Here is a 284019-nt window from a genome sequence, read left to right as displayed (position 1 = left end):
AACATGGGTCAGGTCTGGTTTCCTCCAGGCTGAAGACCCTCACGTGGAGGCCCCTCATACCCCATCCTGACAGCTCATTACCACCAAACCAGGGGACACAGGGCACATAGCTGAGTTGTTGGACAGCTCTAAGAGTTGTTACCACCACTCCTGAGCCTAGGGAAACAGAAGCTATAACCTGCACTGCTGGACCTCCCAGTGTCTCACAATGGAGCTTGCAGCTGCCTCCACTGGTCTCAAGTCATACTGGCACGTCTTTCACCATCACTCAGGCTGCAATTTAACACTGCTTCCAGTGGTGGATATCCACACTGCCTCTCCTTCCCACTCCTTGTACTGTATCTCTGCGCTGCATCCATCATTGGAAAGCACCAGTGACCTGTCTTCCAATGTCTCACCCGCTGTAGCTCAGCACTGCGTCCCTTGGCTTCAAGCTGAATTATGCCATCTTTCAGCATCTGTTGCACTGAAGCCTACCCCCAGTGGTGGAAAGCTGAATTATGAGAGGTACTTGATGGCATGACAGTGCAGAATTCTGTCACTGGAGGCAGTGTAGAGCTGCACTGGAAGAAATGGGAAGGTCGGTTCCCGCCACTGGACGCAGGCGTTAGCTGCAATGCAATTCCTGCCAGAAGATTTGCAGTGATAATCTTCAGTGTGAGATAATTAATGGTGTGCCTGTGCAGAATATGGCCACTGGAGGCAGTGAGAGGTCCCCCACTTTTGGAAACGAGTTCCCTGGAAGTTTTGGGCCAATTCTCATGAGGTTTCTACTCAGATCGATATTGATTTGCGTAGAAAGCTCATGAGAATTTGCCCTGTTGTCTGGCAATTTGGTCCATGCCCTCAGTATTTGGGAATAATTCTCAGGAGATTCAGGCCAAGACATCACGGAATTATGGGTCAAGCCCAGGAAATTCCCATGAGGGCCCCTGTCGTGGGAAGTGAGTTTGCCAGAGGTTTCTGGCCAATTTTCATGAGCTTTTTACCCAGATTGATATAGATGTGGGTAGAAAGCTTGTGAGAATTGGCTGGTGTTGACCCATGATTCAGACTGCAAGACTGCTAAGGGTTTCAAACAAGTTCTTCTGGGGTTTGGACCAAGATGTTGCTGGTTTACAGCAGAGGCTGAGCAATTCCCCTGAGGGCCCCTGCACTCAGAAGTGAGTTCCAGAGGTTTCTGGCCAATTCTCATGAGCTTTCTACCCAAATCGATATCAATTTGGGTAGAAAGCTCATGAAAATAGGCCTACATTGGCGATTTGGGCCACATGCAATCAGCATTTGGACTGAGTTCTTTGAGATTCAAGCCAAGACATCGCCAATGTGATTCTCCTGAGGGGCCCCCTACTCAGAAGCAGGTTTTCTGGAGTTTTAAGGCCAGTTCTCATGAGCTTGCTACCCAAATCCATATCAATTTCGATTTGGGTAGAAAGCAATTCTCACGAGCTTTCTGACAGCTTTTCATGAGAACAGGCCCCCATTGTCTGGTGATTTGGGCCACGCCTGCTCCGCCTTTGGAAGGAACTCTTGCGAGGATTGTGTGAAGACCTCTCTAGATTACAGACCCAGCCCACCTAATTCCCGAGGGTCCCGCCATCAGAAGGTTCACAAGAGGTTTCCAGCCAATTCTCACAAGCTTCTTACCCAAATTGACATTGATTTGGGTAGAAAGCTTGTGAGAATGGGCTCATGTTGTTGGGTATGGAGGCAAGGCAAGCACTGAGCTTGTGAAACGAGTTCTTAAGAGGTTTGGGCCAAGAACTTTCAGGATTACAGGACGAACTTGTGTAATTCCTCTGAGGTCACCCACCATCAGAAGCAATTTTGCCAGAGGCTTCTAGGCAATTTTCATGAGCTTTCTCCTGAAATATGTATTAATTTGGGCAGAAAGCTCATGAAAATTGGCCAGAAACCCCCGGTGAACTCACTTGCCATGGTGGGGACTTCTAGGGGAGTTGCTAGGGCTCCCCCGTGGTCCCACGTGGTCATGGACCAAATTTCCCCAATGTATATCAAAAGACACTTGCCCATGAAGCCAGAATCACCCTATTATGCCAGCCAATTCTCACAAGCTTTTTGCCCAAATCGATATTGATATCAATTTGGGCAGAAAGCATGTGAGAACTGACCAGAAAATACAGGTGAACTTGCTTCCAGCAACAGGGGCCCTCAGGGGAGTTGCCTGGGCCTCGCTGGATGTCCCATCTGTTACAGCCCAAACCTCTCGAGAACACACACCAAATACCAGGTTCTTGGGTGGCTTAAATCACTGCAGAATGCTAGCAAAACCAGCTCTAATTCAGCAGCCTTGGGAGCCTGCCTCAGCACTGGTAGATCAGGACTGCCAAGACATTAGGCCATAAAACTAACACTACGTTGGGTTCTCCACCTTCAGTGCCCAGAAGCCTGGCTCCCAAGCCCTTCACATAGGGGATATCTGAGCCACACCCTAGGACTTCGCCTGCCACCCACAAGGAAACTGTGCCATATGGAGCTGCGCAAAATTCTCAATGCAGGAGAACCCTGCATGCACCCCTGAGGCCAATACCTTCAGTGCCTCCCCTCCAGAAACAAATTAAAAGCCTGAGGGCAACTTGATCCCCTCCCTCAACTCAGCCCCTCAGGGAGCACATCTCATTGGGGCCTTCAAGGGAGCCCCTGGGCAGTTGCAACAAGAACCTGGAGTAAAAAGCTAGAGTAAAAACAATTCGAACCTCACGTGTGCATGTTGACTGAACCACCTCACAATATCAGTTAATTCTCATGAGCTTTCTGCCCAAATCATTACCAATTGGGGCAGAAAGCTCATCACAATTGGCTGGAAAGCCCTGGCGAATTCACTTCCGGAGGTGGGGGCCCTCAGTGGAGCCGCCTGGGGCTGCCCATGGTCCTGCTTGGCCATGGTCTAAACCTCGTAAGAACATGCTCCAAACCCCAGGTGCAGGCTGCCCAGAACTCTGGAGAATGCCACAAACTCACCCTCCTCTCAGCCTCCAGAGGAGCCTGTCTCAATGCTGGCAGATTGGGCCTGCCATGCCCCTAGGCCCTAACCCTAATCCTAGGATGGGTTTTCAGGCTTCTGTTTCAAGAGGCCTGGCCCCCAAGCCCTCCTTATTGGGACCCCTGAGTCACACCCCAGGAATCAGTCTGCATCTCAAGAGGAAACTATGCCAGCTGAATCTGCACAAAACCTTCAAAGTGAGAGAAAACTGCATATTCCACTGAGGACACCACCACCTTCAAGAACACCCCAGGGCACAAACCTGGGGGGTTTGTGTCTGTCTGAGTCCCCCCCCCCAACTCAGCCTCCCAGGGAGCCCACCTTAGGCTGGCAGATCAGGCTGGAATGCCCCTAGGTCCTAACCACAACCCTAGGTAGGATTTTCTGGCTCCTATCCCCAGAGGCCTGGCCCCCAAGCCCTTGAGATTGGGAACCCCTGAACTACATGCCAGGACTCCACTGCCACCCAAGAGGTCAATGTGCTGTTTGGAGCTGCACAAAATTTTCAGAGCCAGAAACCTGCATGGCCCCCTGAGGCCAACTCCAACTATAGTGCCCCCTGAATCCCAAACATGAGCCTGATGCTCTGACCCCAGTCCTTAACTCTGCTCCTGGGGAGCTTGCCTCAGTGGGGTCCCTTGGGGGACTATGTGGACCCGGTCTATGGTCCAGGACAGTTGTAAAATGAACCTAATGAGAAAGTACTCCAAATGACACACATGCATGTGATCCAAACTGTCACACAAAGCCAGCCAATTCTCAGGAGCTGTCTTCCCAAATCGATATCAATTTGGGATATTGTCCTGGAGGCCAGGGCTGTGGCTAAGGTGTCCCCAGTCTGGAGGGCTTGGGGGCCAAGCCTCTGGGGATGGAAGCCTGAAAACCCAAACTAAGTTTGAGGTTAGGGCCTAGGGGCATTCCAGCCTGAACTGCCACTGCTAAGGTGTGATCCCTGGTGGGCTGAGTTAAAGGCAGGGCTCAGGAAGCTAGTCAGGCTCTGGGTTTGTGGCCAAGGGGCTGCCAAAAGTGGGGGTGGCCTTAAGGGGCATGCCACTCCTGCAGCTCAGCAGTGCCTCCAGTGGCAGGATACTTCCCTGTCACCCCTTCCAGCGTCTCCCATGACAGCTCAGCACTGCCTCCAGTGGCAACAAAGTGCACAGCCATGTCGTCCATGGTCTCACACTGCATCTCAACACTGCCTCTTTGCCGCCAGAAGCACTCAAATCCTTCTGGCATTCCTCGCACTGCTGCTGACCACTGCATCCAGGAATGGGAAACCATGATGCCATTTCTTCCAGGCTATCACAATGTAGATCACCACTGCCTCCTGTGCCTGCAAGCTACACTGGCACATCTTCCAGCAGCTCTCCCAATGAAGCTCAGCGCTGCTTTCAGTGACAGATTTCTGCACTGCCATGCCATCAAGCAGCTCTCATCACTCATCTTTCCACCACTGGAGGCAATGCTGAACTCTACTGAAACAGATGCTGAAACATGATGCAGTTCAGCATGCTGCCAAGAGAAGCAGTGCTAAGCTGCTGTGGGCGAGATGCTGGAAGATGTCACTGGAGCTTCCTGACAATGGGTGCAGGGGACAGACACAGTGCAAGGTTTGGGATGGCGAGGTGGTGTGGATTCTCTCCACTGGAGGCAGTGTTGTGTTGCAGTCTGAGGGATGGTGGAAGACATGCCAGTGTGGCTTGAGACCAGTAGAGGCAGTTGTGAGCTGCATTTCAAGACGCTGGAGTGCCAGGCAGTGCAGAACCATGCCAATAGAGGTAGTGGTGAGCTGTGGTTCAAGAGTCACTGGAAAGCATGGAAATGCTGCTTGCCACCACTGCAGGAAGAGATGCTGGAAGAGGAGTCAGTGCATCCTGCTGGCTCTGAAGGCAGTGGGGAGGTGCTGGGTGAGAGACCCTGAAACGTGAGGCACTGCAGCTTGTTTTTACAGAATGGAGTGTTGAGCTGAAGACTGTTTCCCCAGGCTCAAGAGTGGTGGAAACAACCCCTGGAGTCATCCAACCACTCAGCATTGTGCCCCATGTCCCCAGGTATGGTGGTAATGGGCTGTCAGGATGGTGCAGGAGGGGTCTCTGGTAGGGGTCTGGGGCCAGAGAGAACCAAACCTGAATCATTTTGCATTTGGAACCAATGAATTGAAGATTTTTTGAAAGAGTATATTTGCTTCTCCAAAAAGGACAATGGCATTGGTCGACCGTACAAGGAAGTTAATTACCACTTAGAGACAAGCATGTGTCTCCCCTACTCCAAGGAATTGGAGCAGATGTGCAGGCCTTAGGTTGGAGATGCCTGCTTATCCCCAAATGACAACTCTCTTCACTCTGGTTCCATGAGTCCTGAAGTTTTGAAATCAGTGTCAGAGTAAATCATGCAGTTTGTCATGGGATGTCAGCATTCATAGAAAGCAGCAGGTGTGTTGGGTGCAATGTCACATCCACGTCAGGATGGGAGGTAAAACTTCTCTTCCTGGGCTTTTCTCTTGTCTCTAGGGGGGGGGGGAGCACAAAGTCAAACTGAAACAGCTATCAAAAATCAAGAGTCGGGGCGCCTGGGTGGCTCAGTGGGTTAAGCCGCTGCCTTCGGCTCAGGTCATGATCTCAGGGTCCTGGGATCGAGCCCCGCATCGGGCTCTCTGCTCAGCAGGGAGCCTGCTTCCCTCTCTCTCTCTCTCTCTGCCTGCCTCTCCATCTGCTTGTGATTTCTCTCTGTAAAATAAATAAATAAAATCTTAAAAAAAAAAAAATCAAGAGTGGATGCCAGAGTTCCTGAGTTCCCCTGCAGGTAGAACTTGGCAGGGGGTCCCATTTTCTCTGTTCATTTCTGGCTTACGAAGGTATCTGGAACATCTTTTTCCTAGGCAATCACTTTGATTCAAAAGGGAAGATGAGATAGACTCAGTGTGTGCTCTTAAAATAAAATGCATTCCTTCATCTAACAGTGTTTATTCCATTGGGCCTAGGCTGTGGTGGAGTGGCCAGCATCTAGAGTTAGGTGGCTGTTTGTGGTCAGATAGAGACTTGGATGATGTCTTGTCCTTTGTCAAAGGTGATGTATCCTAACTGATTCATCATTTCAGCCAAAGAGTTACAGTGAGGGTAGAGGGGAAATTCAAAATGATCCTAAGGAGGCTTTGAGGATTTACAAGTGAAGCATGACTTTCTAGTTTCACTTAATGGATCATCTAGATAGTTGGACATGCCATATTTTCTCTGCAGTATCATTTGTGGTTAAGTCACAAGGAGAGTCTTTGGGAATACTCCAAGTTAGAGGCATGCTGGTGGCTTTAAGGAGTTTGGCTTTAGGAACTCTAGGGTAAATTTCTGTAGCTGCTTGCCTAAATCTGGGTGAATCAGCTTTCCATTTCCTCCTTAGGAAATTGCTGGTAGGTAAATCTCTGCTTAGAGCAGAACCCTCCTGCACTGTTGGTAGGTATGCAGGCTGTTGTAGCCACTGTGGAACCTAGCCCCTAACCTAGGTCCACAGAAGAACCAAGGGTTGCATCCATTGTTTAGAGCATTTTCTCACTAGGAGTGTGTTGCAACAATGCGGGAACTCAGGCCAGGACCACAAGGCTCCCTTGAAGGCCCCAGCTAATAGGAGCTGTCTGGGGGCAGTGTTGAGGGAGGGGGTCCAGCTGAGATCAGGCTGTGTTGGTGGCCTAGTGGGGTACTGAAGATGGGAGTGGACTCACAGGAGCATGCAGGGTTCTCCTGCTCTGAGGGTTTTGTGCATCTCCAAATGACATGGATTCCTCCTAGGTGGCAGGCGGAGTCCTGGGGTGTGGCTCAGGAGTCCCCAATCTGGAAGGCTTGGGGGCCAGGTCTCTAGGGACAGAAGCCTGAAAACACAACCTAGGTTTAGGGTTAAGGCCTAGGGGCATGGCAGGTCTGATCTGCGGGCATTGAGGCAGGATCTCCATGGGTCTGAGTTGAGAACAGGGGTCATGCAGCTTGTCAGGCTATGGTGGGGGTTACTGAATTTGGGGTTGGCCTCAGGGAAATATGCGGGTTTCTTCTGGTCTGAGGGGTCTGTGCATCTCTGCAGTTTTCATCTGGGAGGCAGGCAGACTCCTTGAGTGTGGCTCCAACATCCGCAATCAGGAGGGCTTGGGGTACAGAAGCCTGAAAACACAACATAGGTTTTGTGTTAGGGCCTACAGGTATGGCAGGCCTGATCTGCCAGCACTGAGACCAGCAACCCAGGAGGCTTAGTATAGGGAGGGTTTGGCCACATGTGTGCCTATCTTTTAGAGCACTTTCTTGCAGGGTTTGGGCCACAGCCACTAGGGACCTCAGGTCAGGCCCAGGTGGCTCCCCTGAAGGCCTGTGCAGCCAGAGGGGGATTTCCAGCCAATTCTCCCGAGCTCTCTGCCCAAATCATTATCAATCTGGGCAGAAAGCTCAGGAAAATTGACTAGTGTTGTGTGGTGATTTGGACCACACTCGAGCCTGCTGTTTAGAATGCTTTCTGTCTAGGTGTGTGTTGCGATCATCCAGGAGCTTGGGCCTGGGACACGTGGCTCCCATGAGGTCCCCCACTGAGGGCAGCTTTCCAGGGACAGAGTTGAGGGAGGGGCTCAGGCTGAATGTCAGGCTCTGTGTTGGTGGCCTGGTGGGGTGCCAAAGATGGAAGTGGCCTAGGGGGGTCATGCAAGTTTCTCCCACCCATAGAGTTTTATGCAGCTCCAAACAGCATGGTTTCCTCCTAGGTGGCAGGCAGAGTCCTGGGGTGTGGCTCAGGGATCCCCAATCTGGAGGGTTTAGGGAACAGACCTCTTGGGACAAAAGGCTGAAAAAAGAACTTAGAGTTAGTGTTAGGGCCTATGGGCATGGCAGGTCCAATCTGCCAATGCTAAGGTAGGATCCCCAGGGGTCTAAGTTGAGGACAGGCATCACGCAGTGAGGGCCCCTTGGGGATGAGTTGAGGGCATTCATCTGGTGCTGTGGCAGAATCTGGGTTTGTAGCTGAAGGGTCACCAATGGTGGGGGTGGCATTAGGGGGGCATCCAGGTTTCCCCTCTCTGAGGATTCTGTGCAGCTCCAAATGGCACCATTTTGCCCTAGGTGGCCAGCAGAATGCCGACATGAGACTCAGGCTTCTCCAGTCTGGCAGGTGTGGGAGCCAACCTTTTGGGCATGGAGGCCTGTACACCAGACCTAAGTGTTTGGCTTAGGGCCTAAGGGCATGGCAGGCCTGATCTGCCCATGCTGAGGAGGACTACCCTCAGGGCTGAGTTGAGGTCATCCATCCAGTGGCATGGCAGAATCTGGGTTTGACCAGGGGGATGCTGATGGTGGGGGTGGCTTTATGGGGGCATGCAGGTTTCTTCCGCGCTAAGTGTTTGGCGCAGCTCCACGTGGCACAGGTTCCTACCATGTGGTGGGCAGAGTCCTGTGGTGTTGGTCAGGGGCCCTAAATCCATGGATCTTGGTGGCCAGGCCCTTTGGAATGGAAACTATTAACCCAAACTAGGGTTAGGGTTAGGGCCTAGATGCATGGCACGACTCATCTGCTGACACTGAAACGGGCTCCCGTCAGGGCTGAGTTGAGGACATGCATCCTGTGGCAAGGCGGAATTTGGCTTCATCGCCAGGGGTGCCACTGATGGCAGGGGTGGCTTTACGGGGGCATGCTGGTTACTCCTCATCTCAGGGTTTGGCACAGCTTCAAACCACAAGGTTTCCTCCCATGTGGCATGTGGACTCATGTGTTGTCCATCAGGGGTCCTTAATCTGGGGGGCATGGAGGCCAGTCCCCTTGGAATGGAAGCTGAAAACCCAAACTAGGGTTAGGGTTAGGGCCTAGGGGCATGGCAGGCCCAATCTCCCAGTACTGAAGTGGACTCCATGGTGGGCCAGTTGAGGGTGGGCATCAGGCAGTGGGTTGGAGTCTGGATTTGATTCGGGGGCGGGGGGCAGATGCTGGGGGTGGTCTCGGGAGGCATGCAGGTTTTGCCTGCTCTGAGGTTTTTGCATAGCTCCAAATGAGACCATTTCACCCTAGGAGGCTGGCGGAGTACCTGTGTAAGTCTCAGGTGTCCCCAATCTGATGGGTTAGGGAGCCAGCCCTCTGGGCTTGGAAGCCTGTATACCACACTTAGGGTTAGAGTTAGGGCCTAGGGGCATGGAAGGTGTGACCTGCCAGCACTGTGCAACCTACCAGGTTCCACTGAGGGCATGTGTCTGGTGGCACAGCAGATGCAGCTTTATTGCCAGAGAGTCACTGATTGTCACAGAGGATTTAAGAGGGCATGGATGCTTCTCTGCCTCTGAGGGTTCATCACAGCTTCAAATGGCAAGGTTTCCTACCATGTGCTGATGGAGTCCTGGAGTGTCAATCAGGGTTCCTTTATCTGGGGGGATTGGGAGCTAAGCCCCTCAGAATGGAAGCCTGAAAACCCAAAGTGGCTTAGATCCTAGGGGAATGGCAGGCGCAATCTTCCAGTGCTGAGGTAGGATTCCCAGGGGCCTGAGTCGAGCATGGGGGTCAAGTGGCATATTCTCACCTGGGCCATCCTCAGTGAGGGTGGCCTCAAGAATACCTGCGGGTTTCTACCAGTCTGAGGGTTCTGGGAAGTTCTGAATGGCAGTTTCCTCCTGAATGGCAGGAGGGGTCCATGGATGTGGATGAGGGGTTCCCAATCTGGAGGGCTTTTTGGCCAGGTCTCTGGACACAGAAGCCTGAAAACACAACCTAGGCTTTGGGTTAGCAATTAGGGGTTTCCAGGCCCGATCTGCCAGCGCTGAGAGAGGAACCCCAGGGGCTGAGTCTAGTACGGGGATCAGGAAGCACATCGGGCTGTGAGTTTGTGGCCAGAGTGGGAGTCGAAGTTGGGGTGTCCTCAGGGAAGCATGTGGGTTTGTTCCATTCTGAGGGTTCTGCATAGGTTTGAATGGCATGGTTTCCACCTGGGTGGCAGGCAGACTCCTGGGATGTGGCCCAGAGGTCTCCAATCTGGAAGGACAGTGCCAGGGTGGCTTTAGACCTGTGGAGGGGGTGTGAGCTGCACTAGGAGCCTGTGGAAGGCCCGGCAGTGCCAATTCACGCCACAGGAGGGAGTGGTGAGCCGTGGTGCTAGACCCTGGAAGGCATGACAATGCTGCTTGCCACCACTGGAGGCAGTGGCGAGCTGCACTACAGTGGCAAGGAAGAGTCAGTGCTGCCTGCCTGCTGGCTGTGAGGGCAGTCAAGAGTTGCTGGCTGAGAGACTTTGAAAGGTAAGGCTCTGCAGCTTGTTTTTAAAGGAGGGAGTGGTGAGCTGAAGATTCTGTTTCCCCAGGCTAAAGAGTGGTGGTAACAACCTCTGGAGCCAGGTCCCCACTCAGCATTGAGCCCCATTGCCCCAGGTTTGCTGGTAATGTGCTGCTAGGATGGTTCAGGAGGGTTTTCGCAGTGGGGCTCTGGACCCAGGTGGAAACCAAACCTGACTCATGGTGCATTTGGAACGGAGGAGTTGTGTGTTTGTTTGGAAGACTCTATTTGCTTCTCCAATAAGGACAAGGGCATTGGCTAGCATTAGAAGGAAGTGAATGACCATTTAAGAAACAGGGATGTGTCTCTCCTCTCAGGAATCAGAGCAGGTATACAGACTTTAGGTGGGAGGTGCCTGCTTATCCCCAACTGACAACTCTTCTTCACTCTGGCTCCCCAAGGACCAAAGTTTGGAAATCCATGTCTGAGTCAGTCATGCAGCTTGTCCCAGGACATCAGCATTCAGAGAAAACAGCAGGTCCATGGGACACAATGTCACATCCATAGAAATATGGGAGGGAAAACTACTCTTTCACCCTAAAACTCCTGGGCTTTTCTCTTGTCTCCAGTGGAGCCACAAAGTCGCACTAACACAGCTGTCAGCAATCTGGAGTGGGAGCCAGAGTTCCCGAGTTTCCCCTGCAGGGAGCACCTGGCAGGGGATTTCATTTTCTCTGTTTATTTCTGGCTTAAAAAGGTATTCGAAACATCTCTTTCCTAGGCAACCCCATGGATTCTAAAGGGCAGATGAGACGGACTCGGTGTGTGTTTGGAACATAGAATGTGTTCCTTCATCTAGCACTGTTTATTCCATTGGTCCTAAGCTGAGGTGGAATGGCTGGCATTTTGAGTTAGGTGGCTGTTTGTGGTCAGATCGAGGCTTGGATGATGGCTTCTCCTTTGTCCAAGGTGATGTGTCCTAACGAAATAGACTTTTCTATCCAAAGAGTTCCACTGAAGGCAGAGGAAAAATTCAAAAGGATTCCAAAGAGCCTTAGACGATCGAAAAGGGAAGCTTGGCTTTCTAGTTTCACTCAGTGGACCATCTAGAGAGTTGGACATGCCGTCCTTTCTCTGCAGTTTCATGGGTGGTGAAGTCAGAAGGAGAGTCTTTGGGAATTGCCCTGGATAGAAGCATTCTGATGGCTTCAAAGGGCATGGCGTCAGGAACCCTGGGGTGAATTTCTTTGGCTGCTTGCGGGACACTGGGTGAGTCATGTTCTCCCCCAGGTTTTCTGTTTCCCCCTAAGGAAATTGCTGGCAGGGAATGTTCTGCTTCAAGTGGAACTCTCCTGCACTGTCGGTGAACATGTGGGTTGTTGCAGCCACTCTGGAAAAGAGTATGGTGGTTCCTCCAAAACCTAAGAACTGAACAACCTTGGGATTCAGCACCTGCTCTCCTGGGTATTTCCCTAAAGGGCACAATGCACATTCAGTGGGGCACAACCACCATGATATTTACAGCAGCATTATCAACCATAGCAAAATGATGGCGGGAGTCCCAATGTCCATTCACTGATGAGTGATTTCATATATATGTATATATATGAATGTATAGATAGATAGATAGATAGAGATAGATACAGATATATGTAGATATATAATCTCCCACATTTTCTTAATGGAATAGCAACCAGATTCAAAAAGAATGAAATCTTACCATTTGCAAGGATGTGGATGGATCTAGAGTGGATTTAGCTAAGCAAAATCAGTAAGAAAAGACCAATAGCCTATGACTTGACTCCTATGGAATTTCAGAAAGAAAACAGATGAACATAGTGAGGGAAGAAAGATAGGCTAATGAGCAAACATACTCAACCTTACAGCAGAAACCAAAGGTTGCTAGAGGGCAGGGGTTTGGAGGGGAGGGGTTAAATGGGTGACAGCTGTTAGGGAGGGTACTTCTTGTGATGAGCTCTGGGTGTTCTATGCAGGTGAGGAATCATGAAACTCTACCCCTGAAGCAAAGGAATGAACACTGCATGGAAACAAATTCGAATGGAGGTCAAGGAAGGAAAGAAGAAGACCATGTTCTACTTCATGAAGGGTGAGGTAAAAATGGAGTGATTTTGGCTCTCCCGTTCTGCCAGTGATCCTTTTCAATCACACTGTGGTAGGATACACTAGTTTCTGATTGCATAAGGAGCCCTCAGAAAGCTGCCAGGAAAGATTCAGATGTCAGAGCATGTCCATGTTCCATTGATATGTTCCTTCCAGTTTGCCCAGGTACAAAGGTAAGTGGAGAGAAATATGGCAGAAGAGGAAAGGAGGTGTTAAGCATTCAGAAGGTAGCCTTCCCCCTTTCTCATGACAGCCTTGGGCCAGTGAAACTTGAGAAGCAGAGTGGGGGGTATCCCAGAGCTCTGAGGCAGACAGGGGAGTCTAGGCAGACAGGTATGCCTAAAGCTAACAGGGGCCCCTGAGAAGAGCTTAGCTAGGGGTGTGGCAGGCCTGAGTTGCTTGTCTGGAGGTGGGTTCCCTGAGGAGCTGAGTTGAGGAAGGGGGCCAGGCAGAGCATCAGGCTGTGGGGGCTGCAGAATGTCGGGGTGTCCTCATGGGGGCATGCTGGTTTCTGCGGCTCTGAGAGTTTTGTGCAGCTCCAAATGGACTGGTTCCCTGCTGGGTGGCAGTCAGACTCCTAAGGTGTGCTTCAGGGTTCCCAGTCTAGAGGGCTTTGGGGACAGGCCCCTGAGGAAGGAAGCTTGAAAACGCAACTTAGGGTTAGGGTTATGGCCTTGGGAAATTGCAGGCCCAATCTCCTGGCGTTAAAGTGGGATCCCCTCATGGTTCAGTTGAACAACTGCATCCTATGGTGTGGCAGAATCGGCATTTCTGGCCTGGGGGCCCACTGATGGTTGGGGTGGTTTTAGAAGGTTGTGCAGGTTTCTTCCTCTCTGAGGGCACTGCGGAGCTCCAAACAGCATGGTTCCCACCCCCACCCCCTTACACGTGGCTGTCGGGTTCTTGGGTTGTCACAAAGGGGTCCTTAATATGGGGAGTTGGGAGGCCAGGCCTCTAGGGATGGAAGCCTGAAAACAGAAACTAGAGTTGTAGTAAGGGCCTTGGGGCAAGGCAGGCTCCATCTGCTGGTACTGAGGCAGGCTTTCCAGTGGGCTGACTTCAGGGTGGGCATCAGGTGGCACGTCAGACTCCGAGTTTGTGTCCATGAAGGCTACAGAAGCTGGGGCTGTCCTCAGAGTGGCGTGCATGTTTCTCCCAATCTGAGAGTTCTGCAGAGCTCCAAAGGGCACGGTTTCCTCATAGGTGGGGGGTGCAGTCCTGGGGTGTCACTAAAGCATCCTTAATCTATGCCAGTGTGAGTCTCAGAGTTGCCCATCAGCAGTCTTGGGTAACAGGCCTCTGGGCATGGAAGCCTGTGCACCCTACCTAGGGTTAGGGTTAGGGCCTAAGGTCATGGCAGGCCCAATGTGGCAGCACTGATGGAGGCTCCCCTCAGGGCTGAGTCCAGGGCATGCGATCGGTGTGGTACAGCAGAATCCGGGTTTATGGCCATGGGGAACTCTCATGGTGGGGGTGGCTTTAGGGGTCTTGAGGTTTCTCCCCGTCTAAGGGTTTGGCGAGCCCCAAACCACAAGATTTCCTCCCACGTGGTGGGTGGAGTCCTGTGGGTTCATTCAGTTGTCCTTAACCCGGGGGATGTGGGGGCTCTGTCTCTTTGGATGGAAGTCTGAAAATCCAAACTAGGGTTACGGTAAGGGCCTCGGGTCATGGCCTTGGAAATTGCAGTGCCATTTCTGCCAGTGCTGAGGCGGGTTCCCTGGTGGGCTGAGCTGAGGGTAGGCCCCAGGCAGGGGGTCATATTCCAGGTTTGAGTCCAGGGGGGTCACAGATGCTGGGGATGACCTCAGGGGCATGCATATTTCCCCGCTCTGAGGAATCTGCAGCTCCCACTAGCACTATTTCACCTTAGGAGACTGGGGTGTGCCAGCACAAGTCTCAGGCATCTCCAGTCTAGCGGGTTTGGGGGCGAGGCCTCTGGGTATGGAAACCTGTAGACCCCACCTAAGGTTACACTTAGGGTCTAGGGACATGGCAGGCCCAATTTGACAGCACTGAGGTGGGCTCCCCATGGGGCTGAGTTTAGGACATTCATCTGATGATCCTGAAGAATCAGGGTTTGTCCTGGGGAGGGGGGCGATCATAGGGGTGGCTTTAGGGGGACATGCAGGTTTCTCCCCCTCTGAGTGTTCAACGCAGCTTCAAATGGCACAGTTTCCATCTGTGTGGCAGGTGGATTTCTGGGTTGTCATTCAGGGGTCCTTAATCTGGAGGGCTTGGAGTCCAGGCCCCTTGGAATTGAATCCTGAAAACCCAAACAAGGGTTAGGGTTAGGGCCCTGTGTCATTGCAGGCCATATCTGCCAGATCTGAGGCAGGCTGCCCTCAGGGATGAATTGGGCACATGCTTCCGGCGTCACAAGTATCTGGCTTTATAGCCGGAGGGCCGCGATGGTCAGGATAACTTTATGGGTGCATGCAGGTTTCAACCCCTCTGAGGGCTTGGCACAGCTCCAATCAGCATGACTTCCTATCACGTGGCATGTGGAGTCATGGGGTATCACTCAAATGTCCTTTATCTGAGGGCTTTGGGGACAGGAGCCTTGGAATGGAAGCCTGAAAACTGAAACTAGGGCTAATTTAGAGCCTAGGGGCATGGCAGGCCAGATCTTCTGGCACAAAGGCAATCACTCAGGGGCTCAATAGCAAGAGGTGTTGGACTCACATACCTGGCTTGTAGACGGCTTTCTCACAGAGTTCGTGCCGCAACCACCCAGGACCCGAGTCTAGGTAAAAGTGGTGTCCCTGCAGACATGCGCCACAGGAAGAGAGTTTGCCAATTCTCACAAGCTTTCTGCCCAAATCGGTATCGATTCTCGTGAGAATTGGCCAGCATTGGGTGGCAATTGGGACCACACTGTGGACTAGAGTGATTTCTTGATCAGTGCGTGTTGCAGCCATCTGGAAAATGGGCCATGACTGCACTTCCCACCCAAGGGCCCTTGTGCACGGGATATTTCCTGGAGCAGAGTTGAGGGAGGGGTTGTGGCTGGGGGTCACCTCCGACTTTTTGGCTCAGTGTGGTGCCAAATGTTGGGGATGGCCTCAGTGTGGGCATAAAGGTTTCTCTTGCTCTGAGGTTTCTCTGCAGATCCAAAAGGCATGGTTTCCTCCTGGGTGGCAGGTGGACTCATGGGGTGTGACTCAGGGTTTCCCAGTTAGAGGGCTCAAGGGACAGACCCATGGGGAAAGAACACTGAAAACACAACCAAGGGTTAGGTCCAGTGCCTAGGGGCAGAGCAGGCCTGAACCGCCAGCACTGGGGTGGGAACACTAGAGGGTGAGAAGCAGGAGTCTTTGTCCTCGGGCATGTGTGACTCATAGAGGGCCTTCTCCTAGGATTCTGGCTGCCATCACTGGGGTCCCCGGGCCAGGCCCAGTTGGAGGCCCTGCAGACATGTGCCACAGGAGGCAAGTTTGCCGGGGATTTTCTAGCCAATTCTCAGGAGCTTTCTGCCCAAATCAAAATCGACTGGGTCAGAAAGCTCCTGAGAATTGGCCGGCACTGGGTGGCAATTCTGGCCACACTGTCACCTATGGTCTAGAGCCCTTTCAAGCTCAGTTCATGTTGAGACCCCCTAGGAAATGGGCCATGACCAGATGGTTCCTCTGAGGACCCCCAGTGCAGGAGAGCTTTCTGGGGGGAGAGTTGAGGGAGGGGTTGAGGCTGGGTGTCAGCCTCCGAGTTTTTGGCCCAGTGTGACTCCAATGGTGGCAGATTGCCTCGGGGTGGGGTGGGGTGGGGGCATGGAGCTGTCTCCTGGTCTGAGGGTTTTCTGCAGCTCTGAAAGTCACTGTTTCCACTTAGGTGGCAGGAGGACTCATGGGGTGTGTTTCAGGGTTCCCCCAGTTGAGGGCTCGAGAGACAGGACCCTGGGAAAGGAAGAATGAAAAACCAAGGAAGGGTTAGGGCCAGGTCCTAGGGGTATGGCAGGCCCCATCTGCCAATGCCAAGGAGGGTATCCCAGGAGCTTGAGTAGCAGGAGGCAGTGGTCTGGCATGCACCTGACTCACTGAGGGCTTTCTGGCAGGGTTCTAGCTGGGACAACTAGGGATCCCGGGCCAGGCCCAGGGGTGGCCCTCTAGACATGAGGCACATGAAGCGAGTTTGTTGGGGTTTTCCAGCTGGAAACCCATGGTGGACTCTCTTCCTATGGCACATGTCTGCTGCGCCACCTCCTGAGCCTGGCCTGGGTTCCCGACTTGTCAAGTAAAGAACCCTGCGCGAAATCCCTCTATGAGTTAGGTGCACTCCAGGTCAATGGCTCCAGCTACTCAGCCCCCTGGGGTGCCCACCCTGGTGCTGGCAGATTGGGCCTGCCATGCCCCTCGGTCCTCGCACTAACCCTCTGTTGGGTTTTCAGTCTTCTTTCCCCAGGATCCTGTCCCTCGAGCCCTCAAATTGGGGACCCCTGGGTCATACTGCATGACTGCCTGCCACTCAGGAGGATTCCGTGCCACTCGGAGCTGCAGAAAACCCTCAGAGCGGAAAAAACTTACATGACCTCCTGAGGCTACGCCCAACATTCAGCACTACAACAGGGCATAAATACGGAGGCTGATGCCCAGCCAGAGCCCCTCCCTCAACTCTGCCCCTGGAAAGGTCCCTTGCCCGTGGGCTCTCGGGGGAGCTGTATGGGTCCTGCCTATGTTTCTGGATGGCTGATAGACACATAGTGACAAAACGCTCTAGACTGCAGGCACCAGCGCGGCTCGAATCACTGCTCAACACCGGTCAATTCTCATGAGGTTTCTGTCCAAATCAATATAGATATGGGCAGAAAGCTTGTGAGAACTGGCTGGAAAACACCTGGTGATCTCAAGCTTCCTGAGCAGGGTCTGCAGGGCCACTGACTGGGTCTAGCCCGGAGTACAGAGTGGTCGAGGATGGAACCCTGTGAGAAAGCCCTCTGTGAGCCAGATGCATGCAAGACCAATGCCACCTGCTACTCAGCCACCTGGGCTGCCCACCCTGGTGCTGGACATTTGGGCCTTCCATACCTCAGGCCCTGGCCAGAACCCTGCGAGAATACCCTCTATGAGCCAGGCACACATGAGGCCAATGCCTCTTGCTACTCACCCCTGAGGTGCCCGCATCAGTACTAGCGGATCATGCCTGCCATGCCTCTAGGTCCTGGCACTAACCCTCCTTTGGGTTTTCCGTCCTACTTCTCCCGGGTCCTGTCCCTCAAGCCCTCAAATTGAGGAAATCTGAGCCACACTGCCTCTCTACACCTGCCACCCAGGAGGAAACCATGCTGCTCAGAACTGCACAAAACCCTCAGAGTGGGAGAAACCTACAGGCCCCCACAAGGCCATCTCCCACCTTTGGCACCCCGTCAGCAACCAACATGGAGGCTGAAGCCCAGCCGTACCCGCTCCCTTAACTTGGCCCTCAGAAAGCTTCCCTGCACAGGGGCCTGTGTAGAAACCATGTGCACCCTGCTGGTGTTACAAATGGCCATGTCATGCACATAGTGAGAAAGTGCTCTAGACCACAGTCACCAGCATGGCCCCAAACGCTGCCCAATACCAGACAATTCTCATGAGCTTTCTGCCCAAATAGATGATTAGCTTTTTGATTCTCAGAAAGCTCATGAGAATTGGCCGGAAAACCCCCAGTGAACGCCCTCCATCGGCAGATATCCACAAGGCCATCACCTGGTCCTAGTCTGGGGTCCTGAGTGGTCAAAGCCTGAAATCTGTGAGAAAGCCCTCTACAATCCTGGAGCATGTGAAGGCAATTCCATTTACTCCTCAGCCCCCTGTGGTGCCCGCCCTGAACTCTTGGTTGGGTTTTCAGGCTTCCAACTCAGGGGCCTGTCCCTCAAGTCCAGTATGTTTGGGATGCCTGAGCCACATTTCATGACTCTGCCTGCAACCCACAAGGAAACTGTGCCTTTTGGAGCTGCACAAAATCCTCAAAGTGGGATTAACCTTAATGCCCCCCCTGAGGCTACTCCTCACCTTCCACGCCCCACCAGGCTGCAAACACAGAGGCTGATACCCACCCAGAACCCCTCCCTCAACTCTGCCCTTGGAAAGCTCCCCTGACAGGCCTCCTTGGGGGATCCGCAAGGGCCTGGCTCAAGTTCCTGGATGGCTGAGATACACACCTAGTGAAGAAGCGCTCTAGACCATGGGCACCAGCGTGGCCTGAATCGCCGCCCAACACCGGCCAGTTCTCACAAGGTTTCTGCACAAATCAATAAAGACTTGGGCCAATAGCTCATGAGAATTGGCCAGAAAACCCCTGGTGAACATGCTTCTTGCAGCGCATGTCTTCAAGGCCAAGGCCTGGGCCTGGTCCGAGGTCCCGAGTGGTCGCAGCCCAAACCCTGGGAGCCTCTATGAGCCAGATGCACATGAGGCCAATGCCTCCTGCTATGCAGCCCCCTGAGGTGTCCACCTGAGGCTGGTAGATCGGGCCTGCCATGACCCCAGGCCCTGGCCCCAACCCTCGGTTGGGTTTTCAGGCTTCCGTCCCCAGGGGACTGTCCCTCAAGTCCTCCAGATTGGGGACCCCTAAAACACACTACATGAATCCGCATGGCACCCAGGAGAAAACTGTTACACTCTGATCTGCACAAAACCCTCAGAGTGAGATTAAACTGCATGCACATCCTGATGCTACCCCCAACCTCAATGCATGGGGCCACAAAAACTGAGGCTGAGGCCCAGCTGAAACCCCTCCCTCAATTCTGCCTCCAGAAAGCTTCCCTGCACGTGGTCCTTTGGGAGAGCCGTGTTAGTTCTGCCTGTGTTCCCAGATGGCTACGACACACAACTAACAAGAAAGTGCTCTATATCATGGGCACCAGCATGGCCTGAATCGCTACACAATACTGGTCAATTCTCACGAGCTTATGCCCAAATCAATATTGATTTGGCCAGAAAGCTCGTGAGAATTGGCCAGAAAACTGCAAATGAACTTGCTTCCTGTGGCACATGTCTGAAGGGTCTCTGTCTGCACCTAGACTGGGGTCCCGAGTGGTTGTGGCCCAAACCCTGCTAGAAAGCCCTCTATGAGCCAGATATACATGAGTTCAATGCCTCTCACTATTCAGACTCCTGGGGTGACTGCCTCAGCGTCGGCAGATCGGGCCTGCCTTGCCCCTAGGCCATAACAGAAACCCTTGTTTCAGTTTTCAGGCTTCCATTCCAAGGATCCTGGTCCCCAAGCCCCCAGATAAAGGATCTTTGAATGACACCCCAGGACTCTGCACACCAAGTGATTGGAACCCGTGCTGACTGGAGCTGCACCAAACTCTCAGAGGGGGAGAAACCTGCATGCCCTCATAAAGCTACCCCAACCATCAGCAGCCCCTCTGGCCATAAGGTGAGATACTTGTGATGCTGGACATATGCCCCCAATTCAGCCCTGAGGGAAGCCTGCCTCAGAGCTGGCAGATAGGACATGCAATGACCCAAGGCCCAACCCTAACCCTTGTTTGGATCTTCAGGATTCCATTCTGAAGGGCCAGGCCCCCAAGCTTACTGGATGAAGGACTCCTGAGCAACACCTCAGGAATCTGACCTCCACACAGATGGAAACCTTGCCATTTGTAGCTGTGCCAAACCCTCAGAGGGTGAGAAACCTGCATATCCCCCTAAAGTCACCACTACCATCAGTGGCCCCCTGGCGACAAACCCTGATTCTTCAGGGTCACTGGATGAATGTCCTAAACCCAGCCCTGAGGGGAGCCTACCCCAGCACCATTATATCAGGCCTGCCATGTCCCTAGCTAACCCTAGGTGGGATGTACAGTCTTCCATACCCAAAGCCCTGACCCCAAAGCCCACCAGATTGGGGATGCCTGAGACTCACACTGACATGCCGCCAACATCCTAGGGTGAAATGGTGCCATATGGAGCTGTGCAGAAAACTCAGAGCGGGGAACCTGCATTCCCTCTAATGCCAGCCCCAGCATCTGTGTCCCCCGGACATAAACCCGGAATCTGATGTGCTGCTTATGCCCACCCTCAACTAAGCCCACTGGGCAGCCCACCTCAGCACCGGCAGATCAGGCCTGCCATTCCCCTAGGCTCTTTCCATAACCCTAGTTTGGATTTCCAGGCTTCCATCCCAAGATGGAATGCGCCCACATCCCCTGAATTAAGGACTATTGAGTGACACCACAAGACTGCACCCACCACTTGGGAGGAAACCTTGTGGTTTGGAGCTCCACTGAATCCTCAGGGAGAAACCTTCAAGCCTCCCTAAAGCCACCCCCACCATGAGAGGCCCCCATAGCCATAAAACCAGATTTTGCTGTGCCACTGGATGCATGCCATCATCTCAAACCTGAGATGATGAGCCCACATCAGCACCGGCACATTGGGCCTGACATGCCCTTAGACCCTAACCCTAACCCTAGGTGGAGTGTACAGGCTTCCATGCCCAGAGGCCTGTCCCCCAACCCCTCCATATTTGACACCTCTGAGACTCTAGCTGGCACAGACAAAGGATGCCTCAGTGACACCCCAGGACTGTGCCACCCCTTGGAGGAAAGCCCCCACATTAGAAGAAAGCCCTTTGGAGCTCTGCAGAACCCTCAGAGTGGGAGAAACCTGCATTCCAGCCTGAGGACACCCCCAGCTTCTGTAGCCTCCTTGGACACAAACTCGGAATCTGGCATGCTGCCTGATACCCGTCCTTATGTCACCCCACTGGGAAGCCTGCCAAGAGCACTGGAAGATCAGGCCTGCCTTGCCCTAAGGCCCTTACCATAACTCTAGTTTCTGTTTTCAGGCTTACATCCCAAGAGGCCTGGCCCCAAATTCCCCAGATTAAGTCCCTTTCTGGGACAACCCAGGAATCTGACCACCATGGGGGTAGGGGTGGGGACATGCTGTTTGGAACTCTGCAGTTCCCTCAGAGAGGGAGAAACCAGCATGCCCTTCTAAAGCCACCACCACACTCAGCAGTTCGCATGGCCAGAAACCCCAATCCTGCTGCACTGATGGTTGCATTCCCTCAACTCAACCCCAAGGGGAGTCAACCTCAGTGCTGGCATATTGGGCCTGCCATGACCTAAGGTCATAATCCTAACCCTAAGTTGCGTTTTCAAGCTTCCTTCCTCAGGGGCCTGTCCCCAAAGCCCTCTAGACTGGGAACCCTGAAGCTACACCTTAGGAGTCTGTCTGCCACCCAACAGGGAACCAGTCCATTTGGAGCTGCACAAAACTCTCAGAGCTGGAGAAAACTGCAGGCCCCCATGAGGACACCCTGACGTTCTGCAGCCCCCCACAGCCTGATGCTCTGCCTGGCCTCCTTCCTCAACTCAGCTCCTCAGGGAACCCACCTCCAGACAAGCAACTCAGGCCTGCCACACCCCTAGCTAAGCTCTTCTCAGGGGCCCCTGTTAGCTTTAGGCATACCTGTCTGCCTAGACTCCCCTGTCTGCCTCAGAGCTCTGGGATACCCCCCACTCTGCTTCTCAAGTTTCACTGGCCCAAGGCTGTCATGAGAAAGGGGGAAGGCTACCTTCTGAATGCTTAACACCTCCTTTCCTCTTCTGCCATATTTCTCTCCACTTACCTTTGTACCTGGGCAAACTGGAAGGAACATATCAATGGAACATGGACATGCTCTGACATCTGAATCTTTCCTGGCAGCTTTCTGAGGGCTCCTTATGCAATCAGAAACTAGTGTATCCTACCACAGTGTGATTGAAAAGGATCACTGGCAGAACGGGAGAGCCAAAATCACTCCATTTTTACCTCACCCTTCATGAAGTAGAACATGGTCTTCTTCTTTCCTTCCTTGACCTCCATTCGAATTTGTTTCCATGCAGTGTTCATTCCTTTGCTTCAGGGGTAGAGTTTCATGATTCCTCACCTGCATAGAACACCCAGAGCTCATCACAAGAAGTACCCTCCCTAACAGCTGTCACCCATTTAACCCCTCCCCTCCAAACCCCTGCCCTCTAGCAACCTTTGGTTTCTGCTGTAAGGTTGAGTTATGTTTGCTCATTAGCCTATCTTTCTTCCCTCACTATGTTCATCTGTTTTCTTTCTGAAATTCCATAGGAGTCAAGTCATAGGCTATTGGTCTTTTCTTACTGATTTTGCTTAGCTAAATCCACTCTAGATCCATCCACATCCTTGCAAATGGTAAGATTTCATTCTTTTTGAATCTGGTTGCTATTCCATTAAGAAAATGTGGGAGATTATATATCTACATATATCTGTATCTATCTCTATCTATCTATCTATCTATACATTCATATATATACATATATATGAAATCACTCATCAGTGAATGGACATTGGGACTCCCGCCATCATTTTGCTATGGTTGATAATGCTGCTGTAAATATCATGGTGGTTGTGCCCCACTGAATGTGCATTGTGCCCTTTAGGGAAATACCCAGGAGAGCAGGTGCTGAATCCCAAGGTTGTTCAGTTCTTAGGTTTTGGAGGAACCACCATACTCTTTTCCAGAGTGGCTGCAACAACCCACATGTTCACCGACAGTGCAGGAGAGTTCCACTTGAAGCAGAACATTCCCTGCCAGCAATTTCCTTAGGGGGAAACAGAAAACCTGGGGGAGAACATGACTCACCCAGTGTCCCGCAAGCAGCCAAAGAAATTCACCCCAGGGTTCCTGACGCCATGCCCTTTGAAGCCATCAGAATGCTTCTATCCAGGGCAATTCCCAAAGACTCTCCTTCTGACTTCACCACCCATGAAACTGCAGAGAAAGGACGGCATGTCCAACTCTCTAGATGGTCCACTGAGTGAAACTAGAAAGCCAAGCTTCCCTTTTCGATCGTCTAAGGCTCTTTGGAATCCTTTTGAATTTTTCCTCTGCCTTCAGTGGAACTCTTTGGATAGAAAAGTCTATTTCGTTAGGACACATCACCTTGGACAAAGGAGAAGCCATCATCCAAGCCTCGATCTGACCACAAACAGCCACCTAACTCAAAATGCCAGCCATTCCACCTCAGCTTAGGACCAATGGAATAAACAGTGTTAGATGAAGGAACACATTCTATGTTCCAAACACACACCGAGTCCGTCTCATCTGCCCTTTAGAATCCATGGGGTTGCCTAGGAAAGAGATGTTTCGAATGCCTTTGTAAGCCAGAAATAAACAGAGAAAATGAGATTCCCCTGCAGGGGAAACTCGGGAACTCTGGCAGCCACTCTACATTGCTGACAGCTGCATTGGACTTTGGGCCTCCACTGGAGATGAGAGAAATCCCAGGATGTTTGGGGTGAAAGAGAAGTTTTACCTCCCATCCTGACATAGATGTGACATTGTGCACCATGGGCTTGCTGTTTTCTCTGAATTCTGATGTCCTGGGACAAGCTGCATGACTGACTCAGACACTGATTTCCAAACTTTGGTCCTTGTGGAGCCAGAGTGAAGAAGGGTTGTCAGGTGGGGATAAGCAGGCACCTCCCACCTAAAGTCTATACACCTGCTCTGATTCCTGGGAGAAGGAGAGACACATGCTTGGTGGGTTTTTTTGTTTTGTTTTGTTTTTTTAAGATTTTGACAGAGATCACAAGTAGGCACAGAGAGAGAGAGAGAGAGAGGGAGGGAGGAGGAAGTACGCTCCCTGCCGAGCAGAGAGCCCGATGCGGGACTCGATCCCAGAACTCTGAGATCATGACCTGTGCCGAAGACAGAGGCTTAACCCACTGAGCCACCCAGGCGCCCCACATGCTTGTTTCTTAAGTGGTTATTCACTTCCTTCTTAGCCAGCCAATGCCCTTGTGCTTTTTGGAGAAGCAAATACATTCTTCCAAACAAACACTCAACTCCTCGGTTCTAAATGCACCGTGAGTCGGGTTACGTTCCCCCCGCTCCCGGCTCCAGACCCCCACCAGAAGGTACCTCCTGATCCATCCTGACATCACATTCCCATCCAACCTGGGGCAACGGGGCACAATGCTGAGTGGGGGCCAGACTCCAGCAGTTGTTATCATCACTCTTGAATCTGGGGAAACAGAGAGTCTTCAGCTCAACACTCCCTCCTATAAAAACAAGTTGCCATGCCTCAGCTTTCAGGGTCTCTCACCCAGAACCTCACCACTGACCTCAAAGTCAGCATACTGCAATGACTCCTCTTCTAGGGTGTGAGTTAGGGCATAGGGGTATCCAGGTCCGATCTGCTGGTGCAGAGGTGAGAACCCTGGGGGCTGAGTCGACCTTGGGGGTCAGGAAGCATATCAGGCTGGAAGTTTGGTACTGAGGGGGTGGCTTTGTGGTTGGGGATGTCCTCAGGGAGGCACGTGGGTTGTTCCATTCCTAGGGTTCTGAATAGCTTCGAGTGGCATGGTTCCCTCCTGGGTGGCAGGCAGACTCCTGGGGTGTAGGCCAGAGTCCCCAATCTGGAGGGATAGTGCCAGTGTGGTTTTAGACCTGTAGAGGGTTTGTAAGCTGCATGAGGAGTCTGTGGAAGGCCTGGCAGGGCCGATTCATACCACTGGAGGTCGTGGTGAGCTGTGGTGCAAGAGACCGTGGTAGGCATGGCAATGTTGCTTGCCACCACTGGAGCAGGTGGTGAACTACCTTAGGAAACACACCAGAAGAGGAGTCCCTGTAGCCTGGTGGCTCTGAGGGCAGTGGTGAGGTGCTGGATGAGAGAGCCTGAAATGAGAGGCACTGCAGCTTGTTTTTACAGGATGGAGAGTTGAGTTGAAGACTCTGTTTCACCAAGCTCAACAATGCTGGTAACAACAGCTGGAGCTGCGTCAACACTCAGGATTGAGCCCCGTTACCCCAGGTTTGATGGTAATATATTGTCAGGATGGTTCAGGAGGGTCCTCCTGGTTGGAGGTCTGAAGCCAGGGGATACCAAACCTGAAACATGGAGCCTTTGGAACTGAGGAGTTGAGTGTTTGTTTGGAAGAGTCTATTTGCTTCTCCAAAAAGGACAAGGGCATTGGCTGTCTTTGGAAGGAAGTGAATTACCACTTAAGAAATAAGCATGTGTCTCTCTTTATCCCAGGAATTGGGGCAAGTGTACAGGCATTAGATGGGAGGTGCCTGCGTAGGCCCATCTGACAACCCTTCTTCACTCTACCCCCATGAGACCTGAAGTTTGGAAATCAGTGTCTGAGTCAGTCATGCAGCTTGTCCCAGAATGTCAGCATTCAAAGAAAAGAGCAGGTCCATGGGGCACAATGTCATATTCAGGTCAGGATGGGAGGAAAAACTTCTTGTTCACCCCAAAGGGAAGACCCTCTTAACAAGAGAAAACTTCTTGCCCTACTGAGGCCGTCCTCAACTTTTGGCGCCACAGAAGTACAAAAAGATGGAGGCTGACACCTGGCCAGAACACCTCCTTCTGAACACATACTCCGGGGAAGCTCCCCTGTACTGGGGCCCCTGGGTGGGCCACATCGTCTCAACGCATTTTCCAAATGGCCACTATATGCACCCAGTGATAATTGGCAGGAAAACCCTGGCAAACTTGCTTTGGGTGCCACAGGTCTTCAGGGCTGCACTTGTGCCTGGCCCGGGATCCTGAGTGGTTGTGGCTCCAACGGTGCCAGAAAGCCCTCCATGAGTCAGATGCAGACCAGGCCAACGCCTACTGCTCCTCAGCCTCTGGGGGTCCCCACCCTGGCGCTGGCTGATGGGGCCTGCCCTGTCCCTAAGCCCAGGCGTGAACCCTCACCTGTTTTCTCAGCCTTCCATTTCCAGAGACTTTTCCTTTTGGCCTTCCAACTGGGGAATCCTGAGGCCCCCGCCATGACTCCCCCTACCGCCCTGGCCCAAATGGTACCTCTTGGAGCTGTGGACAAGCCTTGGAGTGAGAGAAACTTTTGTGCCCCCACTGAGGCCAGCCCCAGACTTGGGCACCCCAGAAGTCCAAACAGTGAGAGCCAGACACCCTGCCACAACCCTTCTCTCAACTCTCTCCAGGAAACCTCCCAAGCGCCCGGACGCCAGGGTGGGCCATGTCATCTTGGCGTGTTTTCCTGGTAGCTGTGACATGCTCCGAGGGAGAAAGGGCCCTTGGCCACAGGGCACAGGGCTGTCCGCAGAGCTGCTCAACGCCAGCCAATTCTCATGAGTGTTCTGCCCATATCGATCCTGATTTGGGTAGAACACTCGAGAGAATTGGCCAGAAAATGCCCAGTGAACTCGTTTCGGGTGCCGCACGTCTGCAGGCCGCCCCCTGGGCCTGGCCCAGGATTGCAAGTGGTTGCTACTGAACCATGCCAGAAAGCCCTCCAGGAGCCAGGCTCTTGCGAGGCCGATGCAGCTGCTCCTCAGCCTCTGGGGGCTCCCTCCCTGGCTGGCAGATGGGGCCGGGCCTGCCCCGAGGCCCGGGTACAACCCCTCGTCTACTTTCTCAGCCTTCCATTTCTAGGGTCCTGTCCCTTAGAGCCTCCAACTGGGGAACCATGAGACCCGCGCCACGACTCCGCCTACCATCCCAGCACAAAGGGGACCTTTCGGCGCTTTGGACAAGCCTCGGAGAGAGAGATACCTTCGTGGCCCCACTGAGGTCAGCCCCATCCTTGGGTGCCCCAGCCACCCAAAAAGTAGGAGGCGGACACCCAGCCAACATCCCTCCCTCAACTTGGCTCAGGAAAGCTCCCCTGCGTGGGGGCCCTAGGCTGGGCCATGTCAGCTCAGCGTGCTTTCCGGGTGGCCTTGACATGTCCCGAGTGAGAAAGGGCACTTGGCCATGGGGAACATAACAGTCGGCAGGGCTGTCCAAGCTGGCCTATTCTCACGAGCGTTCCACCCAAATTGATCTCAATTTGGGCAGAACCCTCATAAGAATTGGCTGGAAAATACCCAATGAACTCGCTTCAGGCACCCACGTCTGCAGGGCTGCCCCCTGGGCCTGGCCTGGCATCCCGAGTGGGCACGCCGAAACCCGCATAATGCCCTCCACGAGTCAGGCTCCAGCGAGGCCATCGCCTCCTGCAGCTCAACCCCTCATGACGTTGGAGATGGGGTGGGGCCTGCCCCGAGGCCAGGGCACAACCCCTCGCCCGCTTCCTCAGCCTTCCGTTTCCAGGGTCCTTTCCCTTGGGACCTCCACCTGGAGAACACTGACTCCCGTGCCACGACTCCCCCTCCCACCCCGGCCCAAAAGGTGCCTTTCAGCGCTTCGGACAAGCCTTAGAGCGAGAGAAACCTTTGGGCCCCCACTGTGGTCAGCCCCATCCTTGGCGCCCCAGCCGCCCCAAATGTCGGAGGCCCCAGGCCCCGACGCCAGGCCCCAAACCCTTCCTCAACTCTGTTCAGGGAAAGCGCCCCTGCGCTGGGACCCCCGGGTGGGCCATGTCATCTCAGTGAGTTTTCCGGGTGGCCACGACATGCCCCAAGCAAGAAAGTCTCCTTGGCCACGGGGAACATGGCCGTCCGCAGGGTTGCCCAATGCCCGCCAATTCTCACGAGAGTTCTCCCCAAATCGAACCCGATTTGGGCAGAACTCTCGTGAGAATTGGCCGGAAAATGTCCGTCAAACGCTTCAGGCACTGCACGCCTGAAGGGCCGCCCCCTAGGCCTGGCCCTGAATCCAGAGTAGTCCCACCCGAAACCCACTAGAAAGCCCTCCGGGAGTCAGGCTCCAGCACGGCTGATGCCTCCTGCACCTCAGCCTCCGGGTGTCCCCTCCCTAGCACTGGCAGATGAGGCCGGGCACAAAACCTCGCTTGCTTCCTCGGCCATCAGTTTCCAGTGCCCTATCCCTCAGGGCCTCCAACTGGGGAACCCTGAGACCTGCGCCACGACTCCCCCTACTGCCCCGGCGCTAACAGTGCCTTTCGGTACTATGGACTAGCCTCCTATGGAGAGAAACCTTCATGCCTCCACTGAGGTCAGCCTGATCCTTGGGGGCCGCAGCCACCCCAAAAGTCAGAGGTGGACGACCGGCCACAACCCCTCCCTCAACACTGCTCTGGGAAAGCTTCCCTGCCCCTGGGCCCCCGGGTGGGCAGCATGGTCTCCGCTCGTATTCCAGGTGGCCGTGTCATGCCCTAGTGAGAAAGGGCCCTCGGCCACGGGAAACAGGGCGGTCTGCAGGGCTGCTCCATGCCGGCCAATTCTTACGAGCATTCTTCTGCATAAATTGATCCCGATTTGGGCAGAACGCTGGTGAGAATTGGCCGGAAAACACCCGGTGAATTCACTTGGGGTGCCACATGTCTGCATGGCCACCACCTGGGCCTGGCCCGGCATCCTGAGAGGTTGCATCCGAACACCCCCAGAAAGCCCTCCGGGAGTCAGGCTGCAGCCAGGCCCACATCTCCTGCTCCTCAGCCTCTGGGGGTCCCCTCCCTGCTGCTGTCCCCTGGGGCCGGGCCTGCCACGAGGCCCAGGCTCCAAACCTCACCTCATTCCTCAGACTTCCGTTTCCAGGATGCTGTCCCTCTGGACTCCAACTGGGGAACCCTGCCTTTCAGAGCTACCTACTAGCCTTCGAGCAAGAGATACTTTCATTCCCCACAGACGCTAGTGCCATCCCTGTGTGCCCCATACACCAGAAAAGTCGGAGGCGGACGCCCGGCCACCACCCCTCCCTCAACTCTTTTCCGGAAAAGGGCCCCTTCGCCGGGGCACTGGGGTAGGCCATGTCATCTTGAATTGTTTTAGGGTGCCTGTGACGTGCCCCGAGAGACTCACACCCAATTCCTCCCAAGGATGGGAGCATCAGACTGACGGCAGGAGACAGCCTCTCAGCCAGGAGGAGACCGTTTCATTTGGTGCTCTCTAACACCCTCAGAGCTGTAGAAACCAGCATACTCTCCTGAGGACTTTCCTGCCAACTTTGCTCCTCCAAGCCAAAAGCTCTTGAGGAGCCTCCTGAGTCCCGCCCTCAACTCAGCCTTTGGGTGAGCGGATATTTGCACTGGCAGATCCGACATGCCTTGGCCCGAACACATAACCCTAACCCTACCCCTAACCCGACTCTAGCCCAGGTTGTGTGTTCAGGAGTCCATCTTCCAATGCCTGGTCCCCAAACCCTCCAGATGGGGAACCCCTGAGCTGTGCCCCATCATTTGACCTGATCCTGGGAGGATACCCTGCCATTTAGAAATGTGCTGGAGAAACCTGCATGCCTCCCTGAGACCACTGCCATCTCCAGCACTCTCAAGGGCCGGGAATCAGGAATCTCATGGTCCTGAAGACACATATCCTCAAATCAGGCCTCAGGATAGGTCACCACAGCACCACTAGATGCCCCTATGACCAAACCCTAACCCTAGGTTGGGTGTTCAGGCTTCCGTCCCCAGAGGCCTGGCTCCCTAGTCCTCCAGACTGGCGATGCCATATTCCCAATGCAGGACTCTGGCTGCCACTCATGACTAAACTGGACCACATGGCCCTGTGAAGCACCCTCCTCGCTGGAGATACCTCCATGCCCCCTAAAGCCACTGTCACCTTCCGAGGAACCCCACACCACAATCCCGGAGCTTGACGAGCTGCCAGAACAATGCCCTCAACTCAGCCCTCCGGAGAGCCTGACTCTGCCCTGGCACATCAGGCCTGCCATTATCCCTGGACCAAACACTCACCCTAGGTTGGGTGTTCAGGCTCCGGACCCCAGAGGGCTGACACCCAATTTCTCCAATAAGTGAGAGCATCAGAGTAATGACAGGACGCAGCCTCTCAGCCAGGAGGAGACCATTTCATTTGGTGCTCTCTAACACCCTCAGAGCTGTAGAAACAGGCATGCTCCCCTGAGGTCATTCCCGCCATTTTTGCCCCTTCAGTCCAAAAATCCAGGGCCTAGGAGCCTCCTGAGTCCTGCCCTCAACTCGGCCCTTGGGTGAGCCAGTATCTGTGCTGGCAGATCCGACATGTCTTGTCGCTAAGACATAAGCCTAACCCTAAGCCTAACCCTAACCCTAATGCTAACCCTAGCCCACATTGTGTGTTCAGGCATCCTTCCTCCAACACTTGGTCCCAAAACCCCCTAGATGGGGGACCCCTGAGCTGCACCCCATCATTGCACCTGATCCCATGAGGATACCCTGCCATTTAGAAAAATGCTGAACCTGCAGAGTGGGAGAAACCTGCATGCCTCCCTGAGGCCACCCCCACCTCTGGCGCCCCCAAGGCCCAGGAACCAGGAGTCTCATGGTCCTGCAGACATGCGCCCTCAACTCAGGCATCAGGATGGGTCACCATAGCACCAGCAGATCAGGGCTGCCCTGCCCCTACGTCCTAAACCTAACCCTAGGTGGGGTGTTCAGGCTTCCATCCCCAGAGGCCTGGCTACCTAGCTCTCCAGACTGGGGACCCCTTATTCCCAATGCAGGACTCTGGGTGCCATCCGCAAGGAAACTGGAACACATGGGCCTGTGCCAAACCCCTTGGATTACGGACCCCTTAGCGACATTGCTGGACTCCAACCACCACATGGGATGAAACCTTGCACTTTGGAGCTGCTGAGCCCTCAGAGGGAGAGAAACCTTCAATCCCCTGTAAAGCTACCCCCACGATTGGTGGCACCACAGTCCATAAAGCCAGTTTCTGAGGACACATGCCCTCAACTCAGCCCTGAGGGGATCCCATCTCAGCACCTACAGATTGGGCCTGCCATGTCCCTAGACCCTAACCCTAGGTGGGGTGTACAGCCTTCTGTACCCCAAGCCCATCAGACTGGGATGCCTGAGACTACCACCAGCACTACGCTGGCCTCCTAGGGCAAAATGGTGCCATTTGGAACTGTGCAGGAACCTCAGAGCAGGAGAAAACTGCATGCCCCCCAAGGACACCACCAGCTTCTTTGCCCCCCAGACACAAACCCAGACCACAACTCCTGCCTGATTCCCACCCTCCATTCAGCCAGGAGACCACCTCAATTCCAGCAGATCGGGCCTGCATGTCCCTAGGCCTTAACCCTAACTCTAGCTTGGATTTTCAGGCTTCCATCCCAAGAGGCCTGGCCACCATGCACCCCAGATTAAGGACTTCTGAGCAACACCACAGGACACAGCCTGTCACACGAGTGGAAACCTTGTGGTTTGGAGCTGCAATGAACCCTCAGAGGGGGAGAAACCTGCATGCCACCCTAAAGCCACCCCAACCATTGGCAGTCCCTCTGGCCATAGAGCTGGATTCCATCCTGCCACCAAATGCATACCCTCAACTCAGCCCATAGGGGATCCCACCTCAGCACTGGCAGATCGGGCCTGCCATGCCCCTAGCCCTAACCCTAGTTTGGGTTTTCAGGCTTCCATTCTGAGGGTCCAAGCAACAAAGCCCCCTGGATTAAGGAACATATACCCCAGGACTCCACTTGCCACACAGTAGGAACCTGTGACGTTTGGAGTTGTGCTGAACCCTCAGAGGGGGAGAAACCTGCCCCTATAAAGGCACTCCCACCATCTGCGGCCCCCCTGGTCATAAAACCTAATTCTGCTGAGCTTCTGAAAACATGCCCTCAACTCTGCCCTGAGGGGACCCCACCTCAACATCAGCAGATCGGACCACCATGCCCCTAGGCCCTTACCAGTACCCCTGTTCAGGTTTTCAGGCTTCTATCCCAAGGGGCCTGGCCCCCACGTTCCCCAGATTAAGGACTACTGAGTGACACTACAGGACTCCACCTGCCACATGGAAGGAAACCTTGTGGTTTGGAGCTGTGCCAAACCCTCAGATGGGGAGAAATCTGCCAGCCCCCGTAAGTCACCCCCATGGCCAAAAAACCGAATTCTGCTGCGACGCCAGATCAATGCCCTCAACTTGGCCCTTAGGGGAACCCGCATCAGCATGGGCACATTGGGCCTGCAATGCCCTTAGGCCCTTAACCTAACCCTAGGCATGCCCAGAGGCCTGCCCCCAAGCCCGCCAGATTGGGCACCTCTGGGACTCATGCCGGTATAGATTAAGGATGCCTCAGTGACACCCCAGGACTGCGTCTGCCACATGGGAGAAAACCGTGCCATTTGGAGCTCTGCAGAACCCTCAGGGTGGGAGAAACCTGCATGCAACCCTGAGGTCACCCCCAGCTTCTGTGGCACCCCTGGACACAAACTCGGAGTCAGACGTGCCACCTGAGACCCACCCTAAAGTCAGCCCACCAGGGAGCCCACCTCATCACCAGCAGATTGAGCATGCCATGGCCCTAGGCCCTTAACATAACTCTAGTTTCTGATTTCAGGCTTCCATCCCAAGAGGCCTGGCCCCCAAACTCCCCAGATTCAGGACCTCTTTGTAACAAGCCAGAAACCTAACCGCCATACAGGGGGAAGCCATGCCATTTGGAGATCCATAGTTCCCTCAGAGAGGGAGAAACCAGCATGCCCCTCGAAAGCAACCCCCACCATCAGCCATCCCTCTGGCCAGAAACCCTGACTCTTCTACATTGCAGGGCGCATTCCCTCAACTCAATCCCAAGGGTATCCCACCTCAGTGTCAGCAGATCACGCCTGCCATTCCCCAAGGCCATTATCCTAAACCTATGTTGCGTTTTCAGGCTTCCTTCACCAAGGGCCTGTCCCCCAAGCCCTATAGATTGGGAACCTTGGAGCCACACTGTAGGAGTCCAACTGCCACCCAGCAGGAAACTGTCCCTTTGGAGCTGTGCAGAATCCTCAGCACCAGAGAAACCTGCATGCTCCCATGAGAACTCCCCCATGCTCTGCAGACCCCTGGCTACAAACTCAAATTCTGATGCACCACCTGACCCCCATCTTCAACTCAGCTCCTTGGAGAACTCACCTCAGCACCAGCAGTTCAGGCCTGCCACGCCACTAGCTCAGCTCTCCTCAGGGACCCCTGTCAGCTCTAGGCAGACCTAGAACTCCCCTGCCTAGATCCCCTCTCCTTCTCAATTTACACTGGCCCAGGCATTCATGAGAAAGGGGAAAGCTACATCTTGGATGCTTAATACCTCCTTTCCTCTTCTGCCATATTTCTCTCCACTTACCTTTGTACCTAGGCAGACTCAAAGTAACATATCAATGGAACATGGACATGCTCTGAGATCTAATCTCTCATGGCAGCTTTCTGAGGGCTCCTTATGCAATAGGAAACTAGTGTATCCTGCCACTAGGGTGTTTCAAAATGATGAGCTACAGAACAGGAGAGCAAAGGTCATTCCAGTCTTACCTCAGTCTCATGAAGTAGAACATGGTCTTCTTCTTTCCTCCTTGACTTCAATTCCAATTTGTTTCCATGCAGTGTTCATTCCTTTGCTTCAGTGTTAATTGCGTGGATTTTGTGATATCCTCACCTGCATAGAACACCCAGAGCTCATCACAGCAAATACTCTCCCTAATAGCTGTCACCCATTTAACCCTTCCCCCCACAACCCTGTCCTCTAGCAACCCTCAGTTTGTGCTGTAGGTTAGAGTCTGTTTCCTCATTGGCCTTTCTCCCCTCACTATATTCATCTGTTATCTTTATGAAATTCCATAGAAGTCAAGTTATAGGCTTTTTGTCTTTTCTTACTGATTTTACTTAACTAAATCCACTGTAGATCCATCCACATCCCTGCAGATGGTAAGATTTCATCCTTTTTGAACCTGGCTCCTATTCCATTAAGATGTGGTAGAATGAATACACATACATACATACATACATACACAAACATGTATATAAATCTCTCTATATGTGTGTGTATACATATATGTGTATACATATATACATATATACACATATATATGTGTATATATAAATATATATATGTATATATATATATACATATATATAAAATAACTCATCAGTGAATGGACATTTGGACACCCTCCATTGTTTTACTATGGTTGATAATGCTGTTGTAAATATCACGGTGCTTGTGCCCCACTGAATGTGCATTTTTGTTCCCTTTAGGGAAATACCTAGTAGGGCAATTGCTGGATCCTAGTGTTGCTCAGTTCTTAGCCTTTGGAGGACATACCATATTCTTTTCCAGAGTGGCTGCAACAACCCGCATGCCCATCACCAGTGAAGGAGGGTTCCATTTTTTTTTTAAGATTTTATTTATTTATTTGATAGACAGAGATAACAAGTAGGCAGAGAGAGAGGGTGAATCAGGCTCCCCACTGAGCAGAGAGCCCAATGCGGGGCTCCATCCCAGGACCCTGGGATCATGACCTGAGCAGAAGGCAGTGGCTTAACCCACTGAGCCACCTAGGTACCCCCGAGGGTTCCACTTCATGCAGAACATTCCCTGCCAGCAATTTCCTAAGGAGGAAATGTAAAACCTGTGGGATAACTTGATTCACCAAGCGTCAGGCAAGCAGCCACAGAAATTCACCCCAGGGTTCCTGATGCCAAGTCCCTTGAAACCACCAGATTGCTTTTATCCAGGGAAATTCCCAAAGACTCTCCTTCTGACTACATCACCCATGAAACTGCAGAGAAAATACAGCATGTCCAACCATATATAGCCATTTGAGTGAAACTAGGAAGACATGCATCCCTTTTAAATTGTCCAAAGCTCCTTGGAATTATTTTGATTTTTCCCTAATTGGAACTCTTTAGAGGCAAAGACGAATCCATTAGGATACATCACCTTGGACAAAGGGGAAGCCATCATCCAAGTCTCTATCTGACCACAAACAGCCACATAACTCTAGATGTTGGCCATTCCACCACAGCCTAGGCCCAGTGGAATAAACACGGTTAGATGAAGGAATACTTTCTATGTTCAAAACACACACCAAGTCAATCTCATCTTCCCTGTCGAATCCAAGGGATTGCCTAGGAAAAAGATGTTCCAAATACCTTTGTATGCCAGAAATAAACAGAAAAAATGAGATCCCTGCCAGGTGGTCCCTGCAGAGAAACAGGAACTCTAGATTGCTTACAGCTGGTTCAGTGTGCCATTTGTGAGCTCCACTGGAGACAAGAGAAAAGCCCAGGAGGTTTAGGGTGAAGAGAACTTTTACCTCCCATCCTGACATGGATGTGACATTGTGCCCCATGGGCCTGCTGTTTTCTCTGAACGCTGATATCCTGAGACAAGCTGGATGATTGGCTCAGACGCTGATTTCCAAACTTCAGGTCTCGTGGAGCCAGAGTGAAGAAGGGTTGTCAGGTGCGGATAAGTAGGTGTCTCCCACCTAAAGCCTGCACACCTGCTCCAATTGCTGGGAGAAGAAGAGACACATGCTTGTTTCTTAAGTGGTCATTGACTTCCTTCTAACGCCGACCAATGCCCTTGTCCTTTTTGGAGAAACAAACATACTCTTCCAAACACTCAACTCCTCAATTCCAAATGCACCATGAGTTGGGTTTGGTTTCCCCTGGCTCCAGAGCCCAACTGGGAGGACCCTCCTGAACCATCCTGACAGCAGACAACGAGCAAACCTGGGGAAACAGGGCACAATGCTGAGTGGGGGCCCAGCTCCAGGGTTTCTTATGACCACTCTTGAGTCTGGAGAAACAGAGACTATACAGCTCACCACTCCAACCTGTAAAAACAAGCTGTGGTGCCTCACGTTTCAGGGTCTCTCACCCAGCACCACCCCCACTGCCCTCAAAGCCAGCAGGCTGCAGGGACTCCTCTCGGTGTGTTTCCCACTGGCTGTTCGCCCTGCCTCCAGTGGTGGCAAGCAGCATTGCCATGCCTTCCAGGGTCTCTCGCACCACGGCTCACCACTCCCTCCAGTGGCATGAATTGGCACTGCCGGGCCTTCCACAGACTCCTAATGCAGCTCACAAACCCTCCACAGGTCTAAAGCCACACTGGCACTGTCCCTCCAGATTGGGGACCTCTGGGTCACACCCCAGGAGTCCGCCTGCCACCCAGGAAGAAACTGTACCATTCGAAGCTGAGCAGAACCCTCAGAATGGAACAAACCCACATGCCTCCCTGAAGACACCCCCAACTTTCACAGTCTCTGCAGTCACAAACTCACAGCCTGATGTGCTTCCTGACCTCCATGTTCGACTCAGCCCCTGGGGATCCAGCCTCAGCACCAGGAGGTAGGGCCTGGATACCCCTAAGCCCTAACCCAGGCTTCCATGCCCAGAGACATGGCCAACAATCCCTCAGACTGGGAACCCCTGAGCCACAACCAAGGACTCCGCCTACCATCCAGGAGAAAACCATGCCATTTGGAGCTACCAAGAACCCTCAGACCAGGAGAAACCCACATGCATTCCAGAGGCCACCCTCACCTCTGATGGTCCACATGGCAACAAAACCGGAGATTGACATACCGCTTGACCCCCGTTGTTGACTCAACCCATGGGGGACCCCACCTCAGCAATGGAAGATTGGGCCTGCCATGCCCCTAGGCCCTAACCCTAATCCTACGTTGGCTTTTCAGGCTTCTGTCCCCAGAGACATAGCCCCCAAGCCCTCCAGACTGGGGACACCTGAGACACACCCCAGGACTCTGGCTGCCACCCAGGAAGAAACTGTGCCATTAGGAGCTGCCCAAAACCCGCAAAGCAGGAGAAACCTGCATGCCTCGCTAAAGCCACCCCCACCATTGGTGCCCCCCCCCCACCCCAGCCATGAAGCCAAATTCTTCCATGCCGCCAGACACATACCCTCAACTCAGCCCTGAGGGGAGCCTGCCTCAGCGTTGTCAGATAGGGCCTGCCATGCCCCTAGGCCCTAAGCCTAACCCTAGGGCTGAGGGCTGGCTCCCAAGCCCATCAGATTGGGGACGCCTAAGTCTCACACCAGCACACTGCCAGCTGCCTAGGGTGAAACTGTGCCATTTGGAGCTGCACAGAAAACTCAGAGCGGGAGAAAACTGTATGAACCTGGGCCACCCCCAGCATTTGCACACCCCCTAGACACAAACCAGAATTCCAATACACCACCTGACAACCACCCTCAACTCAGCCACCAGGGAGCCAGTCTCATCACCAGCATATCGACCCTGCCATGTCCCTAGGCCTAACCCTAACCTTAGTTTGGATTTTCAGGCTTACATCCCATGAGGCCAGGCCCCCAAGCCCCCTAGATTAAGGATCCCTGATCAAGAACCCAGGACTCCACCCACCATGCAGGAGGAAACCTTGTGGTAGGGAGCTGCTCCAAACCCTCAGAGGAGGAGAAACCTGCATGCCCCCTAAAGCCGCTCCCACCATCAGCAGACCCTCTGGCCATAAAGTTGGATTCTGCCTGGCACCAGACACATGCCTTCAACTCAGCCCTGAAGGGAGCCTGTCTTAGCACTGGAAGATTGGGTCTGTATTGCCCCTTGGCCCTAACTCTATCACTAATTTGGGTTCAGGCGTCCATTCTGAGGGGCTTGGCTCCCAAGCCCCCTGGATTAAGGACCTCTGAGTGACACTGCAGAACTCTGCCAGCCATGCATTATGAAACCGTACCATCTAGAGCTACTCTGAGCCCTTGGAGGGAGAGAAAGCTGCATGCCCCCCTTAAGATAACCCCAACCGTGGTGGTCCCCCTGGCCATAAAGCCAAATTCTGCCACACCACTGGATGTGTACCATCAACTAAGCCCCAAGGGGAGACCACTTCAGTGCTGGGAGATCAGTCATGCCATGCCACTGGGCCCTAACCCTAAATCTAGTTTGGGTTCTCAGGCCTCCATTCTGAAAGGCCTGGTCACCAAGCCCCCTGAATTATGGACCCATGACTCTGCCTGCCACCCAGGAGGAAACCATGCCCTTTGAAGCTGCACAAAACCCTCAGAACGGGAGAAACCTGCATGCCCCCATTGAGGTCATCCCTACCTTTGGCACCCCACCAGGCTACAAACAGAGTCTGTCGCTCAGCTGGGTTCCCTCCCTCATCTCTGAACCCAAAGAGCTCCAACAGGTGTCCCCTCCCTGACGCTGGCCCATGGAGACAGTCCTGACCTTGGCCTAGGCCCGAACCCTCGAATGCCTTCAAAGCCTTCTTTTTCCAGGGTTCTGTCCTCTACCTGGGGAACCCTGAGTCACGCGCCATGACTACCCCTACCACCTTGGCACAAACAGTGCCTTTCAGCACTTTGGACAAGCCTCAGAGCGAGAGAAACCTTCGTGCCCCCACTGAGGTGAGCCCCACCCTTGGGCGCCCAAGCCGCCCAAAAGGATGGAACGGAGGCAGACGCCCAGCCACCACCCCTCCCTCAACTCTGCTCTGGGAAAACGCCCCTGGCCGGGGTCCCCTGTGTGGGGCGCATCCTCTCGGCGCATTTACCGGGTGGCCACGACATGCCCCGAGCGAGAAAGGGCCCTTGGCCACGGGGAACAGGGCACTCCCCAGGGCTGCCCAATGCCGGCCAATTCTCACGAGCGCTCTGCCCAAATCAGGACCGATTTGGGCAGAACGCTCATGAGAATTGGCCGGAAAACACCCGGAGAACTCGCTTCGGGGGCCGCATGTCTCAGGGCTGCCCCCTGGGCCTGGCCTGGTCGCGTCCGAACCCCGCCAGAAAGCCTTCGGGGAGTCAGGCTCCTGTGAAGCCAATACTTCCTGCTCCTCAGCCTCCAGGGGTCCCCTCCCTGGCGCTGGGAAATGGGGCAGGGCCTGCCCTGAGGCCTGGGCAAGATCCCTCGCCTCCTTCCTCGGCCTTCTGTTTCTGGGGTCCTGTCCCGCTAGGCCTCCAACTGCGGAACGCTGAGTCCCTCACAACTAGTCCTCCGACCACCCCAGCGCAAACGGTTCCTTTCGGACCTGCGCACAAGCCTTTGAGTGAGAGATACATTCGTACCCCCACAGAGGCCAGCCACATCCCAGGGCGCCCCAGCCGCCCAAAAAGTCAGAGGACGACGCCCACCACCCATCCGTCAACTCTACTACAGGATAGCTCCCCTGCGCTGGGGCCCCTGGGTGGCCGCATCATCCCGGCACATTTTCCGGGTGGCTGCAACATGCCAGGAGTGAGAAAGGGCCCTCGGCCACGGGTTACAGGGCAGTCCCCAGGGCTGCCCAACGCCGGCCAATCCTGACAAGCATTCTGCCCTAATCAATCCCGGTTTTGGCAGAACGCTCATGAAAATTGGCCGGAAAATGCCCGGCAAACTCGCTTCTGGCGGCACACGACTGCAGGGCCACCCCCTGGGCCTGGCCCAGGATCCCAAGTGGTCGCGTCCAAACCCCAGCAGAAAGCCCTCCTGGAGTCAGGTACAGACGAGGCTAGTGTCTCCTGCTCTTCAGCCTCTGGGGGTCCCCTCCCTGGTGTCCGATGGGACTGAGACTGCTCCGAGGCCTGGGCAGGAACCCTCACCTGCTTCCTCAGCCTTCCACTTCCAGGGTCCTGTCCCTCGGGGCCTCCAACTGGGGAACCCTGAGTCACGCACCACAAGTCCCCTGACCACCCTGGTGCAAACGGTGCCTTTTGGAGCTGCGTACAAGCCTTTGAGCGAGAGATACATTCATTTCCCCACAGAGGCCAGCCCAATCCCTCGGCGCCACAGCCTCACGAAAAGTCAGAGGACCACGCCCGGCCACCACCCCTCCCTCAACCCTACTACGGGATAGCTCCATTGCGCCTGGGCCCCCGGGTGCCACGTCATCTCAGTGCGTTTTCTGGGTGGCCGTGACATGCCCTGAGTGAGAAAGGGCCCTCGGCCACAGGGAACAGGGCGGTCCAGAGGGCTGCCCAACACCGGCCAATTCTCACAAGCAATCTGCCCAAACTGATCCCAGTTTGGGCAGAATGCTTGTGAGAATTGGCCAGAACACACCCGGCAAAGGCAAATTCGCTTTGGGCGCTGCACGGCTGCAGGGCTGCACCCTAGCCAGGGATTCCGAGTGGTCACCGCCAAACTCCGCCAGAAATCCCGCCAGGAGTCTGGCTCCAGCGAGGCCAACGCCTCCTGCTCCTCAGCCTCCCGGGGTCCCCTCCCTGCCACTGGCAGACGGGACAGGGACAGTCCCGAGGCCCGGGCACGAACCCTCACCTGCTTCCTCAGCCTTCCATTTCCAGGGTCTTGTCCCTCGAGGCCTCCACCTGGGGAACCGTGAGTCCCGTGCTGGGACACCCCTACCACCCCGGTGCAATCGGTGCCTGTTGGAGCTGTGGAAAAGCCTCAGAAGGAGAGAAACCTTGGTGCCCGCACTGAGGCCAGCCCCAACATTGGGTGTCCCAGTGTCCCAAAAAGGCACAGAGGAGGACGCCCGGCCACAGGCCTTCCCTCAAGTCTGCTCCGGAAAGCTCCCCTGTGCTGGGCCGCTGGGTGGGCTGCGTTGTCTCGGCTCGTTTTGGGGTGGCTGCGACATGCCCTGAGCGAGAAAGGGCCCTCGGCCACAGGGTACAGGCCAGTCCACAGGCCCTCCCAATGCCAGCCATTCTCACAAGCATTCTGCCCACATTCATCACAATTTGGCCAGAACGCTCTTGAGAATTGGCCAGAAAATACCGGGTGAACTCGCCTCTGGCGTCGCATGTCTGCAGGACCGCCCCCTGGGCCTAGCCTGGGACCCCGATTCATCTTGGCACAAACCCCGCCAGAAATCCCTCCATGAGTCACGCATAGGCAAGGCTAATACCTCCTGCTTCTCAGCCTCCTGTGGTACCCTGCGTGGTATTGGCAGATGGTGCTTGCCATGCCCCTATTTCTGTGTCCTAGACCTCTCCTGGTTATTCAGTATTCCTTTTCCCGGGACCGTCCCTCTAATCCTCTCCTGGGGGAGCCCTGAAACACTCCCCATGAGTCCTCCTCCCACCTAAGTGGAAACAGTGCCTTTCGGAGCTGCAGAAACCTCTCATAGCGGGAGACACCTGCCTGTCCCCGCCACAAGGCCATCCCCCACTCATAGCAGCAGCCTCAGCTGCTGCTTTTTTCCTGATGGCCATGCCATGCACCAAGTGAGAAATTGCTCTAGTCCACGGGTTATAGGCAGTCCGATTAGCCCCCCAACATCAGCAAATTCTCACGATATGGATTTGGGCAGAATGCTCCTGAGAATTGGCCAGAAATTCCCTGGTGAACTCGCTTCCTGCAGTGCATGTCTACAGGGTCAGGGCCTTTGTCTAGATTCGGGTCCTCATTGTTCTCGACATGAACTCTGGGAAAGCCCTCTATGAGCCAGGTTATGCAAATCCAATGATTCTTGCTACTGAGCACCTAGGTGATTGCCTCTGTCCCAGAGGATCTGACCTACCATGCCCCCAAGGCTCTATATAAACCATAGTTTCAGTTTACATGCTTCCATTCCAAGGATCCTGGCCCCACAGCCTCCTGGATAAAGGAGGTCTGAGTGTGAGTGACACCCCACGCCTCCACATGCCACGTGGTAGGAATTCATGTTGATTGGAGCTGTGTCAAGCCCTCAAAAGGGGTGAAACCTGCATGCACCCATAAAGCTATCCTGACCATCAAGGCCCCCCTGGCCATAAAGCCATATACTGTGATGCCGAGGTATGCCTGCAATTCATCCCTGAGGGCAACCCACCTCAGATCCAGCAGATTTGTCCTACAATGACCCAAGGCCCTAACCTTAACCCTACTTTGAGTTTTCAGACTTCCATTCTGAGGAACCTGGCCCCCAGGTCGCCCGGATGAAGGATCGCTGAGAGACACCCCAGGATCCGCCCTCTACACGGATGGAAACCATGCCATTTGGAGCTGTGCTGAGCCCTCAGAGGGGGAGAAACCTGCATGTCCCCCTAAAGACACCACTACCATTGGTGGCCCCCCGGGGACAAGCCCTGATTCTTCGGGGTGGCCAGATGAATGTCCTAAACTGCGCCAGGATGGGAGCTTACTTCAGCTCTGTCAAATCATCCCTGCCATGTCCCTAGGCCCTAACCCTAACCCTAGGTGGGGTATATAGGCTTCGATACCCTGAGGCCTGGCCCCCACATCCACCATATTGGGGATACCTGAGATTTACCCCAGCATGCCCCAGTCTCCTAGGGCGAAGTGGTGCCATTAGAAGCTGCACAGATTGCTCGGAGTGGGGAAACTGGCATGCTCCCTGAGGCCACCCCCAGCGTCTGTGACCCCCTGGATTCAAACCCAGAATCCACGCCCACACCTGGTGCCCAACCTCAACTTAGCCCACCGTGGAACCTACCTCAGTACTGGCAGATTGGGCCTGCCATGCCCCTATGCCCTTACCATAACCCTAGTTTGGGTTTTCAGGCTTCCATCCAAAGAGACCTGGCCCCATGTCCCCCATATTATGGACTACTGAGTGACACCAAAGGACTCCACCCACCACGTGGTAGGAGAGCTTGTGGTTTGGGGCTGCACCAAATCCTCAGATGGGGAGAAACCTGTAAACCCCCCTAAAGCCACCCTCACCACGAGAGGACCCCATGGCCATAAAACGGGAAACTGCTGTGCCTCCAGACGCATGCCCTGGACTCAGCCCTGAGGGAAGCCCACATCAGCACTGATACATTGGGCCTGCCATGCCCTTAGGCCCTAAAAACTAACCCTAGGTGGGGTGGACAAGCTTCCATGCCCAGAGGCCTGTTCCCCAAGCCTGCTGATGGGCACCTCTGAGACTCATGCTGGCATAGATTAAGGACACCTCAGTGACACTCCAGGACTGCGCCCCCACACCCATGAGGAAATCATGCCCTTTGGAGCTCTTCAGAACCCTCAGACTGGGAGAAACATGCATGCCACTCTGAGGACACCCCCAGCTTCTATAGCTGCCCTGAACACAAACTCGGAGTCTGATGTGTTGCCTGATGCCCACCTTGACGTCAGCCCACTGGGAAGCCCACCTCAGCACCAACAGATAGAGCCTGCCTTGCCCTGAGCCCCTTACCATAACTCTAGTTTCTGTTTTCAGGCTTCCACCCCAAGAAGCCTGACCCCCCAAACTCCCCAGATGGGGAGTTTAAGCAGAACCCAAGAATCCAACTGTCATGCAGGGGCAGGCTGTGCCATTTGGAGCTCCACAGTGCCCTCAGAGAGGAAAAAAACTGCATGCCCTTCTAATCCACTCCCACCATTAGTGGTCCCGCTGGCCAGAAACACCGATTCTGCCACACTACAGGACACATTCCCTCAACTCAACCCTGAGGGGAGCCCGCATCAATGCCAGCAGAACAGACCTGCCATTCCCTAAGGCCATAACCCTAACCCTAAATTGCGTTTTCAGGCTTCCTTCTACAGGGGCCTGTCCCCCAAGCCCTCTGGGTTGGGATCCCTGGAGTCACACTGTAGGAATCCACCTGCCACTCACCAGGAAACCAGTCCATTTGGAGCTGCACAAAACCCTCAGATCTGGAGAAACCTGTGTGTCCCCATGAGTACTCCCTCACATTCTGCAGCCCCCCAGAGCCTGATGCACCACCTGACCCCCATCCTCAACTCAGCTCCTCAGGGAACCCATCTCTGGACCAGCAGTTTGGGCCTGCCACACCCATAGCTCAGCTCTCCTCAGGGACCTCTGTCAGCTCTAGGCGACTTGAAACTCCCCTGCCTGCCGCAAAGCTCTGGGATCCCCCCTCCTTCTTCTCAATTTACACCAGCCCAAGGCTTCATGAGAAAGGGGGAAGGCTACCTCCTGAATGCTTAACACCTCCTGTCCTCGTCTGCCTTATTTCTCTCCACTTACCTTTGTACCTGGGCAAACTGGAAGGAACATATCGATGGAACATGGACATGCTCTGACATCTGAATCTTTCCCGGCAGCTTTCTGAGGGCTCCTTGTGCAATTAGAAACTAGTGTATCCTACTACTGTGTGTTTGAAAATGATCATCGACAGAACAGGAGAGCAAAAATCACTCCACTTTTACCTCACCCTTCATGACGTAGAACATGGTCTTCTTTCCTTCCTTGACTTCAATTCCAATTTGCTTCCATGTAGTGTTAATTCCTTTGCTTCAGGGGTAGGATTTTGTGATTCTTCACCTGCACAGAACACCCAGCGCTCATCACAAGTACCCTCCCTAACAGCCGTCATCAATTTAACCCTTCCCCTCCACTCCCCTGCCCTCTAGCAAACCTCAGTTTGTGCTCTAAGTTTGAGTCTGTTTCATCATTAACCTATCTTTCTCCCCTCATTATGTTCATCTGCTTTCTTTCTGAAAATCCATAGAAGTCAAATTATAGGCTATTGGTCTTTTCTCACTGATTTTGCTTAGCTAAATCCACTCTAACTCCATCCACATCCTCGCAAATGGTAAGATTTCATTCTTTCTAAACCTGGCTCCTACTCCTTTAAGAAGATGTGGGAGATTATAGATCTACATTCATATATATATATATATATATATATATAATTCATCATTGGGACTCTCTCCATCATTTTACTATGGTTGATAATGTTGGTGTCAGTATCACGGTGCTTCGGTGCTTGTACCCCATTGAATGTGCATTTTTGTGCCCTTTAGGGAAATATCTTGGAGGGCAACTGCTGGATCCCAGGGCGCTGTTCAGTTCTTAGCTTATGGAGGAACCACCATACTCTTTTCCAGAGTGGCTGCAACAACCCCCATGCCCACCAACAGTGCAGGAGGGTTCCACTTTAAGCAGAACATACCCTGCCAGCAATTTCCTAAGGAGAAAACAGAAAACCTGGGGGATAACATGACTCACCCAGCGTCTGGCAAGCAGCCCCAGAAATTCACCCCAGGATTCCTGATGCCATGCCCTGGGAAGCCGTCAGAATGCCTCTATCCAGTGGAATTCCCAAAGACTCTCCTTCTGACTTCACCACCCATGAAACTTCAGAGAAAGGATGCCATGGCCAACTCTCTGGATGGTCCACCAAGTGAAACTAGAAAGTCAAGCTTCCCTTTTCAATCACCCAAGGCTCTTTGGAATCCTTTGGAATTTTCCCTCTGCCCTCATCAGAACTCTTTGGATAAAAAAAGATGAATCCATTGGGATACATCACCTTGGACAAAGGAGAAGCCATCCTCCAAGCCTCTATCTGACCACAAACAGGCACCTCACTCTAGATGCCGGCCATTCCACTAAAGCCTAGGACCAATGGAATAAACACTGTTACACGAAGGAATGCATTCTAGGTTCCAAACACACACTGAGTCCATCTCATCTTCCCTTTAGAATCCAAGGGTTTGCCTAGGAAATAGATGTTCCAAATACCTTTGTAAGGCAGAAATAAACAGAGAAAATGAGATCCCCTGCCAGGTACTCCCTCCAGGGAAACTTGGGAACTCTAGCATCCACTCGCCATTGCTGATAGCTGCATTAGTGTGACTTTTTGGCTCCACTGGAGATGAGAGAAAACCCAGGATGTTTGGGGTGAAAGAGAAGTTTTACCTCCCATCCTGGCATGGATATGATATTGTGCCCCATGGACCTGCTGTATTCTCTGAACACTGATGTTCTGGGACAAGTTGCATGACTGATTCAGATGCTGATTTTCAAACTTCAGGTCTCGTGGAGCCAGAGTGAAGAAGGGTTGTCAGGTGGGCATAAGCAGGAACCTCCCACCTAAAGCCTGCACACCTGCTCCAATTCCCAGGAGGAGAAACACATGCTTGTGTTTTCTTAAGTGGTCATTAACTTCCTTCTAAAGCTGGCCGATGCCCTTGTCCTTTTTGGAGAAGAAATATACTCCTCCAAACTAACACTCAAATCCTTGGTTCCAAAGGCACCATGTGTCAGGTTTGGTTCCCCCTGGCTCCAGACACCCCCTACTGAACCATCCTGACAGCAAATTACCTGGGGCACTACCCAGCACAAACCAGGCGCAACAGGGCACAGTGCTGTGTGTGGGACTGGCTCCAGCGGTTGTTACCACCACTCTTGAGCCTGGAGAAACAGAGTCTTCAGCTCAACACTCCATCCTGTAAAAACAAGCTGCAGTGCCTCATGTTTCAGGGTCTCTCACCCAGCACCTCCCCACTGCCCTCAGAGCCAGCAGGCTGCAGGGACTCCTCTTCTGGTGTGTTTCCCACTGGCAGCTTGCCTCTGCCTCCAGTCTTGGCAAGCAGCATTGCCACGCCTACCACGGTCTCTTGCACCACAGCTCACCACACCCTCCAGTGGCGTGAGTCGGCACTGTTGGGCCTTCCACAGACTCCTAATGCAGCTCACAAAACCTCCACAGGTCTAAAGCCACACTGGCACTGTCCTTCAGATTGGGGACCTCTGGGCCACACCCCAGGAGTCCGCCTGCCACCCAGGAAGAAATCGTGCCATTCGAAGCTATGCAGAACCCTAGGAGTGGAACAACCTGCATGCCTCCCTGAGGACACCCCCAACCACACCGCCCCCCCCCCCCGTCACAAACTCACAGCCTGATGTGCTTCCTGACCACTGTGTTTGACTCAGCCTCCAGGGTTCTCACCTCTGCACCAGTAGATCAGGCCTAGATACCCCTAAGCCCTAACCCAAATCCTAGTTTATGTTTTCAGGCTTCTGGGCCCAGAGATCTGGCCAACAAACCCTCCAGATTGGGAACCCCAGAGCCAAACCTAAGGACTCCACCTGCCATCCAGGAGGAAACCCTTCCATTCGGAGCTGCCCAGAACCCTCAGATAGCGAAAGAGCCACATGCATTCCTGAGGCCACCTTCACCACAGACAGACCACATGACAACAAAACCCAAAGCCTGGAGTGTTGCTTGACTATGGTTCTTAACTCAGTCCATCAGGGAACCTGCCTCAGCACCGGCAGATTGGGTCTGACATGCCCCTAGGCCCTAACCCTAACCCTTCAGTGGCTTTTCAGGCTTCTGTCCCCAGAGAACTGGCCCCCAACTCCACCAGACTGGGGACACCTGAGCCACACCCCAGGACTCTGGCTGCCACCCAGGAAGAAACAGTGCCCATCAGAGCTGTGCAAAACCCTCAGAGCAGGAGAAACACACATGCCCTCCTGAATCCATCCCAACAATCAGTGGCCCCTAGCCATAAAGCCAGATTCTATCACAGTGCTGGACAGATGCCCTCCACTCAGCCCTGAGGGGAGCCTGCCTCATCACTGGCAGATCGGGCCTGTAATGCCCCTAAGCCTGAACTCTAACCCTAGTTTGTGTTTTCAGGCTTCCATGCCCAGTGACCTGGCCAAAAAGCCCTCCAGATTGAGAACCCCTGAACAACACCTAAGGACTCCACCTGCCATCCAGGAGGAAACCCCTCCGTTCAGAGCTGCCCAGAACCCTCAGATCGCGAAAGAGCCACATGCATTCCTGAGGCCACCTTCAATGCAGACAGCCCAAGCCCGATGTGCCGCTTGACTCCCATTCTTGACTCAGCCCATCAGGGAACCCGCCTCAGTACTAGCAGATTGGGTCTGCTATGCCCCTAGGCCCTAACCCTAACCCTACAATGGCTTTTCAGGCTTCCATCCCCAGAGAACTGGCCCCCAACCCCTCCAGATTGGGGACACCTGAGCCACACCCCAGGACTCTGGCTGCAACCCAGGAGGAAACTATGCCCATCAAGGCTGCACGAAACCCTCAGAGAAGGAGAAAACTGCACTCCCTCCTAAAGCCACTGCAACCTTCAGCAGCCCCCAGCCATAAAGCTGGATTCTGCTGCAGTGCTGGACAGATGCCCTCCACTCAGCCCTGAGCAAAGCCCATCTCAGCGCTGGCAGATCGGGCCTGTAATGCCCCTAGTCCCTAACACTAACCCTAGTTTGGGTTTTCAGGCTTCCATTATGAGGGGCCTGGTCACCCAGCCCCACAGATTAAGGACCCATGAGCTACACCGAGGACTCTGCCTGCCACGTGGTAGGAACCTGTGCCATTTGGAGATGCACCGCTTAACATGGGAGGAACCTTCATGCGCCCCTAAAGCTACTCCCATAATCGGTGGCCCCCTGGCCATAAAGACAGATTCTGCCAGGCCACTGGACACATGTCCTCAACATAGCCCTGAGGGGAGCCCACCCAGTGCCAGCAGAGCAGTCATGCAATGCCCCTAGGCCTTAACCCTAACCCTAGTTTAGGTTTTCAAGCTCCATTCCGCTGAGCCTGCCACCTGGCCCCATAGATTAAAGACCCCTGAGCTACACCCCAGGACTCCACCCACCATGCTATAGGAACCCATGCCATTTGGGGCTGGATTGAACCCCTAACAGGGGAGAACCTGCATGACCCCCTAAAGCCACTCCCAAAATCGGCATCCCCACTGACCACGCCACCAGACGCATGCCCTCAACTCAGCCCTGAGGGGAGCCCACCTCAGCACAGGCAGATTGGACCTGTAATGCCCCTAGACCCTAACCCTAACACTAGTTTCAGTTTTCGGACTTCCATTCCAAGGGGTCTGACTCCTATGCCAACCAGATTAAAGACCCCTGAGTGAAACTTTAAAACTCCAGCAACCAGGTGGTAGGAAACCATGCCATTTGGAGCTGCACCAAACCCTCAGAGGGGGAGAAACCTGCAAGTCCCCCTAAAGCCACCCCCACAATGAGAGGCCCCATTGACCATAAAACCGGATTTTTCTGCACTGCTGGAAGCATGCCCTGAACTCAGCCCTGAGGGGAGCCCACATCAGCACCAGCCCATTGGGCCTTCCATGTCCTTAGGCCCTAACACTAACCCTAGGTGGGGTGTTCAGGCTTCCATGCCCGGAGGCCTGTTCTCCAAGCCCGCCAGATTGGGCATATCTGAGACTCACACTGGAACAGATTAAGGATGCCTCAGTGATACCCCAGGACTGTGGCTGCCATTCGGGAGGAAACTGTGCCCTTTAGAGCTCTGCAGAACCGTCAGGCTAGGAGAAACCTGCATACCATCCTGAGGACACCCCCAGCTTCTATAGCCTCCCTGGACACAAACTCAGAGTCTGATGTGCCACCTGATGCCCATCCTGACATCAGCCCACTGGGGAGCCCTCCTCAGCACCAGCAGATCAAGCCTGCCATGCCCAAAGGCCCTTACCATAACTGTAGTTTCTGTTTTCATGCTTCCATCCCAAGAGGCCTGGCCCCCAAACTTCCCAGATTAAGGGCATCTCTGTGACAACCCAGGAAACTGGCTGCCATGCGGGGGGGAAACTGTGCCATTTGGAGCTCCACAGTGCCCTCAGAGAGGAAGATACCTTTATATGCTTCTAAAGCCACCCTCAAAATCAGAGGTCCCCCTGGCAAGAACCCCCGATTCTGCTGGACTGCCAGACACATCCCCTAAACTCGACCCTGAGGGGAGCAAGCCTTCGAGCTGGTGGATTGGGCCTGCCATGTGCCTACACCCTGCCCATAACCCTCTGTTGGGTTTTCAGACATCCTTACCCAGGGGCATATCCCACAAGCCCTCAATTTGGGGAAAACTGAAACAAACCCCATGAGTCAACCTGCCACCGGGAAGGAAACTGTGCCCTTTGGAACTGTGGAAAACACTCAGACCGAGAGAAAACTGTATGCCCTCATGAGGCCATCCCCAACTTTTGGTGCCTCACCTGGCCGAAAACTCGGAGGCTGACACCCAGCCAGAACCCCTCCCTCGACTCTGCTCTCAGAAAGCTACCCTGGGCAGGGTCCCTCAGAGGGGCCGCATGGTCACAGCCCATGTTTTCAATGGCAGAGACACACACCAAGCCCGTGATCACTCTAGACCACAGAGTGAGAGGTGGGCCCAAATCACCACGCAATGCCGGCCAATTCTCACAAGCTTTCTGCCCAAATTGAAATCGATTTGAGCAGAAAGCTTGTGAGAATTGGCCAGAAAACCCCCAGAGAACTCGCTTCTGTGGTGCATGACAGAGTTGAGGGAGGGGTTCTCGCTGGGCATCAGCCTCTGAGTTTTCAACCCAGTGTGGCATGGAAGGTTGGAGACGGCCTCAGTGGGGGCTAGAAGGTTTCTCTTGCCCTGAGGGTATTCCGCAGCTCAGAAAGGCACAGGTTCCTCCTGGGTGGCAGGTGGACTCATGGGGTGTAACTCAGGGTTTCCCAATTGGAGGGTTCAGGGAAGAGACCCCTGGGGAAGGAATACTGAAAACCGAACCAAGGGTTAGGCCCAGCACCTAGGGTCATAGCAGGCCTGAACCACCAGTGCTGGGGTGCAAACACTAGAGGGTGAGAAGCAGGAGGCATTAGCCTAGCGTGTGCCTGACTCACAGAGGGAGTTCTCACAGGATTCGGGCCATGACCACTCGGGACACCAGGCCAGGCCCAGACAAAAGCCATGCAAACAGGCGCTGCAGGAAGCGAGTTTGCCAGGGGTTTTCTGGCCAATTCTCGCCACCCTTCTGCCCAAATCGATATCAATTTGCAAAGAAGATTGTGGGAATTGGCCGGTGTTGGATTGCAATTCGGGCCGTACTGTCACCTGTGGTCTAGAGTGATAATTCTTCCAATGCGTGTAGCGGCTACCTAGGAAATGGGCAGTATCCATGCAGCTACCCTGAGGGCCCCCGCGCAGGGCAGCTTTCCCGGGAGAAAGTTGAGGGAGGAGTTCTACTGGGCATCAGGCTCCAAGTTTTGGCCCAGTAAGGCGCCGAAGGTGGGGGATGGCCTCAGTGGAGGCATGCTGGTTTTCTCCTGCTCTGAGTGTTTTCTGCAGCTCCAAACAGCACTGACTCTTCTCATGTGGCAGGCAGATTTATGGTGTGTGTTTCAGGATTCCCCCAGTTGAGGGCTCGAGGGATAGGCCCCTGGGTAAGGAAGACTGAACAACCAACTGAGGGTTAGGGCCAGTGCCGAGGGGCATGGCAGGCCAGATCTCCCAGCGCAGGGAAGGCAACCCAGGAGGATAAGGAGCAGGAGGCGTTGGCCTTGCATGCGTCTGACTCATTGAGGGCTTTCTCACAGGGTTCTAGCTGTGACCCCTAACTTATCTCTGCCCCAAGAAAGCACCCCTGGGCTGGGGCCCTCGGGGGCGCTGCATTGTCATGGCCCATTTCCCAGGGGGCCTCCACACTCACCAAATGAAAAAGGGCTCTAGACCACGGGTAACAGTGGGGCCCAAGTCGCCACCCAACATTGGCCAATTTTCACAAGCTTTCTGCCCAGCTCAATTTCGATTTGGGCAGAAGTCTCATGAGAATTGGCCAGAAAATCCCCTGCAAACTCGATTCCAGCAGCACGGTCCTGCAGTGATGCTGCTTGGGCCTGGCCCGGGGTCCCTTGTGGTCACCCACTGAACCCTGTGAGAAAGCGCTCTACAAGGCAGATGCCTGCGACACCAATGCCTCCCACTTCTGAGCCCCCTGGGGTGCCCACTCTGGCTCTGGTGGATCAGGCCTGCCATGCCCCTAGGCCCTGGCCGTAACCCTCCATTGGTTTTTCAGGCTCCTATCCCAAGGGGCCTGTCCCATGAGACCTCCAGGCTGGGGACCCTGGAGCCACACCCCAGGACTCCGCCTGCCGCCCCAGGAGGAAACTGTGCCATTTTGAGCTGCACAAAACCCTCAGAGTGGGAATAACCTGCATGCCCCCTGGGATGCCCCCACCTTCGGTGCCCCACTGGGCCTCAAACACAGAGCCTGATGCTCAGCCTGAGCCCCTCCCTCAACTCTGTCCCTGGGAAGCTCCCCTCAGCTGGGTCCCACATGGGGCCCGCCTGCTCCTGGCCAAGTCCCCTGATGGTCACAACACTCACCTAGCCAGAAAGTGCTCCAAACAGCAGGCTGGATTGTGGCCCAAGCAGACACACAATGCCAGCCAACTCTCACGAGCTTTCTGCTCATATTGATATCAATTTGGGCAGAAAGCTTGTGAGAATGGGCAGAAACACCCGGTGACCTCCCTTCTGGCTGTGCGGACATTCAGGGGAACCACCTGTGCCTAGCCCAAGGTCCCGAGTAGTCACGGCCCTAACCTTGCAAGAAAGCACTCTAAAAGCCAGGCACACGCATGGACAAACCCTCCCTCAACTCAGCCACCTGGGGCACTGGTCTCAATATTGGCAGTTCGGCCTGTCATGCCCCTAGGCCCTAACCTGAACCCTATATTGGGTTTTCAGGCTTCCGTCCCTGGGGGCCTTTGCCCCAAACCCTCCTAATTGGGGACCCCAGAGCCACACCCCACAAATCCACCTGCCACCCAGATGGAAACTCTGCCATTTGGAGCTGTGCACAACCCTCTGACGGGGAGAAATCTGTATGTCCCCCTGAGGCAATCCACAAACTTGGCACCCTCTGCCCCCAGCCACCAACCTGGAGCCTGATGCACCACGTGACCCCTGTCCTCAACTCCAACCCTGGAGGATCCTACCTCTGCACCGGCAAATCAGGCCTCCCATCCCCATAGGCCCTAACACTAACTCTATGTTGGGTTTTCATGCCTCCATCCTACAGACATGGCCCCTAGCTCACCAGATTGGGGACCCCTGATACTCAGGCCTGGACTGCACCTGCAGCCCTGGAAGAAACTGTGCCATTTGGAGCTTCTCAGAACCCTCAGGCCAGGAGAAACCTGCATGTTTCCCAGAGGGCACCCCCACCTTCGGTGGCACCCTTGGCCACCAATCCAGAGCCTGACATGCTGCTTGATCACCATCCTCAACTCTGACCCCCAAAACTCTGCCTTAGTGTCAGCAGATTGGGCCTGCAATGTCCATAGCCCCTAACCTTATTCCTAGGTTGCATTTTCAGGTTTCCATCCCCAGGGACCTGCCCCCCAAGCCCTCTAGATTGGGAACTCCAGAGCCACACCCTAGAAGTCCACCTGCACCCAGGAGGAAACCAGTCTATTTGGAGCTGCATAGAACCCTCAGAGCTGGATAATCCTGCATGCTCCCATGAGGACTCCCCCGCCTTCTGCACCCTCCCCCAGCTACAAACCCGGAGGCTGACACACCGCCTGACCCCCTTCTTCAACTCAGCCCCCTGGGGAACCCACCTCAGCACCAACAGTTCTGCCCTTCCATGCCTCTAGCTCAGCTCTCCTCAGGGACCTGTCAGCTCTAGACAGACCAAGAGCTCCCCTCTCTGCCATAAAGATCTGGGATCCCCCCTTCCTTCTTCTAAAATTATGCTGGCCCATGTCTTTCATGAGAAAGGGAAAAGACTACCTCCTGAATGCTCAATAACTCCTTTTCTCTTCTGCCATATTTCTCTCCACTTACCTTTGTACCTGGGCAAACTGAAAGGAACATGTCAATGGAACATGGACATGCTCTGAAATCTGAATCTTTCATGGCAGCTTTCTGAGGATTCCTTATGCGATCAGAAACTAGTGTATCCTACCACAGTGTGTTTGAAAATGATCATCTACAGAACAGGAGAGTGAAAATGACTCCATTTTTACCTCACTTTTCATGAAGTAGAACATGCATTTAGGGAGAAAAGGTACAAACTCTGAGTGCGCACACGACCTGAATTTCTGCCCAACACTGGCCAATTCTCATGACCTTTCTACCCAAATCAGTATGGATCTGGGCAGAAAGCGTATGAGAATTGCCAGGAAACCCACGGCAAACTCACCTCCAGCAGCAGGGGCCTTCAGGGGAGCTGCCTTAGCCCTATCCAAGTGCCCTGAAGGCCAAGCACACATGTGGCCTGAATTGCCTCAGAAGGCCAGCCACAACTGCCCTCTACTCAGCCCCCTGGGGAGCCCTGCCTCACTGCTGGCATACTGGGCTTGCCATGCTCCTACGCCCTAACCCTAACCCTAGGTTTGGTGTTCATGCTTCCATCTCCAGGGGCCTGGCCCCCAAGCCCAACAGATTAGGGAAACCTGACCCACACTACAGGTCTCTGCCTGCCACCCAGGAGGGAACCGTATTTTTGCAGCTGTGCAAAACCTGCTGAGCAGGAGAAACCTGCATGCCTCTGTGAGGCCACCACCACCATCCCCGCACCAGGCCACACACCTGGAGCTTGATACTCAGCCTCACCCCCTCCCTCAACTCTGCCCTCAGGGAGCTTGCCTCAGCGGGGGCCATCAGGGGAGCTGTGTGGGTGCAGCCTTATGGTCCTGGACAGTTGCAATACCCACCTAGTAAGAAAGCTCTTCACATGCCAGGGTCGCATATGGCCCGAGTCACCACACAATGCCAACCAATGCTCACGGGCTTTCTGCCCAAATTGATATTGATTAGGCAGAAAGCTCATCAGAATTGGCCAAAAACCCGGAGCCTGACACCTGGCCTCAACTCAGCCCCATGGGGATCCCGCCTCAGCACCAGCAGATCGGGGCTGCCATACCCCTAAGTCCTAACCCTAAGCTGGGATTTGGGGCTTTTGTCCCCAGAGACCTGGCCCCCAAGACCTCCAGACTGGAACCCCTGAGCCAACCACAGGACTCCAGCTGTATTCCAGAAAGAAATCATGCCAGTGTAGATGTGCATAACTATCCAAGTTGGAGAAACCTGCATGTCTACTAAGGTCACCTCCACCATCAGCAGTCCCTGTGTACACAAACCCTCAGGGTGCCACTCATCCTGACTACCATGCTCAACTCAGGCACCAGAGCAGCTCACCTCTGCGCTGGCGTGTCATGCCTGTCAGGACCCTGGGCCCTAATCCTAAACCTATATTGGGTTGTCAGGCTTCCATCCCCTGAGGCCTGGCACCCAAGCCCTCAGAAGGGAATCCATGAGTCACACCATAGTACTCCAGCTGCCCCCAGAAGAGAACTGTGCCAACTGGAGCTGCACAAAACCCTCCGAGCAGGAGAAACCTGCAGTACCCCTGAGGTCACCCCTACCATCAGCAGCCCCCCTGAACCCAAATCTGCAGGCTGATACTCAGCCTGAACCCCGCCCTCCAGTCAGCCCCCTTGGGAGTTCACCTCAGTGCTGGCTGATCGAGCATGCCATTCCCTAGGCCCTAACCCTAACCCTAGGTTGGGTTTTCAGGCTTCCATTCTCAGAGTCCTGGCCTCCAAGCCCTCCAGATTGGGAACCCCTGATCCACACCACAGGTCTCCACTTGTCCCCAAGAAGGAAGCCATGCCGTTTGAAGTTGTGTAAAAACCTCTAAGCAGGAGAATCCTGCATGGCCCCCTGAGGCCATCCCCACTTTCAGCCCCCCAACCCTGGACACAAAACTGCAGCCTGACTCTCACCCTGACCCCTGTCCTAAACTCATCCCACTGGGGAGCTCACCTCAGTGCCTGCAGATCGGGCCTGCCAGGCCCCTAGGCCCTAATCCTAACCCTCGGTTTGGTTTTCAGACTTCCTTTCCCAGTGATCTGGCAATGATGCCCTCCAGATTGGGGAAACCTGAGCCACACCACAGGACTCCACTTACCACCTGGAAGGAAACCGAGCCATTTGGAACTGTGTGAAAACCTCAGAGCAGGAGAAACCTGCATGCCCCCCAGAAGCCACCCACACCTTCATTGGCCTCCCTGGCCAGAAACCCGGATCCTGACACTCAGCCTGACCTCCATCCTCAACACACTGCCCCCTCTTGTGATCCTCACCATAGCACTGACAGCTTGGATTGCCATTCCCCTAGGCCCTAACACTGACCCTTTGTTGGATTCTTAGTGTTCCAACCCCAGAGGCCTGTCTCCAAAGCACCAAGGACTGGATGTACCTGAGCAATACCAAAGGACTCAACCTGCCACCCAGAAGGAAACCCTGCCATTTGGAACTCGGGAAATGAATCAGAGCAGGAGAAATATCATGCCCACCTGATACCACCAGCAGTTTCATCGGCCATCTTCTAAATCCCAGAGCCTGACACTCACTGTGACCCATATCCTCAACTGAGTCTACCAGGAAACATTCCATAGCACCAGCAGATCAGTCCTGTCATTCCCCAAGGCCCTAACTCTAAACCAAGGTTAGGTTTTCAGGTTCTGACCCCAAAAGCCTGGCCCGCATGCTATCCAGACTGGGGACACCTGAGTTATACCAGAGGACTCTGCCTGCCACCCAGATAGATACCGTGCAAGTTGGAACTCTACAATGGATTCAGATCTGGGTAAATGTGCATACCCACCTGAATCCACCCCTATATTCAGCAGCCCCTAGACATTAACCTAGAGACTGATAACCCCCGTGACCCATGCCCTCAATTCAGCCCCCTGGGATGTTCACCACAGGGATGGAAGATCAGGCCTGCCATGCCACTAGCCCCTAACCTTAACCTTAGGTTGCTTTTTAAAGGATCACTCCCAGAGGCCTGGCTCCAAATCCCAGGAAATTATTCACCAGAGTGATGCAGAGGACTGGTGAACAAAGTCAGAAATCATGTCTTTTTAAACTCCAGTATGGATTTGGAGCAAGAGAAATTTGAATGAAATCTCAATCTTAATACCATACTGAGCATAGTATTGAGCCTGATACTCTCCTTATTTCTTTCCCTCAATTCAGAGCTTGTGAAGGTTTTTACACCTAAGCAGATTACACCTTCCATGCTACTGGGCTTACCCCTAACCTGAAACGAATATAACGCCATGTTAACTCAACTGGAATTAAAATAAACAATTTAAAAAAAAGACTTTTCAGGGTGCCTGAGTGGGTTAAGCATCTGCCTTCGGCTCAGGTCATGATCCCAGGGTCCTGGGATTGAGCCCCACATCGGGCTCTCTGCTCAGCAGGGAGCCTGCTTCCCCCTCTCCTTCTGCCTGCCTCTCTGCCTACTTGTGATCTCTCTCTCTGTGTCAAATAAATAGATAAAATCCTTAAAAAGAAAAAGACTTTTCACCCAGTAACCTATTTGAAAAAACTATTGTTATGTAATGTTCTTAAGCCCTACCTGGGAGTATTTACTCAACAATAATTATTCACTGTATGCCTGGAATTCAAATTTCTCTAAATTCTTATACTCTATCTGTTAATCCTAGCCCACAGGAACCATGGTCTCTTTCTGTCCAGGCTCAGTACCTATGCATTCAAGAGCATAAGTAGAGACAGATACCACTTCATAATCCAGAAAGCTAATATTGTTTCTGTTTTAATATGAGATAGAGTGTGGGACAGGTTTCAGAGCAGATTTGTTCTAGCTTAACACATTAGTATAATCACAAACATACCTTTCTACAAAGAGGACATTCAAGTGACCAAGACACATGAAAAAATGTTCAACATCAATAGCTATCAGGAAAATACAGATCAAAACCACAGTAAGATACCACCTTAACAACAGTTGGCATGGCTAAAATTATCAAGGCAGGGAACAACAAATAAAGGTGAGGATGTGGTGACAGGGGAACCCTCTTACACTGTTGGTGGGAATTCAAGCTCATACAGACACCCTGTAAAATGGTATTGAGCTTCCTGAAGAAGTTAAAAATAGAGCTACTCTATGACCCAGGAATTGCACTACCAGGTATTTACCCCAAAGATACAGATTTAGAAAAGTAGTGGCACCTGCCCCCCAATGTTTATAGCAGTAATATCTGCTATAGCCAAACTATGGAAAGAGCCCAGATATTCATGGACAGAGGAATGCATAAAGAGGATGTGGTTCATATCTACAATGTAATATTATTCAGTCATCAGAGAGGATGAATACTTGCCATCACATCAACCTGGATGAAACTGGAGGGTATTATGCTGAGTAAAATGTCTATCAGAGAAAGACAATAGTTATATGGTTTCACTCACGTGTGAACTATAAGAAACAGCACAGAGGATCATAAGGGAAGGAAGGGGAAATGGAATGGGAAGTCATCAGAGAGGGAGGAAAACCATGAGAGACTCTTAACTACAGAAAAAAACTGAGGGTTGCTGGAGGGGAAATGGATGGGGGATGGGGTAACTGGGTGATGGGCATTAAGGAGAGCACATGATGCAATGAGCCCTGGGTGTTATACACACCTGACCTATTATTGAATACTACAGCTGAAACTAATGATAAGTTGGCTTATTAAATTTCTATTAAACAAAAAGAACTCAAATAAACAATCCTAAAAATTTGTATGTGACCACAAAAGATACTAAACAGCCAATGCAATGTTGAGAAGAAAAAGCTGGAGGAGTCACAATTCCAGAGTTCAAGTTATACTACCAAGCTGTAGTCATCCTAACAGTGTGGTACTGGCACAAAAATAATGCAGTGACCAAGGGAACAAGAGAGAAGCGCACAGTTATGTGGTCAATTAATCTTCCACAAAGCAGGCAAGAATATCAAAAAGGAAAAGGACTATCTCTAAAACAAATGGTGTTGGAAAAACTGGACAGCTACACACAAAAGAATGAAATTACTCGACTTCCTAATACCATACAGACAAACAAACTCAAGAGTTAGAAGATCTCAATGTGAGACCTGAAACCATAAAAATCCTCTAAGACAGCATAGACAGTAACTTCTTAACATGGACCATAGCAACATTCTTCTAGACTGTCTCCTAAAGCAAAGGAAACAAAGCAAAAATGAACTATTGGGACTACATCAAAATAAAAAGTTTCTTCACAGTGGAAAAACAATGAAAAAAGTAATAATAATACAACCTACTGAAAGGGAGAAGATATCCTGTGCAATAAAGAGATACTGTCCAAGGGGCGCCTGGGTGGCTCAGTGGGTTAAGCCGCTGCCTTCAGCTCGGGTCATGATCTCAGGGTCCTGGGATTGAGTCCCGTATCGGGCTCTCTGCTCAGCAGGGAGCCTGCTTCTCTCTCTCTCTCTCTCTCTCTCTCTCTCTCTGCCTGCCTCTCCATCTGCTTGTGATATCTCTCTGTCAAATAAATAAATAAAATCTTAAAAAAAAAAAAAAGAAATACTGTCCAAAATATATAGAACTGATACAACTCAACACCCAAAAAAAACAAATACTCCAGTTAAAATGTAGGCAGAAGACATGAACAGACATTTCTCTAAAGAAGAAATACAGATGGGGGAAATTGGAGGGGGAGATGGGAGATGAACCATGAGAGATGGTGGACTCTGAGAAACAAACTGAGGTTTTGAAGGGGATGGGGGTGGGAGATTGTGTGAGCCTGGTGGTAGGTATTAAGGGGGGCATGTATTGCATGGGGCCCTGGGTGTGGTACATAAACAATGAATTCTGGAACACTAAAAAGAAATTTAAAAAATAAATAAATAAAAATTTTTTTAAATCCTAGAGGAGATGACATGCAGTAAACTCTTTGTCTTCGGCCATAAAAATTTCCTACTAAATCGTCTCCTCAGAAAAGGGAAACATCAGCAAATATAAACTAATGGGACTTCATCATGATCATCATCAACAAAAACAACAACAAACTTCTACACAGTGGAGGATCCTATCAACAAAATGAAAAGACAAACGACAGGATGGGAAAAGCTAGTTGCAAATGACATATCAGATAAAGGCTCAATATCCAAATCATAAAAGGATCTTAAAAAACCAAACACCTAAAAAAATTGTAATTCAATTAAAAAATGCACAGAACACATGAATGGAAAATTTTCCAAAGGGGACTTAAGCACTGCTTACAGTCATGAAAAGATGCTCAGAATCATTGGTTGTCTGGGAAATGCAAATGGAAACTCCAGTGAGATATCAACAGACACCTGACAAAATGGCTAAAATTAACAACAGAATATAAAACAGGTGTTGGCGAGGGGTGGGGGGGTGGGGGGGTGGGGGGGTGGGGGGGTGGGGGGGGCAAGATGGCAGAGAACTAGGAGGAGGCGCCCTTTCAACCTGTACCCTAAAGTGAGCTGATTATCTACCAAAGAACCCTGATCACCCATGAAATCAGCCTGAGGTTAGAATTATACATGTCTGTATCTCTACAGGAGCAGAAGATGCCAGTGGGCAGGTAAAGCGAAGTGGGAACGTCGGACTAATATTGGAAGATAAACAAAAGGGGGAGAGAGCCACCAGAAGCGATCCATTGGAAAGTAATACCCCACTACGAGAGTGCCCTGCGACTGGGGACCAGCATTAACCTGGAGTCTGGCTGAAAGCACTCAAAAAGAGCAAAGGATCATAGGGGTAAATTGTGGGAATCAGGGAGTTAGGTACAGGGGCTTAAGTCCCCAGACCCAGGACAGCCACCCCTGGCGCTGAGCCAGAGAGAGTGCAGCAAAGAAACCAGATCTTGGTCCCTGAGCCACAAGCACACCTGAGAGTGCATGGGGTGTGGATCCCTTGAGGGGCTGGGAGCCTCGCCAGCTGGCAGAAACACAGCCTTTTTGCAGACCCCACGTGCACACTGCACCACGCTACTGGAGTCTGAGTCGCGCCCCACACCTTCCCCTGAGAGAGGTGCGTGCAGGTGCCAGCCCGGCTCTCTGGCACTCTTGGTCCTGGAAAGGCTGAGTACTCCCAGCCTGGGCCAGCAGGCAAATCTCAGTGTGCTATCGCTGCTTGGAACCTCTCTGGCAGTCTGGAGCTGCCCAGAAAGCCACTGCTGTTGTGGTTTTGGGTACAAGCAGGAGTTCCTTTGTCCCCAGGGACTGCAAATCAGAACGTACTCTGCCAGCAGCTGAGGGGGAACTTATGTGCTCTGTAACACCCAGAGGAGAACAGACTGAGGCTTGTCTCTGAGAGGGAAGTCTGGGTGCTGTTTGCTTTCCTCTAAACCTCCAAAAACCATCAAAAGCTGTCAAGGCAAGAGAAAACAAATGAAAAAACAAACAAAACCTCCAGAGAACAAAAGTCTGAAAAACCGGTTTCCTCAGAGCCCACCCCCTTGAGGGAAGTGGGAGGACTTAACTCAGGAAACATTGCCTGAAAACCCACGTGGCAGACCCCTCCCCCAGAAAGCCAACCAGAAAAAAAAAAAAAAAAAAGACACGAGAACAACCACCACTACTTCATAGATACAACTTTTATTTTTAATTCGTTCCCACCATTCTGGTTCATTTTTTTATAGATAATTTTTAAACCTATTTACATCACAGTAAGATGTCCAGTACATCAAATTCCATAATAACCTTTTAACCTGAACTTTTTGATACATATACCCTCGTTTTTCTTTTGCTTTTCTATTTTTTAATTTTTTTAAATTTCATTTTAGTTTAGTTGATTCTTTTTTTATTTTTGTTTTTTAATATACATATTGTTGGGCTGGCAGGAAGGGCTACCAAAGATGGCGAAAGTTCCCGCCACACCACCTGAGCTCGGACAGGAGAACAAAGGCCCAAGCAGGAACCTGAGACCCCCTCCCGGGCTCCTGTGGACCAATGGGATCCCGATGAGCAGGAGGGATATCCAAATAAGGGAAACTTGCCAAAAGACCCCTGAGCTTTCCCCAAGACCCCTTAAAAGCCCCCTCCTCCCTGCCTTGGGCGCGACTTCCCCCACTCTGCTTTCCAGAGAACCTCGCCCGAGGGTGCCCACCTCCTCCCGGTGCAACTTTCTCGGCTCCCCTTCACCTGGGCCCTGAAACTTCACCGGAGAGAACCTTTAATAAACCTTGCCTTACACTCACTTTGCCTGGTGTTGTGTTTATCTCGCCGGAAAAACCTTACACATATAGAATTAAACTTCAATGTAGTCCCTTTTCCCCAATCAATGCTAACCCTATAGGTAAACCAATTTTTAATTCCTCTTTATCCTAGGAAAGTTGAGTCCCTTAACAAAGATATCAAGATACATCCAGGAAGAATCAAAATAAATTTCTTCCCCCACACTGAGAATTTATAACCACTCTCCCATGTTTTTCTTCCACCAGTGTTTCTATGTATTTGTGTTTGTCCTAGTAGTATATAAATCTTAAACTTGGGGTTCTTTTTGACGAGGTTTGTTTTTTTTTTTTTGTCTTGCTTTTATACATATATATGTTTTTTTTCTTGTCATCTACTTTTCTCAGTCTTTTTATTTGTCTGTTTTTGTTTGTTTACCTCATAAATCTTACCTTGGGGCCCATTTGGGCTGGACCTTCTCTTTTATTTTATCTTTCTTTTTTTTTTTTTTCCTGTCTCTCTCTCCCTCTCTCTCTCTCTTCTTCTTCTTCTTTTTTTTTTTTTTATCTCATTCTTTTTTCTTTCATTGAGGTGGGGACTCTTGATTGCTCAGAAGTGTTCCAGGGTGCACCTCGACTGCACCACAGTCAATACATCCAGCTACATCCATTCAGCGATCTTTCACCAAAATGACCAGGAGGAGGAATGCCCAACAGAGGAAAAATTCAGAGGCTGGGCCATCTGCAGCAGAGCTAATTGCTATCAACATAGACAATATGTCAGAAAAGGAATTCAGCTAACAATTATCCAGGAAATAGCTAGGTTCGAGAAAGCCATGGAATACAAAATGGAATTGATTAGGACAGAACTGAAAGCCACCAGGGATGATGTTCACAATGTTAAGGCAGAACTGAAAGCCACCAGGGATGATGTTCAAAATGCTCTCAATGAGTTCCAATCCAATCTGAATTCTCTAAAAGCTAGGGTAACTGAGTCAGAAGATAGAATTAATGATCTGGAGGACAAACAGAGAGAAAAGACCAGGAGGAATCCTGGAGTAAACAGCTTAGAACCCATGAAAACAGAATCAAGGAAATAAATGACATCATGAAAAGTTCCAACATCAGAATTATTGGAATCCGTGAAGGGGAGGAGAAAGAAAGAAGTCTAGAAGATATAGTGGAACAAATTCTCCATGAAAAATTTCCCAATCTCATGAATGGAACCAGCATTCATGTACTAGAGGCAGAATGGACTCCCCCCAAGACTATAGATACTAAAAAAAATCAAGGCACCTAATAGTAAAATTGAGAAATCGTAATTGTAGATACAATCTCTTGAAAGCCACTAGAACAAAGAGGCTCCTTATGTACAGAGGAAAACCCATCAGAATAACAGCAGACCTGTCCACAGAAACCTGGCAAGCCAGAAAAGGCTAGCAAGATATGTTCAGGGCGCTAAATGAGAAGAACATGCAGCCAAGAATACTTTATCCAGCAAGACTGATATTCAAAATGGATGGAGAAATAAAGAGTTTCCAAGGCCAGCAAGGCTTAAAAGACTATGCAACCACCAAGCTGACACTGCAGGAAATATTAAGGGGAGTTCTATAAAAGAGGAAAAATCCTAAGAATAGCATTGAACAGAAATATAGAGACAATCTACAGGAAAAAAGACTTCAAAGGTAACACGATGTCAATAAAAATGTATCTCTCAATAATCACTCTCAATGTGAATGGCCTAAATGCACCCATAAGATGACACAGGGTTACAGATTGGATAAAATAACAGGACCCATCCATGTGTTGTCTACAAGAGACCCATTTCGAACCTAAGGATTCACCCAGACTGAAAGTGAAGGGATGGAGAAGCATCTTTCATGCCAGTGGGCCTCAAAAGAAGGCCAGGGTAGTGATTCTCATATCAGATAAATTAGTTTTTGAACTAAAGACTCTAGTCAGAGATACAGAAGGACAATACATCATTCTTTTTTTTTTTTAATTTTATTTATTTATTTGACAGAGAGAGATCACAAGGAGGCAGAGAGGCAGACAGAGAGAGAGGGGGAAGCAGAGAGCCTTATATGGGACTCGATCCCAGGACCCTGAGATCATGACCTGAGCCGAAGGCAGAGGCTTAACCCACTGAGCCACCCAGGTGCCCCAGGACACTACATCATTCTTAAAGGAACTATCCACCAAGATGATCTAACAATTGTAAATATCTATGCCCCCAATATGGGAGCAGCCAATTATATAAGAAAACTATTAATCAAGATAAAGAGTCATATTGATATGAATACGTTAATAGTAGGAGATCTTAACACGCCTCTCTCAGTAATAGATCTTCAAAGCAGAAAATCAATAAAGAAACAAGAGCATTGAATGACACACTGGACAAGATGGACCTCATAGATATTACAGAACATTCCACCCTAAAACAACAGAATACTCATTCTTCTCAAGTGCACATGAAACCTTCTCCAGAATAGACCACATACTAGGTCACAAATCAGGGCTCAACCGATACCAAAAGACTGAGATTATTCCCTGAATATTCTCAGATCAAAATGCTTTGAAACTAGAGCTCAATCACAAGGAAAAGTTTGGAAGGAACTCAAACACCTGGAAGCTAAAGACCACCTTGCTTAAGAATGCTTGGGTCAGGGGCGCCTGTGTGGCTCAGTGGGTTAAAGCCTCTGCCTTCAGCTCTGGTCATGATCTCAGGGTCCTGGGATTGAGACCCACATCAGGCTCTCTGCTCAGCAGGGAGCCTGCTTCTCTTCCTCCCTCTCTCTCTGCCTGCCTCTCTGCCAACTTGTGATCTCTGTCTGTCAAATAAATAAATAAAATCTTTTAAAAAAGAAAAAAAAAAGAATGCTTGGATCAACCAGGAGATCAAAGAAGAACTTAAACAATTCATGGAAACCAATGAAAATGAAGACACTTCAGTCCAAAACCTATGGGATATAGCAAAGGCAGTCTTAAGGAGGAAATACATAGCCATCCAAGCCTCCCTCAAAAAAATTAAAAAATCCAGAATACACCAGCTATCTCTACACCTTAAAGAACTGGAGAATCAACAAGAAATTAAACCAACTCCACACACAAGAAGGGAAATAATCAAGATTAGAGCAGAGATCAATGAGGTAGAAACGAGAGATACAGTAGAATGTATCAATGAAACTAGAAGCTTGTTTTTTGAAAGAATCAATAAGATCAATAAACCATTGGCCACACTGATCCAAAAGAAAAGAGAGAAAGCTCAAATTAATAAAATTATGAATGAAAAGGGAGAGATCACAACAAACACCAAAGAAGTAGAAACAATCATCAGAAGTTATTATCAACGGTTATATGCCAATAAGCTAAGCAACATAGATGAAATGGATGCATTCCTGGAAAACTATAAACTCCCAAAATTGAACCAGGAAGAAATTGACAACCTGAATCAGCCAATAGCTAGTAACGAGATTGAAGCAGTGATCAAAAACCTCCCAAAAAACAAGAGCCCAGGACCTGATGCATTCCCTGGGGAATTCTACCAAACTTTCAAAGAAGAAATAACACCTATTCTCCTGAAGCTGTTTCAAAAAATTGAAACAGAAGGAAAACTTCCTGACTCTTTCTATGAAGCCAGCATTACCCTGATCCCCAAACCAGGCAAAGACCCTACCAAAAAGAAGAATTTCAGACCAATATCCCCGATGAATATGGATGCTAAGATTCTCAACAAGATCCTAGCAAACAGGATCCAACAGCACATTTAAAAGATTATCCACCATGACCAGGTGGAATTCATCCCTGGGCTACAAGGATGGTTCAACATTTGCAAATCAATCAATGTGATAGAACAAATCAATAAGAGAAGAGAGAAGAACCACATGGTCCTCTCAATCGATGCAGAAAAAGCATTTGACAAAATCTAGCATCCGTTCCTGATTAAAACGTTTCAAGTATAGGGATAGAGGGAACATTCCTCAACTTCATCAAATCTGTCTAGGAAAGACCCACAGCAAATATCATCCTCAATGGGAAAAAGCTCACAGCCTTCCCTTTAAGATCAGGAACACAACAAGGATGCCCACTCTCACCACTCTTGTTCAACTTCTAACATAGTATTAGAAGTCCTAGCAACAGCCATCAGACAACAAAGAGAAATAAAAGGTATCCAAATTGGTAATTTGGATAAAAAAAAAAAAAGAAGTCAAACTCTCTCTCTTCACAGATGACATGATTCCTTATATGGAAAACCCAAAAGACTACACCCCCAAACTACTAGAACTCATACAGCAATTCAGTAACGTGACAGGATACAAAGTCAATGTAGAGAAATCAGTGGTTTTCTTATACACTACCAATGAAAATACAGAAAGGGAAATTAGAGAATCTATTCCATTTACTATAGCACCAAGAACCATAAGATACCTGGGAATAAACCTAACCAAAGAGGTAAAGGATCTGTGCTCGAGGAACTACAGAGCACTCATGAAAGAAATTGAAGAAGACACAAAAAGATGGAAGACCATTCCATGCTCTTGGATTGAAAGAATAAGCATTGTTTAAATGTCTATACTGCCTAGAGCAATCTATACTTTTAATGCCATTCTGATCAAAATTCCACCGGTATTTTTCAAAGGGCTGGAGCAAATAATCCAAAAATTTGTATGGAATCAGAAGAGGCCCTGTATCGCTAAGGAAATGTTGAAAAACAAAAATAAAACTGGGGGCATCACGTTACCTGATTTCAAGCTTTACTACAAAGCTGTGATCACCAAGACAGCATGGTACTGGCATAAAAACAGACACATAGACCAGTGGAACAATAAACAGTGGTCAAATAATCTTCAACAAAACAGGAAAAAATATAGTGGAAAAAAGACAGTCTCTTCAATAAATGGTGCTGGGAAAACTGGACAGCTATATGTAGAAGAATGAAACTCGACCATTCTCTTACACCATACACAAAAATAAACTCAAAATGGATAAAAGACCTCAACGTGAGACAGGAATCCATCATAATCCTAGAGGAGAACATAGGCAGTAACTTCTTCAATATCAGGCACAGCAACTTCTTTCAAGATATGTCTCCAAAGGCAAAGGAAACAAAAATGAAAATGAACTTTTGGGACTTCATCAAAATCAAAAACTTCTGCACAGCAAAGGAAACAGTCAACAAAACAAAGAGGCAACCCACGGAATGGGAGAAGATATTTGCAAATTACAGTACAGACAAAAGGTTGATATCCAGGATCTATAAAGAACTCCTCAAACTCAACACACACAAAACAGATAATCATATCAAAAAATGGACAGAAGATATGAACAGACACTTCTCCAATGAAGACATACAAATGGCTATCAGACACATGAAAAAATGTTCATCATCACTAGCCATCAGGGAGATTCAAATTAAAACCACATTGAGATATCACCTTACACCAGTTAGAATGGCCAAAATTAGCAAGACAGGAAACAACATGTGTTGGAGAAAGGGGGACCTCTTACACTGTTGGTGGGAATGCAAGTTGATGCAACCAATTTGGAGAACAGTGTGGAGATTCCTCAAGAAATTAAAAATAGAGCTTCCCTATGACCCTGCAATTGCACTATTGGGTATTTACAGATGTAGTGAAAGATACAGATGTAGTGAAAAGAAGGGCCATCTGTACTCCAATGTTTATAGCAGCAATGGCCATGGTCGCCAAACTGTGGAAAGAACCAAGATGCCCTTCAACAGATGAATGGATAAGGAAGATGTGGTCCATATACACTATGAAGTATCATGCCTCCATCAGAAAGGATGAAAACCCAACTTTTGTAGCAACATGGATGGGACTGGAAGGATTGTGCTAAGTGAAATAAGTCAAGCAGATAGAGTCAATTATCATATGGTTTCACTTATTTGTGGGGCATAACAAATAGCATGGAGGACATGGGGAGATGGAGAGGAGAAGGGAATTGAGGGAAACTGGAAGGGGAGGTGAACCATGAGAGACTATGGACTCTGAAAAACAACCTGAGGGTCTTGAAGGGGCAGGGGGTGGGAGGTTGGGGGAACAAGGTGGTGGGTATTAGGGAGGGCATGCATTGCATGGAGCACTGGGTGTTGTGCAAAAACAATGAATACTGTTAAGTGGAAAAGAAATTATAAAAAATGCAGCAACAATAAGAACATAATTGTCTGCCATACTAAAAAAATGCTAACTTTCAAAATGGAGAAATCAACCCATATGTTTAAATTTGTCTATGTAAAGAATATTTGTAATGAAATAAAAACCTCTTATGTACAAAGAAATTAAAAAAAAAAAAATGGAGACTCATGCTTAGCACTTCCTCAAGAAGAATCTAGTCCAGAAAAGTAAGTATATCCTAGACTTCATGCACTGTGAGTTCTAATGGCACATATGCACTGATTCCTAGAACCAACGAAGAGTAAATCATCCAGTGTCGATTGGGGGTTTGTGACACAACTTTTCTGACCAAATGACAGTGTTTCATCCAACATGTCCAGAACCTCTCAGTTTTCCCAAGGATCTCTGCGATCCTCTGATTCTTCCATCAACATCCTTGGGAAGCTCTGTCTTGGCATCTTCCTTGTCTCCTGCCCCCTCAGGGACCCTTCCGCGGACCCTCCTCAGGGGTCGCCCCCAGGCCTCCCCTGCCAGGACTTCCCATGACCTGTGGCCTGATGCCTGCATCCTGTGCTGGGTGCTGTGAGCCTGGTGCTTTGTGCAAGGTCTGTGTGCTCCCTCTGGGGTCACTTAGCATCTCCCTTGCAATGCCCTGCATCTTCCTGCACTGGGTCTCCTCTGACAAGTCTATGAGGCCAGCCTGTGCCCATGTCACGGGCATGGAAGCACAAGTCCAGAAGGTCCAGACGATCTGCTCCCAGTCCCAGCATGTGGAGCCCGGGACAGAGATTGTCCCCGAGCAGAGGAGAACTTGGGTCTAGGGAGACTGAGGGAGGATGTGGCACCGTGAGCCCCCAGGAGGAGAGTGAGCGCAGTGTGGGCCTAGTGCTCAGTCCTGCTAGGAGACTATGTCCCACCCGCACTGGCTCTGTCCCCAGGGCTGGATGTCATCGAGTTCCACTTTCCCACGTTGCAGGCTGGCAGTGACTCACAGAGGAAGAGGCACTACTGGTGCTGGAGAGAGCCTTCGGGCAGAAAGAAGGGGGCAGGTGCTCCCCCAGCAGCAGGTGCACTGGGGCAGGCTCAGGGGACATAAAGGGACAGCAGTGCCTGCAGAGGGGTTCTCCACACAGACCCCTCCTCAGGCTCAGCACAAGCTTATATGGAAGGCCTTTGTCCCCCAAACACAAAGTCTGGCCCAGGACCACCCCCCACAAGCTCCCACTCCCAATCCTTCGTACTCAGCTCAAGTGACAAGAAAGGGCCAATAGATTAGGTGGTGTCGGGTGCACAAAGATGTGTTTTTCTGGCCCATGTTCTAACACTGCTGGCATTTTAAGGATCTCAGGGCTTTGATTCAAAAACAGTAAGATGCTGGGAACCCCAGACAGTTTTCTGGAAACCTGTCTCTGTGCCTTGCAGCCCTCCCAACCCGCCAGCTCTGCTCAGAATCACTCCAGGCCTCAGACCCACGGTCTTAAGTCCTCAGACAGCCCAGATGATGTGCCATCAAAAAGCAATCCAGGTGAAGCAGCAGGACATGCTACAGATTTCAGCAAATCCCTCTCCCAGAAAGTGAGGGTACCACTGGGGGAGTTGTCTGATAACAGCCAGGTCAGGGTTCCAGGAAGACACCAGAGGCTGAGGAGTAACAGAGGAGCATCTGAAGGTCAGGTAGGGACTGTGGGAATCTCAGGTGGTTTGCCTAGGGGAAGTTCCCATCCCCCTAAACCCTCAGTGTGATGGCTCTTTGGGGGGATGGGGGAGGACCATGCCTGGAGGACCCATGACTCCACTGTCAGAGGTCGCCAACTTGGTCTGTGCAAAGGTGGGGAAACCCGGCCACACCCCAAAGAATTCTGGAAACAGTAGCTATCTCAGTGGCAGCTGACCTGGGAGGTCAACCTTCCAGCTGCCTGAAGTGGGATTAAGCCACAGAACAGTGTACTAGCCAGAAATGGAAGAAGGAGAACCAGTTCTTCATTTCAATAGTTTCTAAGTTACCAGTTTGTTCCTATGGTTAGTATACTTTGCAATGTCTTGAAAATGTTCTCCTCCTGTTCTCTGCTAGAGAGGTTCTCAGAAAAGCTTGGTTTAGAGGCGCCTGGGTCGCTCAGTGGGTTAAAGCCTCTGCTTTCAGCTCTGGTCATGATCCCAGGGTCCTGGGATCAAGCCCCACATCGGGTTCTCTGCCAGCAGGGAGCCTGCCTCCCCCTCTCTCTCTGCCTGCCTCTCTGCCTACTTGTGATCTCTGTCAAATAAATAAATAAAATCTTAAAAAAAAAAAAAAAAGAAAGAAAAGCTTGGTTTATAGGTAGAAATCATCCAGAATTGACTTCAGTTGGCACAGCCATGCTAGTAAAAGTATGGAACTTCCCCAAAATACTAAAGATAGATCTCCTGTCTGATCCCACTATCAGGAAATCTGATTTTCAGGAAATATCCCATTTTCAGGAAATGAAGTCAGTTTCTCAAAGTAAGATCTTCATTCTCCCACCCAATCTCCCTGAGGAAGGGTGGCCACCCTTAGCAATGGGGTACCCATGTGGGAAGTCATAGACAACCCTCTCCTTGAGGCAGGCATCTCCCTGGACAAGGGGCTGCCCCAGGGCTGGGAGGTCTCCACAGCAGTGCATTTGATGTCCCGGATACTAGGGGGAGACAGAGGGTCATCAGGCCAGTGAGGGTTAGGACACACTACTCAAAATATGGCATCTGGGCAAATTAAATATAGAAACTGAAAGAATTTTGCATAGAGCAGAAGCCAGAAGTTCCCTCTGATCCCCAGCCATCAGCTCTTCTTCCATGAAGCAGGTCAGCATACTCCCATGCAGCACTTTCTCTCCCCAGACCATAGGGAAGACCAAGCTTATCACCAGAGTGAAGGAATTTAGGGCCACAAAGGCCATACGAACACACCTGGTTAAACTAACCCTTACCTTCCTAGTTACTTCTTTACCATTTACCAGCCCTAGTCCAATTCTAGTCTGTCAATTCTTCACACATTTATTGCTTCTTTGTCTAAAGGGAGAAGAGCTGTCTGCTCCCATTGCCTCTGCTGGTCTCCATGTTCTTGTGAGGCTCCCACCAAAAAAATCAATACACTTTGCCTGCTTTTCTCCTGTTCATCTGTCAATTTTCAGACCCAGCCAGGGGTGTTAAGAGGAGCTGAAGAAAACTTTCCTCTCTTGCAGCACTGCAGAGGGGCAAGGGTCAGGGGTAGTCAGGAAAACCCATCCCATCTTCCTGGCCCTGGTTAAAACCAACCTCTTCTGGAAAGCACCACAGGGCTGTGCATGGCTGGGAGAGACAGGGAGAGGCGGGTGGAACACATAGGCGCTACCTGACCACCAGCCAGGGGACTTGGCCCCAGTGACAAGTCCAGGGTGTTATGATGAATATTATAATGGAGAATCCTGTATATCAAAACTTCCCCATACCAGGCTTCATTATTGCTACTCATTGTAGTTGTTACTATTGGCTGAGTGACTTTCCTGAACTAACTTTGTCAAGTTTGTGTTCTTTGCTATATGTGACCTCTGAATCCCTGTGCTATTTACTTAGTGGTCAGCCAGTGGCTGGGCAGAGAGGTCACCCATGTTTCTGAGCTATGGCTACAGATATGGCTGTATTGGAGGTCTCACAACCTCCTCCTCCTCAGGTTCAAAAAAATCTGCTTGAGTGGCTCATGGAACTCAGAGAAACATGTTCATTAAAAAGACAGAACTCAGGACCAGGCAGCTGGAAGTGATGAGCAGGGCAATATGTGTAGCAGAAGCTTGGAGCTCCCCCACTTTTGGAGTGAAAGAGGCCTTTACCCACCTCCACTCTGATCTTTGTCTGTACTTCTTAACTAATGACGTCCTTCCTTTGGGCTCCTCTGTTAACTCAAGTGAAAAAGATGCTGGGCACTGAAACAACCCCACAAGCAATAATCACTGCCTGATGCCAACAAGACCCCAAATGACTGACCCCAAGACAGTGATCAACTGGAACTTTACTGCCCCTGCACCTACCCATAGACCTTTGTCCTAAATTTTCCTTATATAAAAGCCCAGGAGTGTTTTCAACACCTATAGACCAGGACACTCGTCTGCCTTCCAGTGTGGGCTGCAGGGAAATAGATTCCTTTCCTGTGTTACCACTACCCATCTCTCTGCCTCTGGATCTGGGGCACTGCGAATAGTGCAATGTAGAAAGTCAAATACCAGTTCTGCCCCTCCCCAGGGTTCACTGCTTCTGCTCCTCTCACTGCAGTTCTGCCGTTGGCTTAGTAACTTTTCTGAACTGATTTTGTCAAATCTGTATTCCTTGTCATATGCAGCCACAGAAGTGTCTGTTCTGTGAATGTAGTGGTCAGTTGTTGATTGGGTGAGATTTCCTTAAACATCTGGAAACTTCCCTCCCTCTGGGAAAAAAACAAAACAAAACTTCCAGTCTTCAGAGTTGGGGAGGAGGGTTCTGGGTGTGTGGGTGTTGGGATATACCTTCAGCACCAGCCATGCCTTTTAGGACTCTGCCTTGGCCTTCACTTCCTACTTGCTGAGTCTGATGATCACCAGAGAGGAGAGCCTAGGGCCTTCTCAAGTCTGCCCTGAGCAGGCACTCAGCCCATGCATCTAGTGTCCTAGGAGCTTAGGAATAGATCAGAGCTTCCAGACCCTTCTTCCATAAAGCTCCTCATCACTTGGACTTTCTTCCAGTGATTCTGCTTGGTATCTCTTTGCACCAACTATTATCCATTGCCCTAGGGAACAGAGACTCACATATGCCTTTAAATGTTTTGGTCATTGAATGCCTGCAATAGCCACCTCAGTAATGGGAGATTTGGTGGTAAGCAAGAAGTCACAGAGGACTCCAAGGGCCTGGACTTGGTGTTAATTCCTCACCTGAAATGGGGACACATGTGGGAGGAACAAGTGGCCAGCTGATGGGGGGTGCAGGCACCTGACGTGGACGGATGGGTAGGTGAGGCCTGAGACCCCCAGGGTATGTTCCTGGCATCCAGACTGCAAGGTCTTCAAAGTGGCAGATTGGTTGGGATCATCTTCAGGCTGAGGAGGAAGATGAGGAAGGCAGAGGGGACTGAGGAGGCTCAACTTAGACAGGATGGCACTGAGCCACTCCTTTGGGGGAAAAGTGGGTCAGGTCCAGGTTCATGGGGTCAGACTTTGAGCCCATTGCACTATACGAAATAAGCCAGTCCTTAAAGGACTGATACTGGAGCACCCAACCTGTGAGGGACAAAGAACACTCTGATTCATAGAAATTGAAGGAACTGCTGAGTGCTGGGGCTGGGGAGGGGGAATGAGGTGTTAGGGTCTCATGTGTAGAGGTTCAGTTTGGGATGATGACAAAGTTGTGGTGATGGATGGAGGTAGCAGGTGCAGAACAGTGAATTTACTTGTTGCCACGAATTGTACCTTGAAATATGCTTAACAGTATCACTTGTATGTCTATTACAACACAGTAGGAAAGAAGTGAGTCAAGAGGACAGGGTCATCATGAGTCCCAGGAGGGCCCTGGAGCAGGAATCCTGCATCTTAGTTCTAGCTTTCACAGTCTGCCCCTTGTTGGTGACTGAGTTCACAGTTGGCACTCAGTGAATGCTTGCTAAGACACAGTGCAAGCAGATGAGGGCACAAGTGCAAACACACCAGTGGGCACTGAGGAATCCCAATAGGACACACACCCAGATGGAGCCAGTGCCCACATTTCACAAACACCAGCACAGAAATAGCCATTTAAAACCAAGGCAGGAACCATATATAACCCAGAGGGCTCCATGCTTTTGGAGGCCAAGCTAGTGGCCACAGCCAAGGCCTCTGGTGGTCAGTGGACTGGGGGTCTGACAGGTGGCTCGACACACCCATGGCCCTGAAGCCCCTTGTGACTAGGAGGGAAGACCTGACCAGGCCCAGTTCTGGCTCCATGGTTGCTGCAGGGCTGCTCGCAGCCCCACTAGCCTGTGTCTGTTTAGAATCAGGGAGAAAACCTTTTCCCTCGATTGTTCTTTTTAAAGATGGTTGCACCACATTGACATAGAAAAACATCTGACATAAAACTGGAGCCATTCACAGCTGCAAATGACCCAGAAGTTATCAAAATGTAGTGACCACAAAGAGAGGACCTTGCGCCCCCAGGCAGGCCTCCTGTGTGTGGGAGTAGCTGGGGACTCTGGACATGCCCATGTGGGCAGTGCTGGGCTCCACAGCCTCCCTCAAAGGGACAGAAGAAGGAACCTGCTCTGATGGCTCCACTGGAAGCACCCCCTAATGGAGATGGGGGCAGCCCCATGTGCATTCTGGGTGTCCTGGTGATTCTTAGACACAGCCACAAATTCAGTTTCTTCATGGCTGGGGTGGGGTGGTGGTTGGGTAGCTCAGCAGTCACGGGTAGCCAGAGGTCCTCCAGGGACAGCCCAGCCACCGCAAACCCCACAGGTCCTCTGCGGACAACCCAGCAGCCACAGGTCCCACAGGTCCTCCAGGGACAGCCCAGCAGCTGTGGGTCCCACTGGTCCTCCAGAGACATCCCAGCAGCCACGGGTCCCACAGGTCTTCTGGGGACAGCCCAGCAGCCACAGGTCCCATGGGTGCTCCAGGGATAGCATCTTGGTGAGCTTGTGGTCCAGCAGGTACCTGTTTAAGTGGCTCTCGTCATGCCACATGGCCTCCATCCCATTGGCCAGGTTGACCCCCATTGCATGGTGACAGGTCAAGGTCAGTCAGTGAACCTTCATCACTGATACTCCAAAAAAGGTTCCCAAGTAGTAAATGTTGCCCTGGTCCCTGGGGATGTGGGTCTAGGACTGTGGCTGGCACTTGTAGCTGAAGTCCTTGTGGGCTACCAGGTAGAAACTGGAGTACAGGGTGCCAAAGAGGGGGGACAGGATCTCCACACCCATTTGGTCACAGAACTTCAGGTCTACATCTGCACAACAAGTCATCTACCTCATCTAAGTCTTGTCCAACTACCTCACATGGCTGGTGTCCTTTTGAGGTGACCACCCGCTCCCCAGCATGGGGAAAGCAGCTCCCCCATCGTTAGGCAAGTGTGGTGAGCCCCTCTGTAACTGATTTTTTGTACAGACACTAAGGCTACTTCCCTATGCCTGCCCCATCACTGGCAGGTTAGTAAATTACTCACAAAGGGAAGACAGGCACTACATTTAAGTAAGAGACAGGCACACATATACACCCAAATGGCATGGGTCAGGTCATTAGCAGCAAATTGAGGCCCAGAAAGTGAGGACACAAGCCAGACATGAAGCAGTGGGAGAGAAGAATGATCATAGGCAGAGGGCACAGCAAATAGAAAGACTTTGCATTGAGCCTGAGGCATAGGTAAGACAACCACACCCCACAGATGGCTGGGCACAGAAGGAGAGGTAAGGCTGGAAAGGATGGACAAGAGGGGAACAGACCACAGAAAGGCCCAAAGGAAATGTTCCAAAAAGATCACTCCAGTTACTGGAGGAGAATAGGCTCTGTACAAAAGAGGACAGGGAGAACCTAATCCTAACCCAACCCTAACCCTAACCTTAACCCCTAACCCTCATCCTAATCACTAACCCAACTCCATTGAAATCATCACAAAAACAACAAAACACATTCCTATACCTTTCTTAAAACAGATGTAAGAAGCCTCCTCAGGAAAAGTTAAAACCAAGAGCTCTTTTGTGTACCATAAATGTAAATATATTGTGCCCTATAAGCAAGTGTGTCTTCACAAACATCTTAAACATTGTTCAATAGAGTGATACCAAGCAATGTTATCCACCATAGTAAGTTTTCAAGTAAAAACATGTGTTCATATCAATTGATGCAGAAAATGTTCTAACCAAAATCCAACATCTGTTGCTGATATAAACACTCATGAAAGCAGGAACAAGGGGTAATTTTTTTTTTTTTTTCAAGAAATCTATAGGAAACACCATGCTCGGGTCTTAAGATTGACAGCTCTACTCTGAAATCAGGAACAAGGACAGGATGCTGGTTTTCGCAGAAGGACAGATACTGTATGATTCCACTTGGATGGGGTGTCTGGAGACACAAAGTTGGATGTGGCTGTAGGGGCTGAGGGGAAGGGGAATGGGGAGTTGGTGTTTCATGCATACAGTCTCCCTCAGGGAGAATGAAAAAGGTCTGGAGAATGATGTACAACCATGGGAACTCAGCTAAGGCCAGAGAACTGTACCTGAAATATTTGAAGTGGTCAATGTTATTATGTTTAACCATAAACATATTAGTGAAAAAATGAAGGACTGGTGCATGTCACAACATGGAGACACTGAAAACAGTGCAAGTGACATAAGCCATATAGAAAATACCATTCAGATGGTGCTGAAGCCTTGGAACACCTGCCAGCGCGCCAGAGAAAGCGGCCTGAGCGCAAGCCCCACAAAGGTAGTGAGCGGGAGTCGGGCGCCCCCCTGCGGGCGGTGGGAGCGGCGCAGCATGCGGTGCGGTGACTCAGGCGACCCCTGAAGGCGGTGGGGGCGGTGCAGGATGCAGTGCACTCAGTTCAGGGGAGGCACCTGTTCCTTCCGGGGTCCAGCTGAATCCATTACATTTTGGAAATTGAAAATCAGATGGAATCCAATTGCCCCCTGACTTCTCCAGAAATAGAAACAATTAATTAGAAATCATACGGAATTAAGTGAAATGCAGACACAAGCTTTACAACTTACACCAAAATTGATTCAAAATTGTAGATAACTTTAAAATGTAAACCTATCAAAGTACCAAAAAGAAAACATAAAAGAATATCCACATGACCTTGAGTTCGGTGGTGAGTTTTAACCCACAAAACCACAAAGAAAAAGTCCACAAAAGAAAAAAATTGGTAACATGAACTTCCTAAAATTAAAACTTCTACTCTGTGAAAGACCTTGCTCAGGAAACCAAAAGACAAGCCCAAAAATGGGAGGAGATGTTTGCAAAACACATACTTGGCAAAATATTTGCATTCAAAATACACAAAAAACTATCAGAACTCAACAATAAGGAAACAAACGTCGTAATCGATAACAGGTAAGGATCTGAAAATGCTTAGACAAAGAAGACATACAAATACAAAATAAGCATACAAAAATACTAGGAAAGTGCAAATAGCAATAGGTACAAATAGGTGTGCAGTACTGCATGTGCACACCTATTACAAATTATAAGCTCCAAAAACAAGAATATTAATTGCTAGAAGGTGAAGGATGGCAGCAACTGTCCCTTCAGAAGACAGGCTATTTTTTCCAAACCTAAGTAAGTCTCATATTAAGATCCAACAATTACACTTCTAGTATTTAGAAAACTGCTTTGAAAAAATCATTTCCAAACAAAAATTCGCATGCAGTTATGCACAGTAGCTCTATTCATAATGGTTACAAACTTAAAGAAACCAGAATGTCCTTCCATGAACGAAGCAAACTGAGTGCATCCATGGGAAGGAAGCAGAATATGCCACCCAAAATATGCCTCTTTAGCACAAGGGTCATTTGGGCTGATTAATTTTAAGAAACAACAGACACGAGAGAATCTTTGAAAACTGGGTAAAAGTTGCCATTTGGTGAGTGAAATGTACACTCATAAAGGAACGCTCCATTTGTAAGCCTGTTTACTTCTGTATCATGAACATAATGACTAAATCTCAAGGAACTCTTACCAAAAGAGAAGGCACAGACTTAAGTCTGTGTAACAACCATTCCCTCATTTACAGGGCTCACTGATAACATCTCTTAACTGGACTTCCCACCACCCAAAAATCTTTTGGTCTTTAGTTGAAGATAGCATTATGCTGAGGGCTGAGCCACCTCACAGAGTTATTCCGTTTACTTGTTTTTCTCCTGTTAATCTACCCAACAATAAAAAGAAATGAACCATCACCCTATACAAGGACATGGAAGAACTTTACATGTATTTTTCTAAGTGAAAGAATCCAGTCTGAAAAGGCTACATGCTTGAGTGACCCCATTTGTAGGAGATTCTGGAAAAGGCAAAACTGGAGATGATAAAAGGATCAGGGGGTAAATTCCATGATATTTTAATGATTTGTACCTGCCACTATGCATTTGTCAAGACCCAAACACTTTGGGGCACCTGACTGGCTCAGTTGGTGGAGCATGTAACTCTTGATCTTGGAGTTGTGAATGCAAGGCCCATGTTGGGTGTGGTGATGACTTAAAAGTAAAATCTTTAAAAAACATAAACATTTTTATATCCCAAAGAGTAAATCACAATCTACTGAAATTAAGTTATTTGAGATGTGGGAGTGTCACAGGATGGTATAGGGGCCAAGGGCAGGCTGCCCCAAATCTGCCACTTTAACATATAGATCACTTTAATAAAAGTTACTTAAGAGACAGACTATACAATGAGGACACCTAGACCCTCCTCTGCCCTCCTGGAAGTAGGAAATCTGTCTCCCATGTGAAGATGTCCTTGTACCAGAAGGTAGAGGATTTCAACATCATCAGAGATGGGAGATCTGGAGTCCATAAGGCTGTATAAACAACCCTTGTTACTTCTCACTAATTTACTACCCCAGCCCAAATTCTGTTTAGAATCCCCCAGTGATTGAAGCTCCCAAGGTTAAGTTTTCTTTGTCCTGTGATTTAATCACAGTTTTATTTTCTCTTTGCTCAAAAAGTATGAACCTGGCTTCCTGGATCATTTCTTTAGACCTCAGTTTCATTATTGGGTCTCTAGGCGTACATCATTACACTTCGGTTTTTTTCCTCCTATTAATCTGTCTCATGTCAATTTCATTCTTAGCCCCAAGGTTAGAAACTTGGACCAAGGAAAAATTCTTCCTCCCCTTCAATGGAATACAGAACGTGTCATATAATCTAACTGTATTAGAAACATATGGGGAAAAAAGACCCTCACTGTAGATTGCATAACAAAAAATGCTGACCTAAGTAACTTTGGAAATGAGTGGAATCTTTAGAGTAAAGAAAAATGTACTGTACGTACACAGTGGGCTCTATGTGATAAAGTTCTTTCCCTGAGGAGTGGTAGCTATCAGTTCTGAAGACGTCACATCTGTAATCTGGAATGGAGCAATGAATTAAATCAATGGCAGGTGGGGAGAGCCAGGTTTGTTCATGTTAGAGTAGGAAGTTACAGATCAGCAAAGGGAGAAGATTACTATCTCCTCATGGTGATGGACCATGTTGGAGACATCAGTGTAAACTCATCTTTAGCTTGATATGGACACAGACAGTTGCACATAGAAACCTTTATAACTAGGTGTGTCAGCGTAGGTGGGAATACATGCATATATTGTCTTGCATTGTCCGCTGAGCACATTTAGCTCCCACGTGTAAGACTTTTATACCATCCTCTACTAACCAGGGCTCCTTAAAGAAATTGCTGACACTAGAACTGAGACAGGAAGTATAGGAGCCAGGATAATCGGGAAGTATCAGAAAGTAAAGAAGTTCCAGGAAAAGAGCCACAGAGATGGAAAGATGTCAACAGAGAACAATAACCAATGGAAAGTGCTCCCAATCCCAAAGCAGGAATGAGACAGTGACCAAACACTGTAGTGCTGGAGCATAACCTGCCCTGGTGTCCACACTGGTAAAAATAAATGATTCTTTAAAGATTTCATTTGTTTATTTGAGATAAAGTGCATGAGCAGAAGGGAGAGGCAAAGGGAGAGGAGAAGTAGGTTCCCCGAGGAGTAGGGAGCCCAACATGGAGATTGATCCCAGGACCATGAGATCATGACCTGAGCTGAAGGCAGCTACTTAACTGAGCCACCTAGGTGCACCAAAATAAATGACTTTTTTAAAAGAAACCACAGGCCCAAAATGGAGTCACTTGTGTCAAGAGATGCAAGCCAGCAAACCAAGACTTATTACCTGATCTAACTGCAGTTTCACACACTCTCACCTCTGTGTAAACTTTAACCAGTCAGGCTGGAAAATGAACTGAATGGCCCCTTCTGTTGCCCTTTGGAAGGAGACATTGCCTGAAATAGACTGCATCCTTTTCTAGTAATTTCTTTTTTTTCAATCCCTTCTCTGCCTTTAAATCCCTTCCCTTCCCTGCAGCTAAAAGGAGCTCCTTTCCATTTGCTAAATGGGATGCTGCCCAATTAATGAACTATTCAGTGAAACCATTGGGATCATTTAAATTACTCAGTTGCATTTCTACCAACAGATTATATAGTTGTTGTTTTTTACAAATGGAATTGAATAGACCTCTCCTATAAGAATTCCAAATAGCAGATGTAGACACTCAGCCATCCATTAAGGAAATGGAGCTAACTCCCCTCTCAGTTAGTGTTTGAGCTCAGTGCAGTGTTTTCCTACTTATGAAGACACGCTGTATGCTCATGGAAAAGAGTAACTTCATGGTGGGGAACCCTGACTATCACTGCTTCAGCCAGGTGACTAACATTACCATGGACAGTGACAAGCGTTCCCTTATTATAAAATGAGGACAGAGCACTTCCACTTGCTGAAAAAACAACTTTGCTCTTGGTGGGACTCAAGGCTCCTGCATCTCAGAGATGGGAAGGCACACGGACCTCACCTGTGTCCCTGTTGGGCTCCATGCTGGTGGAGCCTACTTTAAAAAAAAATAAAATCAATTAAATAAAAATAGAACAACCTCTTCCATGTTTGCTATAACTTGCTGGTCTTGCATTACAATTCTCTGCATTTCTGAATAAACTTACTTGGCAGGTAAAATAACGGGCCGTTTTATTTTTAAAGTTAATACCTTATTTTGACTTAAGTCTTTAAAATGTATCTTTGAATACAATCAGATTCTGAAGTACTGAGGTTTAGGATGTAAACATAATGAATTTTTGGAAGGATAAAACTCAGCTCATAACAAAGACCCCTGTAAGGGATGATGTAATCTTTGGTTTTGTTTTGTTTTTTGGGTATTTTAAAGATTTCATTTATTTATTTGAGAAAGAGAAGGTCAGAAGCAAGGAGAAGGTCAGAGGGAGAAACAGACCCTCAGCAAAGCTGGGAGCCCCATGCAGGACTTGATCCCAGGACTCTGGGATCATAACCTGAGCCAAGGCGGTTGCTTAACCAATTGAGGCACACAGGCGCCCTTTGTTTTTCTTTTAAAAGTCAACAAAGTGTGGAGATTCAAAGCACAGGCTGTCAGACTGTGGGCTCTAAATCTTTGTCCTGTGCCTCGTTAGCTGTGTCACTTTAGACACGTTACTTCATTTCTGGGTTTGCAATGAAGAATAATGACTACTTTAAAGGGTTCTTGTGATCAAATAAAATAACTTCAAGGGCTTGACCGGGTGCCTGGCAGGTGATAACTAGAAAGTCCAGCTGTTGTTCAGAGGCTGTTATTAACACTCAGGGTGAGTGAGTACTGGTCACACGTCGAGGCCGGGGACAGAGGAGGCGTTCGGGGAAAGGGTCGCACGAGATCCCAACAAGGTACTGGCGTCTGGTCTGCATACGGACGCCTTGACCTTCTCTAGGTCACCCCGCAATGGGACAGCGGCGCAGCTTAAAGGCTCCGCGGCACACACCTGCCCACGACAGGTGAGCGCTCGGAGGCGACGGCACCTTACACGGCAGGCCGATGCGACACAGCTGAGAGCTCCTAGCAGGAGGTATGGCACAAGACAGCCTCCCACCTCTCGAACCAGACCCGGCGGGACCCACTGGGACACGAGGGAGGGGCCTCGCGGGCGGGAGGGAGTTCGCCCGGGCACGCGCCGGAAGTATTGGCAAGGGGTTCGGGGACTCTGGGGACTGCCGGCGCCGGCAAGCGCCTTCCCTTTGCGTATTTCCGGCGCGACGGCGGACGTGATGACACACTGAGCCGGCACCAGTTATGCGGGCCAGTTCACGCTTGTTCGGCGGCAGCTCCCGGAAGCCGCCCGTCGGGGCGAGGCTCGTACGGGGGTCAGGGACCCGGGATCCGCGCCCAGCGGTTAGGCACGATGCGGCTGGGCTCCGGGACCTTTGCCGCCTGCTGCGTGGTGATCCAGGTGCTCGGGGTCGCGCTTTTCCTTCGGGGATTCTTCCCGGCTCCGATTCGTTCCTCCTCCAGGACGGAGCACCAAGCAGAGCCTCCAGCGCCCGAGCCCTCAGCTGGTACGGACCCCTCCCCGGCCGTCTCCGCTCCTCCCCACCCCTTTCTCCAAAGGAGCCTCCTATGAGCATCGCCTCTCGCATTTCTCGGGACTTCCGAGCGCTCTCCTCGTTGGGAGGAGAGGACTCCACGCCCAGGAGTCCTCTCTCCACCGCCCCAGCCCCTTTCTGTACGCCACAGCGTGTGGCATCCACCACTACCAGCCACGCTGCAGTCTCCTCCCTGGTCGCCGCAGAGAAAGCTCTGCACACCTGCTCTAACTCGTCTCCTGACGTCGCTCGTCCCGTCACAGCCCCGCCCCCTGCCCGAACAGTCCGTTGTGTCACTCCCTTTCCCAGGCACCCTTTCTGCTCAATAAGACACAGCATATAAGATTCCGCTGACCCCAAGCACTGCGTTTTCTTCTGTGACATTCTTTCAGTGAATGTCCCCCTTTTCCTGCCAGTGGCCCTCACTTACCCAGTAGTACGCACTAGGTAAAGGCTCTCCCGTGTTTGACTAGGTCCCCACAATACCAGCCACTGACCGTGTAGACAGTTTGTAGACGTTTGCCCATCCCCTACCCGCTGCACTGTGTTTTGAATCAAGCTCCGCAAACGTCGGATATCCAGGGTTCTCACGAAGGAACTCTCCTTCCCCAGTACACACCATGCATAGGGCAATTCATGGTTAATACGGGGGCTCCTTCAGCTTCCTCAGTATCCTCGCACTGTCCAGTAACCGGTCCTTTTCTTTGGCTTGGGTTAGGTAGATATGACAGCATATGTGCTAGAGAAGTGGGCCAGAAGCAGATTATAAGGTGCTTAAAAACTTAATTTCCTTTTTCCTTTCATTTTTAGGAGACCGTTCCAACTGGACCAAGCTCCCACCACCTCTATTCAGAAAAGTTGTTATTATGCTGATAGATGGCTTGAGAGATGATTTTGTGTTTGGGTCAAAGGGTGTGAAATTTATGCCCTACACAACTTATCTTGTGGAGAAAGGAGCATCTCATAGTTTTGTGGCTGAAGCCAAGCTGCCTACAGTTACTATGCCTCGAATCAAGGTAAACAGTTTGACTTAATGTGTTATAAGTCATGATTTGGCTCTTTGGGAGGTTTGGAGGGGCTCTCTGTACTCTTTTACCTAGAGTCCCAATTTTAACTTGGTGGAAATTAGTTGAGTGCTGTCCACCTGGCTGGGGCAATAAAATGCTGACAAAGCCGCACAAGATAGGGTAGAACTGAGACCCATGATTTGTGTCTCTTGTCAAGTAGCCCCAAGTTCGCACTTCATGGAGGGCATAAGGTGTTTAGAGCCAGATCAGTCAGGTTAGCCTAATCCTGAAGATAGTGTCCTCCTTGCTAATCTGGTCTCTTCTTTAATCATCAGTGGGTCACTTACATTCCAGCCTTTCACGTTAATCTAGTTCAGTCTCTTGACTTTATAGATCAGAAACTAACTCAGGTAAGTTAGATGGCTTGTCCACAACTATGATATAAATAATGACCAAACCTGCATGATCTGGCCTCAATAGTTATCACTGTTTCTACTATATAACTCACCTTTGAGGTGCTCAGCCTAGTGAGTGTGGCTTTAAAGTACATAGTGCTTTACCCATGAACTATGAGTTTAAAAAAAGAAGAAGAAGAAAGGGTAAAGCTGTATTGATTGGCTCAAGAACTATTTATTATGCAACTACTGTAAAGGGTTTGCAGTTAGGGCAACATAGTATTTGCTTTCATGGAGTTTTTCGTCACCTGTGAGAGACATAGCCATTAAGCAAATGAGCAGACAAACTGATTTATAGTTTAAAGTGTGATTAATACATGATGATGAGAAAGAGCAGGATGTGATGCTCATTACTGGGGGGGTTGGGAGGCCTCAGTGTAGATCGAGGGTCAGAAAAGCCTGCCTGAAGAAATGACAAGTTGAAACAGAAAGGGTGAGTAAAGGAGAGGAGGCAGAAAGAGACAGAGGAGCTTAAAAGTTTGTGACTATGTGGCTGGTACGGTAAGATAGTCTCTGGTTGGAGCCTTCCATCTATGGCTGATCATGTGACACCTTGTTATTTGGTGAGAAGGAGCCACTACTTGATTCAGTATTTGGTAGGTATTCAGTAATTGTTTACTGGATGAATGAAACCGTCTGGGATTGAAAGGGTTAATACCACATCTCCATCTCTCTCTCTCTCTCTCTCTCTCTCTCTTTTTTTTTTTTTTTAAGATTTTATTTATTTGACAGACAGAGCTCACAAGTAGACAGAGAGGCAGGCAGAGAGAGAGAGGAGGAAGCAGGCTCCCTTCGAAGCAGAGAGCCCAATGTGGGGCCCGATCCCAGGACCCTGGGATCATGACCTGAGCCGAAGGCAGAGGCTTAACCCACTGAGCCACCCAGGCGCCCCACCACATCTCTTCTTGACCTATTTTCTTGCGTTTCCCACTTTCTGCAACTTTGGGATGTAGTGTGTCCTTCATTCAGCAGTATTTCCTGAACATCTTTTGTGTATCACACAGTTTTAATTAAGAGAGATTCAATGAAGAACAAGTGTCCTATCGTCATGGAGCTTAATTTCTAATTGAGGGGAGAAAAGATATGTAATTATATAAATAAATAATCGGGATAGTTTCAAAAAGTGATAAGTGCTGTGGAAGGAATCAGGGAGGAGAATATGACACTGATGAGAAACGGAGAGAGTGGGGCACCTTCAGTCAAGAAGCTTAGGGATGGCCTCTCAAGAATGTTCATTCTGCTGAGGCCAGTCTTGTTAAAGCTGGAAGAAAGGCATCCAGGCTCCTCACCATCAGGAGCACTGATTTCTTCATCTGTTCTATTGAAGGTGTGGAAGGAACCCATTCCTTCCCCCTGGTAAGGAATCTGAGTAGGTTTATAAGAAAGCATGTAAGTGGGTGTGCAGGCTTCAGACTGTGTCCAGACTGCATGTCAGTTACTGTGGTTCTTGGGGCCTCCCGTTTCCAGCCTGTTTGTGTCATTTCATGGAACCAGTCTTGTGCTTCATTTTATTTGCTTTCAGGCCTTTGCAGGTTCTTGCCTCTCATTTCCCAGGAATGGAGAGCTAGAACCAGAAATACATATTGGAGTTAGGGTTCACAGCTCTAGAATTTGGTAGGATTGGGTAGTAATTGGCTAAGGAGTGTGTCCCCTACCCTGCCTCCTGTTAGGGAAGGGATATATTAATCTTGAGGTATTGATGCAGTTGTCACAAAATGCTGATCTTAGTGATTCAGACTAATAGCACTTTCCTAGCACTTTCTCGTGTTAACTAATTTGTGAATGCTTTTCCTTTCTTCAGCGAATTTATAGTCATCATAAGGAGCAGGTACTGACCAACTGACTGCAGTGAGCACAAAGCACAGATGTTATGTCATGTGCTGTCACAACAGCCCCATGATCTAGGCTCCGTGAGGCAGACACTGCCGTCTTCTCCATTTTCCTGATGAGGAAACAGGCTTGAAGTGGTAGAACCACACAGCTGGCATCAGAAACCAACCCTAGCCTATGTGTGTCTAGTTCCAGAGCCTCTGTTGGTCGCTGCTGAATAGGGTGACCAGGCCACATCCTCTTCCAGTAGTTTCTGCAGAGCTCTCCTTCATTCTCAGAAGGGAAGAAACTACTGTTCTCAAGGTCACAACAACTGCAGGATGACCTCCAAGGTGATGGCAGACATGGGCTCTCACTTAGACTTCCTAGGGCTCCCAACTGCCTGCATGCTTCCTGCGGTGAAGTGTACCAAGTAGTCCCTGCCCTCCTCAAAAATGTCAGTGGGAACACAGTCTAATATGAGAAGGAGGCAAATACCTTATAAAATCCCCTGGGAAAAGGATGGACAGATTAGACCACATGGAAACCAAAAAAATTTATGTGGTGAAAGACACAAAAACCAAGTCAACTGACAAATGATAAACTGGAAAAATTATTGACAGTTGACATCACAAACAAGATATTAAGCCCATGATGTGTAAAGAGAATCTGACCAAGGACAACAATCCAATGGCAAAGGATATAAAGAAATCCACAAAAGAAGACATTGAAATGGCAAGTAAACATATGAAAAGATTCTGTACTAGTAATCAGGGAAAGGCAAACTAAAGCAATTTATAAGCCCAGTTTTTGTCTGTCGCACTGTAAAAATGTAAAGATTGATGATGACCTCTTCTTTATACGAAACAAGGTAGACAGTACTGTCAACACTGAGCCAGCCCCTGCACTCTTGCCACCCTGGTCCAGTCTGCTGTGGTCTCCAGCCAGGACTGTAGAAGTCTCTCAGCACCTCCTAGTGCCCAAGCCCCTGCAAACAAAGCAGGTCGTGGTGCTCTTCTTCAAACCCTGCACTCGTTTATATCTGCCTACTAACCCAGGCCTCGAGTCTGCATGGTCCTGTTCCCGTTTACCTCATCCTCATCTGAGCTGCTTTCCCTCTTCCTGTGTCATTCATCCACATAGATCACACATACCCCAAGCATGCCGCCGTCTCTCAGCCTTGGGGCTTTCACAGTTTGCTGTGTTCCGCCTGGGAAGCCCCACTGTACCTCCCTTCCCCTCCCCTAGACAACAACATGCCAGCCTTCAGGTCTCAGCTCAAATGGCACTTGCATTGCAAGCTTGTTAAAATGCATGTCCATTAAAATGGTCTTGGTCCAAATACTGAGTACTTTGTAGCTGAGTTTAAAATAAATAAATAAATAAAGTAACTCTGAGTTTTCTGGGGAGAGACGTTAGGGATATGTTATTAATTGAAAAATAAAAGCAAGTTGCAGAATTGTTTATATAGTTTATTACCATTGTATATTTGTGATTGTACACATACAGGAAAATATATGAAAGAGTACTTACCCAAAGTAACTGGTTGCCTATAAGTAGTAAAATTCTGGGGTGAAAGACTCACGTTTTTAAAAAATAATTTCATTGAGGTAGAATTTTCATACAGTGCAGTGCAGACCTTCTTATGTGTACGGTCCGGTGAGATTTAACAAATGTGGTCTTTCCGTGCAACCCTCACCTCAACTCTGGATCCTGATCCTCCACCCCGGGAGTGGTGGTTCTTGCTATCATTTTGCTGGTTTGTCAGTGAGTTACTTGCCTAAACTCATTCTATAGAGTCTTTCTCCTGGAGTGCACAGTAACTGGCATCTGCTTGTTTTTGTTTTAAATTCTTGTTTTTATTTTAAGCTGGTCTTCCAAAAGGTCACCCCTGAATGAACATAGTAGTGGTTAGCCAGTGACTGGTCACAGGTTGTGCTTAAACAAGTAGGCCTTCCGCCCTTCCCAGGGGTCTATGTGTGGTTCGTACTCACTGTTCAGGCACCTAATAAGCCTGCCCTGTCACTTTCTGTGTAGGGTCTCCTATTCCGCTAAAAGGAGTGGATTATTAGGCATTATCTGCTCTCTCCTGAGTGCACAATCAGCCCCATGTGTGCACGCAGCTCAGTGGGCGCTTACAGAAATCTGCTATACCTGTCTCATTCCCTAAACCCCATTTTTTTTTTAATTTCAATTTTTTTTTTAAGTAGACTCCATGCCCGGCATGGAACCCAATGTGGGGCTTTAACTTATGAGCCTGAGATCAAGATCTGAGCTGAGATCAAGAGTCAGACGCTTAACTGACTGAGCCACCCAGGGGCCCCAACCTAGATCCCGTTTTTTTAAAGATTTTATTTTTTTATTTGAGAGAGAGAGAGAGCACGTGCGTGTGCACACAAGCTGGAAGAGAAGCAGAGGGAGAGAGAGAAGCTCTCTCTTGGCAATGTGGGGCTCAATCCCAGGACCCCAAGATCATGACCTGAGCTGAAGGCAGAGGCTTAACCCACTGAGCCACCCGGGTTCCCCCCAGATCCCATTTCTGAGTGTTGGGATTGTCTGTTACCAAAAACAGCACTGATGGCTTTGGCAGCTGTGATGTTGGCCTTCCCTGTTTTCAACACATCCCTAGCGTGGGACTTCTCCGTGCAGTTCCAGGTCAGATGGACCCATCAGGTCCCCATGACCACGACATGGTGGGGGTAAGGGAAGGGGAGCAGCCTATGTTAAAACACCACAGGTTACTCACTGCTCTTACTGAGATTCTGTAGTTTGTCTTAGATAAGAACTTCTCAATTTGTTATAAATCCTTGGTAAGTTTTCTAAGTCTTAAAATGGTTGTTTTGGGCAGTTCTGTCCCATTTTGTCATTACTCTTAGGGGAGAGGATTTGCTGAGTTCCTCTGGCATTCCAGAAATCAGGTTAATTCATATTTGGTTTGTTTGTTTGGTTGGTTTTTTGCTGTTAAAGAATGGCAAAATTGGGCCTATTGTCATTATCCAGATTTCTGTTTATTTTCATTGCACAGGTAGGTCCCTAAATGCCAGTGTCATGGGTTGTTGGATAACTCCAGATCATAGGAGACACGTGACCCATTACTATGGCCTCTGAGACTGTGCTGAAGTGAGGGAGATTGTTGACATAATTCTGCATCAGAAAGGTATGGGGATATGTGACACCCACCCTTTCCTCCCAGAAATGATGGTGCTGTGTGTGTGTGTGTGTGTGTGTGTTTGGAGCAGGGGTGTCCCACCAGCACCCCTGGGCCAGTTTACTATGAGAATTTCTGAGAGTTCTTGCACAGAGACTGTGGGAGAGGCTGCTTGTACACATGGCATGGTCATTAGAATGGCTAGGTTGTAAGGTGAGTACACAGTGTTTGCTTATCACACAGGGCAGATTTGAAGCTTAGGTGGGGACCTGATAGGCAGTTGAGTATACAGCTTCATGTTTTCAGTGTATACCATGCTTTGCCGTTTTCTTCAGTTGCTCTAACCTGCAGCTTTTCTGTCTACCACGGTGGTCCAACTGCCCCAGCCTCCTCCTTCATCCTCTCATTGGCTGAAAGACAGTCAAGTCTTTGAGAACAGGTTTGCTAGTTTTGCCAAAATCTGTGTGCAGCTTTCCCCTCTGACCCAGCTTCCAGTATTGGGGATGTCCTAGTTTCAAGCTCTCCTCTTTCATCCATAACATGATCTGCGGCGCTCCTTCCTATGCTGTGCTTTCGATTCCATAGTCTAACTTCATGAACGTTTCCTTCTGCAGGCAATGATGACAGGGAGCCTCCCCGGCTTCATCGATGTTGTCAGGAACCTCAATTCCCCCGCACTGGTGGAAGACAACGTGATCACACAGGCAAAAGCAGCTGGGAAAAGAATTATTTTTTATGGAGATGAAACATGGGTGAAACTATTCCCAAAGCATTTTGTGGAGTATGATGGAACAACCTCATTTTTCGTGTCAGATTATACGGAGGTCAGTTTTTAGAATAAGAACCCTTTATCACACTGGAGTCTGATACCCTGTCGGGGAGAGGCAGGGTATCAGACTGTTTTGTATGTGGCCTTTGTTGGTGTGCTGGGAGAGGTATGGAGAGATTATAGACACCATTCATCCACATGATCAGGTTCAACCCAGGGACATAAACCCTGATGGAGATGTGAACAAAGCTCTCTTAGAACAGCTGAGCACCTGTTGATGGGGTATAGATGACTAGGAAGGGCTTCCCAGCAAGGAGCCATTTAAGCTGTTTTGAGAAGTGAGTGGCAGCTTCCCATGTGGACAGAATGGGGGGTGGCAGCATCGGTACAAGGCAAGGCAGAGGACTCCATGGCCTCCCTGGGATCCTTGAGGCTACTGGTTCTCCTGTTAGTGCAGCTGTGTTCCCAGTGGGGAGGTAGAAGAACAGATGGTGAGCTGGGTGGAGCCTGGTCCCAAGGGACACTGTCCTGTGCTGGACAGGCTCCAACAAGGAAAAAAGACCTGTAGTTAGAAAGCTGACCCTGAAGCAGAAGGAAGCCACACAAAACAAAGACAAACCCATACCAGCTCAGTTTACTGGGCCTGATAGAGCATTTGTACTTTTACTTACATTAATACTCTTTCCTAAAGTTGACTTCTGTACATGCAGCAGTTGCTTTCAGAAGTGAGTTTCCCTGTCCTCTGTCTCATCACTCAGAGATCCTTCCCTTTGTAGAGACTTTTCAGTGGGCGGGAGGTGGACCAGCTGAATGGTCTAGGCTGACCTGACCAGGCTCATGGCTCTGTCGGGGGATGCTCAACCGCTAGTTGCTCAGAGCTGTGTCTCTTTCTTCCCAGAACAGCCTTTGCACAGGACACACTTAGATGCCCTCACCTTCACCACCCCCCACCCCACCCCGGTCACCTGCGTCACCTGGTCATCAACTAGTATTAGTTAATTCTCAGGAGGGATCCCACAGAATGTTTTTTATTTTTTTAAGGATTTTTTATTTATTTATTCAAAAGACGGAGATCACAACTAGGCATAGAGGCAGGCAGAGAGAGGAAGAAGCAGGCTCCCTGCTGAACAGAGAGCCCAATGTGGGGCTTGATCTCAGGACCCTGAGATCATGACCTGAGCTGAAGGCAGAGGCTTAACCTGAGCCACCCAAGTGCCCACAGAATGTTTTTATCAGAACAACACTTCTCATTTAAATTACCTATATAGTATGTTCTATCTATACCTTAGAAATGTGAGGACAGTATTAGTGAAAGCTTAATCTAATGCTAATATTTGTTTAACTTTCTTATGACAGATTTTTCTGTTTGTGTTTGGGGTTTTTTTGGTGTTTTCAGACTCTGAGTCCTAGATTTTCTTTTTGTTTAAAGATTTTGTTTATTTAACAGAGAGGGACAGCAAGAGAGGGAACTCAAGAAGGGGCTTGTATGAGTGGGAGAAGCAAGCTTCCCACTGAGCAGGGAGCCCAATGCGGGCTCCATCACAGAGTCCTAGGATCAGGACCCAAGCCAAAAGAAGACACTTAACCAACTGGGCCACCAGGTGCCCCAAATGCCTAGATTCTATTTTTTTTTTTCCATTTTTATTAACATATAATGTATTATTTGCCCCAGAGGTACAGATCTGTGAATCATTAGGCTTACACATTTCATGGCACTTACCGTAGCACATACCCTCCCCAATGTCCATAACCAGCCACCCTATCCCTACCCCCCACCTCCCAGCAACCCTGTTTGTTTTATAAGATTAAGAATCTCTTATGGTTTATCTTCCTCCCAATCCCATCTTGTTTATTTTTTTCCTCCCTACCCTCCACGACCCCCTGCCCTGCCTCTCATAGATGGCTTTGATGATATCAAGGTACCCTACACTGTGAAGAGTTTTGATCAAGAAAGGATGCTGTACTTTGTCAAATGCTTTTTCAGCATCTATTGAGAGTATCATATGGTTCTTGTTCTTTGTTTTATTAATATTATATCACATTGATTGATTTGCAGATGTTGAACCAAACTTGCAGCCCAGGAATAAATCCCACTTAGCTGTGGTGAATAATCCTTTTAATGTACTGTTGAATACTATTGGCTAGTATTTTGGTGAGAATTTTTGCATCCATGTTAATCAAGGATATTGGTCTGTAATTCTACTTTTGATGGGGTCTTGTCTTGTTTTGGGATCGGTAATGCTGGCCTCATAAAATGAGTTTGGAAGTTTTCCTTCCATTTCTATTTTTTGGAACAGTTTCTGGAGAATAGGTATTAATTCTTCTTTAAATGTTCAGTAGAACTCCCTGGGAAGCTGTCTGGCCCTGGGCTTTTGTTTGTTGGGAGATTTTTGATGCCTGCTTCAATCTCCTTACTGGTTATGGATCTGTTCAGGTTTTTGTTTCTTCCTGGTTCAGTTTTGGTAGTTTATATGTTTCTCTATTGTCAAATTAGCTGGTGTATAGTTGCTCATAGTATGTTTTGTAGTTGTTTGAATTTCTTTGGTATTGGTTGTGATCTCTCCTCTTTCATGATTTTATTAATCTGGGTCCTTTCTCTTTTCTTTTGGATAAGTCTGGCCAGGGGTTTATCAACCTTATTAATTATTTCAAAGAACCAGCTCCTAGTTTTGTTGATCTGTTCACTGTTCTTTTGGTTTCTATTTTGATTTCTTCTCTGATCTTTATTATTACTCTTCTGCTGAGTTTAGGCTTTTTTTGCCATTCTGTCTCCAGCTCCTTTAGATGTAGGGTTAGTCTGTGTACTTGACACCTTTCTTGTTTCTTGGGAAAGGCTTGTATCGCTATATACTTTCCTCTCAGGACCGCCTTTGTGTCCAAAGATTTTGAACAGTTGGGTTCAAACAGTTGGTTTCCATGAATTGTTTAAGTTCTTCTTTGATTTCTGGGTCGACCCATTCATTGTTAAGTAGGATGCTCTTTAGCCTCCATATATTCGAGTTCTTTTCAACTTTCCTCTTCTGATTGAGTTCTAGTTTCAGAGCATTGTGGTCTGAAAATATGCAGGGAATGATCCCAGTCTTTTGGAACTGGTGGAGACCTGATTTGTGACCCAGGATATGATCTATTCTAGAGAATGTTCCATGTGCACTAGAGAAGAATGTATTCTGTTGTTTTGGAATGGAATGTTCTAAATTTATCTGTGATGTCCATCTGGTCCAGTGTGTCATTTAAAGCCTTTATTTCAGTAAGGGGGGGTGTTAAAGTTCCCTACCATTATTGTATTATTGTTGATGTGTTTCTTTGATTTTTTTATTACTTGGTTTATATAATTGGCTGCTCCCATGTTAGAGGCATAGATATTTAAAATTGTTAGATCTTCAGGTTGGACAGACCCTTCAAGTATGATATAGTGTCCTTCCTCATCTCTTATTATAGTCTTTGGCTTAAAGTCTAATTTATCTGATATAAGGATTGCCACCCCAGCCTTTTTTTGATGTCCATTAGCGTGGTAAATTGTTTTCCACCCCCTCACTTTAAATCTGGATGTGTCTTTGGGTCTAAAATTAGTTTCTTATAGACAGCATATTGATGGGTCTTGTTGTTTTTATCTATTCTGATACCCTGTGTCTTTTAATTGGGGCACTTAGCCCATTTACATTCAGGGTAACTATTAAAAGATATGAATTTAGTGCCATTGTATTGCCTGTAAGGTGACTGTTACCATATATCGTGTCTGTTCCTTTCTGGTCTGTTACTTTTAGGCTCTCTCTTTGCTTAGAGGACCCCTTTCAATATTTCCTGTAGGGTTGGTTTGGTGTTTGCAAATTCTTTTCATTTTTGTTAGTCCTGGAAGTTTTTAATCTCTCCTCCTATTTTCAATGACAGTGTAGCTGGATGTAATATTCTTTGGCTGCATTATTTTTCTTGTTTAGCATCCTGAATATATCATGTCTGTCCTTTCTGGCATGCCAGATCTCTGTGGATAAGTCTGCTGCCAATCTAATATTTCTGCCATTGTGTGTTACAGACCTCTTGTCCCAAGCTTCTTTCAGGATTTTCACTTTGTCACTAAGACTTATAGGTTTTACTATTAGATGATGGAGTATGGACCTATTTTTATTGAATTGAGTGGGGTTCTCTGTGCCTCCTGGATTTTGATGCTTGTTCCCTTCCCCAAATTAGGGAAATTGTCTACTATAGTTTGCTCCAGTATATCTTCTGCCCCTCTCGCTCTCCTTCTGGGATCCCAATTATTCTCATATTGTTTCATCTTACGGTATCTCTTATATCTAGGATTCTCCCCATGTGGTCCAGTAGTTGTTTGGTCTTGATAGATGTTCTTGGCTAATATTCTGGGGGAGGGGTGTGCCATAGTGATTCACAAATGTCTTGGCCCAAGGCAGAATTACACCACCCTTGCCAGGGGCCAGGCTAAGTCATCTGCTCCAGTTTGTGCTCAGGAGCTTTTGTTCCCTGAACGCTTTCTGTAGAACTTTGGAGGACGGGATTGAAGATGGCAGCCACCTAATCTCTGGCCCCCTAGGAGCCAAGAACTTGGGGCCCCACTCCTCAGAGCACCCTCAGAGAAAAGTAGTCAATCCCTCCCGTCTCCCTGGTCTCTGGCCATGCTTCGAGCTCAACCAGTCTGTGACTGATAGCATTTCTATCTCTGGTGCACGGCCCCATTTGGAGTCTCCAAACCCAGCAGATCCTGCCACTTGCTTCCATGCCATTCCTCCCAGAGGAGGAAGGGTGGGCTTTTTTTGGATCTGCCACTTATGGGGTCCTTGCTCGAAGAGCAGTCACCCAGCTGTGCCTTGGATCATGGTTTATGGTAACCCTGAGCTGAGAGCCCCCTCCTTGGCTGTCTCTGCAGGTGGCATCACTGCTTCAATACCTGGGAGCACTGCCACACTCAGACACTGCTGGTCTTTCTGTGACCCCATGGATCCTGAGACCACACTGTCCCCACGAGGGCTCCACCCCCACTTAGCCTCTGGAGCAACGTCCCTCAGTGGAGCCAACTTCTAAAAGTCAAATTTGTGCTCCACTGCTCTTTTGCTTGCCAGGAGCTGGCCTCTCCCATCGTGGTCTGTCTTCCCACCACTTCAGATTTACTTCTCCACAAGTCCTACCTTCTGGAAAGCAGTCGATTTTCTCTTCCTAGAATTGCTGCTCTTCTTCTCTTCTATCTCCTGTTGAGTTTGTAGATGTACAGAATGGTTTGATAACTCTAGCTGAACTCCTGGAACCTGATGATATTTCAGTCTCCTACTCCTCCGCCATCTTGCTCCTTCCTCCAAAATGCCTAGATTTTAAAAGAACTGTATCCTTTTCCTTGGAGAGTGTAGATCAAGGGAAATAAAGGAAGCTATTCATACATACCTTTCCCCCTTTACAGGTGGATAATAATGTTACAAGGCATTTGGATAAAGTATTAAAAAGAGGAGATTGGGATGTGTTAATCCTCCACTACCTCGGGCTGGACCACATCGGCCATGTCTCTGGTCCCAGTAGCCCTCTGATCGGGCACAAACTCCGGGAGATGGACAGTGTCCTGATGAAGATCCACACCTCACTGCTGTCCGAGGTGAGGCTTACTGTGGTGCGCTGGGCTGCACGAGTTTCAACTGTGCCAGCAACTCCTAAGAGATACCGAGTTCCTGAAGTGGACTCGAGACCTATGTAAATGCCACGCCCACCATCACACAGTTTGCCTGTAAGCACAGAGCATGGGCTCAGCCTCCCAACAGCTCTGACTATGTCTACCATTGACCCATTCATCCCCCTCCTAGTTCTTGAATGCCTGTCTGGGCATCTGTAGAGCTTATACTTTAGCCAGGAAGGACAAGTGAGGATAATCAACGAGTATATAAGTATTCTAGGAAAATGTGGGGCAGGAGGAGGGACCAGCATCTGAGAGAATAGTTGCAATTTGAGGCAGAATTGTGAGAGCAGCTGTCCTTCAAGATAGGAGTAAGAGACTGGAGCAGAGCCTTGAAGGGAGGGAGGGGGCAAATGCACCGTCTGTGAAAGTGCATTCCAGCTGAAGAAAGTAGCAAAAGCAAGGAAGAGCCTGCCCTGCACCTCAAGGAGCAGCAGAGGCCCTTGGCTGGAGCCGTAGGCTGAGGGGCAATCCCATGTGACACATAATATGGGTATGATAAGGCATGCGCCTAGGCTCTCACGGTCCGTAGAAACCAGGCCCAAATCCTCTACCCTGAGAGGTCCTAAATAGAACCCTGCTGTGCTTCATGACCTCCATATGATTCTGTTTGTTATATTTGTGATATTACTTGTTTTTGACCCTTTGATCTAGCTGTAAGTTCATAGGTTAAGAAAAAAAAGTCTAACTCATTTATAAAGAGTTATTCTTTTAAAGTAAAGGTAAAATCTGAAGTTGTTTCCTTAACAAGATCATGTGTTCTCCTCAGTCTGAATGCAATTGAAATATTTTTTTTCTTTGCCTTATAGGAGAGAGAGACTCTTGTACCCAATTTGCTAGTTCTTTGTGGTGATCATGGCATGTCGGAAGCAGGAGGTCACGGGGCCTCTTCCATGGAGGAGCTTAACACCGCCCTGATCTTAATCAGTTCTGCATTTGAAAGAAAACCTGGTGAGGATTTAGGAATGTTTACTATTTTAAAACTGTATTCTGTGTATCTTTCTGGAAACTGTGTAAGTTTGAAATATCCCAAGCAATGTGAAGATGAAAATGGGGCAAAGGGCAGCCAGTATTTGGAGTTTACATTTCTTGCCCTAATTTTTAAAATATAAATGTTCTTTTTAGGAATTTTGTTTTATGAAGGTCATGGCCTGGGTATCTGAAACTTTAACAAAAATTACCAGTAGTTTTGGGACATCTGAACACATGTGAACTGAAAGAAAAAAACATTAATAATTTTAAAAAATTTTAAGATTGTATTTATCTTTTTGAGAGAGAGAAAGAGAGAGAACACAAGCAGGGAAGGGGACAGAGGGAGAGGCACAAGCTGTCTCTCCTCTAAGCAAGGAACCCAGTCTGAGGCTTGATCCCAGGTCCCTGGGATCACAACCTGAGCCAAAGGCACACACCCAAACGACTGAGCCACCCAGATGCCCCAATAATCAAAATTTTTACAATCTTTTTTTTTTTAAGATTTTTTAATTTATTTGACAGAGAGAGAGATCACAAGCAGGTAGAGAGGCAGGCAGAAAGAGAGGGGGAAGCAGGCCCTGCTGAGCAGAGAGCCCAATATAGGGCTCGACCCTAAAACCCTGGGATCATGACCTGAGCCAAAGGCAGAGGCTTAACCCACTGAGCCACCTGGGTGCCCCCAAAATTTTTATAATCTTTTGAAACTCGAGGAGTCAGGATCAGTCAGAGCAGGACTAACTGAGGGCCTGTATGTCAGCATTAAGACAGCCCAGCTGTCCACCCCAAACACACATAGGCCGGCTTGCCTCATGGCCACGTGCCCTGTCTCTTCTTCATCCTGCACTTCCTCTGCTGCCTCAAGTTTACAACACGCCTACCCTCACTCACCAGTTATTTCTGAGTTGGACACTCTGGCTTCCTCTTACGTGATCCTTCAGTACCATTTGGCATTTCTGACCCCCCGTTCTGGTAGCTCCCATTTGCCTGGTTTTCTTTGCACCTCACTTTGCTATCTAGTCTTTGTTAGCTTAGCTCCTGGCCCTGGCACTCTTTCTGGATTGTCTCCTGGTTTCACTCTATATTCAATTCTAAGATGATCTTGTCCGCGCCCACAGTTTTAAGTCCCATGAATAGGTTTGTCAGATTTATCCCACTGGCTGTCTCCTCTTTTCCAATCTCCAGACTGTCTACTCAGCTGCCTGTCTGACACCTCCACTTGGGTCTCCCAAAGGTAGAGAAACTGTGACAGCCTCATGTCTAATCTGCCCTCTCATATTCCCCTCCCAACAAATGGCACCTTCATGTGATTCTTCCAGGTAGAAATGTGGGCGTCCCCCCTTCACCATCCTTCTCCCTCGCTCCTCACGTTCCAGACCATCCCTGATCTCCAGTACATAAAACCTTTCAGTAGCTGAACTTTGGATCAATTAACAATCCTACGTGAGGCTTCTTTCCTACCTTGCAGCTTCATCCTAAACCATATTCACCATTACTCACTGTGTCCTGGCCTCTGCCCTTCACACAGTCCTCCAGGTGACGAACTCTTCCCCAGGTGCCCAGCTCTGTCATCATCAGCCCCTCAGCCTGCTTGTCCACTCATCCCTGGTTTCAGCTGACATCTCTCGCTCATCCATGAAACCAAATTGCCCTCACTGTGCTTGTCATTCACAGCAGTCCACGCTCGGTGCCCTCTTTCTTCGCTTAGATTGTAATTACAGACTTGCCCGTGTGATGCATGTAACAGCCGCCTGCTCTCTGCACTTCAGCCTGCAGTCGGGCAGGGCCAAATCTGTTTTGTTCATTGTACATGCCTACCATGGGCATAAACATCACCTGGTATGTAATGGGTGCCAAAAAGGATTGTCGAAGGAATGAGTCTCCCGCTTGAGCGAGGATTATTTGGGGAAGAATCTCCATTGATTTCTTTCAATCATTTTGCAACACTTCTTCCTCTCGGACATCTAATCTCCTAAGATGTAAGTCCTCAGCTCTTGGGACCTGAGCCTTCCTAGTCCAGGTGTCTTAATGAAGCCTATCCTCCAGTGAGCACACACACTAGCCACCAGAACACCTGCCTTCTACACCTGGCTTTCCCCCACTGTGTACCCAAAGAAGGGTTCCATATGGCTCCCCTATGGGAGCGAGAGCCCCATGCCAAAAATGCCCTTTCCACTCAGCCATCCAGCAGAGGTGGGCCAGGCACTGTGCTGGACACTGTGGGCAGCCTCCATCCTCAGGGAGCTTATAGTCTGCAGAGCAAAAGAGAGAACTAAACCGGTGACTTTTATTACAGGGATGTGAGGGTCATTTTTGAACTCAAGTGCTGATGTTTCATCTCAAAGGAAGGTTGTCCTCCATGGAAGGCCTGACTGCATCTTCACTTCCAGGAACAGCCAGGGGGGCTAATTGTGCAGGACACCTGACAGGGTGGTTCAGGCCACTGACCTCAGTGCCAACAGTGGGTTCCAAGTTTTTCTTCTTTTATTGACTCCTATAAAGAGTGGTTGTGTTCAGTTGTCTCATTATGCTTATTTTATGAGCCAGGACTGCCTTGCAGGTAGCCTGCTGAGAGGAGGTATTAATTTCAGGACAGTCTACCCCCAATTACCGCCTTTCCCTCAGCTGCCAGCAACTGTGGATCTTTTTTCCATCTCTGTAGATTTGCCTCTTTTGGACATTTCCCTTGAATGGGCCCTGTATTACATGGCCTTGTGTGACGGCTGCTTTCACTTGGCAGAGTGCTTTCAAGGGTCACCCAGGTTGTAGTGGCGTGAGGACTTCTTTCTTTCTTTGGCTGAGTTATGTTCCACATGACAGATAGACCACATCATGTATCCATTCATTAGTTGATAAATATATGGGTTGTGTCCACTTTTCAGCTGTTACAGATAATGTTGCTATGAACATTTGGGAAGTTTTTTGTGTGGATAGATGTTTTCTTTCTTTTTTTTTTTTTTAATATTTATCATTTATTTATTTGTGAGAGCGAGAGCAAGACAGTGTGTGCAAGCAAGGGGAGGGGCACAGAGAGTGGGAGACAAGCAGACTCCACAGTGAGCGGGGAGCCCAAAGCAAGGCTTGATCCCCAGACCCTGACATCATGAGGTGAGCTGAAATCAAGAGTTGGACACTTAACTGTCTGACCCATGCAGGCGCCGTTGGACAGATATTTTCATGAGGTATTGTGCCTTTATTTTTAAAAGATAGTTTTGCTGGGTAGAAGATTCTGAGCCGACCATTTCTCTCTCTTTCAGGACTTCAGGTGCGCTGTCCCACTGCCTTGTGGCCTGCATGGCTTCTGATGGGACTTCCTCTCAGTCTGCCTGGGCTTCCCTTGTCTTGTCTGTCAGCATTTTCATTATAATATGTCTTTGTGTTTTGTGCTTATCCAACTGGGAGGTCATTGAGCCTCTTGGATATGTAGATTAATGGTTTTCGTCAAATTTGGGAAAGTTTCTGTTTTTCAGATTGTATACTTTTTATCACGCTGCCTTTAAATTTGGTGATTCTTCTGCCAGTTCAGTGCAACTATAGTGAGTGAGTTTTTCATTTCAGTTATTATATTTCTCATCTTCATGGTTTCCATTGATTCTTTTCTTTATAATTTCTATCTCCTTGTTGATAATCTCAACTTGATGACACATTGTCATCAGACCTTCCTTTACTTGTCTATGCATGGTTTCCTGGAGCTCTTTGAACGTGTTTGCCATGGTTCCTTGGAAGTCCATCTATTACCTCTAATGTCTGGGTCCTTTACTGAAAGGTTCTCTTGCTTTTTCTTCTGTTTGAGTCATTGTTTCCTGTTTCTTTGCTTAATTCTTAATAGTTTTTGGTGTGAAAACTGACCATTTCAAATCATATGTTGCAGCAACTCTGGATGCTGACCCACCCCCAACCCACCCCACAGCTGTCGTCATTGTTGTTCCCTTGTTTGCCAAGCAGCATGGCTAGGCCACTCCAGTGGCTCCCTCTCTCTCCTGCAGTGTGGAGTCAGCTGTGGCTCCCAGGCTGGTACAGCCACCCTGGGGTGCCAGCAGTCTCGCTGACACCCTGTGCCTCTCTCTTTCTCTGTGACAGCTGTGCCAGGCTATTGCCTCTATTGCTGTCACACCCAGCTTCAGGCTGCACTCATTGCCAGCTGACTGCCTTATTTTTGACAACTTATAATAAATGTGCTGCATAATCTGATCCCGTGTTTGAGCCCCTTTGCAGGGTCATTTTCGAGGCTATTCTGTGAGGTGGTTCTGACCCTTCTCTCCTGGCCCTCTCAGTGAGAGCCCAGCTAGTTTGTGGTTTTAGCTTGTGGCTGTCATGAAGCTACCAGCCTCCACTTACCTGCACACCTCCAAAATCTCCATTGTTTTCAAGAACATTCCTAGGCTTGAATTCACTATCTTCTGTTTCAGACAAAGTCAGTTCTTTTGTGGGGAGCTTTGCTCTGTTCTGTGGCCTGCCACAGGAAAAGCCTGTGGTCTTTTCCACTAGCCTCTTCTGGGGGCAGCCTCTACCCTGGAAACAAACTGGGACAGAAGAAGAGAGAACCCAGACACTCAGCTGGGATTGAGCCTCTACACCACACAGCTGAGGAGGACAGGTGATGCTGGCAGCCTGTTCTCCCCGGAAGAGCTCAGAGCCCTCACGGGGACCCAGTGGGGAGGGGGCCCCGTGTTCTTTGCTGCACCCTCTCAGCACGGAGTCTGTCCCACAGAGCTATGGGAGGAGGGAGGAAGTCATGGTTCCTCCGGTGCCTCACACTGCTCTGTTCTTACCAAGCTTTAGGAGATTTTCTGGAACAAAGATTTCTTTATTTACTGTATGCCCCAGATGGGTATATCATGGTGGTGGTGGTGCTTTTTATAATTTTTACCAGTTGCGCTTTTTTCCTGGCAAGCCAATCCACAGAGCTCCTCAAGCCACCATTCCTGATAGGTCTTTAAAGGCTTATTTTTATCCTACAGGTTTATGTCAATTTTTGTTGCTTATTCTAATAAAAATTAATCTTAAGATGTTTGTTATTCTGAAAAATAAGCAGTTTTGAATTGTGTACCATGTGATTTCAGGTGCCCCAGCCTGCTACTGTCCACCCCCGAGCTCTGGCCTCATGCCTCTGTTCCACCTTCACACAGGGCAGAGCTAAGATATTTTATGGTCCTCTTCCTGCTCACAGGATGTGAGCTCCGTGAAGGGAGGGACTTGGCCTTTTCTTTTATATTCTAGCCCTCAAGCCCAGAATCGTGGCATGTACTGTCTGTGTCCTCAGTATTTGTTGATGGAAGGTGTGAAAGGTGGCTGAGCTGTACAGAGCACATTGCAGGGACCAGTGGAGAGGAGACAGGTGGGAGAAGGGCTGGGTGCTGAATGGGGATAATGGTTTTCTGAAATGCTTTCCTTCTTCTACAGGATAAAACCCACTGTGTAATGTGGCCTCCCTTGTAGTAGTATTACAGAATTACCATTCTCAAAATACTGCTGGTAAGAGCTAGTCATACTAATCAGTAGAGCAAAGTCAGGAGGCCAAAAATAGACCCCGGTAGATTTGGGCATTTGGTGACGAAAGGTGGCATTTCCCATTAATAGAGAAAAGACATCTGGAAGTGATGTCAGGACCTTCTGGGAAAAAATCATGCTGAGAATCTACCTTTTCTCTGAACCTGTATAACTCACAGATCAAAACATTTAAGTGTTTCTTAAAGACTCCTTATTATGTAAATTTTCAGATATACAAAAGTATTCAAAACAGTGTAATAAAGTGCACCACCCAGCCAATGTTTTCTTTTTTCTTTTTCTTTTTTTTAAGATTTTTATGTATTTATTTGAAAGAGACACAAAGTGTGAGAGAGAGCGTGGAATCTGGGATCATGACCTGAGCCAAAGACAGCCGCTCAACTGACTGAGCCCCCCAGGCGCCCGTTATGCCCATTCTTTTTATTTTTTTTTTTTAAGATTTTATTTATTTATTTGACAGACAGAGATCGCAAGTGGGCAGAGAGGCAGACAGAGAGGGGGAGGCAGGCTCCCTGCTGAACAGAGCCCAATGCAGGGCTCAATCCCAGGACCCTGAGATCATGATCTGAGCCGAAGGCAGAGGCTTTAACCCTCTGAGCCACCCAGATGCCCCCTGTTATGCCCATTCTTATATCCTATGTCCTCTAGCTTTTTTTCCTCTTCTGTTTTATTTGGAAGCAAGTCTCTAGAAGTTATGTCCTTTTTTTACTTTCTTTTTCTTACTTTCTGGAGTAGCACATTTGAAATATGGTATTCATTCCTTTATTCATCAGTGGTGGTCAGTGTTCAGATTTCCAAAGTCTGTCTCCCTCATTAGTTGTTTGAGTTAAGATCCAATAAGATCCATGCGTTTAGATTAGCTGATGTGTCTTCTTATGTGTCTTCCGTCTGTAGGGCCCCACTCCATCCTCTTCTATTTCACCACAGTTTATTTGTTGAAGAAACCTGCTTATTTGCCCTGGGGAGTCTTCCTCTGCACTGTCTGCTGACCTACCCTCTGTTCCTCTGTGAATCCTCTCTGATCAGGAGGCAGATTCAGATCCCATTGGTTTGGTTGGTTTTCCTAAGGCTGTTTCCAGCAGGATGCACACAGTGTCTGACTGTTTGATGAAGCCAATAGCCATTGATGACCAACTAGTAATTCACTGGAGGTTGCAAATAGTGATATTTTAATTACCTAATTCTGTTTTTCATTAACTAGCCAGAACAATTCTGTAAGGAGAATCTTCCCTAATTTACTTTTTGTTACCTAACTACCATTTTTTAACATGAGATAGGAGTAAAGATGAATTATTCTTCCCACTTAATTTCCAGTTCCAGATCAGTGAATTAGTTCACTGTGAGTTCGCTAGCATGCTTCAGCTATAACCAACTAGTGTTTTGTGTTGTTGGTGTTCAGTAGAACATGTGAATTCATGGATTTAAGCATAGTTTGTTTCAATTCACCATAAAAATTACCCTTATTAATATTCAGATTGTCCCATCTTTGGCCAGTAGGAGCCTCTGATTCAGATTAGCTCTTGAGTCCTTCTAACCTGAAAGTCCCAAACACCTTAGTTTCTCTGAGGGCTCTGTCACTGCCTCGTCTAAAAAGTTGTATCAGCTTCTCGTGCACAGATCCTTGCCTAGACCTGGAATCAGCTGCTTTTCCCAGATTCCTTGGTCCCTTTCAGTGCAAAGGGATCTTTGAGGGCCACCGTCTCAGAACTAGCAGTACTTGTGGATACTTGTGTAGTTATCATTTCTGGACAAAGCAAGGAAATCTTTTTAAGATAAAATAGGTCTTGAGTTTGTACTGATACTTGCAATCCACATTCACTACTGTAAAATGAAATTCATGGATCTTACATCTGTTCTCTCTGCCTCCCAAGCTTAGAATACTGGTTGTCACCAGCCTTGGATATGAGTGTCATATAATGACCTACAATAGTCCCAGAATAACACCAGCACCACCACCTTTATCGGTGCCAAAAGCAGTTTAAGGTGGGCTTTCTGTTTTGGGTTTTGTTTTATTTCAAATCAGTGCACTTAGTATAAGAAAATACTAGAAGAAAACAAATGATAATTCTGGAGTAGAAGGTTCTTTCTAAACATAACCCAGAAGCCATCAGTGGAGGGTTGGTCAAGAAAAGGTTAATATACTTGACCAAATTAAAAAGAAAAAAAAAATTCTATACAACCAAAAAGTACCATAATCAATATATTGTCCTGGCATGGTTAGGCTGGGTGTTCCCTTTGCAAATGAGAACAGTCTGACAAAGTTGCGTTCTTGTCCAAGGCATGAGCTAGATGGTGGCAAAGCAGGAGTGTGAGCCCAGTGTCCTGCTGTGGAACCCATTCTCCTTGGGAGGGGCAGTAGGACGGCCAACCATTGCTAGGACTTGAAGTCTTTCAGTTGCTTGGGCCATCAGTAGGCAGATGTCTTGTTTGTTGGAGTTGGTTATAGGACTTGGCCCAGCTGAATCCAGCCTCATTCTACTCTCCCCAGTTAGAGGTACCTTCTACTGCCCAGGAGCTGCTGAGATGCCTGTGTCCGGTTCTCAGCACTGTGTAGACCTCTCTGAACCCACGGGGTAGGGACCGCCAGAGATCCCACCGGCACCCTGGTTCAGGGAAGGCCCCATGCCCACACAGAATGAATGTTTGGTAAATTTGTTGACATAAACGCCAGTGAGGTGATTTCTGAATGAATATTCATGGAATGCTTTGAAGAGATAGGTAATTGGTTATAGCAGGTTGATGGAAGGACCACCATTGTACACACTTGAGAGCCTGTTGCTTAAAACACTTTCCTTTCTCTAGGTGACATCAGACGTCCAAAGCATGTTCAACAGACTGACTTGGCTGCAACCCTTGCAATAGGGCTTGGTCTGCCTATCCCAGGGAACAGTGTTGGCAGCCTGCTGTTCCCCACCGTGGAAGGGAGACCCGTGAGAGAACAGCTGAGGTTTTTACATTTAAATGCAGTGCAGCTCAGCAAATTACTGCAAGAGAATGTGCCATCCTACACAAAAGGTAACTCCGTTAATGACAATGTTTCCACTGTGCCTGGTGTTTTCCTGTTTGTTCGTGGTGTGCACAACTGTGCTTCTGTTTTGTTACAACCATGATGGTCACCATTAGCAGCACCGACAGATACAGTTATCTACACCAAGCTCTTTCATAAATGTACTCATTCAACAAATATGGACTTTTTTAATAAGCTCCTGATTGGCTGAGGACTGTTAAAAGCTCCTGAAACACCAGGGCTCTGCCCTCATGGAGCTTACCTTACAGAGATGGAGAAGGAGCAGCAGCTGTCAGATGGTGATGAGTACCTCAGAAAAAGGGTGTACTGGGGAAAGGATGGGGGACGCAGGTAGGTGAGGGATGTCGGGGCAGAGGCCCGGCCTTTGAGATGCAGAGGGAGCGTGTGGCAGATGCAGGATCCTAGAGAGGAGATGTGTCTGCACCTTCAAAGGATGACCAGGGGACAGAGTGGCTGGAACAGGGTGAACTGGAGCAAGGCAGAAGGAGACGAGGTCAGAGGGATATGGAGGCCTTTCAGGCCTTGGAAGGGCTCTTAATTCCATCATGAGCTGGGGGGGATCTCGTGCAGAGTCTGAGGTCTTCGAGTTGCAGTTTCAGAGGCCATCTCAGGCGCCTATGTGGAAGGTTCTGCCTTGTGTTGTAGGAGAGTCTGAAGGCTGCTGCATGTCCCAATGAGAGGTGAGATGAGGGCCCAGGCAGTGGCGGTGCTGTGTCCAGGACAGACGATGGCATTCCAGATATATTTTGAAGCTGGTACAGGCAGGACTTACTGATGGTGAACCAGAGGCATAAGGAGCAAGCTGCCGTGTTCAGCAGAACAGTAGAAGAATGGGATGACCATTACTGAAGTGGGAAGTAGGGTGCTTGCAGGATGAGGGGATTAGTGTTGAGGAAGCCAAGTAAGGAAAGAATTTTAGGAAGGGAGGAGTGAGCACCCAAGTTGAATCCTGCTCAAGGTAAGATAAAATGAGGAACTGAGACTTGACCATTCACCTGGCAGGTGAGGTTACCAGCGACTTCGTCAGGACACACAGAGTGCTGGGAGAAGGCGGAATTGGAGTCGGGGCAAGGAAGGAGGTGGGGTGTGGAGATGGCTGTATTATGAGGTGAACAGAGACCAACAAAGGATATGTTTATATTTTTAAGCCAGGAGAAACTAAGAGGTAGGAATGATCCAGAACAAGAGAGCGTATCTCCCCCAAGACCATCTTTTCAAACAATTTATCTGACCATCAAGTTGCATCAATGACCGCATGTTTGGTGCAGGGACTGGGGCTGGTTTGGGAATCTGGAAACAGTCGACTCCTGGTCTGAGGTGCATTTAACATGTTGTTGGCAGCTTTTCCTACTTGAGAAAGGGAGTACTAGTTAGTAGAGTGAATGCCTGAGTTGTAGGCTGGCCCTGACTTGCCTGTGGAAGATCAACAAGGACTAATGGGGCGCTGAGTATCCGGAATGGTGGGAGAGCTTAGGGGGCCAGCCCCTTGTCCGTGAGGTGGCCCCAGTGAGCAACTGTATGAAAAGTGAGGCCAGCCCAGGTGCATATTTCAGTCCAGAGGAGAGTCAATATTTGTTTTCAAAAGTAACTTTTGAGTTTAGTAGCTTTTGAAAATTTGCTGTTGGTAATATGTGTCCTTTTTCCTCTACTAACATCTAATAAAGCACCAAACAAAAGGGACGCCTGAGGGGCTCAGTCGGGTAAGCGTCTGCCTTCGGTTCGGGTCATGATGTCAGGACCCTGGAATCGAGTCCTGGGTTAGGCTCCTTGCTTGGTGTGGAACCTGCTTCTCCCTCTCCCTCTGCCCCTCCCACTGCTTATGCTTTCTCTCTCCTCTCTCTCTGTCAGGTAAATAAATAAAATCTTTAAAAAAGTAAAAAACAAAACAAAGCCACAGTGAGGGTTGTTTGCTTATTTCAGGAGGAGCAAGTAGGGAGAATTAAGCACTGCAGTGGGTGTGGCCAGAAAGAAGCCCATGAGTTGAGCATAGGCCAATCCCTGGCATGAGAAAGCATTCAAGGGTCCTTAGGCTCCTAGGATGCCCCTTATCTATAACATCAGTGATCCTGTTTCCTGAGACAAAACTAAGTACGTGTCTGACACTAATCGATTTCAAGGCCTCCGCTAATATCCAGCCCAATCTGATACAACTCTCCCATCACTCCACTGACTTTCATTCCAGTGGGACCAACTTTTCTCACCTCAGGATCTTTGCATGTGCTACTCACATAGACTGGATGCTCTTCCTAGTTGTCACCTGGTGGATTCCTGGGCCAGCTTCCACTTCAGCTTCAGTGTCGTACCTTCTTATCCCCCACCCTCCACCCTAGATTTCAGTCCATTTCTTCAGTGTTACCAAAAGTCTCCCACATTCCCCTACTTAAACCTCCATAGCATTTTTCACAATTTGTACTACATGCACATGTGAGAACCCAGCTAGATCACAGACCCAAGCAGGCAGGAACTACACGTTTGCACGTACCATGTCGTCAGTGCTCAGTAAATACTTGTCTGGATACATACACAGGTTTCCACTTCTCTGTGATTCTAGGTGGTTGGGTATAGACACAGGTATCCCCATGTCTGTGTGACTTCAAGGTGGTGGGGTATAACAATAAAGGTTTCCATCCTAGATCCAGACTAATGGCGTTTAGATCCCAGCTATCACCTGCCAGCCCACGAGCTGGTGTCTGTGTGCCTCTTCTCTGGAGTGGGCTTGGTCATCGTGCAGGGCTGTCACACTGGTCACCAGCTGGTCACGCTGGTCACCAGCACTTTGTCACCCAGTATCCACAGCAGTGGCAGGACTTCCAGCATTTGGGCTGTGCTCAGGGTTATACAGCAACCCTAACCCTAATCCTGAAGGACAGGGCCTAGACCACCTTAGAATAGCTCTGCTGGAGGTTGGAAGAGCACAGTAAACACCAGGGAGTCTCTGAAAGGCAGTTCTTGCTTTGCAGACTAGTTGAGTCACCAGTAAGTCTGGTCCAGCTCCAGAGGGAAGCAGCTTCCTGATGCTGAGCTGCCTGCCAGTGCCGTTCCAGAGTGGGAGCCGGTGGCGTTTGGGGCTGGGCTTCAATCCAGGTGCTGTTCTGCCAGCCCTAGCTGTGTGTTGGGATGTATCTTCTAGCTCAGCATCATGGCAGGAGGGGTCGGGATGTGTGAAGAAGAGAAACAGGTTAGAGATGGATGCAGTCAGTCCACAGTGGGAAGTGGATGTGGTGGAAGAGGCCACTGCCTGCATGATCCTCACAGTGTGTAAGCGTCGGAAAGATTTGTAACACCAACGGCATGGTAATGTAATGCCTTTCTGGGCTGTTTTTGGTTTTGTTTTTTAAAGATTTTATTTATTTATTTGTCAGAGAGGGAGAGAGAGCATGCACTAGCAGGGGGAGTCTCAGAGGGAGAAGCAGACCTCCCACTGAGCAGGGAGCCCGATGGGGAGCTCCATCCCAGGACCCTGGGATCATGACCTGAGCTGGAGGCAGAGGCTTAACCCACTGAGCCACCTGGTTCCCCTGGGTGTTTCTGTATTGCACATTAAAGAAGAAGAAAAACTTGGAGAGAGACTGAGAGAGAAGGAGGAGGCAAGGCCAGGGGTGGGAGGGAGAGAATGGGCAGCAGAGCAGAGGGCACGCACATCTATCCATGTTGTGTGCTGCGTTGTGCCTCGGGCCATGGCAGGCTGGCAGGTGGGCAGGATGTCCCAGGACTCATGAGCATCATCGGCTGTTTTACTGAGGCACTGGAGACCACTCCCCAAGGAATAATAGTTCCTCTTCACTAGGTACCAGGCTTTATGCTCATACCACGTGCCGCGAATAACTGAATATGTTGAAGTGATAAATGTGTGTGACTCTCTGTGATTTCTGCATGTAACCCTGTCCTCTTCTTGTTAGAGCCTGGATTTGAGCAGTTTAAAATGTCAGAGAGGTTGCATGGGAACTGGATCAGACTGTACTTGGAGGAAAATAACTCAGAAGTCCTTTTCAACCTGGGAGCCAAGGTTCGCAGGCAGTACTTGGAGGCCCTGAGGACCCTGAGCCTGTCCCTGAGCAGACAAGTGGCCCAGTACGACATCTACTCGATGCTGGTGGGGACTGTCATGGTTCTGGAGGTACGGGTGCTTGTGTGCAGTTATGGCTCAGCTGTTAGACTGATTTCATACCTCAGCCAGAAAATTGTAGTTTAAAGCATATAAAATACTATTTTTTTCTGAAAAGGGGATAATTCCAGTTTCCGTGTTTGAAGTCTCTCATTGTGTGTCCTCATGGCCAAGGTATCCTCAGGTGTCAGGCGGCTGTGCTCCACATGGCTGCATGCATACGTTCTTGGCAGGTCATCAGAAATCGTGTTTATTGGGCTTTCTTCTGTTTCCAGCATTCGAACAGCTGGCATAAGGTCAGGAGATAGACTTTTTCTGAACAGTTCTCTCCAAGCCCAGCAGTCGTGGACACAACTGTTTTTTCCCATTCCAGGTTCTAGTGCTGCTCCTACTCAGCATGCCACAGGCTCTGAGCAACAAGGCTGAACTGGAGGTCCCTCTATGGTCGCCTGTGTTTTCTCTGCTGTTTTATTTGGTGTTCCTGGTTCTTTCTGCTCTTCACGTCATTGTGTGCACCTCGGCCGAGAGTTCGTGCTATTTCTGTGGCCTCTCGTGGCTGACGGCAGGTGGAGTGATGGCACTGATCTCTGCACTGCTCTGTGCCGTCGTGTCTGCTCTTGCCAAGGTGTTTGCTGATAGGAGACTCCTGAGGAAGGTAAGACTCATTTTTCCATGTAGGACACTGGCCATTGTCTCTTACTTTGCTGGTCTTTGTCAGACGCTGGTAAACCCCAGGTCTGTATATCAGGCCGAGTCAAGGAGCCAAGGAGAGGAGCCCATACTTCAGAGGGGCCAACATGTGAGCATCCTGACTTCTGACACTCAGATCTGTGTTGTCAGGTCACATGCCCCTTTCCTTTATGGGAAAGACAGGGTCCCCCTGAGTGTAAACATGGCAGGCACTGCACAGAGCTGTTGGTCACACATGAATAGGCAGTTGTCTGATAGGGCAGTGTGTGAATCAGACATTTCTCTGCCAGTGTTTGAACTGCAGCCAAGGGAAGAACACTTCAGAGAGAAAAGAGTCAACTTGTTAGACCTTCCAGGAAGGTAAGCAGGAGGCTGGGACCCTGTCCTCATCCTGCCCTCCTTGGGAGTTCATCCTGCCTTTTCTTTTCAAGACTGACATTTTCTTTGAGATTTCTTAGAATCTTTGGCCTCTGACACCTTTATTTTATTCATGGCTGTGCTGGCAGGCCAGTGAAGCAGAGGGGGACAGCCACAGTTGCTCCATAGTACCTGGAGCCCAAGGAACTCAGGGAAGTGATTCCAGCTCCCCCTTACCACCCCCAACCCCTGCCCAGTGCAGCTGCCTCATCTCGAAGCCATCTAATACCCTTCCCTGCGTGCATGTGTCCAAGGAGCTCATAGGTTGTTGTTCATAGTGCATTTTTATTTCCCATCAGAGCATAGGTTTCCCTAAAGCCATTTGATTCCCCGGGACCTAAATAAATTCATGGCATCTCTCCTTTCTTACACAAGCTGTACATGATAGATAGAGTAAATATTAAGTAGTTATCAACTGATAGCATTAAATTCTCATCTTTAATTGTAAATGCTTTCAGTTAGTGTATTTAAAGGATAGTGCTAGGATGCCAACTTTGTTGTTTCAATAGAATTGACCATTTTAATGAAAACTTGTCTGGATTTCTGGAAAATACATAGTGAAATTAGATGTCTGCTTTGGTAGAATATATCCTAGGAATGCTTTGGTTTGAAATAGCAGGAGCTGACTTTGGACCACCCCTGAAGACCTCAGGCTCCCAGGGAGAGGGTGAGGGTTCCAGGAGGGCTGGTAGGTGAGCTCTCTGAGCTGCAGCACTGCCCAGATGGTATGGGTCACTCAGCTTAGGACTTGGAGTCCAGGGTGACAACTGGCTGTACCTCAGGAGAGTAGGCAGTCCCATCAGAGCAGAAGATGGGTGTGGGGCATGAGGGGCAGCAGGTACCTGTCATAGCAGGTGATGCTCTGTGAGCAAGAACTTTTACATGCACATGGGATTTGTGTCATTTTCATATTTTTCCCTCACGAAATGCATTTTCCTTTTATAGAATCCAGCTCATCCAAAGGCACGATGGTCGGAGTTAGATGTCCTTATCTTACTGGGGACCCTGGGCCACGTGCTGAGTCTGGGTGCGAGCAGCTTCGTTGAGGAGGAGCACCAGACCTGGTATTTCCTCGTCAACACCCTGTGTCTGGCTCTGTGTCACGAGCTCTACAAAAACTGCTTTCTGAGTGATGACTGTGAGCCCCAGCCGTGCTCACACGTGGAGCAGGGACTCGTCAGCAGTGAGCCAGCATTATGGGACAGGAACATCCACTGTAACGTGTCCGAGCCCCACAGAGTGTCTAAGAGCCCTACTTCCCTTGACACGCTCAGAGGCTACGAGAAGTGGATGGTGTTAGCAAGCCCATGGGTGATACTTACCTGCTGTCGTCTGCTGCGGTCGCTCAACCAGACGGGTGTGCAGTGGGCCCACCGGCCTGACCTGGGGCATTGGCTCACCAGGTGAGAGCAGGAGCCATGGCCTTAGCAGACCTTTTATGGTTGTCTGGCCATACACAGAGTCTTTTTCAAAATGTAGGCCTGTTTTTTGTATTCAAAACAGAAGTGGTATTTGAGATCTGAGGAAATGGGAAAAAAAGACCGTAAGCCATGAATTAATGTTGAAAGATGGATTTGTTTTTTTTTTTAATTGCTGAATCACTGTATTTGTTTATGTTTGAAAACCTTCGAGTTTTAAAATGACAACTGCAGCAAGCATGTAGTTTTGTCACTTGCTGCCACCTCCCTGACAAGGTAGGGCTGGGGCCAGGGTCATGCTCCCTCCGGCCACCCACTCCTCTCTCCACCCTAAAGCCAGTGGCTGGACAGCCTCATCCAAAGTATAACAGAGGGGGAGCACCAAAGTAAAGAGAGGCAACTGGGGCAGAAAAGGTCAAGATTTGGCTGTATTGGGGTGTCTGGGTGGCACAGTCAGTTAAGTCTGCCTCTAGATTTCAGCTCAGATCATGGTCTCGTGTCTGGCTCCACACTTAGCATGGAGTCTGCTTTGATATTCTCTCTCCCTCTGCTTCTGCCTCTACCCTTACCCCTGTGCATTCTCTCTCCCCCCCAACAAAAAAAAAAAATATATATATATGTGCTATATTGTGTGTGTATATATTTTTTTATTTTTAGGATTTCTTATTTATTTATTTGACAGAGAGAGAGAATACACACAGGCAGGGGGAGTGGCAGAGTGGAGCCCAATGTGGGGCTTGATCCCAGAACCCCAGGATCATGACCTGAGCCAAAGACAAACACTTAACTGGCTGAGCCAACCAGGCACCCCAGTATTATACCTCTTAATTGTCAGTGAAAACTTAGAAACTAAAGTAGAAGGAAGAGAACAGAATGGACATTTGTTTCCTGTTGCTGTGAAGAACTTGGATGAAAATCACCAGCAGGAGGGGTGCTGGGGACAGTGCCAGACATGTTCCTAAAGAAGGGAATGCCAACGGAAAGAGAAAGGACATGCTCATCCTCCTGGGGATCGGGAAGCTTCAGGTCAAACAACAAGGCATGATTTTACTCAGTCAGGTAGACACACAGAAGGAAGTGATAGAACCCAGTCCAGGTATGGAGCAGAAGACCCCTGACCACATGCTGCCATGGTCCTTTGGAAAGATACCTGGAATTACCCATCAAAAGCTATAAAAATCATTCCTCTGGTCAAATAATTCTGGTGGGAAATTTTTCCCAGGTGTTAGTAACTCTGTTAGCAAACCCCTGGCAACCATCGGAGTCACAGGCAGCTTTTTCCGGGTGCCTGCCATGTGCCTGCTCATTTCATTTTCACAGAAAACCTGCACAGAGCTCACTGGCCTGTCCTACCTCAGGAGAGGAAGCAGAAGGAAGCTAAGGCACGTGCCCAAGCATGTGATTTTGGCAGCCCAGTGGCCTCACTTCTTATTTTTTCTGGAGAATTGAAGCAGTGCAGGAGAATGTCCTGATTGCCAGCCCAGATGCCTTGCCCCCCACTCCTCAGTCTGGACCCTCCTCCAGCAGACTGGGTATGGCCTCTTCCTATCAGGATGCTCGCCTCCTGAATCACCAGTCTTCCCTGTGCTGCTGAATTCTTCCTGTCTATGAAGAGGCGGCTGTGCGGTCCTGTTTCTCCTCCATAGCAGAGCTTCTGGGGAGGCGTATAAACTCACCTTCCTTACTGCTGTTTTCAGTTGTTATAATTAACAGTCCAGGAGAGTGCACAAAACACGTTTTATTTTATTTTTTTCTCTACAAGACTTCATTCTTTTTTTTTAAAATTTCTTTGCAGCTTAACAGTATTCATTGTTTTTGCACCACACCCAGTGCTCCATGCAATCCGTGCCTTCCCTAATACCCACCACCTTGTTCCCCCAACCTCCCACCCCCCCACCCCTTCAAGACCCTCAGGTTGTTTTTCAGAGTCCATAGTCTCTCATGGTTCACCTCCCCTTCCAGTTTTCCTCAACTCCCTTCTCCTCTCCATCTCCCCATGTCCTCCATGTTCTTTGTTTTGCTCCACAAATAAGTGAAACTATATGATAATTGACACTCTCTGCTTGACTTATTTCACTCAGCATAATCTCTTCCAGTCCCATCCATGTTACTACAAAAGTTGGGCATTCATCCTTTCTGATGGAGGCACGATACTCCATAGTGTATATGGACCACATCTTCCTTATCCATTCGTCCATTGAAGGGCATCTTGGTTCTTTCCACAGTTTGGCGACCGTGGCCATTGCTGCTATAAACATTGGAATACAGATGGCCCTTCTTTTCACTACATCTGTATCTTTGGGGTAAATACCCAGTAGTGCAATTGAGGGTCATAGGGAAGCTCTATTTTTAATTTCTTGAGGAATCTCCACACTGTTCTCCAAAGTGGCTGCACCAAATTGCATTCCCACCAACAGTGTAAGAGGGTTCCCCTTTCTCCACATCCTCTCCAACACACGTTGTTTCCTGCCTTGCTAATTTTGGCCATTCTAACTGGTGTAAGGTGATATCTCAATGTGGTTTTAAATTGAATCTCCCTGATGGCTAATGACAATGAACATTTTTTCATGTGTCTGATAGCCATTTGTATGTCTTCATTGGAGAAGTGTCTGTTCATATCTTCTGCCCATTTTTGATATGATTATCTCACAAAACACATTTTTTTTTAAGATTTTATTTGTTTATTTGACAGACAGAGACCACAAGCAGGCAGAGAGGCAGGCAGAGAGAGAGAGAGGAAGCAGGTTCCCTGCTGAGCAGAGAGCCCAATGCAGGACTCGATCCCAGGACCCTGAGACCATGACCTGAGCTGAAGGCAGCGGCTTAACCCACTGAGCCACCCAGGCGCCCACAAAACACATTTTAAAGGGCAACAGTAAATGGACACCCAGGTGACCGCCTCCCAGAGCAAGGACAAGGGCAGGGCCAGGCCCCAGCATGACCCCTGCCACCACCTGCTCTCCCTGGCCACAGGGACACTGGCCACATCTTTCCTCTGAGTCTTTCCTGAGTAATTTTTCCACTGATGTTTATTCACTTGGCAAGATAGTCACTCATCCACTTAATTCTGAGCATCTAGGTTTTGTGAGCAAGAACTGTGGTGAGTGACACAGAAGAGAACCCTGCTGTCCAGCGCAGCACTCCCCAAGGTAGCAGGATGGTGGCAAGGGCCAGGCAGAGGGGGGGGCCCGGCTCTGCCATGACAGCTCCGTGCTCCAAATGGTGACATCCAGCCCCTCTGCAAACTCTCCCCACCTGACAGCGGGCAGACTCTCCAGTGAGTCAGTGTGTGCCAGTGAGTGAGCAAGAGAGGGCCACACCGGCAAGTGCTAGCCTCCCTGCGCAGCATGTGCCCTGGTAAATCCAGTGAGCCCGGAATCTCCTCACCTTTAGGTGGGGAGAGGGGGGCTGCCAGGGGAGCCAGGGGGTGGCATTTTGTACAGGGAAGGCCTGGCAGCAGGGGTTGTTTGTGAATGGAAACAAGTTTGGGGTAGCCATCCTTCATTTGTTGTATTTTAAGAACCTTTGAGTTTAAATCACCAATGAATTTCTTTTCTTTTTTGCTTTTCAGAAAAATCAGCTATTTTTAATACAGTTCTTAGAAAGCCACTCAGCGTAGACCCATGACATCAATGGTTATACTTGTTGGTAATTTGGGGCTCTTCCATTTTCATTTCAGCTCTGATCACAAAGCTGAACTCTCTGTTCTGGCTGCCCTTTCGCTCCTTGTGATTTTCGTGCTAGTTCAGAGGAGGTGCTCCCTGACGTCAAAAGTAGCCATGGCACTTGGCCTGCTGGGCGTCTATTGCTACCGGGCAGCCATTGGAAATGTCCTGTTCCCATGGCAACGAGACAGCAAAGACATTTCAAAGTAAGTGCACTGGCAAATCAATGTCATGTTTTATGTAGTAAAGCCAGCCATGCAGTCTTGAGAACTTTGGAGTGGTTCCTGTGAAGTGTGATCTCAGCAGCTACTAGACCTGACAAGAAGAACCTCAGCGAACAGGTTCTTCTAGCCTCTTTGCTTTGGTAGGAGGGAGACAAGTAATGCAGTAAGGTCACTGAGCTTTCCTTTTTAAAAAAGGGATTCTCTTAAAATAGGGAGTTTAAAGGATTTACTTTTGCTCAGTTAAAGACATAGTAACAGGAATTACAAAGAATGGATGCTTGCTAGCAGCTGGGAAACAAAGCACACCAGAAAAATCAGTTTTCTCATAATTTACAGTGAACTCCAGGGGTGGGGAGTGTTCCCCCCGTTCTGAGTCATGAAGGCCATTTTTTGTCACAAAGTGGCAGCTTTTCTTTCTTTAATGGTGGTTGTGGGATAGAGTGAGCAGAACCACCCTGGAGGCTGTTTGCACAATGTTTTAAGAGCCTTGAGTGTGTCCAGCCTCTGACCGGGGCACCATCTTACAGAATGTACCTCAGGAATCCAACCAGAGAGGAGGCCTGAAACCAGGACACAGGCAGGCTCTCTGGAAACTGGAAATAGGTGCACGTAGTACAGAACAAGGTAATTGGCCACCAGCAGTGTGATGAGCCTCTAAATGCACTTTGTGCTGACTAGTGTGTTTTCGTAAAAGATGTGAAGATGTGGGTCAACTGCATCTATGAAACTGTGGTATGACCCCAGCTTGTGAAGTAGGTGCATATTGTTTTATGTTCATATGAAAGGCTAAAATAGGTAATTGGTTTTAAGTATATTTAGGACATTGGAATATTTTGGACATGTATATTTTGGACAAGTATATTTTGGACATGGAATCATAGGTGGCTTGTTGTCTTCCTTTTCATGCTTTTTTTTTTTTTATTGCTTTTCTAATCAGAGAAAGAAAAGCAAATGTCATCTTCTCTGAAAAGGTCAAGGTGTTAGCTGAAGGCTGTGACCAGGCTGTGTGGGTGTCCAGGAGCCATGGGGCACATCTGGAAGCCAGACCCACCAATGGTAGAGGCAGTTGAGGTGACAGCAGGATGACAAGCCTTCTCCTGAGGCAGTGAAGTCAGGTAGGGGGAGGTAGGGGGAGACATCTCAATGACTGTCCACTTCGGAGTCCTGACTCTGAGCAGATGCCAAGGCTGGGCGTCACGTTTGATGGTGTTCAAGTGTGAAACATGAATAAATTCCTCGTTTCCTCTCAGATCAATGCACCTAATTTCATCATCACTCATCTCAAGACTTGGACCACTTGCCGTTTGTGGATGCCGCAGTGTACACCTTATTGGTGTCTAGAGCATAGGCCACCGAAGCCTTTCATTAACTTGCAGTGCTTGGCTCGCATTCTTCCTGGAAAATGCTTCCTTCCCCACCCCCATCTACCCTGGTTCTAGATCCCTCTCCCTTCTAGGTCTACTCCAGTACTAAAGCCATCCCAAGTCTAGCTCCCTCTGCTTCCAGCTCTACCCACATTCTAGAGCTGTCCAGGTTCTAGATGGCCCTAACCGCTGCTTCTCACTGTGTAGTCTGTAGCTGTCCGTCAGTAATAAAAATCTTCCTTTACTTCTGACTTTCTTCACCACTCTGAAGCCCAGGCTTGGCTGGAGTGGAAGGTCAGATTGCCATGATCCTAGACGTGTGGGAATGGCATTGGATGGTTTAGGGCAAGGAAGTGGACCCCTTGAAGGCATTTGCTGGTGCTCTCATTTCATGTTCACCACAAATACTGCCCTGGCATTCCTCCGCCCTGATGACTTAGGGCCTTGGCTGATTACTCCTTTAACTCTTGTGGGTCAGTCATCAGCGTTCTGTTTAGCACATGCCTTGGTGACAGGGTTGCACCTGACCCCAGCTTCTAGGCCAGAGTATGACCCCCTGGGCAAGTGTCTGCACATGGGAGGAGGCATGCAGCAGACAGTGGTCTGAGTGTTTGGAGTAAACTACACTTTAAGAAAAGGGATTTTTGTAAGTGCATAAACCTCCCTAAGAAAATCTAAGATAGGAAGATTTAGTTTTTCCAAACAAATACATTATTATGGTAATGATTTCATTTAAAATTTTATTTACTTAGCATTACTTTAAGTGATCAGCTTTTCTTATATATAGAAAATATTTGATTTATGAAATTTATTTAAAATATGGGTTAGAGATACCTATGTTTTATAAGGTGAAATTTTTTGATTGAGCATCATAAATTTTATCCTTTACAAATAATTGGAAATGAAGTGCTAAATTCTCTTTTTTTAAAGATTTTATTTATTAATTTGAAAGAGAGAGAGATAGGGAGAGAGGGCACAGGCAGGGGGAGGGGCAGAGGCAGAGGGAGGGGGCAGACCCCCTGCTGAGCAAAGAGCCCGGTATGGGGCTTGACTCCAGGACCCTGGGATCATGATCTGAGCCAAAGGCAGATGCTTCACCAACTGAGCCCCTTAGGCACCCCTCAAATACTTCTTAATAATCCTTAATACTTGTGTGCCACACGCTTTTCCTGTGTTCTCTTGCTTAATTCCCAGGACAGCTTATGAAGTATATGTACCATTTCTCTTCATTTTAGGAATGATGAAGTGAGCTTCAGAAGCCTTAACTAACTTGCCCCAGCAACAGAGCCAGGAAGCGGCAGAGCCCAGACTAACGTGGCCCTGTCCTTCTCCAGGCCCCACAGTGTGCACTACACTGTTTTGTGTGTATGAGTGCTTGGTTGTAAACATGCCCAAATGTATCTTAACATTATGAATTTAGGGACATTTCTGATGCCGGCACCCTGCAGGTGATGGCTCTCATCCTGCACCAGGCCATGCTCGGGCCAAATGAGCGCAGTTTCCCAGAATCCAATTCCATTGGATAAGTGCACAGAGAGAACAGGCCTGCCAGCCTTTGGGCGAGGGTGTCCTGGGGGGCTGATATGCAGAAGCAGACACCTGCCCCTTCCACAGAGTTACCCACGTGGGCGGGAGCTGTGGCTTGTTTAGTCAGCTAAGTAGACACACGGCTTTCATGGGAAGAATATATATGAGTTTTTCAAGCTGGTGCTAACAAACCAAACTTGTTTTGCTTTTTTTTTTAGGGGTGTTATTGAAGCTCGTTTTGTTCATGTCTTTGTCCTTGGCATTCTGTTCACGGGCACCAAAGACTTGCTTAAATCTCAAGTCATTGCTGCAGACTTCACAATCAAGACTGTGGGTTTATGGGAGATATATAGTGGATTAGTTCTTCTGGCCGCTTTGCTTTTCAGGCCACATAATCTGCCAGTCTTAGTGTTGAGCCTCTTGATTCAGACACTAATGACTAAATTCATCTGGAAGCCTCTGAGGCATGATGCAGCTGAGATCACTATAATGCATTATTGGTTCGGTCAAGCATTCTTCTATTTCCAGGTAGGTTTTCACTATTATTGTGGAAAGTCTGTTAACTTTTTGTATGTCACTTATCTTTTTTCTTTGAGAAAAGCTTACCATAGTTTGGGACGTTGAAAAGGTTGTTTGGTGAAGGAACTGTCAATGTGGTGTGGGGAATGATGCTTAAATCCTGTGTGCATTTGATAGGATAAAATATGCTTAGTTATTTAAGATGGACACCCTCGGTATGGATCCAGGAGTGCTTAAGACAGCATGTGGTTGTGTACTGGTCTGTTTACCATGACCCGTTGGGGACACACATCACAGTTCCATTGCTTTCTCTCATGAGGCAATGACTGGACTCTCTGCCCTTCCCCCTGGCCATCAGTGCTGGATGCTGTTGGGTGTCCTCACTCAGTTGTCAGTCCTGTGGAGCCCCGTGGTCATCATGTCTTCTCCCCAGTGTTAAAGGGCCCACCAGAGGAAAGTCTAAGCCACCTCCAGGATGGACCTTAGTATTCGCTTACATGCTTGGAGTGGCACCTGGACAAGTGGACAAAGGGACCAGCTCCTAGTCTTGGAGGGACTCATTTCCAACCCAGCCTTCCTGCATCTCTGCCCTGGTTCAGAGGGCCCTACCCTCCATCTAGTGGCTGCTTCTGGTACCCTCGAGGGTAGGCACAGCTCCCCATACTCCCCGACTTCACACCCTCTGGTGGAGGAACTGTGTGGAAGGCCCTGAGCACTCTGTTGTGTTTTGCCGTCTTGAAAGTGAGGTTCTGCACTGTCTCTGCGCACCCTCTTCATTCAGTCCTTAGGAGCACGTGTGGTGTGTTTGTCCCAACAGGTGGGCCTGGGGCTTCTTCCATGCTTTGCTGGTACTCCTGGTGTCACCCACAGAGCACCTCCCTCACTGTTCTCTGTCTGTTCCCGGAAGCCCAAAGGGAGTGAGGGGGAAGTTCTAGAAATCCGTAAGTCCTAGAGAATGTGACCTGACCCTCAGACCCTCCTTACCATCCATCTTTCCTAGAGGACCCCTATACTCTGTCCAGCCCTGCACATGGGTAGCTGTAGCCCCTAACACTGGTGTCTGGCACCAGTGAAGAAGAAGAAGCCAGGCGGCCTCTGGCAGGCACCTGCTGTGCCCTAGTGTCATCTATAAAATGGGCCACTCAACAGCTTATCTCCTCCTTGGCTGCTGTGAGGACCAAGTAGTGACAAACAGGAGGTAGGTATCCTGCGTAGTTGCTCTCTGCTTGCCGATGTTCCTCAGGACCTGTAGAGGAGGCCTGACTGGGGTCTGTAGGACCTAGAAAGTAATTGGACCTCCCTGGAGTCGCTGCCCATCCCAGGAAGTATTGGTGACCGAAGACCACACTGACGACCAGCATGCAGCGCCTGAAGAAGTGCTGGTCAATTCCACCCCGTGCAGGCTGGCCTCCGCTGAGCCACACAGTGGTTCAGCTGTGTGTGTCTCCGTGGTGTCCAGTAGCCCCATCTCAGACACCACAGCTTTTCTTACCAATCAGAAGAAATGTAAAAGGTTACCAGCCTCGTGGATGTGAGGGAGTGCAGTTTGCCCAGGAATTCCAACTCAGAAGGGAAGGAGGATGAAGGAGAGCTGTTGTAAATACTGGTCGCAGAGGAGAGAGACCAGGTCTGGAGTCAGCCTCTGGGGGAGATCTGCTTGGCCTTGTCAGCGGCTCTTTCACGCTTAGCCATTCACTGTAGCTGATGTGTTGCTGTAGAAGGACTTCAGGCTTTGCTAAGCTTTCCAGAAGTTTCTAGACGGCATGTCCATCTCACAGTCCTCTCTTTGAAAGTCACACACAGGCCTCATCCTGGTGGTCACCTCCATACAGGAGTTCTCTGTCTCTGATCACAAGTGCCTTGGTGGGGAATGGGAATGCCATCACCATGGAAAATCACCAAGCCCCCTCCCTTATCCAGTTCCTGGGAACTGTGCTGGACAGCAAGCATGTCTGGTGAGCACAGAACGCTCCTGCCCCAGAGGTGCGTGGATAGCCAGGGCTCCATGTAGGAGTGGCAACTGGTCACATGGTAGACCCCGTGGGCACAGATGGTGAGATTCTGGTGGTTTCCCTCTTAGCTCAGAAGAAGAAGGTGTCTGCTGGCTAGGCCCTCTGGCCTGTGCCAAGGCTTTGGCGTCAGGAAGAGTGATGGAGCCACTGTCATGCCCCCAGTGAGGAGACCACCTCACGTTCAGTATCCTCCTCGGTGGCCACATTCCATGGGGAGTGACGATAACGGCACCATGGTGCTGGTGCTTGGCAGTGGAACTCACGTGTCCAAGAGCCCCGGTGCCCCTGCAGCAGCACTGTGGTCTGTGCTGGGGGTCTGTCGGCATGCAGAATGAGCATAGACCCTGGTGCATCAGGCAGTGACCAATAGCAAGACAGACCTCCCTAGTCTCAACACTCCCCCTTGCCCTTCCCTCGTGGTCAGGTTTCCTAGGAGACCTACAGAGGCAGTTTCGGTGGGACCTCCATCGGCTTCCCAGTGCTGGAGCCACGAGTCTGTCGTCATCACGCCTCCCCTTGCTGCAGCACTTGGGGTTCTTGCTCTTCCCTCCTCTCAGCAGCTCTGGGAGTTCCTCAGTCTACAGTGAGGGGCTTCTAGGTAGGAATTAGGTCATCAGGAGAGAGCCTCGGCAGCCAGGGGCAAAGTGGATGAAGGGGAAGCTGCACAGTGGAGCTTGCTGTCAGGGGAGGGGCCTGCTGTAAGAGGGGTGTGAGGACAGGAGTGAATGCCTGTCTTTGAGATATTTCGGAGATCTGCCAGCATGACCCGGTGGCCACCTGAAGTGACACGGCAAAGGAGGCGGCAGTGGAGTTCCACTGTCACATTTGTGAAGCCAAAAACCCCCGCTGGAGTTGTGTCCTGGGTCATTGAGAAGTGGTTCCAGGAGGGGCCTTGGATGGACCAAGGCAGACAAATGTCAGACTTAAAAATGTCCTGAATAGTTGAGGAAAGGACACCAGCAGTGATAAAGACTGCATGTGGAGAGAAGAGCTGAATCTTGGGAGAGGTTTCCCTTGGATGCAAACCCCACCATCCTGGGCAGGGTGAGCTGTACATCCCCCACCCCACCACCCCACCCCTAACCCAGGGCTGGGCTGTGACCCAGCAAGGTCTCGGGTCTCACACGTCAGCTAGACACCTAGTGGCCAAGCCCTCCCAGTGACTAGCATGCCCTGTCCTGCCTACCAGCCGTGTCTACCTGTTGCAGAGGCCATATGGCAACACCGCCCTCAGCCTCTCCTTGGCCACTTTGCCCCCCAGAGCCAGCCAGGTACAGCCCTCAGACAGGTCCTTACGCAGGGAGGTCAGCGTGTCTATCTCAGGTAGATAGAGCTGAAAAGAGTTTGGAATTTGCCATAGTGCATCAGCAGACTTACATTTTTTGAGTTTCTTAAAGGTAGAATACATTTCACTTGCTCCTCCTGACCTGGAGCGAGGTAGGACAGGAGAGGGCAGAGGCTGGGGCTCCTGTGTGTCCATATCGCCATGACCGCACGAAGCTTTTTGTGGTTACTGGTGGCCGTGTCAGTGCTGTTTCTCCTTGTGTTCCAGGGAAACTCCAACAACATAGCCACAGTGGACGTCTCAGCAGGCTTCGTGGGCCTGGACACCTACATGGAGGTCCCAGCTGCGTTCCTGACAGCATTTGCCACGTTCGCAGGGCCTGTGCTATGGGCCAGCCACTTAGTGAGCTTCCTGAGCTCAGAAACCCGCAGGTGAAGTTCCTCCTTTGTCTTTCAGCACAAAATCTGATGGCAGGTTGACAGTTTGAAGAGAAAACCTTATTCCAGATGCGGGGTTCTGAACCCCAAGGGCCTAATGGCCTTCATCAGTTTTCTCTCCACAGCATGTGGGTCAGAGGCTAGTGCAAGAGCAGGTCTGTGGCCACCCTGTGTCAGGATGGCTGGGAGGCTATGGGAGTATCCAGCTTCAGCTGCTCTCTTCCAGGTCACACCAGCATGTGATTTCCTGGGGCACAGGAAGGAAAAATCCCTTCTCAGCTTCTCTGCTTGCTGGTGGCCTGCTTGAGTGGTGTGGGCAGGGAGGGGTCTTCCATTTGGGGCATGAAGATAAAATATGCTCGTTCTCACCTCCAGGGGCCCTGCTGCAAAGAGGAGCCTGCACAGGCCTGAAGGGCTTCTCACTCGGTGGCCATGCCCTGTCCTGCCCCAAGAGGCCCCCTCAGGCTCCACATGGTACCGCAGACCGATGGGACAGCCCACCCCACCCTCCTGCCCATCATGCTCCTTGGTGCTTTATTATTTGTTTATGCATTGGCCCTCCCAGAAGGGGGTTTCCTAAGGCGGGGACTTGACGGTGTTTGGGCACCATGATAACTTCAGTGCCTGGGTCCAGCCTGGCAGAGTGTGGCCTGAGTGGTATGTGGGCTGTTTCTGCACTTTCCTTTGTAAAATGGGGAGATGGTATTGCCTCCGGGGTTGTGGGGCCTACACAGGGAGTCCCACAGGTGCTGCAGGTAGCATGAGCAGCCATGCCGTGTCTGTCTTCCCCAGTGCCCCCCTCCCAGAAGCCCCTGTGCATTTCTTTTCTTTTTTTTTTTTTTTTTAAGATTTATTTATTTATTTATTTAACAGAGAGAGAGAGAGAGAGAGAGAGATCACAAGTAGGCATAGAGGCAGGCAGAGAGAGAGGAAGGGAAGCAGTCTCCCTGCCAAGCAGAGAGCCCGATATGGGACTCGATCCCAGGACCCTGAGATCATGACCTGAGCCGAAGGCAGTGGCCCAACCCACTAAGCTACCCAGGCGCCTGCCCCTGTGCATTTCTTAAGCTACACAGTCAACCCACAGGCATGCCCCACCACCACTGCACACCCAGATGCCAGCATCTTGCTCAGGAGCTGGGCCATCCTTGTGCTGAGTGGGCCGCAGGACATGTAGATCACAGCCAGTTAGGGAGACCCCAGGAGGACACTGTTCCTGCCTAATGTCCCACTGTCTCCTGTCTTCCCCAGGGGTATCACCTAGGGGAAGTTAAGGCTTCCTGTTCCTATTACCCCTTTAACCCCCACTTCTCTGCCCCCTATTAAAAATGCAGCCCTTGTTGTGGTGACTGTTAACCCCATGTTTGAAGCTCCAGGGACATGTTCAGGCCCCACCTCTCAGGATAGCACGTGGGGGTCCCCACATACTTCATGGGATTCCTCTCATTCTCGCCCCAGACTGGCTCCTGGGACCCAAACCATGGTGACCCTTGACTTCTGCCCTGAAGTTCCTGTCCACAAGCCACCATCTCCTGCCGTTGCCCAGTTACATATGGGGTGAAAGGGAGTGTAGGTGTGAGTAGGGTGACACTCTCAAGTCATAGTTTAGAGCAAGAAAGCTAGTAACAGCTTCAGCTGTGGAGAGCAGGCTTCCTGTTCTAGAGACCTTCTAGCCTCCCCTCTAAATTGCCACAGTTAACACTCAGCTTTTCCAAACGTGGGACTCTGTTTCCTCCAGCTGGTTTTCCTGAGGACAAGGAAGATGCCTACAAGCCACCGTGTCTTCCTCGTATACACACTTTGGGATCATCCATGATAGAGTCCTCTTAGAGGCACTGCGGGGCTGGTGGTCAGCACTTGCAAGCCAAGGTGCTGCTGGCCGAGCAGAGGGGTGTTCAGGCTTTCATTCTGTCTTTGAACCCACGGAGCCATTGGTTCTCTCCCTAGCAGGCTCCTTGATGTCTCTGTGCCTAGGATTAGGTCAGGTTGGGAGGCCTCAATCCTTGTCAGTACCATCATGTGTGGGGGACTTAGGGGGCCACGAGTTGGCCTTGGAGAACTTATCTGCCACAGTGCATGTGGCTCCGGAGGAGGGCCAGACAGTGAGAGTCTGGTCTTCTATGAAGGACAGCTTCCTTGGCGCTGAAATCACAGTTTGACTTTCCTGCATTTTCATCTGTTTATACCGGGGAGACAAAAAGACAAAGCATTTTTTATAAGTAAGCTGAAAGCATTTTAATTGGCCTAGGAGTATTATATGATATTTTCCCTAATTAAGGAATGTTTCTTTTATTTTAGTAAAGGGTTTTCCTTTTCCTTTTTTAAAAGCTTAAAACATCAAAATTTACCCATTGGTTTTGGGGTGGGAGTGATTCAAAGTCAAGAAAACTAGAGCCAGATTAAAATGGTAGGAAAAAAATATTTCTCATGGCTCAAAAATTGGGTCTTGGGTGGTCCGTGATGCTTGGCTTCAGGAACTGGCTTCTGGTCGGGAGCCTGGTGGACAGCCGTGATGAGCCAGGCTGCAAGGCCTTCACCTATTACCCTTAGGTGCACATGGTTCTTTGCTGAAATTCTGTGAATGGTGACCCTACTGGGTGTTGCTATGGCAGGAAGAAGGCAGAGTCTTCTGAATAAGTCAGTGTTTGCTTTGTGTGACATTGAAATGCCAGGAGGGGCAGGTTCCTGGGAGCCCCATCACCCTCACTGTCCGGTCAGTAGGCTCTTATCTGAGCACAGACTCCATGGCACTTCCCAGGAGAGGGTAGCAGGGCCATGAGCCGCAAGCTTCCTTCATGAAGCTTTTCCCAAGAGTTTCCCTCAGCAGGTGTTGGTGCAGTGGCCCTCAAAGAAGGAGTTAATGAAGTAATGCCACAGGGCCCAGCTCCCTTGAGATCTCTGCCTAAGGGACTGGATCTTGAGTAGGACCCAAGGTGCAGGCGCAAGGGTTCCCCCGAGGAGTTCATGGTCTGGCAGCAGTAGCAGAAAGATGAGTCAGTCATCTGCTGAGCATGTCATAGAGATGAGGTCAGAATGGCTGAGCCCCTGAGTCTGCTGGTTTTGGTCAGGAGGGCCTCCCAAAGAAGAGCATATGGGTAAAAGTAATCACAACCAATCAAGGGAGGGAGGAGGAGTACATGCACAGGGATGAGGCCACAGGATGGTGGCAAGTAGAAGCAAACAGACTGTCCCCTGCCAGGGGTCGAGGCAACAGCTAGAGAACCCAGCAGGAAGAAAGGATTGGCACCAAGGCCCAAGATGGGGAGCCAGTCAGGTTTGGTGAGGGCACAGCGGAGGGCAAGAGCTGTGAGCGTGAGGGGCCAGGCATCCTTTGGCCCGAGTGGCTGTTGGCATCTTTTGTCAGACATTGAGCCTGCCGAGGTGATCTGAGTGGCACAGGTAGTGGCGCTGAGTCGCTAGGCCTAGGAACTCCTTTGCAGAGCACATACGTGCACACACATAAAGGCACACTTGTACACACTCGCTTCTCCGCCTCAGGGTCTTTGCTCCCCCTACACAGAACTCCTCATTGTTCACCCTTCGTGCCCAGACCCTTCCCAGTGTGATCATGGTGCCCCCCCCCCAGATCCCCTAGAGCATAAAGACCATCTGCTCCCCACCTGGGACTCCAGTAATCCCACGTCCCTATCCCTGTGCACGGCCATGCTGATGAGAGTCCTACACAGTGAGAGTGGCTGTGTGTGTAATGGGGGTCATATTTCAGGAAGGGGAGGGCAGCGGTGATGTGCGGCATTTACCAGCCCCAGAAAGGCTACCTGTAGTCATCATGGTGTTTGCGGGAGATGTCAGACCTGGAACTGGGCTTTAACAAGAGCCTGGAAATCCTGGCCTCTGAGGATCTGTGAGGTGTTGTGAGTGTGTGATGGAACTCTCATTTTAGAAGAAGCAGTCTCAGGAAGTTGCCTTCAGGAATACATTAGATTTCTGTAATGATTGTGTGATGGTTTGACAAGAAAGGGAGGACAGACGTATGCTTTGAGGGTGTGCACATGTTTGAGAATGCTCTTCTTTGCTCTTAATTTGCTTAGCACGCCCTCTCAGGCCAGTGTCCCCAGACCAGACCCACCAGATGCCTCACTGGGCAGCACAAAGCAGAGCTCAAAACATGTTTCTCATCCTGTGTGATTTTCATTTCATTATGTTTCATAGCGTTTGTGATATGTTTTACAGTAGTACATGCACATAATTCTTAAACATAACTATTGCAAAATTTGGGGATACACTTTTCACAAATATTTTGCAGGTTGAGTTACTAGAAAGTGACAAGGCCACCACCTGCAGCTGTTGTCCCCTTGGATGGGCCCACCAGACTGACCAGATTGGGCAGGGGGTATACCAGGAATAAGAGTTACCACAGCCATTTTCACAATAAAAATACTGATTACGTATGTGTTCATACCTTATGTGATGCAAAAGAGCCATATACTAATACACATTCCCTTTGTATTAACAGTGGTTCTGCACTGAGTCACGCTTGCTTCTGCTACGCACTGACCTGTTCTTTTCCAGTCTCCGCATATATCATTTTGGTGACATCCCTGCGTCACCATTTGTTTATATGGAGTGTGTTTTCTCCAAAACTTCTTTATGAGGGAATGCACGTCCTCATCACAGCTGCCATCTGTGTGTTCTTCACGGCCATGGATCAAACCAACACAAAGTCTTAGCCACTGCAAAAACAATGTTTTTAAAGTCTACTATTCACTTCATGCATTTGAGTAATGAGATAAAGATCTGCCTAAACACAAGAACGTTCTAAAGAAAATTGTGAATTCTACAAAGTTGAATAGTTTCAGTTTCTTTCTCTGATGTACTTGAATATAGATTAAATAATGGTTTAAAGGGTCACTTTTAAAATCATTTAGTTGGAATATGAATCATATTCCCCTGTTGACAATCACTCCATAAAGTTCTGAACTTTTAATTTCCTCTCAATAAGTTAAGATTTCACTCAAATGTGTGTGTTTTAATTGGTGAATAAAAAGGTCTCGGGTTTATTATGGTGTTTGTGGACTTCCAAGAGCCTGGGAACTCTGGGAGGAGGCTTACCTGCTGCCGGGGTTTATTCACAGAGCCCAGACCCCTTAATAACTCTAGAAACCACTGGAGGTCTCAAGGAGCATTAGTGTGTGTTACATCTTTCAACATTAAGACATTTCAAAACCTATTAATTGAAAGTATAAAGATATAAACTCATTCCATCTTAACATAGAATATTTTTAAGGAAAATAACTTTTCCAAGCCAAGAATATCTACTGTGGAGAGTGGTGGTGTTTTACCTTTTCGCACTTCTCTTTAGTGTCTTAGTTGAAGATTAAGTTATTCCGTTAGACTGGGTTAGAGTTTGCATTCTGTCTGTGGTCATGTGTGTGTTTGGTTGAGGTAGTCACACAGATGACTTGGGAAAGAGAGGAATGTCTTTTTTTATTTAAATTTAATTAACAATATATTATTAGTTTCAGAGGTAGAGCTCAGTGACTCATCAGTGGAATATAATACCCAATGCTCATTACATCATATGCCCTCCTTAATGCCCATCACCCAGTTACCCCATTACTCTCCCACCTCCCCTCCAGCAGCCCTCAGTTTGTTTCCTATGATTAAGAGTCTCTTATGGTTTGTCTACCTCCCTGATGAAAGGGAGGAATATTTTTAAATCCTTTTTGTAGTCACTGTAGATGTTCTTTTTGACACTACTCTAAAACTTGACAGACACTGGTTCCTTAATGGTTAATTGGAGGAAAAGCAAGTGCCGGCAAAACAGGTAAAGCCCCATTGAGGTCTGCACCTGAGGTAACAGGATTGCCTGGTTGACAGGTTCTCTGTACGTGTTAACATGCCATTGCAGGGAGCTGGGTGAACTGTACATGGATCTTTCTGTATGATTTTTTCTTATGAGATTTAAACTACTTGAAAATAAAAGTTATTTTAAAAAGGAAAATAATAGTTGCAGTGTGGACTCTGAAACTGTGTCAGTGTACTTTGTGTTCTGCTCTATTAAAGTTCACTGTCTGTGTTGCTTCCTGAGTGGGTCTGTTGTCCCGATAGGATTCTGTAGGATCATGTGGAAACAACACCTGTGCAGACGTTGACACCATACAGTGTTCACGCCAGAAATCAGTCATTATTGCCAGCAGTCTCCTCAGAAAAGTGTTCCAGCGTTGGACACTCACAGAGGCAGATGCAAGTTTTCCAAAACTCTCTAGCTTACAGCTTTAACTTACACAATGATTTGATATTTGTATGCAAAATGGTCACCATGACCAATCTAGTTAACACCTCTCACCACAGAGTTACCATTTTTTCTTGTGATAAGGACTTTTAAGACCTACTTTCTTTCAGATATATAATACAGCATCTTGAACAATCACCACCATGCTGCAAGTTATATTCCCAGGACTTTGTTCCTAACTGGAAGTTTATATCTTTTGACCCCCATCACCCATTTCACCCACTCTCCACCCCTGCCTCTGATGACCACCAGTCTGTTTTCTGTATCAACGAGCTTAGTTTTTTGTTGTTTAGATTCCACATATATGTGAGATCATACAGTATTTGTCTTTCTCTGTCTGACTTACTTCACTTAGCAGAATCCCCTCAGGATCCATCTGTGTTGTCACAATTGGCAAGATTTTCTTCTTTTTCGTGTCTGAGTGAGTGTGTGTGTGTGTGTGTGTGTCTATGTCGTGTTTTCTTTATCCATTCATCCGTCAGTGGACACTGAGCTTGTCTTCACATCTTGGCTATTATAAATAATGCTGCTATGAATGCAGAGATGCAGAAATCTTTTTGAGTTACTGTTTTTGTTTCCTCAGGTAAATACCCGGAAGTGCAATTACTGTATCAGATGGCGGTTCTATTTTTAACTTTCTAAGGAACCTCCATATCATCTCCACAGTGGCTACACCAATTTACATTCCCACCAACAGTGCACAAGTGTTACCTTTCTCCACATCCTCAACACCATTATTTCTTGTCATTTTGATGGGAGAGTGTTTCTTAATGTACAGATATCTAGTATTTACAAATATTTAAGATTTTTTATCACTTTCTAAAATTGTTTTTTCTAGTTATAGGACATCTCCAACTTAATGATCCATTCTGAAAATCCGTTGTTTCATGCTAAAACACTAACTGGGGATCTATTTTCCATTATTTTAAATAGAAAACCATGAGACTACAATTCATGTCATAACAAAGGACCCAGCCAGTTCCCTAAAGTAAAGCTACACATAGCAAAACGTCTACATGTAAGTACCACGCTATCACGTTAGGGAGTAAAATGCTTAAAACTCGTTCCTGGCCACCGAATAGTTAATATGGTTATTAATTGGTGTCTTTTTCCCTAGCTTTTTAAAATAGAAACAGGGGTGCCTTGGTGGCTCAGTGGGTTAAAGCCTCTGCCTTCAGCTCAGGTCATGATCCCAGGGTCCTGGGATTAAGCCCCACATTGGGCTCTCTGCTCAGAGGGGAGCCTGCTTCCCTTCCTCTCTCTGCCTACTTGTGATCTATCTGTCAAATAAATAAATAAATAAATAAAATCTTTAAAAAAAAAAAAAGAAGAAGAAGAAGAAGGACAGTTCCTGGGACCAAGGATAATCCTATAAAATAAAATAAATAAAATAAAATAGAAACTTAAAATCATTTTAAGTCATTTTTCCTCTCCAATATAAGCATTTAAAGCTATAAATTTACCTTTTTTATTTTCACTATATTTATAAATTTTCATACGCTGCATTTTTTATTATCATTCAGTTTGAAATATTTCCTGCTTCACTTTTATGGCCTAGCAATTGGCTTGTCTTGATGAACAGTCCATGTGCAATGGTCAAAAAAAAGGATTCAGCAATTGTTTGATGTGATGTCCTATAGCTATTAGGCCAAAGTACTTGTTGTCAACTAGACCTTCTACATCCTTACTGGTTTGTTTTCTACTTATTCTTTCAATTGCCAAGAAGATAGCTAAAATTTCCAACTATAATTGTGAATTTATGTGTTTCTCTTCTAAATCTGTTAGTTTTTGCTTCATGTATTTTGCATTTCCATACACTAACAATAAGTAGCAAAAAGCTAAATTAAGAAAACAAATCTGATTCCAATCGCACCAAAATAAAATGAAATACCTACAAGTAAATTTAACCAGGGAGGTGAAAAACCACTATTGTAAGAACTATAAGACATTGATAAAGACAACACAAACAAATGGAAAGCTATACTATGCTCATGAATGAAATAATATTGTTAAAAATGTCCATATTCCACTCCCCCCGCAATTCTACAGATTTAGTGCAATTCCTAACAACATACCAATTGTGTTTTTCACAAAACTAGAACAAATATTCGTCAGATTTGTATAGGACCACAAAAGACCTTGAATAGCCAAAGCATTTTTTTTGTCTTTGAGAGAGCTGCTTTATTAATACAAAACATACAAGCTACTAAGTGCTAAGAAATTTAAATATGTAAGGCATAGCAAACAGGTGGCAATTCAACATCCAAGGTCCACAGAATGCTTGGAAGACTGCAACAGATTAGACTCCCAGGGTGGAGAGGACATCAGAGGTAAAGGGGGCCCCAGTTTTAACAGCTTTTCAAGTTCCCTCTCCTCATCAAGGATCATGAGAGGCACTCCAATCAAGGGTAGGTGTGCAATCTGGTGCTCTTCAGGCAGGTCAAAACTCTCAAAATCTAAAGGATTGAAGGGAAATAATTTTTCTATTTCTGGAAAGGTGTCATCCTAGGCAAGAATGGAGCTTTTTGCTTTGACAGTCTTCTCAGTCACCTTTTAGGCAGAAAAGGTTGGCCGCTTCTGACTGTGAGGCCCATTAGTCTTTACTGAATTTTCTGTGGCTCTGTTGACAGTTCCCAAAGACTTTGTGTCAACTCTAGCTAAGGCTGCTTGAGCATCAAACATTTTGCCTACACCTGGTATTGAAACGTGAGAACTCCCATCTAAAGCTTTGGCTGGAGTCCTAGACCCTGGCTTCAGCCTGTCCTTGAGAGCCACAGGTGCCTGGTTCTCCACCTTCCTTATTAACAAAGATCAGAGTAGCCATTCTGGACTGGGTTGGGATTGACAGCCAAACTCATCCAAGACTTGGCCTAACCAAAGCAATTTTAAGGGAGGGGTGTGGGAGGTTGGGTAAGCTTGGTGATTGGTATTAAGGAGGGCATGTATTGCATGGGCCACTAGGTGTGATGCATAAACAATGAATCTTGGAACACTGAAAAAATAAAGTTAAAAAAAAAAAGCTGGAGGTATCTCAATCCCAGATTCCCAGATATATTGTGAAGCTATAATTAAAAGAGTATGGTACTGGCACAGAAATAGACCTGTAGACCAATGGAATGGGATAGGCCAGAAACAATTCAAGGTGTGTGTGTGTGTGTGTGTGTGTGTGTGTGTGTGTGTGTGTGTGTTTTAAGATTTATTTATTTAGGGTGCCTGGGTGGCTCAGTGGGTTAAGCCGCTGCCTTTGGCTCAGGTCATGATCTCAGGATCCTGGGATCAAGTCCCGCATCGGGCTCTCTGCTCAGCGGGGAGTCTGCTTCCTCCTCTCTCTCTTTGCCTGCCTCTTTGCCTACTTGTGATCTCTCTCTGTCAAATAAATAAATAAAATCTTCAAAAAAAAAAGATTTATTTATTTATTTGACAGCGATCACAAGTAGGCAGAGAGGCAGGCAGAGAGAAAGGAGGAAGCAGGCTCCCTGCCGAGCAGAAAGCCCGATGTGGGGCTCGGTCCTGGGACCCTGGGATCCTGACCTGAGCCAAAGGCAGAGGCTTTAACCCACTGAGCCACCCAGGCACCCCAAATTCAAGTTTATATGGTCAATTAATCTATCACAAAGGAGGCAAGAATATACAACGGTAAAAAGACATCTGTTGTCTCTTCAATAGATGGTGTTGGGAAAACCAGTGACATACAGAAGAATGAAGCAGGACCTCTTCCTTACACAATACACAAAAATAAACCCAAAATGGATTAAAAACCTAAATGTGAGACCTAAAACCATAAAACTCCCAGAGAAGAACATAGGCAGTAATTTCTTTACCAGCAGTAGCATAATTTCTGTGGCTGTCTTCTCAGGCAAAAATAAAATAAAATAAAAAATAAACTATGGAGACTGTACCAAACTAAAAAGCTTTTGTACAGTGAAGGAAACCAACAACAAACAAAAAGGCAAGCTACTGAATGGGAGAAGATATTTGTAAATGATATATCTGCTAAGGGATTAGTATCCAAAATATATATAAAGAACTCCTACAACGCAATACCAAAAAAAGATTCTATTTTATTATTTTTTAAAGATTTGTTATTTGGGGGGCGCCTGGGTGGCTCAGTGGGTTAAAGCCTCTGCCTTTAGCCCAAGACATGATCTGAGGGTCCTGGGATCGAGACCCGCAATGGGCGGGTTCAGCAGAGAGCCTGCTTCCTCCTCTCTCTTTGCTTGCTTCTCTGCCTACTTGTGATCTCCATCTGTCAAATAAATAAATAAAATCTTAAAAAAAAAAAAAGATTTGTAATTTGAAAGAGAGTTGGGGGGGGGGGCAGGGGAGGTGGGAAGAGAGTTCAGATCCTGTCATGGCTCAATCTCACAACCCTGAGATAACAACCAGAACCAAAACCAAGAGTTGGACACCTAACACACTGTGTCACACAAGTGCTCCCCCAAAAAAGAATTTTAAATGAGCAGACATTTTTGCAAAGCAGAAATATGGATGGCCAACAGATACATGAAAAGATGCTCAACATTGCTAATCACAGGGAAATGCAAATGAAAACCACAATAAGTCATCTTACACCAGTTGGAATGGTTAAAATAAAAAAGAAATAGCAAGTGCTGGTGAGGATGTGGAGAAAAGAGAACTCTCATGTACTATTGCTGGAATTAATAACTGAAGCGACCACTATGGAAAATATGGAGTTTCCTCAAAAAATTAAAAACAGAAATACCACACAATCCAGTAATTCCATTCCTGGGAATTTACCCAAAGAAACAAGAAACTAATCCAAAAAGTTATATGCATCCCTATGTTTATTGCAGCATTATTTGTCATAGCCAATACATGGAATCAACCTAAATGTTCATTGGTAGGTGAATGGATAAAGATGTGGTATATATATGCATTAGAATATTACTCAGCCATAAAAAATGAAATTCTGTTTGTTATTGTTTTGTTTTTTAGATTCCATATGACTTCACTTACATGTGGAATCTAAAAAACAAAACAACAACAAAAACAGAAACAGACCCATAAACACAAAGAACAAACTGGTTGCCAGGGTGGGGTGTATAGGAACAAGCCAAATAGGGAAAGGAGATTAATAGTACAAATTTCCAGTTATAAAATAAATAAGTCAAAAGGATGAAAAGTACAGCATAGGGAGTATAGTCAATAATATTATAATAGGGGCACCTGGGTGGCTCAGTGGGTTAGGGCCTCTGCCTTCGGCTCAAGTCATGATCACAGGGTTCTGGGATCGAGCCCCACATCGGGCTCTCTGCTCATCAGGGAGCCTGCTTCCTCCTCTCTTTCTCTGCCTGCTTGTGATCTCTGACTGTCAAATAAAAAAAATAATATAATAATAATAATAATATTTTTATAATAACATTGCCTGGTGACAGATGGTGACTACACTTATTGTGGTGAGCATTGCATAATGCATAAAAATGTTGAATCACTATGTTGTACATCTGAAGCTAATATAACATTGTATGTGGACTATACTTTAATAATAAAATTTTTAAAAATATTTTTAAAACCTGTTATTAGACACATGTACATTGATATTTGTTATGTCTTCCTGATACATTTATTTTATGTCAGTATGAAATCTACTTCTTCATCGCTGGTAATACTCTTTATCTTAAAATCTGTTTTATCTGATATCAATACTGCCACTTCAACTTTCTTTTGATTAGTGTTGGTATATAACTTCTCCAGCCTTTTTATTTCAACCTACTATGTCTGTATTTTAAGTGTATTAAAGGCTCTTGTAAATTCAAAACTTAGGTCCTGTTCTTTTATCCACTCTAACAGTCTCTGCCTTTTAGTTGGAATATTTAGTCCCATTTACATTTAATGCAATTATTTGTAGTGCTGGATTTAGACCTGTGACTTCTCTGTTTGTTTCACTTTTTGTCACTGTTTTCATATGTTTCTTTCTTGTCTTCTTTAGATTAATACTTGTTAGCATTACGTTTTATTTTCCCATTGTCTTTTATTCAAAAAAAATGACTGAAATTATGATTTAGAATAGTTTTAGAGATACAGAAAAATTCACTGGGAAGTACAGGGAGTTCTCATATTACAGTCCCCCCACACACAGTTTCTTTTATTAACATCATGCATTAGTGAGGTACACTTGATAAAATTGGTGAGCCAATGGTGATACATTATTATTAGCCAAAGTCTACAGTTTACGTTAAGGTTCACTCTTTGTCTTGAATATTTTATTAGTTCTGAGAAATGTATAATGACATGTATATATCATTATATTATTATATAGAATAATTTTACTGCCCTAAAAAATACCCTCCGCTCCACAGATTCATCCCTCCTTCCCTTGAACCCTTGGAAACCACTGATCTTTTTATTGTCCCCATAGTTTTTTCTTTTCCATAATTTAATACAGTTGGAATCATACAGTATCTATGTAACCTTTTTTTTTTTAAGATTTCATTTGCCTATTTAAGAGAGAGAGCAGAAACAGAGGGGAGGGGCAGAGAGAGAGGGAGAAGTAGGGTCCCTGTTTGGAGCCCAATGTGGGACTCAATTCCAGGACCCTGGGGTACTGACCTGAGCCAAAGGCAGACACTTAACCAACTGAGTCACCCAAGCACCCTGTATGAAGCCTTTTTAGACAGACTGGCTTCTTGCACTTAGCAATATGCATTTAGTTTCTCCGTATCTTCTCATGGTTTAGCTTGTTTTGGGTTGTTTTTGTTTTTTGTTTTTTGTTTGTTTTCTGTTTTGTTTTGTTTTAACAAAGATGATCTATGTACCAGGAGGATAAAATGACTGCACATCTGTTTGCCTGGCACTGTCTTGGTTTGTCTTATTCATTCATTCATTCATTCACTCATTCATTCATTCATTTTTGAGAGACAGGAATGGGGACAGGCAGATGGAGAGGAAGAGAGAGAATCTTTTTTTTTTTAAAGATTTTATTTATTTATTTGACAGAGAGAGATCACAAGTAGGCATAGAGGCAGGCAGAGAGAGAGAGAGAGGAGGAAGCAGGCTCCCTGCTGAGCAGAGTGCCCGATGCGGGACTCGATCCCAGGACCCTGAGATCATGACCTGAGCCGAAGGCAGCGGCCTAACCCACTGAGCCACCCAGGTGCCCGGAAGAGAGAGAATCTTAAGCAGATGCCATGCCCAGAGCAGAGCCCAGTGTAGATTTCCATCTCACAACCCTGAGATCATGACCTGAGCTGAAATCAAGAGTCAGGTGCTTAACTGACAGAGCAATCCAGATGCCCCTAGCTCATTTCTTTTTAGTACTGATTAATGTTCCATGGTCTGGAAGTACCACAGTTTATTTATCCAGTAACCTATTAAAAGAGCTCTTGGTTGCTTCCAAGTTTGGGCAATTATGAATAAAGCTGCTATAAACATCTGTGACTGGCCAGTGTCACTTAAGAATTCAGCCCCACTTCCTGCCCATGAAGATATTGGGACACGGTGTATAGCTACATGCAGGGACCTAAGAGGAGCAAGGGGGGATCTCCAGTATTGACTTACAGAGACCCACAGAGCCCATGTCGGGAGGGAATGGGGACTTGGGTAGGGAGGCCCATATAAAAAGAAAGCCTGTTTTAATTGCCATGTTTGGACACATGGAGATGACGCTTCACTTTTGTCAAAAGTTGGGGATGTATTGTCAGTTTCATGGAAAACATCAGTCAGTTGTTAATTTCAAGGAAAACAAAAAAGACACTGTCTTCATGGAACACTGTATACTTTACCTGTGGACAATGTCTATGATCTTAATAAAGTAGAATACTAATTTGGTGAAAAATGAAAAAAAAAAAAGCCAAAACAGTACAGGCAATGTGGTGAGAAAATGTTGTGTGTCAAGTTGGGGGTGTAAGTTCAATAGTAATAAATCAGTAATCATGCCCAAAATAGAAATAATTAGAATTTCAGTGTAAATCATTGTTTTCTATAAATACAGAAGCATATTACCAAAGAGAGTTGGTGCTCATTCAGGAGGAAATATGGAGTAGGAGGGTGAAAAAATAGTACAACTGACTGAAACTAGATGCATTATTAGCTTGATCTAAAATTGAAAAATATATGAGAGTAATTGACCACAATAACAGATGAATTTGGAGGGAAAATGACCATGTTCATGAGACAAAGACACTGATGGAACTCAGTACCCCTTTATACAATAACAACAGAAAACCTCTTAGCAGACTACAAATAGAAGAAAATACACTTAATGTATTAACGGGTATCTACCAAGATCCCAGGTGAGCCCCATACTTAGTGCCTTCAGTCCTGTCATCCCCACCTATACTCAAATTTATGTGGGAGATCTTAGGAAGAACACTTGGGCCAGAAAACATGCAGGGGGTTTGGAGAGCAAGAACCAAAACCATCAATAGTCATAGATGATATTGGAAATAGACGAGTTATTAGAACTGAGAAGAAATGTTTGCAACATTGCTGGGGACAAGATCCAAATGCCAGGTCAGCAATTGTCTTTAAACCAAACAAGTAGAAAATGTAGTTTTCAAACAGACAGCATTGACAATAACCACAAAACTTGAAATGTATCTCAGGGATGATCTGAAAAAAGTCATGCAAGTATTTCACAGAGAAAAATATTAAACTTTATTGACAGACATAAAGGAAGACCCAAATAAGTGAAGGGACAGACCTAGTCAAAGAAGGATGGTCGGGCTCACAATTGTCAAGGTAGCATTCCCCCTAAATTAACATACTGATCCAACACAGTTTTAGCCCACATCTTGGCAAGACTCTGTATGCCACGTGACAGTCTAATGTGTGGAAAGGTCCAAGAACAACACAGAAGACTGAACAAGCAAATACAGATGCCTCCCTAGCAATAGTGGAAATGCAAGTGAGAACAGCGAGATACCATTTCCCCAAGAACAAGAAGCCAAAGCGAGGCAGGTGTGGAGGGATGGGGGCCAGGGCATTTCCTGCCGGTGGTCCTGTGACTCTAGCAACCTGTGTCCACACTGCACAGTACACAGTAACCAGCAGCTCCCAGCAGAGCTGAAATACACATGTCCCACGATCACATCTGGGTGTGGGACCCACAGAAACAAGAGGACAGGTTTTCGCCACTGTGTGGATTATGAAAGTGGAAAGGGGAGTAATCCAGGAGTGTCTCCGTAGGGGAATGTTGAAGGAGCTGCGGTATATCTACACAACAGAATACAATATGTCAGTTTGAGTAAATATGCCAGAGGTACAGGGAAAGCCACAAATCAATCTAAAAAATGTAATGCTGAGGGCAAAACAGCATATTGCATGAAGATTAAACATAGTATGATACCATTATGTGAAGTTTAAAAACATGCAGAAACAGTACTGTATATATGGTGGTACATGGACACACACATTGTGGCAGAAGCACAAAAATATCCCTGGGAATGACCTGAAACCAACCTGAGATGAGGGTTGGTCCAAAGGACGAGGAGGAACCTCTGGCTGCTCCTGCCATACTTTATATATTTAAAAATAGAAGAGGGGGCGCCTGGGTGGCTTAGTCCTTAAGCACATGCCTTCACCTCAGGTCATGATCCTGGAGTCCTGGGATCCAGCCCCACATCAGGCTCCCTGCTCAGTGGGGAGCCTGCTTCTCCTCCTCTGCTTCTGCCCCACCCCCTGCTTGTGTGCGCTCTCTCTCTCTCTCTCTCTCTTTCTCTCTCTGATAAATAAATAAAATCTTTAAAAAATAAATAAAAATAAAAGAGAAATATGGATGAAATATGGAGAATAACATTTTAGACTATTAAAATTTTTAAATTTGAGGTTTTTGTTTTGATGGCAATGCAAACAATCCAAGTGGTGGATACATGTGTGTTATTTCTATGCAATACTTCATGTTGAACATTTTCCCTAATCAAAATAAAAGAAGCCTGTACAAGAATAGGCTGTTCTAAGACCAGCAGGCAGCCACTCTCCACATGCAGCTACTGAGCATTTGAAATGCAGCTAGTCCAAACTAAGATGTACTCTATGTGTAAAATACAAGCAGACTTCTGGACTTTGTGTGGAAAAAAAAAAAAGAAAACCCTGAATGTAAAATCTATTTACCCTCCAGTTCTCCCAAGAGCAAGCACCTGCACTTGAATCAGGACAAGTGGCAGGTTAGGGAGTGTGCGGCACGTCTGGAATTAGACATCTGGTCCAGCCAACAGTTGTTGAAGGAAACACTGATAAGCTGAGTTAACAGAGTGCTGCGTTGAAGAGCTGGGAGATGGGTGTGTGCAGGACATGTGGACAAGATTCTAGGGTGGTTGAAGGGGTAGGGGTAGAGCCACTCAGCCCAGAAGGGAAGATGTTGAATTTAGAGGAAAAGCTGAGTTTAGGGTCCTAAGGGACCCTGAAGGGAGTCACAAACAGGCCGTTGGCTGTAAGCACCCAGAGTCTGGAAGGACACAGAGATTGTCATGCTACCCATCCCATACCTGGGGTATGCTGCTTAGAAACAGATCCTTGGTCTTGCCTTGCATCTAGAACAAGGCAGGTGTCTGAGGCACCAGGAGAGACCGAGTTCAGGCCACAGCTCCCACACCGGCTCCATCCTGGGCAGAATTGAGTTCCTGAAGTCTCAGTTTTCCCACCTGTAAAGTCATCGTTCCCAGGATTAAAGGGGCAGAGAGCCTAAAGGGCCTGGCCCAGGCTGAGTGCTCCAGACAAGCTAGCCATTTATCAGGTGAGGCCCACACCACTGACAAAGATGATGGTTTATACGCCAGGTTCCCCGTGGAGCCCCAAGGGCTGGCCTGCAGTCTTCAGAAACCCTTGTTGGATGGGCAAGTGAGGATGAGGCCTCTGCCAGCTGGTAGGGCCTTCCTTCCCCAGCCTCAGGAGTGAATGGTGTTGGGAGAGCAGTGAGGGAAGGCAGTGATCTCATGGCTGGGGATGACTCCACTACGGAGAACTGGAGTAATGATAGAGGGGAAATAATGCCAGTTACACCAAAAAGACAAGAGGGACTCTCACTGGCATGCCCACTGGGACAAGGGTAGGAATGAGGGCAGACACTGTCCTGCAGGTGAATTCAAGGGAGGTCCCAGCAAAGGTGATGGCCCAGCTGAGCCAGGACAAGGGGACACAGGGTCAGGGGTACAGGGGACAGGCATTCTCACAGAATGAGAAACCATGAACCAAGGCTGGAGCTGAGAGAGGAAGCAGAAAGAAAGCTCCTAAGGTGAATAAGACAGAGGCTGACCCAAGGTCCTGCAAATGCCCTGAGGTAAAGAGGCCTAGAGGAATCCCTGTCAGAGGGAGAAGGTCACTTTCCAAAATAGCCTGGGGTCCTGAAGCCTTTGTCTCCCAGCTTTACTGGCAGTCCCCCCAACCTCCCGGGCACCTGAGGCCACTCCTGCCCCAAACCTGCATGGAGAGAAGAATGACATATGCCTGTCTGGATTTGCAAATTAATGTAGTTAGTATGGCTGTTATCTCAAAATATTTGCAAATAGATCACATATAACTTATTTTCAGAAAGTTTTTCCCCCTTGGGCTATTAATTTTAATGTTTCAGCTTTTTTTAGAATATTCATCTGGACGATCTATTCAGTCTGTAAATACCCATAGTCTGATGAGGGCTCCAGCAGCGTCATTCGCGCACAGCATGTCCCAGGCAAGGAGTGCTGGTCCTCTGAGGTCCTCTGCAGCTAGGCCTGCACAGAAAGGCATAAATGTTTCCTGCAGGAAAGAATGAGCAAACCACAAACCTCAACTGAGCTTTGCCCTCAGTATTGTCCTCCCCAAAAGTATGGTCCACCCAGAGCATGGCATTATTTGCATTGGATTCGAGCAGGACCTAAATCCCATGAGAATGTCCTTGTAAGACACAGAGGAGGGCACACGGGGACAGATGAGAAGACCGCGTGAAGATGGAGGCAGAGACTGGGATACCAAGGATCGCTAGCAGCCTCCAGAAGCTGGGAGAAAGATCTGGAATCTTCTTCCTCAGAGCTTCCAGGAGGAGCCAACTCTGCCAGCACCTTGATCTCAGGCTGCAGACTGTGAGCAAAGCCACCCAGTTTCCGTGCTTTGTGACAGAAGCCACAGGCGATGGATTCAAGCTCCAAGGTACCAGCCCCACACTTTGCTTGAGAGACACACCCTCCTTATTCTCCTGCTCAGCATCACAGCTCCTTCCGCTTTCCCACTGCACACCAAGGATCTGACGTGTGCCCCACTCTTTATTCATAGAGCCCTACCAGATAGGAGCCTCTGCTCAGGTTGTCCCCAGCTCCTGGTAGCTCACAGAGAGGGCCGAAGGGTCAGGCTGGGCCAGGTCCACCAGATTTTGCTTTCCTTCAGGAAAAGGGGAGTTCTTAAAGAGCAGTTTCTGAGTAGGATAGCATGATCTGACCTGTGTTTTAGGGAAATGTTGCAATGGGAGTGGAGAAAAGGAAAAGGATTAGGCTGGTGGGTTAGAAAAAGGGTAAGCACCGCCATGTCTGGGGCCTGGGTGTTGAGGAGAAAGGCAGGTGAGGTGGGCACCCCTCCTGGTGCCCTCAGCAAATCCAGGGCAGAGAGAGTGCCAGGTCAGAGCAGTCTCTACCCACCCACCTACCCATCCTGCACGTTGCGGGTAGATCTGGCCACATCCGGCCACAGCCTTCAGGGCCAGGACAAGACCCGGGCAGAGATAAGCAGGAAAGGACTGCTGTGTGTTTAGAGGTGGGTGCTGTGCTTTAACACAGATTTTATTGATCCCAAAGAGACAAGACATTTTATTGACATTCTCTTGATAAATGGCAGGTAAAAAGGCAAAACAGAGATCAGGGCTTCCCTAGATGAAACTCCCATGTATAAACAGATTCCCCTCTAAACATGGAGATTTTAAGACAACTGTTATAAACACAGCTCTGGGAACCACCAGGCTTTTTCCTGCCACCCCAGGAAGTCCTTAGAAAATTCAGATTGGGGGCACAATGATTCATGAATACTCTTTTCCTAAGTTCATTTTTTTTTTCCATTTTGTTGGTATTTTGCTCCTGTCAGTCACCGTGTTAAAGAGTGGCAAACCAAGCAGATATTGGATCATCTGGAAAGTCAACCAGTTGGCGTTAGACTGCTGCCTCCGTCTCATGTAAGAAATAGGTACGCAGGTATATAAAGTTTATACATATTTATATGCCAGAATTCACTTTTCTTAAGGTTTCTGTCATTTACTAACTTTCTTTCTTGATGAGAAAGCCGTGCTTTGGGGCAGCAATAACCTGGAGGGTACCACAGGACAGCGTGGCAGGCAGGCATCCCTTGCTCAGAGGGGGAGTTGAGCTGAAGGTGACCCCAGAGGGGTCAGCACCAACAAGCCGTGGCAGGTATCCATGCAACACAGACCCTCCTAAGCAGCAAGGAGCTCAGCTTGCCCCACACCACTGGCACCAAAGCCAGCGCGGCTCACATGTGGCTTGCTGCGTGTGCCGGCAGCTGCTGTGTGTGCCGGCAACTGGGTGAGGGCCCACCCCCCTCTCCTCCCCCTGCATGTGACAGAGTGTGCAAAGCTCTGTGCAGCTCAGCACCCGCCAGGCACCCTCCCAGGCATGCTCCCCATAAGCAAATCCCACCACACTGCAAGGGGGCGAGTCTGCAGCCAGGCTTCTCCAACTCAGACAGGCTATACCTGGAGCCCTGGACACTCCCAGCAGGGCTGCTGCCTGGCCCTCAGACATGTCTCATGAGGCAGTGTGTGCCTCCTTGCATGCATGTCTGTGCAGGTGTGTGCACACATGCATATGTGTGTCCGTGTGCACATGTCCTGTGTGTACACATGTCCACACGAGCACACACATGCATTTGTGTTTCTGTGCCCTCGTGTGTGCCTGTACTTGTGTGTGCGTTCATGCTGTGTGAGTGTGTGTGCCTGTTCAAGGCCTCTGGCCGTACTGTGCCATGACACCCACCAGGACTGAAATCTTTCATCGCCAGCTGCATGGTCTTCATCACAAACACTGTCTCACTGCTCTTTAAAATCAAATGATTGTTTAATTGAATTTCAGTCAAAAATCCAATTGTGTGGTTCGGATTTGTGTTGCCAAGGGCAGACAACCCCCTCTAACAAAGGAAAGATGCCTGCGACCCTGGGAGGGCCTACTGATCAATCTAACTGATCAATCTAGGCAAATTCGCTTTGTTTGATGGCTTCCTCATGTGTTGTCTTAGAGTACTCCCTTAAAGACAAACAACCTTGTGTTGGAGACAATAACTTATAAACTCAGCAGTAAGCCACAGAGCAACCCTAAATGTGTTTGTTTCATCACGGTACTTCATCGTAGTCATGAACTCGGTCTGGCCACCAATAGGCCAGCAGCGGTTCATTATTATTCTCAGAAGCAGAGAAAGACCCATTCTAAGAAAGTTCCAGGGACTGGCTTTATTTTCTAAGGAGCATTAGGAATCAATTTTTAAAAACTGAAACTTATAGGAAGTAGGATGGACGGGCCTGAGAGGTGAGTGCCATGAGGCAGGTGCCTGTCCAGGCGTAGGAGTGGCCCAAGGAAGTCAGTTCTAATTCAAAGGAAGCTCAGTAGCTTCATAATTCCCTGCCCATTTCCCTGAGTACTGATCTTTGGAACAAGGTAAGTTTAGAGAGACTTGATTTTATTTCCCGTAATAAACTCTGAAAAAAAAAAATCCTGGTATCCCACACCATTATATCAGCCTCTATAGGAGTTAACAATGTATGTGGAGTTAGAAACACTCGCACCTTGAAATTTCTCTTCTAGTCTGTTGGTCACATAAAAGTTCGCCAGGGAAAATGCAGCTGTTGGAGCACCCCCAGGTGCTCCCTGCTGCCCCAGCCAGATAACCACACAGATGGCACGAAACTCCGGCCACCTCCTGCACTGGACCCACCTACCTCACCCCCCTTCTGCCTTCTGTTCTAGCTCAAGAAATGTCTGAATCTTTAGAGAGGCCACTGATTCTGATTGCAAATCTCAAAGATTCATAAGGCATATAACATTTTAAGCTGCACAAATTCTGTAAAGATGGAACATTTCAGAAAACCAGAAGGATACTGGGGGGTCTGACAACTTATGTCCTTGCTGTTTGCTTTCTTGGGGTGGTGCCTGCCCAGTGGCCTTCCCACCCTGTGCCCACCAATCTGGGGTTACACTGGCCTAGCAACCTCTGCTGTGTAAGTTCTGGGGGGTCAGCCTGGCAGCTGTCTATGAGAGTTCTGCTCCAGGAGTGGGGCGCATCCCTGCTCAGGAAACAGGAAACATCTGGCAATTCCTTCTTGATTTGACTTAGGTAGATTGGAGAAAGTATCTTAAAAGCCACTTTTGCTGCCATGTATCATATTTTCTGTATAAGGTTAATGGCCAGTGAGCTGGTGACGCAGAGGCATGAGAAGGACCAGGCTATGAGGACCAGCAGTTGGACTAGTTGGGCTGTGCCCTCAACCTGGCTGAATCCAGAGACTGAATATGGGCCAATATCTGAAGAGAACTGTGGATGAGAACCCACTAAATTGGCTGTGAATCATCCTCTTCCCTCAAGCAGTATCAGCATAACAAGGAGGAAACATTGGCCTGTTGCCTCTGATCATATCCCCCATGTTACAGAGGAATTGCCCGAGCATCAGTGTGATGGGTTTGTCACCCCCACGGATCATGTGCTAACTGGTGACAGATCTCCACTCCTCTGCCTGGTCATGGGACCTCTGCTCTCTAACAGCCTCCAATGCAGCTGGGATGGGGCTTTGGTTGTCTAGGTTAGGGAACTTGGGGTTTGTGCAAGATACCTGGGAGCTAAGAAGTCTCATCCCAGAGCCTGGACCTGGAAACCACCTCCAGCCCTAAAACTGGCTACATTCCCACAATTAGAAGTGAACCCCTATACACTAGAAAGATATTACACGTGATTCATTTAGCTTTTCTCACCTAGAGTGCTTTGTGTGGTGCTCACCCCTGGCAGAGCACTGGGTGTGCCCACACTCCCTTTGCAGGAGGCACACACTATTCAGGCCAGGATGGGGCTCTGCTCCAAGCACCTTGAGAATTACCAGCATCCCTGTCTGGCTCCACAAATCCAGCACATGCAACAGAACTACCTTTTGCCCCAAGACTCTGAGCCAGCCTGGCTCCCAGCCAGACCACCAGACCGGATGGAAACATATTTTGCTGTCATCTAGTACACATTTCAATATAATGTGTGTAAGTATGCACACACATGTATATATATCCTAAGGATATAGAAGTATGACCTTCACATCAATTAAGGCTATTTAAGGGGTGTATTTTAAATGAAATGCTATAATATGCAAAATTACCAGATTAATGAATTAATTAACAGGAAAATAATCTTTGCCAGAAAAACTATGACTGTGATTTTCCAAAATAGAATCGGATTGTCCATATATATTAGCCAAAAGTAAGCCCAGCTTTGCAGTAGAAACCCCACTGCCAGTCTGAAAGTTAGCTTTAGGAAGGGGTTGGTTGGATGGAGTCAACCACCAGCAGAATACAGCTGTTCAAATTCAACACTTGACCAAATTCAACCATTTGCCCCAAACTGATTTGTGTGTCGACGCCCCCTAACTCCGATTTTATGAATATCTCAATAACATAGCAATTAATTTAATAAAGGAACTAACCAATTTTAAATTGCAATAAATTTACCAAACATTTTCACTGTTTATGGAGAGCTTTACAGTAAGAAAGTATCAACAAAAGCAGGCACATCCGTGTACAAAGTGTTGCCGCTGGGTGCTGTTTCACTTCGGCCACCCATAAAGTACCCGCTGCTCTTTCTGTCCTCTCAGCGTGGGTCCTTCCTCCCGTGAAATCACCCTCGCTCTCTGAGCTCTCTCACCCTGAACCGGACTTGCCAAAGAGAAGTGCGATGGGGGCGAGGCAACCCCAAGACATTTATTGTAAACTTTAAAATGGAATCCGGATACGAACAGACACAGAAAAGAAGAGAAACCTCCCAGACACAGAAATGGTGATAGTGAAGGACCAGTCTCGCGGCGAGGAGCCCTCAGCGACGCGAGGCCAGTCCGCCCCTGAAGGTGCCACGCCACGCCAGCCCTGGTCCTCCCTCGCTGCGGCGGCCGGGCGGGGAGGCGTGCGCGGGCTCGAGCGCTGTCTATCTGGGGTGGGCCCGGGCACTCAGCAGGCCGGGCTTGGCTCCCACGGGCGCCCCGCCTCGCAAGGTGGCCGGCAGCAGTAGGGGTAGGAGGCGTTGAGGTCGGGGTCCGAGGGCGCGTACCCCGGCAGCTCCACCGACGGGTGCCCCCCGCAGCACACCTCCACACCCGCCTCGTCGAACGCGTGGAAGACGCCCACGTTGATGTAGGAGACAGCGTGGTGCGCCGCGAAGCCCGCGCAGTCCCCCGGGGCGGTGAAGTCCGACTCCTCCGGGGACAGGATGGAAGCTTCGCTCGGCCGCGGCTGCAGCCGCCGGCCCCGCCGGCCCCGCCGGCCCCGCCGCGCCCGGGAGGCTGGCGGTTGAGCGCGGAGCCCGGGGCCGCCGCGGGGTCGCGCCAGGGCCCGGCCTCCCCTCCGCCGGCCGCGCCGGCCACGCCGAGCCTGCGACGACCTGTAGTTCTTGACCAGCAGGAGGCTGAGCAGGCCCAGGAGGCACTCGAGCGAGTTGAAGACGGTGGAAAGCACCAGGCCACGCTGGTAGTCCTTCAGCTGGCGGCACTTGGCGGACGTGGCGCTGTCCAGGGTGCTGCGGGCGCGCTGCGCGCCGGGGGCCGGGCCGGGGGCGGCAGCCGCGGGGCCCGGGGCCGGACCGGGGGCCGCGGCCGGCGCGCGGGGCGGCAGACAGTAGTGGGAGTACTTGCGTTCCACTAGGGACACGGTGTCGCCGTCGATCACGGCGCCCGCGAAGGCGCTGAGGACCCCGAGCATGAAGACAAGAACGCCGAGCAGGAGCAGGTTCTGGCTGTTCACTGGCCCTGAGGGCCCGGCTGCGGCCCCCGGCTCTCCCGGCGCGGCCTCTGGAGCCCCTGCCGGGGCCGCGGGGACCCCAAGCCCCGGGCCCGGCCCCGGCCCCGCGAGGGGCGCGTCCCGGGGCCCGCAGCAGAGCAGGGCGGCGCCGAGCAGCGAGAGGCCGGCGGCCAGCAACAGCCCCGAGTAGAAGGCGCCGGCGGCCGCCCCCAGCCGGAACGGCTCCCCGCGCAGCTCCGAGCCCAGCGAGAAGCACTTGAGGCCGACGGCGGCGGCGCTGAGCGCGCAGGCGAGCAGGAGGCAGGAGGAGAGCGCGGCGCAGGCCCCGCGGACGCTCCACTTCATCCTCCGCGCCCGAGCCGGCCCGCACCCCGCGCGCCCGCCGCCGCCCGCCGCCGCCCCCGCCGCCTGCGCCTCCTCCCGGCGCCGCGCGGCCGGACCGCCGGCCTCCTCCTCATCCTCCCGCGTCCTCTCTGGCCCGCGCCGCCGCCGCCGGAGTCCGCATCCTCCGCCTCGCGCCGCCGCCGCGGCCCCGCGCCGGGAACCGATGCGGCGCGGAGGACCGCAGGGCGCGCGCGCCCCCTCCCCAGCCCGCGGCGCCCCTCCCTGGACGCTCCACTCCCCCCACCCCACCCGCGGCCCCGTGAGCCTGGCCCAGGCGCCGCCCTCCTCCGCTCCCCTCAACCCCCGCAGCCCCTAGGACGCCCCTCTGCCGCCTCCCCAAGGAGAAGTGCCCCCCCCCGTCTCTCCGCCTTCCTCCCACTATCTTGGCCGCTTTGGGAACACCACCCCCCACCCCAAGGCTCTCTCCCTTCCCCCCGGATTCCCCCTAAGGGTCCACCCCCCAATACCTCCCACCTCTTGTGCCCCTAGGTCTGCACTTCCCCGGCGACCAGGTTCCACGCCCACCGGCCTGCCAGCGGCCTGGACGCCAGAGGAAGTTAGCTTGGGGTGCAGGGAGGAGGGGAAGAGGGGAACCCGGTGCCGTCAGGCTATGAGGGAAAGCCTGGGTACAGGAGAGGGGGAGGGGACCAGTCTGCAGGACAGGGGAAGGAGAAGGACCCAAGAATGGAGAGCCCAGGTGGGGAGGAGGTTTGGGTGGGGGGACGGGAGATGGGAGCCCAGAGAAGGGGTGAGCCTGGATGCTGAGGGGGATGGGTGCGGGAGTCTGGATGCCAGGGAGGGGAGGGTTAAGGAGATCAGGTGCTGGGACCCTACAGCGCAAACTGGGAATCGCCAGCTCCTGTGCATGGGGGTGGTGGGTGTAAGGTTTTGCAGCCAAGGTAAACACAACACCAGGCGAGGTAGGCGCAAGTGGGGAGGTGGGTAGAGGTGCTGCCCAGCTGGAGGTGAAGCCTCCGACAGAACCTTGGATGAATCTCATTTGGACATGCGGAATTTTCCTCATGCTCGGGTGCGTGTGAGTTAATTCATCAGAAGGCGATTCACAGCCTGAGTGCAACGGTGGGGGAGCGGGGGGGAGGGGGGACAGTAAGAGCCTCTTTCTGACCATCCGACCTCTAGGTGGGTGAAGGAAGGCGCGTGGGGCGAGCGAGATGGCCTTTCCCCAGGTCTCTCTGGGCCCTCCATCTTCTTCCTGTAAGGTGCCCTGGGATGGGACTTCTCCGGAAGGCCCTCTGAGGTCCCATCGGGCCGAGTGGCTGGGCCTGCGCCTGCGGTTCCTTCCACACCGTCTCTGCAGCTGCAGCAGCAAGGCCTGGGGAGCCCATGACTCACTCTGCTGGCGAACTGCAGCGTTAAATAACTTTGTGTTGCATCCTGGAGAGGCAGGCGTGGCTGCAGCTAAAGAGCTGGGGGCGCTGGGGGAGCAGGGGAGATGCAGGGTGCTTTGGAACACACCTCTGTTCGTGCCACCTACTTAGCCAGTTCTGGCCTACAGAGACATCCCCCTGAGTTCACAGTTTCATGCCCCTTCCTGCGAGGAGTGCGTGACCATTGGTGCCCCATGAGTACCCCGGCACAAGCCCCCAGAGGTTCCTTGTGTCTGGAGAAGCCACACCCACATTCTCAAGGCACCCCGCGTGCAAGAGCCCCTCGCCCACATTTCACGGAAACCATCTGCCCAGTAAATGTAATATGAAGGCCCTTCATGCGGCTCTCTGGACATTTGCGTGGGATTGACTCGAAATGCGATAGCTGTGAGGAGGAGCAGGTTTCACTGTATTTTTAGCAGGCAGTGCAGATTTTAGAACATCAGCTGAACCTCCTCGTTCTGTCCTGCTCCTCATGCAGGATGACTTGCCAGAAAAGTGGGAATAGTGAGCCTTCTTTCACATTTATGGTGTATAGGTTTTAAAAGGACAGTGTGTAAATCAGCTTGTATAATAATCGTGGCACCCACGCGCGTGAGCGGAGTTGCCATGAGCTTACTTCCAATGATTATTCCGGTTTCCAGGGAGACGAGGTTTGCAGCCACCTCCGTGGAGAAGATGGAGCAGTCTCTCCATTCCTCGTGCGTGCCGCTGCAGCCAAATTGATTAGGCTTTGGGGGCGGAAGTGAACTGACGTTAGCTCTTCCTCCGCCCCGCCCTGATCCTCCGAAGAAGGCTGGAGGCCGGAGGCTGGAGTCCTTGCACCTGGCGGGAGTGGGGGCGGGGCATGGGAGGCGGGGCTGCACCGGAAGAGGCTATGTGGTAGCTACTGTGAAGGTTAGAGGCTTGGGATTTTTTGAGATCTGGCCTCCTCTCTCCTTGAGTGCCCCCCCAAACCCATCAACCCTTGGCTATACACTTTCATTCCCCTGACCACCTCTGTTCCTTAAACTCATCATGCCTCTCCCTGTCACAGGGCCTTTGCATATGCTATTCCCTCTTTCTGCTGTATGTTTCCCTTGCCACATCCTCACCTGGCTTCTGCCGTCTCATTTCGTAGATCTTAGCTTCACCCCACTAACTTTTGTTGGGTGCCTGCTGTCTTCCAAACACTGTAGAGTGTTTTGCACAGGTTTTCTTATTTAATCCTTGCAACAAACCCTGAGTCAAGTGGTCCTGTTACTCTCATAGAGGCTTTCCATGAATAGAGTCAGGGTTCAAACCCAGCCTCTGTGCACAGCCTCCCTACCCCTTCACCTACCTCTGTCCCACTAACCTCCCTCTCTGCTTCCCCTCCTCCCTGTCCCCCCACCTCCCTGCCTCCCAGCCCCTGGCAGAGGGTTCCCCATAACAGGTAGGAACTCCTGGTGGTTTAAATGCCTGTCTTTCCCATCATGGTTGCTCAGTGCAGGCAGTCTATGTCCATCTTGTCTCCCTGCTTCTCCCCATCAGGATTCAGTCCTGCCCTGGTTGTGTGGAATGAGTGAATGAGCAAATGAATGAGCAGTGGTCAGCTAACCTTGTGTCACTCTGTCCTGTGACAGAACCTAAACATCTGTTTGGTTCTGCTCACTGGGAGAACAGGCAAGGCCAGCAGGCAGAAGAGGCATCCACCTCTGTGTTGAGGTTAAGGAAGGCTTTCTAGGAGGGAGCGACGAGGGAGGTGGGAGCAGGCAGCAGGAGGAAAGGCTGAGGAGGAAGCTGGGAACTCCTGGACCTCCAGAGACCTTGGGGCCAGAGAGCAGGTGACCTGTCATGAAGGGTCTTGAGCCGTGCCAGTTTGGAATTCATCTTGAGAATGGGGAAACCCTAGACGGGCAAGTGGATGCTATGGTGCATGTTTTGGAGGAACACTACCCAGGATTCAATCCAAGACTGGGTTGAGAATGAGGGGATGAAGGCATGTGGGAGTGATGGGAGCATTTGGGGCTCCCACCCATGGAGGGTCCTGCCCCAGGACCCCAGGATGGAAGGGTCCTGCCCCATCATGGTGCTCATTGCAAGTATTGTAATCTCTGCTATTTGCTGTCTGGCACTGAGCAGATAGTCACCTGTCCTCCCCTCTGTCTGTAGGAAGGAGGGCCAGCAGTCTGTGATCCCTGTGTTGTTGTTGTTGTTGTTGTTGTTGTTTAATTTTATTTATTTATTTGAAAGATGGAGCACGAGCAGAGCAGGGGGAGGGGCAGAGGGAGGAGGATAAGCAAACTCCCCACTGAGCAGGACTCTGAGATCAGGACCTGAGCTGAAGGCAGACACTTAATCAACTGAGCCACCCAGGTGCCTGTGTGGTCTCTGTTATACAGAGCTTCCTTTTAGGGTGACCCCACAACCATCCCTCTCTCAGGGGAAGGGTCTCTCTGCACCTGAAGTGGTTTCTGACACCTATAAACAGGGGTGTGAATTGGAATGACCCATGTACATTTTGAAAACTGATTCTGTTGCTTTCTGGTGGAATCCTTTCCCTAACCCCTACCAGACTCAACTGTGAAGCCCCTTCCCTCCCAACCATGCAGCATAGCCAGAGGAGCCCCTGGGAGGGAGTAGTGTGGTCTACAGTGGGGTGATTTGGGGCTCTCAGAGGTCAGGCAAGGGACAACGCTGGAAAGAAGCAACACCCCAGTGAGCAATGACTTCAGACCCATTGTTGGGGCAGAAGGAGTGATTCTAAACCTCACAGAGCCTACCAGAGACCCATCACAGGGACCAGGGTAGCCCCTCCAAGTGGGACACATCATTTCCTGAGTCTAAAGACAGGGAACCAGAGCCCAGAGATGGTGACTCAAACCGTTATGTGTTGTTGTTGTTGTTGTTGTTGTTTCTGATTACAACAGTTATCATACTTCAAGTGAAGAATATTTTCCCTATCAGCCTTAAATTTCATTTTAATATTTACGTATTTATTAGCATTTGAAATCCAGTCTCCTAGAGAATTGACTTCAGTTAATTTGATTGATGCTAATTATTTTTCTCTAATTTATCATTTAACTTTTTGGCATTTTTATCCTTTATCTTTTTAACTGGCTAAATAGTCAAATGTTTCTCTTATTATTAATTCTCAGCCCCCATTTTCCAGGAGCAATCAATATGAATCTTCACTTATCAATGTGGTTTGTGCATTTCCATGCCAGCTCTGCTTAGGGGATGGACAATCTGAAGAATCACTCTCACAAAACCAGAGCCAGTGAGCTCTGCAAGATGCAAGAATGCACCTTAATTATTATTTCAAGTGCTTTTGTCTTGTGAGATATAATAGATCCACGGAAAAAGTCTGCAAAATACACATGTAACAGCCTAATGACTTATAAGTGAGCATCTAGATACTTGCTGCCATGTCAAGGACCAATATGGCAGGACCTGAGTACATAGCAGGCCCCTCCCCAGTCACGCACCCCTCCCAGAAAGGCTCTGCCAACTTTACTTGAAACCACCTCCTTGTGTTCACTTAGACTTCTGTCACCTGGCATGCACCCCTAAGTACTTTAGCTTGGCTTTGTGTGGTTTTTGAACTTCTTATAAGTGGAATTATAGAACATGTTTGTTGTATGTCTGATTTCCTTCATTCAACTTGATATCTGTAAAATGTATGCCTGTCGATTTATGTATAGCTCGTTCACTTTCATTGCCGGATACTAAGCCATTATAAGAATATGCCACAATGTATTTATCCATCTTACTGATGATTTGATTTGATGGTTTATAGTTTAAATGACTAAAGCTGTTGTGAACTTTATGTGTGTGTACTGATGTGCTTTGGCATGCATTTTGTCAGATCATGAGGAATATATCTGTTCAGATTTTCGCACGCTTTTTTACTGAGACACAATTGATGGGTGATTAGCAATCACTAATTTCCAAGCATACAACTGCACACAGTGGTGATACAGGGTTTTTCCGCTCTGCACAAAGCCCCTCCTGTCAGTCTGCCTCTCCTCACTCCAGCTCCCACACCCCTGCTCATCTGCCTTCTGGGCTACAGTTTAAGATTTCATATACCTAGAATCATAAAATATATATTCTTTTATGACTGCTTCTTGCATTTAGCATAATGCTTTGTTTTTATCCATTCATACATATCGCTGAGCCCAATTCCACCGAAATTTGTTTATCCATCCACAAATTGGAGGATATTACAGCTTTTTCCACTTGAAGTTATTATGAATAAAGCTGCTATTAAGATCCATGTACAAGTCTTTTGTAAACATATTTTTTTGGTTTTTTTTTAAGATTTTATTTATTTGACAGACAGAGATCACAAGCAGGCAGAGAGACAGGCAGAGAGAGAGGGGAAAAGCAGGCTCCCTGCTGAGCAGAGAGCCCGATGATCCCAGGACCCTGGGATCATGACCTGAGCTGAAAGCAGAGGCTTTAACCCACTGAGCCACCCAGGCACCCATCAACATATGTTTTAATGTCTCTTGGGTATATACCTAGGAGTGGGATTGCTAGGTTCTACAGTAAGTTTGTATTTAACTTTATAAGAAACTGACAAACTCTTTTCCAGAGTGACTGTGCCACTGGGTGCTCCCGATGGCCTTGCATGACAGTTCCACACCCTCACCAGACCTTGGGGCTGTCTGCAATCTTCCTTCCAATGTTGACCATGCTGGTGGGTCTGCAGTGGTATCTCACTGCTGTTTTAATTTGCATTACTCTGGTGACTAATGATGTTGAACCTCCAACATTTCTTCTTTGGCGAAGTATCTGCTCCTAAGAGCTCATAAGAAGTTAATAAGTTATGGCTTTTTGTTTATCTTCTTTCATAAAATATCTTTCTAAATCTTTTTCTGATTTTTAACAATTGGGCTGTTTTCATGTACGAGCTCTTTATACATTCCAGACACAAGTTCTTCACCAGGCACTTGTACAAATAAATATTCTCCCCATCTTGGACTTGCCTTTCAATCTGTTCATCAGTACCTTGTAAAAAACAAAAATTTTCCATTTTGTTGGAGTCTGATTTATTACTTTTTTTATGAGTTTTGTGTCCTGTCTAGGGAACATTTGCTTAAACCAGGGTTACAAATATTTTCTTTTATGTCTTTTAAGAGTTTTACAGTTTTAGGCCTTACATGTAAGTGTCTGATCCACTTTGAGTTAATTTTTGTGTATGGTATAACGTAACAGCCAAGGTTGTTATTGTTGAAGATGATGTCCAACTGTTCCAGTATCATTCACTGAAGATAGTCACATTTCCTATTAAGCTACCTTGATACTTTTATTGAAGATCAGTTGTTTGGGGGGTGGGAGGTTGGGGGAACCAGTTGGTGGGTATTGGAGAGGGCACGGATTGCATGGAGCACTGGGTGTGATGCAAAAATAATTAATACTGCTACGGTGAAAAAATAAAAAATTTAAAAAATTTTTTAAAAAAAGAAAAAGAAAAGCAGTTGTTTTTAAAAATGCGGGTCTATTTCTACATTCCCAATGCTGTCCCATTGAGCTATGTCTGTCCTATGCCAATATTATACTGTATTTACTACTGTAGCCCTCTAGTAAATTTTGAAATCTGGCAGAATAAGTCCTCCAAATTTGTTCTTTTTCAAGATCATTTTAACCACTCTAGATCCTTTGATCTTCCATGTAAATTTTAAAATCACTTTGTCAGTTTCTACCCAAAAGTCTATCAGACTTTTGATTGGGGTCATATTGAACCTATAGATTAATTTTGAGTAGAAATGATTTGTTAGCAATATTAAATTTTCTAATCCATGAATGGGATTTGTCTCTACATTTATGTCTTTATTAATTTCTCTGAATATTTTATAATTTTTCAGTATACAGGCCTTGTACACATTTTGCTAAACTTACCTGTAAGTATTTCATATATTTAATGCTTTTATAAATGCTACTTTAAATAATATTTTATTGTCCAATTGTTTGTTAGTAGTATATGGAGGTACAATTGGTTACTTAAAATTGTCTTTTTATCCTACCACCTTGCTTAGTCCACTTATTAGTTCTAACAGCTAGTTGTTTTTTTTTGTTTTTTTTTTTTTTTTGAAAAAGAATGAAAGAGCATGACAGGGGGGAGGAGCAGAGGGAGAGAGAGAATCTCAAGTCGGCTCCACATTTAGTGCAGAGCCCAACAGGGGCTCAACGTAGGGCTCGATCCCATGACCCTGAGGTCATGACCTCAGCCAAAATCAAGAGTTGGTCAATTAACCAACTGAACCACCCAGGCGCCCTTCTAACGTCCATTTTTGTAGGTTCCTTAAGATTTTCCACATAGACAACATATCATAAGTAAGTAGAAACGGCACAATATTTCCCTTCTCCCTTGCATGCCTTTTATCTCTTTTTCCTGCTAGGGTGCACCTGCTTGGCCCTCACGAAGAACAGAGGTGGTAAGAGTAATATCCTTGCCTTGCCCCTGATCTCATGGGAAATCATGTGGTCCTTCAACCTTCAGTCTGACGTAAGCCGTAGGCTTTTGTAGATGACTTTTCCCCAGTTAAAATCTAGTTCTGCGTTCTGAGAGTTTTTATCATGAATAGATGATGAATTTTTTCAAATGTCTTTTTTGTTGTCATAATCTATTATCCTTTTTACACATAATTGGATACACATATCCTTTTTACATATCATGGTATTGAAGATTTTTAGGCCTGTGTTAATTAGGAGTATTATTTATAGTTTTCATTCTTGTGATGTTTTTGTCTTGTTTTAGTGTCAGAGTGATGCTGATTTCATAAATGAGTTGGGAAATGCTCTCTCATTTTGTCTTTTCTGTAAAGCTTTGTTTAAAATTGGTATTATTTCCTGCTTATTATTTCTTACTTAGGAAATCACTTCCTTAAGTGTTTAGTAGAATTCACTTGTGAAACCATTGTGAAAGTTTTCTTTCTGGGATGATTTTACCTATAAATTCAAATGCATTCAAAAAATTTGAAAACAGTTTTGGAGATATTTGGGTTAAAAAAAATTTTAATGAATGCTAATAGTTTGTGTCTTTCAAGGAATTTGTCCATTACATTTATGTTTTTAGATTTGTTGGCATAAAGTTGTCCACAATATAAGTGGTTAACTTATAAGTTGGTTTTTCTTTTTCAGTCTGTTAATGTGGCACATGATATTCCTTGAGTTTCAATATTAAACCAACCTTGCATTCCTGATAGAAATCCCACTTAGTCCTTATCAAGCACGTATCATCTTCTGCCTGTTATCAGGAGATAACAAAGATTTCTGCCCTCTACATCTTGGTGTTAGAGCCACCAAACACACACACACCACGCCACAGTCAAGCACTGAAGGGAGCAAGCTCCTCACACTAGAAGTCACAGACCAAGATGAGCATTGATGGTGAGTGTTGGTCTCCCATGGCCAGTGGGTCCTTCCCAGTGGCTGATGCATGGCCATTAGCCTGCATGCACCCCTCTTGTGCTGCAGCAGAAAACTCCAGCCATCACCGCATGGACGGGCATAGCAGTGGGCTTGGTCAGATGCCAAATGTTGTACACACTTCAACAGAACAAAGGAGCACACACTGAATCTGAAAAGGAAAGATATTCCCACACAAGGTGATAAGCCCAACAGACTGAGTTTTTGTTTGTTTGTTTACCTCTGGTTTAGTGACTTAAAATAATGTGTGAATCAAATCTCTTTTTTTTTTTTAGATTTTATTTATTTATTTATTTGACAGAGAAATCACAAGTAGGGAAAGAGGCAGAGAGAGAAGGGGAAGCAGGCTCGCCGCTGAGCAGAGAGCCCAATGCGGGGATGGATCCCAGGACCCTGGGATCATGACCTGAGCCAAAGGCAGAGGCTTTAACCCACTAAGCCACCCAGGTGCTCCGTGAATCAAATCTCTTAATGAACTTGAATTTATTTTAAAAAGTTCAATAAAACTTAAAGAATAAAATGTTGAAAAATTTTTAATTCCTTAACATCCATAGGATCTGTAGTCAAATTCCTTATTTCATTGCTGATATTAGTAATTTGTATGATTTTCTTGATCAACTTGACTAGAAGTTTATCAATATTTCTGGTCATTTCAAAAAAACTAGTGTTCAGTTTCATTATTTTCTTTTTGTTTGCTTTATATTTCATTGATTTCTCCTCTTTCATTAGTACCTTTTTTCCTGCTTACTTTGTCTTTATTTTTTTTTATTGTGGTATGTTTGTCACCATACAATACATTACTTTGTCTTTAGTTTATTATTTTTCTAGTTCTGATTTGAGACCTTTCTTCTTTTCTTATATAATCATTTAATGCTATAAATTTTCCTTTAAACATTGCTTAGTAGCTTAAAATAACAAGTGAATTGAGCTTGAATTCATAAAAGAAATTTTCACTTTTTCTTTATACTCCCCCACAACTTTTTTAAGGTGCTACCTGATGGAAAATACTAAATGGAAGTCCTCAGACTTGAAGACAAGAGCTGGAAGGACAGATGGATGGTGGATGGACAGATGGTTGAGGGATGCAGGATGGAGGAGAGATGGGGGATGGATAAATAGGTTGGATGGATGGATAAAGTAAGATACAAGAGACACCTTGAATGGACCAGTGATGACAATGGCTCATGAACCAGGGAACAGGATTAACTCAATCCTGCATCTGCTATTAAAAAAAAAAAAGTGAGCTTCTTGCATTATGCTGAGGTAGTAAACAGCCTCAGATGAGCGTGGCTTACAACAAAGTACCCTCATTCATATCACATGGTTGTTGGACAGCAGTGGTATGTCCTGTTCATTATGGGACCTCAAATAGGGAAACAGCCCCTTTGGGGATGAGGTGTTTTTATGGAAAAGGGATAAAAGGCAATGGTGGACCTATCCTATGGCTGTTTAGAAGTAACATTTTCACTTCCTCCCGTATTACCAAAGCCACAGGTCAGTTGCTTAAGGTCAGTTGCAGGAATGGAGGGGATGGATCTCAATTCTGTTACTAGAATGTTAGCCACAGCTTTACAACTCCAGCTGGGCAGTAGTGTTTTATCTCAACTCCAGGCCCTGAAGCCACCTTCCTTGCAGCTACAGTTTCTTCTGAGCAGACCAATCCTTTGAGCCAGACTATTCTATCACAGGGCTTTTAAGTCTTCCTCTTTGTCTTTGGCTCTATGATCATTACTTGAGTTTTTCTGTCTCAATCCACTACAATCACACACCTCTCCTGAACTGAGGACCCTCTCCCTTATTAGTCGCTTTCTAATGCATTCCTTTTGTCTCTTCATTCTCACTTCCTGTGGTGAGTCCCACACCGAGATTCCAGGCTTCAGCCGTGCCAGTCTTCTTGGCTGGCTGAGAAATGGGATGAAGAGGGAAACCAAATCTACAGTACACTCTAGTCCCCATTACTGTCAGCAGTCCTTTACTCAAAGCCTGCCCCAGCAGGTGCCATTGGGTGTTTGTAGGGCCCAATTTTTGTTCAGACATCCATCCTCTTCCAAATAGCCCAGATGGCTCAGGGATAATGACCCTCCTGTTAGTTTGTGACCTCCTTGGGAGCTTCCCAGGTGAAATCTGAAACAGGTCTCCAGACCGAAAGGGCAAGGAGAGACAGAAGAAAGAGGCAGTCTACTTTGGGTTGGAAAATGGCAGGTTTAAGAAGCAGGGAAATTTACCTGTTAGTCTTGTCTGGGGCAGCCACAATACAAGAAGATCTTCACATCTGCCTTCCAGAATTTTGAACGTTTACATAATGGTCTTAATGGTGTTCAGTCACATATACAATCCAGATAGTCTCAACACATTACTCTCTCAAGTCTGCTCTTTGGAACAGCTTCTGGGAGTGGGGAGATCAAGCAGAACGAACATTCCAAGGACAGATGAGAGAATGAAGAGCCTCAGATTACCCAGGTCCAACTCACAGGTCAACAAGCTGTCAAGTCCTCTTAGTGTCCTCCTCCAATACCTCCACCAGCTCTAGGGGTGGGCTATGATTAACCCAGTAACCAAAAGTAAGCCATGAGGTAGCGAACATTTTTTGTCAAGGGCCAGATGGTAAATATTTTAGGCTTTAAAAGCCATTTGGACTCTGTTGTATGTACTCAGCTGCAAGCAACCCATGTGTGAAGCCCACTGTGGGCCACCTCTCCCTAGAGGTCATGCCCCTTAGGGGTCCCTCTCATCTCCACTGTGGGCTTTCCTAGACTCTGTCACTTCTTGGGGGCCAGTCAGATAAGCCAGTCAGCCCTGCCTGCCACTGCCACCAGCTGAGGACCCCTTGGTCACTGCTGAGGGATGCAGAGCTGGCAGAAGGAGAGAAGCCAGCCCCTGAGCTATTGGGTCCACACTGCATATCTTCAGAGATCCCTGGTCACCCAACCTCCTGAACTTGGATTTTGTGAGATGACATATTTCCTTCATGTTTCAGGCAGTTCAAGCTGGTCTCTGCTACTGTCCTGGCTGCTCTGAGCAGGACCTCACAGCAGCATCGAGCATCCAGGTGGCTGGGCTACAGCTTGCCACGCCCGCACACCCCAGGACCACTCCCAGGGCACTTCCAGCTTCATCGCTGAGGCTGTCCCTATGTAACATCCACATCCTGTATGTTTGGTGCTGACAACAGTCTCTGGGTGGGAAAACCTCATTTCAGTGCTTAGAGGCAGCATGGAGCTGGGAGGCTTCCATGTGGAAGCTGAGCAGAAGATCACACACCAGAAGCAGAAGGATAATAATGCACATCTAAGGTCCAGGTTGCCTCGGCCCCAGGTGCTCTCCTCAGAAGCAAGCATTGGCTTGGGCGTGTCTGGTGCATCTGCCCACTGGGGAGACTGTGGTCTCAGAGGACCAGGTTCCACTTGGCAGGGCCTGGTGATCTGACCTGGCTTTGTAGGGTACAGCAGCTGATCTTGAAGTAACAGTGGTGAATTTGATGTGTCACCTGGGCTGGGTGACTGGATACCTAGATATTTGGCTAAACGTGGTTTCCAGGTGGGTCTGTGAGTGTTTCCAGATGAGGTCAGCACTTGAATCGGTGGGCTCAGTAAAGCAGCCTCATCCAACACTTTGCAGGTATGCATAGAACCAGCAGTAAATGAAGGAAGTCTTCCTTCTGCTGGTCTGCTAAGCAGAGGCAGGAGCACACAGCATTGCTTCCCTGGGTCTCCAACTTGTGGATAGCAGACTGTGGGACTTCTTAGCCTCCATAGCTGCCCAAGCCAATTTCTGGAAATAAATCTTCTTTCTCCATCTCTATATCCTATTGGTTCTGTTTCTCTGGGGGTCCCTGTCTAATAGAATAACTGAATTTTCATGCACAAACATCTTACAGTCTTTCCTCTGCAGTTATAGAAAAGCTGCTCAAATGGCTGCAACGACAAACTGCAGGGCAGGACAGGTTCCAGCTCTGTCCCTGCAAGTTCTTGGGCTCTTCCCTTCTCTGGTCTTGGCTCCACCTCAGACTTGCTTTCCCCAAGACAGCTGCAACTGGGGTCAGTCCAGGAGAAGGAAAGAACCATGATTGCTCAGTGGGGGCCAGGACCTTTCCCTTCAGCATCTGTAGCAGATGTCAGGAAAAACCTTCAGTGTGGCTCAACTCTTGTCCCCAACAAGTCTGGCCAGAAGGCTGAGGCTGGCTTAGACCAGGCAAACCGTGGCCCATGGGCCAAATCTGGCCCACCATCTTGTGAGTCACCTAGAGCTGTCCTAACCAAATACACAAAGCAGGGGGCTTACAACATCAGAAATGTACTGTCTCTCAGTTGTGATCCAAGAACAGAAGTCCAGGATTAAGATCAGGTTTCCTCTGGGGGCTGTGAGGGGCATCCACTCCAGACCTTTCATCATCCTTTGGTGGTGCTGGCAACCCTTGATGTCCCTTGGCTTTTAAACCAGTCCTCCAATCTCTGCCTCCGTTCTTAGATGGCATTCTCCTCTGTGGCTCCTCTTATAAAGATACCAGTGGTTGTTTTAGGGCCCATGCTGATCCTGTGTGTCTTCATTTTAACTTGGTTACATCTGCAAAGAACTGATCTCCAGACAAGACCACATTCACAAATTCCAAGTTAAAAAAACAAAAGGCACAAGTTAACTCAGCACAGCCTTCTTTATTATGGTTTTGAAAAGAAAAGACAAGGCAAACCCCAGTGGTGCTGAGGCAATGCCTGCCCCGACTTCCCCACTCCGTGAGCCCCAACCCCATGGAGGCAGAATGCTACCTGGCCAGCAGTCACAGCTACTGGTCCTCTTTTTGGTTAGGTGAAATAAAACTGTTCAGGTCTGTAAGCTTAAGAGCTCCATCTCTTCTGCTCTCTTCCCCTGGATGGGTGTCTGGTAATAACCTGGGCAAATGTGGGTGGCACTGGTTCTGGCCACCTGGCCTGAACACAAGGCCACTCCTCCCATGGGGTGTCATCCACTCTCCCACCTGTTCCAGAACTGGCAGAGAACAGGGCATCATTTATTTTCCCTCAAAACTCAAAGAGAAGTAGCCTAAATATCCATGAAGAGAACACTGAATAAGCTATGGAAACCTCACAGAGTAGAAGTCTGTGGAGCCACTAAAAATATTGATGGGTCAGTTACAAAACATCCTGTGTCCTGTGGTTTCATCATAGAGTGGTTCACACCACCGTGCGTGCCAAGAGGAGGGAGTCTGCGGAGATCTGACACCATCAATGCGCACAAAGCTCTTGGGATGGAAACACCATTAGAGAGTGAGGTCTGCGCTCCTCCCATGGGCACTTTCCCTCTTCCAGGCAGTGAAGGCGTGATCTTTCTCTGCATCTCCAGCTTTCCAGCAATACATGTTTTCCCATGTGGCTTCCAGAGGTTCTATTTCAAAGGGCAATCAGCATCTTGTTTGGTGGTGACATGCTGGCCTAAGAACAGTCCCAGGTCCTTGCCTCTGGTCCACCTTAGCCACTTCTGACCAGCCTACCTGGCCCAGCTGGTACTGACCAGTCTCTTGCCCAGAGAGAGCACCTTTCCCCTCATGGGGAGCTTCTCCTGCACTCTCTGGCTGTAGATGAAATACCCTCCATGGGGTAGGGCATCTGGGTTTCTGAACTGCTGCCCAAGGAGGTGGGGGTACCCTGCAATGTGGAGAGCTCACTTCATGTGGGCAAACTGGCCAGGGGAAAGTCCCCCTCCAGCCTCCTTCTGAGGCTATTCCGAGGTGTGGTTTCTCTGTGCAAGCCTGAGGGGTAAACAGAGGTCCTTGAGAGCCCCGAGGCTCAGGATGCGAACTTGGCTTGGCTCCAACCCTCCCCGACTCCCTTTCTGCCCACCCCCACTTCTGTCTGGGATTGAATCTCCCTTATGAAGTATTCACACTTAAGCCATGCCCCACACTCTGTTTTCTAGAGAATCCAGGAGTATCAGTTACATGTGTTGCATGAAAAAATGCCCCAAAACTCATGGCTTAAACAATTTCATTTGCTCATGATTCTATGAGTTAGTCATTTGGCTTGGGCTCAGCTGGGCAGTTTTATGCCAGTCTTGCCCGAGTCACAGTGAAGCCGTGGTCAACTGACAGCTGTCCTAAGATGAACTCCCTTGTAAGTCAGGAAGCTGGGGCTAACCCTTGGCTTGTTGGACTAGGAGAGACCTCAGCCACTGCCATAGCTCCTGCCCTTCCCCTCCCCGACCTGCTGCCCCTGGGAGTGGGCTTACAAGGGACAACCAGTCAGGAACCCCCTTCCAAATTACCCTTGGAAGACCCCAGATCCTGCTGGAATGGGGCTAGGGAGGTCCAGACCATCAGAAGGATGTGTGTTCTGCCTCCTGTCCCCACATCAGCCCTTTCTGCTCCTGATGAAGTCCCTAGGACCACCAGGTGTTGGTCCTCCCACCACAGCCTTAACAGAGGCACATGGTGCTGAGGTTTGTAGTCTCCCACGCCAGGACAGGGACTCAGGCACATCAAACCTGAGTCTGCCCTACCAGAAGATAACTACAAAATGAGTGAGGAAGTGCTGATTCCTCCTGGACACCATTCCCAAAACACCGAGCACAGGCCTTGCTTTCTCTTCTTGGTCCAACATTATTCTTTACCCAAGAATTTCTGTACCAGCCCCACCCCCACCGACCCACCCAGGTCAGCACAGAGCCCAGACAGGTGCTACTTCAGCCCCTCATCCCGCTACCCCCAGCTCTGCAGCCCTCCTTCCATACCCTCTCCACTTGGATCTCTGTCCTCTCCCACAACCCCCAACCTCCCCCTCCACTCTCCCCGGTCATGTGGGGGTGGGTTCCTCAGTGGCCTGTTGTCAGTAGGACCTCATGTTGTGCTGGTGCCCATGCCACACACTTTATATCACCACTTCTCACCACCACCCCCCCCCAAAAAAAAACCCACAGCAAGATCTTGTTGGCCAGAAACCAAGTGGGGGCCTGGAAAAGCTGAAAGAATTCTCTGAGGTCAAGCAGCTGGTGGGAGCAGAGAACAGAGTCAGGGTCGTGGGTGCACACCCACCCTCAGCCCACTCGATGCCCCAGGCCCCATCCTGGTGTCAGAGTCTGAGGCATCTCCCCACTCACCAACACCCCCCTTTCCCAATGGCAACATGGCCAGTTAGCTCCTCTTCTGTCATCCGTCTGGCAAAACTCATCCTATGGAAGTAGAGAGGCTTGATGGATATGCCCTTTCTCTGCACTGGAAATGGAATGAGATTTCTGAGTGTGAGCTTTGGTTTTTCTCACCCCTGCCATCCCCTGCCATCCCTCTTGCCTAGTTAATTTTAATTTCAGGCATAATACTCCTTGTGCAATTGCATCCGCTCCACAGTTTGGGATAAGAAACTGGAGTTCTCTTCATGTAATAGCTATTTAAGACATATTTCTTTTTATAAATGGATCCCAGGGTGTACTTGCTAATTTTGAAATCCCACATTATGATGAAGTAAAATTAATAGGAACCCAGCAAAGGAGAAAACCCATTTCTCTTCAGACATCTCCCACATTCATTTGTGGAGAGGTTACCTATTGTATCTGATGGGCCTTTGGCAAGGGTGTACATCAGCAATGTATCCACAGGCCCACCTCCCAGGTGTCCCGCTCAGGTGTTCCTCATGGGTGTCTCTCACACACATCCATTACGAGAGCATCTCACAGGTGCACTCAGAGGTGTCCCTCAGGCACACATCATAGGCATACCTCGCAAGTATGCCTCATGGGTGTAGCTCGAAAGTACATTTCACAGGCTTATCTCATAGGTGTATCCCTAACCGCATCCAAGGTCCATCCCTCAGGCCTGCTCAGGGCTGCTCAGGGCCATGTGCACCGTCAGTGGGTGTGCCAGGAAAGGAGATGAGGGAGGGCAGGAGCCAGTCCAGCCAGTGTGTGGTTCAGCAGTTCTCCTGGGGTCCCACAGGGGCGGTAGCTGGGATGTTTACACATGACCCCATGAGCCACAGGTCAAGGACTCCTCCAGGGACGTAAAATTCTCATGCCTCTGGGCTCCCACACCTGCCAACACTTCAGGCTCAGGGGCAAGAAAACCTACAGGTAAAGTGACCCAGGTACCACAGAGTGGGTCTGGTGGGCACACTGTGTAATGGCGAGGGGTGGGAGAATGCCCATGCTCTGAGCTCCCGTGAGCTCCACCCTTCACCCCAGGTGTCGGGCTGTGGTGCAATAATGCCCTGAGTTCCTCAGCCAGCTCCCTCCTCCACTGCCCACCCACTCTGCAAGAAGCCCCCACCACCAATCCTCAGTACATTGTGCTTCTGACCCCACAGCCATGTTGCTCCGACGGCTGCGACCTAGCCCTTCTGATACCAGACTTGGGTGCATCCCTCAGCGGCGGGCCTCCCCTGCCCTAGTAGGGCTGCCACCCAGTGCTTCATAGGCAGGGGAACTTCACACCTCGGCCCCATGCCCTAGCCCTGCCTGGAAGGAGCCAGCTGGCAGGAGTTGGGGAGCAGAAGCAGGGAGGGTGGTTGTCGCCGAGAGTGTGCCTCTGGGTGGAGTGAGCCGAGGATTTAAGAAGTGTCCCCCCAAAGACCCTGCTGCCCTGGGCCCCTCAGCCAGACAGCCACCTCATTGGCATGTCCCTCACATCAGGCATCACTTGGACTGCAGCTCTGAGCGTCTGGAGACAATGCACTGGAAGGCTCTGGGAGCCGTCTGGGAACTGAATTCAGAGCAAGGGGACCCCCAACCCTGGCCCCCAATTTAAGCACCACAGCACCCCACCCACAGCACCCCCTCCTTCTTCTCCCCCAGTCCCCAGGCAGAACTCACTATTTTTAGGAAAAGTGGGATGCTCAGAGCAGGTCCCTGAAAGGAGTCTGCTGCGTGACTCAGCAGAGACAGGAATGTCACAGCACAAGGGCCTGTGCCCGGCACTCGGCCAGCTGGGCCCATTGTGCCCAACACAGCTGCAAGGCGCCTGCCCAGAGCCCACGTGGAAAGACCCCCGGAACCAAGGCTGGTGCTGAGAAAACGTGTCTGGCCACAAGAAGACCCTGGCCCTACCATCACACATGTGCCCACACTCACACGTGTACACACATATGCACACTCATGCATTCACATACACACACCTTTACCAGCTGAGCACAGTAAAATTCAGAATCACATACAAACCCTACATCCTGGTTTAAAAGCAACATGAGGAAACCTTCCACATTTCTCTCAGTCCAGGCCCCTGGTTTGTGATTCCTGATCCTTGACTTAGAGGGGCCCAAAGTCCTCCTAGTTACACTGTTCTGCTGCTGCTGCTGGGGGATGGCCACGGCTACTGCTGCCAAAGGCAAGCCCAGAATGCCAGGTGCCCACCCAGGTTCTGCTGAGTGATATGCACAGCTGGCTCACACCACTGACATAGCTCCTACCCCCAGCCTTCCAGCAGTCCGTGGATGTGCACATGCACACACATGCACTTGTACACTCTACTCATGTGCACACACAAGCACGTGTATGCACTTATACACTCCACCCACATGCACACACACATGCATGCCCACGCAGGCAATCATACACTCAGCCCATGTGCACATGCATGCACTGTACACTCCGCCCACGTGCACAAACATGCACTTGTACACTCTGCCCATCTGCACGTGCACACACATGCACACGCATGCACCAGTATACTCTGCCCACATGCACATATATGCACGTGCACACTCCATGCACGTTCAGGTGCACATGCATCCACACGCATGCATTTGTACACCAGCCCACATGCACAAGCACACACATGCACTTGTGTGTTCAGCCCATGTGCACACACACTTGCACACGTGTTTATGCATGTGCAGCCTGTATACACATGATCATGCATGCACATACATGTGCACACAGTCTCTTGAGAGAAGTGGAGGACACTCCAGCGGCTGGAGAGTCAGACACACATAGAGCATGTCCTACAGCTTTAATCCAACCTTTTTGCCACACACAACCTTTTGTCACACCTTTTTCACCCATAGAGAAGCTAGCATATGTATAACACCCAGGCAGGTGGATAAGGAGAGAGGCGCCAGAGGCTGTCTAGGTATGCCAGTCTCTGAGCACAGATGCTCAGGAGAAATCCTGTCCATATAACATGGCAGTGTCCACAGTGTGGTTGTGAACTCTGTGGGAGGAGAGGGTCTAGCAGTGTGAAGAGAGTGCCAAGTAAGTAGGGATTAGGCCAAGGAAAAAGATGTGTGGTGGAGATTCACTAAGAAAAACTCTAACTAAGGGTGCTAGCTCTTAACAGAGAAGCTCTGATGTGCACTCAGGCGACCCACTGTCACGTGTAAACCCCTCCCCTGCGAGGCCACCCCCTCACAATCAAAGAGAAGGGAAAGTCTCTGCAAAACCCCATCTAGTGGTCCCACCTCCGCAATGGATGCTGGGTCACCATCCTCCCCTCCCTCTTCCCTCCATCAGAGGGGAGCCGTGGGAGCTGCACTCACTGACCTCTGGCACCTTACAGGGGACCCCCCCTCCCTACCCAGGGCTGGGCTGCCTCTCCCCTAGGTGGGGCTGGTGCCCCACCTCCCCAGCACACCAGAGCCCAGGTCTGAGCGCCAGGAGATGTGGGGCTGCCTGTTGGACCGTCCAGAATTCTCAGGCAATCCCCCAGACAGAAAGTGTCACGGTGTTTGTAGGATTACCCTCTCCGTGGGATTAGGTGTAAGGGCCTGCCCCACTGGCTGCCCACGACCCCTATCACAGGCAGAAGCCCCTGAGCTGTGACCCACCTGCTCCCATTCCAGGGGGTCTGATCTTCCCAGGGGTGGGTGGTGGAAGTGCAGGATCTAAGCCAAGGGGGGCAGGCATGGGTGAGTCAGCTGGTGTCCTCCCAGGACTCAGTAATCGTCACTAAGAAAGGCTTTGCTGATGACAGTGTTTGCTGGGAGTCTGCATGCGCCTGGGGACCAGCCACGTCTCCCGGACAGGCAGTGGGACACCATGAGCCTCAGTGAGGAGCAGGTGCAGCAGTTCCTTGACCAGAACCCCAGCTTCACAGACGAGTACTTTGGGAAGAAGCTGAGCCCCGAGAATGTGGCTGGTGCCTGCGAGGATGGGCAGGCAGCAGACTGCACCAGCTTCCGAGAGCTGTGCCAGGTGGAGGAGAGCGCAGCCTTGTTTGAGCTGGTGCAGGACATGCAAGAGAGTGTGAACATGGAGCGTGTGGTCTTCAAGATCCTGCGGCGTCTCTGCACAATCCTGCACGCTGACCGCTGCAGCCTCTTCATGTACCGCCAGCGCAATGGCGTGGCTGAGCTGGCCACGCGCCTCTTCAGTGTGCAGCCGGACAGTGTCCTGGAGGACTGCCTCGTGCCCCCTGACTCTGAGATCGTCTTCCCGCTGGACATTGGAGTTGTGGGCCATGTGGCTCAGACCAAGAAGATGGTGAACATCAAGGACGTGACCGAGGTGGGTTCTGGGCCATGACTGGTGGGTTCGGCAAGGAGTCCCTGCAGGTCCCATGGAATGGGTCAGCCAGCAGGACATGTCAGGACCTCTGCTTTCAGGAGGAACGCCTGGGGTAAGGGGGAAGTGAGGTGGGCTGGGCCAGAGCTTGCAGAAAGGAAGGGAGCCAGCCTTGAGCTGGCTGGGAGAGTGATCAGGGCAGGCCCTGCTGCCCCCTTGACCCACAGGTCCCAGGATGGAGGATTGGAGAGAAAGGGTCAGAGCAGGGGCTGGAGCAAAGGCCAAGAAAGGAAGGGCCAATGGACTCCAGAACCCAAAATGCACAACCCCATATGAGACCATGCTGCTTCCTGGTGCAGGCAAGTTTGGGGGTTTGGGAGAAGCAGCAGGGAGACCAGGGCTGATCCAGGCTGAGTGGGAAGGATTGATGGCAGTGCATTGAGATTCAGGAGGCCAGGGTCTTGATGGGTTGGGAGGAGGCGGGAAGGGTATGGAGATAGTTCACTAGGAGCTCAGGAATCCTGGGGGGGACACCAGGGTGGGTGGGGCTAGGGGGATGGAGGTACTTGCTGGATGTGTATGTGAGGGACAGAGGACCCCAAGGTGAGCATGGGGATGAAGGGCTCCAAAAAGAAGGCGAGGGAGGCTTCTGGGGGAGAACAGGAGCCACTGGCTTCTCCCCTCCTCTCCCTTCCCCGCCTCTGAAAGGGGGAGGCAGGAGCCCTGAACTGGATCAGCCCCTTCCACTCTCTGTGAAGGAATCCAGAAGGGATTGCCCCCAGGATGGGCTTCTCCTAAAACAGTCACCATCTCCTAGTCCCTGGAGACAAACAGACACGTGCACATCCCCCAGGCCCTCTGGGGCCTGGGAAGGAAGTGATTGCAATCCTCTTAAATTTATCTGCTCTAAACAACCCTGGGTCCAGCGACCTGAATATAGTAATCTCTGGGATTAGCTTCATCTTCACTCCATTTTAAGAAACAGGTCACCCCCATGCATCTGAGTATTGGTAGCCCGAGCGCGCAGGAAGAGAAGGGATCCAGCAGCCGGGAGAGGTGTAGGGGGGTGTGCACTGAGGGACTTCCACAGCCCCTTCTCTCCCTTTATCTTGTCCCCTCCCTTCTCAGAGTCTGGGTGGACCCCTCAGCCCCCAGGGGTCTATCCTCCGGCTAACCACCAAGCCTGTGCTGTGTGAGGTCAGGTTCAGGTGGTAGGGCTGTTCTAGGTCCTGTGCCCTTCCCATCCTTGAGGCCTTGACCTCTCGAGACTCTTCCACCTCTATCAGGACAGCCCACTCTGATCTCTCCCCAGTGGACGAGGGGCACAGTGTTGACCTCAAGCCTCGGGGCTCTGCTGGGTCTTGTTTATCTCAGATGCAGTGGAACCGACAACAGAATCAAATCAACCAAAAAGCAAGTTTCCGCTAAGTGGGGCAGAAAGACCTAAGTATTGCACGTGTCAGGCTCCTGGACTCATCCTATCTTCAGAGGGGAAACTGAGGCAGAGCGCCTTGTTCTGTCTGAGACTCCAGCACCTTCCTCCCTCGATTAGAAGAGCATGGGGGCTGCTTCTGGAGAGTAGTATGTGCCTGGGGGACGTGGCTTCCTCTCAGGCAGCACAGAGGAGAACACCAGGGGTTGCCTCATCACCCTACCACCACCTCGCAGCTCTTAAGACCCCTGAGGGCTCATGGCAAGGCAGCTAGGCCGAAGGCCCTGAGAGGCCGGGGAGGGGACATGGCTCAGCCATGGTCCCCAAGCTGCTGAGCAGGACCGGACCCAGGTCCTGGCTCTGTGGTAGTGTCTGACACCCCTCCAAAGAGCTGTGAGCCCAGAAACAGCCCATCATGAGGGTCCTGCATGTCTCAAAGGCGTCCAGACCCCAGTTGTATCAGGCAGCTCTTGCGGGATCAGAAGAGGCTGGACTATCACTGGGGACGCAGCTCTGTGGGGCAGCTCAGGGACTCAGCCCAGCTCAGAGGAGGGGGGAGGGTAGCAGCACCAGGCTGACCCTGCAGAACACATATAAGCCAATAGGTGTGTGGGTGCTGCAGGTGACAATGATGAGGGTCTAGGCAGTGGGGCCAGGGCTGGGGGCACTTCAGAGCAGTCACAGGACCCCTAGACTTACTGAAGCTGGGGGGAGGGAGGTGCCAAGGTGACAGCAGGGCCTTTTCCATGGGGTGGTGGGTGGGTTGCAAGCCCTGGAATGGGGGCACAAGAGAGCAGATGTTTTGTGAATGAGGCTTAAATGCAATGGGCCTGGGGTTGTTCCTACTCTGACACTGTGGTTCCAGGGCTTCTGGGAGTGGGAATGTTGCCCACTGCCTCCAAGGTGGTTGGGGCTCTGAGTGGGGCTCTGGGACTGCAGGGTCTGAATCAGGAGAGAAGCCAGGTGGGAGCCTTGATACGGAGACAGCAGAGTAGAAAATGCAGGGAGGGTCCTGAAAAGGCACAGGGGACAAGGGTGTGGAATGCAGGGGATCCCAGCCCTTGGGTGACTCTGTTCAGAGAGCACAGCTCCTGGCCAGAACCTGCTCTGGACCTTCCCAATGCTCCCTTCACCGTGCATCTAGGGTGTGAGGGCTGCTGAGCTGCTCCAGACACACCAAGAGGCTCCAGCCATGGGCCATGGGGTGAAGGCCCAAGGGTGGCGGGAGCAAGAGGGGCTGTGCCGTAGGGCGTGGGACACCTGGGAGCAGGGGGCACCGTGCAGGACCCCAGATGGGAGCAGCTGAAGGGCAGGAAGGAAAGTCTGGGGCAGAGCTGAGGGCCTGCCAGGAGACCGGGCTGCACAGCCGAGACACAGAACCCCAAAGTGGCAGGGGCCAGGAAGATGACCAGAGAGCACAAACGTGGAACATGGGCACAGGAAACAGCCCTGAAACATGCCTGCGCTCAGCCATTGAGTGAGGCGGCGAGACAGGGCCCCGCGCAAGCTCTCAGTTTATGCCACAGAACCGGGTGCCTGCTGCCGCCTCCGGGAATCCCGTATGGATTTCCCTTTGATGCCAGGTGCCCTGTGGCTACAGGTGGTGTGATCAGGCAGGAGAGGAACAGGGACAAGTGGGCGCTGGACACACGCATCCCTTCACGAGAGCAGGGACTGCTCTTGTCCCCAGCAGGCTTCCTCTGACCTCCCATCGGCCTGAACTCTGGCCCAGCTGCCCATGCAAGGGAGGCTGGAGAGTGGACGGAAAAGAGCTCCTTCAACAACAAATAATCATCACAGATATAGGCAGAATTTAAAGGGTTTTTCTCACTCAACCCAAGCTGACCAGTGAGGAGAAGGGCACAGGCCCATCCCGTCCTTGCTGGAGGTCCAGGTCTCCAACCCAGGCGGTCCAACTCTGCTGTCCCCCACAGCTCTGCAAAGGGTCACTTTGGCCTCATGTAAATAAATAGCAGCGCCCAGGAAGTAGGAGGCTGGAGCTAGAGTCACATCCACCCCAAAGGGCAGAGTCCTAGTCACCAGAAGGGGCCTCATCCTGGTAACACTGCATCCCCTGGGCCTATTCCCTCTAGAGGCAGAACTTAAGAGCCCCTCAACCAGTCCCCCATCAAGGAGAGGCCCAGGAAACAACTCTGAGACTAGCAGGACCTGCCCTGAGAACCACAAGTGGGCAGATACCTAATCACATAGGCAACAGGCCTCACAGAGAAGACACTCGTTGGAGCACAGCTCCAGGAAACCTGCAGAGGACCCTCCACCCTGACTCACACTAACCCTTTATTCAGCCAACACACTTTTGGCCTGTGGGGGCTGACCACAGGGCAGGTGAAGGCAGGAGAGGGAAGCCTGAACTAAGAGACAGGTAAATGGGTGATTCCAGAGGTACCCAAGAGGCTGGCTTGGCGAGGACAGTCGATGTGGAAAGACCCAGGACTGCCACAGCCCAGGCCTTGTGAGGACTCAGCAGAGTCTGTGATCCAGAGCTAGGGTTAGTGGCTCCGATGGGGGGATCCACTCAGGCCTCTAACCCCCCACTTGGAGCCACAAGGACAGGCCACGAGCCATGTGCTCTTACACTGCCTGGGCTCCTGATGCCTGGCGCAGGGCCACCAGGGGCTCAGCACTGGCCTGGGCGGTGGCCTGGAGCTTAACCCTGCCCCCACCGGGGACGGGGAAGCCCGGGCTCTCCAGACTGACGACCTCTCTTTCCTCTCCTCTTGCTACCCAGTGTCCCCACTTCAGCCCCTTTGCGGATGAGCTGACCGACTACGTGACGAAGAACATTCTGGCCACGCCCATCATGAACGGCAAAGACGTTGTGGCTGTCATTATGGCTGTGAACAAGCTTGACGGCCCATGTTTCACAAGTGAAGACGAAGATGTGAGTGTTGGGGGCCTTCTGAGCCTGCAAGCCTCTGTGCGTGGGCCACCTCTGTCCCCGGGTCTGTCCTGTGCCTGGTGGCACGTGTGTGTTTTCCCGGCATCTGTGTGCACACCTCTCCTCAGCTTAGCTCCCTGAGTTCATCTCTGTGTCCCTTTTACACGTCTGTATGTCTCCTCACGTGTACGGGCCCACGCGTGCTGACATCAGTATTCTGTCCAGGCAGCTGGGCGCCTCTGCAGCCTTGCACACCTGGGCACCTGCTAAAAACCAGGGTTTCTAACTACTGTTGGTGTGATGTCTGTTTCAGGTCTTCTTGAAGTACCTGAATTTTGGCACCTTAAACCTGAAGATCTACCACCTGAGCTACCTGCACAACTGTGAGACACGCCGCGGCCAGGTAACTGCCCCGCCCCAGCCCACCCTCGGGGACATCCGAGTGTGTCCCTGCCCCTGTGCCAGTCTCTCTGGACAGAGACAATATGGTGCTTAGCCTGGGGGGCTCAAGACCCGCAGCTGCAGGGCTTCCTGTGGCTTTTCATGGCTGTGGTGTGATGTTGCCAGGGTGCCCGCTGCCGGGAGACAGTGTTGTGGGGACCATCGTGCAGCTGGGACCCAAGGAGAGGTTGGCTCTCTTATCCCTTCTGCTCACCCTGACTCGCTCCCAACCCAGGTGGTGTGGGCACCTGCAAATGCAGCAGACACCACTCCTTAGAAGCTGCAGCAGACCCTCTTCGGGAGGGGCTGGGGTGAATGACGAATGGGCAACGGGGACAGAGGTTCTGCCACCCGGCGGCAGAATCCACTGGGGGGTTCAGCCCCTAGCTGCACAGGATCACCACTGCTTCCAGGGCTGGAATCGCTTCCCCCCACCTCTTTCCCAGCAAGGAGGGTGTGGGGCCTGATAGGAGCAAGCTGGGGCCTTGTGTTTTGGGAGTCGGTACAGAGCTGGCGGGCACAGGAGGTAAGTCCCTTCTGTGTCCTCCTACCTCCGTTTCCGCCCCACTGGAGGCCCGGAAGACAGTGTGTGGGCCCTGGGAGAGGACAAAAAGGCAGCTCTTGTCCCTCTGGGCCTGGAGCTGGGAAAGCTGTAAAGATGTGGCCTCCAGGCTGAGCCTTAGAAGATGTGGAGGGTGACCTGGTCACTCCACGCCCTCCCCACTTTCTGTTCCATCTGCAAATGCTGTGTGCGTCCTGGTCACCTGCCGTAAACTTGCTTGAAATGATGAGAGGTTCCTCTGCTTGTGTCAGCATCTACAAAGGCTATTTGGGTTCCTCCTCCTGACCCACCAGCTATGGAAGAAGCAGCCTAAGCCGGGGATCTGGGATCCCCTGAGGGTATCTTCTGACCATAGGCCAGCCCCACTGACTGGGAAAGAAAATAAAAGCCCGAGAATGATACCTCCCACAAGTCATGGCTGTGCAGCAGGGGCAGTGGGAAGACCCTTGGGGGAGGACAAGAGGGTACCCTGAGCAGAGGGAAGAACATGGCCTGAGGCCTTGGAAGAAGTGCTGGCACAGCTGGGGTTGGTCAGGCAGAGCTCGGGGCCAAGTAGGGAGCAGAGAAGGGCTGTGAGGCTGGCCCGACACATGAGACGGGTTTCTAGAAAGGACCCCAGGTGCACTGTTCTTTTTAAGAAGAAGTCACTGTGAGCCCCACGCTGCAGGAACAGGGTTCTCTACCAGAAATGTGTCTCCTTTCACACTTCTAAGAGTTTATATTATCATTTGTTTACATCCCTCTGGAGTCATGGGTGTTTAGGTTATAACCTTGGTCAACTTGATTGATTTTGTTGTTCAGTGTGTTCTGACTGTAGCCATTCTCAAGCCACCTAACAAAACCCGTCAACCCCATCACTCTGGAGTGTTTTCTGTGTGTTTCGTTGGCGGATGGGTGAATTTGCTAGTTTCCAGAGAGGGGCTGTTGAACACTCCGTACTTTCTGGCACAACCAGACACTCAAGACTCACTTGTATATTTCCCGTCTGGCCCTGGAATCAGCAGTTCCCCAAGGAGCCCGCTGCTCTAATTGGGGAGTGGTCTTAGAAGCAGAGATCTGGGCACTAGGTATGTTCTTGGCTACTGGGGTGTACATATGAGCCTGTGCGTGGACACATCCTGCAAATAGTTCTACACATAAGCACAAATCCACAGAAGTTAGACTTGCCTTCTTGCTGGTGTTCCCAACATGATCTGTCACCCCACGGATCATTCTGGCTTCCCCACTTGCTAGGATGCAGGTCTGCACTCTGACAGTGAGACCCCTGGCTCCCCTCCTCCACCACTCATCCACATCACAGTTCAGTCCCAGTGTGGGCACAGCAAGAACAGAACCGCTAGCCCATCCCCCACTGGAGAGAGTTTTTATCAAGCAGAGGACAGTGTTTACGGGCAACCCCTTTTCTCGTTAGTCTTAAAGACTCTTCTCATTTCCAAAAATGCTTCAGTCAGCCCCTTTCCCCCACCTCCTTCAGTGAGGTGGTTCCAAGTGTACAGTTTGGTTCTCTAGTCATAGTCTGCATTCTTTCGTGGAATCTCCCAGCCTGCTAAAGGATGGTCTCCTTGCGGCACCGTAGCGTCTGTTGTTCATGCAATAAACATCTACAGACCTAACAAATGCATCATGACAGGTCTACACTGTTACAGTACCCTGCAGAATAATTTCACTGCCCTAAAATTCCCCTGTGCCCCACCCGCTCGTCTCTCCCTCCCCAAAATGGAGCTGCTGGGAGCCACTGATCCTTCTGCTGCCTCCATTGGTTTGCCTTTTCCAGAATGTCATAGAGTGAGAACCATGCAGTGTGTAGCTGTTTCAGATCGACTTCTTTCCCTTAGTAAGATGCATTTACAGCTCCTCCATGTCTTGTTATGGCTTGATAGCTCATTTCTTTTTAGAGCTGAATAATATTCCATTGTCCGTATGTATCACATTCGCCTGTGAAAGGAGATCTTGATTGCTTCCGGTGTGGGGCAATTTATGAATAAAATTGCTATAAACATTTGTGTGCAGGTTTGTGTATAAGTTTCAGTTCAGGCAAGTATATACCAGATATATATATATATCATGTCATCTGCAAGAGGTGTAGCTGCTGGATGATGCGGTATAAGTGTATCTAACTTTCTGAGAAACTGCCAAAAAGCAACTGTGTCATTTTGCATTCCATTGATAATGAATGAGAATTCCGATGGCTCCTCAACCGCAACCTCAACCTCGTCAGTTTTTGGTACTGTCAGTTACTTGGATTTTAGTCATTCTAATTGATGTATCTGATTTTTGTTTTAATTTACAATTCCCTAATGATGCATATTATTGCACATTTTTTCAGATACTTATCTCCCATCTGTATCTTATTCTTTGGTGAAGTGTCTGTTCACATCTTTACCCATTTTAAAATTAGTTTTCTGTTTCCTTATTGTTTACAGTTTTTGTAGTTTTTAGATACAAACCCTTTACTGGATGTGTGTTTTGTAAATATTTTCTCCAAGGATATAACATGTTTCCTCATTCTCTTAACAGTGCATATGGGAAAACAAAAGTTTTAAATTTTAATGAAGTCCACCTTACTAACTTTTCCTTCACAAAGTGTAGTTGCATCTTCAAACTCATTACCATAACCATCAAAAGATGGACGAGTGGATAAAGTAGATGTGAGACAGATATAATAGAATATGATTCAGCCTTTAAAAAGAATGAAATCTTGCCACTTGCGGCAACATGTGTGGAGCTAGAGAGTATAACCCTAAACAAAGTCAGTCAGACAAACACCATTGGATTTCACTCGTATGTGGAATTTAAGAAGCAAAACAAACAAGCAAAGGGGAAAAAACCAAGAAACAGACTCTTAACAATAGAGAACTCACTGACTGTTGCGGAGGTGGGGGCGGCGAAACAGGTGATAGGGACTAAGGAGGACGCTAGTGGTGACAGCTTCCGGTGTCGTGAGGAAGTGCTGGGTCACTGTATTGTGCACCTGAAACTAGCACAGCACTGGGTTTCACTAACTGGAATCAAAATAACAACTTCTTTTAAAAATCTCATCACCAAACTCAAGGTCATCCAAATTTTCTTCCATGTCATCTTCTAGGAGTTTTATAGTTAGATCTATGAGTTAGTATTTATGAAAGCTGTAGGATCTGGATTTAGATACACTTGTTTGCATAGGGATATCAAATTTGCAAAACTATCCTTTCTCCACCAAATTGCCTTTATTCCTTCAGCACACTGCAGCTGTGCAAGTCTGTTTCTGGGTTCTTGATTCTGCTTTATTGATCTATGCATCTATTTCTTCACTAATACCATAGTGTCTTGATCATTATAGCTTTGTAGTCTTGAAATCAGAAATATCAATTCTCCAACTTTTTTTTCTGCAGTATTATGCTGGTTATTCCATGGGGGAGGTGCCTTTCCATATAAACTTTAAAATCAGTTTGCCATACGAACGAAATAGATTGCTGGTATTTTAATTGGGACTGCATTTGTTAATTTGTACCTAAGCATTTTCTTTTTATGCTAATATAAGTGGTTTTGCGTTCTTAATTTCAAGTTCCAATTATGTATTGCTGATATAAAGAAAAGTGACTGACTTTTGTATGTTACCCTTGTATCCTCTGACCTTAAAACAATTATTTATTAGTTCCAGGAAGGTTTTTTAAATTGATTCCTTGGTATTTTCACATAAACAATCATGTCATCTGTAAGCAAAGACAGTTTTATTCCTTCCTTCCCAATCTATCTACATAGTATTTCTTCTTATGTTATTGTACTTGCTCAGAATTCCAGTACAATGTGGATAGGACTGGTGAGAGGGGACATCCTTGACATATTTCCAATATTAGGAGGGAAACATCTAGTTTCTCACCGTTAAGTTTGATGCTTGCTGAAGGGTTTTGTAGGATTTTCATCTAGCTAAGGAAGCTTATTTCTATTTGGCAGAGTTTTTATTCTGAATGACTGTTGGATTTTTATAAAATACTTTTTCTTCATCAATTGATATGAACGTGTTATTTTTCCCCTTTAGCCTATTGACGTGGTGGATTATACTGATTTTCAGATGTTGAGCCAGCCACGTAGACCTGAAATAAGTCATACTTACTCATGGATTATACTTATTTTTATACTTTATTGGATTGGTTTTGGTAATATATTTTTTAAAGATTTTATTTATTTATTTGACAGACAGAGATCACAAGTAGGCAGAAAGGCAGGCATAGAGAGAGACAGGGGGAAGCAGGCTCCCCGCTGAGCAGAGAGCCCGATTCGGTGCTTGATCCCAGGACCCTGAGATCATGACCCAAGCTGAAGGTAGAGGCTTAACCCACTGAGCCACCCAGGCGCCCTGATACAAAAATTCTTAATAAAATATTACCACAACCAGGGGCGTTTCTTCTGCCTATGTTAAGTAGAATTCACCAATGAGTTCATCAAGGAAGGGTGCTTTCTTCATGGAGGATTATTAATTATTATTCCAATATCTTTAATACATACAATTCCGTTCAGATGATTCTATTTCACCTTATATGGGTGATGATAGTTTGTGTCTTTGAAGGCATTGAAAACTTCACTTTATCTAAGTTGTTACCTTTGGGGGCTTAGTGTTGTTCTCAGTGTTTATCTTTTTCCTTCTGCTTGCTTTAGGCTTAAATTGATTTCCCTTTTCTAGTTTCCTGAAATTAGACTATTGATTTTGGATCTTGCTTTTCCTCTACTCTGTTCACTCGATGTTGTCAGCATGCCTCTAAGCTCCACTTTCACAGCATCCCACAAACCTCAACAAGCTGTATTTTTGTTTTCATGTACTTCAAACTCTTTATAAATTTCCTTGGAGACTTCTTCTTTGACCCATGTATTATTTAGAAGAGTTCTGTTTCATATATTTTGGAATTTTCCAACTACTTTCTGTTTAATTTCTGATCTCTAGTTTAATTCTACTGTAGTATGATAATACAACGATATGTTTTATGGCCCAGAATATGGTCTATCTTGGTGAGTGCTCCATGTGACCGTGAAAGAACATATATTCTGCTGTTTTTGGGTGCAGAGGTCGTACTGATTTCCTGCCTGCCGGATCTACCAGTTACTGAAAGAAGAGCATGGAAGTCAGCCGACTAGTGGGCTTATCTCTTTCTTCCTCAAGTTCTATCAGTGTTTGCTTCATGTAATTTGATGCTCGATAGTTAGGTTCATACACACTAAAGATGTTATCTCCTTGGAGAAATGACCCCCTGTATTGTTATATAATGTCCCTTTTTACCCCGATAATGTTCCTTCTTCTGAAGTGTGCTTTGTCTACAACTGATAACAGCCATTGCAGGTTTCTTTTGATTGGTGCTAGCATAGTATATATTTCTCCTTCTCTTTACTGTTTTCCCAATTATTTTTATTGTGGTAAAATACACCTATATAAAATTTACTATCTTAACCACTTTTAAGTCTACAGTTCAGTGGTATTAAGTGCATTCATATTGTGTAACCATTACACCATCCATCTCTAGAACTCTTTACATATTCCCAAGCTAAAACTCTAGCCTCATTAAATACTAACTCCCCAGTCCCCTTGTCCACAGCTCCTGGCACCCAACATTCTACTTTCTGCCTCTGTGATTCTGATTGCTCGAAGCACCTCATATAAAGGGAATCATACAGTACTCATCCTTTTGTAACTGGCTTGTTTCATTTAACATAAAGTCCTCAAGGTTCATCCATTTTGTAGCAGGTGTCCAAATTTCTTTCTTTTAAGAATGAATAATATTCTGTTATCTGGAGAGACCACATTTTGCTCTCCTTTTATCCATCAATGTACACTTGGGTTGCTTCCACATTTTAACTATTGTGAATAACACTGTTATGAATATGAGTGCACAAACATCTCTTTGAGATCCCACTTTCAGTTCTTTTGAGTACATACCCAAATGTGGAATTGCTGGGTCATAGGGTAGATCTATTTTTAATTTTTTGAGGAACTTTCATACTGTTTTCCACAGTGACTGCACCATTTGCTGTTCTCGCCAACCGTGCCCAGCGTTCCAATTTCTCCACATCCTTCCCAACACTTGTTATTTCCTGGGTGTTTTTATAGTAGCCATACTAATGGGTATGAGGTGGTGCTTTATTGTAGTTCTGGTTTGCATTGCCCCAGTGATTAGTAATATTGATCATCCTTTCATGTGAGTATTGGCCATCTGTGTATCTTCTTTGGAATGTCTATTATAGTCCTTTGCCCATTTTTTGATCTGGTTATTTGGTTTTTTGTTGTTGAGTTTTAGGGATTCTTTACATAGTCTGCATATTCACCCCTTATGAGATATATAATTTAAAAATATTTTCTCCCATTCTGTGGGTTGCCCTTTTACCTTTGATGCCCAGAAGTTTTTAATTTTCAGAAAACCCAATTTATCTATTTTTTTTTCTTTTGTTGACTGGGTCTTTCTTGCCCTACCCAAGAAACCATTGCCAAACCGTGTCAAGAAGCTCTTGTCCTATGTTTTCTTTTAAGAGTTTTATAGTTATAGGTCTTATAGGTCCTTCATTCGTGTTTAGTTAATTTTTGTAAATAATGTGAGTTAAGGATCTACTTCAATTCTTTTGCACAGGGATATCCAGTTCTCCCAACACCATTTGTTCAAAAACTAACTTCCCCCCCTCTGAATGATCTTGGAGCCCTTGTTGAAAATCATTTGACCATTTATGTGCGGGTTTATTTTTAGACTCTCTGTTCTATTCCATTGATCTATTTGTCTGTCTTGATGCCAGAATCACATTGTTTTGATTAAGGTAGCTTTGTAACCAGTCTTGAGTTCAGGAAGTATGAGTCCTCCTCTTTGTTCTTCTTTTCCAAGATTGGTTATTCAGGGCCCTTGAGATTCCATATGCATTTTAGGATTTTTTTTTTTTATTCTGAAAAAACATCATTGAGATTTTGATAGGGATTACATTGAATCTCTAGGTCCCTTTGGGTGATATTGATATTATAACAATATTAAGTCTTCCAATTCATGACTAAAGACTGTCTTTCTATTTATTTATGCCTTCTTTAATTTATTTCAGCAATGTTTTCTAGCTTTTGTTGTTATAATAATGCTAGCTTTTATAATTGCCCATCTTTTTACTTTTATTAAAATCTTTATTTCTTGGGCGCCTGGGTGGCTCAGTGGGTTAAGCCGCTGCCTTCGGCTCAGGTCACGATCTCAGGGTCCTGGGATCGAGTCCCGCATCGGGCTCTCTGCTCAGCAGGGAGCCTGCTTCCCTCTCTCTCTCTCTGCCTGCCTCTCTTTCCATCTACTTGTAATCTCTCTCTGTCAAATAAATAAATAAAATCTTTTAAAAAAAAGGTTTAAAATCTTTATTTCTTTATACATCTGTAAGTCCCTTTCTTGAGTCCATCATTTCCACTGCAGGACTCCCTTTCACACTTCTTGCAGGGCAGGTCTTGACCAATACACTCAGCCTCTATTTACCTGGGAATGTCTTCATTTCTCTCTCAATTTCGAACAGTTTTTTTTTTTTTAATTTTAGCACTTTGTTAATGTCAACCCATTATCTTCTGACCTCCAGACAAGATTCCTGATGAGAAATCTGCAGACAGCCTTAGTGAGGATCTCTCATATGTGACAAGTCACTTTTCTCACTGTTTTCAAGGTTTTCTTTGTCTCAGCTTTCAACAGTTTGATTATAATGTGTCTTGGTGTGTGTTGAGCTTCTTGGGTGTTGATATTTATGTATTTCATCAAATTCAGGGAGTTTCCTGTCATTTTTCTTCAAACACCCTCTCTATATATCCCTCTGACGTGGCAGGGTCTAGCCCACCTCCCTTGGGGCTGATGTCCTGAGTTGTTCTCGTTCTGTCTGTCCCTGCTCTGTAGGCCCCTCTACTCCCAGGAATGGATAATGCAGCTTCCTCTCAGTCAGGCCCCTTAACTTAGTTGTTGTGTGGACATTTCCCCAGTTCTTATCAGCAGCATCTCCAAAACAGTGACTTCAGGCCAGGATTCAAAGCCCATCCCAAGCATCCCAGGTGTGGGCCTTAGAGAGGCAAGTCTGGGAGCGTTTTCTTGGCTCTGTCCTACCACACACACTTCTCCCCCATGTGGTATTGCCCAGAGGTCCCCAGGGCAGTTCCGTCCAGGAAAGTCACCTGGGGAAGCCAGGTTTTTAATTCTCTGCCTGTTGTGTCACTGAGCCTCCACTTCCCTCTCCAACTACCCCCCGCTTGACTGCTCCCCTTTATAGACACAAATCAGGGCCCAGTCTGCCAAGATCATGGACGCATCTCAGGATCCTTCTCCTTCTGCACCTTGTCAAGCCCACCCCCACTCAACAGTCAGAGCCCTACTTTGAAAACTTAGGTCATGTCACTGGGTGGCCTCAGGGACTCCCCTGCAGTCCTCTTCCCCTGCTTCTGTCTCTCCCCACCCCCTGCTATTGTCCCCCATAGCCATTGTCTGCTCTTATATCTGCAGGTCCCTCTGCCAAGAACGCTGTTTCCACACACCGGTGGCTCCTCTGCAGACAGATCTCCCCTGCCCTGAGTATCCCTGTTCAAGCCCCACATTCCCTACCTAGCCCTGCCTCCTATATTTCCTTTGTATTCCCTACATCTCCACGTAACAAGCCATCTGGCGGTTCATGCTGCTCATGTTTTAGATCCCCCTGCCCCCACCTAGAAGTGAATTCTAAAACTCAGGGATTTTTGTCTGTTCTGTTGTCTAGCTATCCCAGATCTAAACCAGGTAATAAAGATCATTCCAGGAAGTGAACTGCCAAAGCTTAGGGAAAACAGACTGTCTGGAAACGCATTGTTTCCTGTTGCTCAGACCACACACGTGTATAGACGTACTTGAAGTGAGAGCTCCACCGTGGATGTACATGTCTAGTTGTGTGCTTTGATTTCCTACTCTGACATCACCTAGTCCAGGTAGAAAACTGTTTCTGATACCTCACACTGTGAGCAACATTTTTAAGAACCCTAATTAATTTGCACAAAGCATGGGGCTCTACTTCACCATCCTTTTTTTTTTAGAGAGGTAGATCTACCTTTTTCTCCAAAGAGACCAAACTTCAGCCAGTGACTAGAGACTGGCACCCAAACTGCTTCCAGTTAAGCCTGGTCCCTGGTCCTTTCTTTCTCTGAATTGTGCTGCAGGAAAGCAGGCATCTGGGAATTAAAGCAGTCCTCCAGCACAGCTTGTCCCCACCCTCCTCAAACCTCAGCAGCTTTCCAGGGTCCTAACAACCCCTCAACAGGGCTATAGTCCCTCAGACCAGCCCTCCATCCTCCAGGCAAGACCTACTGACCACCCTTCTTGCAGGCTCCACTCAGGGGCTCCTGTCAATCCCTTCCTGAAAGAAGCTAAGCTGCTTTGGTCAGAGGCAACAGAAGCAACAAGGTAAACATTAGGTTTGGCTAGGGATGTTGGAATTTCTCCCTGATCTACTGCAATCAAACTGACCCATTTTAGCTGAATGATTCCCACTGCCCAACAGTCCAGATTGCACCAAAAGCTAGATGAAGGGCCCCATTGGTCAGGACTCTGGCCTCTCTGACCTTCTAGGCTGCCTGTGTGACCATGGCCTGCTGGCTCAGTGTGAAGACCAGAGTCCTGTCCCCTCCCAGGGCAGGACAGTTTCTGAAGGCCATAGAGACAGCACGCATGCTCAACTGCTGGCCTCATATTCTTGTCATGTGGACAAGTGGAAACACTCAGAAGTCAGAGCATGTGGGTCAGAAAACAACAAGGATGGGCTGGCATGCCTCTCTACCTTGGGCAGTACCAGCTGGCTTTGTCGTGAAGGCCCCACTGTGGTGTTACTGGACACAGAGTTGGGAAGAGATGCACCAGAGTGCAGATCATCTTTCCACCATAAACAACCCAGGAGCATGGATAACATTGAACTATAGTGAAATAACAAGGAAACAATGAGGTTGCATATTTATACCCTTGTCTTAATATAATTTTCCTAATTTTTAAGCTCACATCATTTAACTTTAATAATGGCTGGGTTAAACGACTGGCCCTCAAAATTCCTGATGGTTGGACATCCAGCTCTCAGGAGCTCACCACTCAGTAAGAGCTCTGGGAGCCAAAGCCAACTGCAGTTCACCAGGCCACCTTTCCTGTCTGCCCCCACAGACCCCAGGCATCCTGACACCGCCCACCTGGAATGTGAGTGTCCGGTTGGGCCTTGCAAGGCCAGCCTTCCCTTCCAGAGGCTTTGCAGGCCTCTGTGTTATCTGTCCCCAAATGCAATTGGATACCCCTTATTTCTAAAATCACCAGGGGAGCCCTCACCATTATCCCAGGTTTCCCATTTTGAAGCATGAATCTGTGAAAGGCAACACCTCAGCATCCAGCTGACCATGGCTCCTGGTCACTCAAGCACCTAGTGTTTGGTTCACATCACAAGTGCTGGCACTGGTGTGCTGTGTGCTGAGGACAGCAGATACAGGCTTAAGGTCAAGAAGGGGTAACCACTCCCCAGGGAGCGGTCAAAGTCCAGAAAATGAGGTGTGAGTTACACCCTAAAAGAGGGACAGGGAAAGGCAGAGGCCCCTGCCGAGCCACACAAGGTCCTAGTCCGACTCAACAAATTTCCTCTATTTTAAAGATGAGATTTTACTTAAGAATCTGAGTTTCTAACTTCTCTTGAAAATCTGAGGCCAGGGATACCTGGGTAGCACGCTCTTAATTTCAGTTCAGGTCTTAATCTCAGGGTCGTGAGTTCAAGCCCCACATCGGGCTCCACACTGGGTGTGGAGTCTGCTTAAGAAACAAGGAAGGAAGGAATGGAGAAAGGGAGGGAAGAAGGAAGGAAAAGAGAAAGGATGGAAGGAAGGAAGGAGGAAGGGAAGCTTGAGGCCCACCCCCTGACCCTTATGGCTGCTCCTTGAGGGTCCTGTTCTGCTAATCTCAAGCAAGCAACATGGAGGATGTCAGCCAGGGTCAAGGACCTCTGGTCTGGAGTCTGGGGCAGGGGGAGGCTGTCCTAGGAATGGGATGAGTAGGAGCAGACTCAGAAGGTCCCAGGTTGCAAGGGTGTCCAGGAGGCCCAAAGCACTGGAGATTCAGGAAGAACCACCCCAGAGTGACCCAGGACAGGCACTGCATGAAGATGCCTAGATGAAGCCCCAGAACACTCCAGAGCCGGAGCTCAGAAGAGCCTGGCAGGGACGGGGAGGGTGTTGTGCTGACCGGGTGCTCTAAATCCTGACGACACAGGTGCGTGCTGATATGAAAATTCATCCAGCTGTGTTCCACCTCACTTGCTCACTGTGTGTGCCAGACTCAACTCAGAAAGCTAAAAAGGAAACAGGAAGAATAGAGGAAGGGCAGAGGCCCTCGGTGAGCCAGGCTGCCTGACATCAGACCCACTGAGCTCCTATTTCCTCAGGGCCAAATGAGAACCTATTTTGGAGAAAAGACGAGTGCGTGATGACTAGTCCCTGGTCTGATGGGAGTAGGGGAGGCTTAGGGTGTGACAAGAGGTGCTCTGCCAGGAGGGAAGGATGGGACGAGGTGGAGGGTCAGGAAGAGTCTCCCTTAGGTGTTGTGCTATGAGGTACAAGGCCTCCTCCTCCCCATTGTCTTCCTCCTGGGGGACAGGCTTTGGACACCAGAGTATTCAGGCAGCTCAAAATTTAGATGTGCTGCCCAGACACACACCCCTTCCCTGCACTCAGCAGGACCAGGAGATCTCCAGCTGTCCCAGATATCTCTAAGCAGCTGGCCTCCCTTCATTCTTACTGCTCTGGTGTGTGTTCTGGTCCTAACCAGGGCTTTGTACACAGGGGGAGCTCAGGGAGTAACTGTGAGTTAGACACACAGATGATTAACACATTCATATGCACACTCATACGCATACTCACACATGGGACTCCTAAAAGCCACATACTCTTCTGACAGCCCGACTCCTATTCCACCATTCTTCCCAGCATCCTGAGAGAAAAACATCATTATACCCATTTTACAGGTGGGGAGACTGAGGTCTGGAAGTTAGCCGACCTTCCTAAGGTCACAGAGCTGAAAAGAAGCAGACCAGCACCCTTACTCACTAGGTGTGGAGAAAATAAGTAAAGAGTTCTGTATCCAAGCCATTAGCCAGGGAGGACTGGGGCACTAAGCCAGCAGCTCAAAGGTGAAGGAGACACAGGGCAGTGCATGAGTGAACACCGAGTCCTGCCCTCCCCTGCTGTGCATGTCCAGATGTCAAAAGTGGCATCTGGCTCCAGGACCTGGAATTCAGACTGTCTGCCTTAGAGCTTCGAACCTCACAGCCTTCCCTGCAGTCAGCAAACACACAGGTGTGAGGTACTCTGCTAACCATGGAAAAGCTCCACCTCATGGAGCTAGTGGTGGAGTGGGGAGACAATGAGACTGTGCCTCTATGAGGTCAGAATGAAATAGGGTGTTGTAAGGATCAGGTTTGGCAAGTGTTCAGGACAGTTATTCCGAAGATGACTTTAGACTAAGACTCAAAGATGAGGAAGTTCTGGAATGAGTGCTGTGAAGGCAGAGGACAGACCTTGTACAAAGGCCCTGTGGTCAGTCAGAGTGAGTGCTTATGGCACATGGGAGTGCCTTGCAGACTGATGGACAAAGACAGGGCAGGGCCAGGCTACCAGGAAATCCTCCTCCACCAATGGAGAGTGGTGGGTGGGAAGAGGTCTCCGTGAGCCTTGTGCTCTAATGGAGAGCATTAGAATTAAGCTGCCTGCTGGTGAGAGCACTCCAGGGCAAGTGGGGTCTCCAGAGCCCATTCCTATCTGTGACAGCAAAGGATGGGCAGCTGCAGAGGGCCTGAGAGGGGCTGGCTGGAGTGGAACCATGCAAAGAAGAATCATGGTGGCAGGGAAGTCTTGGTACCAGGGAACACTTAATACAGGCCAAAAGATACATGAGGTTGTGAGTAGTGCAGCCTGAAGGCAACTGTCTTTGGGCAGTGGCTGAGGAAACTGAGAAACTTGAGCCAGGCAGGTGAGGGGAGAGCCTCAGGGAGTTCCTCTGAGCTTGGCCAGTGAGACTGGACAGCAGCCTGGTGTTCAGTTGTGAGTCAATGTCCTGGGAAGGGTCCGGCCAGGGCCTCATGGAGCATGTCAATGAACTATCACTCTCAACTCATTCTGTGGCATCCAAAATGCAATGAATCCGTGCTCTCAAACCCAGCTTCTCAAGGCTGATTAGGGAAGGCAGGTTGGTTAGAGTTTTGCCTTTAAATTTTAATGCATTCACTCTTTCACTCACTAACCTAGCCTAAGGCCAGCACCAGACAGTGAGTGACAATGATGTAGCCAAAACTTCGAGGCTTTACCTTCCAAGAGGTTTCAGGGCACCTGGGTCAAGGAGCAGGTAGTCATGTGCTTGGATGAAACCATGGGTGATGGGACTCTGTGGAGATGCTATGGGAAAGATACCATCAGCAGTGTCCCTCTGGAGCTCTGTGGTCAGTTGCATGTGTACATGTGTGTTGGGTATCACACAGGTGTTGGGGGTGTGTATGGCCACAGGCTCACAGCTGTGCCCCCCAGCTGCTGCTGTGGTCACATAGGGGTGTGTGTGTGTGTGTGTGTGTGTGTGTGTGTGTGTGTGTATGTGTGTGTGACCATAGGCCCACAGGTATCCCTGCCTCATGTGCTGCTATGGTCACACATGTGGGGAGAAGGGGTGGCCACAGGCTCACAGATGTTCCCCCCAGGTGCTGCTGTGGTCATATAGGTGTGGAGGGTGAGGAGTGGCCACAAGCTCACAGGTGTGCCCCCCCAGCTGCTACTGTTGTCACCCAGATGTGGAGGGCCGCAGGTTCACAGGTGTCCCCCCCCAGGTGCTGCCGTTGTCACCCAGGTGTGTTTGTGTGGCCACAGGCTCACAGCTGTGCCCGCCCCCAGGTGCTGCTGTGGTCAGCTAACAAGGTGTTTGAGGAACTGACAGACATCGAGAGGCAGTTCCACAAGGCCTTCTACACCGTGCGTGCGTATCTGAACTGTGACCGGTACTCAGTGGGCCTCCTGGACATGACCAAGGAGAAGGTGAGTCCTCAGTTCTCCACAGGACTCCTGGCCAGCCTTGTCCTGCTCCTGTGAGGGCTCACTAACTCTGTCCCTTCTCTTCTCTGCTCAGGAATTCTTTGATGTGTGGCCTGTGCTAATGGGAGAAGCCCAGCCATACTCAGGCCCACGCACACCCGACGGCCGTGTGAGTCATGGTGGAGGGGGGACAAACCAAGCCCATGTATCTTGGTTTCCCTGGCTCCAACTACAACTCCAGAGTGGGGAAGGGACTTGTGCCAACCTGACCAAGGGTGGGAGAGGGAGGGCTACAGGAAGGATGTGGGGCTGTGGGGACAGATGGTTGGGGGCCAGCTGGCTACCTGACTGCTCTGGAGGGCAGTCGCTGAGTGTTTGTCTGCTGTCCCCAGTGACTCCAGACCATGCTCTGGGGCCAGGTTGGGGTGGGTGCAGATCTCCTGATGGGGCTATCAGCCCAGTGAGAATGACCAGCAGCTGCCCCACCCTTAAATCACTGGAGCACCTCCCGTGTGGAACCATGTATACATGTGTGTGCACATGTGGGTGCACACCTGTGTGCATGGGCAGGAGAAAGGCAGTGTCAAAAGGGCATGGGAGCAGGGGCAGATACCTCTGTCACTATTGTACACCCAATCTAGCACACACTACCCCACCTGGCCATGCTTCAGTCTTCCCACCAGTCACAAGGGGCTGATAACTGGGCCTTCCTCACAGGATTGTGGGTCCAGTGTGTAGAAGAGTCCCTGTTCATGGCTTGGCTGTGACCATGACTTGCCACAGTTGAGTGTTTGTGTGTCTGTGTATGTGTGTACTGGCCTGAGTGGGTTGCGTGCATACATTTGAAGGGGTCCCGGACCTTGTTTGTGTGTGGGCTTGAGTGGGACACAGACAGAATGAGGACGAATGCAAACCAAATGTGTATTGTGTGTTCCATGAGTGTCAGTGATGGTCTGTGTGTATGTACATAGAGTGCATGTGAGGTTGTGTGTAACTGTATGGGTGTGGGGTTGTGAACACATGTGTGCACATCCATGTGTTCACGTGAGGTTGTGTGTAACTGTGTGGGTGCACATGTACATGTCCATGTGTGCATGTGAGGTTGCATGTAACTGTGTGGGTGTGAGCGCATGTGTGCATGTCCATGTGTTATGTGAGGTTGTGTGTAAGTGTGTGGGCGCATGTGGCATCCAAAATATGTGCACGTGAGGTGTGTTACTCTGTGGGTGCTTGAGTGCATGTCCATGTGTGCATGTGTAGTTGTGTATAAATGTGTGGGCACATGTATGCAAATCCATGTGTGCCTTGAGGTTGTGTGTAACTGTGGGCGTGTGGTGTGTGCTCTGTGTGCAAATGCATGTCCAGTACGATACCTGGGTAGCTCCTCTCACCCTCAGGGAGGTTCCCACCGGGGAGCTGTCCCAGGGAGCCCTTCACGACTGCTGCGGTCCATTTTGCAGGAAATCGTCTTCTACAAAGTCATCGACTATATCCTCCATGGCAAGGAAGACATCAAGGTCATCCCGTAAGTGCCAGGGTCTTAGGAGACGCATCACCTGAAGGCAGAGCACCCTCAGACCCAGGCCCGGTGGGCTTTGGGGATTTGTCACAATGGCTCAGCAGCCTCAGGCAGGTCCCTCACACAGGGCTACTCCCTATGCTGGAGGGTGAGGCAGCATGGGATGGGGAAGGAGGCACCGTGGACGTCCAGAGTGGACTTCCAGAGGCCCAGGTGAGCTCTCCAGGTGGTCCTGTCAGCAATAACTGATCTTTGAGTCCCTCAGGGTCTCATCTTAGCTCACCCAGCCACCCACGCAGGTGGAGCCCCCAGAAGGCCCACCCCATAGGGCAGGGAGGAGGGGATATCCGTGGGGATATCCAGGCTAGTAGTAGGCAGGCTAGGCTGAGGGCAGGTCAGGGCTCCAAACTAGAGACACTGGGGACAGGTGTTCGCCGTTCCTCGCTCTGTAGCTGCACGGCCATGTGACCCATAAGCCTGTCAGAACCCCATCCTGCAAGTTCCACCGAGGGACTGGGATCCAGGTGCTAAGCCTGCAGGACAGGTGACTGACACTGAGCTCCAGGGGCTGGACTGAAGAGTGGGGCCCCCAGTGAGGAAAGGGCTTCTCCAGGGTGAGGGGCCTCAGCATAGGCAGAGGAAGGATAAAACAGTACAGATACCCCCAAACCACACCCCTGGCCTCCTCTTATTCCCCCTGAGTCCACAACCTGCTAGCCTTCCCACCACACCCAGAGCTCAGAAAAGGGAATCAACATTAACACACACACTCTGCCAAAATCTACGTGCACATCTAATAACCCACCAACCATCTGACCCTCTGCTCTCTCCCCCAGCACACCCCCAGCTGATCACTGGGCCCTGGCCAGTGGTCTTCCAACCTACGTGGCAGAAAGTGGCTTTGTGAGTCTGCTGAGGCCCTGCCCTTGCCTGGCACCCCGGCCCTTCCTGCCAGCTTGTGCACCCCTGCCAGCTCCCAGCTGCCCTGCCTCACCTACGTAGAGCTCATCGGGCTGGATAGTCGTCTTTAGAACCCTATCGTACATTGGGCTGCTCCAGGTAAAATTGTTTTCCTGATCCTCTTCCAGATCTGTAACATTATGAATGCCCCCGCCGACGAAATGTTCAAATTTCAGGTATCTATTCATTTATTAGAGTAAGTATGCTTACTGAAGGAAGAACACATTGTGGTTCAGCAACGATGAACCAAATTAGTTTCCGCTCCTTAAGAAGCAACCTCGCAATCTCAGGGGCTAACCACAGCAGACACACACTTCCAGGCACGGGTCTATGAGTAGGCAGGCGAGGCCAGACCACAAGGGGCTTTTCAAGTCTGCCCCTTGGGTCCTCCTCTGGGGACACACGACCAGAGCAGGCTCTTTTCTGGAGAAGGCCAAGAGTCCAATGGTCTCCAAGACTCTTCCAGGAACTGGCCACTACCCACCTTTCACTGGCCAGGTGTCAGTGGAATGTGACATGGGAACAGCAGCATATTTTGTGGGGCCCACAGAATGAAATGCAATAATTCAACAATTATTATCAACATTAAGATCATGGCGGCAAAGACAATCGAGCGTGGGAGCCTCCTAAGACAGGGGATCCTGGGTGCCCGTAGGGGATCCTGGGTGCCCATAGGGGATCCTGGGTGCCCGCAGAATTCATACCATGAAGCTGCCCTGGGGGCATAGAGCCCCAGTTCCATCTAGCGGGAGAAGTCACAACACAAACCCAGGGACATAGAGCTCTCACGCATGGGGGGGAGTTAGCAGACAAGAGGAGCCACCCAGTCACCACAGTTTGAGGGCAGAAGACATGAAATGGGTGCTTGCTGGGTGACAGGCCTGAGTCAGGGCCAGACCCAGAGGAGCGGGCATCTCTGGACGCTTCTCCCTGCAGGAAGGGCCTCTGGACGACTCGGGGTGGGTCATCAAGAATGTCCTCTCCATGCCCATCGTCAACAAAAAGGAGGAGATTGTGGGGGTTGCAACATTCTACAACAGGAAAGATGGGAAGCCTTTTGACGAGCAGGATGAAGTCCTCATGGAGGTAAACACGTGTCACAGGGGCAGCTCTTGGAGGGACGCCTGTGTGATGGCATGGGACCCAGCCATGTGGAGACCCTTCCTGCCACCTGCTTTAGCAGCATGAGGCCCAAGGAGAGTGGGACCAGAGGAGCTGTGAGGGCCCTGGAGGATGCTTGAAAGCACTCAGGGCACTGGAGCAGCACTCCACACACCAGGACACAGGGTGGTGACACTGCTGCTGTGTCTGCAGTCCCTCACGCAGTTCCTGGGCTGGTCAGTGCTGAACACGGACACCTACGACAAGATGAATAAGCTGGAGAACCGCAAGGACATCGCCCAGGACATGGTTCTATACCACGTGAGATGTGACAAGGACGAAATCCAGCTGATCCTGGTACCACTCCTGTCAGGCCCTGGTCCCCTTTCCTGCCCAGGGGGGAGACAGTGCATCCCTGCAGTTGGGGCATATCCTGTGGTCAGAGGGCCGGGCTAGCCCTGGAGTCCTACGTGCTCTGCACAACTAGGGGCAGTCCCTCCCCTGCGTCCTCAGCTGTGAGCAGGGATTGGTCAGAGCCCTCCTGGTCAGGCTGTATGAGGACTCCCCCTGTTGTCCATGTGGAGAGCTTAGAACAGTGCCAGAGAGGCAAGGAGGGACACACAGGAAATGGAGCCACTGTCACTTCTCTCCGAAGCTAGAAGCTCCAGCTGGGACTCCTGTCTTGTGCCTGATGTCACCTTGTCCCACATTCATGAGGGGTGTAGGCAACGCTGGCACCCTGTCCCATACTTATGAGGGGTATAGCTGACACTTACTCTGTCTCAACACAGCTGTCTTCTCTCTTAGCCAACAAGGGAACGCCTGGGGAAGGAGCCTGCCGACTGTGAGGAGGATGAGCTGGGGACAATCCTGGTCAGAATCTGACTCCCACCCCTCAGGTGGAGACTGGAGGGGCCTGAGGGTCGGGGGTGACTTCCTCAATCCTAGGAGACCTGAGCATGTCATCTGATGTTTGCTGCTGTCTGCATGTCTCTATGCCTGGGTCCGTGTGTGTGTGTGTGTGTGTGTGTGTGTGTGTGTGTGTGTGAGAGAGAGAGAGAGAGAGAGAGATATCTCCTAATGTGCCTATCTTTGCACCTGTTTCCCCGACAACAACTCTGTTCTCATGGTGGGTCCTATGAGTGGCCAGCCACAGGAAGGGCAGATGTCACCACAAACCTGGGACATCTGAGACTGGGCAAAGGATCCTGGGAGGGGAAGAGAAAAGCCTGCCTCCCTCAGCCCCACAATCCCTCCCACAGAAGGAAGTGTTGCCAGGGCCCACCAAGTTCGACATCTATGAGTTCCACTTCTCTGATCTGGAGTGCACAGAGTTGGAGCTGGTCAAATGTGGCATCCAGATGTACTACGAGCTGGGCGTGGTCCGAAAGTTCCAGATCCCTCAGGAGGTGGGGATGGGGTTTATGGGAAGGGGTCCAGATCCACTGGGACGTGGTGGGTTGTGGCAAGGGGTCCCAGATCCACTGGGATATGGGGGGTTGTGGCAAGGGGTCCCAGATCCACTGGAAGATAAAATTTGGACATAGTTGAGCGGTCCCAAGTCCCCCAAGAGGTGGGAGAGATGTGGTCAGAAGTCTTAGGTCCTACAGAGAGTTTGGGGACAGCCATGTTCATTATAGAAACTGTGCCTAGCATAAATGATTGAATGGATGTATCAATGGTTAGATGGGTGGAGGGAATGTTTGGTCAATGGTTGTTCCAAACAATTTGACCATTAAGTGCATCATTAGGCAATAGTGGGATTTGGGCGTGGGATGGAGAGGAAACAGGAGCCCATGAGCTACAGAAAGCAAAAGCCATCTACACAGTAAGAATGTAGAGAGCCCCTCAAAGGTCATCCCAGGGTGGAGGGGTGGCCCTTCCAGCTCTGCCCTGAGCCCTGCTGCTTTCTGATAGTTTCCTGGCTGCTGTCCTGCCTCCACCTTCACACCTCAGGGAGTGTCTGCTTCCCCACCGTGCAAGTGAGGGAACCGTCCCTCCTCGTGCCTCCTCTGAGAAAAGGTGCAGCACGCTGGCATTTTCAAAAGAAATTTTACTACATACTAAAGGAAAACACAGAAGCAAAAAGCAGAGAAATGATTACTAGAATTTTTTAAAATTTCAGAATGATTTTCTGGCACCAAAAATCACAGCAGATGAGTAAGAGGCCCCTTCGGCCTGCACCCTGTTGTCCAGGGGTAACTGCCCTTGTAGGAGAAGGCTCACACGCCCCCGGCCTGCCCCTTCATCTCTGGACCCTTAGCCTCCATTTTATTTCTCCACTGTCCATGCCATGAGCCCACACATGGGCCATTCAAACAGAACTTTTCTTCCAAAACATTCCATACCTCTTGCCTGGGGTCTCCCAATTTGGGGCTGGGCAATAGGTTGAAGGCCCCCTGCAAGCTGGAGCTCTTCTTAGCTTTGACACTGGTCCCCTCCTGGTTCCCCTCTCAGGCTGCCCGCCACCACTCATCCACCCCATAGGTGTCCCACCCAGGAGAGTGGTCAGGGGCCAGCAGCAAATGGCTGGGAGAAGAAGGACTCTCACACCAGGCTGTTGGGGGGACTCCTGCACCGTGCTCAGAGCCCATGCTCCTCCGACTCTCCTCAGGTCCTGGTGCGGTTTCTGTTTTCCGTGAGCAAAGGTTACCGGAGGATCACCTACCACAACTGGCGCCACGGCTTCAACGTGGCCCAGACCATGTTCACGCTACTCATGGTGCGTGTCCAGCATGGGCATGACAGGAGCCGCCCTTGCCCCCCCTCCCATTGGGTCAGGCCTGTGAGGGACAGGTGCTGGAGGCGGTTGCTCCTCTGTGAGCGAGGTGGGGGCCTTCGCGGGCAGAGAAAAGGAGGAGGTGGGGTGCACCCCCCACCCCAGGAGTGCAGGAGGGCCCCTGGGCTGAGGCAGGCAGCAGCATGAGCCTCTCACCCCTCCCCACCCTGCCTGCATCCAACCCACCACCCCCCCCAACCGCCCCTGCAGCGGGGAGGAGAGAGGAGGGGAGGGGAGGGCAGAGCGGGGCAGGGCGGGGGAGACCACTGGAGCTGCACAGCTGTAGGGCCCTGTACCCTCAGACTGGGAAGCTGAAGAGCTACTACACGGACCTGGAGGCCTTCGCCATGGTGACTGCGGGCCTGTGCCACGACATTGACCACCGCGGCACCAACAACTTGTACCAGATGAAGTAGGCAGCACGCTGGGTGCCTGGGGTGTTCTGGGGGAGCATATGACCAGTGACCCAGGGAGGGGCCAGCCCAGAGCTCACTGAGGGTTGGGGTGCCCCTTCCTTGGCGAACAGGGAACTGCAGGGGCACCCAGAGGCCAGAGCCTCTGTGCAGGCTTCTGGCCAAACTGATTCTAACGAAACCTCTGTAACAGATCCCAGAACCCCTTAGCCAAGCTCCACGGCTCCTCGATTTTGGAAAGGCATCACCTGGAGTTTGGGAAGTTCCTGCTCTCCGAGGAGGTTCGTGTCAGAATTTCTCTGTATTTATGCCTGTCACTTGCACTCACGACGCCACAGGGCATTCTGACCAGGGGCTAGAGGAGGTTCGGCGGTGATGGGTGGGGTTTAACGGGGAAATGCACCCAGCGCAGGGTGAGGTGGGCTCAGGGGTCCGGCAGTGGTGGATCTGGTGCAGGGTCTGGTGCCCAGGATCTGCGACCTGAGGGTAGGGTCAGATAGATGGTTCCTGGGAGGGGAAGGGACAGACTGGGAACCCTAACCCTTCCTGCAGTCCCTGAACATCTACCAGAACCTGAACCGGCGGCAACACGAGCACGTGATCCATCTCATGGACATAGCCATCATCGCCACGGACTTGGCACTCTACTTCAAGTGGGTGCAGCCGCCCTGCAGGAGGCGGGATGAGAACCTGGGGCTTCGTGGGGGTGGTAGGGTAGGGACCTGGAGCTCCTAGAACACCCTTGCCAGCACAGCGGTCCTGCAAGGCCTGAGTTCTCTACCTCAGTTTCTCTCCCAGAAGGGTGGTGGGGTTAGGATCAAGGAGGAGTGGGGTATCCTGCATGGGGTGAGGAGGGGGTCAACTGTCTCTCTCTGTTCTTGGGGTTCAGGAAGAGGACGATGTTCCAGAAGATTGTGGATGAGTCTAAGAACTATGAGGACAGGAAGAGCTGGGTGGAGTACCTGTCCCTGGAGACGACCCGGAAGGAGATAGTCATGTGAGCTGTGGGGGCAGCAGGAGCCATCTCCATGCTGGCTAACCCTCATGTCCCACCCCCAAAGGAGAAGACACCAGGCCCCTGAATAATACACAAGAACAGCTCTTCTCTAAACAGCTTTGATGAAGCGTCAAAAATGAAGCTTCTTACTTGTTCCTTATTTTCAGGGGAGACACTACAGGATTGGGGTCAGACAGTCCATTTCCTTAGTTTGTGGGTTTGGCAATAATTCTTATTCATGAACCTTAACTGATGCATCTACAAAGTGGAGATTCAGAACTATGTTCCTCCTCCAGGCCCATCCCAGAGATCCAACAAGGAAATGTGTAAATCATGGGCACTGGGAGCTGCCCAGTGAAGACATGTTGGTTTTAGCTTATGGAGGCAAGGCGAGGGGAAGGTGACGAATGAGGGTTAGGGTTGGAGTGGGTGTGTGTACAGTAGGAGATCTACTAGTGGAAGGAGTGCCCAGAAGCAGAGGTGGAAGGGAGGGAGGGAGGGAGAGAGGCCAGCCTGGGCACACCTGGAGCTTCATCTTCCTGCAGGGCCATGATGATGACTGCATGTGACCTGTCTGCCATCACCAAGCCATGGGAAGTCCAGAGCAAGGTCAGAATTCATGCAGGGCCCCAGCCTTTTGTCACTGCCTCTTGCAATTGCATCTAGGAGAAGCCTGAGATGGGGGACAGAACCTTTGTTTGCAAGTAGCACTGAGGGCTGCCCCCCCTGCTCTGGGGCTGGGCTCACGGCCACCATGTAGGCACACATCAACATGCTCACTGGGCGGTAGGTCCAGCCTGAAGACTGGGGATCCCAGAGGGCCTGAGACAGAGAAGACTGAGGGCCCTTTGTCAGTTTCTGACCAAGCACTGAACTCAACAAGATCACTGACTTTTATGTACCCCCTGCCCACCAGGTTGCTCTGCTGGTGGCGGCTGAGTTCTGGGAACAGGGTGACTTGGAAAGGACAGTTCTGGATCAGCAGCCCATTGTGAGTGTTACTTCCAGAATCTGTGGTCTTTGGGAACCTCAGGCCTTGCTTGGTGCAAACAGGGAACCCCTGGGGATCTGGGGTGCTGGGACCTCAGTCTCACTTTGTGGGGTCCATCATGTGACATGAGCTGAGTATAAATTAGGTGGCTCGGGATCTGGGTAAAGTTGTAGGAAAAAATAGGGTTTTGGTAAAACTGTGATGCCCATGCGGAAATGGAAAGTCATTGTCAAAAGTGGTCAAGGCAGGTCATGACCCATCTCCCAGGGCCTCCACAGCCCAGGCAGCCCCACAGTGAGCCTCAGCCAGGCTGAGAGCTGCTCCAGGAAGACCTTCAAGTGGGGAGAGTGCCATGCCAGAGAAGGCCAGTGGCAGGAGTCCAGGTGCCCTCACCGTGATAGATGGAGAATGCTGAGATGTTTGGGTCAGCAATGTGGGTCCAGGAATATGCTGCTAGACTACAGTGGAACCTGCATAGTATCCAAGGGGATGAGGACAGCATAGCATTGTCCAACAGAAGTTGGAAGAGATGGAAAGAGGGTTTGTCTTACAAGTAAATTCCAGTCAGTGGAGCTGCCTGAGCATGAGGTGGAGAAGGCTTTGGGGCCAGAGACAGACTGCAGGAAAGGGTGTCCTGTAGCCAAGTCGCTTGGGGACCAGGCAGGCCTCTAGTTCCTGCATGGCTCACCCTTGCTACATGGAGCTCCAGACAGTAGGTAGCTATGGACAGACTAGCAGGGGACAGCCCAGGGGGTCTGGAGTACGTGGACAACAAGGATAACCCGTCCAAGGGCCTCTGGATTTTGCCCTGCAGGAGTCTCAAGCCAGGTCTTCAGTTAGCACCATGGATAGCTCCCAAGAAAGTGGGAGGAAGGGGCTCCAGGACCTGAAACTGGGAGCATTATGGTGGACTCACGGTGGAACTAACAGATAACTCAGAGAAGGGGAAGGGCATTCTGACTGTCCCCCTATAAGGGCCAGCATCTATCAAGGCAGGCTAAGCCCCAAGACCAGAGGCTCCACTCATTCCATGGAAACTGCTTCACTTGTGTCTCTGTGGACATGTTCATCTGAGCCGGGTGGGGCTGAGTGAGACCTGCAGGCTCAGAAGAGGTTTCTCTGCTCCCCCCCCAAGCCAATGATGGACCGGAACAAGGCAGCCGAGCTCCCCAAATTACAGGTTGGCTTCATCGACTTTGTGTGCACATTTGTATACAAGGTGAGCACGCTGGTGTGGGACCTGGCTGGGTTCACAGGAATGGGGGGGACTGGTGTGGGTTCACACGATGGCCTGGCCTGCCATGGCCCCTATTGCCTCATCCTTGCACTTAAAATCTGAAATCCTCAGTGTCTTCCCCAGGAGTCCCTTCCCACCTTCCCCTCACCAGTTCCTCAGAAGCTCTTCATGCTTTCCCACAGGTCTCCACTCTCTGGGAGAGCCTCCTCCCTCCATGAGGTCTCACCTCACGTGTCCCTTCCCCAGACCCCATCTAGCCACCCCCAATCATGGCCTACAGCGTATCTGTGGGTGCATCGGTTCAGGGCCTATGAACCCAGGGGGACAGCGACAGCAATGGGTCCACCTGTCCCAGCTGGGAATGCCTCACCCAGCAAACACATGTTGCACTTGAGTGACTGGGGAACACTGTGCCGAGGACATGTGCTGTGACATCACAGCCCAGAGGACTGGTCAGGGAGTGTGTTGGGGGTTCTGACTGCAGAGCCCCTCCCAAGTGATGCCCAACACATCCATGGGCTCCATTCCATCTGATCCTGGGGGCTGTGAGGAGGAGGTTGTCTGCTTCTGAGTGAAGTCAGCCCTAATTGGGCCAGTCCACTCCCCACCTTGACCATCACGGCACCTGGGCTTCCCCTTACTGAAAGCTCAGCTCCCTTTGGTGCCCCCTCAGCAGGACTCTAAGTGCTGCAAAGGAAGGCAGAACCAGGATGAATATCCCAGTCCTGAAGCTCACAGGTCACAGCCCCACCACAGCACCCCCCTTCCACTGCCTTCCCCAAGTCCATCCACATGCTCCATGCTCGTGTGTGTGTGTGTGTGTGTGTGTGTGTGTGTGGTGTGTGTGTGATGTGCATAGAAGAGCCCGAGTCTTCTACCAACCTGTCTGCCCGAGTCTTTCCACCCTCTCTGCCAAAGGACTCCCCTTCTGCCATTGATATTCTCTATTCCTGGGGTCCTCACCCCACTAAGACCACCTGTGCCCTTCCCATCCTCTCTTCTCCATTTCCAGGGCTTTGCTGGGAAAGTGACATCTCATCCCTTCTCCCTCAGACAGGTCCCCTCCCAAGTTCTCCTCTTGGGTGAGCAGGGCAGGGTGGTGGGGGACAGGCTGGTGCCAGCAAGGGACAAGACATGGGGAGGCCACCTGCCCCGGATGCTTAGAACACTCAGGAGGTGTGACACAACTTCTTGATTCCCTGTCTCCCTGTCCAGGAGTTTTCCCGTTTCCATGAAGAGATCCTGCCCATGTTCGACCGACTACAGAACAACAGGAAGGAGTGGAAGGCCCTGGCTGACGAGTATGAGGCCAAAGTTAAGGCCCTAGAAGAGCAGAAGCAGCAACAGGAGGAAATGACAACAGCCAAGAAAGGTCTGGGCTGCAGGGCGGGTGTTTGGTTAGTCCCCACATGGAAGTGTGTGAAGGGACAAGGTTAAACAAGAAGGGCAGGTGGCAGATGGTGCTGGGGCTGGTGTGCTCAGGCTCCAACCTGCAGAGGCAGCCGTCCCTCGGGATTGGGCATGACTGCAGGATCTCCTTGTTCCTTGCCGGGGACTCTCGTTTTCTCTAAAGAAGTAACTATTTGAATGTTACTTCCTTTATAAAGGGAGCAAAGCCCAGGTGAAACATTGGGAATTCTCAACAGCTATTTCTTCCACCACCAGGCAGCAGTTCCCTCCTAATTAACTTAGGAAAATCTACCTCCACTTCCATCTACCCTCAGAAACCAAACAGAAGACCTAAGGGCGCATATCTGACTCCAGCTCAGGTCATGATCTCGGGGTCCTGGCTGGAGCCTCCCCAGTGGGCTCCGCGCTCAGCAGGGAGCCTGTTTGTTCCTCTGCCCTTCCCTCTGCTTGTGCATACACGCGCATACTCTCAAATGAATAAAATCTTAAAAAAAATAAAAAAGACCTAAAAACAGAAAATATGGGAGCTAAGAGTCAAGCGTACATGACATCTCCCCCTTTACTGCGTCAGAGCCTTTCCCTACTCAACCCCACCCCTGCCTGCTGTTTTGGTAATGTGGCTCACGTGGCTTCATTGTAAGGAATCATCATGCGGCCTAGACAGAATCCGACATTGTTGCCTCGGTATTTGCCTGTGTGTGGCCACTGTGGCCCTGGGACTTTTGCTATTTCCTGCGGTGGGGAAGAAACCTATGTCAAGTTGTGGGGGCTGTGGGGGCGCCGGAACTAAAAGTGTTATGAGAGCTAAGATAAGAAAGGCTGAGCCCTGGCTAGGCTAATCGGCTCAGGCTTCCCACAGGTCCCACCCTCTGCCCTCCCTTTCTCGGGGCTGGCAGAGGACACAGGGCAGGAGAGGTGGGGCCGGCAGACACAGTCCTCTCACCCTCATTCTCTCTTGCAGCAGGCACAGAGATTTGCAACGGCGGCCCAGCACCCAAGTCTTCGACCTGCTGCATTCTGTGAGCTGGTCCATGCGTTCTGACGGCGCCCCAATCCGTTCACCCGCTGGGACCCCACCTCCAACCATTTGCTACAGGAGGTTAGGAAGCCCAAGAAAAGGACTGAAGACAATTTTGGATATTTTGATTTTTTTAAAGATTTATGTTTTTATATTGGGGCACCTGGGTGACTCAGTGGATTAAGCCTCTGCCTTTGGCTCAGGTCATGATCTCAGGGTCATGGGATCGAGCCCCACATCAGGCTCCCTGCTCAGCAGGTAGTCTGCTTTCCCCTCTCTGCCTGCCTCTCTGCCTCTTGTGACACCTCTCTGTTAAATAAATAAAATCTTAAAAAAAAATTTTTTTATAAAGTCAACTACAAATACACTTTAGCGTCCTTTACACTCATCTGTCTTTTAGGTACACAGCAATACCACAGATTGACGTTTGGAAAGGGTCTGTGACCTGCGTGTCTGAAAGCACTGGGTGAGATTCACAGGCGCACATGTTAATGTGTATTTGGGTAGACGAGATACACACATGTTGTTACCTATCTGGTTCTGGGGCAAATGGGGCCAGAAATTTAGAATAAAATAAAAACAAGTTGCCCTTTTCTTTAATGCAGCAGCAGTTGTGGTGGAGGGCACATCATATCTAACCTAGGAGAAAGTTCTGCCACAAAGGTCAAGGCCATGAGTGACCTGAGCAAAAACACCTGGAACAGCCCTCTGCACTGAGGTCAAGGGGGCACCCTGCCACAGCTGGGGTCTGCCCAAGTCCTACACCAGTGAGGGTTCCCTTAGTGTTTGTGCACCAGCAAAGCCACACCCAAACACATGACTCCCATGTGAAAAGTTAAGAACTTTTCAGATCCTGACCACGTGAGCTCCAAATCATTCATTCCCAACACTGGACACGTTACCCCACAGTAAACTCCTCTCAGCTGCCTGATTAGACAGGCTGTGGAAAAGCCAGTTTGGATGCCACGCAAGCCCACCCCCAGAGGCCCTGAGCTCCTGGGCAGGGAGGGTTGGGGAGAGAATAGGGTGGGGGACACCAACACCCCCCACAGCCATGCAGTCACAGCAAGGAGACAATTTCCATCTCAGCAGGAAGACCCGGTGACAGTCCATGATTAGGGCACCAGCCAACAACTCCAGAAGAAACTGAGCTGGGCTCACTCAGCCTTCAACTTAACTAAAACCAAGGCTTTCAAGTGCTTATCCACTGTTTCTCATCCAGCACCCCCTCCCCCATTTGCAAAAGAAATCATTTTACCAACGAAATTTGTGCCAGGCATATGGCTGGGAAGAGGGCCCATTACAACATGGAGTCAGAGGGGCAGAACGTGGCCATCAGTTCAGCAAGAGCCCAAGCCCACTGCAGAGCTTTATGCAGCACCCCAGCCTGGACCTCAAAAGGTCACAGAGCTTTCTTAGGTTCAAGGGGAGGGTTCCCAACAAGGGGAGAGAGATCCAGGTCCCATCAGTAAGGGCATCAGGCCACCTACCACCCCGCGTTTGTACTGTCCATCAAAGGGTCTGGGCCAGAGCTCACTGAAGACCAAGCAGCAGCCACAACACCCAAGCTGTCTGTGTCTGGGATAAACTGCTCCCTTTGGGGGTTCCCCAGTCAGACACCTCAGAGAACAGGTGGTGGGAATTTCTGTGTTCCCTGCCCATTTGTGCACTGGCCCTGCGTCTGAGAAGGTCCATTCTTCTGAAACCCACTTCCCAGCCCACCCCACCCCCAACATAAATGGAAAACAGAGCACAACTGCGGAGCTTGAATCTAGAAATCAGACAACTGACGACAGTACAGGAGAGCATCAGACAACAAAGAAAGCTTTATTCATCCACACCGTTCCAGAGAAAGGCCGGCTCACTTTAGTATGCTGTCATCTTGGGCTGAAAGGTTCAAAGGAAAATATTCGTGTTATTACATACTCAGGCGATCCAAAAGGACCACTTCGCACGTTCGGTGCTCAACAACCCAGGATCTGGCTACAGTGGAAGCCCAGCTGTGTGTTGCCTCAACTCTTGTCCCTGCGTGCTCTGACTGCAGCCTGCCATGGCAGTCGGTGGGGGACGATGCCTGGTTCTGGTTCTATGGGCCTCTGAGGGTGGCCCATTCCCAAACAACTCCCCTCCAACGCCCAGAGACCTGGGCCTTGCCCAAGGCAAGGTGTCACCGTGTCCCCCCACATCCACAGACCTGCTGCATCTCTCCCTCCCCCAGAGGACCCACTGGCCAGTGCTGGGAGAAAGGAGGCAGCTCCTACCCCTACTGCCGGGCTCGCCTGAAGCAGCACCTGTACGTTTCTAAACCCGGGCAAAGGACCAAACTTTCCGATACGATACACTCAGTCCAGTACCTTCTGCCAGTTCTCTCTCAATCCGTTTCCGTTCATCCTCCTTCTTCTTCTCCTCAGCGGCTATCCTCCTCTCCTCTTCTGCCCGAGGTTTCAGGTAACCTGTGTAAGGAAAGCGTGAATATGGGGAGGTACTTTGAGTGTCTTCACAGAAACACGTAAAAGGAATTTAGTGCCCCGTGAATGCCTGACCCGTGTGCTTCCCACTCCGATCTCTCCGAGTGGGTCAAGGCCTGACTAGAGCTCAGCAGAGTGCACAACCGGGAGGGCAAATGCAGGGGCAGCGCCACCTGACCAGACCGTCTCTGCTCAGCAATCTGGGCCACCCGAGGCTACTCGCATCTGACCACGACACTCCTCCAGCACTCACCTGGCACCCCAGTTTTCAACAAGAACTAGCTGCTTTCCAGCTCCCCCGGGTGCCCAACATAAGAATGCACTTTGGGTCCTAACCACCTGCGCTAATCGCAAAACGACTTACACACCTGCCGCAGCAGTGCTCCGTGGTCAAACTCGCTCGGGTTCCTGGGGCTGGCGCCTCCCAACCCTGTCCCCCCTTGCCCTTCGCTGGGGTTTACGAGATGGCTCTGGAGAGTCCCCCCAACCCCCCCACCCCCCGGCTGTGAGAAGCCCCAGGATTTCCCCTGCCGTCCGCCAAGACAGCGGCACGGCCAGCCGCGGTCACTCACTGTAGCGCTTGGCCCCGTACGCCATGCCGAGGAACAGGGCGGAGTAGCGGCCCAGCTGCGGAGAGAAGTTGGTCAAAGGCGGGGCCGGGGTGCAGGGCGCCGGTCCCGGGGGCGCGGGTCCCGAGGGGTGGGGTTCCCAGCCCGCGGGGTCTGGGCGCTGGACGTTAGTCCCAGGAGCGCGGGGACGGGGGATGCAGGGCGCGGGTCCCGGGGAGGGGGTTCCCAGCCCGCGAGGTCGAGGGCGCAGGGCGGGGGCCCCAGGAGCGTGGGGACCGGGCGGGGGGTGGTGGTGATGCTAGTTCCAAGCCCAAGAGATCGGGGCGCAGGGAGAGAGTCCCGGGAGCGCGGGTCCCGGGGGTGGGGTTCCCAGCTCTCGAGGTACGGGGAGTGGGAGTGGCGGGGTCGCACCCGCGGGAGCGCGGGTCCCGGGTTCCTTGGGGTCGCGCACGTGGAGCCGAGCACCCGGCGACGGCCGCAAACCCTGATTCACCTTGATGAGCGGGGAGACTTGCACAGGCGGCACCATCTTGCCCGTAACCTTCACACCGGAAGCACAATCCGCGGAGGACGCTGCAGGGCCGGGTAAGCTGCGGACGCGTAAAAGCGTACAAGGGCAAACGCATGCGCCGTCGGGGGTGAACAGGACTTGGACTGCGCCCCCCGGTGGACGGAGGTGGAACGCGCCTGCCCGCTAGGCGCGCGGCTCGCGACCAGCTGCGCATGCGCGACTGCGGGAGCCGCAGGTGTAGGTTGGGCCACGGGGGCGGCTTTTGTCAGGGATGTGGAACCTCGGCCTACCCTCCTGTTCCCTGCAGCCCCTGATGTGGTCAGGCCAGGATGACATCAATGGAGCGCGCCCATTATAAGTCCATATATTTGAAAAATATCAGTCAAGCACACAAAGTGTGCTGCATGTGGACCCAGTAGTGTGTCGGCTCTCCAGTCAGGACCGGCGAGTCGAGGAAGGAGCCCCCATTCCCGCCCCGCAGCTGGAGTGCAGCCTTCAGCTACATCCAGGCCCATGACCAACCCAGGTCAGCCACAAGGACTGCCCAGGAAGAGCCCATGGTCCAGTCAGAGGTTTTGGGCTGGGAATCCAGGGTCTGCAGACTGATGTGACCTGAGTGCAGGCCCCCTTGCCCCATGCCTCTTACCTGGTTGGGGTGGGGGAGGCTGTTGTAGCCAACCCCTCTGGACTCAGGCCAGGCTAATCATGGTGGCCTCAGGACCCATTCCTGGGACGGCACTGTCTTCGGTGTCCCTTACGGCTGCCGCCACCCCCCTTACGGCTTCCAGTCCCCCAGTGGAGTAGAGCTTCCTCACTGCAGGATTCTCTCCAGCACAGGGGGCTGGGGTCTTCCTGGGAAGGGCACCCTTGTAGAGCCTGCTCCCTGGTTCCAGCCCTGGGGACCCTGCTGTCCCCAGCTCCAAGGTCCACCTCAACCAGGGCTTCAGGGACCACTGAACCTCCAGATGGGCCCTCCTTCTCTCACCTCTGCTGCTCACGGTGGGCGGGGGAGGAAGCCACACCTGTGAGTCACTGTGTCCCACTCTGAGTTGCTGCTGGTCTCCCCCACTTCTGAGGTTAGCCCTGACAAAGATATGACCAGGTCAGCCACAGGTGTGCAGTGGGGCTACCCAAAGATGGAGCAGTGGTGGTCAGACAGCTTCCCAGCTGTGCTGACTGTGCTGACACATGGTTCCCAAAGCAACCAGGTTTGTGTTGGGGGGAAGGGTGCAAGGGTCTGGCAAGAGAACCACTCATCCCCTGGGCCCTGCGCTGTTCCAGAAGGAAGCTCCCTGAGAACCAGAGCTTAGGGCTCACTAGGGCCCCTGGTATGCCAGAGGGGAGCCCCCTATTCTTCAGTCTTCCAAACCTTCTTGTCTCCAGAGAGAACTTAACTATAAATCTAAAGGGAATGGAATGCAGAGACAAAAAACTGCGTGGCACGAAGCAGTTCAGTATATATGCCTGGAGGGGAGGCCCTTCCAGCCACCTCCAGGGTCCTGGGCCCTTTGCTCTGCAGCTCACTCTGGAGTCCTGGCTCTAGGCCTCCCGCTGAGAAGCTGGAACACTGCCTGCGTTGTTACCTGGGCTGAGGGTGGGAACAGGGAGGCCCATCTTGTAGGGCCACCAGGCTCTTGTCTGAGCTCTCTGAGGACCCCTGCCTGATATCATCCATGGCTGCCTCTGCCGGGCCTGGGGTTGAGGGAAGTCCTTCCCAAGCCCCTCATTGCTCCCTGAGGGTGCTGTAAGCACACATTGACCCCAAAAGGCACAAAATAAACCTCTTCAACCAACATGGGTGTAGCGATGCTGAGTGCACATCCCCCACTCCCACCCCACCCCCACTCTTGCCCTTGAGCATCTAGGCAGATGACCTCAGCTGATAAATATGTTCTTCCTTCCCTGGATATTAAAATAAACAAGACTCCTCAGCAACTCCTGCTTCCAGAATCAAAAATAAGTGTCTCTTGGGCTGAAGGTGAGGCCACGTGTTGGTAGGGGACCACCTAACAATAGCTTCCAGTGGGGCAGGGTAGGATTGGTAGGGGGGACACACAGATACACATGCGCATATACACATGCGGAAGACCCCTGAAGCTGGGGGAGACTCCCTTTGGCCCTGGGCCCTTCCTGAGGGCTAAGGGGGCTCCCATCTGGCTCGGACCACAGGAACCACTGGCTGACACCTCTGCACCTGTCAGGGCCAGCTGTCCACTCTGAATCCTGATATTCTCTCTGGAGCCAGGCTCCGTGGCTATCTTTAGTGCTGCCAGCCCAGGAAACCTCCCCAGGGGCTCTGCCCGTGTCGTCTGGCCTTTCCCACATCAGGGGCCTTCTGAGCACAGATCCTGTATGCCGTCCCTTCTCAGTGTGGTGGTCCCAATCCTCCAGCCCTCCTAGGGTCTCTCCAAGCCTCCCACCATCAAAACCAGCCCAGGTTTCCCACGTTAGTCATGTGTTCTGCCTCTGGAAATCCTCCAGGCAGAATTCCAGGAGCTCCCAGTTCCCCCCTGGTGGGTCATGCCTCTCTAAGGTCGACAGGGTGTCTGTTGTCCCATACTCCGTGCAGGCAAATGGTGGGCTGGCCCTGGGATCACAGAGGTGTCATATGACTGCAGGAGTATGCCCCCGGGGGCAGGACCCCTGCTACGGTGGCACTCACATGTGATGTGGTTCCCAGGTGTGCCCTAGGGGATCCCTGCTGCTGATGCCTCCCCCAAGGTGCAGGTACAAGGGGCTCTGAGGGCTTGTTCTCTGGGTGTGAAATTACAGTCCTGATTGCCCACTTCATTCTGTCCCCAGGCCTTCTCCTAACTCTCACCCTTTCATGCCTCTAGCCTGTACTCCCCACAGCCCAGGACTAGGGCACCCAACCCCTGACCCTGTGCTGACCACTAATATCTATCTACCCCACCACACACAGGCAGCTAGGCCAGCTCCCCTCCCCAGACTCTGCCTGCTGGGCCATAATGTAGTGGGGAAACCTGTCTGAATGCTGGCCCAGGGCCCATCCCATCTGGATGGTCCTCCATCCCAGACATGTTATCTCCACTCTGTGCCAGGTAAGGGGCCACCTGCCAAGGGGAGAGATGGGGCCCCAGTGAAGCAGGGAGGTGAGGGCACACACAGCATGCTTAGAGAATGCCTGATCACCAGCCTCCAAGGCCACTCACAGTGACTTTGGGCAAATCTAGGAAAGGTCCCCCTTCCTTTGTCTCCTGGGTCCACATGCAGGTGGCCCTGAAGAGGCACAGAAAACAGGAGAACAAGGTTCTCGGTGAGGTGCCTGGGAAGCTGGGGCCCCTGCTGAGCCGGGCAAGATGGGGGCATCTGAGTCACCCGCCAGGTGCCAGAGCTCACTCTGCACTTGTCCAGTCCCCAGGGTGGCCCTGGCCTGTCCTTGTAGGGAGCGGAAGCCAGAGTCCGAGCTGTCCTGGGGGACTGGGCAAGAGCTTAAGACGGGCGACCCGGGCAGGGAGGGCACAGACCATCACCTCAGACACATCCAGGCATGGTGAGTGTGGACAGCAGGTCACTGCGGCAGGAGTGGGTGTGAGCATGCCTGCATCTGTACAGGGTGCGCCTTTGCAACTGTGTGTACATGCGTGTTGCCTACATGAGTGTGATTTGTGGGAGTGTGTGTGTGCGCACACGAGTTGAGTTTGTTTCTGTGTGAGGGTGTTCGGTGGGGAAGATCTGTGCCCCATGGCTGCCTCAGGGACATCTACAGTTGGAAGATGAGGGTCCTGGTCTTCACAGTGGAAGGGTCCCTAGACCAGGCCCGCCCACTTGCTGGCCGCCTGCCTGGTCCATTTGCTCCTTGGACGTCCAGGCCCAGCTGGCTTCTGGCCAAGCTCAAGGCAAGCCCTGGGTGCCGTGCTGTCAGGACCTGGCCAGGGCTGCCCTGGCCCAGGCTTGGGGTCCCCCTGGAACCCCTGGTGCCATGGTCCACCCATCCTCTGTGTTGTCTTCCAAAACACCAGCCTGCAGGCCCCTCAGCCTTGGTGTTCTCACATTAGGCCAGCAGGAAGACTAAGAAGAAGGAAGGGGGGGGCCTACGGGCCCAGAGGGCATCATCCAACGTCTTCTCCAACTTCGAGCAGACCCAGATCCAGGAGTTCAAGGAGGTGAGGCTTTGCTTTTGTCCCAGGACCACTCTACCCAGTAACTCCTGCCCAAGGGGTCCCCTGTGAATCGTGATGCAGTTGACCGAAAGACCCTGCATGAGCCTCACGCTGGAGCCAGTGAGAGTAGAAGCCTATCCTAACATGGTGCAACTGGCCTGGGTTTCAGGCATTCACACTAATGGATCAGAACCGAGATGGCTTTATCGACAAGGAGGACCTAAAGGACACCTACGCCTCACTGGGTAGGTGCCGTAGGACAGAACTCCACCACAGCCCGCCTCGGGGTGTCCTTCAGTCCTGGAAAGACTTGCTCTGCACCTGGGCCTTACAGCCTGACCTGACACACACCATTTCCCATGGGCTGCGAGGTGGCGGTCTGGGCCTCCCCTAGGGAGAGAGATCCCTCCCCTAGGGGAGAGATCCCTCTGGCTCGATCAGGTCATCCCAGTGTGGGGTGGGTGGCACAGCTGAAGCACGGGCACCCTGGATGGGAGGCTGGGACCAAAGCTCCAGGGAAGCACTAAGACCCCAGAGGGACACTACTACATAGGGAGGCTTGTCCTCCTTCCCCCAAGCCTGGCAAGGAAGCCCAGAAACAGACTTGGGAGAAGACGCGGAGGGCGGCACATGGTCCTCTGAAGAGCCAAAGGCTGGCCCTTTCTTCTTCAACTTCCCATCTGGGGGCATGTTCTCAGCCTGAGGCAATCCCAGGGGAGAATGGGTAGGTTTCTTTCCTCTGGGCCCCCTTACACTCGAGTAAGCAGATCACAGGTTTTCCTGGGCTACATGCATGACCTCTTCCTCCTCCCCAGCTGCCCATCTTCCCAGGGCTCAGGGTTTGGGTTCTGCTAACATGCAGACCTGGGCCCGCACACCTGGGCCATGTGACACCCCCCCCCCCCACTGGCTCACCTCCCTCCTTCTGGCCTTCCCAGTTTGAGTGATAGAGGTGGGAGACCAACGGGGACAGCGGATGCATCAACAGCAGGACAACCGGGGGGTGTGACATTCCTACCTGGTCTTGTGTTGGTGATAGGCAAAACCAACATCAAGGATGACGAGCTGGATGCCATGCTCAAGGAGGCCTCGGGGCCCATCAACTTCACCATGTTCCTGAATATGTTTGGGGCAAAGCTGACAGGTGAGAGCCATGGGTCCAGGCTCCTCCCTGGCCAGGGGCAGCCCTCAGGCCAGTCTGCCAAGGCACTGTGTTTTGTTAGCTCCTAACACTCAGAAATTCAGATATTTCATATAAAAATGCTGATTTTCAGATTTTTTGAAGAGCCCTAGGACTTGACATTCTGGTACCCACATTCGTGGGTCACACATGTGACCAGCGGGCATGTGAGCTCATCCTTCCTCCCGTCTGCCTAGTGGTGATAACCTGTCTTTCACTCACTGAGCATTCACTCCACCTTTGGGCCTAGGCGGGATTCTGGGGACGCCCAGGCCCCTCAGAGCAGGAGCTGCAGGGTCTCCGCAGTGCTCAAGTGCTGGAGGGACATACAGGCCAAGGCCTGGGATGGCCCAGAGCAGGACTGAAGCCCTAAACAGTTGAAGGCCTTTTGTGGGCAGGTACGGATACTGAGGAGACCATCTTAAACGCCTTCAAGATGCTGGATCCTGATGGCAAAGGCAGCATCAACAAGGACTAGTGAGTGTGGCTACGGGCACCTAGGCAACACCCCTGAGGGATGCCAAGCCCACCTCCCCTCACCTCACCCCAGTCTCCAGGCCTTGGGCTGCCTATCCCCAAGATCCTGAGTCCCTAACTGAGGGCAAAACCAGTCTTGCCCAGACAGTGGCCAGGGAGGTCATCGCCACTTGGACCATCACTGGGTCTTTAAGCCCTTTTGGGGGAGTGGACCTATGTGGTATACCAGGCACTTGCCCCTAACCCCTCAGTCTCCTCCCTGCAGATGGAGCACCCCCCAGGGGTGGTGACCCCAGAGCGTGCAAGTCAGGAAAGACTCCCTGGCAACCACTCCCTGGTGCCCAGGACTCAGACCTTTAGTCAGGCTTCTGAGAGGCCCCTGCGCTGTGAGTGGGTGGGATTGTAGGGTGACCAGACCCCCGCCTTGGGGTATCCCATGGTGGAAAAGCCAACAGTGTGAATTGACCCAAGTCATGGGGCGCTCCTGGGGCCACCCCTCCAGTTCTTCCAGTGCCAATCCATTTCTTCAGTGCAGCCTAATTGGGCTCCTCCCTCCTTTTCCTCAGCATCAAGCGGCTGTTGATGTCCCAGGCAGACAAGATGACCGCCGAAGAGGTTTGGCCTACTCTGCCCTCACCCCACTTCCTTACCCCATGTGCCTCTGGGAAGCTCAAGAATGGGGGGTTTAGCTAGGAGGACTCACTCTGGGCCCCCCCGAGGCTGCAGCATCAGGGTGGGCAGGATATCCCGACCCCACCCCTGGCTCTGCCGTGTGCCCCCCTAACTTCCCTTTCCCCCAACCCCACAAGCAAAAACAACCCTGGACCTGGCTGGAGTTCAGTGTCTGTAATTCACCAGACCATTTTGTTCCTTCCCCTCCTCCCTGGGCCTGACTCCCCCAACCGGACCGGCTTGCAGGTGGACCAGATGTTCCAGTTTGCTACCATCGATGCTGCAGGCAATCTGGACTATAAGGCATTGAGCTACGTGCTCACCCACGGGGAGGAGAAGGAGGAGTGAGGGGCACCTCCCCCATCCCCACCTGGGCTGCAGCCAGTTCAATAAACATGAACCCATAAACCTGTCCGCCAGTGTCTGAGGGGGAGAGGTGTCCACCTGGAGGTGGGAGGATCTGCAGGTGCGGGACTTCTGCCTAGGACTGGGAGAAGTGTCTGCCTTGTTGGAGAGAGTTTGGGGGAGGGCCCATGGGGGTAGAAGTGTGTGCTTGGAACTGGGAGAGGCTGGAGGGGAAGGGTCTCGTAGGTCTGGGAGCATCTGCCTGGAGTGGGAGGATCTGCCTGTAGGGCCCTCCCTCTGCTTTCCCCTCCCAGAGCAGCCTGACCCCACCTGCTGTCCTTGCACTCACTCTGGGAGTCAGTCACTCTGCAGTCAGCAGGGGTCGAGAAAAGGTATGGGTTGGGATTCCTCAAGGAAGCCGTTTCTCATAACTGTCCACTCCAGCCTCAGTCATGCCAGGGGCCCTCAGGACTCTCAATCCATGAGGCTTCCCCTCAGCCCTTGTTTCTCAAGTCAGGTCCATCCCGCATACACTGCTCCTGCACCAGCCACCCTGGGTCTGGCCTGGCCGCTGGGGCACCTGCGGGCCCGGTGGCTGCACCAGCAGTTCTTGCTCTAGCCACAAGGTCTCCCCTAGGCCATCCTGCTGTGCTCTGGGTGTGCCAAGGACTCCAAATCCCTCTGGCACCTGCTGGATACTGTCACCCTGGGACCAGAGCCCACCCCTCCTGGCCACCCCTTCATGTCCCCAGGACCACTTCTTGATGCACTGATGGCTCTTTTGGCTTCCAGAACTCTGCAGGGACCCCTGTGACCTCTCTGCAGGTCCTGAGACCTCCAGCAGCTCAGGGATCCCCCAAACAAGCAGGTAGGGCCAGAAGAATGGCGCTGGGAATGAGTGGCCCCTGCCTGAGCTTCCTACAGTCCATGCTGGAGGTGGTGGGGGCGTGCCCACGTGGAGCCTCAGGGTGTAGCTGCCGGGCGGGGCTCGTGATCCGCAGCCTCTGGGGACGTGTCCTCCTGGATGGAGTGGCTCATGTGGGCCTCAGCCTGTAGGCGCCGGTACCGAGTGTGGAAGAACACCACCAGGAAACAGCTGAAGAGGGCGCACAGGCCAGCCATCAGCAGCATGGACACTGGGGAGACACAGCCCAGCTCTGTTCTGAGGCTCGCTCAAGCAGCCAGAGCTCCCCACCCCTAACCCAGAGCACCCACAGATCTGGTAGAGCTCCAGCTGACCCCACTAGCCATGAGCAGAGAGGGACCTGGAAACATCTGTCCCAGCTCCCAACAGGCCCTGAGGGCATTCACAGACCCAGGTGTGGTGAGCTCCAAGATCCGCAGTATGGGGTCTCCAGATGTGGCCACCTCAACCCCGTCTTTCTTCCCCTGGTCTCATTTCAAAATGACTCACATGTTTCAGACATTGGGCTTTCACCAGGGCCTCAGGCCTACTCCCAGCACAGTGAGCCTTGGACGGGAAAGGTCACCCTCGTTGCCCTCCGACCCCCCGGACCCTTTCCCTGTGGGTGCCCAGTGCATGCAAAGGAGAGTGAAAGGTGCCAAGAGAAAGGGGCCCATGGAGGGGAGGTTCCAGCGCTGGGAGGGAGGTGAGGAAGGCCCAGGCACTGACCTCCTCACTTGTGCTCTGGGGTCTCTATGCAGGTGGGGGCACTCACCTGTCCAGTCCAATGGGCCCTGGCCATCCTGGCAGGTGGAGACAGACGGCTCCGCACGACGCACGGTCAGGGCGGTCAGAAGGACCATGATGAGCAAACCCTCGGCCTGCCTGGACAGACACAAGGCCTTCAGCCCTGCCCTGGGCACTGCTCAGTACTCACAGTGCCACTGGGCTTTCTGAGGCCAGTGTCCTGTTCTGCTCAGCATGGGGCACGGCAGCTAGCCCAGGACTGCACAGCTCAGAACAGTGGCCTTCGCCCTAGCAGGCTGGTTACCCACTGTGTAGCCAGGGCTGGGGTGAGGACAAGGATTCTGGGGTCCCCAGGGAAGCGGTGGAGGGACAGACACTCACCCCAGCACGATGACCAGGCCTGCGGCTGTACCCTCACCTACAGGGAAGGAGCACTCGATCACCAGCTCCATGGCGATGGGCGCCACTGAGAAGCCAAAGAGCCCCAGCAGTGAGCAGATGGCAGCCAGTGCCAAAGTCTGTCCCTGCAGCTGAGACACCTAGGGGGATGGTGAGCCACATGGAGAGATGGGGCACCAGTCAGAGTGTGCAGCACGGACACCCAGCCTCAGCCTGGCCCTGTACCAGCACCCCCTCTCAACTGAGCAGTGAGCAGGGATGGGCCAGTGGCCAGGGTCAGGGACCACCCCAGTGGGCAGTGCCTAAGCCTGAGAAGGTTGAATTTCTGCTTTGACCCATCTTTCAGCTGCCCTGTCCCAGAGCATCCCACTTACACCCCTGTAGGGTGGTCTTGGTTCAAGGGGACTCTCACCAGCGCAAAGGCCACGCAGACTATGGAGGTCAGACAGAAGCCAATCTTGACAACTTCAGTAAACTGTTTGGTCCGGTCCACATACAGGCTGAGAACCAGTGCCCCCAGGACTCCAAACACAATGAAGAGAGCCCCGCAAAGGCCTGCAAATTCCTGGAGGACAGGAGGTCAGGGATGCCCCATCATTGGGTCACGGTGATACCAGGGCCCCAGAAGGACCCCATCCTCAGGGTGTATGCCATAACCGAGAAGCCCACAGCAGGGTGACATGGAAAGCTCAGCTGCATGGTTAGCCATGAGTGAGTGGTGGCACGTCCCCCCAGGTGCCTCTTTCCTGTGGCACCCCACGCCAGGAACCCAACAGTTGCTAAAGGAAAAGGCACTGAGGGGTGCCCGTGTGCTGCTCATGAGTTTGGAACATACCAGGCCTGAATCCCACACCCAGGGCCGATGCCAGGCAGCAGAGGGCAAGGCCAGAGATGCTATGAGCAGAGCAAGGCCCTCCCAATCTCCAAATATCAGAAGACGACCATTCCCTGGAGACCCGCAGGGTTGGGGCCAACGTGGGTGGCGCAGTGGGAAAGATAGTGAAAAGAGCCACACAAAATCCCAGCACATCTCTGGGCACTGCCACCACCCCTCCCCAAGGCCACGACCCCACGATCAGACTGCATCTGGCACCCAACACAACGTTTCACACACAACCTCTCAATACCACCCATAAGAGGAGGTTACTCTATTCAGGCATGGAAACCCAGTGTTTGGGGCAGTCTTCAGGGTACTAGCAATGGCCCCCAAGCCCCATCCTTGCACAGGAGAGGGGGCTGGGTGGGGCCAGCACTCACGTTGGAGTAGCCCTTCACACAAAGGACCTGCTCCAGGAGAACCGAGAAGCTGGAGAAGATGCCGATGCCGCCTCCGAAACACACGGCCAGGATGATATAGGCTCTGTTCCGCAAGAGCTGGAGGGGAAGGCACCACTCAGCCCAGGAGCGAGTAGGATGCTGGGGATACCCCAGCAGGGCTTGTCCTAACCCCCTTCCCTCCTCAGTCTTCTCCCCCCACCAGGTCACCCCAGCCCTGGATCCCACAGCACTAACCAGCTTCAACCCATCCAGGAACTTCTCTGAGGTAGAGTGGGCGGCCCCTGCAGAGGGTGGGCTGGGAGGCACACTCTCCCAGAGGCAGGCAGTGGCCAGGAGACAGGCGAGGCCAGCAGGTATGATATAGATGCCCAGCTGCGGAGAGGGCATACGTGAGTGTGTGCACGTGTGTGTGTGCACTCACACATGCACATCAGGGCTTCACACCCACTGTTCTGGGCACACTGCCTCCCTTGCCAGCCATCCCTAGGCAGACAAAGGCAAGCCCCAGGGCCTGCTTTGCCCTGCTTCCTCTAGAAACCAGGCTTTCAAAATATCCCCCACAGATGACTCCCACAGTGACACCCTTAGCCCGATCCTCTCCCTGGGCCCCAGATTCACCCATCCAACCGCTGACTGACCCTTTCTGCCTGTCTTTGTGAAGCACCCCAACACATACTGAGCTGCACCCCCCAAACCTGGCCTGAGCCTACGCCAACCCAGCCAAGTAGCTCCCTACCTGCACAGTGCAGCCACATATTTGGCTCCCTGAATCTCTGGACCAGGTCAAATCGCTCTCCCTTTGACACTCCCAGAGCTGCCATCACTCAATGCCAACCACCTGCCACCTGCACTGACTCTCCCCTCCACCCTTCCCTTGCTCAGCAGACACACTGGCCTCTGGCTGCAGCCCCTAACCCTCAACCTCACATCCACCTCAGGCATGTGAAAAATCCTGTGGGCACCAAGTGTAGTTGCCAATGTGGTCACAGGGAGGGACAGGGGCACACTCTCAGACAGGTGTGGGCACACTTGTACATGCACATGCACATACCACATAAACACACATGTATGCACATGCAAGCCCACCACGCAAACACATGCACCACATACATGCACACATACCTATGCACGTGTGAGACCACCGTGCACACATATGCACCCCACACATGCACATACACCTATGCACGTGTAAGCCCACCGTGCACACACATGCACCACACACACACGTGCACACACCTATGCACATGCAAGCCCACTGTGCACACACATGCACCACACACACGTGCGCACACACCTATGCATATGTAAGCCCACCATGCACACACATGCACCACACACATGCACACACACCTATGCACACACATGCACTACATACCCACACACACCTATGCACATGCAAGCCCACCGTGCACATACAAGCACCACACACACGTGCGCACACACCTATGCATATGTAAGCCCAGCATGTACACACATGCACCATACACAGGCACACACACCTATGCACATGTGAGCCCACTGTGCACACACATGCACCACACACACCCACACACACCTATATACATGTGAGCCCACCGTGCACACACATGCACCACACACGTACCACACACTTGCACACATGTATGTATATACGAGCTCACCATGCAAACACATGCACCACACACATACACACATGTATGTATATATTAGCCCATCATGCATACACATGCACCACACCTGTATGCACATGTGAGCCCACCATGCACACATGCACCACACACAAAGGCACACGCATGTGTACATGTACCTCATGAGCTCCCTCACCATCAAAGGGATATCCTTCTCCTTCTTCACCAGGGCAGGTGATAGCAAGTTGGCCACCAGGATGCCCAAGGGGTTTGCTGGATGGACAGATGGAGACACATGTCTGCTCAGCAATGGCCAGGCCTGGTCTCCAGCCCACAGCCAGGGCCCTTTGCCCTCCAAGAGCTGGGAGTGCAGAGGTGCCACAACCCCCAGAAGACCATCAGCCTCACCCCTGTCACTCACACATGGTGCCGATCATGTTGGCTGTGGCTCTCTGGTGCTCCGGGAACCATAAGGCAGCCAGCTTGGCTGGAGAGAAGATGACCAGGGTCTGTGCCAGAGCACAGAGGCTCTGCCCAGCCATGAGGAAAGCAAATGGGTCCTGGATCTCGATGAACAGGACGGGCAGGGTTCTGAACACACTCCCAAAAAAGTTCAGCCACGCACACACGATGGTCTGCAGGGACAGGGACAGGGACAGAGCACTGCCTGGCCAGCCCAGACACCCCACCCGCACCCTGACCACTGCCTTGCCACCCAAATGACTCTGCCTGGAGACCCCCCGGGGAGGAAGCAATGGCTCTTGAGCCCTTCCTTACTCAAGGACCCTGCCCCATCTAAGAGACAGCCCTGGCTTGGTTTCCAACTCACTGCCCAGCGGAGCCCAACAGAGTCCAGAACCCAGATGGCCACCACGCCGGACGGGATGGACGCCACAAGGTAGATTAGCGAAAGCCAGTTGATCTGCTTGGTGGAGAGGAAGAAGTGGTGGGCAATCGTGTCGGCCACGGGAGCGAAGCTGAGCCACAGCTGTGGATACACACTGGTGTCAGTCCCGGGGCCGGGCACCACAGAAACTACAGCCACCCGCTGTCCCAGGCTTGGCCAGCCAGCCTGAGGCAGAGAATGTCCAGCAGTCCCATAAGGGTCAGGCTCTTCACCCAGTCACCTCTGAGGGAATGTACCAGGTGGCAGGGGTGCGGGGGTCAGAAAGACAGTGTGCCTGGAATGTGGAGCAGATCATCCCGCAGACATGGTCTTGGCGGGTAGACAGAGGCCGAAGACCCAAGCAGAGCCTAAAGGACTGGGAGTCCTGCCAAGACGAACCCTCTAAGGAGAAGGCCCAGAGGAATGTCAGTGACAGGCAGAGGACTGCAGGGGGAAGGAAAGCTCTATGTGGTGAGTGGGCATGAAGGCCAAGTGCTGGATGGCATTGGGGCCCAGGAGGCTAGAAAAGGAGATCCTGATGAGGGGAGCCAGTGGCCCAGCCACCTCAGTCACACAGGTGTGTAGATTGCCCAAATGGCTGGGCAGAGGAACACATTTTGGGGGAAGGGGGACACTCAGTGTCTGTGGTTGAACATCCCGGTAGTTAAGGGTAGGAAGCAGGGTGGGTTTGGAGCCATTGAAGGGATAGTGGAAGGGATGTTTCCATGGCGGGGAAGGAGGATAGAAAGAGGCCCAAAAGGTATCTCCAGGTTGTCTAGAAACTCAGAGTCCCAGGTGGAAACCCCTGGATTGTGTGTTGGCCCTGCCCAAGGCCCGCCCACCTTCCTACAGGAGACCCAAGTGTTTGGGAGGTAGACCCTCCCTGACAGTGTAACAGGTGACATTTCCCACCCTCAGGTGCTGTCAAACACTGGGACTTTTAACCCCACAGACCTTCAGCAAACAATACATTTAATTAGGTCAGTGGGGAAGACTTCCTGGTGGAGGTGAGACACTGTCTCCTCCCTGAAGGATGATGGGTGAGAAGAGGGGCTCTCCAAGGCTTATAAGGAGAGAGATGCGAAGCAGGTCAGGGAGGGACCAAAGACAAGGGTACCACAAATCAAAGTCCACCATCAATGCAACTCTGCGAGACACAGGAATGCAGGAGCTGGCCCCAGGACCACACCCTCCGTGGTGAGGCTTGCTGACCCAAGCAGATACTGACTGCAGGCCTCACATGACAAAGAACTTGAGCAAGAGCTGCCTTTTCTTCCTTTTTTTTTTTTAGGGACAAAGCAGAGGACAGCTCTTCCAGGTGCAGAAGGAGACCCCATGCAGGTCCCGCTGCTTCCTGCCCAGCCTGATCTAGCAGAGAGGGCTCAGTATCCGTTCTCTAACCCTGCCCTGCCGAGCCAAGCCCGTTCCTTGTTCCTCCCCAAGTCTGTGGCCGGCAGAGCAGAGATGGGTCTGAACTGTGCCAGGTAACATGAGGACAACAGTATGTCCCCAGCGCACAAGAATTCCCTTCAACCTTCTCCAGCCCTGCCAGGTAACCCCTCACCTCCCTTTGAGCGTGCTCATAGTTGCTCCACATGCTGGTTCCTGCTCAGACTACTGGGCAGTCTCCTCCCTCCCCTTTGGGGTCTCACTCCAGGCACTGTTCCACCTACCTCTGACACTGCCCTCTCAGAACGTGGGAACTGTGGCCACCCAGCTGCAGACCAAGTACACGAGTAGACTTGGCTGGGGTGAGCCTGATGGTCAGTGCTCACTGTAGTGACCACAGCAGGGATCACCATTCCTGGTGAGAGTCCCGTTTGCTCCATAGTAACTCGTGGACCAAAGGGGAGTAAGCAAGATGCTGTCTCAGTGTCCAAGGAAGTTCTAGAAGCCACTCACCACACCCATGCACTCTCAGACTCATCAAAGCCATTTTAGGGGCTGAAAGAGACCCCTGCTCTGTGTCCTTAGACCACTGCACCAAAAACCAATTCTGGCTTTCTAATCAGCTACACAGGGACCTGGTGAGAAGCCACAGAAAAAAAAAAAGAGGTTTCCAGAGTCATAGGAGACTTCAGGCCAGGCCATGGATACCACCTGTCCCAGCACAGGGCCGGCTCTCCATACCCAGGCCAGTAAGGAAAGGAGGGAAAAGGCCCTGATCGGTGCGGAATAACACCCAGGAGTACTTGCTGCTCAAGAACCCCCAAGGCAGCGTCTGCCCAGAATGTCCACACCTGCCTGCCCATCCCTGCTCATGAGTCTGCACTTCCCAATTGTCCCTCGGCCACTCACAGCCTCCCCCAGCTGTGGAGCCTGCTGCCAAGGTAGCTGTTCATTACATGATTACCTGATGGCCAAATGTGCCTGACAAGTCACATAAGCTGTGATTAGCTGTGTGGTCGTGTACAGGTTCCTTCAGGCACACACAGGAGGCAGAGCAGGCAGCGTGGTGTGGGACAGCACTGCAGTTTGACCCCATGAGCAGGTGGCCATGTGAGGGTCAGGTGTGGGAAAGCTGGCTCCAAACCCCTGTCCATTCAAGTGCAGATGGGTATCTGTCCAAGGGGCAAGGGGCTAGGGCAGCAAAAAGCTCACCCCCACTGAGCCCACTGTTTGCGATAGGCTGGGGAAGGAGGGGCCCAAGGCCCTAGGCAGTACAACCTGGGGGATCAGAGCGAGTTGGGGACAAGCAGGTTGGGGAGCTGGGTCCCCAATAACTGGCAGATCCTGTTCTCAGTGGCTGATCAACTGGTCTCAGGGCTGAGTGGCTGCCAGCAGTGGGAACCATTCTAGAACAGGTAACCGGTCACTGGAGACCCCAACTGGGGAGCTATAGAGAGACTGGGCATACAGATAAGGAAGCCCCACAAGCCAAGTCAGAAATGCAGTGAGGACCTTCAGGGCACAGGTGAGCAAAGGCGGCTGGGCCCTGCCCTGCCTTGTGGGAGTGGGTGGGGTGGGGAGTCTGGAGAGGGAGGGCAGGAGCCGGGTCTGAGGCCTGCTGCCAGGTGTTGGGTCTTCCAGGAGGGTGGGGTAACTGGAAGACCCCTTTTCGGCTATGCCAGTGACTCTCCTGTCCTCCGACGCAGGAGAGGGAGTGTTTCAAAACACTGTGGGTCACAGGAAAGAGGCTCTGCCACCACGAGGACAGACGCTAACCCCTTTTCTCCCTGTGCAGCCAGGAGAAGGGGCCCTGTGCTTCCGCGCCTGCTGGGGTCTCCCGGTCCTGCACTCCCAGCGGTCCCGCCGCCCAGTCCTTGCAGACCGAGCACCCTGGGCGCACTGGGACAACGGCAGGTGGGAGGAGCGCGAAGACTCGGACCCGGGTCCCCGCTCGGCCCGCCTCCGCCCGCGCCCGCGCCCGCAGGCCGCCCCAGACCCTGTACCGTGGCGTTGGAGAAGTTCAGCAGGCTGAGCACCAGCAGGAAGACCCAGCGGCGCGCGTAGGCGCGGTAGCCCAGCAGCGCGCCCAGGGCCGAGGTCGCGTCGGCGCCGGGTCGGTCCTCCTCCTCTCCCGCCATCGCCGGCCGCTCCTTTGGCCCGACTGAGCAACTCGGCGCCTGGGCGAGGACCGCCCTGGGAGGTGGTGCCAGGCGCGGGGCGGGGCGGGCCGCGCGGGGTCAGTACCAGCCCCTAGGGCAGGACGAGGTTGGACCCTCCTCCATTAGCCAGCCAGAAAGGAAATCTCTGCCCCAGAAACAGGCACAAAGTGTCCTGGTAGGGGCCAAACAGGTCACGATCTCTGTGGTCGTTGAGGTGGACGCGCGCACGTGGGTGGGTACAGGAGGTAGGGGGACATCGGTAAAGTTATTCAACCCCGCAAAAGGTCCGCATTTCCTGGAAAGGGCGTGGAAAGGTCCCCTCCACCACCACCTCCCCCAATTCCCGCTGTCCAAACAAGGCACCAGGAGCAGCAGGAAGCCAGCTTGGAAGAGGAGGCTATAGGCAGTTTGCAAAGAGCCTCCAGTCCAGACTAGTCATTAGATTGGGCCCTGTGGTGAACAGAGGTGGTGCTGGCCAAGGGGGAAGCGGAGTCCAAGGCCAGCCTGTCCTGCCCAGGAGAAGGGCAGTGTCACAAGGGTAAAACTGGGGGCAGTCAACCTCCACCGCCAGTTGTCAGTTGCAGTTGACAACTGAGGAAACAGCCCAGGCACAGTGGGGAGAGAACTGAGAGCTGGAAGGCAGAGAGGAGGGAGTGTCAGCCGACTCTTTCACAAGAACTACCCTGTGGGTGGACAGCCTCCTCTCCAGCTTGCTCCCCACCCAGGAGTCCACTGCAGACAGCTCTTCTACTCTCCAAATAATACTCTCCCTAAAGTCACCTGTGACCTCGATGCTGCTGACATAAATGGACATGATACAGGCCTGGCACTCTTGTCTTTCTCCACCTCTGACTCTCCCGTTCAGCTGGGGGCCGGGGGCCTCCTCCCCATCCCTAGGGCTCTTCTGAGGAGTAGGCAGCTCAGTAAGGTCACAGTTACATGTCTACAGGCTAACAATGAAATGTGGAAATGAAAATTAAAGACACAATACCGTTTACAATTACTTCAGATAGTTAAATACTTGGGTCTGTAAAAGTTTATAAAAGAAAACCTCGACAAAAATGGAGTCCAGATGCATGAGCTCTCATGTTGTACCATTCAATGTCAAAAATTGCCAGTACAGGGGGCACCTGGGTAGTTCAGTGGGTTGGGCTGCTGCCTTCGGCTCAGGTCATGATCTCGGGGTCCTGGGATCGAGTCCCACATCGGTCTCTCTGCTCAGCGGGGAGTCTGCTTCCTCCTCTCTCTCTCTGCCTGCCTCTCTGCCTACTTGTGATCTCTCTCTGTCAAATAAATAAATAAAAAATCTAAAAAAAAAAAAAAAAAATTGCCAGTACAGACCCTAACAGAAGAATTGTTAATAGGAGAGAATCATCAGTTACATGCCAGAAGAGGAAACAATGTGCATTGCATCTCCTGCAAGAAATTAACCACCCCTGCAGCTCAGCCCATGAGAAACTGCCATCATGGTAGTCTCTTGCCTTTCTCCAGTGGACTTTTATTCCCAACAACCCCTCCCAACTTCCTCCTCCTTCTCTCTCTCTCTTTTTAAAGATCTTGTTTATTTGACAGAGAGAGACATAGCGAGAGAGGGAATACAAGCAGAGGGAGTAGAAGAGGGAGAAGCAGGGTTCCCATGGAAGCAGGGAGCTCAATGTGGGGCTTGAACCCAGGACCCTGGGATCATGATCTGAGCTGAAGGCAGACGCTTAACAGCTGAGCCACCCAGGTGCCCTCCTCCTTCTCTTTCAAAAAACATTTCCTTTCCTTTGTGTGTTGGACTAGCCTATGATTTTGGCTGCAGCTTTCTTGTCCTGCATTGCAATTCTTTGCTATTGCTGAGTAAACTCTTTTTTCTTTTTGTGGTAAAATAACTGACCTTTATTTTTAAAGTCAACAGGTATAAACTTAGCAAACTCTACACAGGACTTATATGTTAAAAATTATACAACATAAGTGAAAGAAATCAATGAAGACCTTAAAAAAAGGGAGAGATATACCATGTTCATGGATTGGAAGATTCAACACAGTAAAAATGTCAGTTCTCCCCAGACTGATCTATAGATCTAATACAGCGCCTATCAAAAGGGTTTTGTAAACATAAACTGGGAAAAAATATTTGCAAGCCACATATCCAACAAAGGACTGGTATATAGGATATATAAAAAGTCCTCAAAACCCAACTGTAAAAAAAAAAAAAAAAAGAAAGAAAGAAAGAAAAACAAAACAAAAGTCCAATTAGCAAAAGACAGGAAGAGACATCTCACTGAAAAGAATATACAAATGACAAGTGATGATGAATGACTAACATCACTAGCTATTAAGAAAATACAAATTAAGGGCGCCTGGGTGGCTCAGTGGGTTAAGCCGCTGCCTTCGGCTCAGGTCATGATCTCAGGGTCCTGGGATCAAGTCCCACATCGGGCTCTCTGCTCAGCGGGGAGCCTGCTTCCCTCTCTCTCTCTCTCTGCCTGCCTCTCTGTCTACTTGTGATTTCTCTCTGTCAAATAAATAAATAAAATCTTTAAAAAAAAAAGAAAGAAAATACAAATTAAAATCAGAGTGAGGTACCATTACATACCTTTCAGAATGGCAGAAAGAAAAATCAATGACATCATGCTGGTGAAGTTATGGGTAACTCAGTTACCTATCCACTGCTGTTAAGAATGTAAATGGTACAGCCACTGCAGACAACAGGCCCACAGTTTCTTATAAAACTAACATGCAATTATCATACAACCCAGCAGTTGCATTCTGGGGCATTTATCCCGGAAAACTAAAAACTTACTTTCAACAAAAATCCATACCCAAATATTGCAGCAGCTTTATTTGTGATACCCCAAAACTGAAAACAACTCACTTGCTTTTTAGTGAGCACATGGTTAAGCCAACCATACTGCATCCACAGCATGGACTGGGACTCAGGGAGAATGCCCTGTTCATACACAAAGCGGTCTGCAGAATCTCAGGGTAATTATGCTGAGTGGGGAAAAAAATCCAAGTTCAGAAAGTTACATACTATGTAATCTATCACCCTCAAAGGGAAACTGCCAGTTATTTTACCAGCAAAAAAAATGGGTTTATTTGGGAATAGCAGAGAATCACGGTCCAGGGCAAGCAACCTACAACAAAACCAAAGGCTAGTCTGGGAAAAGAGAGGAAAGAGGAAGTTGGGAGGAAAACAGAAAGTCCTTTGGGGTAAAACTGGGAGGTGGAAATGTACTGGCTTCTCATTGGCTAGGCTGTTGCTGGGGGAGGCGGAAGCTTTCCTCCCGCTGGGATAAAGTTGTAGCTACAGTGGCACTGATTTACTTTCAAAGTCCCTCTCTTTTTGCTGGGTCTTCACCTGTAGAGCCTCCCTATTCCATTTTAGTGAGGGTCCCCTTTATTAATATGCACAAATTCCACTTGTTGACACTTTTGAAAAGATAAAATTTTAGAAGTGGAGAGCCTATCAGTGGTTTGAAGAGGGAGCGGGAGGGAGATGGGGTCCTCCTGGCGATGGAAATAGTCTTTACTGTAGCAGTGGGAAGGAGTCTACTAGTCTACTGTGACACAGCCTTGTGACGTCCGCGTAAGCAAAACTGGAGAAATCTAAGATGGCCATTCATCCGTGTTGGTGTCATGGCTGGATTATCATGCGGTTGTGTTTTGAAGATGTTACCTTTGGGGGGAACTGGGCAAAGTGTACAAGGAATCTGTTTTACATCTTACACCTGCTTTTGAATCTATAATTATCGCAAAATAAGTTTGATTTTAAAAACTCACATAACATGGAAAGCACACTCATTTGGAAACAACTTTCTCCACTCTCACACTTTATTTAAATTTGGGCGAGTAACTTCAGCATAAGCATTTAAGCTGCTTAAGTTTTGAATCGAGGTAAAGCACCATCCATGAAGGGTCATTCCACACCCAGAATCCATCAGCACACCGCTGGGACCACTATATCTTGAAGAAATCCTTCAGTGATCTCCACCCAGGGTCTTCCTTTAAAAATGATGTTTAAAGGTTTGTTTAAAAAAATTTTTTTAAATAAAGGTTTGTTTAAAATAACATCTGACACACAATTATGACTAAATCTTTCTTCCAATTTTTTATCTCCTTTTTTCTTAAGCAAGTACAGACTCCCATTAGCATCCCAAAGTAGCATTAATCAAGGCTTTATCAGGCCACTGTGTCTTCCCCAAACAATATCTTGTTCAAAATTAAGCAAATGAGAGCAGTCCCTTTGCCAAGAATGGAGCCCAGGAACACCTTCTTCGCTGAGGATATTGGGGAAGAAATCTCACCTCAGATGATGAGATGCTCACAATCCATCCTGCTTGTTTGGTTTTTACTCAGCTTTTATCTGCTTCTCTCAAGAGTATGTCAGCTGTTTGAGGGCAGGAGCCAGTCTGTCCATTCCTGAATCCCTGGAACAGGCTGGGGCCAGCACACACCAGTGGAAGAAGAGACAAGTGTGTGGGATGGGTGACCTCTCTGCCTTGCCCCTGTCCTGTCCAGCAGGTTCTCCACAGGGTGGCTCACTCCCCCCACCCTGCCCTGCAATGTGCATCCTGGACATGAGCCTCTGAGCCTTCAGATTCCAGACGCACACCCTCCCACTCACATCTTTACTCACTTCTACCCCATGCTGATTTCCCCAAGTTCACGGCTGCTGAAAGCCCCCACGCATCAATGCTGCACCACAGCAGGGAACCGAGTAAGCAAATCTGAGTCTAGATTCTCAGACTGCCTCAAAAAGGATGCTGTGACTTCAGCCTTATCCATATGGGTGGCCCATCAGGGAGTTTGCACTGGAATGTGAACCTGTTTCGTTAGAGGAAGAAAGTCTCTGGTCACTGTGGTCTGCGTTCCACCAGAGAAAAGCCCCTTGGGGTTGCCTCCTCCTGATCTGTTCTGCCTCTCCCACAGTGGAGGGAAGTCAGCCTTGGAGGCTCATTCCATCACAAAGTCAAGACGAGTATCTGCAGCCCCAGCTGGCTAGCCCATTTCACGAAGAACTCTGAGGTCCAACTCTTTTCTTGTTACTCAGACCTGTTCTGTCCAGGGGCGGGCAGATGGCGTGCACGTGCCCTGGGGTGCACTTCCAGAGAAGAAGCCTGACACAGGACACTCTTATCTCATACCACCTTGCCTCCCAGAGAGAGCAACCTTCATGCTGGAATGTGAGTACATCTCCAGGGAAAAGAAGGGATGGGCATTGTTCCTGACTCCCCCGGAATGTCTCTGAGACAAACATCCTTAACTAGGCTGTAAGTGATTTTGCTCTCAGGACCTGGACCAGGCAGAAACAGAAACCTGAGAAATTCATGGGGAACCACCTCTCAACAGGATTTACTTTCTTAAAAATACCTCCACAGGGACTGTGAGATCAAGTCCAGTGTCAGGCTTTCTGCACGGTGGACAGTCTCTCTCCATCTCCCTCTGCTCCTCCCCCTTGCTTGCTCTCTCTCTCTTTCTCTCTCTCTCTCTAAAATTAATCAATCAATCTTAAAAAATAAAAACACTTCAACAGGTACCTAATTTTTTCTTTGTGGATATGGCATGATGGATCTTTTAGCATGGCCTTCTGAGGTGGAAGGTAAGTGTTTTGTGTGTGTGAGAGAGAGAGGGAGATGTGAGTGTCTAATTTCTCTGTGTGTATGAGATGGGTGTCTAAGTTTTTCCCCTGTGGGGTTGAAATTAGTATCTGATTCTTCTGTGCATTTTACAGGATGACATTTTGTGTGCGGAATGACATACTTACCACATTTTTCTGGTGTCCCTTGGAAATGGGTACCCATTTGTTGTGTAGACAGACGTGTATTTGTGTGTGTGTGAGGTCAGCGCAACTCATCTGATTGCTGTTTTGCTATTTTTACCTCTCTCTGTTTTCTGACACGTCTTGCTGCTGCCACTGGCCAGCTGCAGCCCACAGGGACACTCACCCAGGCAGGCACGGTAACCCTCACTTATGGGATGACTCACAGCAGTCTGCACACACTTGTCTCCATCCTGCTTACCTTTTTTTTTTTTTTAAAGATTTTATTTATTTATTTGAGACCGAGAGAGCAAGAGAGTGTGCAAGCAGGAGAAAGAGGCAGAGGCAGAGGGAGAAGCAGGGGGACCTGAAGCAGGAAGCCTGATAGAGTCTCCATCGCAGGACCCACAGATCACAGCCCCAGCGGAAGGCAGAGGCCTCACCAACGGAGCCCCCCAGGTGCCCCTGCACCCTGCCTCTCTCAGCAGCACACCCTGTCTCTCCTCCCTGGTGGTGGGTGGCCTGTGGTGGTGCAGGCAGGTGTCTGCTATTCCTGCCGCAGCTGCCGTCAGATGCACAGAGCACATTCACTCCAGAAGCCTTGCTGGCTGGCTCTGGTTGTTTCTGTTACAGATGATGTTTCATCTGCTTTTTTTTTTTTTTTTTTTTTTACACATTTTTGCCAGTGTTTTGCCAGCACCAGACTGGTCAGGAAAGGGCTCAGTGGACCTGAGGGAGGGAGGAACCTCATGAGCAGTGAGGACGGACCACCCAGGTCTAGGAGCGGCTCTGCTAGGCCTTGAATGTGAGAGTAGGCATGTTCAAGAGAGCCATGCTACTGGAAGAAGTGAGTGGGGGAGAGTATCCAAGGCCAGACCAGAGTCAAAGCAGGACCTTGGAGACCTAGAGCAGCCCCAGGGCTGGTAAGCAGAGGCCTGGCACCCTCTGCCTTAGGTTTCGAAGGGTCAGCTCACTAACTGCTCTGTTCAGCATAGACCGGAAGTGGGCCAGAGGCTGCAGAAACAACCCAGACTGAACAGGTAGGCTTAGGTCAAGGCAGCGTGGCAGAGTCCAAGAGCCATGGTTGGGTGAAAGCATATTTGAAGATAGAGCCCCATGACTTCCCCAGGAATTGGACATGAGAAAACAGAGAAAGAGAGGAATCAGGAATGAGTCCAAGAATTTGTGCCCCAGTAACAGAAAAGATGGAGTGGCTATTGGTTGAGATGAGGAAGATAGAAGGAAGCAGGTCACCTGTATAGCCCCAAGTTGTGTCCTGAATCTGATGGGAATGATGTCTGCTGGTCACTGGAGGGACACATGATGCATAAGCACTGGAGCATAGCCAGCATCTGGTCTGGGCTTGAAACCATGGGCGGAGTGGGCACTGGCCAGGAGAGGAGCTGATGACGAGAATGGGCTTGGAAGAAAGGACCCCAGTGTCTTACTTAGCAGGTAGGATAGAGTGCTGACCTCTGCGGTGGGGGCTGGAGTGAGTAGCAGGCTTGAGGGGAGATCAGGAGTGGACACATGATACCAGAGCCTGAGCTCTCTAAAGATAGCCCAGCAGAAAAGTGGCCAGACAGTTGGATACAGGAACCCAGGGTTCAGGTCTAGGGTGTTGTTGCTGACGAAGTCCCTGGAGAGAGCAGGCAGGGCAGATGTCCTGTCTCCACTCTTTGAGACAGACTTGTAGCCATGCCTCATGCACACACCCTGGCTCTCCCCCATTTGCAGACAGATGGCTACAGTGTCAGAGGGCCATCAGATTCCTGGGGTTACTGCCCTGTGCCCAGGGCTGTTCTTGGCCTTTTATCCCCACCTCTGCTACCCAGACCTCCACTGCAGACTAGTTCAATTTAGCTGCCATCTCACTGGAAAAGAGAAACAGCTGGTCGAGATGCTGCCCAGGCCCCACTCCCTGCATCAGGGTCTTCCTCCCCAAGTGCAAAGGGCTCCCAGAGCCCCCCACCCCAGGTCCAGTCCCCAGTCCCAGGTGAGGACTTCAGATTAGGCAGCCTTCCCTCTCTCCAATGTGGTCATCTCTCCCTGTACCCCATCAACACCACTGAGGCTCTGACCCAGACAGAAAACAGTCTTCTAGTCCCAGAAGCCCCTCCAAAGCAAAACACCTGGAAAGTTGTCTGTATTTACTCTCTCCCTTGAGCCCACAATAATTCAGTTTTTACCTAGGCAATTCATCCACACTGTGCTGTCAAAGTCTGTCAAAGTCCCAGAAGAGTCCCACTCCCCATTCCCCTCTCAACAGCTGACCAGACATCACTCACCCCTGGGGATCCTCCTCCCAAGTCTGCTCAATCAGGGTCTTTCTTGCTGGATCCTCCTGGACTCGCTGATTTCTCCATGTGGGCAGAGGCTCAGTACCCTCATTCCTCACTCACCCCTTGGACTCACTCATCCATCTCCAAATATTGCAAACTCAGACTATACTCCGGAAGCCCACAACCTCACAGCAGCACCACGGGGAGTCCAATGGATATGACAGTTGCATTCCTGACCCCACTCTCCTGCACTCCATCACCATCCCCAGATTCTCAGAGGCTGTCCACCCTTCCCGTTGTCCCGTTGTTCCTCACCCATCCTGCCTATTCTCAGGCTGAGCCCCAGCAGTCTACACTTCCTCCCCTCCTGGGCACCACCCAGGCAGCACCACGGCTTCACCCCTGCACTGCCTTCTGTGCCGCTTCTGCCAGACAAACAAAACAAACAAACGGAGGAAGGTTTTACCGTGCCAGCGCCATGCCATCACTGCTCTGCCCAGAATGCCCAGGGACCTCTCCATCTGACCTCATCTCCTCCCTCTCCATGCCTCATGCCCTCTGACTTCCATGCTGGCCCCTGACAAGCATCCTTCAGTCCCCCCACTTTGCAGCTTGGTGCTGGCAGGACAGCTTGCCTGTGAACTCCACCTCCAGATATTTGCTGGGCTCGTTCCCTCTGTGTTCCTACTCTGTGCCTCTCTGGCTCGCTCCTTCTATGTCCCTTACGTGCCCATCCACCCTATTGTAACACTCCACACATCCACTGCCTCCCGGACCCAGTTTACATGGCTCCCACATGACACCTGATTTATTTTTCCCTATGTTATTGCCTCCCCCCGGGGCCAAGGTGTGGAACCCACAGAGGGAGGTACGTCACAGTCACTACTTACAGTTCCAGGGCAGAACCAGTGCAAGGGTGGACTCACACAGTTGCGGGGTCAGCCCTGCTGCCCACTGTCCTGTCTGGTGCACGGAGAGCGCTCGGTGCTAGGTCCCAGAAAGGACTGGATCGCAAGAACGTCCCGACCCGGGCGCTAGCTTCAGCGCCGGCTGCTTACTGGGTCCTGTGTGCAGCAGGACGCTTCCCCAACTCCGGCGCAGCACCCGCGGACCACGCCCCCTCCAGCCACGCCCCCGCAATCCCCCGCCTCCTCTGCGAGCCCCGCCCCCGGCACCTTCCCAGCTCCGGTTCCCTCGGTGGAGCCTTGCGCAAAAGCGCCTGCGCCTGTGACCACGCCCCGGCCGCGCCTTCGTGCCCCGCCCCCTACTGGCCCCGCCCCCTCCCGGCTGCGGGGTGGGAGCCGGGCCGCGCAACGCGCATGCTCTATGCGCGGCGCCCCCGACTCGCCGCTCGGCTCCGTTCGGGCATTTCCGCCTCTTTGTTTTAAACTCCGGACGGGTTTTTTTCTCCTGCTCTTGGAGGGGACCCGGAGGGAGCGGCGCCCCCCCCACTCCCGACGCTGCCCCCGCGTGCGCCCAGCTCGCCCGCAGCCGAGACGGCAGGTCAGTGAGTCCGCGCCCCGCCTGGCCTGGCCCGCGGCGCCCGCTCCTCAGGCCGCGGCCTCGGCCGGTGTGTGGGCCCGGAAGGCTCGGAACCCCGGCCCGCGCCCTTGCGCCCCTCGTCGGCCGTGCCCGCGGAGCCCCGACATGGCTCGGCATGCTCCGGGCACGGGCCGGACCCACGGGGCCGGGACCCGGGACAGGTCACGGGGAAGGGCCGGACCCCGGGACGGGTCATCTGGGAGGGACCGGAGAGAACCGGACCCCGCGACGGGCCAGCTGGGAAGGCCAGACCCTGAAACGGTTCACGGAGGAGGGCTAGACCCCAAACCCACCAGACAGGAAGCGCCGGACCCTGACATAGGTCACCGAGGAGAGTCCAGCCCTGGGATGGGTCATCCAGGAGGATCCAACCCCAGTACGGGTCACCAAGGAGGACTGGGACCTTGAGAACGGACAGGAGCCAGAGAGGGCTGGACTCTGAGATAGGTCATTGAGGAGGGCCAGACCCCAGGATCTGGCAGGACCCAAGGAGGGCTGGAGCCCTGGGCTGGGTCACTGAGGAGGGCCAGGACATCAAGACTGGCCCCAAAGAGGGCTGGGATCCTGGAACAGTCCTGTGAGCACTTCTGAGGCCCTGATACAGCCCCTTCCGAGTGGGAGGCCAGGACCCTGGGACCGTACCTTAAGGAGGAGGGTTCATCCCATGCTACAGGCTCCGGGGATGACCAGGGCCCCAGGTAGGTCATTTGAGAACATCTGGATGCTGGGGCAGGACCTTGAAGAAGCTAGGCTCTCCAGAAGGGCCAGGACCCTGACAAGAGCTAGAACTTGAGACAGGTCCCTCAGAAGGCCTGAACTCCTGAATAAGTAGATAGAAATCACCCAGACCCCAAGAGTGAACTATATGGGATGCTGGAACCCCAAGCCAGCCTTCCAGAAGGTTGAACCCCTAGGGCAGGGGCCCTTAACGTGTCCATTCTACGCAACCGGATCCACCTGCTGTGAAGGCTTGGGAGCATCGGGGATCCTGGTCAACTGAGCCCTATAGTGCAAGTCCCTCCGAGGCCCCCGAGCACCCTGATGTTAGGAGCACCTGGGCCAGGCCTACAGACCTTCTGGCCTTCAGCAGATGCTGCCTGGCTGGGCCCCAGGGGCACATGTGAGGCAGGGTGGGGACCCATCCTCATACCTATAGGGATTCAAGTGGAGCTCCTAGTCCGAACTGGCTTCATGCCTCAAGCCAGCACTGTGCTCACTCCCCAGATCCAGAAAGCTGTCCCCTACCCTATTCTTCAACACCTACACCAGGGCTACTGTCTTTTGCCTTGGCCTTGTGGTCAGTGTTCATTACCTTCAACCACTCCAGCCCTCCTCTCCCTCCATTGGTGGAGGTCATATGGTTGTCCAGGAAGATCCAGGAGGGGTGGGTCCAACCAGGAGTGTTGGAAGCCTAGGAAAGTGTTTTGAGGGCGCTGGCCCAGGGCAGGAAAGTTGGAGCAGATGAGCATATATATCAGGTGAGTGGATTAGGCACCTTCTCCACTCCAGGAAAGGAAAATATTAAAGGACCTAACAATGGGGGCCTTTGCTTTTCTGAAACCTTTGAATGACACTTTCATCTAAAACTAGCCTGTGTTTTCCTTTAATTTGAAAGTGCTGATGAAAAAGTAGGGTGTGGTATGTGCTACTCTTTGACTGGGGACTGGCTTCAGAGTGCGTCCAATAAGATAATGCTGGAGGAGTTTGAGAAAATGAAAAGCCCAGGAGGGCAAGGGCATTGTCCAGCTCAGCTCCCAGAACTGGCTGCCTGGTGTGAGGTCAGCAGGTAGCACACTATTATTAAATGAAGAAGTGAGTGTGTGAATGAATGGTGAAAGGCAGGAATACCTGTAGAAAGATCAGCGTGTGTTAGGCTTGCAAACTGATCCAGAGATTGGGCAGTAGGATGAGATAAAAATCTAACACTCTGAGCTCTATGAACTCCTGAAAGAGACACTTGAACTGGTCAGTTCAGTATTTCACTTTGTGCCACAACTTTACTGCTTGGTCACTTGGAAGAAGACCCATTTAGGTTTTCAGATTGGCATTTTATAAGACCAAATCTTAAGCAAATGGAGTCTCCAAATAGTCCAGCTTAGGAACTTTTATTCACCAAATGTAACCACATTTGGGACCTTCTTACTCAACACTTCTGATTTTTTTGTTGTTGTTGTACTTTTGTACCTTTTTTAAAACTTAATTTGTTTTCTGAAGTTTTGGAAAAGACTTGCCAAATTGGGCATTTAGCTTTGGTTAGGTTAATTTCCTATTTTTGCATTTTTAAAGGTGTGATAGTCCTGCATGGTTGCATTATTTATATATTGCTGCCCAACAAATTACCCCAAAACTTAGTGCCTTAAAACATTAGTTAATTATTTTACCGTTTCTGTGGATGAGGAATCCAGGCACTGCTTAGCTGAGTCCTCTGGCTCAGAGTCTCATAAGGCTGCCTTCAGAGCGATGGCTGGAGCTGTGGTCTCATCTGAAGGTTTGACTGTGTGTTTGACTGTGCTTCCAGGCCTGCTTGCTCGGCCACTGGGGCTCTTGATAGGGCAAGTCAGAGGGAGCCAGTGCAGAAAAGAGAGCAAGCAAGAAGGCCACAGTCTTCGAGACCTAATCTTGGCTTGGACATCCCATCCCTTTGCCATATTCTGTTTGTTAGAACCTCGTCACTGGGTTAGGGTTAGGTTTAGAGTGTGTGTACTGGGCGTGGGGTGATGGTCACTGTGGCCATCTTAATGCCTGTCACTTAGCAGATTTCAGCTCATATACGGCCTGTACTTGAGAAATACCCACAAGACAATTAGCAGAATTGGATAGAGAACAGTGCGTTCAGTAGAAGGTTGCAACAACTCAGCTCTCTTTGATTGTATAGGTTCCTCTGATGTCACCATAATGACCACAGCCACTGGAACTTACACAGGAGGGAAGATAAATTATAAATAGGGAAGATGCTTGGGAATTACACCTGGAGCAAACCATAAGCAACTCCCCTGCCAACCCTGCAAATTAAGTTGAGTGCTGTAGAATTCTTGGATAGCTTCAAGTTCAATGATTTCAGTGTTTCCAGAGATCATTTTAGTCCTGCTCGAGATTTTGCTCCAGGAATTATAAACTGACCCTTGTAAAAAGTTTTTCAGGAGTAAGATCCTGAGACATTTTAGATATTTGACCCTCGTAAGGAAGTCATGCTCCAGGAGCCAGAATGTAAGGGCTTTAGTGCTCAGGGCCTGTGGCTCCTTGGAGCTCATGGACTCTGGTGCCATGCCTCTCTCTGGCACCCCATGCGGGGGCTGGAGTGAGGGCTGTAAAGTGCACTGTGGAAGCCCTCTGCAGAGGGATGTGTCCCCTCCTGCTGCCCAGTTCTTTCTGGTACTGCTGGGGTCCAGGTCTTGCTAGTGGGAGGAACGGGCCTGTTGCCAGTGATTGGAATTACTTACTTGAGTTGTTAGGTTGAATTATAAAGGAAGGTTTATTTTGGTTTATACTTATGCTTTCTCGAATGCCAGGATTTATTATTTTATTTGAAGCTATTTACTTATTGATCAGAATCGAATTTGAAATTGAAAATGTAATTTTACTATTGAAATATGTTGAGGTTTGGGGACAGTTTCTTACTACCCTTCTGATATTTGCTGTTTGTAGTACAGAAATGCTGCCCAATTCATTGTGCTTCAAAAAAATGGAACTATACTGCTTTACAAGTTGATAGTTTATCATTAAGTTTTAAGAAGTAAGACCTCTAAAAATTTCTGATCTGCCATGTTCCTCCCTACAGAACTGAATTCTCTGAAGGCCAAAGGACAACAATAATGAAACGCTTAACACATGATGAGAGAGTTAAGGTGTGAGCCTTGCTTAGGCACATCTTCAGAACTGTCTGTTAAATTAAGCAAAACTCATTGATAAAAAATAAAATGCTCTAGAAAATATATCCTTAAAAACTAATTGTGGGGTTGATTGCTTTTTTGAAGAGAACTTCTTATATTCAGGTGAACATGGAGGTGGAAGTTAATTAGATTATTTTGCAAATGAATCAGTATTCACTGGACTTTGCTACGTTAACATGCTGTTAACGTATTCCAGATGTTTAGCAAGAAATATGCCAACAGTAGAAAGCTGTCTGCGTTCTTCTTTGAAGCCCCTGCTAACTGTGGGTTTTATGGGGGCAGAAAGTAGTGATGCTCAGCAGGGCCTGGCCAGTGTTAGATGCGCAACAAAGAATTGAAGTCTGATCTTCATTCACACCTTGTGTGGCCCTGTCTTGGAGATACTGTGTGTGTCAGCTCATCTGGTTCTTAAAGGCACCCCACGTCTGCTCTCTGATCATCCCTATGTGCCTGGGAGGAAACAGATGCAGGCCGTGGCTGGGATGTGAGGAGCAGAAAAGGGTCAGCCTTTCCATTTTTATTTCAGAAAAAAACACAGTGGAGGAAAACGGTAAAGATTCTATACCCCACCCTGATCTTGCAATTATTTATGCTTTGCCGTGTTTGCTTTATCTCTTTTTTCTAAATATTTATTGTCACTGAATCATCTGAAAGTAGCTACCTCCCAATCCCTTCAGTAATTCTGAGCACACGGGTCATGGGATCAGGATGGAGACGTCTCCGCACAACCACAGTGTCATTCTCACACCTGAGAAATGGGCACTCGGTTCACATACTAGCTAATTTTCTGTTCATTTTCCAATCTCCTGACTTGTCTCAGGAATGTCTTCTGTGGCGTTTTCCCCAACCAGATCCAGGCAGGGTCCTGGGATGGCACAGGGTGTCCTGCGCCTCCTGGATGAGGCATAGGTGGGTTCCCTGGATAGCACTGGGGGTCATGGCCCCTGTGTCTTCTCAGGTTTCCCCCTTGCCCTCTGCAAGGTTGACTTTTGCAGGCTATGTGTCACACCTGGATTTTTCCGATTCTTCACTTACGATGTCATCCACCTTTGTTGTCTCTGTGTACTCTGAACTAAAGGAATGGGGGAGAGGCCAAGTCAGGCTGCAGGTCTGGGAGATGCATTTGCAGGGGCCAATGAGTGCTTCATGTTGCGCCATCAGGGACACCCAGTCAGGTCCTGTTACGTGGGTCAGTCCTGCCAGCCGCGCTTCTGGGGCCACAGTTCCCAGTGTCCTGCCATGGGAAACTCAGCCAGGCCCTCCCTGTCCCATTTCTGATGGGGACGCAGCCTCTGGCCATATCATCCTTCCTCACAGGCACATGGGCAAGCCCTGCTCCTCCGTGCCAGTGCTTTAAGCAGACTTTGTAGAGGGTTCAGTGCATGGAAAGGGTTTGAAATTGCTAATGGAAATAGGAATTTTGCTGACAAATAACATTTCTTTACCCTAAAGTAAGTACCTTTCTTACTGTAGAGACAGGAATGGCTAGAGGCAGTTGGTTTCCCCCAGCCTTTCGTTAAAGGCAGCCTGGGGACAAAGAATCAGAAACCACAAGGGAGGTGTCTTAGTCAGCCACCACAGCAGAACGTCACAGACGGAGTGGTTTAAGCAGCAGGCATTTATTTCTCACTGTCCTGGGGGCTGAAGCCGAAAGCCAAGGTGCCAGTCGATGTGGCTTGGGGTGTGGGCCGGCTGCCTCCTGGTGGTGGAAGCCCTCTTCTAGCACCTCTTGCACGGACGCTAATCGTATCCGGGCCCATCCTTACGCATCTGACCATGTTGCCCCAGGTGCTCCGTCTTGGGGCATGGCTTAGGGCGCCAACACAGGAATTTGAGGTGGGCACAGTTCAGTCCAGACCAAGGGGCTGCAGCTTCTGCCACTTGTTTATTAACTTGTTCCTTGTCTCTAGAATTGGGAGAATAGTTGCCAAATGAAAATGTCCCCAGAGCTTGTGGTCACTCTGTTTTCATGCTTGGGAAACTGGCCCTTTCTTCGGCTATTTAATTCCATGTCTTTAAGTACAGTTACATTAATTTTCTAACACTGCATAACAACTTGCCTCAAAATTAGTGGCTTAAAAGGACATTGGCTTACTAGTTCCAGTTCCATGGGTTGGAAGTCTAGTACAGTGTGGCTGCTCTTCTGCTCAGGGCCTCAGAGGCTGAAATCCACGTGCTGGGCTGAGGCTCTCATCTGGGACTCGGGTCATCTTCTGAGCTCACTCACCCACCTCCTGTGGTTGTTGGACTGAGGTTCTGCTTTCTTGCCGGACGTCAGTTGGGGGCTGCCCTCAGCTCCTAGAGGCCCCACAGTTCCTCTTCCAAGGACTGTGGGTAGTTGACAGCAAGTTGCTTTCTGCCGGGCCGGTAGGACTTGCCCCTCTGTCCTGCTCTTCTGCTGTGAGCTGGAGAAAACTCTGCTTTGAATGACCGTGCTATTTGGCTTACCCTATTTTAAGGTCAGCTGATTTGGAACCCTAATTACATCCTCAAAAATCCCTTTGCAGCAGTACCTAGGGTTAGTAAGGTGGGAGACTGAAGTATGCCAGGGCCCAGAATCTCATGGCCATCTCAGGATTCTGCCTGCCACAGTCCTGCCCCAAAATTCAGATCCTCCCAAATGCCAAATACACCTGTCCTTCTTCTGAGGTTCCCCAGGGTCTTGTCCCACGGTAGCTCCAGCTCAGAGTCCCAGACCTTGCCTGAATCACAGAGTTCTGGAATCTCATCCTCTGGATCACCTGCTTGGTGCAGTCCACTGGCTGCTACTCCTGGACACTTGTGAACCAAGTGAGACAGATCGCCTTCCCAGCACCCCACCCTCACCCCCCAGCAAGACAGGGGTAGATTACCAGTTGAGAATGGAGGAGTGGACATAGCAGGGAGTCACAGGCCCAACGCAGTTCTGAAATCCGGTGGGGATGCCCCATTGGGATTCTTGATTGGGTTTTGAGCTCAGGGTGAGCCCGCTCGTTCTGTGCTTCGCCCTCTGGGCTCTTGTTTCTATCCTGAGTTGGCCTTTTTCATGAAGGGGGTATGCATGTCTGCAGCAGAGCCAACTCATCAGTTGGCTGCTACTGGAAGAGTCCTGTCCTGCAGCCCCTTTCCACAATGTGTTTTTCATCTCCAGGGGTTGGATCTGGGAGTTAAAATGGGTATGATTATATAATGATCTGTTTTACAGTTGAGTTCTAATCTCACCTTCCCTCTTTTCTGACATTATCTGACATTACTGTCTCCTGTTCCAAATTCTCAAGGATCGTGTCTGAGCTCGTGCCCTCCTTGGCCCTCTGTCCTCGTCCCCCTGTCCCGTGTGGATGCCTCGTCCTCCAGGCCAGCCGGCCGCAAAGTGATCCTCTTGCACTTCGGGGGCCCCTTGCCCCGTCGGTGGGGTGCCTGCTGCTCTGACCCCCTCCCTCCGGGTCCAAGGTCAGATGTTCCTCCGTACCGGCTCTCCTCTGGTCACTGTCTAAAGCAGCCCCTCCACCTGTTTCCTCTGCTTCGCTGCCTTCCTCTGCTTTCTTCACGGTGCTCATCACTCTTTGCTGATGAGTTTGTCATGTCTCGTCACCAGCTGGAATGGGAGCTCCCTGAGCACAAGGCCTGTGATAACATGTGAGCACACTTGTCTCCATAGGCATGCCTGGGATGAGTATTTGAGCACCTTTCCTGAGACGTCGGAAAACACCATGGCTTCCATCCATACTTGGTTGATAGTTTGGCTGGATGTAGAATTCCACATGAAAGTCTCTTTTCCTCAGAACTTGGGAAGAATTACTTCTTTTGCTGGTAGGATTCACTGTTGCTGATGAAAAGTCTGGTGCTGAGTCCCACTCCACTGTGAGCTCCTTTCCTCCCAGAACCTGTAGGACCCTTTCTTGTACCCTTGATGTCTTCCGCTTCCAGGACTTGGTTAGATGTGGGGATTTTCCCTCACTGTGCCAGGCACTCAGGCCTTTGTGGTCTGATGGTTCTTCCAGCTGGGGAAATACTTGAATAATTTTTCCCAAATCATTAAATACTACCTACAAATGCGCATAGAGAAAGATACAATGAACACCTGTGTACTTATTACCCAGCTTAAGAAATAAAATATTAAAGTATATTTGAAATCTTCTTATCTCGGTTTTCTGTTTTTTCTAAAACACCTGTTGGTTGGATGTTGGATCTTTTCCATTTCCTATCTTAATCTACTCTTTGAGAAGATTTTCTCGACTTTATCATATAACCTTTTTATTGAAATTTTAATAGCTCCAGTCACATGGCTGGCATTATAGTATAGGGAGATGGGTAGTAACATAAATAGGTGTATTATAAATTCGAGGGTAATATCTTAAATTTGTGGTGTGTGCACACTGGGCATGTAATTGTCAACAAGATGGTCCCTAAAGGCGTTGCTGGATAGATGACATTTGATAAAAGGCTTGATGGAGGTAGTAGGGTAGTTCCTATGTATCCACCTGAGAGACGATGTTCCAGCTACAGTAGGTGCAAGGGCCATGAGGTGGGAGTACATCTAGAATGTTCTAGAACTAGCAAGGAGTCCACCATGGCCAGAGTGGAGTGAGACGGGTGGCTTGGGGCCTCAGTGGCCACTGGAAGGCTCAGGCTTTCCCTGGGCCCTTGGAGAGTTTTATACCACAAAGCCACCTGCTCAGACTCGCATTTCCTCGGGATTCCTGGGAGTTGCATCGGGGATGAACACAGTGCCTGTGTTCTTGGTGTGCCTGAACACAGTCCAGTAGGGTAAGTGTGAGGGGTATAGTTGTCCTTACCTCTTGCACATGGGTGCCAAGTAAGTTGAGAAGCCACAGATGGGATGAGCCGGTGTGGACAGGAAATCCAGACTACATACTTGGAGATGCCAGCTTTCCAAGTGGATCACAGGTGGTTAGCGTCTGAATTTGGGGTCAGGGAGCATTGAGCGGCCTAAACATGGAAGTGAGAGGCCAGTGGGATGTGACTGAAAGTGGGTGGGCTGGGCTCAAGGGACAGGCGCCTGGGAGCCCACCTTGGGAACTGTATCTCAGATCACTGACTTCCAAATGTATATAAACCCTTAATTTAAGAAGTGAAGATTGGGAGTAAGTTCAGCAAGGGACATGGTCATCAGTCTGCCATATCAGTGAATTCCTAGTCACTCATTTAACACATTAGGCATCCTGTTGTCCTCAGAACACCCAGTGACGGGAAGAGCAGCTGTGGGTGGTGGCCTGTGGCATCCCTGAGTGGGGAAGCGAGGACAAGGCTGGGGAGGGAGTCCTCAGCTTTTTGCAGGGCTGAGACCTTGGTGACCTGGGAGTGGGGGTAGGGTGTCAGGTCCAAGTTAAGGGAGATGATGGAGCAGCGGCTTCACTGTCCTTTGAGTCATGAACACTTTTGAGAGTCTGAATTCAAAGCAGTTTTTTGTTATTCATTATATTTTTAAAAAGCTTTTGTGACAGTACGTAGCCACATAGAAACACATCTAAAGTTTCACTTTCTTTCATCATCTTAACCTGATTTCAATGTCCTAGCAAGGCACATTCATGATACGGTTCTGTTCATCTTGAGATGGCAGTGAATTCTGGGTATTTGGCCCATGTGTGGAGTGTCCATTCCTGCAGGCCTTGCCTGAGGACCTGGTGATTCTGTCCTCGATTGCATGAGCCCCGCCATGTGCCAGAGCCCTGCTGGGGAGCTGGACCATGCAGGGAATGGCTTAGCTGGGTGCCACAGGGAGACTAGTGAGGCACCGGATTCCTGGGAGGCAGGATGGTGGGGTCAGGGAGGCCATGGAGAAGAAGCTGCAGTGATCAGACACCAGAAACTAGGGCTCTTCCTGAAGCACGTACTATGTGCCAACACAGGTGCTCTAGGTGGGGGAGAGAGGAAGAGGAAGGCCCATCAGATGGGACAGCAGGTGTGGAGACACATAAGCATCCAAAATCGGAGCAGGCTGGTTTGGGAGGAGAGAACACTAGGCATGGGGCAGAGTTCAGCAGTTTGGTGATTTTCTTGTGGAAATGGATGAAGACAGAAATCTCTCTGGTTGATTGGGCAGCTCTGGGGTGGGTGCTCTGCCGGACATCATGGCCAGCAGTGAGGGAGCAGCCTGAGCCCTGCTGTGGGGGCTCACAGTGCCACAGGGGGCAGGCTGGGCACAGCACCCTGAAGAGGCTGACAGTGTGGGGACAGGATAGCAGTGGCATTAGATTTGGTGCTGTGGTCACCTGACCAGAGGGCTCAGGGAGCCAGCCTGATGCCCTGAGGATGGAGGGCTGGGCTGGTGGGAATGGTGCGCACACAGCCAGAAGCAGGCGAGGTCAAGGGGCAGGGACGTGCCCTGACGTGGACACTGATCGTGGATGGAGTCCTGATGTGGATGGGGCTTATGGGACTGGAGCATGGCAGGAGGGCATGGCTGGATCCTTTCAAGGCTTTCATGCAGGAAGGACATGTCTGATTTGCTTTTCTATGTGTTGCTCAGACTTGTCCACGAGATTGAATTTGTGGTGAGAGTGGGCATAGGGAGGCCTGTCCTGGGTGCTTCTGCCATCTGTATGGGAGCCATGGTGTGTCCAGGGGATAGCCATGGGCATGGAAGGCGGACAGAGGGCATGGCATTCAGGAAGAAGCGGGCAGGACTGGGGTGAGGGAGGAGAGGAAAGTATGACCCTCGCACAGGCAGCTGGTGCTTGGATGTGGTTAGGGGTGGGAGGGGAAGCAGGTTGACAGTTTCTTATAAAGTTGTCAAGCAGCCTCATGTGGCCCCCTGGTCGGTGTTTACTCCAGAGCATCCGTCCACTCGACGTTGTGGCCCTGAGTCCCTGACACCCCCACAGGAAACAGCCCAGGTCTCCCATCTGCTGCTAAGCAGGCCAACAACAAGGCAGTGGACGATGCTCAGAATAAGAACGAGATGTGGGTGCTGCGTGAGCAAGCCCCAGAAGAGGACAAGTGAGGGGAGCCGAGTCGTATGACGCCACAGACACAGCCCCCGGAACACGTCGCCTCAGTGCAGTTCCCGGGCAGATCGGGGTCTCTGGGGTGAGGGTCAGTATCTCCACTGGGCTGGTCCTTTCCCAGGCGAACGTTGAAGCTGAGACGTCTCTCTAAAGTACGTGTAGTTTATGTTTTGTCAAGTATTTCTCAGTAAAGCTGTTTGGTGAAGGTTAAAGTATTTTGATCAACTTTGTGTTAATGATTTTTTTTTTTTTAGAAGATTGTGTTTATTTATTTGACAGAGAAAGAGACAGCAAGAGAGGAAACACAGGCAGGGGGAGCAGGAGAGGGAGAAGGAAGCTTCCCGCTGAGCAGGGAGCCCAGTGCGGGACTCAGTCCCAGGACCTGGGATGATGACCTAGGTCAAAGGCAGACGCTTAGCAACAGAGCCCACCGGGCACCCCAGGTGCTGATGATTCTGATTAAGATTTTCCTGGAAACAGAGCGGGAGACTTGAAGGTTCTCGTGAGACGTGGTGGGGGAAACGAAGCACACGCGCTGGCTGTGGATTTGTGGGAGGAGGCAGGTGCTCCGGGGTCCCCAGGCAGGCGGGCCTGAGGGGGGTCTGGGCTGCCGCTGGAATGGAGGGAAGGGCAGGTGGGTCTGGCCCCGAGGAATGTGCTTCCCGGGAGGCCCACCAGTAGGGGCACTGCTGTCACACTGCATCCCTGGGCCAGGGTGCACAGCTCATCGGTGGCCGGGGAGCCCGAGCTGTGCGTGTGTTGGCGTGGGAAGACAGCTGGGGTAGCTTCGTGGTTCTGAAAGCCCCATGGCATTGCATCATCCGTTGTCTGAGGGCGGCTTTCCATTTTCCAGTAAAAATGAGGGTGTGTATGTACATGTTCCAAGTATTAAAGGACATACCCACAGAGGGAAATACACAATTACATTAAGGACAGCAATTCGTTTGGGGGGACTGGGGTTGTAGGGATTTTCCTTAGTGTTATTCTTTACTTTCCAAATCATGTTGAGTAAAGGTGCATATTACATCCACACTGCAAAAAGCCTGGTGTATTTACCTAACAGATAGTCCAGGCTGACAGAGGTGCTGGTGCACCACGGGAATGGAGGGCTGGGGAAGCATCCCACAATGGGCGCTCACAGGATTCAGAGGGAGGGCATGACCCAGCCGGGCTCTTGCAGCTGAGGGGCCGGTCTAGGGGCACTGTGCACGGGAATGCACAGGGAGCCTGGGCCTTTTTGCACAGGATGACTGCCTGCAAGTCTGCGGTGGGCCTGAAATTTGTGGCGGAGAGACATGCCACCCCACCCTTCTGGAAGGCTCCAGCACCGGTGCAGTGCATGGTGGAGCCAGCCCCCCTCCCCCTTAACCACAGCAGGGAGCCACGTGGGAGGGGTCGGCCTGGCCACGGTAGGGGCAGTGACCGGAGATCCTGCAGATAGTTTATGTTGGTAATGTCCTCATCACCGGGATCTCACTGAGAGCAGTCTGACGGGGTGGGGGGCCAGCAGAGACAAGGGAGGTGTTCACCAGTGAGGCCCAGCTGTGGCAGACCCTCATTGGGATTTTAACTTGCATTTCCAGGGTTACTAATGAAGCTGAATGTTTGAAAATACACTTATTTGGATTTTCTCTTCTGTAAAGTGCCTGTGGTTCCTTTTATTGCTTGGAGCAGGAGTTGGCAAATGTTTTTGGGCAAATAATGTAGCTTTCTGGGCCATATGGTGTCAAAATTCTTCCATCCCAAAGCAGGGACAGACAGGACACAGGTGTGTGGGCGTGGTGGGTCCCGCTCAGTCTCTCTTCCCAGAGCAGCCTCGTGGAGCCCTGTCTGGACCATCGTCTCGGGTGTGACTGTTTAACTCTTGTGTTTTGTGATTATCTGAGGTACTTATTTTTAACGTAGTTGATTTTATTAGTTTTTCCCTTTGTGGTTAGTGCTTTTTGATTCTGTAATCTTTTCCTCCCCTGAGGTCAGGAGGATTGCTTGCCCTAGTATCTTCAAAGGTTTAAATTTTGCTCTCACGTTTGGTCTTCGTCCACCTGGAACTGATTATTTAGGGATAAGGGTAGGGGAGATGCCTGGTATAAACTAGGAGTTTGTTTCTATTTTGTTTTTCCAACGTCCCCTCCAGGAATGTTTGTTGTAGTTTTTTAAAATTTTAGAATGCGCTTTTTAATGGAGGTACAGTTTACACACACTTAAGTTCACCGCAGCTTTCATGCTGTGTGGTTGGTGTCTTTTGGTGCATCTGTGACCACACCCCACTCCTGACCCAGAACGCTGCCATCTCCTCAGACTTCCAGCCACCAGTCCCTGCCACAGGCCATCCCATGGGCTCCCAGATCTGCCTTTTCTAGAACTGTGTGTCCAGTGGGACATGCACCATGAAGTTCTTGTGCCTGGCTTCTGTCCTTTGTTCATTTTGGTTGCTGAGCAGTACCCACTGTGTGGACGGACCAATTTCTGTTCCCACCACTGCTAACAAGCACTGTGGCTTTTTTCCATTGTGGGACTACTATGAAGAAAGCTGCCTTGAACATTCAGGCGTAACCCTTTGAGTGGATATTTGTGTTTGTGTCTCTTTTATTTATTTTTAGAGTGGTGAAGCTCAGAGGCAGAGGGAGCGAGAATTTAAGCAGGCTCCATGTCCAATGTGGAGCCCGATGTGATGAGGCTTGATCTCACGACCCTGAGATCACGACCTGAGCCGCTATCGAGAATCAGACACTCAACTGACAGAGCCACCCCGCAGCCCTGTGTCTCTTTTAAACAGAGAACCTTTATTAGCTTCTAAATTTGCTAAGAGGTTTTTTTTTTTTAAATCATGAATGGATAATGAATCTTACCAGATGATTTCTGTGCATCTTTGGAAAGATCTTATCATTTTTCTCCTTTTGTCTTTTGTCAGGTTACTTTTTTACTTCATAGTAAGCCCCCTTGTATTGTAGGGACAACCCTCATCTGTCAAGCATGCCCCTCCTGCTCAGATATTCCTGGATCAGGTGACTCCGTGTGCTCACAGCTTTGACACTAATGGCCACCAGTGAGTTCAGTCTATGATTTTCCTTCAGTTCTTGTCTGATGTGTGTGTTGCCTTCATAAAATGAGTTGGAAAATACCACCTTTTTGATTCTCAGAGTGGATTTGTCTGAGGAGGTTGGTTTTGGCTCTTTGAATACTTGGTAGAATCCTCCTGACGGTGGGCCTGGGGTTTTCCTGATGACCATGTCCACTTCCTTAATCGTTACAGAACTTCTGGGTTTTCTATTTCTACTTACCTCAATTCTGGTGAGTTATTTTTCTGGGAATTTATCAACTTCATATAAATTTTCAGCTTTATCAGCATAAAATTGTTCATAATTCATACTAATAGCTTAATTCTATTATTGCTCAAATGTATCTTTCTGAAGGAGGGACTCATTGACCCAGTCCCCCCACCAGTGCCCCTACTTCCCCTACTCTGGTCTTACTGATAGCATTTATCACCTGTTAACATACTAAGTAATTTACCCGTGTATTGCATTCATTACTTATTGTCTCTCTTCCTCCAGTAGGGTGTAGGCTCCAGGGAGCCTTTTTTGTGTGTCTTTCTCCTTCACTGAGGTCTAAGACCTCAGCTCAGGTGTCTGTTACCGTGTGTCTAGCAACAATACAACTTAAATAAAATAAAATCCACCAGAAGTTTCCTCATTCACACTCAACCAGATGTCAGGGGCTCAGCAGCCACCCTGCTGGGCGGAGGGGATTTCTCAGGAGTCCCACCAACCCAGAGCATTCTGGTCAGCCCTGGTCCAGAGCCAGGCCCTGTGTTTTGTCTTTGTTCTCTTGTCAGTGCCTTAGACACACCTGTTAATCTTCCTAACCATCCAGCTAACTCTCTTTCTCCTTCCCCTCCCTCCCTCTTTTCCTTTTTCTGTAGAAGTTAATTGAGCTCCAAAGATTAATTAATAAAAACTGCAGCATGGAAATCTTGAAGAGTAAAAATCACATAAACGGCGTATAATGTGAACATCATTTCAGTATTACTAGGCCCACCGTTCCGAGGTTATATTTAGCCACATTGTTAACCACCAGGGCCCAGTGCTTTCTCAGGTGCATCCCAGCTTCAGAAGGGAGCAGGCATGGCACCTCCAGCCCTGCCTGTCCACCATCCCACCTGGAGGGTGGGGAGACCTTGGGGGAGGAGGGAGAGGCCCATGGGGGTCCCAGAGGAGTCTCAGATGGAGCCCCCACATGGCACCATGGCCAGCAGCCTGACCCCCCTGGGGCCTCCAGGCTGGAGTGCAGACTCCCACAGATCTGAGAGCGACCTGTTGGCTCCCTCTCACCCAGAGTGGGAGCCCAGATCCTCCCAGAGGACTCACACAGCGCTCTCCGGGCCCCAACCTCAGCCCTTTGCTGGTTGGTGTCTGTGCCTGTCTCCACCCAGAACTCCGTGACCCCTGCTGAGGCCCAGAACCCAGCATGCAGCCTGTGTGCTCACCTTACGGGATATGAGGAGGGATATAGGGTGCAAAACACACAGAAATCACAGACACTAAGTACAACTGTGCACTAGTCTCTGGGGCCTTTCATTGGGTCACCCCCGAGATCTCCCCCGTCCTCTGGCCTCACGTCACGTGACAGAGCCCCCTGCCTACCCCCACGCCCCTGGGTGCCCTCCCAGCCCAACAGCCCCTGGGTCTTGGTGCCACCAGACTGCCACGGACATCTGCCCGTGTCTTTGTGGCTGCTTCTGGTTCTTCACTGTCATCAATTCTTGTTTTCCATTTGGTTGTTTGAAATAAGTAAATGGGCAAAGCCGAGGCTGCAGGTCCAGCAGCGGATGTGGGCTCTGTGTGGACAGCGTATATGGGTGACGCCCCTATGTTGTGTGTCTCCACAGGCTTCAAAATGTAGCAGAGCGTCCCAGGCTGCCATGTACAGGTAAATGCAGTTTGAACGTGGATTTTTCTCTTCTTTCAGTGCATGTGAATTGCTTAAATTCACCTTGGAGTAGACTGTGTGAGTATGCTACAGCCACAGAAAAAGTCGTCTCCTATAACTTCTCTAAAATGTAGTCTCTAACAGTTATAGGGGCAGTTAGGGAGCAACCACTCACATATACCCAAACCGTCCCTTAATTAACCCTTCTGGTCAACTCTGTTCTGTTGTTTACTACGTGGGACTCACCTAAGAATTCTGGAAAGAACATCATTACAGGACTTTGTGCATTCTGTGTGAATGAGCTGATGTGAAATAACAGGGCTGTTTCTGTGCCAGAAAATGGACAGAGAGCAAGGGACAGAAGGGAGGCGCCGACGTGAAGACCCACAGGGCAGAGTGAAGCCGCTGGCGAGGACCTACAGCCTCAGAGCCGCAGCCTGAGCGCCCAATGCAAAGGCAGGAGGAGGGGACCGAAGACATCTAGAAGAGGTGAGGTGCGGTCTCCCCTGGCCTCCAGGCAGCCTTTCAGCAGCCTGTGTTGTGGCATGGGGAGGAACAACAGCTGTGAAAAGCCCACTGCTCACATTTACTGCTGACCTCTCCTGGGAGAGTCTCTAAGATGCACCCATTGAGGCATCTCAGGGTCTGCAGGCAGGTGTGAGTGCAAATGGTACAAGACTGACAGTCTTGTAGCACTTTCCTCCTCTGGCTCATGCCCACCTGGTGTCCAGTGTCCAGGGCTACAAAGGGGCTGCCAAGCATGGGAGGCCTATGGGCAGGACGTCCGCCTGATGGCAACAGTGGACATGTCCCCTCTGAGTGCAGCTTCTCATGGGCCTGAGGACAGGAGGGTGGTTGGCCTTGGGGCCCAGCTTGGGCAGAGCTGGTAGTTGGGCTGCCAGTTGGGGGACTCTTAGGGCCCTCTTATCTCCTAATGTGGGCGGTCAGCAGGTAGAGGGTCCCTTTTCCAGGCTGTCAGGGCTGTCCCCTCAGCCAGGCACTGTGCTCAGGCAGCCTGCCCCTCTTGTCTTCCCTTGTCTCTTGCGACCTCCCTCCCTCAGGGGTTACCTCCTTTGGGGTTTCCTGTAGGTGAGACTCGTGTGTGCTCTTTTAGCAGGAGTCTCGTGAGGGGTGCTGTGTCCTTTGTGGCATGACTCCAGGAGGCACAGCTATCTGTCTCTCATCTGATGCCCACCTGGGTATTAGCTGGTCACTCGGGAAGTGATGTCTACACAGTGCTTCTACCTGGAGGCCCTGCTGTCTCTGCCTGAGAAGTGTTTGGTGGAGGCGGGGGGGAGGGGTCTTTGAGACTCTTTGAATCTTCCTTTCCTCAACAAAGCCTCCATTGGTGATTCCCGAGGAAACTGTCACTGCGGTTTCTGTGGGGGCTGGTGACTTCTACTTCCATGTGATCAGCTCACCTTCTGGAAGGAAGAACATCTCATGAACTTCATTTGGTGTTATTCTGTTGATAATGATCTGATTCATTCTGTTCGCCTGATGAGAGTGACTCCTTATCTTGAAGCCCCAGTTGTTCTCAGTGTAGCCGATGGAGCCCTTGGAGCCGGGGCCAGGTCCACTTGGGCCCAGTTCTATTACATTCCCAGCCCGGCCTTATGTGAGCCATGTGCCTGTGCCCCCATGAACCTCACGACAGACGACAGTGTGTCCAAACTGGGACCTGGGCCACCAAGGAGCACTTACTCCCAGGCCCTTCCAGTGGACAGAACTGGGAGGTAGGTGTGCGAGTCCACACGCATAGGCACACACACGTCTTCATCTCCGTACCTACGTGCTCACTAAGCATGAGCTCACACTGACCCCATTCCTCAAAGGGGCCAGAGGCCCTGTCTATGCCAGAGTGACCTGAGACTTTGCTTTGGCTTTACAAGTTTTCATGTTGCCCTTGAGCTGGGGCCGTGCTAATCTGCTCTGTATCATTCTAACTTTAGTATATGTGCGGCCAAAGCGAGCCCTGTTTTGTCTTTTGTTTGGCAGCTCAGTTAACTTGGTGTTTGGGAAGAAATGTCATTTCTGAGCATGTTACAGTGGGATAGGAATATTTGTGTGTCCCGTATCCTTAGTGGCTGGCGTATAAACTGCTCAATAGAAGGTTGAGGACATGAGAACAGTGCTCAGCTGGGGCCAGCGTGGGGCCTCACGCAAGATTTCCATGTCAACAGGCAGGCCCCTGTTTTCTGCTCTGCTTCGCTTGGGTTTCCTTCTCTCCTTTTATTTCCTACTCCACAAAGTGGTTCTGGGTTCCCCGAGGGTCAGCTACTTGACTGGGCCTCAGTGCACACACTTGCCAAAACCAGAGTACAAATCCACATCGGTTGAGAGCGAGTCCATCTTCCCCAGCTGAGGCTAGTTGGCTTGTAGAAACCCCTGTGAGAACGTTCCCCCAAGCTCTGTTTCATCTTTACTAGATTCCTAGTAACATCAGTGAGCCCCAGCCCACAGACACAGCTGGCTGCGAGGGAGGTGGGAAGGGCCCTGTCCCATGGGTACTGCGTGTCTTTTGAAGGGAGGAGAGATGTGGGTGAACAGCCAGAAGTATCTGCTTTTGTCTCATGTTCGACGCAAGTCCTGAGTAGGACTGCGGTATAGACACACTCCGTTCTGTACGTATGCTAGCCTTGCAGGCCGGCCGGTGGCAGTCACTTGCTCTGGTAGTTTGTTGGTTCCAACAGTGCCCCTCCAGACTGCTGCTTCCTCCAGGGCCTTCGCCTCCTCATCCAGCCACAAAGCCCCAGCCAGGCCCCCAGCCACACTCACTGTGCAGGCACGGCCAGCACTTGCCCTTGGGCCTCACACAGAGGGAAGTGGGTCTCAAGTCCTCTGCATGGTTTGCTTGCTTTTCCCTTTTCACGAACAGCGCTGAGCCATGAGTGTCCTCGCCTGGTGGCCTGGGAGCCATGTGCATGGTGCGGCCAGCCAACCTCAGAGATGCCCTTGACTCTGATGTGTCTGTTTCTGGTCTTTATTCAGAGCTCTGTTAGTGACGCTCACTTGGAGAACATTCACTCCGTGAGTATCCACCGGAGCAGCATTCCGTGTTGGGTTCCTACTGCTGCTCTAACAAAGGACCAGCAGCACGAGTGCGTCATCTGACAGTCCCAAAGGTCAGAAGTCAAGGTGCCCACAGGCCTGACTCCTTCTGGCTCCAGGCGAGAATCGTGCTTTGTCTTTGCCAGCTTCTGGGGCACCTGCACCTTTGGCTGCACCTTCAAGCCTACACCCTAGTATCTCCCAGTCTCTCTGCCTCTGACCCTCCCACTCCCTATTTCAGGGCTCTGTGATGACATGGGGTCTTTGGGGTCATCTGGGACCATTTCCCGTATGAGGTGACATACAGGTTTGGGGGTAAGATGTGGACATCCCCAAGAGCTGCTGTAACTCCTAGCATAGCTCAGGCGATACAGTGACAAAACCAACCCTGTGGTCTAGGGAGAGACAGGTGACCTGGGGGCAGAGCCAGGTACAGTGGTGTACCTCCCCGACCCTGAGATAGAGATGTCACGTCAGCACTTTGGCACACAGATGTTTGGGCTTTGATGATGTGTGTGCAACACTGATGTCCTGTGGGACAGTGACGGGGATCGGCAGGTGGCCTTAGGAACCCCCAGTTCTGGGACTGGGTTGTGCTGGGCCAAGAGGCTACTGTTGTGCTGGGCCAAGAGGCTACTGAGGCCCCAGGAAGGGTGAGGTCCAGGGGCTGGTTGGATTTCCCTTGGACAGGGCAGAGAGTAGGGGAGGAGGATCTGGAGCACCTGCTGGCTAAGTAAAATTGCTTTTGTAGCCAATTCTCGGTGGCAGTTTTCTGTCATTTGCCATTTTAAACAATTGCAGCAAACATCTTTTGAACTTGTCCCGTTATGAAGATAAATCTCTAGAAATGAGACGGCAGCCCTTCTGACCGTCTGCTTCCCTGGGACTGGTCAGGACTGAATGTCAACTGAATATTGGAAATACTGCCTTCTGATGCTGGAATGACATGCAGGTATCACCTGCATTTGGACGTGTCCGTGGGCTGAGCATCTTTGCTTGTGCTTACTAGCTATTTCTGTGTGTCCACACTGAGGCCTCGTCGAGGGACTTTGCTTCTCACTCAGGTTGGGCCAGAGTCCCTCAGGGTCACTGACATCCCTCAGGGTCATTCTTCCCCGAGCTTGCCAGAGGAGCCAGGTCACTCTAGCAGTGACCCCGCAGCCTCCTGTCCCTGCCCCAGCACAGGTGGCCTGCTCCCCCAGCCTCTCTTCCTGTGGCTCCATGCATCTCCCGACTACACCCCCCACATGGCTCCCTAGATGGCCTTAGCTCAGTCCCAAGCAGGAGAGGGTTGGGAGAGCCCTAAGGGGGGGCAGTGTCGCAGTGGTTAAGGGGAAGTGGTCACACATTTGCAGAGTGCTGCCCATTGGGACAGTCCCGGTTCTCTGTGAGAAGACCTACAGCACTCCCTTCTATAGACGGGAAGCCGGGCCACACAGTTTCTATGGTGAGGACCTGGCCCTCCATCACGCTGAGCCCTTCTGTGCTGGAACTTGATTTACATTGGGCCTGAAACTTTGATGGAACACATGGGAGTATTTTGGGAGCATCTGGAGGGCGCAGTTGGGTATCCGACTCTTGGTTTTGGCTCACGTCGTGATCTCAGGGTCATGAGATTAAGCCCTGCATCAGGCTCCTTGCTCAGTGGGGAGTCTGCTGAAGATTTTCTCTCTCCCTCTGCCCCTCCCCCCATTCATGCTGTCTTTCTCCCTCTCTCTCTAAAAATAAATCTGGGGGGAAAAAGAAAGAAAGAAAGAAAGGAAGGAAGGAAGGAAGGAAGGAAGGAAGGAAGGAAGGAAAGAGAAAAGAAAGAAAGGAAGGAAGGAAGGAAGGAAAGAGAGAAAGAAAGAGAGAAAGAGAGAAAGAGATGGGACTATTTCAGATATTAGTTAATAAGTGATTTTCTCTTGCAGAAGCCAAAGATGTTGACCAGAAAGATTAAGCTCTGGGACATAAACGCCCACATCACCTGCCGCCTATGCAGCGGATATCTCATCGACGCGACTACGGTGACCGAGTGTCTGCACACATGTATGTGGGGAATATTCTAGAACATGGTCTTTGACAGCCATGGGGGGGGGGGTGCGACCAAGGTCTGTATACATGTATCTGGGGCATATTCTAGAACATGGTCTTTGACAGCCGTGGTGGGATGTGACTGCATACCCGTAGGCAGAATGCCTTAGAACGTGGCCTTTGACAGCTTCTAGCCTTGGGGTTTCTTGATCCTTGGGCTTGCTCTCCTTCCTTCCTTCCTTCCTTTCTTTTTTTCTTTCTTTCCTTCCTTCACTTCTCTTCTCTTCTCTTTTCCTTTTCTTTCTTTTCTTTTCTCTTCTTTCTTTCACCAAAACCTTTTAGCTCAAGCACAAAGCAAGACACAGAAGCAGGAATAAAGATTATCTTAAATCAAAAAAATTAGTTCAAATTTAAAAAAAAATATGGGTAGTTTCAGTAGAAATATTATTTAAGAAAGCCAAAAATAGGAAAAATTCAGTTATTTCCATGTAACAGCAAAACCAGTGTAACTGTGTTATGACAATATTCATTTTTAGTGGACAGAAATGCTTACTTTTTAAAATTTCCAAATGAATTCCTTAAACTTTCTGAAAGGGGAAATGTGGTTTGGCTCCTCGAGGCTGATGGGCTTGTGTTGTGCTATTTAGAAGACTCTTAGCTTGTGCTGGACTTGGGTGTTTTAAGCCCCATCTTGAGTGAACATTTAGCAGGTGTAGTTTACCCGAAGCTAGCCTTCATGACGGTGGCTGACGGGGCTAGGCAGGAACACCCTGTGGAGACAGGGTCTTTGCCCTAAGACCAGTGCCTGGAATGCAGGTGACTTTGGATCCTGTATTTTCTGCTTTAGAAAATAAAATATTTGCCAGTTTTGATAGAACTTTTATTATAAAGGTAATTATAGCTTTAAATTGTTATTCTCTGTTGAATTTTCTCAAATTTCGTTGTACACAGAAAAATCTCGTGATTTTTTTTTTAGACAAACATGAAAATTTTAAGTGTTAGCCCCTCTGGTGAGAATATTGGGATGAGACCCTGACGTGCATTCTAGTGATGTCTCCACTCTTGACCTCTGGGCACCCCCTCTCCCTCAGGTTCCTTGTCCCTCCTACCCTTACCCCTCAGACCTGCTGAGTGAGCACATGAGACTTCACCATGGTTGGTGAGACCCAAGAGGCAGGTGTCCCATCGAAGCAGCCACATGCGCGGTGGTGAGTGGGTCTGCGCATGGCCCATGTGCGAGCCAAGCCCAAGGAGGCGCCGGCATTCTGCTCTCGCTTTCTGACATGTGTGTGCTTTCGCAAACAGTCTGTCGGAGTTGCCTGGTCAAGTACTTGGAAGAGAACAACACCTGCCCCACGTGTAGGATCGTGATCCACCAGAGTCACCCACTGCAGTACATTGGGTAAGTGCCTCCAGGGTCCCTGGGCACAGCTTCTGGCCTCGTTCCCTGTCAAGGCCTTGCCCTGGCCTGTGTGCTTGGCCACCCTGCCAGCCAAGTCAGACCGGGGAGCACCGGGGCCGCTCCCACAAGTTTCTAGGAGTATTTGCTCAAATTGAATAATCTGAGGAACCTCAGGACCCACGTGGATTTCACTGGTTTTACACTGAACTGGCTGAAGTTTGCTCTATAGTGGGTAGCAGCCCTCGGCCTGCCTTTCTGTTATGGAACAAGTGGTTCTAGGCCCCTTGCTTGTGGCCTGCATCTTGCTTCTCACAGCTGGTGGCCCTCCATGTTGACCACTGCCACCTTCTTGGGTAAGGGGGGGCGTCTGGGTTGGCTTGTAGCTCTTATGTGGAGTTTTAAATGGCTTCCAGGTTTGAGGGACTGTCCTAAAGGAAATGAAAGCACTCCCCTACCACGGGGGAGCAGCAAAGGTAGGTCTGGAGATCTGTTCTGAACCACTCATAAGGATGTGCACAGGAGAGGTTTTAAACATGTGAGCAGCTGGCATCGGCGCAGCAAGAGGCCACTCCTAGATCAAGAGGTAGAAATCACCAGGCCCAGAAGACCCCGCCCAACAGCCCACTGTCCCCGGACAACATACCTTAGTCCCCTCTGTCCAGCTTACTACAAGGGGGACCAGTGGTGTGTTTGTACGCCTTTCCCTTGACCCATCCTGTTCTCCAGACCAGTTAGTTAATGTGGGATCCTGTGGCCGGGGCACATTGGGGTGTCCACAGCGGGCGCTCAGTGCTGCTCTAGGGTTTGCTGTATAGGTGTCTCTTCTTTGCCATCCCTAAGGACAGGGTGTTGGGATATAGAGCTCTCGTACCTTCCCATGCTCTCCTGGGCTGTTGTGGACTGCATTCTTGCCGTGTGGTGTGCTCTTGGCCCTGATTATCAATGAGCACCAGCCTGCTCCCAAATGTTACCTGGCCATTTGGGTTTCTGGGAAGTGTCTCTTCATATCTCATTTCATTTTTTCTACTGGGTTCTTTGTTTTATTTGTTCTGCTTTAAAGAAATGTTTCATATATTCTGGGCACTAATTGTTGGCAGTGTCTATGTATGTGTTTCCTGTCTTGGGGGGTGTAGCTTTGTAGAGCACATGGGGGCTTTCCTGATGTGAACTGTAGAAGGCAGGTGGTAGTAGGAGCTTCATGCCGGTGGAAAGCTGTAGAGACTCTGGCCCTCCCTCCCAGAGTTCCAGGGCCCCTTTCCTGTGCTCTGGGATAGGCAGGGTGTTCTGGAGAACAGAAACACTTTAGCAGTGCCGGACCGTGGTGTTCTAGGAACAGCCTAACCTATAACACAAGGAAGGGGGCCAGTGGAGTGGAGCTAGCCGGGTGCACAGGCCAGGGCCTGCCTTCTCTCTGTGTAGTGACGATGTAACCAGGGCCAGGGTGTTGAGGTGCAGAGGTAGGGGGAGATGCACAGCCCTGAGGCCTGTCATGGGCTCTGCGCTCCAGAGTGGCTCTTTCCTGCTAATCTTGTCCCTTACTCCTTGCCCTCTGTGCTCTGTCTGGAACTATACTGTTTTACCCATCCTAATGCCAGCTGTGCTGTTAGCTCAGAGCCTTCTTCCTGACATACCTTTGTCCTACACACTTGGCCCAGCTTCTGCTCTGATTCTGCTACAGTTTGACCGTGAGGTTGCCCCAAAGGAAGGGCCTTCACGTTTGGGCTGCGGCAGAGTGGGAAGAGGGCACTTAGGGTGGGGCAACAGGGCCTGGTGGCCCCATACTGGGCCCCAGACAGTGGCTCAGGCCTTAGGAGGTAAGATGATACCATGGGGTGCTGGCCGCAGACAGGTGTTGAGTCTGAGCTTCTAGGGTCTGGAGGATCTATGAGGCAGCTCTGCCCTTCCAAGCTTCAACTTCAAGCCGAGGACCTTGGCCATGTGGGCCATGTCAAGAGAGGAGTTAAGAGGGTGTGTGGCCTGTAGCGTGGAGTGTGAACATGAACCCTGCAAAGGAATTGGCTCTGTTTCAAAGGTTTGCCACAGCAAGAGCCTGAATGTAGCCGACACCAGGAAGAAGACCTTGTGCTGTTGTGCCTCCTGGCACCCTCCCCGAGGAGAGTCCGCTGAGCCCTCCACTCAGCGCTGTGGGTCTCTGGCCATGCAGGCAGGGCCTAGCCCAGTCATTTGGAGGACCCAGGGTAGAGCTCTTTGGCAGGTTCCGTCCAGCATCCTCTCCTTAGGGATCGGGTGAGCTTTCCGCAAAGCCAGTGAGGGTGGAGTCAGCAAGCAAGTGTGCTGCAGGCCAGTGGTGGTTCCGAATGCTTATCCATGTGCATGTGCCTGTCACCCATACACGCACGTGAATGTGAGCGTTGGGACGTGAAATGCATTTCTTAGTGTGTAGCATGATCAGAAGGGTTGAGAAACCCTGCGTCCGTCTGCCATGGGCTGAGTTGTTAGCCCATACGACAACAGTCGTAGAACTTTATAGAGTTATTGGAAGCAGTGAGCAGTGGTCTCTGCAGGACCCAGTCCCCCAGCATTTCTGGCAGAATTGTGAGCCTGGTGAGCAGCTGCCGTGTGCCCAGTCCTGTCCTAGCTCTCGCAGCTAAATGTCTGATCTGTGGAGCAGAGCTGTTTGTCAGTTGCTTACAAGGTACCTATCTGTGTTCTTAAGGTTTTCATTTTAATGGACGATGTTTGAAAACAGTTACTTCAATGTATTAATAATTTATGTTCAGAAATAACAAACTGGAGTAGTGTATTTGAGATACTGTGCTCATGTATCCTTTTCAGAAAACCTTCATAAGTAGATCATAAAGACCACCAGAAGGGCCTGATCTTAGCACCTTTTCTCTGCATTTTTGAGAATGTTAAAGAAAACTTCCTGTCTAGTGGAGACCCCAGGAAGCATCAGTGGACAAGACAGGTGTGCGGCTGGACAGACCACACCAGGCCGCAGCTCTGTGTTGGCTCCACATTTGGCAGGCAGGGGGCACTCATCCCCTAGAGGATCTTTGTGCCACCGCTGCTTGAAATGTTCTTAAGCTTCTAGAACCTGAATTAAATGATGCATTAATTCAGATCATATATAACTTCTGCTAGCACATTTTTTTAAGTGCAAACTAGAAGCAAAATTCAACCAAGATTTAGAATTTGCGATTGTGAATTTTGCTGTTGTAAAGGAAAAATGTGCCCAGGTGTTTTGGCTGACCTGACCTGTTGTATTCTTTTTGCCAGTCATGACAGAACCATGCAGGACATTGTTTACAAACTGGTTCCAGGCCTTCAGGAAGGTGAGTGTCAGAGTGTCTCTCTCAGACTGTGGAGTCTGTAGCACGGCCTCTGGGAGGCTTTCCTCAGGGGGTCCTGGACCTGGAGGGAGGCCCCTTCTGTGGCAGCAGCACCGCCTGTCTTGTCCCCAGGCTGAACTCACGAGTACCATGGTGCTGGTTTCTTCCACTGTCCTCCTCGCCAGCCACTGTGTTCAGAGGGGCTGAGTTGACCATGCAGCCTCTCTGGAGCAGCCTCCCTAATCGCAGACACACCACCAGTAGCCGGGGTGTCGATAAAGTTTACCTGCATCTAAAGTCCAATCTCATTAAGAATTAAAAAGAAACATTGTGTAGTATAAGTATGCTGGAAGTGGAAATAGCCGTTCTTTTTTTAAACTTTCCTGCAGTCCTGAACACAGAGAGTGTTGCTGCCCCTCTTTGTGGGGGTGATAAGGGGGCCATGGGGAGGGACATTGGCCTTAGGGTCCCACTCGGGATCCGAGGGTGCTGTGCTTGCTGATGAAATTCTGTACGTTGTCTTTCAGAGATAAAATATGGTAGGGATTCCTTTTGGCTGTTTTCTCCTTGTAATGTTTCAAAGGAGGGTTGTAATTGAATATACAGCTCACTGTGTAAGCTTAGAAGATACAGCTTTTCCAACAGTGCTGTTAGTCTTTTCTTCACCATTCACAAGGTCATTTATTATAAGAAGAATTTAAGATTCCTGAGTAAAATGTAGATGGAGACAGTCATCTTTTGATACCTCGAAGTTTTTAGTCCTAAAGCAAAGAATACATCAAAATAAAACACCAGTACCTTAAAAAATTTTTACAGAGTATTTTAAACACAAAAGCAGACAGAAGCACGTATCAAATCCCATGTGTTTATTACCCAGCATCCGCAGTTTCCCAGCTCACAGCGAGTCCTGTTTCATTGACTGCTCCCGCCCATCTTCTGCCAGAAGATAAGGTTCTTCTTAATATATGTAACCACAAAACCTTTATCAATCTAAGAAAATAATAGTAACCCCTTGGTATCAAAAAGCCAGTCAGTGCCAGCATTTCTAACCGCCTTGAGAACACCACATTTTCCAAGTTTGTTTTAGCTTGTTTCAGTCAGGATCCAGGTTAGGTCGCCCCCAGGCCGACTGCTCTGCGCCCTCCCGGCCTCTCCTGTCTCCAAGTCTGGACTTGCCGAGGGTACCCCGGTTCCTGAACCGGCGGCCTCTGCGGGCCTGACCTGATTCTGGCTCGTGTTTCTGGCAAGTCCCACTCCGGTGGTTATTCTGCCTGAACAGGTGCGTTTGGCCTATGTGTCCTGTTGCTGCAGCCACCCTGCACGCAGAGCGTCAGTCTGGGACTTGTTAGGAGCAGTCTGATCTGCCTCTTCTGATCTACCTCTTCCGGCCCGACCGGGCCGTGTACCGGGTAGACCACGTGCGAAGAGCCATACATCACTGCAGGGTTCCTGAGGCCCATTCACATCAACAGGCAGAACTGAGTTTGTCTTTCCTTTGTATACAGCCAGCCGGGCCTTCGGGCCCCTCCAGCCACCGTCAGTGGATGGAAACACATGCACGTGTTCACAGCGTGTAGGGGTCCTTGTCCTTTCTGAAGCCCGGGTGCTCCCATCCGTGGCCTCCGACAGCACCCCAGGAGTCTGGGGTGGCTCTGCTTGCCCAGCAGGCGGGTTCTGGGCTCCTCTTGGTGACTTCCTGTCCTCTCCCCACAGAGTCTGGGTGCCGTCCATGGGTGAGATGCCCAGCGACACGGTTATAACGGAGGTCTCGCTGGTGGAGACCATGCGCACGTGCGATAATGCCGGCTGACTGAGCCAGTCGCCCTCTCTCCCCCTTGGGCCGGGGTCTCTCTTCTGGCAGACCAGATGCTCAGCTTCTCTGGCCCTCAGACTTGCAGCCCCATGTTGCTCTTCACAAGAACAACACGGCTTTGAAACCCTCGACAGTGTGGCCACTGCCACGCTGCAGGCTGTCTGCAGCCCCTTTGTCATGTCAGCTGTGCCCACAGCTGCACACCTGATTTCTCAGGTGGAGGCCCCATTCTGGAGGCTGCACATGCTGCCGCCCAGGCCTCGGAGCTGCGCCTCTTCAGGTTCCACCCCCACTGCCGTCCTCTTGCCAGCTGTTTCTCTGTTCCCCGTAGACAAGGTCTTTGGTGGAGAATTTGTTTTTCAGTTGTCTTTTGTTTCCTTTTTTAATAATTTTTGAAAATCTGCCTTTGAAGAGGCCACATTTGCTCCTTGTCCTGCGTGCCACAGAGGCACTCACCAGGATGTGGGGCTCTGCCTGTCTGACGATGGCTGTGGGGGTCCTTTCGCTACTGAACTCCTCCTGACAGATACTTAGGACGTACCCATGGTTGGCTTTAACCGAAGGGAGGGGGTTTGCTGATCACCCTTTTGCATACTTTTATGGGAGTGGGTGAATATATTGGGCTTTATTCTGGAAGTAGAATCACTAGGCCAAGGGTTCTGCATTTTTATTTCTTTCTCTTGCCTCTTGGCCCTGCCTGGAGTAGGTAACGGCAAGCTGCAGGCCAGATCTGGCTTGCTGCCTGTCTTCACGGCGCTCATGAGCCAAGGACGTTTTTTACTTTTGTAAGGTTGGGAAAAGTCAAAAGAATAACATTTGTGATGTGAACGTTACATTAATTGAAATTCCATTGTCTGTTAAGTAGTGTTACTGGAGTGCAGCATGCTTACTCTTCTTTGTATCGTTTGTGCTAGCATCGCACCCAGAGCAGGCACTGGTGGCACACTGGGTGCTGGGGTTGGGGGGGAGGCCTCGCCGTTTCGTGCACAGTGGATCTAGAAACACAGGCATAGCTCGCCAGCTTTTCGAGAGCCATGTGCCACTGCTGACTCTGTTGTCCGCACCTACCCATCACGTCAGAACCCAAAGGAAGGAAAGTCTGGGCTCCAGATGCTGCCTGTTTAAGCCACAGGGATGCGTCAGTGGAGCTGTCCTCGAGAGCCAGTGGTGCCATGCTGAGCCACCGTGCGGGGGAAAGGAGCAGAACCAGACTGAATACACAGGAAGGAAAAAAAAATCTAAAATAGAGTAGCTCATCACAGCAGAATTTCTTCACAAAAATAAAAAGTGAAGATATGGCTGCAGTTGGAGTAGGTTTCTGACTGGCTGGTGTGTTAGCCAAACAGGGGAGCCATTTACCCTCAATCCAGTCTTGTTTGACACCAGCAGCCAGAGGACAGACTGGCTTTGGAGGGAGCTTCTGGGAGCTGCATCAGTTGTCGCAGAGGAAGCCAAGCTGGTGGTTCTGAGTGTCCAGTCCTCTCAGCCGTTTGCATGGGGAGCTTGCAGTGACCAGAGAAAACGTCTCTCTGAGTGGTATGCACGGAGCAGCTGCCACCGGGAATCTTCAAGGGGTTGAGAAACTTCCAGTCCAGTACAACCAGAAGTGGCATCTGCTCAGCTGTGTTCCAGCCAGCAGGAGCAGGAACATGTGTGGGGTGGGAAGATGCTCAGTTGGATGGACGAACTGCACCTGTGAAAATGGAAGGTGTCTGGGGGACGTCGTATTCGCCAACAGGAATACTGCTGAGATGACTCTTTCCTATGTCACTGGACCCGCGGTGTCTGCGGTGGACTTCATTCACTTTCAGATGTCACTATCCCCTGGCGTTGGAGGTCCTATCCAAAGCGGAGGTTAAATGTCCCGACTTTCCCTCCCACTCAGCCCTTTAAGGCTTCAGGCTGGCAAAGTGTTTGTGTGGTGGGGTTTGGAGCTGTGGGGAGAGGAAATTTTCAGAGTGGAAAAAAGCACCTTTAACGTTGAAGGACTTCAGAAAGTACCTTTTTCCAAAGACTCGACAATGCTCCTAATGAAGTCAGGCAGTGTGACTTGGGCGCAGACTCCCTGTGGTAAGGCGCTGCCCTCTGGACGTGGTGGTGTCAGAAGCGAGAGGAGGCAGGAGATCTCCAAGCCCATGTGAACTGGGAGCAGCCTTGCTTTCTGAGTTCTGGCTACAGGCCCAGGACCTCGACCTGAGTCCACATGTCAGAGTCCACTGACTGTGCTGCTTCCGTCCACCCTCCAGGAGGAGCAATGAGCCCTCAGTGTGATGGCGCCACAAGGGACAACACCGGGAGAAAAGGCCCCCCCCAGGGTTCTGGGAGCACACCCTCATTGATGCATGAGCCCAAGAGGTCATGTGCTTGTGGACTGATGCCAGCATTTCTGTGTGAAAAGAGATTTTCAAAAATGAAAATTTGTAAAATCTCATTTGAGATAAACATGCACAATCAGTTTTGATGATAAGGAATACTAACTTTTAACCCCGATTAAATCCCCCCCAAAAGAAGTCCGTTTCTCTTGTTAGCAGCCTGTGATACAAAAAACCGTCCTCAATTATAGTTTTAACCATATTTTGAAGTTTCATGACTGCTGGTTTCCAGTTCCTCACATGAAGAGGTTGGAAGTCACCACTCTGTCCTAACAAATAAGCTGAACAGACTGAGAAATCAGCCACTTTTCTTAGATTGTAAGAAGTGTGGACACAGGGGAAACTGCTGCCCCAAGATTGAAGAAACTGGATATGGGGGCCCTGGCTTCCCAGGTCAGAGGCTCCGGGGCGGAGCCCTCCCTGGGAACTGGTACAGGGCCAGAAGCCTGTAGTTGAGGAATTGCTGGAGGCTCCATGCAGACAAGTCAGAGAGAGAAACCTGCAGGAGGATCCAGTGTCATGAGCTTCGCCCCCAGGATCTCAACCACGGTCCCTCAGTGCTTCCGGCAGGGGAAGAAGAGGAGCCATTCAGCAGCACTTCTACCAAGGCCTGCCCACCGGGGAAACTAGCTGAGCGAGGGGAACTGGTCTTCCCACCCACAGTGCGAGAACACAACTGGGACGCGCTGACCAAGCCCAGAGTGGAGGCCCCGGCTGAGGATCACAGAGCCCTTCCCCTTCCCCACCCCCACCATGTCACTGAAGGCCTCTCCCTGGCACATCGCAGCTGGCTCACCAGAAAACATGACAAGGCTCACTGAAAGACAGAAGCAGAGTTTCAGGACACAGAACAAGCACCAGAACCAGGCATGGCAGGGATGTGGGAATTGTCAGACTGGAATTGAAAACAAACGCAACAAATATGCTAAAGGCTCCAATGGGTAACATGGACCAGGATAGCTAGGCAGTGTAAGCAGAAGGACGGAAACACTAAGGAAGACGCTAAAAGAAATGCCAGACATAAAACCACAGTAGCAGAAATGAAGAAAGCCGCGGGCCAATTAGTAACACGACTTGTGTAGGGTTGTGTCAACAGAAGCTAACCAAAATCAGAGTCTCCCAAGGATGAGCGACTGCCGCAGAGGTGTACCGCACATGGGATGGGAACACAAGAAGCAGAGGAGAGAGAGAAGGAACAGCAGAAACACGTGAGCTGATCATGACTGAGATTTTCCCCAAACTAACATCGGACACCAAATCCCGGACCCCGGACGCTCAGAGAACACCAGTCAGGATCAGTGCCAGGAACGTGAGACCTATGCATATCATTTTCCAGCTACAGAGTAATCAGACTAAATGAGGCCGAGGGAGAAAACACCTTATTACAGAGGAGCAAAGGTAAAAATCCACCTGACTTCTCCAAAGCCACACCAGCAAGGAGACCGGAAAGTCCAGTGTTTGGTGTTGAGAGAAGAAACCACTGGCCAGAGTTGTGTGTCCTGCAGAAGGCAAGGAGAAATAGCTTCTCTGGGAGCCAGAGGTCTCCGGAACTTGTCGGAACGCATAAGTAGTTCTTCCGAGACGAGGAGGTGCCAGAGGTTGGAAACTTTGACTCACATGAAGGAAGGAAGAGCATCAGAGAAGGGATCGTGAAGGTAAAGTGGACCTTTTTTCTTCATCTGACAGATGACAGTTTATTCAAAAGAAGAGCCAGAATGTACTCATTATACTTACATAAAACATTTGCCTTCTCCCCGGTTCCAGACCTGCCTATGTCATACCTCGGCGTTGCTGCGTAGCTCACACAGCCCCAGTGTCCACTGCGTCTGACGACGGGATGCTTGCCAGCCCCTGGGCTAGTGCTCCACATGGGGTGTTCGGTCCGAGTGGTGCACGTGGATGTCCTTGTCTCAGGCCGGCTCCGGGGGCAGGGGGAGCGGGTTTCAACCTGAGTGTGAAGTCGGCCATGGGACCCCATACGTGCCCACGTCATTGAGGAGGCCTTGAGAGCGGCAGGGAAGGACACGGACTCGGGCCCAGTATGGCCTTGCGTCACTGCCCTGGATTCTCCTAGATCCTAGTTATACCAGGATCTGTAATTTTTGTAAAATTTTATAAAACTATTTTATAAAATTTATTATTTTATAAATTTATTTTTATTTATAAAATTATTTTATAAAATGTATTATTTTATGAATTGTAAAATTGTAATTTTTATAAAAAACGAGATCATGCTACACAGTCTTTTCCATGATGGCCTACTGTGCTTGTTCCACACCAATAATAGGACCTTGGGGCGCCTGGTGGCTCATTCGGTTGCGTATCAGACTCATGACTTCGGCTCAGGTCATGATCTCAGGGTTGTGGGATCGAACCCTGCACCAGGCTCTGTTCTCAGTGGAGAGCCTACTTAAAATTCTTTCCCTATCCCTCTTTCTCTGCCCCTCCCTCACTCACCCATGTGCTTGCTCACTCTCACGCTCACTCTCTCCCTAAAATAAATAACTAAATCTTAAAAAAAAATATGACTTACATCTTTTTTTTTTTTAAGTAGGCTCCACACCCAGCATGGAGCCCAATGTGGGGTTTGAACTTACAACCCCAAGATCAAGACTTGAGCTGAGATCAAGAGTCGGTCACTTAACCAACTGACGCACTCAGATGCCCCCAATCAGTATCATTTTTAGTGGCTACACGGTATTCTGCTGAGCAGAAGGCCTTATCCCAGGGTAGCAGATACATTAGGTTTATCTCACATGTTGACTGTCCGTGTGGATGGCATCTCGGACGGAGTGTTGAGAAGGATTCTGAGGCTTTCTTGGCCTCGCCCTTCTGTCAGGCCCAGCCCCCATTCAGACTTGTTTCTGGCCCTTCAGTGTTGTGAATAAGGCCCCAGGGACTGTGTGCCTCCCCGTCTCCTTATGCACTAGGGTGGTTACTCTTTAGGACGGATTACCGGCAGAATTTTGGGGGCCAGCGGTTAAGTTTTTAAATAGTTTTAAATAGCAAGTTACCTTGCTGAAAATTTACCCCAAGGGACATTTGTGTGCTGATCTGTTCCTGACATGGAGTATTAATTTCAATATTCCATTCACTCTGAGAGGTGAAAAATTTTGAATGACAATTAAAACAAGGTATTGGAAGCAGTGTCATTTGCGAGAACTCTTGCGCTCTGAACGGCGGGACGGCGCTGTACTTGGAGAAGCTGGTGGGAGTGGCCTCACGCCGCAAGCCCTGCTCTTCACACCTTTATTGCTAAGCTAGCTTGAATATGTCTATTTCATTTCTTTCTGAGCTAATCCCAAATTTTCCAGACCAGTCTTCTGGTTTGGCACTTTGCCGTATATGGTTCCAGCACCCCATGTTTCCCTCTAGGCAGTAGAGCCGTCCCTTTAGTTCTGAGGGGCGGCCACTTTGTGCCTGAGCCTTTTGTCCCCCTGTACCCATGTGCTTCTGCGGAGCATCAGTGCACGTCCAGGTTGTGACCAAGATGTATTCCTGGCCCCATGGAGCTTATGCTATAGGGGAGGACACGGGTGCAGGTAAAAAGTGCAACAGAGTGTTACAGGGTTAAGTATACAGAAGTGTTTTTCATAGGCTATTAGTTTGAGCAGCTTGGGTTTAAAGTTTCTTTGCTGCCTGCCGTGGGGCCCCGAATAATGATTAATTGCTTCGTTGTCTGGGTGTATGGTTTACAATCCTTTTCTGCTCAGAGTCAGCCTTTCAGCCTGCTGCCCCTGCCCTCTCCTGGCCTGGCTGCCACTCTGCATGGGGGGCTTCCTCTGGTGCAGCCGGCAGCAACTGGCCTGCCAACCCCCCGGGAGTAGGGGTGCTGGCTGACATCACTTCTGAGGAGCGGACTGGAAGGCAGTGTGGTGGCAAGGCTTCTGCCCCCAAAGGAACCTTCCTGCGGGTTGAGGGGCAGCTCCACTGCCTCCCCAGGATTCTGTGAGCCGTGATGGCATGCCACAGACACCAGGGGCCACTCTTTACCCCGTGCTGGCACCCCTGGGGTGGCCCTCTGTAGCCGGGAGAGGACACTGCACGTCAGCAGCACTCGGAAAGCCCGAGTCTGTCACTGAGCCGCCCAGCGGTCCGCGGGTCCTGTATGCTGGCCACTGAGGAGTCCTAGAACATTGAGCAGATGCCCTGTGCTGAGAATGGCAGTCTTGGGTCTGAGGGTGGGGAGTGGCCTGCAGCTTGCGGTCAGGGGTCTGTGCGTCCCCATGCCCTAGTGCTGGCAGTTTCAACCTGGTGCCCAGTGCGTCCTCCAGTCAGGGCTCCATGGCTCTGAGGTTCAGAGGGTGACAGTCCAGAGTTGTCTTCTCGTTAGTGGCAGCCATCAAAACCCTCCAGATCCAGATCTGTTGTTTGCTTCACATGACATTTGTGAACAGAATTTTCATGTGATTCACTCCCTTCTTAAGATTAAGATCTTGTATATATTCATTTTCAATAGCGGAAATGAGGAAACAGAGGGAATTCTACCACAAGTTAGGCATGGAAGTGCCTGGAGATATCAAGGGGGAGACCTGTTCTGCAAAACAGCACCTAGATCCCCATCGGAACGGTGAGTGGGCTCCGGCGTGCCTGCAGCCAAGGCCGGGCTTTGGTATGAACCTCTTTCTCAGGATGCCCTGTGCCCCCTCCACAGTTTGTGGTACAACCTGGGAGTTTCTGGGGCCCAGCTGAGAAACGGGAGACAGAGGGTCCCCCATGAGTACCTGGAGGTGGGGTGCTGTGCAGGTGGGCCTCCTGAGACTTCCCTTCAATTTGTACTGCTTCAGTGCAAAATTAGTGATATTTTCAAGTTGGTAGAAATTAAAACAAATTATTCAAGTATTTCATGCCAGGGTGTTTTTCTAGTGACCCACAGCGGTTCCTGAGAAGTTTCTAGACTACCCTGTGTATGTTTAACAATGTTAGAAGAAAGGAGAGGTCCTGTCTGGCCCTGAGGAAAGGCATGGTCTGCATGCTGCACCCCTGTGGAGGCAGAGGGAGGCAGTTGTGGGCTGTTTGGGAAGCCAGGGGTCTTGTCCCAGCCACTTACTTGTAAAAGCAGTGTTGGAACGATAAAGATTGTAGGGGCCCTGTGCTACCTAGTCGGTAGTTGTATATTAAGCATTGAGTAGTATTGGGTGCGAGGGTTTCTCTGCCCCTTTCACTGCCCCCACCAGCCTTTGCCTGCTATGTCCTTGTACACACACTTGAAGGGACACCGTGTTTTAACAGGTGCCCTGTCCAGCTCTCCCCAGTTTCATATCCTTTTGAAGGTGCAGCTGTCTTATTTGAATGAATTTTTATAGCATTTTGAGTATAGTGTACAGTTTAAAAAAAATAATGGTTTGACATTCTGGGTTTCGTAATATAATATCTCCTGTTATTGCTGAAAGGTGAAACCAAAGCAGATGACAGTTCGAACAAAGAAGCAGCAGAAGAGAAGCAGGAAGAGGACAATGACTACCACAGAAGTGACGAGCAGGTGGGTGCTGCCGCTGTGTGTGCACTGTGGTGGGCTTCAGAAAATCCTAACTACCCCAGGGGATGTTTCCTCCATTTACAGAGAAAAGGCCAAGTAGCCAAGAAAGTTGACACATTCAAATGTCAACATGTTTCCTTAGATTTTCCTTCTTTATCTTTTCTTTTTAATTGCCAAAGTGATAAATGCTCACTTTAAAACATTTTAAATATAAAGCAATTGAAGTCCACCGTCTGCACATTACTGCCCAGGTAGGATAATCCCATGTCAGGCGTTCTGTGCACCTGCACATACAGTATCAAGATCTACAGTCCTGCCTGTGTTAGAGGAAAGGAAACAACGCAGCATTGAGGGATCTGTGCATCCGCCACGCAAAAAGGAGAAGGAAACAGTCACAGAGATGCTGTAAAAGCTTGTGATCCAATCTCATACCCATGGTACTGGGCCTTTCCATAGGATACCCTGCCTGGAAAGCTCTCACAGTCATCATACCGAAATTAGAATCATCTCGTTAACGTGAAAGACAGGAAAGTGCACAGTCTCAGCTGTTACTCAGCATGGCTCGGAGGACTCCAGGCACTCACTGAGACAAACCGAGATGTGTGTGACACAGCAGAACGCTGTCCCTCTCACATTGTCTTCACATAACCTAAGACTGTCCGTGGGGGCAGTAGTAGAACTTGTTGCTTGTCAGGGGATGAAATCATCTCGGGGGGAGGGGGGCTCATCACAGGACTGAGAAAAACTTAAGAATATTCTAATAAGAAATTGTGTGAGGCTAAATGAAGTGAGGCTAAATGAAATGTTATGGAAAAACATAAGAAAAAACCTGAATAATCAGGTGTTAGGTTATTTTAGAAAGATTTATTTATGTACTGGAGAGAGCGCCTGCGGGGGTGCAGGGAAGGCCAGAGGGACAGGGAGAAGCTCGGGCAGACTCCCCTCCGTGCTTCTCACAACCGGAGCCGAAACCAAGAGTCGGATGCTCAGTGACCGAGCCACCGGCCCCAATAATTATTTAGATTTAACAAAAGGTAGTATGGGTTTGTGTGGGCTTTTGCTCATACTATTGGGTATATCCCATCTTCCTGTTTTGTGGAGTCTGTGTTTCTTCTGGAGGGACCGAGCATCCCTCTTCACGTCTTTTCAGAGAGGGTGTGTGCATAATGAATTCTGAGTCCCTCCATGTTTCCCATACGGGGCTGCATGATACTGTGGCTGGGTGTCAGATTCTAAATTAGGAATAACTTTGAAGACAAACACTTCCTTCTTCTGTCACTCAGATGACTTGACTGAATTGTGCACTTTTCACACTAAGCATGAGCAAAAGAAAAAGAAAAACAGCTAAGGGAAGTGCGAGCCCCCAAGTCTGAGACACTAACAGGCCGGAGTCCTCAGGCCCAACGCTGACACTCGATGCTCCTCAGGGTTTACTGCTCTTGAACTGTGGCTGGGCTACAGTCCTAGGTATTTGTTCACAGAGAATCCTAATGCCTGGCGCGATTCTGAATTTATTCCTTATAGAGCACCTGTGGTGTTTCCATCCGCTGGAAGTGTTGCTCAGACACCTTGATGGCTCAGTGCCCTAACCCTTTCGCTGCCCTCTCTGCCCTCTGCCTTTGTCCCTGTTCCCACCCTTGTCCAGAGCACGTTTCTCCCTGCCGATAGGACAGGACAGCGCCCACCCTGGGCTGCTCCCAGGTGGGCCTGAGGAAAGCACATATTCTGGTGCTCTGGTGAGTCACTAGAGTAAACATAAGAAAATTAGAATATACACCTACTTTTAGGAAGAATTTGGCCCTCCTATAAGGCCCATATTCTGCCTGCTTTTGAGCAAATGGGCTGTTCATCCCGAGGTGCTGTTGACCTGTGGAGTTCCCTGCACAAACAGCCACAGGAGGTTTGTGAGAGCTTCGAACCGTTGGGCAGCATGGCCACAGCCCCATTCCCTGCTCACTTGGGAAGCACACACTGAGCCCAGCATGGCTGGGTGTGATGTCCAGGCCCCAGAGAGGAGGATCCAGAGCCAGTCTGGAGATGCCTGCCCCACCCAGGTTTGGGGGATGCTGGGTGCAGTGTGCACCTGTTCTGTACTGGTGGCCAAGGGGGTGGCCTCAGCCCTGTGGGACAGTGGAGGGGGGAGGCTGGGCACCACCCCACAAGCCCTGAGCACCCACCCTGTCTGGGCCCTACCCTGCTCCCAGCTGGTGAGCAGGCCCTACCCTGCTCCCAGCTGGTGGTGGTCAACGCAGGGGTGTCAAGAGGGAGGGAGGGTGGGGTAGAGCTGGACCTTGCAGCAGGGCTGGCTGAGGAGGGAGGAGTCAGTGAGTGTGGAACCCTCAGCAGAGCAGAAGACTCGGGGAGGCCAAGGCTCCCCAGATGGGAAGGCGACCAGGCAGCATCTGTGGCTCGGGACATGTGAGAAAGGGTGCCTGTGGGACACTCTGGTCAACTGGGGAGGAGGACACAGGGCTTGGGGCTCCTGTGCCCAATGAACAGAGAACTGTGTGCTGGGCTGGGTCACTAGGTTTGTGTGTATATCTGTGTGTGTAGCTGTAAACCGTAGGAAACAGAGAACGTGTGTCTTTCTACAGCTGACTTCTTTCAGGTGCAATTATATTTCCGAGAATTTGGGGATGCATGATGTTGCCACATAGTGTTGCTGTGTACTCTGTGGTATGCAGGGCGATACTGTGTCATTGCTCACTGACCTTTCTGTCTGGTGTCCTGGTCCCTCTGGTGCTCTGACACCTGAGGGGCCGACTGGCATGGCCAGCCAGGTCTCCTTGCACCTGTGCCAGACTGGACTCGCTGCTCCCGGACATGACGCCTGGTTGTCATCCTCACTGCTGTCTTCGTGTGTGTACTAGTGGTGTTGAGCGTCTTTTCAAACGTCTCCTGGTTCTCTTGGGGCCTCCACTTTTTATCAAATTACTTATTCTGTCATGGACTGTATGTACTGGGCAGTCTGACATGCCTCCTCGAGTTGTCTGGGGCCTGCTTGCCCCCAGTCACTGTGCTCAGCCTTGAGGCTCTGGCATGGACTCATCAGTATTCAGAACTTTGCAGTCTCAAAGTAATGAAATTCATTAGTGTTTCTTTCCATTATCTCAGGAAATTTCCCCACCCCAAGGTCATAAATATGTTCTCATAAATGTTTTCTTGTAAAATGTTTTAAAGTTTTACTTTTTACAGTGAAGTTATAAGCCACCAGCAGGTGATTTGAGTGCAGCTGGAGAAGAGGTTAAGTCTCTTTTCCTCCAGGTTCACTAGCTGGCTCATCAGCATTGGCTAATAGGCCCTCCTCACCTGTCTGATAAGAGCCTTCCATCCGTGCTGGGGTTAGTTGTGTTCTGTGCCACTGCTCCTGTCTTCCCTTGTGTCTAAACCCCGAGGAATTTACTGTGTTGCAATTATTTAATTATTTTACCTGTGAAGCTGTGGCTTCTGATGGGGCATATACCCCTTATTTTTCTTTCTCAAAATTATCTTGACTAATCACGCCCCTTCGCTCTTCCAAATAAAAACTAGAAAGCAGCAGCCACACTTGCTGAACAATCCGGATAGAACTAGGGGGGCCCGCCAGCCTGCCTGCTCACCTGCCCACGGCTGCTCTCATCTCCCTCCCAGACCAGGGTCCCCTCTCCTCATCTGTTTCATTTCATCCTCGCTCTTGAGTGGTCACTTCTCTGCTTCCTGCTGCGCTTTCCAGGCCCAGTGGCTGCATCTGGAGGCCCACCTACTGCGCCTTCCTGGCCCACATCCATCCGTGCCGGTGTAGGTTTCCTTCATGTCTCTTGTTTTGGCGTCTTTGCTTCCTAAATTTGAGAGTTTTTGTGCTCCATCATTTTGATCCTTAGTTGTTACTTAAATTTTGCCTTTCCCTTGTTCTCCCTTCTTCCTTCAGAATTTCTGTCACGTGTGTGTTAGACCCCCTCAGTCTCTTACCCCCTCACCCTTTCTTTGTTTTCTTATTTTAATGGATATCTTGCTCTCTACTTCTTTTAGGTAATCTCCTCAAGTTGATCTTTCATGAAATTGGTCTGTGTTCTGCTGAGACTCATCTGTGGTTCAGCCACCCACTGAGTTTTTACCGGTTGTATTTGGTTATCTTTTTTATACCTGCCTGTTTTTTATTCAGAGTGTATTATGTCTTTAATTCCTTCTTTCTATCTCTAGTAATATTAGACATATGTATTTCAGTTAATTCCTCCATTCTTTTTTTTTTCTTTTGAGAGAGATTGTGCAGGCAAGGGGGGAGGGGCAGAGGGAGAGACAGAATCTCAAGCAGGCTCCACGGCCAGTGCAGAGCCTGACACAGGGCTCAGTGTCACGACACTGAGATCATGACCTGAGCTGAAATCAAGAGTTGGCTGCTCAGCCATATAAGCCACCCAGGCACCCCTCCTTTGTTAATTCTTTTATCAGAATTTTGGGGGTCTGACAGTGCCATTTTTTGTGGCTGCTACTGGAAAAGGATTCGTTCGTGAGTGCTATATTGAGTGGGCCTTCTCAGCAGTCCTGCGTGGCCTGGGGGTCCTTCCTTTTGCATCTGCCGGGTACCCCCTCATCCCAGAATCCCTTTTACTTAGTTACATTGCAGTCCCTTGTCACACGCCCTGTACTGTGACCCCACTGAACTGTTGATTGTCTAAGAGGTAACTGTGAACTTTCAAAGTTTGTGCCTTTGCTTATGGTTTTTTTCCTGAGCCCAGAGTCCTTTCTTCGCTAGTCACTTTGCCGTCCTGTGTCAAGGCCAGGCATCCTACTGCTTCCTTACAAAGCTTTCCTGGGCACATTCATGCAGAGTCAGGCGTGCCTGTCCCTGCTGGCCGCATGTTCTTCCTCATCGCGCCAGCAAAGCACTCTGCACAGCCCATGGGATGGGGCTCGGGGAGAAGCTCAAGATGGGGCTGCAGTCTGTGTCCATTTCCCTCTGAGACCAGCGCTGTGTGTACAATGAATAAATAATTCTCAGATTCACTTTGAAGTACTATGTTCATAAAACAATTAAAAGTGTTAGATTATATTTCACAAAACAGTAAACAGATTTTAAGATAATGTGTATATAACAATGAAAGTAAAGCCCCCTTCCACAGTGTTGAGGCCAAAACAGATTTCTGATTTCACAAAGCCAGTGTTGTCACATTTACTGGAATGAGTAGCTTCTCCAAGAGCCTCTGAGCCACATAGCACGCCCCCGCCCCCCCCGGGAGGCCTGCCAGCCTGTCTTTCTCTCCCAGGTGAGCATCTGTCTGGAGTGCAACAGCAGCAAACTGCGGGGCTTGAAACGGAAGTGGATCCGCTGCTCGGCCCAAGCAACAGTCCTGCACTTGAAGAAGTTCATCGCCAAAAAACTTAACCTTTCGTCTTTCAACGAGGTAATAGTTGTACCGCAAACAGAAAGTGTAGCAAATCTTTCCTCATTTGTGGAAGTGATACTTCTAAAGGTCTTCGGGGTTTTTTGTTTTTACATCTTTGGAGATTTTAAATCAGAAAAAAAAAATTTTGGTTTGTTTTGCGGGCTCCCAGTTAGTGTGATGGGACACAGTGTGGCCAGACGAGGGCATGGGGAGCCCCCTAACAGGAGAGACAGCAGTGGGGATGGCAGGGAGAGGCTGAGATGTATGAAAGGCCTTGCTCTCTATGAGAAACACCGTTCTGTAATTTCACAAATGGGTTATTGGCTGGGTAGGGGGTGAAACGGTTGGGAAGGTCGATAAGGTAAAATACTTCCAGGTATTTTGTGGTAAATGACGGGAATTGAATGAAAGTCTGCACCTCTGGTGTGCACAGGGGTTGGTGGCTGGCAGCTCTAGTGAGTACCTTGGCTCAGATTCTCAGGGAGCCTTCCCGAGGCAGCAGCACTTACACTAAGCCATATTTTGCTTATGGGACAGATGTGGATTTGAGAAACCAGAAGGCAGATCATACTTGGCTAAATGGTGACCCCCACAAAAGATATGTCCATTTCCTAACCCCCAACACATGTGAACATGACTTTATTAGAAAAAAGGTCTTCGTCAGTGTGTCGAGAATCTTGAGATGAAGAGATCATCCTAGATCATCTAGCTGGGCCCTAAATTCAGTGGCAAAGGTCGTTATAAGAGGAGAGCAGACACAAATTGCCTCAGTCAATTTTAAAAGGTAGATATCTTACAAACTGTCCTCTCTGACTACAGCAGCATTAAGTTAGAAATCAGTAACAAAAGGAAAACTGGAAAGTTCGCAAAACTATGGAAATTAAACGGCACACTTTTTTTTTTTTTAAGATTTTATTTATTTATTTGACAGAGATCACAAGTAGGCAGAGAGGCAGGCAGAGAGAGAGAGGAGGAAGCAGGCTCCCCGCCAAGCAGAGAGCCCGATGTGGAGCTCAATCCCAGGACCCTGGGATCATGACCTGAGCCAAAGGCAGAGGCTTTAACCCACTGAGCCACCCAGGCACCCCAAACAGCACACTTTTTAAAAGAGATTTTATTTATTTATTTGAGAGAAAGAAAGAACACAAGCAGGGGGAGCAGCAGAGGGAGAGGAAGAAGCAGACTCCTCATCAAGCAGGGAGCCCCCCAGGATCCAGGACCCCAAGATCATGACCTGAGCCAAAGGGAAACACTTTGCCAACTGAACCACCCACGCACCCCTAATCAACACACTTAAACAACTAATGGATCCAAGAGAAATTGGAAAACACTTAGAGAAATATGAAAGTGAAAACACAACTTACCAAAATCTGTGCGAAGCAGTGCGAAGGGGGAAATTGATGCTATCAATACTTACATTAAAAACAAGAACGATCTCATCGACAACCTAAATTTACCACTTGAAAAACTGGAAAAAGAACAAACTAAACCCAAATCTAGCAGAAAGAAAGAAATACTAAAGATCAAAGCAGAAATAAATGGAATGGAAAACAGAAAAACAATAGAGAAATTCAGCAGTTCTTTGAAAAGGTCAATAAAATTGACAGGGCGACTAGGTGGCTCAGTTGGTTAAGCCTCCAACTCTTGATTTCAGCTTGGGGTATGATCTCGGGGTCATGGAACTGAACCCCGGATTAGGCTCTGTGCTTAGCACAGAGTCTGCTTGTCCCTTGCCCCCACCCCTCTATGTTTTCTCTCTCTCTCTCAAATAAATAAAATCTTTAAAAATCATATATTTTTTAAAGATTTTATTTATTTATTTGAGAGAGAGAGTATAAGAAGGGGGAAGGTCAGAGGGAGAAGCAGACTCCCTGCCAAGCAGTGAGCCCGATGCAGGACTCGATCCTGGGACTCCAGGATCATGACCTGAGCCGAAGGCAGTCGCTTAACCAACTGAGCCACCCAGGTGCCCCTAAAAACCATATTTTTTTAAAAAAATTTTTTTACAAACTTTGGACTAATGGATTAAGAACAAAGACAAATTATTAAAATCTAAAATGAAAGCAGAGGCAGTATTACCAATTCTACAGAAATAAAAGGGATTGTCAGAGAACACTGTGAACCATTATATGCCAGCAAATAGGATAACCTAGATAAGTGGACAAATTTCTGGAAACACAGAGCCTACCAAGACTGCATCACAGAGATGCAGAAAGTCTGAACAGACCTACGACTGATAAGGAGACTGAACCAATAATCAGAAATGCCCAAGAGAGCAAAACCCAGGACCGGATGGCTTCTTAGGTGACTTCTACCACTTAAAGAAGATTTAATACCAATCCTTCCCCAACTTTTCCCAAAAAAATGAAGGGGAAAGAAACTTCCCAGCTCATTCTATGGGGCCAGCCTTACCCTGCTATCAAAGTCGGACAGAGACACTGTAGGAAAAGAAAACTATAGGCCAACATCCATGATGAGCACAGATGCAAAAATCCTCCATGAAATACTAGCAAACAGGATTCAGCAGCATGTTACAAGAACTATATACCACAACTAAGTGGGTATTTCTGAAATGGAACTGTGGTTCAACATACAAAACCTGATCAAGGTAATATGTCCCAGCAACAGGATGGAGAGGGGAACTACATGATCATCTCAACTGATGTAGGTCTGCAAAGCATTTGACAAAATTCAATACCCTTTTGTGATTAAAAAAAGAAAAATAGGAATGGAAGACACATGAAAATAAAAGCCATATATGAAAACCCACTACAAGCATCAGACTCACTGGTGAAAGACTTACAGTGTTTCCTTTAAGATCAGGAACAAGGTAGGGATGCTGCTTTCACCGCTTCTATCCAACATGGGACTGGATGTTCTAGCCAGAGCAGTTAGGGAGGAAGAATATATAAAACACATCCAAATTAAAAGGAAGAATTAAAATTATTTCTGTCTGCAGATGATATGATCTTACATGTAGAAAACCCCAAAGATTACACACACACATTAGAACTAATAAATTAATTCAGCAAGGTGGCAAGACACAAAATCAGTACAAAAATCATCTGGATTTCTGTACATTAGCCATGAATAATCTGAAAAGGAAATTATAAAAGAAAATTGAATTTACAGTAGCATCAAAAAGAATAAAATACTTAGGAATTAACCAAGGAAGTGAAAGACTTACACACTAAAAACTGCAAAAATTGCTGCAAGGAATTAAAGAAGGCATAAATAAATGGAAACGTATCCCAAGTGGGTGGATTGGAAGACTTGATGTTGTTAAAATGTTAATACTACCTAAACAGTCTATAGTTAGAGCAATCCTTATCAAAATCCCAATGATCTTTTTGCAAAAATTTAAAAATTTTTATTAAATCTTGGTGGACCGTGAGTACCCAAAACAATCCTGTAAAAGAACATAACTGGAGGAACCACGCTTCCTAATTTCAAAACTTTTACTATAAAGCTACATTAGTAAAAAAGTGTGATATTGACATAAAGACAGACATCTAGATCAATGGAATTGAATAGAGAGTCCAGAAATGAACCCTTATGTATGTGGTCAAGTGATGTTCAACAAAGGTACCAAGACCACTTAGTGGGGAAAGGATAGTCATTTCAACAAATGATGCTAGAAAAACATCACCATGCAAAAGAATGGTGTTGGATCCCTACCTCACACCATATGCAAAAGTTAACTTAAAGTAGATCAAGGACCTAAATGTCAGACCTAAAACAGTAAAGCTCTTAGAAGAACACGTAGGACAAAACCTTTTTAAAATCCATGACAGTGGATTTGGCAATGATTTCTTAGATGGGGCAGTAAAGGCACGGTCAGAAAATTTAAAAAATAGACAAATTGGACTTTCTGAAAATGAAAAAATTTTATACAGATTGTGAGAAATTATTTGCAAGCCATACCCTGATAATGGATTACTATCCTGAATATACAGAGAACTCTTAAAACATAGCATAAAAGAAATCGTACAACCTGACAACCTGATTTTAAAATGGGCAAAGGGCTTAGACATTTCTCCAAAGAAGACACAGCCAAGGGGCGCCTGGGTGGCCCAGTGGGTTGGGCCGCTGCCTTCGGCTCAGGTCATGATCTTGGGGTCCTGGGATCGAGTCCCGCATCGGGCTCTCTGCTCAGCAGGGAGCCTGCTTCCTCCTCTCTCTGCCTGCCTCTCTGCCTACTTGTGACCTCTCTCTGTCAAATAAATAAATAAAATCTTTAAAAAAAAAAAAAAGACACAGCCAATAGCCATGAAAGGGTGCTCAGTGTTACTGTCAGGGAAAATACAAATCAAAACTACAGTGAGAACTACCTCATACCTATTAGGACAGCTACTGTAAAAAAAAAATAAAATAAGTGAATAACAAGAAAGTAAAAGATGGTGAGGATATGGGGAAACGGGACCCTGTGCACCATTCGGCGGGGAGGTGATGGAGTGTAAAATGGTGCAGCCACTGTGGAAAACAGTGTGGGCGGTCCTCAAAAAATTAAACGTACAATCACTGTATCATCCAGCAATTCCACATCTGGGTGTGTTCCCCAGAGAATGGAAAGTGGGGTCTTAATGAGATGCTGGCGGCACCATTGTGATCATGGCAGCGTTATGCACCACAGCTGAGACGGGGAGGCACCCTACTGTCTGCGGATGGGTGGGTGGACAGACGGTCGGATGGATGGATAGATGATTGACAGATGGAAGGATGGATGGACAGATGAGTGGATGGATAGAGAGAAGGATGGATGGATGAATGGGTGGATGGATGGATGATAGATGATGGACAGATGGATGGATAGAGGGACAGATGATGGATAAATAAGAGGATAGACTGGATAGGCTAATGGAGAGATAGAAGGATGGTTGGACGGATGAGCGGATAAACAAAATGGACATACAATCAACACAATGGAACATTCTCCAGCCTTAAACAGGAGAGACATTCTGACACCTGCCCCCACCGGGATGGACCCCAAGGACATTGTGCTCAGTGACATGAGCAACCATAAAGGAATGACACTATGTGACCCTACTTCTATGAGTCAGATCATAGAGACAGAGTGTGCATGGTGGATGTCGGGCTGGGGGACAGGGGGAGATAGGGAGCTAGTGTTTCTTGGGGGCGGTTTGGGAAGAGGAGAAAGTTCTGGAGGTAGAGGGTGGGGCTGTTCGCAACATTTTGAATGATAAAATGGTAAATTTTATGTGTATTTTACCACATTTAAAAAAAAAAAAAGGAATGAACTCTTGATACACACAAAGAGAGGCGGAAGGCAGTCTGAGGCCTGGAGCTAGCGCAAAGCTGTGCAGACGGAGCAGAGCTGGAGGGATGTGGCCTACTGGCTTCAGGTGGGACTCTGAGAGGTTCAGTCAGTCATTTTCAACTCCCCAGCAGTGGGGTTTCGGGACAGCCCTGGAGACTGATACTGAGATAGCCAAAATGATTTGCTGGTCTCTCCGGTGGGGCTGCAAGTGGGGAGCAAGTTCAGGCTGTGCTCCTGGGTGGATGGCCTCTGGGGACAGGCTGCTGTGGCTACTGCCCCCCGCACAGTGGAAAGTGAACTAAGAGGTGAGTGTCAGGGCCCCTGGTTAAGGTTGGGGTCCTTGGCATGTGGAGCCATTTGGAGCCCAGGGTCATGATGAGGTCATCCAGAGGGTCGGCATATAGAAGGGTCCTATCTGGGGGAGGTGGGGTTCAGAGCCACCCCCGGCCTCCCCAAGTGTTCTCCCCAGCCCGGCCCTCCTGCAAACGCAAGAGCCTTCTTCCCCTTGCCCTGAGGGAGCAGTTTAAAAGACCATCTGAGTTCAGCATCATTTGTCATCAGGGAAACAAATTCAAACAATAAGACACCACTCCACACCTGTCAGAATGGCCAAAATCCAGAACTCTGACCACCACATGCTGGCAAGGGTGTGGAGCAACAGGGACTCCTGTCCACGGCTGGTGGAGACAATTTAGCCGTTTCTTACAAAACTAAATACACCCTCACCATGTGGCCCAGCAGTCCCACTCTGTGGGGTCTCCTCGAATTAACTGAAACCTTACGTCCACACGAAAACCTGCACGCCATTGTTTACAGCAGCTTTCTTCACAATCGCCAAAACCTGAGAACCACCAAGAAGTCCTTCATGTGTGAGTGGGTGAATTAGCTGTGCTCCACGCAGACCTATGACTCATGTTCACGAGAAACGAGCGCCCAAGCCGTGAAGAGACATGGAGGAGCCTCAAATGCACGTCACTAAGGAAAAATGCAGCAGGATTCCAGTTGTGGGACATCCCGGGAAAGGCAGAACCAGGGGGACAGTGACAAGACCTGCAGTGGTCGGGGGCTGAGGAGAGGAGGGCGAACAGGGGGAGCACGGGGCATGTGGGGGCCGGGAACCAACTCTGGGTGATACTGCAGTGGGGGCCTGTCCTGATGCCCTCGTCCAGACCCCGATGTCATCTGTGTACCCTGGATGATGGTGTCGTGTCTGTGGAGGCTGGTCCACCGTAAGGGACATCCACTCCGGTGTGGATGTGGCTCACGGGGGACTAAGGTGCATGGGACATCTCTCTCTGCTCCCCTTGGTGCTCTCACCCTCAAACTGCTCTAAAAATAGTCTTTTTTAAAAAGAAAGGAAAGGGGCAACTGGGTGGCTCAGTCATTAAGCATCTGCCTTTAGCTCAGGTAATGATGCCAGGGTCCTGGGATTGAATCCCACATCAGGCTCTCTGCTCAGTGGGGAGTCTGCCTTTCCCTCTCTTTCTCTCTCTCTCCTTCTCTCTCTCTCCCTCTGGCCCTCCCCACCGCCCACATGCTTCTCTCAAATAAATAAATACGATCTTATTAAAAAAAAAAAAAAAGAAGGAAAAAGACCATCTGAAGAGCCCATTTACTTTTTCCACTGAGATAAGAGGGACAGACTTGGCCAGGAGACTGACGCAGTGTGGTAACCACAGCTGAGGGCCCTGGAGGGGCCATGGTGAGTGGGGACCCCCCCCAGGCGCCAGGTGCTCCTGGCCCTCAGGTGGGTTGGGGTGGGACCTTTTGAGCAGTCCCCACCTGTGCCACCTGGAGACAGGACACGATCCCCCACAGGCGACTGACATCATGTGGCCCAACTGGCATAGCCAGCGTGGCCCAGGGGGCAGATGTGCCAAGCGCCGTGCCCTTGGCACCCTGACTGAAGCCTTCTTCTCCCACCAGCTGGACATTTTATGCAACGAGGAAATCCTGGGCAAGGATCACACACTCAAATTTGTGGTTGTCACAAGGTGGAGATTCAAGGTGAGACTTTGGAAAAGTTGGGTTGTTGTTTGCAAATGGCAACTACTTTTCTGTGCATATTTTTCAACTAGGAGCTTAGAAGTAACTGTCATGGCATTGTGAAAGACAGTCATTGTGCTGCCATCCATGCTGCAGCCGCACGGGGTCTTGGGCAAGCACCATCCCCTGACCACCCTGTGGTGGGCTGCTGCATTCAGAGAGTGGGGGGGACCCTCACTGATGCAGGAAGCAGATGGCAGGACCCCACCTTGGGTGTGACAGCTAGCGGGGGTGACAGCTAGCGGGACCAGGTGGGGCAGCAGGTGTGCACGGGTCCCAGGTCTCCTGGACCCCAGGAAGGGGGGGCCGTCTGTGTGGCTGGTGGCTAACTCTCTGACTTTGTCTTACAGAAGGCACCGCTCCTGCTCCACTACAGACCCAAGATGGACCTGCTCTGAGCCTGGCCCTGGGCCGGCTCTGCTGCCCTCCGTGCCACCTGCGGGTGTCGTGGGGACCAGACTTCTGAATAGAGAGTATTTATAACTTTTGTATGAGAGAATTCACACTCAGCAAGACACTACCAGCACCACGGTTATAAGACGACAAAACACTTCACAGTCTCAGCGGCAGAAGGGGCGCCTCTCACAGACCAGATGGTAAACACGGTGGCCAGGCGACCTGTGCTTGCTTCCCGGGCCTTGGAAATCCGGTCATTTCCGTTGCATTTATGAATTAGGGTTCATGCTAAGCCTCAAAAATCCTTGTACATTTACTGAACCCTTCCTAAGTTATTGAAAAATCTCTCTCCATGGTGAATGACAATATTTATGTTGCCTTTAGCTTCCTGAAGACTCAGAAGGTATATAAAGGGTTAATTTTAAAACCATTCCATTAATTCTATGAGTTTGCCGTGGTATTTCATCATCCACCACGTTAGGAACCGTGACAAGCCCATAGCTCCCCTGCCTGGCCTGGGGCTCTGGGTTCTGAGGCCCCAGGGTGACGGGGGGCTCCACCTGCTGCTACCCAGACACGGGCACTCCCCACAGGGTAGACCAAAGGTGGCTTGGCCAGCTTAGTGCTGGTTTGCAGAGCCATTCTTGTTCTCAGACGGGACTGGTGTTCAGTAGGGCTCTGATCCTTCAGGGACTTAAGTTCCCCACTTAATTCTTTCCCGGGTTCATCATGCTGAAGAGAGAGGTGGTGGCATTGTGTGGGGTCTCCCTGAGACGGTGCCGTCAGTCGGAGGAGGGCTGGCACCCAGGGCATGCAGACTGAGGTTCCCACCATGTCCACCCCACGCTGCCCCGTGGACAGGGATGTTTGGGGGGTACCCTCCAGCGAGCTTTGGAGGAGCCTGCTGGCTGCTCTTTAACTTCCTTTGTGACCTGAAATGCCAGTCACAGGCAGCACACATTTTGTCTACCCCTTTCTCCTCCCAAGTGTTAACATTTTTGTGGGATTAGTGAATAAACTCTGACGGCACATAAGTATTTGTCCCTTTAAAACAGTAACTGGGAACATGGAAAGGCAACAGGAGAAAGCAGCCGTTTTCCGGGGTCGTGAAAGTGTTCTGGGGTTCTGTGGCCATCCTTGTCCTCTCCATCTGCCCGCACTGTCCGTTTGTCTGTGAGCTCTGGGTTCCTCCCCCTCGTCCTCAGTCACCCCCAGGCAGCCGCAGCCACCCACCTCCTTTGTTCATGGAATGTGTCACCGTCCTGTCTGGAATTTCTTCTCACATTTGCTTTGAACGTTATGGTGGGGTTTTTTCTGTTTCCTTTTCTCTTATATACGTGAGACCTAATCTTGGTGACAAGAAAACCATTCAGATTAATTCAGTCCAAGTGATTCTAACATAAGGCCTTTTAGAAGCCTCGAAGCAGGTTCTGTTAGGAATTGGTCACCAGTCACCCCTCCCTGAAGCCCCTTCACCCCCGGTGCTGTTTGCCGTGTTCAGTTCGCTAGCTTGCTGTCCGTCCGAAACACGTCTGTGGGTCGCTCCACGAGGGTCACTGAGTAGGTGTGTATGAGTGCATATGACCTGTCTACCTCAACATACACATTGTTGCTGAAGCCACACTAACCACAGTGTGGTCTGGGCTCTGGCGTTGGAACTCGGCTGTTTTCCTGGGCGGCGGTGGAGGGGAGGGTCCCACAGTGTAAGCATCCAAATTCAAACGATATCAACTCACAGTTCAGGTCAGACTGAGTGTCGCTGTCAGAATCTCCTAATAGATATTTGTGACTTTGTAGCTATCTTTGGAATCACTTGAATTTGCTATGGTGCTAAGTGGATGTATTTCGATACACAGGTGGAGGTGGTCAGGGCCAGCGCTCACACCGCCGGCTGGCTGCTGACCCACCCGTGACCCCCTTTTGTAATCGTGTTACCCTGACAAAACCTCAGCTGCAGACCTACTATTTTTCTAAGATTCCTCATGCAGACTGTCTTCACTGCAGGGTGTCCCCAGGGACCCACAGCCCTCGGCAGATGGGAGCCCAGAGCCCGTGTCCCGGGGCGACTTCTGTGGTCCCCTCCTCACTGGCACGCTTTCATTTCACCTCAAAAGGCTGAGTTTCATTTTTTCCAGCATGCAAGCCAGGATCAGTTTCTTTTGTAACAGACGGAATTCCTGTGAAGTGGTCTTCACGACTGTTGACGCTGGTAATAACACACGTGCTGTTCAGTCACCTTCCTGCGTCACTGTCACCGGCAGTGGGACCCGCTCCCCAGCACACGGGCTCACTACGTGCAGTTCTCATGAAGATAGAAAATTCAGATAGAATATATAATATTGAATTTAAGATTTGGGGGGTTAAAAAAAAGAAAACTTAACTTTATAAAATTATTTATTCTATTTTAAGCATTCTATCATATTTTCCCATCCAATTGTTTGGTTTCCGTGGTCCAGCTTTATTTACAGGCATATAAAATGAAATTGTGACATGTTTTGCAAGCTTCTTCTTTTTACTTTGAGTAGCTTTTAATTTGTACGTTTTTGTTTCGTATAGATGAAGAGCAACATTCATGCTTTTGTGCGATAGGTTCCAAGATGCATTTATTAGATATCTGTTTAAATTGTAATGTCACATCTCTTCTGCTAAATCGAAAGGGAATGTCGGTGGAATTTCAAAATATGTGCATTCAGCTATTTGGTTTTTCCTTCTCACTGTTGTTCCAAGAACGCTGTTCGGGGATGGTTTGTGTGTGTGCCCCGTGCGAAAACACCTGTCTATAATATCTGAGGGCGCATGACCGGGCAGGCAGCTGCCAAGCGCTGTGTGGCCGCCCCAGGTCCCCCGTCTTCAGACCCTGCATGCTCACAGCCCTGGATATGCCACCGCGTATCGACCATACGTGGGATGGTGCTACTCCCCCTGCGGCCCCAACCCTCCGGGTCCTGCGGCCTCTGATGCCTCCTTGTGGTAAAGTCTTTAGAAATTCGTTTCATTTTTTCCTCAAAGCTCACAGGCGGGCATTTTAGAGCTTTTAAAAATGTGTCATTGAATCGATTGTTCTAGGAACGAGCCCGCTGATTTCTACTTTATACGTGAATATTAGATACGCTCTCAAGATGTTGAAAGTAAACAGCGCAGGTAGCCAAATCAGAAAATACCCAGTTTCTCTGTTTCCTCAGGAAATCATTAACACTCCAGCATATCACGTGTGACCTTTGCGTGATAAGCCAGTGGGTTTCTCTGCCTTGGTATTTCAACAAACTATAGAAGTTGGGATAAGTAGATTAGAAAACCATTATTCACACTAACCATAATTTTGCAAAGGTTCTGTCCCTGCCAGGCAGGGACCCAGGTGGCGCGGCTGGCCACCAGCCCACCGAGGAGGCTCTGCCTGCACAACCCACCCCCCCACCCTCCACCTGCATCGCGTGTGGGTCACCACATCCATGAGCGCATCTGAAGGATGGACTGACGTTTGAGTGTCCCCTAAAATGTGTGTAGCATTAGTGTAAATGTCTATTCCGACAGTTTAATTGGGTCTAAGGAAACCATTTTTCCCCAAATGATGAAGGGTCCAGGGGTGTGAGCCACCATTAGCCTGATCGTCACACGTGTTGCGGTTTACTGAGATGACAATGCAGATACATATTTTTGACTGTTTAATTTGAAAGTTTACATTTTTTATGCTTTGTGTTGGTGTGTAATTTTTGTACTATTGGTGGCTAGTTTTTGTCTAAAATCTTTTTTGGAATATTGCTTAAATGTTTTGATTTTATGATAGTGAAGCTTGTACTCAGTGTTTTGCCAATTAATATTATATGCTTGTAATAAAAGCAAAAGAAAAACTTACCTAAAATTCTTTCAGACTGGAAATTTATAATCTAAAATTACTTGACTTTTGGTTTTATGGGGTTTTGTGGGGCTTTTTTGTAGATAATATAAAATATTTGTATGAGCATATGGTGGATGGTCTGTTGTCTACTACAGTATGATGAAAACACCACAGGCGTTGGTAGTGTCTGAAGGACACACCCCTCACACCATTTTCTGCTTTACCCTGTCCTGAACCCGCACAGGTTAACTCCCTTATCCCGCTTCACGTGGCCCCTGTAGCTGCACAACTCCTGTGGAACTAGCCTGGGGTTCAGTACCACAGGTTTGGCGGGAATGTGTGTACCGTCTGCGCTCATCTGTCTGCTTGGAGTGAGAACTCACTTTGGTGGAGAGCGCCATGTGCCAATGAAAATACTGTTAAAAAAAGAACCTGCTAGTCCCTGTGGTGGGTGGGCTGACAATATTTTACTTCCCTGTTAGGGTGTCAGTCGGAGTTCCCAGAGGAGCAGAAGCTGCAAAGACACATGTACAGGGATCTGTGTCTGTTGTCGTGAGCGCACTAAGAGCACACACGGGTTGTGTTTTCCCAGAATGTCAGCTTTATTCAGTTGTAAAGCAAGGCTAAAGCAGGTTTAGGGTCCCAAACTCAATAACATTTCATTGCATATGTCATTTTGGCTTCATATATCTCACACAAACCAAAGCGCGTGAGAAAAATCACACAACAAACAAGATACAAGGGGATAAGTTGTTAATAAACCAAATGCAAAGTCAGCCTGTGAGCGAGCAGTTGAGATGAGGATAAAGTATTCGTTGTGTCCGGGCCATGATGCGTGGTGGCAGGGTGGGGCGGGGGCTCTCCCTGTTCAGAGATCAGTTGGACAGAACTTGGTGGCAGTTGCCTTCTGATCCAGTCAGACATGAAAGCATCATCATCTGGAGAGTCAACGCTTGCTGCAAAGGTCCTGCCTTTTAAAGGAGTTGAATCGATGGTGGGCCTTTGCCAGGTTCTCCTGGTTCTCCTGGTTATCAGTTCTTGGTGCTGTTGGCCTGTGCTGGTCTCGACGGTCCGTCCCTACTTCCGGAGGGTCGCATCTCTGCTTGACGGGACTGACTCCATTTGCTGTCTGCATGCATCTTCAAGGAGTTTGCTCTGTGGAGGCCATCTGTCCGCTGCAAACTGGGGAGGCCTGTGCAGTGCTGTGAAGGGCAGGAGAGGACCATGTCTCAGCTCAGGTGTCAGGCAGGAGGCGGTCCCTCTTCCTCCACCTTTCTCTCCAGTCAGGCCTTCCAGGGCTTGCGTGACGCCCACCGGTTTGGGGGAGGGCTCAGCCCGCCAAACCAGATGCTCTTCTTGTCCAGAAACACCCTCACAGGCACCTTCAGAGTCACTTTGAACGCCACTTGAACGCCAAGGCCCGTTCAAGCAGATGCGTGAAATTACCACGAGAGAGAATGGCGGGGGCACTATGCCCAAAACTTTGTTTTTTAAAGGTTATGTAATTGACAGCTGTCTTGAAAATCTGAGAAAACTGGAGCTGAAAAAACAGAATATGATGACCAAAATTATATTCCCTCGTGGGTTTCAGATCAGTTAACGTGAAAGAAAAGTTTAGTGTTAAGAAATGGACTTTGCCAGGCCACCAGGGGGCTCTATTGGTGAAGCATCTGCCTTCAAGTCAGGTCATGATCCTGGGGTTCTGGGATGGAGCCCCACATGGGGCTTCCTGCTCAGCAGGGCGCCTGCTTCTCCCTCTCCTCCCTGCTCATGCTCTCTCTTGCTATCTTGCTATCTCTGTCTCTCCCAAATAAGTAAAATCTTTAAAAAAAAAAAAAGGGGGGGGGGAACATTCTGCCTGTTCTACTTGCTTTCTTTCGGTAAGTGGTCTAGAATGTCAGGTTACCAGATGTTCACCTGGATCCCGGAGTTGATGGCCGGGAGCAGCAGGAGGGGAGGGGGCATCTCCGGGCTTAGGCCCCCCCTTGTTGGTCTGAGTCTCCACTGGCACCAGGTGAGGCTGGTGAGACCCAGGGCTCTGCAATCCTCCTGGGCTCCTCCTGAGACCAGGGAGCCCTCCCTCTAGGCCTCGGGGGAATGTGTGTGCCTGTCTGCTCCTCTCCCCTGAGGTCTTACTGGAGGTTTTGCTCCTTCGGTGTGAATGCATGTGCGTGAAAATGTGAGTCCCGTTTTAACTGGAAGAACTATTACGAATGTGATTGTGCAGCCCTAAAATGTAACAGGAGCACATGGCACAGCTTGAATGTCTCCCTTAGGTTTTTGGTTCTTAAGGATAAAACCCCCAGTGGGTGCAACAAGAACCCCCTAAGGGGCGGCTGTGGCCAGACCGTAGGGTGTGGGGCGGGGGCTGCCTCACTGTCCCCGCTGCATTGTAATGCACCCTTTGCCTGAAACAATGAAATCATATGTCCATCTCCCAGTTATGCCTGTGCTGACCCAGTAAGTCTCCTGTAGGGCATACAGTTCACTCCCTCCATCAAAGACCAACAGTGGAGGGCACCTGGCTGGTTCAGCAGGTAAGAGCCTGCAACTCTCAGCCTTAGGGTCATAAATTCAAGCCCCACGTTGGGCCTGGAGCCTACTTAAAAGAAAAAGACCACTAGTTACATTTTGTACCTTCTCTTATTTACATGGCAGTGAGATGCTTTCCCAGGTCCTGAGGAAAGGGAGAGGGCTGTCTTAATCTCGTGCGGACTCTGCAGTAGGACCCTTGTCAGCTTCATTTTTATTAAGCTTGATTTATTTTGGTATGAAAAATTAACAATGTGTTACATTTATTCCTACTGTTTTTCAAGTGTATTGGGGTACTATGAAAACAAATTTTCTGCTTTAAGAACATTTTTTTAAAGATTTTATTTATTTCAAAAAAAGATTTTATTCATTTGAAAGAGAGCATGAGCAGGGAGAAGGGCAGAGGAGAAGCAGACTCCCCACTGAGCAGGTAGCCTGATGTAGGACTCAATCCTGGGACCCTAAGAACATTTTTAGTCAAGGGGCGTTTGGGGGGCTCAGTCAGTGAAACGCCCAAATCTTAGTTTCAGATCAGATCGTAATCTCGGGGTCGTGGGATCGAGCCCAGCGTCAGACTCCCTGCTCAACACAGGGTCTGCTTCTCCCTCTCCCTCTGCTCCTCCCCTCGTGCTCTCTCCCTCTCGCTGTCTCTCAAGTAAATTAACAAAATCTTTTTTTAAAAAGTCTGAGACTTTAATGGGTTTATTTATTTATTTTGGAGAGAGAGCATGCACTTGAGTTGGGGAGGTGGTCAGAGGGAGAGAGACACTCCAGCAGACTCCCACTGAGCGTGGACCCGGACTTGGGGCTCCATCTGAGGACCCTGAGACTATGACTTGAGCTGAAACCAAGAGTCGGACGCTTCCCCAACTGCGCCACCCAGGCGCTCTGACAGGGATATTCTTTTCTTTTCTTTTTTTAAGATTTTATTTATTTATTTGACAGAGACACAGTGAGAGAGAGAGAACACAAGCATGGGGAGTGGGAAAGGGAGAAGCAGGCTTCCTGCTGAGCTGGGAGCCGGATGCAGGGCTGGATCCCAGGACCCTGGGATCAGGACCTGAGCCGAAGGCAGACATTTAATGATGGAGCCACCCAGATGCCCCCCTGATGGGGATATTCTTAACGTCTGCTTTAAAAGCATAGTGGTTGTGGGGTTTTGATAAACACCTTCTCCTAAGTGGAGAAATTTCCTTCCATGACAGCTTACTTAATATTTTAATCAGGAATATGTGTTAATTATTTTTTTTATTTTTTAAAATTAAAATTTTTATTTTATTTTACTCTTAAGATTTTATTTATTTATTTGACAGAGAGAGATCACAAGTAGGCAGAGAGGCAGGCAGAGGGAGAAGGGGAAACAGGCTCCCCGCTGAGCAGAGAGCCTGATGTGGGGCTCAATCCCAGGACCCTGAGACCATGACCTGAGCTGAAGGCAGAGGCTTAACCTACTGAGACACCCAGGCGCCCCTAAAATTAAAATTTTTAAATTACCCTTTTGGTTTTGGAGTTCTTACACATGAATTCGTGCAACCACTACAGTGAGGACACAGAGTAGCTCCTCGGCTGAAAAGACTCCTTCTTAGTGCCAATCTTTTGTGGCTGAGCACCTGCCCCACCAATGGCCTGACCTTCAGCACCACCCTGCCTTCTCAAGAGCATGGTAAGCACATACCCTGAGCTCCACAGCACTGCCTAGGTACGTACTCCACCTTCCCTATGCTCTGGGCAAGCCACAGTTACCAGATCCCCTGCTCACGCAGACCTTCTGTGCTTGCAGTATTCACTGACTGTGAACAGAGCAGCTGTGAACATTCCCACACGGGTTTGCACGGGGATCATGAGACTTTGTTCTCTGAAAGTAGAATTGCTGGGTCATCTGCTGAGCGTGCACTTCACCTGGTAAGCTGCTCTCATCTGCATTTCTGACCTCGAGGTGTGAGAGTCCCAGCTGCTCCACTGCCGGTGTCCGCCTGAGTGTTGCCCGGTTACTGTCGTGCAGGAGGGTCTCACTGTGGTTTGAGTCTGCCTTT

At 50.1% G+C, this 284019-nt stretch overlaps 7 protein-coding genes, 1 long non-coding RNA gene and 1 pseudogene across 40 annotated transcripts; 4 read left to right on the top strand and 5 right to left on the bottom strand.

Moving 5' to 3' along the window:
* The first annotated feature begins 81181 nt into the window (after positions 1-81181).
* On the top strand, positions 81182-127504 carry PIGG (phosphatidylinositol glycan anchor biosynthesis class G (EMM blood group)). Of its 17 annotated transcripts, none has more exons than XR_014311131.1 (14): positions 81197-81491; positions 82329-82534; positions 88552-88761; positions 94111-94299; positions 95184-95325; positions 103654-103866; positions 107779-107996; positions 108358-108639; positions 110037-110494; positions 114189-114380; positions 117508-117817; positions 121373-121536; positions 121918-122199; positions 126017-127504. XR_014311131.1 is itself a non-coding variant. In XM_082728554.1 (14 exons), exons 1-14 carry the CDS (start codon positions 81338-81340, stop codon positions 126228-126230), a joined length of 2712 nt encoding a protein of 903 aa, XP_082584680.1. In that variant the 5' UTR covers positions 81197-81337; the 3' UTR covers positions 126231-127504. The 17 variants fall into 17 exon arrangements, 10 of the variants coding, with proteins under 10 accessions (XP_082584677.1, XP_082584680.1, XP_082584678.1 ...); XM_082728554.1 differs by having other exon boundaries at positions 110037-110155; positions 121918-122016; XM_082728552.1 differs by having other exon boundaries at positions 117676-117817; positions 121918-122016.
* A 1835-nt stretch (positions 127505-129339) lies between these two features.
* Positions 129340-130919, bottom strand: LOC309863467 (securin pseudogene; annotated as a pseudogene). The gene has a single exon. The product of its transcript is annotated as a securin pseudogene (transcript).
* A 9559-nt stretch (positions 130920-140478) lies between these two features.
* TMEM271 (transmembrane protein 271) lies at positions 140479-146325 on the bottom strand. The gene has a single exon (XM_082728450.1). The coding sequence runs from the start codon at positions 146044-146046 to the stop codon at positions 144916-144918; it is 1131 nt and encodes a 376-aa protein (XP_082584576.1). The 5' UTR covers positions 146047-146325; the 3' UTR covers positions 140479-144915.
* A 19496-nt stretch (positions 146326-165821) lies between these two features.
* PDE6B (phosphodiesterase 6B) lies at positions 165822-198082 on the top strand (the record flags this gene model as incomplete). 2 transcript variants are annotated; one of them, XM_082727227.1, is made up of 22 exons in its annotated part: positions 165822-166289; positions 170468-170620; positions 170931-171020; positions 185497-185637; positions 185729-185803; positions 187095-187159; positions 187990-188056; positions 188242-188289; positions 189050-189199; positions 189428-189571; positions 190022-190087; positions 190477-190623; positions 191829-191936; positions 192296-192405; positions 192600-192687; positions 192959-193059; positions 193296-193403; positions 193949-194012; positions 194320-194394; positions 195530-195613; positions 196847-197003; positions 198003-198082. In XM_082727227.1, the coding sequence occupies 22 exons, from the start codon at positions 165822-165824 to the stop codon at positions 198062-198064; spliced, it is 2571 nt and encodes an 856-aa protein (XP_082583353.1). The 2 variants fall into 2 exon arrangements, with proteins under 2 accessions (XP_082583353.1, XP_082583354.1); XM_082727228.1 differs by having other exon boundaries at positions 198006-198064.
* A 1785-nt stretch (positions 198083-199867) lies between these two features.
* Positions 199868-201789, bottom strand: ATP5ME (ATP synthase membrane subunit e). Its single transcript, XM_082727226.1, has 4 exons — positions 201590-201789; positions 201100-201154; positions 200414-200512; positions 199868-199946 (listed from the first exon to the last, which is right to left on the bottom strand). Exons 1-4 carry the CDS (start codon positions 201623-201625, stop codon positions 199921-199923), a joined length of 216 nt encoding a protein of 71 aa, XP_082583352.1. The 5' UTR covers positions 201626-201789; the 3' UTR covers positions 199868-199920.
* Positions 201790-205095: 3306 nt separating this feature from the next.
* On the top strand, positions 205096-208408 carry MYL5 (myosin light chain 5; the record flags this gene model as incomplete). The annotated part of the gene is made up of 7 exons (XM_082727225.1): positions 205096-205121; positions 205627-205734; positions 205901-205976; positions 206771-206875; positions 207310-207388; positions 207955-208003; positions 208307-208408. The coding sequence occupies exons 1-7, from the start codon at positions 205119-205121 to the stop codon at positions 208406-208408; spliced, it is 522 nt and encodes a 173-aa protein (XP_082583351.1). The 5' UTR covers positions 205096-205118.
* SLC49A3 (solute carrier family 49 member 3) lies at positions 208220-217808 on the bottom strand. Of its 13 annotated transcripts, XM_082727214.1 has the most exons (11): positions 217619-217756; positions 216580-216787; positions 214170-214328; positions 213762-213975; positions 213537-213613; positions 211968-212105; positions 211713-211829; positions 210868-211020; positions 210438-210595; positions 210085-210194; positions 208220-209541 (listed from the first exon to the last, which is right to left on the bottom strand). In XM_082727214.1, the coding sequence occupies exons 2-11, from the start codon at positions 216709-216711 to the stop codon at positions 209369-209371; spliced, it is 1431 nt and encodes a 476-aa protein (XP_082583340.1). In that variant the 5' UTR covers positions 216712-216787; positions 217619-217756; the 3' UTR covers positions 208220-209368. The 13 variants fall into 13 exon arrangements, 9 of the variants coding, with proteins under 9 accessions (XP_082583340.1, XP_082583342.1, XP_082583343.1 ...); XR_014310750.1 differs by lacking the exon at positions 216580-216787 and having other exon boundaries at positions 210085-210190; positions 217619-217806; XR_014310751.1 differs by lacking the exon at positions 216580-216787 and having other exon boundaries at positions 210475-210595; positions 217619-217806.
* Positions 217809-221575: 3767 nt separating this feature from the next.
* Positions 221576-222489, bottom strand: LOC309862854. Its single transcript, XR_014310753.1, has 3 exons — positions 222399-222489; positions 222067-222199; positions 221576-221764 (listed from the first exon to the last, which is right to left on the bottom strand). It is a non-coding gene; the product is annotated as an uncharacterized lncRNA (long non-coding RNA).
* Positions 222490-227087: 4598 nt separating this feature from the next.
* On the top strand, positions 227088-279478 carry PCGF3 (polycomb group ring finger 3). 3 transcript variants are annotated; one of them, XM_082727223.1, is made up of 12 exons: positions 227133-227305; positions 243070-243110; positions 243447-243599; positions 245989-246140; positions 248075-248192; positions 249483-249579; positions 252820-252875; positions 261517-261627; positions 262451-262539; positions 267780-267917; positions 275104-275184; positions 275574-279478. In XM_082727223.1, the coding sequence occupies exons 4-12, from the start codon at positions 246060-246062 to the stop codon at positions 275619-275621; spliced, it is 819 nt and encodes a 272-aa protein (XP_082583349.1). In that variant the 5' UTR covers positions 227133-227305; positions 243070-243110; positions 243447-243599; positions 245989-246059; the 3' UTR covers positions 275622-279478. The 3 variants fall into 3 exon arrangements, with proteins under 3 accessions (XP_082583348.1, XP_082583350.1, XP_082583349.1); XM_082727224.1 differs by lacking the exon at positions 245989-246140 and having other exon boundaries at positions 227094-227305; XM_082727222.1 differs by lacking the exons at positions 243070-243110; positions 243447-243599; positions 245989-246140 and having other exon boundaries at positions 227088-227305.
* Positions 279479-284019: the final 4541 nt, after the last annotated feature.

Source organism: Mustela nivalis (assembly GCF_964662115.1).
Source record: "Mustela nivalis genome assembly, chromosome: 4".
Taxonomy (NCBI): domain Eukaryota; kingdom Metazoa; phylum Chordata; class Mammalia; order Carnivora; family Mustelidae; genus Mustela; species Mustela nivalis.
Note: the sequence above shows the minus strand (reverse complement) of the source record. Positions and strands in the feature narration are given on the sequence as shown.

Bases quoted from the DNA above. Each gene is read 5' to 3' on its own strand.
- PIGG (XM_082728547.1), top strand. From the start codon at position 81,338: ATGCGGCTGGGCTCCGGGACCTTTGCCGCCTGCTGCGTGGTGATCCAG. The intron at 95,326-103,653 runs GTGAGGATTTAG...TCCTTTCTCTAG, and splicing joins TGCATTTGAAAGAAAACCTG to GTGACATCAGACGTCCAAAG. The intron at 122,017-126,016 runs GTACCGCAGACC...TTGTATTAACAG, and splicing joins GCCCCCTCAGGCTCCACATG to TGGTTCTGCACTGAGTCACG.
- PCGF3 (XM_082727222.1), top strand. From the start codon at position 227,129: ATGCGCGGCGCCCCCGACTCGCCGCTCGGCTCCGTTCGGGCATTTCCG. The intron at 248,193-249,482 runs GTATGTGGGGAA...TTTCGCAAACAG, and splicing joins GACCGAGTGTCTGCACACAT to TCTGTCGGAGTTGCCTGGTC. The intron at 262,540-267,779 runs GTGGGTGCTGCC...TTTCTCTCCCAG, and splicing joins ACCACAGAAGTGACGAGCAG to GTGAGCATCTGTCTGGAGTG.
- SLC49A3 (XM_082727213.1), bottom strand. From the start codon at position 217,753: ATGGCGGGAGAGGAGGAGGACCGACCCGGCGCCGACGCGACCTCGGCC. The intron at 212,106-213,536 runs GTGAGGGAGCTC...CCCTCTCCGCAG, and splicing joins AGAAGGATATCCCTTTGATG to CTGGGCATCTATATCATACC. The intron at 211,830-211,967 runs GTTAGTGCTGTG...CTTCCCCTCCAG, and splicing joins TCCTGGATGGGTTGAAGCTG to CTCTTGCGGAACAGAGCCTA.
- TMEM271 (XM_082728450.1), bottom strand. From the start codon at position 146,046: ATGAAGTGGAGCGTCCGCGGGGCCTGCGCCGCGCTCTCCTCCTGCCTC.
- ATP5ME (XM_082727226.1), bottom strand. From the start codon at position 201,625: ATGGTGCCGCCTGTGCAAGTCTCCCCGCTCATCAAG. The intron at 200,513-201,099 runs GTGAGTGACCGC...TTCCTTACACAG, and splicing joins GTACGGGGCCAAGCGCTACA to GTTACCTGAAACCTCGGGCA. The intron at 199,947-200,413 runs GTACTGGACTGA...TGAACCTTTCAG, and splicing joins TGAGAGAGAACTGGCAGAAG to CCCAAGATGACAGCATACTA.